The sequence below is a fragment of the Mesocricetus auratus genome, unplaced genomic scaffold, assembly GCF_017639785.1.
Source record: "Mesocricetus auratus isolate SY011 unplaced genomic scaffold, BCM_Maur_2.0 Super-Scaffold_4256, whole genome shotgun sequence".
In the NCBI taxonomy this organism is placed as follows: Eukaryota; Metazoa; Chordata; class Mammalia; order Rodentia; family Cricetidae; genus Mesocricetus; species Mesocricetus auratus.
In genome coordinates this window covers 78,192,176-78,478,057 of record NW_024429182.1, presented here as the reverse complement: position 1 = coordinate 78,478,057, position 285,882 = coordinate 78,192,176, and the positions used below count along the sequence as shown (strand labels likewise).

The window sequence follows — 285,882 nt, the reverse complement described above, 5'->3', positions numbered from 1 at the left end:
GAAGTCTTATACCAGCAATCAAATCCTTTCTCCTTAATCTGCATGGTGCACTAATATCGCTGCTCATTTCTGCAAGGATGCTGGGTTTGGTGGAATTTGAAACCTGCTGAGTTTTGTGGACATGCAGGCATTCCAAAAATAGGAACAGATGTCACTCTTCTAGGTCTTTCTAGAGATAGATTAGGTGGTACATAGGAGAAAAATCATCTCCATTTGTTCTTTGGGCTGCTGAGAAAGAGATGAATCTGAAGTCAGGGTTATTGAGCCATGGTGGAAACCTCCAGGGGATAGCAAAATCATAGACAAATCCTTTGTTATTGTAACAGTTTATATTATTGTTTCCTGTTTATGCACCCAATGTAAAGCTCTCTTCATACCTCACTCTGTAAATAGCATCACTAAACAACTGGGTGTCGAAAACTAACAAGCACTTCAGGTTCTTCGTCTCCTTCCGTTATCAGCAAGTCTTTCTCTCTGCAAAACACGCACATCTGCCGCTCATTTTTCTCTATCCTGACGACTCTACCTAAAAGCCACAATTTTGTTTTATAGACTACCTGGCCACTTCTGCTGTCCCTACATTCGCTGACCTTCCCCGACTATAAACTATTTACCCGATAGATCTTCACAAACCAAATAAGGTCACGTCACTCTCCTTGTCGAAAACCCTCCCATACTTTCCCGTTGCGTCTGGAACAAAATCAAATCCAAACACACACTTGGTTCGTTAGTGAATCTATAGACAGGATCTCACTGTTTAGCCCAGGTTGCCGTGCAACTGATGGCCCTCCAGTTTCCTCTTCCCCAGTGCTGGGATCCGCAGGCGCGTGCCCACCCGAATCCCCGCTCTGGCCTCTGCCGACCTTTTTCTCCTACCCCTCTTTAGTCACCCGGGCCATTTGGCAGGTCCCTGAGCATGACAACCTTTCCGCTTTCTCTCTCCCCAGTGGCTGTCTCCTGTCTCTGAAACAGTCTGCACCTGAACCTCACACGACAAATCTTTAAGATCCCAGTGGCCTCTGTCTCAAACCACCATGGAGCCCGCAGCAGCCCACAGCGCCGGGCTGAGCCGACGCCCCCTCAGGAAGACTCGGCAGAGCAGTCCTGGGAGCCGCCGGCCGGCGCGCGGTTTCGCTTCCGGGTGAGGGGCGGGCGGGCCAAGCAGTTCCGGGGCGGGCGGCGGCTGCGGGTCCCGGCGCGGAGGGCGCGAGCGCGCGGCGCGGGCCGAGGGCCGAGGGCGGCGGCGCGGGGACCCCGGGGCCCGGCGGCCCATGGGGCGCGAGGCGTGAAGCCGCGGCCTGCCCTGCGGTGGGGGGGTGGGGGGAGCGGGGCGGGGCGATGGATAAACTGACCATCATCTCAGGATGTCTCTTTCTGGCCGCCGATATCTTCGCCATCGCCAGCATCGCCAACCCGGACTGGATCAACACCGGGGAGTCGGCGGGTGAGTGGCTTGCGCGGGCCGGGAGGGCGGCCGTCCCCCGGGGGTCGGCGGTCCCGAGGGTTAAAGGTCGGCGCCGGGGTGGGGGCGGGTGGAGGCTGCTTAGCTGTGGCTCCCCCCTTTCAAGTGTATGTGGTTATAATCTTTGCTTTATTTTAGGCCCGGGAGCTATAATAATACTAATAATAAACTTCATTTTATGGAGCATCTTTCATTCCAGCGCATCTCGCGCACACGCGCGCGCACGCACAGACACACACAGACACACACAGACACACACGCACGCACACACACACGCTGGAGATACCTTAATAGTAGTTAGAAAATTAAATAACACGTTAGAGTCGCAGGCAGCCCCAGCGGCACTGCCTGCTGGAACCCTGGAGCAGGAGGCGGGTTTGTGTGTGGGGGTGCTCTCACGAAAGGGGCGGGCATCTTTCCGAAGGGTATCCCAGGTGAATGCCTTGGCAGGGTTCTCTACTCCAGCCCTCTTTCCTACTCCCTCTTGCTCTCTCTCTCACCCAGACCTGCGAGACCAACCAACCCTTTAGTTAATGTAACCGTTTGTCAGGAGAGCTGCTCAGAATTAAGGACCCGTCCTGTTTTTGAACCGCTTGTTCAGTACAGATGAAGGGATCAAGGAGTGGGAATGTCAGAGCTCCTTCAAACGATTTGTTATAAAATGTATGGCTGTACTGTCAAACTTCTTAAGTGTCACTTAGGGATCTCGGTTTATCCAGCAATATTTTTAGCTCCTAAAAAAAAGGGCTGTAGCTGGGACATTTGTTGCTTCCTCCTCCCTCTCCTCTCCTCTCTAGACCTAGTAGCGCAAGATCATGCTGTCGGATTCACTGGGTGTTAAAGTAACACTAAAGAATTATGCTTCTCTTGGCTGTAGAGTTTTAGCAGAGCTCTCCATTGTAACGGGTATAAAGGGTGTTTTGGAATCATGTGGAATTTGGAAATACCTGTGGGCTGTTTCTAAAAGTGTCGATGACTCCAGACAATTTATTCAGCTATGTGTGTGACATTCAGTCCATTACCACTGTTGTTTTTACTCTAATTGTATCTGGAATGACTCCTTTGTGAGACTTTCTTTGGGGCTTTACATATTTAGGAGCAAAGGGATCACACTGTTGAGTAGAGAGATCCTTGTTGAAAAAAGATTTGTAGGTGGAATCCCTGGTAGGCGGTGGGTGAAATGTCCAGGAGCAAGATAGACTGGGGAAGGGAACTATTACTGTACATTATATAAGAGAAGAGAGCAGCAGTGGTGCAGCATTCCTGAGGTGATGTTGCAGAGGCCACTCACATCCAAAAGAAAGCAAGAGTGGAACGAACACAGCACCTTCAGATCAGCTGGAGTTGGCAAAGACGTGGGAGGGACGGCAGTCCAAAGTTTGAAGAAAGTAAAACAATGCTTGAAAAAAGGAAATCGCTGCAGAGAGCATGCCAGATGGTCAGGCAGCAAAACCTTTGTGGATGTCAGTGGTTGTGAGTGTACATGCAGTATGACCGCCTTCCTGCCCCACTGACCTCAGGCCAGCTGCTTTGAGACCCATGTAACTGAGGTAGTGAATTTTCTAAATGCCCTTGGAAATAAGAAAGCATCAAAACTACTAATATGAATCCTAATAGAGGTCTTCATATACCTGGAAAAAAAGAAAGGAAAGAAAGAAGAAAGACAAAGCAGCTAAGGTGTGGAGGGTATTGGCCAAGTAGCTATGTAATGAAAACTCACGGTAAAGAGGAAAAACCTAATGGTTTGTGGACACAATGAAGTTGAAGGCCAGAGAGAAGGGGTGCTATAGCAGAGTGCAGTGGCAGGACGAGGTGGGCGTAAGACCCAGTGCTGAAATGAAGTGAGAGCGCTTTAGAGATGGGCTTGTCCACCTGGCAGTTTCCCTCTCTGCCTCAGGGTATCCTTCAGATAAATATCGTTTTCAGAATTCTCTTAGTTCTTACCCTAAGCGAGTCAAAGACATAGATCCCCTAAAAGTTAAAGTTAAAGGTGGGATTGCAGATTATTGTTAAGCGCCTGCCTTGTGTGGGTGAGACCCTGGGTTCAGTGGGCATCTGGGGAGGGTGAGAGGGAGAGGACTGAAGTCCTCCTCTGGTGAGTGCGTGCTCTCTGGCAAGGTACTCCTGAACTGAACATTCATCTGGATGCTTGGTGTGCAGTGTTACCTGGGCAAACAGATGTTGTCTTAGGTTTAAAAGCAAAACCAAAACATTAAATTAAAAAAATAAAAAAAACAATAGTTACATCTTTTCAAATCAAAACAGTTACAAGAAGTACAACTAGGATGTGGGGTGTCAGGACTGGCCTCACCCCAAGGTCTCCACAAGAGTGACTTCACTTGGTAGCAAAAATTAGCAATTTCCCTTCAATGTACTATATTCAGCCTGTATTGATTTTGATTGTGGTGTTTTGTTACAATATTTTTCAAAGTTTATTTTACTTTATGTCTATGGGTATTTTGCCTACATGTATGTGTGTATGCCTGGTATTGGATGAAGCCAGAAGAGGTGGTCAGATGCCCTGAGACCGAAGAGCTGTAGATGCTGGAAATCAGATCAGGGTCCTTTAGAAGAGCAGCCAGTGCTCTTAACCTCTGAGCCATCTCTCCAGCCATCTTACTGCAAATTTTTAAATGATTTTTTTAAAAATACATCTGCAGCAGACCTCTTAGAACTAAAATGATCTGCACAATGTAGTCTGAAGACCATGTAGTGAACTAAGGAAAGCTCAGGGTTCAGATCCAAGTACCACCGTTTGCTGGCATTGTGGCATTGGCTCCAGTCCTGTAGCCTCTCCATGTCTGTTTCCTCCCCTGTGAAACAAAGACAGTAGCTACCTCCTTGGCTTCTAGTGATGGTAAATGCATTAATTCACATGAAGGATTAAAAATGGTACGTGGACTGGTGATGGTGGTGCACTCTAATCCCAGCACTTAGGAGGCAAAGGCAGGCAGATCTCTGTGAGTTCAAGGCCAGCCTGATCTACACAGGGAGTTCTATGACAGTAAGGGCTACACAGAGAAACCCTGTCTTGAAAAATCAAAAACAAACAAATAAACAAAAATGATGCCCAACATTTGTGTTGCTGTTTTTCAGTAAGCCTTAAACTTTTGCTGTGGGAAATGACTTCACTAGATGTTATTGGAAATATGTAAACATCAAGGGTAACAGACCTGAGCTTAGAGTTAGGTGTCTCCCCTCTTGCTTTGTGCTTTCTCTGTCAGTCTGCATTGAGCCTCTCGCTCCATTTCCCATCCCCATACTCTAACCTTGGTGCCCTTAGTGTCTGTGTCACACACAAACCCCCCCGCTGAGAAGCTGGGTTACCAGATGATTGGGACCACACTTTGGAGTGGCAGAGTTTTAAGTTTGTTTTTGTTGTGCTGGTCCAATACAGAAAGGGTACATTCTGTGTATTTTTACTTAGCTGTGGGAACCTTTCCAGCATTTGTTCTGATAGCTACCGCTTCGGCAGATATAATGAAACAGTGTTTGCAAAGGAAAATGCCTGGGGAAAGCACTTCAAGAAGGACCCTTAGCAGTGTCCATTAATACAACCAGGAATGTTTAGTGCTGGGTAGATACAATGACACAGTTACATACTCTGTCTGTGGAGGGCAGATTCCCACTGGCTAGCGGACTCAGCAGTAACAACGATATTGCTTATGTAGTGTATGGTATCTGAAGTCTAGAGACTTCAACTATGTGCATTTGGCTGATTGTCATTTCCACATTTCCCGTTTTTCAGTGTTGTATGTGACATGTGAGTGTCTCCATGGCCAGGGTTATTTTTAAGAAAACTTTGCTGGGGTTGTGGTAGTGTAGTACACTTGTCTGGTATGCAGAAGGCCAAGTTTGAGTACTGGGAAGGAATCTGCTCCTTCAAATGTTACCTTCAGTTTTTATTTGTCTTAAATGAGGTTTAAATTAAATTCTTTGGGGATTCAAATTTTTGCCAGATTACAAGGGCAGATTTGAGTTTCAGTCTCCAAATGTTGGATTTGAGCTTCATAGACACTTCTTAACCTCACTGTCACTCTTTCCTTTTGTCCCTAAAGGAACAAACTTTGTTGTGGCAATAAAAAGAAAAGAAATGCTCTAAAATTGTACATGATCAGCAGTTAAGCTTTCTTAGGTCTCTAGATTCCTGTGTGGAGGTATCATCCCTCTACAGCAAGCGTTTCTGTGACCTCCCTAAACCCTGTGCTCTGTGAAGGCTGCTGGAGCTTCTTCCCTACATCCAACCAGAGTCTAGATTGGGCGTGTAAGGAAAGGCTACTGCATTTGCTCCTGAAGGCCTTTCCATTCTTCTTTCTGTTCAGATGGATGTTGGTGTTTGAATGCGCAGGTGAGAGGGGCGCCTCAGACATTGACAGCCTCATCCCTGCTACGCTTTCTGGTTTTAGAGACAGGATCCATTTCAGGCTGGCCCTGAGCTCATTGTATGAGTGAATGTTCTCTAAAAGGACAGAACCAAAACTCTGTGTGTGTGTGTGTGTGTGTGTGTGTGTGTGTGTGTGTGTGTGTGTGTGTTTTTAATATATATATGTATATATTATAAGAGAATGTCCTAGAGTGACTTCAGCAGACAGGACTGTGTGTTTATCAGTGGCCATTTACATGATGGAGAGGCTGAGAAGCTGCTCTGTCCAGGACTAGAAGCCTCAGCAGCCCAGACTGGCTCTAAAGATTTACAAGGCCCAAGGCTGGATTCCCATGGCAGCAGCAACAACAGGATAGACAGTGGCAAGAAGAGAGGCAGGCAAGCAACACTGTTTTCCTCTGACCTGTCTAGATGGAGACTGTCCTCTAGGTATTACCTTCTCTGAGGAGGGTCTATCCTTTCTGGAAATACCTTCACAGACCAGACCAAAGATGTGTCCCTTAGCTGTTTCTAGAGCTGGTCAAGTTGATAAGATTATCACATTCACAGTGTAGTTCAGTCAGATCAGCCTACTGTCCTGCCTCTGCATCTTGCCAATATGGCCACCAGCTTATCCCTTGTTCCTATTTAAATTCATTGAGGGAAAAGTAATTAGGAGCTAAAATGTGATGTTAGTACTTATAAAGAATTGAAGAGTGGCTTGTTTGGGACCAGAGCTTTCCTACTACTGGATCCCAAAATGTAGACTTAACTCTCCAGTCCTAAGCTGAAGTGGAAACCTGTGCCTACAGGACCTCCGGAGGGAAAGAACGGAGGTGTTTTCACAGGTTAAAGTCTGGGGCTACATATGCCTGGTTTGTCTCTTACACCAACAGATAAATCACTCAGTCCCTTCTCCCTGTCCTCCCTGCTGCTCCTGTCTTTCATGATAGAAACTCACAGATGTCCCAACATTTCATGAGGATGTTTCCTTTTTTCTTAAGTCTAGAGACTGGGAGATACTTGGGGAATGGAAAGACTTGGGAAAAGAGCCATCATTTCCCTTCTGGTTCCTACCATCTTCTCCAAAGGAAGCAGTTAAGTCTCACCTAGGCGACTGTGACATAGACAGTTCCCTGAGACTGGTGCAACATCCACGTGTAGGTCCTGGCCTATTCACTGGTTTAAAACATGAAAACACATCTACCTAAGCAGACTCACTTAGTAAGTACGGGGAAGTTATTCCTGAGTAATAACAGCAGAGCCTTTCCTCTGAGCTGCAGTAACTCCAGTGTTCACAGGCACGTGGCATGAAGCAGCCCCGTGACAGCGTAGCTGAAGCCAGCCTACTCAGAACTTGTCCTGTCAGTCCCATTGGGACTAGTCAAAAGAGACAAGGTCTGATCGCTAAAAGAGCAGAAGCCACAGATGTGTTCTCTACTTTGAAGAGTACCCATACTACTTCATAAGTCTTCAGTATAAACACATCTATTTTAGAGTGTTTTCATTATTCCAAAAAGCAAGCTCACCTCTCTAAGTCATCACCCTGAACCTAAGGAGCCACTAATCTTTCTGCCTAGAGAGTTGCAGGTTCTGTGTCTTTTAGATAAGTGGAATTTTGTGATTGGCATTTTCTTTTATATTTTCAAAGTTCATCCGTATTGGACTTCTTTTTTTTTTTTAAAGATTTATTTACACCAGATTGAATTGTAGATGGTTGTCAGCCACCATGTGGTTGCTGGGAATTGAACTCAATACCTCTGGAAGAGCAGTCAGTGCTCTTAACCTCTGAGCCATCTCTCCAACCCCCGTATTGGATTTTTAAAATACTTTTTGTTAGTGAGTAATATTCCATTATAGCAATAAACTACTTTTTATTTACCCATTCATCAGTTGATAGAAGAAAACTCTGTAATGATAAAGTAGGCCACCAGTGTTCTTTTTAAAAGTAAAATTATGGAGCTGGGAAGATGAATCCTTGCTGTTTTTGTGCAAGTCCCAAGTTCAGTTCCCAGCATCTATATCAGGGGACTCACAACTACTTGTGACTCTAACTTCAGGGCCCCACAGGCATCTGTACTTATGTGTACATACCCCCACACTGATATATGCATAAGTAAAACATAATCTTTTTTTAAGTTACTTATCAGAATTTACACATATTGAGTAATAATAACTCTGGATAAAATTCAAAGACAGGTCTTTTATAATATTCACAGGATATGCTCAATACTTAAAATCATTTGATACTGAAATTTCACAGTGTAAACAGCACTGATTTCCCTTTATGGTCTTCCAGAGTTCCTTTTTTATCAGTACCAGTAGAGCTGTAACTAGAGAGTCAGTGTAATAGGCCAAAAGTTTTGTAGCAAGAAATGGTACTAGAAGCCAGGCGTTGGTGGCACACGCCTTTAATCCCAGCACTCGGGGGCAGAAGCGGGTGGATTTCTGTGAGTTCAAGGCCAGCCTAGTCTACAGAGCAAGTTCCAAGACAGCCTCCAAAACAATACAGAGAAACCCTGTCTCGAAAATCCAAAAAAAGAAAAAAAAAAAAAAAGAAAAAAGAAAAAGAAATGGTACTAGAGTATGGACAGAAAGCAGAAACAACTAGAAATCATTAAAAGAAGATATTCAGGAAAGGAAATTACCAAGTGATAGCTGGCAGTGTTTTCATTAGGTTGATGGTGCCTGACATGGTCCCTCTTAATAGTCACAAACATCAGTCCTCCACTGTTTAGCATAGAGTGGCCAAACTGGTGTCATTGTTTGACTCATTGCCTGATAAATTAGGGTTTTAGAGCTACCATGTAGTGAGATGGCTCAGGAAGATTTGGAGACAGATTTAGGTTTTGATTCTTAGTGTCTCTTTATTAGTTCCATGATTTGAGGCATGCAATATTCCTCAGCTGTAAAGTAGAGGTGATATACTTAGGTCAAAAGATGATTTTTGTTTTGTTTTGTTTTGTTTTTCAAGACAGTTTCTCTATGTAACAGCCCTTGCTGCCCTGGAACTTGCTGTATAGACCAGGCTGGCTGCAAACTCAGAGATCCACTTGCTTCTGCCTCCTAAGTACTGGATTAAAAGCATGGGACACCACCTGACTCAAAAGATGACTATTAAGAAAAAAATGCAGCACATGGTCTGATACACAGCAAACACCTGGATAGTAGTCATAGTTAGTACTATAGAAACCAAAACACCTAGCTTTTTGAGGGGTTCTCTTTTGTATTATCTGTCTTATTTGTTTACTTATGCCCTGCCTCGTTCCAAAAAGAGATTTAAGACAGAGTGGTATGTCTATAGTTGAACATTCTTGAAACCCAGCCGGGTCCAACCTGGGTAGGACTGCAGTAAGTGTAGTGACAGTATAAATTTAATGGGACACATGTAAGTACTCAAACCAAGAGTGCTTTGGGTTTATGTGTATCTGGAACAGAGTAAAGAATTTTCTAAGTGAGAGGCAGCCCAGCGTCATAGGAAGGATGCACAGGTTTGGAACAAAGAAACATAGTCACTGTTAGCCATGTTACTGTTTTTAGACAGATTGCAGCATTTTTTGTTGTCTTCTTAAAGGGTCTTATGCATTCCAAGGTTAGGATGACCTCCCAGGTGCTGGGTTACAGTTTAGCCATCACTCTGACTGAGATAGTTCTTTTACAGTTTCTTTGATTGTCCACAGCTTTTGTTATACAAATGTGAATTTTGCTTTCCCCACACTTCACTGCACATACTAACCAGTGGACATCATATATAACATTATAGGGGACATTTGGGCACATAATGAAATGTTCTTGTTTGTGAAATAGTTATTGGATTAAGTAACCTACATGAGACATATATATAACATATATATTATATATGTATATATAATATATATATATAAACCTCCATATACCTTATGCCCTCCCCTCTGTTCCCCAGGACCTCAGGCAGCACAGTGGCAGCATGTAGGTGTCATTTCATACTCATAGCTTTACCTGCTCATGATACTTTGGTTATCAAAATGTTTTCTTTCAAACATGTGCTTACTGGTGTTTGTTTGTTTGTTTGTTTCTTAAGAACTCCCTAGGATTTCCTTGTCCTGCTCAGCAGCTAGCCCTGAAAAAGCTTAATAATTACAGAAACAACAAGTTGGGGTAATTTCATGTTTTGACCATAGTCTACTAAAAAAGTGCCTGGCTAGGAGTCACTTTTCAGTAATGTTCCTGTGTCCGTCTTGCTATGTGCTCTGTTAGTAACAGTAAGTTACACTGAGTACTTGCGAGCTTTTCATTGAACAAGTAGAATATGCTGTTCCTCTGAGCCTGGCTGCTTCAGAATTGACAGAAGAGTCTGTGTGTGTGTGTGTGTGTGTGTGTGTGTGTGTGTGTGTGTGTGTGTGTGTGTGTGTGTGCAACAACCAGCATGTGTGATTTGCTTCTGTAAAGTTTTAGTGTATGACTCCAGTTCAGTTTTGAGGTAGACATTTCTTTCAATTACTCTTTTAATTGATTTATTTTTAATTAGAAACGTGCTGCACTTTTTTTTATGTGACTCAGCTATAAATAAAATGTCACATTTGGCATTTTGACACTTGCTGCTGTATATACTGAGCAGGAAGGCAGCTGCTGACTTTTATTATAGATCTGTTCAAATGATGACCCTAGCCTGTAGTCAGAGATCGAACAGGAGTACAGAAAAGTGCAGTTGGATGACTCAAATAAGAAAATGGCAGAGCAATTTGTTACTAGCTCTTTGTTTGCAACATGCTGTTCACCCTGTAGCCTCATTGGGTCTGCTTCCACCTGTGATGATAAAAGTTCTCTTAAAAATAGACCGTGTTCAGATCACTACCTTAATCAGTTCACTAACTTGCAATGGCAAGTCTCAGACCCCTTTTAGATGATCCAAAATGTGACCATTTCCTTTATAAATTTCCATCATTTTGATAAAGCAAATCTGTATCTCACCTTGAATATTCCTTGCTGTTCCCATGGGTATTCCCTAAATCACTGGACTTATTTCCGTTCTCACAACAAAAGATATTGTTCTAAATAGGAACTTGTACTAAATAGAAGGATTTTTATATTTAAAAATATCTCAGTTATTCTATGTGTATGGGTATTTTGCCTGCTTGTATATTTGTGTATCTACTGTGTGTCTGTTGTTTATGGAGGCCCGAGCAGGGTGTTGGATCCCCCAGAGCTAGAGTTACATCTGGCTGCTAACTGCCATCTAGGGACCAAGAATCAAACGTAGGCCCTCTCAAAAAGCAACCATTGTTCTTAATCAGAGCCATCTCTCCAGCCCTGAAATTTTTTTTGATTTAATTATTTGATGCATATGAATGTTTTGCTTGCATCTTTTTATGCACACCACATGCATGGCTAGTGCCTGCCGAGGTCGGAAGAGGGTTCCAGATACACTGGAACTAGAGTTGGAATGTTGTGAGCCACCCTGTTGGTGCTGGGAACTGAACGAACAACAGGTTCCATCTCTCCAGCTCCTATTCAGAAGGATTATATTAAGCACATGAAAAAATATATTCATCCTTGAAGTACCTGTACCTTAAAGATAAAATAGACCAGATGGTCAAAAAGGAAGTTTGTTTTGATAAATGTGATACATTTAATAATGAGTATTTAAATAATCAGGAGATTTTCTGCACTGCTTGTCCTTGGAGGTGGAACTGAATGAGTAAAGGAGGTACAACAAAGAAATTTCCACTCCAGTCTATTTCTTTACAATGCTGCTAAATTTATCTTTTCAGGCTACACGTATAATCATAGTAAATACTTAGCATAGCATTTTGTGACAGATACAGTTCCAGGCTTTATCTGTGTTAACTAATTTAATCCTCACAGTATCCTTATGTAAGTATAGTTATTCACCCTGCAGAGATATGGAAGAGTTACACGACTTGCCCACAGAGCCGATCCTGGCCTTTAATTAATCCATGTATTCTTAGACAGAAATCATGAGTATGTCTGCATCCGTAAAACAAAAAGCACTTAGCAGTTATGAGTGTGGCTCTACTTTCCCTTCAATCCTAGGTCCCATTTTCTCCTTACAGAGCTCTGTATTATCGCCCCACTTAGTTACTGTGTCCTAAGTACAACTTTCTTCTTATCTCGGAGATTTTGCTTATGTTTCCCCAGGCTACAAAGTCCTTATGTTCATTCTGGCCCCTATTTTATCTGCATCCTGCCCATCTGGCAAGCATCTTCAACTGACATCTTTATAAAGCCGAAGTGATTTCACCTTACCAACTTGCATATTTCTCATGGTGCCATGTCTGTGTCGTGGTTATTTGTGTGTTTCTTCTTCTTTTTTTTTTTAAGTATAGATGTTTCTCGTTTCTTTTAAGACAAAGTCTTGCCCAATAGACCCGTAAGTTTTTATGTGCCCCAAACTGGACTTGAACTCAATATAATTCTCCTTCTTCAGTTTGCCTAGTGCTGGGATTTCAGATGTGAGCCACTACACCTAACCATTACAGTACAGATTTTTTTTAAAGATCCTTGAGAAAAGGATATGTGTCATTCTCTGTATATTAGGTAGTGTTCAGCCTGAGCTTGCTTGCAGGTAGTAGGAAAAAAGGAAATGTCATGATTAACACAAAGGTTTTGAACCCAAGTTGTCAAGTAGGATGTGCAGAGTGCTGTGACTGAGTGAGGAGTTTGTTTTAGATGTGTTCAGTACAAAGGAAGAGTAAGAATTCCCAAGGGGAAAGGGACTAGAATTCAGGAGAGAGAACTGTTTCATATATGTAATATATGCATATATATCAAGTTATTCAGTAGTTATATATCCATAGTGTTGTAATTTTAAAAACTCCACAAGGAGAAGTCATATCGTACAACAGGACTCACATAGGAGGTTTATTGGAAGAGGAGATAGAAGGGGCAGAAAAGGGGGCAGAGACCAGTCCCTGGGGGCAAGAGTGGTGGAAGACAAAGAGGGGGGTGGGCAGAGCCCTTTTAAAAGGGAGTCTAGTGAATGTGGTGCCCAGGTGGTGCTCTTAGTGGCTGCAGCTGAGGGTGTATCCGGTTAGACCTCCCAGGACAGGCCAGTACAGATGCCTGAATACTAATACATATACTCTCATACTTTTTTAGATACATCAGTTGGTCTTCATTTGAAAAATATAAGGTATAGCTACCCTGTATTGTTCCCAACTTTAAAACAATATAAGATGAAAGCTAATGTATAGGTTGATTGATTATCTTGGTCAATACTAGTTAGATTCCTAAACTAGCCCTTAAGATCATGCTGTAGCTCTTTATTTCTGTAAATAAGCACAGTACAATGTTTTAATCTCCCCTTTTCTTCTTGACAGGTAATGTGCCAGCATCCTAACCAGGTTTGTGAGAGTCACATGCCATGCAGTGACATGAGTATCCAGTGTTCACTCTTAAGAACCAAAAAGCAATCACTTCTGGCGTTTTAAAAAGAATAGGGGAGAGTGGCTTGTTTGCCTTCAGTTTATTCTTTAATCTACTGGTTTGATTTCAGAGCTTAAGACATTAGTTTCCTGTGGTAGGTATATTTCACTGAGGTTTAGGTTTGGTTTGGATCTGTTTGGTTTGGTTTTTGTTTTCCAGACAGGGTCTCACTATGTAGCTCTAGCTGTCCTGGAACTTACTACATATACCAGGCTATCCTTGAACTCACAGAGATATGCCTGCCTTTGTCTTCCAAGTGCTGGAATTAAAGGTGTGCACTACCATGCCTGGTTTGAGCTTTTTTTTATTATTTTAAGTTAAACTACCATTCCCTTACATTTTTTTGTTTGTGTGTTTGTAGAGACAGGATGTCATCATGTAGCCCAGCTTGGTCTTAGATTCACTATAGCCAAGGATAACTTTAAAATCTTTTTAGCAAATTCTTTTTTTAAGAACTTTTAAAAACTGTGTGTGTGTGTGTGTGTGTGTGTGTGTGTGCGTGCACATGAGTGCAAGTTCTTATGAAGACCAGAGGCACTGGATCCCCTTGGAAATGGAGTTAGTGATGGTTATAAACCACTCAACATGGGTGCTGGGTCTGAACTTGGGCCCTCTGCAAAAGCAGTGTGTTCTTATTCCTGTAATGACTCTTATGGACCAGTAGAGTGGGCTCTCTTTAGAATTCCACTCTAGAAAAGACTAATGGATGTTGGATCAGAAGACAAGCCCTCCTTGTGTGTCAGGTCACACTGGGAAGTTGAGAGGACTGTTTCTCATATCCACCTATAACCATTTACAATCACACTGGTGGTCAGTGTACAATGTCTGGTTTAAACGAACCAACTTACACTTAAGATTTAACTTTTTTTTTTTTCTGAGAAAGGGTTTCTCTGTATTGCTTTGGAGCCTGTCCTGGAACTCACTCTGTAGACCAGGCTGGCCTCGAACTCACAGAGATCCACCTGCCTCTGCCCCCGAGTGCTGGGATTAAAGGCGTGTACCACCAACGCCCTGCTCTTTTTTTTTTTTTTTTTTTTTTTTTTTTGCTTTAAGATCTTGATGTGAATACCTTCCCAGTTATCAGAGATAGTAGGTACATTGTAGTTTTCTCCCCAATGTGTTATTTCTTTTATTTACTTTTTGCCTCTGGAAGTGGTTAAGCGTACTTTTGTCCCTTTTTGTTGGGAGTTAACAAAATAGCCTGTTGCTTATCCTTCATCTCTCATTGTTTCTGACTTCCTTCTTAAGAGCCAGTTGCAGGAAGTTCCCAGCCTGACTCTTCAAGCAGTTCTACCTGGTTGAAAAGGGCCATTCTCAGTGCTCAGTTCCCACTGACTTGATGCACACCTGCTCCTGAACTCAGCTGCTGTTTTTCTGACCTGGTGGTTTTGCTGGGTGTTTTTGGAGAATCCATTCACTTCTGTAATAAAAATGACCAACTTTTGCCCATGTTGATACAGACTACAGGGACAGTAGCCCCCTTTCTGTTAGCCTGCTTCTCTTTTAGACATCCCGAAAACTTGTTAGCTGTATGTTTTTCTGATAAGTCCTTGTCTTTTTTCCCATGCTGCTATAGAATTCTAACTTGTCTGTTTGAACTTTCAGTCACTTCAATGAGACTTGAAGGAGGACTTTTTAATAAATGTTGATTGAATTTATTGGCTAATGCAGTTGATTTGAACTAATTCATACATGCATACACATACAAGAGATTTAGTACATATATGTCTAGTATCTTTGAAAATTTTATTAATCATGGGAAAGTGTGATATAGTGATTTTTCTAAGGATGCATATTTCTTAGTTATACCATAAAAGGTTTATGTTCTGTGACACCCATTTATACCAAGACCATGTCTGTGGTTAGCTAAGAATGCAAGGGAAAGGCACAGTAGAATATATTTGGGATCATAGGCAAGGAGGAGCAGTACAAGGTAGAGGTCACCCTGGTCTGCACAGTCCAGGCCAGCTAGGAATTCAAAGTAAGACCCTGTACTTGAGGGGAGGAGGTAGATTACTCATGTTTACACTCAAATGGCTACATCTAGAGGCAGGGCTCTTTAAACATTTTACACTCATAATCCTATTGTGCCAAGACCCCACATCTGTAGGTGTATTTGTGACTTTTCCACATTGCTTAACAAATAGACAAAAGCAGCTTAAGAAAGGAGAGGCTTGTTTTGACTTAGTTTGAGGGTTCAGTCCATCATGGCAGGGAAGGCATAGTATCATAAGCATGAAACATCTATTCACATCGCATCTGCAGGTGGGAAGCAGAGATGAACTGGTTCTTAGCCCCCCTTCTCTCTTCAGTCAGGGACCTTTGCCCCTGGAATGGTGTCACCCACACTTAGGATGTAATTCTGAGGTCAGTTAACCCAGTCTAAAACTCCTTATAGACGTGCCCAGAGGTTTGTGATTCTAGATCCTGACAAGAAGACAATAGGAAGCATCAGAGCAGGCATGGGGAAGAAGTATGCAAAGTAAACGTTCACTTATAGTCACACTGCTTCTAAGTTTATTTATTTGTTTATTTATGTGTATGTGTGTGTCTGTGTGTACATTGAGTCCAGTGCCCACAGAGGCCAGGAGAGGGTGTGGGATCCCCTGGAGCTGGAGTTACAGGAAGTTGTGAGCTGCCAGATAAGGGTGCTGCGAACTAAACTCAGGTTCTCCTACTGTTAGCCATTGAGCTATCTTCCCTAAGAAATTTATTTTTAAAATAACTCTTTAGTATACATAAAACAAAGACAAAAGCATATTTACACATTGATGAGAAGGATGTGCTTATTTTACATGAAGAATGCGGTCTTGGCTGAATATTTGCTACTGTAAGGCATCATCAACATTGTTCAGTTAATCAATATTTTGATTTGATGATTGTCAGTGCTAAGAATGCTATTTTACATAATACATAGCACAAAATAGCAATAGGGTTTAAGACCATTTCAGGAGTAGTTGGCAGTTCTGTCCAAATCTCAAGCCAAAATCCATTTAATGAATTTTCGTTAATGAAACTTAAGTCAACAACTCAAACAGTTTTTAAAATCAAGCATTTTGACACAGTGTAATCCAAAAAAACCTTAATTTGATAAATGTTGGAGAATGATAACAGGAAATCACTAAAAGTCTTTGTTTCCCATTATATTCAGAAATGTCTCTGTGGACAATAAAAGTACCACCGTTCACAGCATAGAGGAGTCTCAAACCTGAGCTGTCCTCAAGCAGTGTTCTTTGCTTTGCATGGAAAGATGTTATTCAGTGAAGAATGCATGTGGGTTTAGAAACAAGGGTGAGTGCACAGGTCAACATGGCTGGAAACACCTTGGCTTCATTGTCTTTGATTTTTGTTCGTTGGGTTTTCAGAAACCTTTTACTGTTACCAAAAAAATTTAAGGCCCCCATATTTGATATCTATATCGTAGGTGAAGCTTGAGCTCAGATTCTACTTGGGCCATTCCTTAACATATGATTGTGGGCAACATAACTCAGACGTCTGTTTGAGGATTAAAAATATGCACACAAGCCGCGTGTTGGTGGTGCACGCCTTTAATCCCAGCACTCGGGAGGCGGAGGCAGGTGGATCCCTGTGAGTTTGAGGCCAGCCTGGTCTACAGAGTTCCAGGACAGCCTCTAAAACAATACAGAGAAACCCTGTCTCAAAAAAGTTAAAAAGAAAGAAAGAAAAAATATGTACACATATAAAGCTCTAAAAGCATCTGTGTTCGCTAAAATTAATGGGACTAACTTTTTTTTTTTTTTTTTTTTTTTTGGTTTTTCAAGACAGGGTTTCTCTGTATTGTTTTGGAGGCTGTCCTGGAACTCCCTCTGTAGACCAGGCTGGCCTCGAACTCACAGAGATCCGCTTGCCTCTGCCTCCCGAGTGCTGGGAGGGGCTATCTCTTTTTTTACATAAATGTTTAGTTTATTTGTCCTCTCAGAAATCTGCACACCACAGCAAATCAAGTCACCGCAGATCTACTCCTTTGGCTTTTTGCCAGCACCAACGTTGGCCTTTGCAGTTCCCCTGACTTTCTTCATTCTGTTCTTGCATTCCTTTCGTTGTTTTCGGGACATCTTTTTCTTCTCATAAAGGCCATGTCTTACAAGTCTGTGTTTGGGCTCATTCTTCTTTGCATAATCTAGAGAATCATAGATCATGCCGAAGCCAGTCGTTTGGCCACCACCAAAGTGGGTTCTAAATCCGAACACAAAGATGACATCTGGCGTGGTTTTGTACATTTTGGCTAGCTTTTCCCGAATTTCTGTCTTTGGTACTGTTGCCTTCCCAGGGTGAAGGACATCAGTGACCATCTGTTTCCTCTGAAGCAGACGGTTTGTCATGAACTTCCTGGTCCGGATGGTTACTGTGTCATTCATGATGGGTACGGTGCCCGAGCTGCAAAAGAGAGGGCCTAACTCTTAAAGAACATTTTTTTTGGTTGGTTGGTTGGTTGGTTGGTTGGTTAGTTTGGCTTCGGTTTTTTTGAAAGAGGATTTCCCTGTGTAGCTCTGGCTGTCTTAGAACTCACTCTGTAGACCAGAGTGGCATTGAACTCACAGAGATCCACCTTCCTCAACCTCCCAAGTGCTGGGATTAAAGTCAAGTGCCACCACTTCCCAGTCCTTCTTAACTATAGTGTTTTCAGTAGCTGTAAGCAGCTGTCTTAGAATTGATTATAAGCACTGTACACTTTCATGTTGTAAGTGTAAATGTCACCATACTGGAATATGCATTCTAGCCAATGGAAAGCGTATATGAGAATACAGCCACTACTTTAGTGAATTAGGAGTACTTTTCATTTGAATTATGCATGTATTTCATATATTCAAAAACTTAAAAACTGATACAAAAAAGTAAGCTTTTAATTTGAGTACAAATTAAAACCAGGTAACAAAAGTATATACCAAATTAATAGTGTAACTATTAAGGAAAAAAAAAAGCTAACTTGTTTAACTTTAAAAAAAAAAACCAACTTTATTACAGGAGGCAGAGGCATGTGATTGAGTTCAAGGCCAGCCTGGTCTACATAGTGAGTTCCAGGACAGCCAGGACTACATAGAGAGATCCTGTCTCAAAACAACAACAAAAAATACTTAATTACAAGTATATATTTTATTTGTGTATGGGGATGGTGTGCACGTGGAGATCAGAGCACAGCTTGTGGGAGTCAGTTCTCTCCTTACACCCCCATTCCTGGAAATTGAACTAGGTTGTCTGGCTTGCCAGCAAGAGCCTTTACCTGCTGAGATGACCTGTCACTTTTGGGCATAGAACTTTGGTTATAGTCTCTTAATGGAGTGTCACCTGAGGACACAAAGAATTTCAAAGAAACATTGCCCGTAGGTAGCAGCCCTCCCAGCAGCTGTGCAGAGCAATGGAAGCTCATGTTCAGAGAATGGAGTCCACTGCACTGTTTCAGATGAGTCCTGCCCTAGCACCCTGGTCTCTTAGTGCCCCTTCCTTTATTGGGAAGCTTTGAAACCACAGTTTTGAACCCTCTCTAAAGGGTCTCCTTTCCTTTAAGAACTTTACCCCCCAAGCTGGGCATGGTGGCACTTGGGAGGCAGAGGCAGGCACGAATATCTGAGTTCAAAATCAGCCTGGTTTACAGAGTGAATTCCAGGATAGCCAATACTATACAGAGAAACCCTGCACCCCACCCTCCCCCCAAAAGAATTTCATTCCCTGCAATCATACCTACCTTTTAAAACCCTGCCCTCCCAAAGAACATTTGATAAACTCTAAGATGACCTGACAGTTTTGGTCTACATTCTCATCCCTTCTACTTTACCAACAACTAGTTTCCTGAGTTTTAGCTGGTGCCAAAATCACATATATATATATATATATATATATATATATATATATATATATCTGATACAATAGCTAAGTGAATTTTTATGTGATGCAGCTGCATTCTCATAGACACTAATTTATTGATAATTGAGGGTGTTTTTGTAATTGTGTGAGATAATGTAGAGACATAGAAAGAGAATGGTAAAGAATAGAGTTGGTAGATCCGTGTTTCCTATGTGAGATTGTGGGAATGTATAAACCAATTTTGAGATGGTTCACCCATTAAGGAAGGCAAACAAAAATGGTGATGAAATAAAGGTGAACTAAGCAGTTGTTAATGAACTCTGTGTCCTGTGAAAAGGGGATGATTAAGTTAAGTATAGATAACTTGGGTAGCCAGGCCACTTCTGGGGATTGTACTGTGTAAATTGATAGGAGGAACTAAACTGTTGAAAAATTTGTTTGGATGTTTCTTAGAGTATTTTATGTGACAAGTTTCCAAACATTTTTTTTTTCCAGACAGGGTTTCTCTGTAGCTTTGTAGACCAGGCTACCCTTGAACTCACAGAGATCCACCTGCCTCTGCCTCCCGAGTGCTGGGATTGCATGCGCCACAATGCTCAGCCTAGCTCTAAACAATTTTTAAAATTATGTTATTTTGAAAAATCTCTACTTTACTGAGCAAAATCAAATGGAATTCCATTTTTTAAGATGCCCCTGAGAAGTCACTGCAGTGTGTGGCTCTAAAAAGTAGTTTTATGTAATATATCAGAGAAATTGTCGGGAAGTTCTAGGCCCAAGATTTTTTTTTTTACAGTTTTAAAAGGAAGTAAGATTGGCAACCATAGTAATTTAAAAATGTGCTTTTTGTCAGAACTATAAAGTAATATTATATTTCTTTTACTAGGTTGAATTTTTGAGCACTAGATTACTTTAGAATTTTCTGTCCAAAATAGCTCTTTATGGAAACTGTCCCACTTTGTGGATGTCAATGTTGATGAAACATCTTTATTAAGGTTTCTAAGGTTTTGACATTGGATAAATATTCAAGAGAAATCGAATTGTTTTGCCCAGGTATTTCCAAATAATAAACTCTGTGCACAGCTGTGGAAGCAGGCCTGGTACATTCCTCACCAGTTCTTTCTAGTTCTAACACCTAAATATTTAACTTGTTATTAGATCCTTTGTCCAATTATTTTAAGAGTTAAATGAGCCTATATGAAACATGGAATACTGTGGTTCTAAGGAAGCCCTCAGTATACTGACAGCTATTATCCCTTTCCAAGTCTGTGAGTGATTTGTGAGTGGCTTTTGTTTTCTTTGTGTACATGTGGTATGTGTACATGTGTTCATGTGTGTGCAGGTGTGTTTGTGTACCTGTACATATGTGGAGACCTGAGGTTGAAGTTGGAAGTCTTCCTCAATCACTGTCCACCCTATTCATTGAGGCAGTTTCAGCTGAACCCAGAGTATACAACTAGTCTCTCTAGTCGTCTTGCTCCTGGGGTCCCCTCTCTCCACCTTCCAAATGCTGGAATTACAGGTTGGCCACTCTGGCTACTTGACATTTACATGGGTTCTTGGAATCTGAACTGTAGTCCTCATACTTGCACAGAAAGTGTTTTAACTGCTGAAGCATCTTCCCAGCCTGGGTGGCATTTTTTCAGTATTAGCATTTTAAAATAGAGTTGAGGACAGAACTAGTTTTTTTCTGAACTGAAACACTTGAGATCCCATTTGAGAAGTGAGAAAGAAAACTGCTAAACACCTACTCCATTGTGCAATCTCAGGAAGACTGACTCGCTAATTTGTTTCCTGCCTTACTCCTTGTCTTCAGCAACTTTGCCTCTGTATGAAAATGTCTCTGTTCCTTTGGAGATACTTGCTAGGCTAAGCGAACAGATCATCTCCAGAGTCTTTATTATGACTGGTTAACCATAACCCTTGAGTAGAACATCTGAATACTGTTTTCACTTTATACCTGCATATTTCTAGATTCACAGGGAGTTATTTTCCTAGGTCTTACATCCAATTCAAGAAATGTATGTTTCTCTTACACAGAAAACAAAAGAATATATAGGTGAAAATCCATAGAAGTTTTTACTTTCAATTAAACTATTCAGATTTTCTATTCTTGTTTTCAAGTTTCTAGAATAAAATCATTATGCTGAGCATTTATATGCATGTGGATATACATTCATTCTTCAGTGTCCTTGGATGGCTGCGTTTAGTAGCCATAGCCATGATGCACAAGCTCATTATGTAAAACTGCATACTAACTGCTTATAAACCAGACCATTCTTCTGTTTGCTTTTCATCTCAGTTACTTATAATGCTTAATTCAGTGGAAATGCTGTATAAATAGTTGTGCATTATATTGTTTTAGGGATCAATGACAAGGAAAAATATAAGCCTTTAGTATTTGAAGGCTTGAAAATAGGTGCAATTTTGTTCCCCTCCCCCAGATATTTTCAATATGGGGTTGGTTGCATCCATCTAAGGTTGTGGAACATGTGGATACTGTACACATTTGTATGCAAGTGCTTATGTGTTCATGTGTGTGCAGGTGTGTTTGTGTACCTGTACACATGTGGAGACCTGAGGTTGAAGTTGGAAGTCTTCCTCAATCACTGTCCACCCTATTCATTGAGGCAGTTTCAGCTGAGCCCAGAGAGCTCCTATACAACTAGTCTCTCTAGTCGTCTTGCCCCTGGAGTCCCCTTTCTCCACCTTCCAAATGCTGGAATTGCAGGTTGGCCACTCGGGCCACACGGCACTTACATGGGTTTATATAAATACTGTACGCATACAAATGCAATACATTTAAATGTGCCTTTGTTTTATTGTAATTAGTTGCATACAGTGGAAGTATGTTTAATGTATGTGTTGTAATCATTGCAGCCATGTCATTGATAAGCTGCAGAACTCTGAGATTGACAAAAGATTTTTTAACATAAGAACACAAATACTCTAAAAATCAAAGGCTGTTTTAAGCTTGTTTCTGAAACTGCTTCCTTCTTTAACTGGCCTCTTAGCATACTGAGTCTGCTTTTGGAATTGTTGTATGTAATTTGCTTAGTGGTATTTCTTTTAATTTTGCTGTTTCAAAAACTTTGCTTTTCAGAAGGCTGTAGATCACACAGCTCTTGGCTCTGGGTTCACCCTCTAGCTAGCTTGCCCCCCCTGCACACACACCCCCCATGAACTTGAGTGAGCACATGTCACAAGAGCATTTCTTCTCCTGCCCTTCTGTAGTGTTCATGCTTTAAAAAGTCACAAAGGCGGATTGTTTAGTGCACATTCTTGACATTTTAAATACCTCTGATTTTGAAAGCTTTCTTTCTCTGTGCTGTTAGATCAAAGTATGATTCATAAAATGAAAGAGGGCTCCTGTCGTTCTCTCAGTCAAGTTGCCTGCCATTTAGTCTTCTGGCCCTGTCATCTGTCTCATGGTGAGAGCTCAGCTCACCTTCATGTCATGTATATTACCGCTGGTCTGGAGCTTAAGGAAATCTGCTTTACCTGTGTTTAGAACACTTCTGTTTTAAACTTTTACTTTTCCATCAGTTTAGACTTCAGAATATGATTTAGCCATCAACTGACCTGGAACTCTACACACTGAAATCTGCCTGAAAGGAAAAATGTTATTGCATTTTCAGAGGCTTTAGGGAAGGTATTTGGACCTCTGGTAAGGAATTTATTAATTATCAAATTGCTAAACATCTTCGCAAAAACCAGTGATAGTGCAGAAAGACAATTTCCTCAGCTTCCTCCTGCCATAAACTCATATTCTGAAATTTTCCTGACAAAATGCTTTCCAAGGCCATTAAATATGAAGAAAATCTATACAAAGGCCATCACATGTTATTTCAGACTCTAGATGGAGTCTATACTAACTATCCTGATCCATCATTGATAAGAATGCCCCAAGCTAGTATTCTCTTGGGTTTAATTTTGCAGACCTTCCCGTAAGTAGGTATTTACAACCTGTCATGCATCACTGCATGAAAAGATTCAACTATGGAATATTTGGAAATCAAACCTGTATTTTCCTACAGTCTTTTGGGAATGACATAGCCCTTGCAGTCAGGAACTCACCACAGCTGTGGTTACCTGCACAAGATCAGTCCACATTCCAACAAGCAGTAGCAATTGGACTCATTGGATCACATAAAAACATGGGGAAGGAAGTTGGTGGGGATGGAGGGCACATTAGAAGTAGGAGGAGAGTGGGACTGGGGAGATAGAGGTGATCAAAATACACTGTGTGGTGGTTTGAATGAAAATGGCCCCCATAGGGTCATAGGGAGTGGCACTATTGGGAGGTGTGGCCTTGTTAGAGTAGGTGTGGCCTTGTTGGAGGAAGTTTGCCACTGGTGGTGGGCTTTGAGGTTTCGATGCTCAAGCCAGGCCAGTGTCTCTCTGTTTCTTCTGCCTGCCAATCCAGATATAGAACTCTGTGCTCTTTCCAGCACCATGTCTGCTTGTGCCATCATGCTCCCTGCCATGATGACAATGGGCTAAACCTCTGAACTGTCAACCAGTCCCAACTAAGTGTTTTCCTTTATGGGTTGCCTGCTTTCTGTAGGCGCAGACATAAGAAACTAGGCCCAGTCTAATGAGTGGTCCAGACAGTTAAGCAACTCATTGAAAGCCACTGAGAAAAACACTAAGACAATTCCAGGTGCTCATTGCAGTGGAAGCTCACTGGTTGCCTCTGAGGCATGGAAGGTTAGCAATGGTTACAAGACAAATGACAGTTTCCTCTCCTTTTAAAAATTAAGTACATATATTTATTTTTAAACTAAAGTAGTTACATCATTTATCCCTTCTCCCTGCCACCCCTTTCATATATCCTCCCAAATTCATGGCCTCTTTCGTTAGTTGTTATGTAAATGTTTTTAAGTTAGTTATTTTTTAAATGATTTATTTTATTTGGTTATACGTGCATTGGTATTTTACCTGTGTGAGGGTGTCAGACCCCTGTAACTGGAGATGAAGGCAGTTGTGAGCTGCCCCATGTAAATGGTTGTTTGTTTGGTTTGGGTTTTTGAGACAGGGTTTCTTTGTGTATCCCCGACTGGCCTTGAACTTTCCCTGTAGATCAGGCTGACCTTGAACTCAAGGGATCCACCTGTCTCTGCCTCCCAAGTACTGGGATTTAAGGGGTGTACTGCATATATATATGAGTGAATGCAATGTATATATATGATTAAGGCAGTATCTAAAAATCGTGTATTAATTGGTCAAAGAAAGAAGGGACATGAGTGTGTCTTGGGTAAAAGGAAACATGCATGCAAGGCCTTAGAGGCTTCTCCATCCCCTACTACATTTTCATGTAGAAAACTTAAAAGCTTGTTGGATGGAGAAACAGGGATTGGGCCATGAAGAGCATGATTTTATTGTAAGCAGATTTCCTGAGATACATTCATATGCCATTCAACCCACACCTTAGTACTGTTTGATGTTCTCTAGTTTGTATATTCACAGCTATACATCCATCATCCATCAATTTAGATTTAGCCAATTATAGAGCATTTTCATGATCTCAAAAAGAAACCCTTAATGCCCTTTAGTCATCACCCCCACCTATCCTAGTCCTAGGAAGCTATTTAATCTACTTTCTGTCTCTCTGTTTTCCTACCCTGTATAGTTCACATAAATGGAATCATAAGATATGGTCTCTTATCACTGGCATTTTTGCATAACATTTTTAGGTAGTATCCTTATCGTAACATACATCAAAATTTTATTTCCTTTTGTTGCTATTCATGGATACAGTCTACAGTTTAACAACAAGGCACCTTGTTAATGGATATTTGGGTTATTTCCACATTTTGTGACTGTTATAAACCTTCATATCCATACACGTTTTCCTGTGGACAGAGGTTTTTTTCTCATGATCATATACCTAGCATCGATACCCCTGAGTAGTGTGATGATTCTCTGGCTGTTCAAGGAGCAGCAGGCCTGTTCCAGTGTGGTTCTAGTCACTCTTTTTTTTTTTTTTTTTTTTTTTTTGGTTTTTACGGAGACAGGGTTTCTCTGTATTGTTTTGGAGGCTGTCGGTCCATCCCGGCCTCGAACTCACAGAGATCCGCCTGCCTCTGCCTCCGGAGTGCTGGGATTAAAGGCATGTGCCACCACCGCCTGGCCCTCCAGTCACTCTTATACTTGCTTATGTACTAGTAGTGTGCGAAGCTGCCAGTTTCCCTTTGACTTTCTGCAGTTTGAATGTGATTTGCTTGTATGTGTGTGTGTGTGTGTCCTTTATTTCTGTAGGTTTTAAGGGCTTTTTTTCACAAAGATTTGTTATGTTTTATTTTATTTTTGGCTTTTTAAAAATGTGTTTGTGTTTGTGCTCATATGCACGTGAGTGGCTAGAAGAAGATGGTAATATCTTGGAGCTGCAGTTAGCAGGCAGTTCTGAGCTGCCTGGTGTGGGTGCTGGAAACTAAACTCTGATCCCCTGCAATAGCAGCAAATCTTGTTAGTTGTTGTGCATTCCCTTTATCTTTATCTGCCAGCAGCTTCTGACGAAGGCCCGAGACCTACTCTTCTCTAAGTTGTATGTGTAGGAGCCCTGTGATGAGGCAGAAGAGTATAGAAGTGTCCTGTGGCCTTATAATCCTGTAATTAGGTCACGGTTTCTTAGAAATGTCTGTCTGAAAGTGGCCCTCACAAGTGCTTCCTGGTCCTCTCCCATTTGAGTTGGCTGTTCGGTAAAATACTTTCTTTTTTGAGATGGGTGGCTAGTTAGGTTCTGGTGGAAAGATTTCTTTTCAGTCAGTTTTTTTTTTTTTAAAGAACTGATATTCTGGTCTTATTTCAGTACAGCAACTTTTCCCTTTCACTGGTTGTGTGTATGAGGCAATCTCTTGTTGATCGTCACTGAGAACTCAAAAGAGCTCCTAGAGACAAACTCAAGAAAGCCTGTTCCTTCCACCCTAGGCTGGGTCCTCTTGGAATTTCCATCACTCAGACCTTGACCACATAGGTTTTAGGAGCCTCTCCGGTTACAGCTTGGGTTTTTCATGTCCATGGGCAGCTTCTCATCCGATTTTGTTTGTTCTGTGAAATGGACTCTTGTGTTGTAGTCTGGAACTGACTTGTGATTCACTTGCCTTGGCCTCCTTACTTGCAAGATCATAGATGTTTACCACCACTCAGAAATTTTGACATTTCTGCCTTTATAAACTATTGCATCTGTCTGTCCATTTTTATAGGTGATGGTTTGCCTTGTAACCTCAATTCTCTCTAATGAATCTAAGAACTGTTGGCGTTGAGTTTGTTCAGAACTTCTTGTTTTGTGAGTGAGAATGATACATCTTAGTCCCTTACATGCCTAATTGAAAATGAGAAGTTACTACTTACTTTGTTTAGTTTATACCTGTGTGGTTTTTCCTTGTGGTTTGGAAGAGTTACTGTTATAAAGGCATCAATTTCTTAAATATTGGCATATCAATTGCTCATATATAGGGATGCATTTTGTTTTGTATGTTGATCTTGCTTCCTGCAAGTTTATTACTTCTGATAGTATTTTAAAGGATTCACTTTCTTTTTTTTTAAAGATTTATTTCTTTATTATGTATACAGTGTTCTGTCTGCATGTATCCTACAGGCCAGAAGAAGGCACCAGATCTCATTACAGATGGTTTGAGCCATCATGTGGTTGCTAGGAATTGAACTCAGGACCTCTGGAATAGCAGCTGGTGCTCTTAACCTCTGAGCCATCTCTCCAGCCCTTAACTTTCTTTCTTGATTGCTCCAACTAGAACTTCTAATGCAAACATCTTTGTCTTACTCTTGGTCTTAGAGGGAGAATTTAATTTATTCTCTCTGCATTGAACATATTAGCTATGGTTTGGTTGGTTGGTTGGTTGGTTGGTTGGAGACAGAATCTTGCCGTGAAGCCTAGGTTGGTCTTAAGCTTCTGGTTATTCTCCTGTCTCAGTCTTTCAGGTCTCTTTTGGTTTGGTTTGCTGTTGGTGTTTGTATAATGCTTATTTGATTGAGCCAGACATAATGGTAACATTTTTATAGAAGTCTTTACTCTCAGGACCACTGTTGACAGTGAATTTTGTTTACTTTTTGAGATAGGGTATCTGGAACTCACTAAGTAGTGTAAGCTGGCACTCTTGGTAATCCTCCTGCCTCAGCTTCCAAGTGCTAGAATTACAGTCATGAGCTATCATGTCTCTCTGATAACAATGAATACTTCCCAACACTGAATATCCCATAGTCCATTCCAAGCTCCTCAATTGTATTTGTACTCATTTCTGTTTATTATAAAGTTGTACGTGGTTCCATCGCTATGTGTACAAGCATAGTAAGGATCAGACATAGTGTTATGTGTGTCTGTGGCTTATTCCTTTTAGTTCTGAACAGTTCTGTTATATAAATATACTATATATATATATATATTCTATATATAATATTCTGTTATATAAATATACCATTGCCCTATCATCTGTCTTCCTATTGGATCCAAGCACCCAGAACAGTGGGGCACATAGAAGGCCTCGTGTGTGTGTGTGTGTGTGTCTGTGTGTGTGTCTGTGTCTGTGTGTCTGTGTCTGTGTGTGTCTGTGTGTGTCATTCAGTGTACATATGTGTGTAAATATGGATAAAATATAAGGAAAGATACCATGTAAGAGATCATTTTAATAATTTCAGAATTAGAATGTAGTGACCTGGGCAGAAATGATAGCAGCAGGAATAGGAGGAAGAAATAAATAATGAAAATTATAAACAAAATGATTTTTAACAATTAGAGAGATGTAAGCAATAAAAGTGGTTCCAGGATTTCTGAACTGGGTGGTTAGGGCTGTAATAGTCCTGCTCTTGGTGCCTTTATCTCCGTTTATAGCTTTTATAGCAAAAACTTAGAAGATGGGCACTAAATATTTGAATGAGTGATGAATGAGTTAATAATAAATTAATAAATGAAAAAGAATAAAGGAAATCAGGAGGATATATCTTAGATGCTTCATGTGCTTAACGTCACAATGGGACACTAAACAAAGGCGGAATAGGGCTGAGATCCTGGAAGACAGGCCTTGGAGGAGCTAAAAGTGGTGGTCACAGAACAGCAGAAATGGCAGGGAAGCACAGCATTAATTTCAGAAAGTAAGCCATCGGTGTCAACACTGATGAAAGTGACCAGAGACCATTTAAAGGAATGACAGAAATTGGCAAGAATGAAACAGACCAACATAGTGAGGGTCACATTCCAGACTAAGAATGTGAACGGTGAGGATGAAAGAGAGACACTGGGGTAATCCGAGGTAGACACCTCAAGGGAAGTGCAGTTTGCCCTGCTTTTTCTTGTTGTTTTGTGCAATTCAGTTCATGTTTCAAAATCATCTAAGTATATTAGAGAGAAAGGTTTATTAGTCTATGACAGTTGTCAGATTGGTATATATACAAGAATAACATGGGCATTGCGTTTAAAATACAGGTAATTGACACTTAAAGAGAACCTCAGTAGATCTGGAGACCCAAAATTGACATTTCTCCAACAAATAATAACCAAGGAATTCTGGCACAGTTAAGCACTAAGACTGCCACTAACAGTGACCCAGGGGATAATGAGAGAGTGAGACAGAGAAGGGTGTGCAGGGCATTCATTTGAAAGGTTAAATGTTAAGGCCAGGCTTTAGAAAGGGAAGCCATTCTCCATGAAAACAGGCCGGGAGAGGAGGTGCCAGAAGTTTTGAGGTCAGTTACTAGGTAGAAAGAGCAGATGAAGTGGGGGCATCATTTGCATGACCTTGATTTTTTCTTTCTTTTTTTTTAATTTTTTTCTTCTGTTTTTAACTGAGAATGGGTTATCTTCTCTGGGCAGCACAGAGAATCTGAAGAGCAGGCAAGGTTTGGAGCAACTGCAGTAGATAACACAAGGGAGCCAATAAAAGGATCCTGAGCTTGTGCCAGCAATGCTGGGGTTCTGTGTATGAGCTTATGGGTGGACCCAGTCAGTAGTTACCTGACCTTGGTAATTCCTTGTGTCCATTCATCTGATGTTTCCATCACAGAAATGTATGATTATGTGTTGACCCAAGACTAAGCAGGGGCTCCCTTCCACCAAAAGGCAGCTGAGTGTTGTTTGTGTTAGGTTGTAGGTGCTGAGTGTGATACAAGTTGAGGGGGTTATGTGCAGTGATTCTTGAATTTATAATCAAAAGACATGTTAAAGCATATGATCAGTTTAGGCTGGAGACATTCTGAAATAGCAGTCATGTAAAAACTAAAATGGAAAACAGTTATGTAGAATGCAGCTCATTGAAGGATGAAGGATCTCATGGCTCCTGCCCCTCTAGATTAAGTACCAGAAATATTTGGTTTGTATTGTTGGTACAATTTATCAATATTAACAATAACTAGTTTTTAAACTTTATCTGTGTGCCTGCCATTGTTCTTGGCTTTTTTACAAAGTAAATTTATTGACAGTCCTCCAACACCCCACCAAGTGTTTGTTGCCATTTTACAGATGAAAAAAGTAAGGCAAAGTGGTTAAGTAGCTTGCTCAGAATTATAGAGTGGGTACTGACAGCGGGTCCCAAGCCTGCTTGCTATGCAGCATGCTGTGCTCTTAGCCACTGCTTTTGCTGCCTTTCACTGGCCCTTGTGTTAATAACTTTCAAACAGCTTGGCAAGCCGTTCCACATTATCTGACTAATTTGTGTATAACAGCAAACATGGAACGAGTCCATTCTGGTATGATTTGGTTAGTGTAGATCCTAACATTTGGGTATTGTAGAAAACATACTTTCAAATGCTGCTTCAAAAGAGTGGAGAAGGCATAAGAAAGGTAGCATTATAAGGTGCTGATGAGACCTGATCTTGAATCTCCAATACTCACATGAAAAGCTGGATACTGTGCTATATGTATTTAACCCTTGTGCTGGAGGCCATGAAGACAGGGAATGCCTGAAGCTCACTGATCAGCTGGCCTAGCCAATTCTATGAGCTGCAGGTCCAATGAGAGACCCTGTCTCAAAGAGTAAGGTGGAGAACAAAAGAAGGCACTCAATTTCCATCTCTGGCCTCCATGTGCGCACACCCATACAAACATGAATATACTTGTATTAGTCAGGATTCTCTAGAGTCACAGAACTCATAGAATGAATATATATAGTCATTCAACACATACATATATATGGGAATTTATTGGAATGACTTAAAGGCTGTAATCCAACAATGGCTAGCTGTGAGTGGAGAGTCCAAGAATCTAGTATCTGCTCATTCCCACAAGGCTGGGTGTCCCAGCTAGTCTTCTAAATATACTGGAATCTCAAAGAAGTAGGCCCCAGTGCCAATGAAGGAATGAACATGCTGACAAGGTGAGAGAGAGCATACATGAAAAGAACAAAGAATCTCCCTTATTCCATTGTCCTTATTTAGGTTTCCAGCAGAAGGTGTGGCCCAGATAAAGGGTGTGCCTTCCCACCTTAAAATCTGGATGGAAAGCATGTTGTGCCCTCCATTTCTGAATTATAGTTCATTCCAGACATAGTCAAGTTGACAACCAAGAATAGCCATCGAAATACTCCACCATGTATACACACATACAGCCATTAACTGCCAACAGTTCCTCAGCTAGGAGTAGAGCATCGTGTTAGATGTCTATGGTCCTTAAAAATAACTGGAGTTCTCTGGTGTTGGCTGTGAGCCTTTATGGATAGAAAAGCTATTTGCAGGGGGGGTGGAGGCTGGAGAGATGTCTCAGAGGTTAAGAGCACTGACTGCACTTCCAGAGGTCCTGAGTTCAATTCCCAGCAACCACATGGTGGCTCACAACTATCTGTAATGAGATCTGGTGCCCTCTTCTGGCCTGCAGACATACATGGAGGCAGGATGTTGTATTCACAATAAATAAATACATCTTAAAAAAGAAAAAGAAAAGCTATTTGGGGATAAAGATGATTAGGCTTAAATACTTAGATACTGAAAATACAAATAATATAGTCTGTGCCACAGGGTTTTAACACTGATATTAAAGGGATGTTACTGTGTCATCGTTACTTTTCTTGTCATTGCGGTAAGAGAGAAACAGTTTAAGGAAGGAAAGGCTTATTTTGGCCTATAGTTGGAGATTCCAGCTCATCGTGGTGGAAAACTCCTGATGGTAGGAGCATGAGGCAGCTCGTCACATGGTGTCTGTAGTTAGGAAGCAGAGAGAGATGAATGTCAGTGCTCAGCTCACTTACACAGTCCAGAATCCCAGCCCCATGAAATGGTGCCGACCACGTATCTCATCAGTCTCTCAGATCCTGCCAAGTTGACAATGAGTATTGACTATCACATACTGCTATTTTTATAATTTATTCCTCTTACTCCATAGCCACATTTGCCTACTGGATATTTTTTCAGTATAGGTCTGGCTCCAGAGGAATCATGTATTTCAGTGGTTCTCAATGTGTGAGTCAAGACCTCCTTGACAAACCTCTAGTTCCCGAAATATTTACATTAGAATTCATAACAGCAACAAAATTACAGTTAGGAAGTAGCAATGAAATAATTTTGTGGTTGAGGGTCACCACAACATGAGGAACTGTGTTCAAGGGTTGAGAATCATTGATGTACAGAATAAAAAGTTTTTTGGGGTAAACCATGGATCAGTAATAAGTCATTCTGATCACTTTGATTAGAGACTTTGGAAGACTTATTCAAGAACATTTTGATGATTACCATGAAAAGCAGGCAGCTGAGGAGTGTGTTGGTTAAACTCAAATGCCTATAAGGCACCTAAGTAGCAGGTTTAAGCAGTAGGGAGGAGAAATCTGGACCTTAAAACTGGATCTTAGCCAGAAATAAATTTGGCAGATATGTGATACTTACTAGTGAACCTAGAAAAAAATATGAAGTGAGTACTGTGAAGCCACTTAGGAACAAACTCCAAGAACTCAAGAAGCTCTCTGTAGGGTTTTTACCGTTGGCCAGGCAAAGTGGTGCTTTAATTTGAGCACTCAGGAGGCAGAGGTAGGCAGATCTCTGTGAATTCAGTGCCAGCCTGGGCTATATAGTGAAACCCTGTCTCAAAAAAAAAAAAAAAGAACACTTCAGTTTTATAAGAATTGTAGTTCATAATAACTGTGATTATTGTTTGGAAAATGTATTTCAAGTGTATGGGTTAGGAATAGGCATGAAGAAGTATTCTTACCATTACCATGTTTTTAAACCTATAAATGACTGAGATAATGGGATGTTTTTAGCTGTTTGTGTAGACACATAAGGAAGGTTGAATGCTCTGTGACAGTCTTGTTATTAGCCATTGAGGATCTCGTATAGATAACTTCTCTGGAATCAATGTTTATTATTCTGCTGTCCTGTCTGATGTCATCTCTGATTGCCCAAGTCTCAACCTACTTTTGCTACTAAGTAGCCACAGAGGGAATATAAGATGCTGGCAAATCAAGGCAGGAGATATAATTCATCAGTAGAGCACTTGCCTAGCCTGCTTAAGCCCTTACTTGGATTCAGTCCCCAGCACTAGAAAGAATAGGGGTCAAGAAAGGAGGGTGATGGAGAACTAACCACTTTAAAAACATTTAGCCTTCATAGACAGTGTTAAGAACATTTAAATTAAAATGTAAGCGATAGATATTTGTGAAACATAGGCTAGGCAATGAACATCTTACTCAAAGCATGTAAATAACACTTAGATTCAACAATATACTTTGATTTTCTTAAATAAAAGATTTGAGCAGATCAAAGATGGCAGATAAGAACATATTCTATGTCATTGGACATTAGGGGGACATAAAACTATAGGGAATTCTCTATGTCCTCACCTCCTCAGTTTTAGAATGGCTCAAAAGACTGGCAATACCAGGTGTTGGTGAGTTTAGGGACAGCTAGAATTCTCATTGCTGATGAGGCTGCAGAAGGTAACTTTAGAAACCACTGCTTTGTAGCTTTTCAAAGATTTATTTCATGTACATAAGTGTTTGCCTGCATGTGTATGTGTGTACCACATGTGTGCCTGGTACCTAGCAACAGAGGCTAGAAGGGATACATGCCCCTGGAACTGGAGTTAGATAGTAGTGAGACTGTGAGTGCTGGAAACTGAACCTGGTGCTGTACAAGAGCAGCCAGCGCTCTTAACTGCAGTCATTTCTGCAGCCTTTTTTCTTAAAAACTTAAATACATGTTTATGATCAAGCATTTCACCCCTATGTATTAACACAAGAAAGATTAAAACACGGAAGTACATAGTAAGCTATATACAAATGTTTATTCATAGTAGTAAACAGTACACAATTGCATTATGCAGAGCTGTAGAGGGAGAAAACGATGCTGATAGAAGGCAGATTTGGGTGTGAGGAACAGTGATGTAGAATGCATGCGTGCCCATGCCAAACTCACTGAATTGTACTGTGTTTTCATTGTTTAGGGAATACTCCAGTAAGTGTCTTTAACCAAATTCATGTAGGCTACTCTTGAAACTTTCCATTTTTTTCTTTTTTCTTTTTTCTTTTGAGACAGGGTCCTTGTACATAGTTTGGCTATCCTGGAACTCATTATGTAGACTAGTCTGTCTTCTTAACTCACAGAGATATACCTGTCTCCTCCCAAATTTCTGGGACTGAAGGCATGAGCACCCAGCCTGAAATTGTGCATTTTTTAATGAAGAATTTTATTAACTATAAATTATACTCCAGTAAAGCTTTAGGAAATACCTGGTTTGTGTAAATAGAACAATGGGCCTGAAGACATGAAGTTACTTTCTCAATTACATGGACAGTATATTTTGTGGTTGTAAGCTCCTGATACCCAGTCCCACTAATAACTAGGTGTCTTGACCCTGAAAGCTCCTGAAATAAAGAAATGAAGCCTGTGTTCCCGAGACTTCCCATGTTGTATTGCATAGAATGTGCTCAGTGAGTCTGCTGGATGAATGAAAGTGAGGTAGTACGCTGTGCCTAGTTGACTTGGGCAGAACAATCAGACATGGTTCATGGTTTGTTTTCAGATTTCTGAAATTCATCAAATCTTCCCTAACAAATGGTTTCCCTAGACCACTGACTTTTCTCAAGAGATCACATCTCCCACAAATGTAAGATAATTAATGAGGGATTGGTTTATTTCTGCAAAAGTTTAAGAAGTGTTTCTAGTGTTGAAAATTGAAGGTGTTATCATCATACATGTTTAATCTTTAAGTAGAACAGTTGTCAGAATTAGAACTCACAGCTTTCTCCAAAGCGCTCCACTCTAAATCCATCCTCTTCCATAACCGAGGAACCATATTAATGGCCCAGAATAAACACTCATCTTGGCATTAAATTTGCTTTCCTTGCATCTGCAAGGTTCCAAGTTTTCATGGTTATTTATTTTAAGATACTATTTAGCATTAATAGGTTAAGAATAAGACTCTGTGAAATATTTGAGTACATCATATGCATGTCTCTCTTAATCCACACAGTACTATAATATTGTTTTGTTTTCCTCATTTAGTCAAGGAAACTGAGGCCCACAGAGACCTTCCCCAGATTCTCATGTCTGGTAGAGGTAGACCTGGATTTTACTATTTATTTATTTGGTTGGTTGGTTGTTTTGAAACAGGGTTTCTCTGTAGCTTTGGAGCCTGTCTGGGGAATTCACTTTGTAGACCAGGTTGGCCTCGAACTCACAGAGATCTGCCTGTCTCTGCCTCCCAAGTGCTGGGATTAAAGGTGTCCGCCACCACTGCCCAACCCTGGATTTTACTCTCAATCCAGGGACCGAACTCTAACCACTCATATTCTGCTTCCCTGCTGATATGACAGATACATGACTGCATAGTTTAGAATTTGATTTGGTGTCAAAGAGTTACTGTACTTAAGGAAATTAAGCAAGTATAATGTATGAGAGAAGTGATTTAGAGTTGTTTAATACTGGAATATAAACCAGTTTAAAAATAAGACCCATCAGTGATTTTGATGGACCTGGACATTGTAACATGAACCTTTGCTAAACCCAGGAAAGTTGCTTATTTTGACTTTGCATTCTCTTGAAAAGTAAATGTTATGCTTTGATAATGCCATGTGTTTATAATGTATTTTGATCATATTTACCTCCCCTTCCCCTCTTTTATCCCACTCTCACTTCCTCTAGAATCCTTCCCAACACATTACCCTCCTATTTTCTTTTTTTAAATAATTCTTTTTCATTTCAACCACAGTTCTTCCTTCCACCCCCAATCCCACCCCCCTTCATCTGCCCCCCAGCCCACTCCCAGTCCACTCCTCCTCACAGGTAAGGGCTCCCATGAATAGTCAACAAAATCTGGAACAATAGGTTGAACAGGGCTAACTAAGCCCCTCCTCTCCCATGCATTAAGACTGAGCATGGCAACTCACCATCCCCTCCTATTTTCATGTCCACATATACATATATGGGCATAAAATACACACATAAGGACTTAATGGGAGTTTAATTAGGGTTGCTTGAATGTGCATTCATGGATTGATGTTATTTACTGGATCATGAACAACTTACCACCACCAGGGAAAATTTCTTCCCTTCCTTCAACAGCTATTAACTGCCAGTAGCTCTCAGCTATCCATGCTAGAATGTCGATGGGTTCCAACTTGGGCAGGTTTTATGCAGGTAACCACTGCTGCTGTAAGGTCCTAAGTGCAACAGCCATGCCATGTCTAGAAGCAATTCAAAGCATTCTCCACCATCCTCTGGCTCTGACATTCTTTCACCTCCACTTCCATGATATTCTCTGAGCCTCAGCAAGCCACGTGTGTGCGTGTGTCTGTCTGTCTGTCTGTCTATCTATGTGTGTCTGTGTCTGTCTTAGGGTTTTTATTGCTGTGATAAAACACCATGATTGAATGGAACGTGGGGAGGAGAAAGAGTTTATTTTATAATTCTCAGATCACATTCCATCACTGAGGGAAGTCAGGGCAAAAAGCTGGAGACAGGAAAAAAAGCAGAGGCCATGGAGGAATGCTGTTTACTAACTTGCTTCTCCTGGCTTGCTCAGTTTTCTTAAATACTCCAGTACATCCTGCCTAGGAGTAGCACAACCCACAATAGGCTGAGCTCTCTCACACCAATGTTTAATCAAGAAAATGTCCCACAGGATTACCTACAGCTGATTTTATAGAGGTATTTTTCTCAATTAAGATTCCCTTCTCTCAGATGACTCTGGGTTGTATCAAGTTGACCAAAAAAAAAAAAAAAAAAAATCCTAGCCAGTGTGGTGTATAATCTAGATGTCCCATTCAGGGCTAAGCACTCAATAGTCACTTATTCTCAGCACTTTGGCCAGTTATCATTCTTTGTGTTAATCACTGCCCACTCCTACAAGGTTTCTAACCTATGGTAACAATACATTCCAGTTTTGAGGAGAAGGTGTGCCACAGCTTCTGGACAATAGAAATTAAGGCAAATACCAATACTCATTTGGTGTTGAAGATAGGACAAGATCATAAAGTTGATCCAAGGCATCTTTGTTCTTGAGGCAATGACCTATGGTTGTTTCTTTAAGGAAGGGAAGCTAGGTATTTGGACTCCAAGAGGAAGAGTGGATGGAGTAGGAGGCCGTTTCAGAGAATAATGGAGCACAGAGAAATTACTCTTGTGAGAGAAACCCAAGCACAGCTTTCCTCTTAGTGTGCTGTTTTACACTTCCACTGTCAATGCACTTACAACATTGTAATTGAGGCTGCTTAGTAGAAATCTGAATGTTCCTGGCGGTATTTTTAGGGATCCTATTCATTTCGATGATTCGTGCACTTGGAAGTTAGTGTCATGTGGTAGGGATCATTTTGAAGTAGTTGATGGAAACCTGACTTTTGATGGGTGTTTGTGGCACATACTTCTAATCCCAGCACTCAGGAGACAGAGGCAGGCGAATCTCTGTGAGTTCGAAGCCAGCCTGATCTACAGAGCGAGTTCAAGGACATCCAGGGCTACAAAGAGGAACTCAGTCTCGAAAGAAGAAAGAAAGGAAGAAAGGGAAGGAAAACCTAACTTTTGAGGGTGTTGGGTGGGGACTAGAGAGATGGCTTAGCAGTTAAGAGTATATAGTATCTTACCAAAGACCTGAGTTAAGTTCCCAGCACCCTCATTGGGTAGCTTTGGTGCCCCTTTCTGGCCTCTACAAGCACCTGTATTCATATGCGCACATCCAGATACAAACACACATGTACACATAATTTTAAAATAATTGTAGCATGATAAATAAAAGACCCAGAGACAGATATTGGGGCTCAAGCTGAAGATCAGAGAAACAAAGCAGCCAAGCCAGTAGATCTTAACCTCTACCCTCCCCAAGAACCCTCAGAAGCAAAACCTTCTGAATTCCTGTCTCCTCCTCTTTTTATTCCTTTCTCTGCCCAGCCATATCCTCCTGTCTCCACCTCCTTAGGACGGGGATTAAAGGTATGTGATCCCAAGTGCTGAAATTGTCTATGTGTAAGCTGTTTCTCTTAGGACTGGATCAATTTCATGTAGTTAATGTAGCCTTAAACTAACAGAGATCCTTCTACCTCTTCATCCTGAGTCCTGGGATTAAAGATGTGTATCACCACTGCCAGATCTCTATAGCGTGAGGTTGGCTTTGCTTTCTGAATTCTCAGGCAAGCTTTAATAAATCATAAATAATATATCACCACAAGTAATAATTAAAAAAAAAAGAAAAGAAAACCTGTTATTTGGTCCCAGAACTGCTAGTTACTTTGGATCTCTTTGATCCTTTAGTCTCTGAACTCTAGTGTCCTTGGAGTCCTTCTAGGATACTAAGACATGGGTGGTCTGTGCCGATCTGCCTGCCTGTAAGTTCCCTAATATGACTCTGTTTGACTGGGAACTGCTTATGACTGAGCCTGCCCTTCCCTTCCTTCCTTCCTTTTTTGGACAGGAGAAGCAGGCAAAAGTTTCATATGCCCAGGCCCTGCAGCATACTTCTGATCTCCTTACTCAGAGCTCTTCTATAGAAGAGGAGACACGGAGACAGACTTAGGATTGCAGGTGTGCCACCATGCTGGCAACAAAGAGCTAAGCTAAACCCTTCTTGAGATTGGAGGCCGTTGGTCATTGGAGGCCTTTTTGTCAAAGTACTTTACAAATAATTCTGTAGCAGTTTTCTGACCACACAAACTATTTCTACCTATCAAATTTGTTGGACTTTTACTCTTTTTTGTCAGCATCACCCAGCTCATCACCATAACATCTTACATGGATGTTATTCATCTAGGTGAAACAAGTAGATTGCTTCTGCCAAATCCATCTAAAGTGAGTATACATGTGATCTTACAAATTCCTTCACAGAGCTGTCTCAAGATGTGGTATAAACACTGTAATTCAAAGCCTACCTCTCTGAGTAACTTCTTCAGCTTAGTCTTATTTCTGTGATGTGACCGTAATTTCCCTATTTTTTCAGTTTTTCCTTTTGTACTCATAATTTCTTCTAGATCCACAGTATCTGTTCAAATCCATGCATACTTAGAACATTTCATGTATGATATAGATACAATTTAGTACATTTTACTTCAGTTTGTAATACTCTATAAATGTTTTAGAAGTTAAAATATTAGACAGGTACTTTTTGTCTAAAGGTAGCATAAAAAGTATAATTTCTTTTTTGTTTTGTTTTGCTGTTGTTTTTTGAGACAGGGTTTCTCTGTGTAACAGCACTGTCTTGGAACTATCTCTTTACACCAGGCTAGGCTCTAATTCACAGAGATCCACCTGCTCCTTCCTCCCATGTGCTGGGGTTAGAGGCATGTGCCAGCACTGCATGGCTAAAAGTGTAATTTCTTAATTCATTGCCTGCATCACCTCTCAGCACTGTTCAACTATTATAAACCATCCTTAGGAAAATGACCAGCATCCTTGCATATACTGTACACACATTATATGAGCTCTTTAGTGAGGTCTTCATTTGTTACATACTAAGAGCTTCAAGGACTGGGACTCCTCAGTGAAGACTGGTTCTTATACTATGTTGTACTTACCAAGAATGTAGATTTTATTCATTCTTATTGAATGGTTCCAGTTATTTTTATGCCATTGCCATTTCTTGGACTTTAACCTCATTGATCACACAACTTAGGACTTTTTCCTTCCCTATGGTCACAGGACTTTCCCGATGAGAAAACCAAAACACTTTTTTTACATTTAAAAATTATATGAGAACTTCATATATGCATATATGTTTTGATCATATCAATCCCCCATCTCTTCCTCCAGTTCCTTCGCCACTCCCCCATACCATCTACAGTGTTCTGGCTCCCTGCCTTTGAAAGCTTTGCCTCTCCCCTTTGCTGTTTATTGGTTTCTTGACTTCTAGGCTAGCAGCATCCACATATGAGAGAAAACATTTCTGAGTCTAGGCTACCTCATTCAGAATTATTAAACTGCAGTTCCTTCCATTTATTTGCTAATTTCACTTTTCTAAACAGCTGAATAATACTCCATTGTATAAATGTACCATGTTTTCATATCCGTTCATCAGTTGATTAACATCTATTTGCATTTCCTGGCTATTGTGGATACAACAGCAATGAACATGGGTAAGCAGGCATCTCTGTAGTAGGATGTAGAGTCCTTTGGGTATATGCCCAAGAATGCTATAACTAGATCACATGATAGGCTTTCTATTTATATTGTTTGCTTGTTTTTTTACTTATTTATTAATTTATTCTTTACATTCCAATTCCAGCTCCTCCTCCCTCCTCTCCTCCCACTCCCCCGCACTCCCTACCATCACCTCCCATCTGCTCCTCAGAGAGGATAAGGCCTCCCATAGGAAGTCTACTAAGTCTGTCCCATCATCTTGTTGAGGCAGGATCAAGCCCCACCCCATGCCTAGGCTAAGCAAGGTATCTCTCCATATAGAATGGGATCCACAAAGACAGTTTGTGCATTAGAGTTAGATTTTGGACCCACTGCCAGTGGCCTCATATATTGCCCCAGACACACCATTATTACCTGTATTCAGGTAGTCTAGTTTGGTCTTATGCAGGTTCCCCAGTTGTCAGACAGGAGTCAGTGATCTCTCCTAGCTTGGGTCAGCTGATTCTGTGGGTTTCCCCATCCTGGTCTTGATTCCTTTGTTCATATTATCTCTCCTCCCTCATTTCTATTGTACTCCAGGAGGTTGGCCCAACGATTAGTTGTGGATTTCTGCATCAGATTCCATCTGTTTCTGGAAGAGGGTTCTAGCTTCTCTGTGGTTGTGGATTGTAGGCTGGATATCTTTTGCTTTATGTCTGGTATCCACTTATGAGTGAGTACATGTATTTGCCTTTCTGGGTCTCGGTTACCTCACTCAGGATGGCTTTTTCTAGTTCCATCTGTTTGCCTGCAAATTTCAAGATGTCATTGTTTCTTACCACTGAGTAGTACTCGATTGTGTAAATGTACCACATTTTCTTTATCTGTTCTTTGCTTGAGGGATATCTAGTTCTTTCCAAGTTCTGATTATTAGGAATAATGTTGCTATGAACATAGTTGAGTGAATGTTCTTGTGATATGAGTGTGCTTCCTTTGAGTATATGCCCAAAAGTGATATTGCAGGGCCCTAAGGTAGATCAATTCCTAATTTTCTGGGAAGTCACCATACTGATTTCCACAGTGGCTGTACACATTTGCACTCCCACCAGCAATGGAGGAGTGTTCGTTCCCCTTACTCCACATTCTCTCCAGCATATGCTGTCATCAGTGTTTTTGATCTTATCCATTCTGGTCTGTGTAAGATGGTATCTCAAAGTTGTTTTGATTTGCATTTCCCTGATGACTAAGGGTGTTGAGCATTTCCTTAAGTGTCTTTCCACCATTTGAGATTGTTATGTTAACAATTCTCTGTTTAGTTCTATACCCATTTCTGTCAGGGCCCAAATATGATATTTCTGTTATAGGCCTCAGCTCAATTCCAGGAGTTCGAATCTCCTATTGTCTTTTAAATGTCGGCTGGTTACCTCCGGATAGCCTGGCCACAGTGGAGAAAGGTTTCTAGATTTTGTAACAATAGACCAAGGCCACACACCCATCATAGGGGCTAGTGGGACGTGCCTGGGGACTGGTGAGGCGTGCCTTTATGGAATGTCTGAGAGTTGTGAACCTGCATTCTAGGACCATCTCTAGGGTTAAAGGAAGTGTTTCCTAGTCAGTCCTATATACATGATAATAGATGTCTTCTGCCAGTACCCCTGCTTTTAGAAAGCTATTTAAGAGGATGCTTGAATAAACTGTGGTCTCCAGTATGGACTGAAAGCCCTCCTGAAATAACAAGATGTTGGGTAGCTAGGACTTCCCTGATCCACACTCCCCCACTCAGGGTTGGACCCAGGGCTGATTCCAAACACAGCCCCAAAGTTCTGCTGGTTCCAAACACAGCCCCAAAGACATCAGTCCAGAATAGATGGCCTACACATTGTAAAACTGATACAGGCCAGACCCTGGCACGTTTTTTTAATTGGATTAATTGGATTATTGGTAGTTTGATGTCTAGTTTTGTGAGTTCTTTATGTATTTTGGAGATCAACCCTCTGTCAGATGTGGTGTTGATGAAGATCTTTTCCTATTCTGTAGGCAGCTGTTTTGTCTTGTTGACAGTGTCCTTTGCTTTACAGAAGCTTCTCAGTTTCAGGAGGTTCCATTTATTAATTGTTGCTCTCAGTGTCTGTGCTACTGGTATTTCCCACTTTCTCTTCTATGAGGTTCAGTGTGGATGGATTTATATTAAGGTCTTAGATGCATTTGGACTTGAGTTTTGTGCATGGCGATAGATATGGATCTAGTTGCATTCTTCTACATGGTGACAGCTAGTTATGCCAGCACTGTTTATTGAATATGCTTTCTTTTTTCCATTTTATGTTTTTTACTTCTTTGTTAAAAATTAGGTGTTCATAGGTGTGTGGGTTGATATCAGAGTCTTAAATTTGATGCTATTGGTCCACCTGTCCGTTTTTATGTTAATACCAAGTTGTTTTCATTGCTATAGCTCTATAATAGAGCTTCTGGAAGTCACTGCTGTAGTCTCTCCCCGCAGTCACTCCCTACTCATCAGGCTCAGGCCTCCCTTGTTTTGTTGCTGTTGTTTTCTTTTGTTTTTTTCTTTGCTTTGTTTTGTTTTTGAGACAGGGTTTCTCTGAGTAGCCCTGACTATCCTTATCCTGGAACTCACAGAGACCTACTTGCCTCTGTCTCGCAAGTGCTGGTATTTCTTTCTAGTTTTTTGGGGAACCTCTACATAGATTTCCATAGTGGCTGCTGTTAGCAACTAATCAGTATTCCACTTTCCCCACATGCACACAGCATTTGTTGTCATTTGGGTTTCTGATCTTAATCATTCTGACTAATGGAAGATGACGTAAAGTAGTTTTAATTTGCATTTCCCTGTGGTTAAGGATGTTGAATTTTTTTTTCATGTTCTCAGTCATGCCTATTCTTCTTTTGAGAACTTTGGTTAAGTCTGTGTCTTGGAAGTCTCTATATTTTGTCAGGTAAAGATTTTTTCCCTCTCTGTCAGCTGCCTCTTCACTCGGTGATGGTATCCTTTGCTGTATAAAAGGTTTTGTTGCTGTTGTTGTTTTATGAGGTCCCATTTATTAAATGTTAATCTTTTTTCTTTTGGTTTTTCGAGACAGGGTGTCTCTGTTAAACATTAATCTTAATCCCTGCACTACAGGGGTCCTGTTTATAAAGTCTTTTCCTGGGTCCATAAATTGAAGTGTATCCACTAACAGATCCAGTATAGCAGGTCTTATATTGAGGTCCTTGATCCATTTAGAATTCAGTTTCATTCTTCTTTGTGAAGATATTTAGTTCAACCAGAACCATTTGTTTAAGATGCTATGTTTTTTCCAGTGTATATATATTTTTATCTCTTGGTCAAAAACTAGGTTGCCATAGGACTGTGGGCCTATATCTGAGTTCTCAATTTTATTCTGTTGATCAGTGCATCTATCTTTATTATTAGCAGTATCTTGTTTTTATTCTTTTTACCATGCTGTAGTAGAACTTGAACCCAGGCATGGTGATACCCCAAACAGTATTTCACTGTTCAGGTTTTAGCTATCCTTGTGTTTCCATATGAAATTTAAGGTTTAAGATTATTGCTTCAATTTCTTTGAAGAATTGCTTGGGAATGTTGATGGGATTGTATTGAATCTATAGATTGCTTTTAGTAAAATGATCATTTTTGTAGTATTAATCCTACCAATCCATGAGTGTGAGAGGTCTTTCCATTTTCTGTTATCTTCTAATACTTTCTGTTTTCTTTCTTCATTGTACAATTCTTACACTCCAGGTTAATTTTATCAGTAGTTTTTTTTTTTGTTGTATGTTTTGTTTTGTTTTAAACTATTGTGAATGTATTGCCTCCTTGATTTCTTTCTTGGAATGTTTTATTGTCAGTTTATGGAAAGGCTACTGATTTTTGTATGTTAATTTTGTACAAAGTAATACTGCTGTAGCAGTTTTCTGATAGAATCTTTAGGGTCTTTTATGTATAGAATCATATCTGCAAATAAGGATAATTTGACTTCCATCTTTCCTACTTATATTCCCTTTTGTCACCTTTACTTTTTTTTATTGCTCTAGCTAAGATTTCAAGTACTATATTAAACAAGAGGAAAGAAAGTGGGTTTCTTTATCTTATTCTTGACTTTAGTGGAAGTGCTTTGAGTTTGTCTCAAAATGCATTTGAGCATGATGTTGGCTGTTGACTTGTGAGATGCTGGTGTTAAAATGCATTTCTTTGGGAAGACAAGCAGCATCTACCTATTCCTCCTATAGTCCCAATGACAAACCAAGGTGCAAATTCACCAGAGCTTACTCTGGGGAAATAATAAGTTTATTAGGCTCACCTACAAAGAGAGTCAGTGCACTGGTTAGGGTTTTGGAGTAGGAGCATGGGTGACTTTTCAGTGACCACATTGGAAGGTCTTCATGCACCATGGATGTTGACTCCCCCGTGGCTTTATAAATGGAGTCCCCTCCCCTAAACCTCTCCTGCACATATCATCTATCCCTTCCCAGAGACCCTGAGGCCATGTTCAGTTAAGGTCCCATGATTCTTTTTGGTCCCGTCATCATAGTCAGAAAGCCCAGCTGTGATGCTCTTTGGTGAGAAGGTGGGAGTTTAACTCTGAGATCAGTCTGTACAGGAGTTGCCTTTATTATGTTGAGATATGGTCCCTATATTACTAGATTCTCTAGGACTTTTATCATGAAGGATGTTAAATTTGTCAAAAGACTTTTCTGCATCTTGTTTTGAACCATCTCTGCACCTCTGGGATGAAACTGTCTTGATCTTTTTAATGTGTTCTTGAAGTTGTCTTAAAAGTATTTTATTGAGAATTTTTTGTATCAGAGAGATAGGCCTATAATTTTCCTTTTTTGCATGGTCTTTTTCTGGTTTTGCTGTCAGGGTAATGCTGGTTTTATAAAAGAACTTTCAAGTGTTCCTTTTCTGTTTTATGGAGTAATCTGAGGAGTGTTGGAGTTAGTTGTGGTAGAGTTCTGTACTGAAGCTATCTGGTCCTGGGCTTTTTTTAGTGGGGAGATTTTCTTATTACTTCTTCTATCTCATTGGTTATTAGAGGGTTTAAATTATTTACTTCATACTGATTTAGTTTTGACTGGTTATATACATCTAGAAATTAATCCATATCCTCCTAGATTTTTTTTTCAGTTAGTAGAATAGAAATTTGTTTCATTCTGTTTTGTTGAGACAAGGTTTCTCTTTGTATCCCTGGCTGGCCTGTAACTCACAGAGATCACCTCCTGCTTGCCTTCTGAATATTGAGGTTAAAGGTGTGAACCATCTTGCCTTGGGATAAACTTTGTTTTTTTACAAGTTTTTTTTTTCTAAATTTGTCTTCATGATTCTCTGAATTTCCCGTGTCTGTTGTGATGGCTTCCATTTCACCTTTAGTTTCATTAATTTGGGTCTTCCCTCTGTGTTGGTTAATTCAGCTAAAGGTTTATCAATCTTGTTACTGTTTTAAAAGAACCAATGCTTTGTTTCATTGATTTTTTTGTATTGTTTTTGTTTGTTGTTTCTATTTCACTAGCCCTAATTTTAATTATCTCTTTTTATCTTCTGTTAAGATTTATTTACTTTGTAAGTGCTTTGTCTGCGTGTATATATTGCATCACATGTATGGCTGCTGCCCTTGGCCGTCAGAAGAGGGTATTGGCTCTTTTGGAACTGGAGTTACAGACCGCAAGTCCTCTACAAGCACAGCCAGTGTTCTTAACTGCTGAACTGTCTCGCTAGCCCCTTGATTTTTTTATATAGATAATACTATAAATTTCCTCTTAGTATGCCTTCATTGTGTCCCATCAGTTTTCATATATTGTGTTTTCATTTCTAAAATTTCCTTCTTGCTTTCTTTCTTGATGCAATTATCTTTTTTTTTTTTTTTTTTTTTGGTTTTGTTTTTTGAGACAAGGTTTCTCTGTATTTTTTTGGAGGCTGTCCTGGAACTCTCTCTGTAGACCAGGCTGGCCTTGAACCCACAGAGATCTGCCTGCCTCTGCCTCCCAAGTGCTGGGATTAAAGACATGCACCACCAACGCCCAGCTGCAATTATCATTCTAATAATGTGTTGCTTAGGTATACATGGGCAGAGAAGAACATGTGTATTCTTTCTTCTTTGGGTGGAATGCTCTGTAGATGTCTGTTAGATCCATTTGGTTTGTGGTGTCATTTAACTATAATGTTTCTGTCTTTAGTTTTTGACTGGATAATCTATCTGTTGATGAAAGTAGGTATTGGATTCACCCACTGTCAGTTTGTTGAAGTTAATCTGTGGTTTTAAATCAAATTGTATTTATTTCATAGAATTGGGTACACCTATGCTTAATGCATATAAGTTTAAAATTGTCATATTTTCTTGGTGGTTTTTTTCTTTAATGAGTATGAAGCGACCCTTTCTGACTAGTTTTGGTTTGTAGTCTATTTTGTCAGATACTAGAATAGTTAATGCTGGTTTGTTTCTTAGCTCCATTTGATTGGAACACCTTTTCCATCCTTTTACCCCAAGATGTTTATCATTGATGGTGAGTTGTGTTTTTTGGAGGAAGAAAAAAGATGGACTCTGTCCTCCAGGCTGTCAGTCTGTATCTCTTTATTGGAGAATTGTGGATATTACTGTTCAGAGTTATTGTTGTACAGTGTGTATTAATTCCCATCATTTTTGTTGTTTTTGTATGTTTCCTTGGACCTCTTTTGATGAAGTGTTCTGGGTTATTCTTCTCTGTTGAATGTGCTTATCCTTCTCTTTAGGCCAAAGTTTTCCTTTTATTATCTAGAGCTGCCTTAGTGGTTGTAAATTTCTTTATTTTTATGATGTAAGTTTTTTTTTTCTCCGTGGATCATGATGGATAGCTTTTCTTGGTGTGGTAGCCTGGGCTGGCTGGCATCTGTGGTCTTTCAGAACTTGTAGAATATCATTCCAAGCCCATCTGGTTTTTAAAGTCTACATTGAAAAATGAAATATTATTCTGATGACCTTGTCTTTATATGTGGCTTGGTCTTTTTCTCTTGCAGCTTTCAAAATCCTTTGTTTTGTACATTTAGTGTTTTGCATGTTACATGATATGGACAGTTTCTTTTCTGACCTTGCTGTGTACTGTTGTGTACATCTTGAAACTTGATAGGCATCTGATTCCTAGATACTAAGACATTTTCTTCTATGATTTTCTTGAAAATATTTTATGTGGCTTTGGGTTTCTACTCCTTCTAGACTAATAATTCATGGGCTTGATCTTTTTTTTTGTTTGTTTGTTTTTCAAGACAGGGTTTCTCTGTATTGTTTTGGAGCCTGTCCTGGAACTTGAACTCACAGAAATCCACCTGTCTCTGCCTCCCGAGTGCTGGGATTAAAGGCGTGTGCCACCAACACCTGGCTGGGTTTGGTCTTTTTATGGTATCCCAGAGTTCTTGCACTTTCCATATAAAGTTGAGGATTGTCCTTTCGAGGTCTGTGAAAAATGTGCTGGTATTTTAATGGGGATTACATTGAATCTGTAGATTGCTTTCGGCAAGATTGCCATTTTTACTATGTTGATCCTACCTATCCAAGAGCATGGGAGATGTTTCCCTTTTCTGGTATCTTCTTTAATTTCTTTCTTTAGAAACTCAAAGTTCTTGATATACAGGTCTTTCACTTCTTTGGTTAGTGTTATCCCCAGATATTTAATGTTGTTTGGGGCTATTGTAAAGGGTGATGTTTCTCTGATTTCTTTTTCAGCCCATTTATCATTTGTATATAATAGGGCTACTGACTTTTTTGAGTTAACCTTGTATCCTGCCACTTTCCTGGAAGTATTTATCAGCTGTAGGAGTTCCCTTGTAGAGTTTTTCAAGTCACTTATATAAACTATCATATCATCTGCAAATAGTGAAAGTTTGACTTCTTCCTTTCCAGTTTGTATCCCCTTGATCTCCTGTTGTCTTACTGCTCTAGCTAGAACTTCAACTACAATACTGAAGAGATATGGAGAGAGTGGACAGCCTTGTCTTGTTCCTGATTTTAGAGGAATTACATTGAATTTCTCTTCGTTTAGTTTGACGATAGCTGTTGGTTTGCTGTAAATTGCTTTTATTATGTTCCGCTTTGTTCCTGTTGTCCCTGGTCTCTCTAGGACCTTTATCATGAAGGGGTGTTGGATTTTGTCAAAGCATCTAGTGAGATGATGATGTGTTTTTTTTCCTTTACAGTTTGTTTATATGGTGGATTACATTGATAGATTTTCGTATGTTGAACCATCCCTACATCCCTGGGATGAAGCCTACTTGATCATGGTAGATAATTTTTCTGATGTGTCCTTAGATTCGATTTGCTAGTATTTTATTGAGTAGTTTTGCATCAATGTTCATGAGGGAAATTGGTCTGTAGTTCTCTTTCCTAGTTGTGTCTTTGTGTGCCTTGGGTACCAAAGTAATTGTAGGCTTGTAAAAAGAGTTAGAGAGTAAACCTTCTGCTTCTATTGTGTGGAACACTTTGAGGAGTATTGGAATTAACTCTTCTTCGAATTTCTGGTAGAATTCTGCACTGAAGCCATCTGGGTCTGGGCTTTTTTTGGTTGGGAGACTTTTGATGACTGCTTCTATCTCATTAGGGGTTATAGGCCTGTTAAGATTGCATATCTGTTCTTGATTTAATTTTGGTAAGTGATATCTATCCAGAAAATTGTCCATTTCCTTTAAATTTTCGAATTTTGTGTAGTACAGGTTTTCAAAGTGTGCCCTAATGATTCTCTGGATTTCCTCAGTGTCCGTTGTTATGTTCCCTTTTTCATTTCTGATTTTGTTAATTAGCATGCTCTCTCTCTCCGCCTTTTGGTTAGTTTGGACAAAGTTTTGTCTATCTTGTTGATTTTCTCAAAGAACCAACTCTTTGTTTCATTGATTCTTTGCAATGTTTTCCTGGTTTCTACTTTATTGATTTCAGCCCTCAATTTGATTATTTCCTGGTGTCTACTCCTCATGGGTGAGTTTGCTTCTTTTTGTTCTAGAGCTTTCAGTTGTGCTATTAATTCTCTAGTGTGACTATTCTCCAGTTTCTTCATGTGGACACTTAGTGGTATGAACTTTCCTCTCAGCACTTTTCAAAGTGTCCTTTAAGTTTGGGTAAGTTGTGTCTTCATTCTCATTGGATTCCAGGAAGTCTTTAATTTCTTTTTTTTTTTTTTTTTATTTCTTCCTTGACCCAGGGATGGTGCAATTGTACATTGTTCAATTTCCATGAGTTTGTAGGGTTTCTACAATTTGTGATGTTGTTGAATTCTAATTTTAAAGCATGGTGGTTTTGTATCTGTGGAGGTTTGCTATATTTCTGATTATGTGGTCGATTTTAGAGAATGTTCCATGTGGCCCTGAGAAGAAGATATATTCTTTTGTGCTTGGATGGAATGTTCTATAGATGTCTGTTTAACCCAGTTGGGTCATAACTTCTATTAGTTCTTCTGTTTCTTTGTTAAGTTTCTGTCTGGAAGTCCTATCTAGTGGTGAGAGCGGAGTGTTGAAGTCTCCTACTACTAGTGTGTGAGGTTTTATGTACGATTTGAGCTTTAGTAATGTTTCTTAACAAATGTGGGTGCCTTTGTATTTGGGGCGTAGATGTCCAGAATTGAGACTTCATCTTGATGAACTTTTCCTGTGATGAATATGAAATGTCCTTCTTCATCTCTTTTGATTGATTTTAATGTAAAGTCTAATTTGTTAGGTACTAGGATTGCTACACCAGCTTGTTTATTGGGTTCGTTTGATTGGAAAATCTTTTCCCAACCCTTTACTCTGAGATAATGTCTGTCTTTGATGTTCAGATGTGTTTCTTATATGCAGCAGATGGATGGGTTCTGTCTTCGTATCCATTCTGTTCATCTGTGTCTTTTTATAGCAAGTTGAGACTGTTCATATTCAGAGATATTAATGACGATTGTTGATTCTTGTTTGTTTTGTATTTAGTGGTGATGGTGTTATAATCCCTCCTTTTTCTTTTGGTGTTTGGTAAAGTGGGATTATCTATTGCCTGTGTCTTTGTGAGTGTAGTTATCTTCGTTGGGTTGAAGTTTTCCTTCCAGTACTTTCTGTAGGGCTGGGTTTGCGGATATCTATTGTTAACATTTGGTTTTGTTGTGGAATATCTTATTTTCTCCACCTGTGGTAATTGTGAGCTTTGCTGAGTACAGTAGTCTGTGCTAGCATTCTTGTTCTGTTAGCGTTTGTAGGACATCTGACCAGAATCTTCTGGTTTTCATGGTTTCCATTGAGAAGTCGGGTGTAATTCAGATAGGTCTGCCTTTATATGTTACTTGGCCTTTTCTTTAGCTGCTCTTAATATTTTCTCTTTACTCTGTAGGTTTGATGTTTTGATTATTATGTGGTGAGGGGACTTCTTTTTCTGGTTCAGTCTATTTGGTGTTCTATAATCTTGTAATTTCATAGGCATATCCTTCTTTAGGTTAGGGAAGTTTTCTGTGATTTTGTCGAACATATTTTCTATACATTTGAGCTGTATTTCTTCACCTTCTTCTATATCTATTATTCTCAGATTTGGCCTGTTCACAGTATCCCATATTTCCTGGATATTTTGTGTTAGGGATTTGTTGGACTTGAGATTTTTCTTTGGTCGATGACTGTATATCCTCTAATGAGTCTTCAACACCTAAGACTCTCTCTTCCATCTCTTGTATTCTATTGGTTATACTTACATTTTTAGTTCTTGATTGTTTACCCAGCTTTTCTATTTCCAGCATTCCCTCATTCTGTTTTCTTTTTTTTTTTTTTTTTTTTTTTTTGGTTTTTCGAGACAGGGTTTCTCTGTATTGTTTTGGAGGCTCTCAGTCCAGCCTAGCCTCTAACTCACAGAGATCCGCCTGCCTCTGCCTCCCGAGTGCTGGGATTAAAGGCGTGCGCCACCACCGCCCGGCAATTGTTTTCTTTATTGTTTCTATTTCAGCTTTCAATCCTTGAACTGTTTGAGTTGTTTCCTTCACTTATTTGTTTTTTCTTGACTCTTTAGATTCTTTAAGAGATTTGTCTATTTCTTCAATTTTTTGGTTTGTTTTTTTCTTCTATTTAAAGGATTTCCTCGTTTCCTCTTTGAGGGTCTCTATCATCTTCATAAAATAAATTTTAAGTTCTGTCTCTTCTGCTTCATCTATGTTGTGCCTTTTAGGTCTTGCTGGTGTGGAGTCTCTAGATTCTGGTGGAGTCATATTGGTCTTTCTATTGCTGAGTGTTTCTTATACTCTCATCTTCCCATCCCTTCTTTGAATGGGTGCAGGTGGGGTCTCTCTGTCTCCACTGGTCTCACTGAAGCGGGGGACGCAGGTGTGGGGAGAGCCAGAGGTGGGGTCTGGAAGGACTCAAGTCTTTCTTGTGTGGGCAGGTCCTCTCCATGCCAGGAGCATCCCCCGGAAGATGGAGGGAGCTGGTAATGGGCAGGGAAAGGGTCCCCAGGAGGACCCTAGCTCACCTGAAGCTGGGTGTATAGGTGTGGGGAGAGCTGGTGGTTGGGTCTGGAAACCTGTTTTCTTATCTTGACTTGTTTTCTTTATTTCATTCAGCTGTGCATTTGTGTTCTTATCATCTTCATTCCAGTACATATTCATATATTCTTTGAGTTCTTTAAACATGATTAGAATTGCTATTTTGAAACAATTATGTGCAGCATCTTGGCTGTTTTTCCTCAGCTAGGGCTATGTAAAGCTTGTGAGTACAAGAACAAGAGCTAGAAGATTCTCAGTGCAAATCTTCAGGATTCTGGAAGGCTCACAGGGTTCTACAGATGATTGATCCGTAAGTGGCAGGGACCAGAACTGCAGCAGCAATAGATGCTTTGGGGTCCACGCTACTTGGGCTCAGGACTTGAGGTCCTCAAGGGGCAGGGTTTAGGGTTGCAGGGGGTTGGAGGTTCCTGTCTGTAGGTTGTACGTCCTAGGAATCCCACGAAGTATCACTAACATGACTGCCTAAACATAGCTAAACAAGGACAGCAATAGACAGGCCAAAGTGGAAGGGGTGGGAAGAGCCTAGGAGACTTCAACCACCCAGAGAACTATAAGCACCTAAGGAATGCAGAGTGTGTAAGAAATAGTCTTCCCCAGGGAAGAACACGCCAATTTGTTATTCAATACCAAATGAGGAGCCCTGAAAACACACATACAAGTAACATCATAGACTAAGCAGGTTGTACTTATGTATTTAGAAATATATGTGTATATACATAAATACACACATATATGTACACATATCTGTGTGTGTGTGTGTGTGTGTGTGTATGAAAAAAGAGGCCATGAATTTGAAAAGGCGCTTGGAGAGGTTTATGGGAGAGTTTGGAAGGAAAGGGAAGGGGGAAATAAATGATGTAATTATATTATAATCTCAAAAACACAAAAGAAATATATATTTTTTTAAATGGAAGCTAGCAAAATGGTTTAGAGGGCCAGAAGGCTACAAACATTATCAGGCTGTCCAGTTGCCCAGAAAGGTAGTGTAGAAGGCCCTTCACATTTTTCACCTCTAGCTGACCTTCCACTTCTGCTCAAACAGGAAGTGAAGGCTTAGACATAGTTGTAAATTACCTTTGCACACGGTCCTCAGCGCTGGCTGAGAAGTCTCTGCTGATAAGTTCAAGGGTTTAATGGATGAGAGACTTCAGAGGCCACATATGTAAAAAATACAGACTTGATGTAATAATCCCAGCAGGGTTGTGAGCCAAACAGTAACAAGAATACATGACAGGAAGGGAGGAGCTGATCCCCATGCTGGCATACCTGCTATACTGTGTGCTATGTAAAAGTCACCTTTCCTCTTGCTATATATAAACTGGGCTCTGCCTCTTAAGTACTGGGCTAAAGGTTTACACCAACACACCTGGATAAAACTTCCAATTTTTAACTTGAAACTATAAGACACTCAAGGAAATGGGTAATTATGGTTTGTAAAGAAAAAAATAAAAGCAGTCAATAGAAATTTTCTGAGGAATCTCAGACTCTCTAGATAACTTCCTAATGCTGAGACCCTTTAATACAGTTCCTCATGTTATAGTGACCCCAACCACAAAATTATTTCTTTGCTACTTCATAACTCCAATTTTGTTACTGTTATGAATTGTAATGTAAATTTTTGATATGCGGGATATCTGATATGCAACCCTTGTGGAGCTTGCAGCCCATAGGTTGAGAACCGCTGAGATAGAAATTAAATCAAATATTATATTAATACTAACATTATAAGTATATCCCAGAAGTAAACAGTGACCAGTAGAAAGTCTGGAGTTGAAAAGTTCAGTAGCCAAAATGAAAAATCAGCAGGAGAAAGTATCAGCAGTATATTGATTGTGATCTTCCACTTCAAGGGGCAGACATCAAGATAATGAAAGTGAACGGAGCTTAGAGACGTATTGGTATAGTACCACATATGCCATGCACATATAGTGGGCGTTCCAGTAAGAAGGAGAGAAGCTGCAAGGACACTAGGAAAATAATGGGGGGAAGATCCCCAACTGAGGAATTGGAATTGCCTTATCTACACATTAAAGAATATCCACAAGCCCAAAATTTGAAGATTATCCACACCTAAACACATTCTCAATAGTTGAAAGCCAAGAATCTTGGAAGTAGCAGGAAGACAATGATTTTCTTGTATGCAAGGGGTCTTCACTACTGTTAAGAACTGGCTTCTGGCCGGGCGGTGTTGGCGCACGCCTTTAATCCCAGCACTCGGGAAGCAGAGGCAGGTGGATCTCTGTGAGTTCCAGGCCCGGCTGGACCGACAGCCTCCAAAACAATACAGAGAAACCCTGTCTCGAAAAACCCCCAAAAAAAAAGAACTGGCTTCTCTCAAACAGGCCAGTCACAGCCAAGCATGAGAGGATGGCATGTGCATGAGAGTACAGGTACCTGGAGAGGCCAGAAGCATCGGGTCCTGTTGTGGTATTCTGTTTGTAATCTAACAAATAAAGGTTTCGTGAAGATCAGATTACAAAGCTAGCCTGTAGCACAAATTAATATAAACCCATAGATAAATATTGGGATTCAAGCTGAAGATCAGAGAAGCAAAGTGGCCAAGCCACCTGCTAGCTCTCTCCTCTACCAGTGCTCAGACTGAAGAGGTGATCCACCGAACCTCAGATTGTATCTCCAGACTATACCCCTCACCAAATCTCAGACTGCTGCTGCCTGAGCCTGCACTGAGCTCCTTATATTCACTCTAGTGCTGGGATTAAAGGTGTGAGCTCTTTTTTTCTTTTAGACTGATTCATTCTCATGTAGCCCTGGGTGGCCTTGAACTCTCAGAGATCCACCTACCTCTGTCTCCTGAGTCCTGGGATCAAAGGTGTATGCCACCACTGCCCAGCTTCTATGACTATGACTGGCTTTGCATTCTGATCTCCAGGCAATCTTTATTAGATCATTAAAAAATATATCACCACGCTAGCTAGCCATAGAGGCCAGGCAGTAGTGGTACACACCTTTAATCCCCAGCACTCAGGAGGCAGATGAAGTTCTGTGAGTTCAAAGCCACCCTGGGCTTCAAGAGATCGAATCAGTCTGAAAAAGAAACAGAGCTCACACCTTTACCTTTGATCCCAGCACTTGTGATGACACATCTTTAATCCCAACACTAGGGAGGTGGAGACAGGAGTGATATGGATGGCCCAAGAGAGGAATATAAGGTGAGGGGAGACAGGATGCAGCCTGGAGATGCAATCTGAAGACAGGATCACCCCTTCAGTCTGAGCATTGGTAGAGGTGAGAACTCTCTAGTGGCTGGCTGCTTTGCTTCTGGTTGTCAGGCAAGTTTTATTTGTTACAGCATAAATAAAATATCATCACAGGTTCCTCTGGAGTGCTGGTGCTCTGAAAAAGCCATCTCCCCAGTGCTAACTTTTCTCTTTTAAAAAAGACAACAAACAATGAAACTGTTGATGGCTTTACAATACATAAAGATGGGGTTTGTCTGATGGAGAAACTGTAGAAGAAATGTAATTACACAGGGTGGGAGGAAGTTTAAGCATACTATTGAATTTAGTAGAAATCTAAACTAGACTGAGAAGTATGGTAAAATCACCTTTTCAAAATGTATGGTTCAGGGCCTGGAGAAATGATGGCTCAGTGGTTAAGAGCACTGGCTACTCTTCCTGAGGACCTGAGTTCAATTCCCAGCACCATATGGTCGCTTACTACTACCTGTAACTCCAGTTCTACAAGATCCATGCCTTCTGACCTCCATTGTCACCAGACACATATGTAGTCTACAGAAATATATGCAGGCAGACATCATACACTAAAATTAAAAAAATTAATGCTAGAAAATAAGCTTTCTTCAGTACTCCTCCATTTCTGCTGGTGACCACAGATCTGCTTCCTGCCTCTTTGGAGTCACCTACTGTGGGAAGTTCATATAAGTACCATTCTATAAGTGGCCTTTGATGTTTCACTTCTTTCCCTTAGCATCATGCTTTTCAGGGTTCCTTCATGTTACAGCATGTATCAGTACTCCTTCATTAGTATGGTTTTGATGGAGAGAGTTTACTATGGTCCAGAGTTTGAGAGGTTTCATGCTTCCTCCTTTGCTCTGGGCTTCTGTGACACAGACATAGCAGCAACAGCATGTGGTGGAGTGAGGTTGCTCAGTCATGACTTAAGGCAGAGAAGAGAAGCAGGAAAGCTTGGACTCAGCTCTGCCCTTCCAAGGTATATCCAGGAACCCACTCCCTCCAACCACGTTCTGCACCTCCTGAGGATCTTCCACATTAAGCTATTGATGAGAGCCCTCATGATCTAATTGTCTCCATATCTCTCATCACAGATGGATCCCGAGTTGTACTTTACTAGTCTGCTGGGTATTTCTCAATTCGGTTCCAGGCAGTGATGGAGCATGCCTTTAATCCCAGCACTCATTAGGCACAGGCGGGCAGATCTCAGAGTTCATGGCCGTTGTAGGGGGGGGGGTATGATATACGGTGGCATAGAGTAAGCATTCCCTCCCATTACAAACAGGGCCACTGGAATGTGGAAAGGAAGAGAGAAAGACTGAGGCTCAGCATGACAAGTTTTAAACCATAGCGTTGGGCATGGTGGGTGCCAATGGACTTGGCAGCTTCACCCCTATGGGTAATTTGGTCACAGCCCACATGGCCTCTCTGCTGGGCTAGTTCTCCTTTCCTGTGGCTTTCTTTGGCAGATATTCTGTGTTCCCGTGTTCTCCAACTTCCTGTGGTTTCTGTATCATCTTCAGATTCACTGTCACTGTTTTAAGTGCCCTCCCACAAGTTTCCCACAAGGATCTGACCTTGCTACACATTGACTGTCCCCCTGGGCTTTCTTTTGAAACCTGAATGGAAGCATTAGTGATCCTGTAAATTGATGGAGTTTTACATTCCTGCAAAACCAGCATCCCATGGACAGCACAAAGCTAAGGAGTAGTTTGGGCACCTTGGTTTATAGCTGCAGTGGTTTCTGGATACTTGAGCAGCTGAACTTGAAGAAACATTTCCTTCAGTAGCCTTGTGTAAGCATTGCTCTCTTAAAGACTGCCCGCTGCTTATACTTTGATACCCTTGGCCCTGTGGTGGGTGTTCTTACTATTTCCTGGGATATCATCAAGATATTTCTTCCAAAAATCATGGCAAGTGGTCATTTTCATCTGCTACTTCTGTGTTTATGCTAGGACACAGAAGTTTATAAAACATGAACTGACCAAAAAGAAAACAGGCCAAAGAGACAATTGTAATGAACCACATATTAGGATATTTAAAACCCTGAGTAACAGTGCCCACTACAGTGTCAGTGACCAGGCTAAGCACTGTATCCACGTTGGTGTCAGATCCCTGAGTTTCCTGCCTGATATGGCGTTGGGAACTGAACCCTTGTTGACAAGGGTTAAAGCTTCTGTGCCTGTGCTGCACTCATTAACATATCAGCTGTTACCCAATAGGAACTAGTAAAGTGACATCTAGGAAGGAAATTTCGGGCACTGGAGACTAGAAGCATCAGTGACAGGAGAGCACAATGTGTGTGCCTCCCTAGCTGCCTTAGCCACTCCCCATCCCCCTCTGTCCAAACTTGCCCTGAGTTCTGTTAATTCCCTCACCCAAACTGTCTATAAAATGAGAATCTCCATCCTTTCAGTTAAAATTGGAGTGGTGTCAGTTGTTTAAACACCACTGCTGTTAGAAGAGCAGAAATTGAACCTTTATCAGTCATTAAGACATCTGTGGTGAAGCCTTTGTTTGGTGTGTGTAACCAATAAACAGCTTGCCAAGAATATGCTTTCTTATGGAAAGCAGGGATCAGGTCCAGGTTGGTGGGCACATCACATGACTTTGCCTGTGATAGGCTCTGGTGGGCGTGTGTGCTGCTCCTCTGCTCTGGGTTACAGATTTTCTGTGTCTGCCCTTAACGCAGTGATGACATACATACCTCCTCATCATCTTCACTGTGGCAGCAGGCGTGCTCAGCCCGGCTGTGCTAAGTCTTCTCAGAGTCTGGTCTAAAGGATGTGCTTCAGAAGCTGGTTTCAGTGAAGGCCCCACATTCAGCAGAGCAGGACTCCTGTGACTTTCCAGTGGATGGTACACAGGTGCAAGCCATCCTGTGAGCCTTGTGGAAGGCTGTAGCCTCTAGTTTGGTTTCCTTTTTTTCTATGGTGTATAAATCTTTTATTTGGATGGATTGGTTACCTAGGCAACAGCTACAGGGTACAGATAGATTGGCTGCTTGGGGAATGCAGTTACAGGCCCCTTCAAAAGGAAAAAACCTGTTGTGTAAAACAGAAATTAGAGAATGGTTGGGCTTTTGCTTAACCTGACATGCTGCAAGAAGCCACACCAAACAACAGTTTTTAAAGAGAACCTCTGGAATGCAGTGTGGCTCTAATTGTAGCTTCTTTTTAATTCATTAGATTCCTGCTGTGTATCCACTGCTACAAGCCATTTGATAGTTTCCCAATCAAGCACAAAGTATAGTTTTTTTTCTCTCTGAAAAGATGGCATTCTGGTTTTCTGTTAGTTAGTTAGTTTTGTTTTGTTTTATAGGTTTATGGTTTGTTTTGGTTGGGTTGGGTTTTTGGTTTTTGGTTTTTGTTTTTGTTTTGTTTTTTCAAGTCAGGGTTTCTCAGTGTAGCCCTGGCTATCCTGGAATTCACTTTGCAAGCTAGGCTGGCCTCAAATTCAGAGATCTGCCCTGCCTCTGCTTCCTGAAGGCTGGGATTAAAGGCATGCACCACCATGCCCAGCTGTGTTCTGTTACTTTTTAATCCCCACTGCTGAAGTTAGAGGATCCCTGGGTTCAGTAGCCATCACCACCACTATCCTCAGAGCTACTTTTACCAGCAGCTGTGTGACTGTGTGATGCAGACAGAATGTATTAGAGAATCTAGAGGCAGTGAAAGATGGGTCAGAGATATTCATTGAAATAAAGATGAAATTTAAAGGCCTGCTCAAAGTGTGGGCACTAACAAAATCTAAATCCCCAAGCAATTGACTGGACTGTGTAGACTCTCTCAGTTAACCTATAGACTATGTGCGACTATATCATAAATGCTATTGAATTACAGTCTTACTCCAGAGGGCATAGTATAACAACATTGGCTGACCACTGTTGACACTAACCCTTCTCTGTTTGAGGAAAATTTGTTTTCACTGGAAGCGGGAGAGTATTGTTTTGGGAATCTCACTTCTCTAACAGCCAGGCGTTTGGAAACTTTGCAGTAATTCTCTGCGGCTGTTAGAGATTGAACCTGGGGCCTCATGTATTTGAGCACACACCACTACCACAAATCCAGCACACAGAAAAATATAAGTATTAGTGTTCTTTTGTGTAACATACCCTCTAATTGCCAATTAAAATTAGCTGACCTTTCTTTCAGAGCAGTTACAGAGCAGCCACGGGGCAGTGAGCGACATTATTGTAAACGTTTGCTTGCCTTACCAGTCTGCCCCCTTCAGAGGTGCTAAGTATTCAGTCTTGCTGTGTTGTGATAAGGAGGGTTAGAGATACAGGAGCAGAACCTCTCTACAGATGAACATCCATCAGGATTTCTCCAATTTGCTTATAGCTGTCATTTTCATTTTCTTGCTCATTCTGTTCCTGTTTACTTGCTGTGGTTTACAAGACAGGAGAGATGACAAAAAACGAAGTCTTGCTCTGACAATCAGAAGGCACAATAGGCATCATCATCTTGTCCTTAACCAGGGTTAGAGGGGGAACACGAGGGTACTCAAAAATATTCTCAAGGAGAAAGCTTTCAATCTAATCATTGGACAGGATTTTAATATTTGGATGCACAAGATAACCCTCAGTGCTGATCTGGTCAGTAGGTGTGGAGAGTTGCCAGTCAGACTTCTTTGTGTGTTGGATTGTGAATCCACAGTGTTGCATTTTGTTGCAACACTTTCATCATTACAGTTCAGCTTTTGTAAATGGAACTACCACTACAAGAGGGTAGTTTGTTAGAAGTCTTTTTGCTGAATGATCGGGAGTGGCTTCCTGTTAGGAGTCGGTGGGTACAGCTGTGAATGCCTTCTTTATTTCCAGAATTACAGTATAATGCTTTATCAATGTGAGGCTTTGCCCCACCTCAACTCATCATTCAGGGTAAACTTGTACTGTTTATGAAGTCATGTAACCCCCGCTAGGTTCCCACTGGGCAGCGGGGGACCTGTGGATGGCAGTACTGTAAAGGTTTGCTCACTTTGCTCTCTGTGCTGCCTGTGATGGTCCCCATGTTGGACCTGTGTTGCTTGCACCTGTACAGGATTCATCAGATGGACCTAATTTATTTAAAAGAAAAAGTACAGCTGTTTATCTTCTCAGAGGCCTGGCCAGGTAGAATTAGCATTGGAGAAGAGGGGAGACCATAACTCTTTTTTAATATATTTAATATATTTATTGATTATATGAGTTCTCTATCTGCATGTATGCCTTTATGCGAGAAGAGGGCATCTGATCCCATTATAGATGATTATGAGTCACTGTTTGGTTGCTGGAACTTGAACTCAGGACCTCTGGAAGAGCAGCCAGTGCTCTAAACTGCTGAGCTCTCTCCAGGCTCCATAACTCACTTTTGAAAGAATTTTTTTCTAAATCTATTTTAGTGTTTATTTTGTTTTGTTTTAATCATGTGCATGGTGTAGGAAAGACGCGTGTGAGTTTGCAAGTGTTTTTTAAGACAGGACCTCTCTCTGGGCCATTCAGATTCAGCTAGACTGTGGCCAGCAAGACACCAGAGTCCTCAGCTCTCCACCTCCCCACACTAGGATTGCACGCTGCTGTTGTCCCTAGTAGAAGCCAGAGAACCAAACACAGCTCCCTTGGCCTGCTCAGCAATCACTTTAGCCGTTGAGTCCCCTCTCAAGACCCTCTCTCCAGCCCATGTTTCTCTTTCTTTTTAACACATGCTTTGTTTCTAGAACTGGATTGATGGAAAAATGCAAATTGTACAAAGCATTCCTTCCTAAGAAGCCCACCTACCCACCTACTCTGTACAGGCAGGCGTGTGCCCCCCATGCCCCCCATTTTTCGGGCCTGTCCTCAAGAAGACCCTATTCCTGGCAGGTGCTGTGATTCTGAGGAATTGCTATTGTGGACTGGGGGAGGGCACTACTCATACTGGAAACAAAAGGCCAGCCAAGAAAGACACCCCTCCCCAGAAGGCGGCGGGAATCTGCTCTTCCGTGGCTCGTCATGTTATGATTGTGTTGTGGTAGCTGCTCCCTATTTGCAATCACTCTTGCAGAGGGGACAGCTTTCATTTGGAAGTAAATTTTAATTCTTTGTGTGGAAAAAGAGAAAATAGTCTTTTACCTTCCTAACCTTGGTTTCTCTGAAATAATTCACACCAAATGGCACTTGGTGCTTCACAGAAGTCAATTCATTTATCTGAAAGGGAGGGAACTATAAGAGGGCTCATGGGAAAAGCTTCTGCCCACAAGCCTGACCTGGTGAGTGTGGTCCTCTAAACCCAGGTTACTAGAAAGGAGCACCAACTGCACAAAGCCATCCTCAGCCTCCCTGCACATGTGTGTGGGCGAGCGCACACACCACTTTCTCACACTGTCCTACAGATTAACAATAACAGAGTAATAACAGTAATAAAGTTTTTAATAATTAGTGGTGGGGGGTACTTTACAGCTTGCCGTTGTAACTTTTGTTTTCCTATTGACACACGACAGTAAAGGTGCAGCAGTGCCAACTCTTGTACAATAGGAAAAATAATGAGCCAGACCTTTTACTTTTTATAACATTCACCTTAGTGTTTAATGCATTGCTTAGTTTTAGATATTACCATCTGGTATATTTCAAGTTTGTATCTAGTTTTCTATACATACTTCCTCCTCAGTCAAATAAAGTACTATCCAGTGAGTCTGGAACACAGTGTGCAGCCCAAGAAGGGCAAGGTCTCAGCCAGCAACTTCGCTGGAGTTTCCCTGGAGCCCAGATTGGTGCCTGACACAAGTACTCTGAAGCAGCATTGACAAGGGAGATTCCTGATGGTGTCCAGTTACCTGGACTGTGGTCTAGCCTCTGTGGAAAAACTGTCATGACAGAAAAAATGCATTTGTTCAATAAATGACTGAATTAACTACCTTTAAGGTTCTCAGGACTTGTTCTTGTTGTTTATGTTCATTTCTACATTAATTCAAGTATTGCCACATTATAAACAGCATCAGACCGCCAAAGAGAACTCCCTAATTAAATGCGTGGATTGCCCACACAGATACCAACAAGATTTAAGTATGAATGTGAAAGACCTGAAGTTTTCAGGCTTCAGGCTGAATACCCCGGTGACGTCCCAAGCTCAATAACCAGACAGTTGGATGCAAACCGCAAGAGGTTTATTGTTTACACAGGCGTCTGTGGGCAATTCAGCAGCCTTAGCTAACTGAGCACGCTGGGCTTTAGGACAGTTTTCTTTTTATACACATACTTTTGGCAAGCAAAGTAATAGGGGTATTGTAAGAAGTGGAGCTACTGCAGGTGCAGATCTGGGCAAGCAATAGGGGTATTGTAAGAGGCGTGGGCATAACTCATCTTTCCTGGAGAAACCACAAGGTCAAGATTAAACTTATGTTAACAGCCTGCCGGTGTCCTGTATCAGCACTCTGGACCAGATGTTCTTTTTAATCAGACCTTGTTCCCTGTCTAGGGGACCTTGGGGAATTTTCCACTGAGGCAACCTTCTGAGTCTCAAAAGGGGGGGGTGTATTGAGGTTTTTTTCAAAAGAGGTTTTTGTGGGATATTCCTCAGGTGTGCCAGACTTACTAAAGTATTCCCACCTTTGCATCTTCCCAGGAGCACTCACTGTGGGCCTAGTACGACAGTGTCAAACAATCCATGGACGAGACCGGACCTGCATCCCTCCCCGGCTTCCCCCAGAATGGGTCACCACCCTGTTTTTTATCATCATGGGAATTATTTCCTTGACTGTCACATGTGGTTTGCTGGTGGCTTCCCACTGGCGAAGAGAAGCTACAAAATATGCTCGATGGATAGCATTCACTGGAAGTAAGTAGCACGTGCTTCCTAAGTTGGTCTAGAAGGCACGCGCAGTGGCATTTTTACGAAGATTATCAAGATCAGTCCTAAGAACTCAGTAAATCTTCCCGGAGCACCACTCACGTGGCCCTGAGGTAGATCTTCAGCGTTCTCACTGCAGGACCAGGACACCCACAGCTGTCACTGCTTTGTGTGAATGCTCTTATAATGAGGCTATTCTTACTCTCTGTAACATAAGGTTTTTAGGTTGTGATTCGGAGCCACTCTAGTCCAAATGGTTTCCACTTCATGAAGGTACTGGTATCCTCATCAAAATAAAGATAAATCTAGGAAAATATACAATTTAGATGAAGGCAATGATTTGCTTTTTAATATTGTTAAATTTTGTTTCTGCTGGGTTGAATGACGACTGAAAAATCAACATATTTAGTTTTTTAGTAATTGTCAAAGTTTCTTATTCTACTAAGCTATTCCCAGTGGTGTCATGAATTTATAAATTACATATAATATTCACTTTTAATTTGCAAAATTGGTTTAATTACTGAACACTTTAGAAACTTATCCCGTTTAAGGAAAACAACTATATACACGCAAACATTTCTGTAATTCTGTTTTCTTTGTCTCTAAATATTTTTTTTTACCACAGGCTATATTTGGCAATATTTGGAAACATATTTTATAATCACAACTAGGGAGGTGCTGCTGGTAGCTAGTGGGCAGATGCCAGGCATGCTGCTAAACATCCTCCACAGGGAGAACTGTGTGGTGCGCAGTAGCCGTGGGCAGTGGCCTGTAGTCATGGGATAAAGACGTGCACAACACTGAGGGTGCCATGCAGTGCTTTAGACTCATCTCAAGTTACCTACATTTCCAAAGACAGCTTTAACACAGCTCACTTCTGCTTAGTGTTTTTATTTGTAACTACTATAACCAGAGTAATGGATAACCTCAAGTATCTCTGTTAACATTAAAACTCAGTTTATCTCAGCTAGAAATGGAGCTGAGTTAGAGCACTGCGGGTGGTATGTGAAGGCCTTGAGTGCTGTCCCTATCACCAAAGGACAATCCAATTAAGACAAGTCAGTATGTCTTTAGAGACTGAGGGTAGCACTATTCCTCCAAGAGTCCCTGTCTCTTCAGCTTTCTGTGGAACTCTGTTTCTGACTTTGTTTATTCTTGCCTACACATCTCCCTGACTGTTACAATCTAGATTAAGTTGCCTTTGAGGTAAGCAACTACTCCTCGCCCTTAATAATCAAGAGAAACATGCTGTTTTTCTTGTCAGAGACCTGAGACAACTCTTTGCCAGTGAGGGCCAGAGGAGTTACAGAGGTGAGGCTGCTAACTGAAAGCATGTTGATGAGGAACTCAAATAAAGAGAATCTAATTTTGTGTCTTCTACTCACAGACACAGTCATTTATCCAGTTATGTTTCACTGGCTAATGAGTAATTAGTATCAAGGATCAAAAAACCTAAACTGCAATGTAAGAAACTTAGATTAGGCAAGGACAACAGTAAGACACTCACAGGGGCCAGAAAAGGAAAGGAACTAGGGTTTATCTTTGTGTTTCATTCCCCTTCAACAAAAAGTCTTTATGTACAGTTGACTCCCAAATGCAATTTATTTTCCTATTTTTGAGATTGTATGCACATATGATAGTGATTCAAGTCTAGGGATGGGTAACCAAGTGAAGTCTCATTCATTCCTGTCACCAGCCCTCAGAACCTCTTGCAGGAGGGAGGCCCTTGCAATGGTTGGGAGTTTCTAAAGAGTAATGTTATATACATAGAAACCCTTATCTACTCTAAAAATACACTTATATAAAAGTGTCTCTATTCTGTACCTCTATTCTTTCACTTAAAATGGTTTGAAGTAAATTTTTAAGTTGACATTTAGTCTGTGCTTGCTGACTAGGGAGCAGTTCAGGGAGAAACTGGGCTCCCCCTAGTGGGCCAGCCCTGAAGATGTATTTGAGCCATGCTGTATATAGAGTTTTGTTTATTTATTTATTGTATTTATTGAGACACGGTTTCTCTGTGTAGCCCTGGCTGTCCTAGAACTCATTTTGTAAGTCCACCTGCCTCTGCCTCCCAAGTCCTGGGCTTAAAGGCTTGTACCACCACTGCCCAGGCATATATAGTTCTTTCATTAGTTAGGTAGTAGTTTTTGTAATAATGTGAGAGTAACTTTTTAATGTCAGATCCTCTGTCAGGAGAGCCCCATAGGATGGGCTTTGCCGTGGGGACAAAGATGAGTCCTTTTAAGTCTGACCCTATTCTTTTATCACTCTGTGTGTGTGTGTGTTCATGTGTGTGTGAGTGTTTGTGTGTGCCCACAACTGCCTGTCAGTTTCCACCGTAATTTTTGAGACAAGGTCTTTCACTAAACTTGGCATTCACCATTTGGCTAGACTGGGCACCAGCAAGCCCTGGAAATCCTGTTGTCACTACCAAGAAGTCTGTTCCATGGTGGAGATGATGCTGTCTTTACAAGCTTACTTGGGAACAGAGCTTATCTTCACATGTGATAGCTGTTATAAACACTAATGATGATTTAAGATCTGACGTAGCTTCACAGTTCTCGATAGCTTAAAACAAAAACTCCATCCACATATATCTGGACCCTAGAAAGTATAGAGAACCAGAATTCTAGGCCTTAAAATCAAAACTGAATAGGAAGTAAGTGCTTTCTCATATTTTGTTGAGATTTTCCTAACCAGTTTGGAAAATACTGTTCATAATATTAACTATAACCGTAGCTGCTAAATGAGTAGTATTTGTTGTCATTATAAAGGACAGAATTTTTCAGTAGAGAAAATTTGCACATTAACATAAACAAATGTTTATACACTACTAAAGTGCTTCTGAATTATTTTACTGTTTCCTGTTACTCAATATCAGAGAAAAAAATGTTTTAGGAATAATCTTGCCCCCAATGGACTTACGTACGTACGTACGTACGTGTGTGTGTGTGTGTGTGTGTGTGTGTGTGTTTACACATATTGTGTTGACATAGGGCCTCATGTTTGTAGCTCAAGCTGGCCTACTGCTTGAGATCGTTTTGCCTGCATCCCCCAAGACCTGCAGTTGGTTCATACACACCTCACTCAACCCCAGTGGTCATATTAGATTGGTTTCATTCACTCGCCCACACTGAGAAGTAGATGTTTACAGCACATCTAAAATTGTTGATTGCTTACCAGTCAAAATGGCCAAAACCCTAATGAAATCTGATGCCTAAATTTTTCATTTGTAGGTGTTACAAAGAATTCAAATTTGCTTGTATGATATTGTTTTGTACAGTCATTTGTCTAAAATGAACTATATTTTTCTGTCTATATAGTATAGAATAATCTACCAGAATGATAGAACAAAAGAATACTGATATGTCTCTTAAGTGATATATGACTTAAGTAAATGTTACTATTTAATATATTGTTGGTAATCTGTCCAAGAAATGGTTGCATTTTAAGTTCTTCTGATTGATTGATTGATTGATTGATTGATTGATTGATTGATCCACCAGAAAATTTTAGAGCTGTTGGCAACTGATATTTGTCCAGGGTTGTCTGGATATTCTTGCGGATAGCTTTGTCTTGGAAAGGTTTCTCATTTTGTTAGCCACAGAAAGTTCCAGATCTTCATACCCAGCAGCTAGTTCATCTGTGTTCACAAAAAGCTTTCTGTCCCAAGAAATGCAAGGGACCATTAGCACCTGACCTTCAAGAAACAAAAATAATTTCTCAGGAAGGCTAGTCTTGCTGTGGGTAATTATGTTTGCTGGGAAAAGCATGTGTTTGGTATCACAGGGAATACACTGTTTGGTAAAAGACTAGGCAAGTATTATTTTCTGGTAATCTTTCTAGAAATATTTTAGTGAAAAATACATTCATTGTGTTTATATATAAAACCCAAAGGAGGTTTCTCGTCCTTCTTCACTTTGTTGTTTGTGAGTTCAGAACCTGATAGAAAAGTTACTGCTCTGGAACTTATCCATGAGAGATAACCACTCTGACAGTTTGCTAACCAAACCAAAGATCTGATGATCTTTCTCCAGCTGGTTGAAAATTAGAGTAAGAGAAGTAGTTCTTAGTTTATGTACCTTTTTCCTAGGTTCCCTCTACTACTGTGGAGGAGGGCTGGCAGTAAGAGCTGTGATGTAATAGTGACAGCGTCTACTTAACACTTCTGCCAGCCTGACGCTTTGCTAGAGACTTGACATGTTTCGTTTATAGGGTTTCTCCTATTTTTAGAAAGAAAACAGACTGGCTAATAAATATTAGGGCCTGAACATCACTCTGCCCTTAATTATAAATGTTAAGACAGACAGGGCCTGAACTTCACTCCTAACTCTGCCTTTAATGGCTAGATGGTACACACACACACACACGTTCATGATTTAAAATCATCTAAATAACTGTGTAAAGAACTGTAGCTCAGTTTCCAGTGTGTTTGGTTTGTTAGCTTGGGGAATTGTGTCTTGTGACAAGGGATCCATATTTTCACAGATTTGACCTTGTTATCCACAGACCCTCATATAAATTGCTTTGTACCAAATTTTCATTGTTGCTTTTGTTTTTGTTTTTTTCCATCACCAAAGCATGTTACTAATGTTGTGTTTTGGTTTGTTTTACAGTGATCCTTTTCTGTATGGCTGCCCTAATATTTCCAATAGGATTTTACATCAATGAAGTCGGAGGTCAACCTTATAAGTTACCCAACAACACAGTAGTTGGGTCATCATATGTACTTTTTGTCTTATCGATTTTCTTCACAATAGTAGGACTTCTCTTTGCTGGCAAAGTCTGTTTACCAGGCTGACGAATGTCTAAACGGCTTAACTCGCTTTTATTTTTTTATTTTTTTTTTATTTTTATTTTTTTTCTTTTTAGAGGTTGGGAGGACAGAGCAGTCATCTGGGCAGTCCTCTCATAGGAAGATGCTTAGATGAACGTGATGCTGAAAAGGAAAATGTTTTGATTTGTTCTCACTATGCACTTTGGATTTAAAAAAAAAAAAAGAATGAGAGCCTTTTCCATAACCAAATACAATATTGACTAATTCTCCTGAGCATATTCAGGCAGTCAGTCTGCACTGTGATAGCGACCTAGTGAAGGAGAGTGCTTTATACTGAAAGCATGCGGCCCCTTGTGACTCCGTTGATCTGTTTTTAATGTCTCATGATTCATTTGGGAGGAGGGAGTCTAGTATTTATGAATCGTCATGGACCAGAGGGGTGCAGGAGGTTTGTGTGGGGCTGGCCTCACCTCCTAAGACATTAGTGTTCTCAACTTCTTTGTCATGTTATGAGCCTTTGGCACCACAATGGATTGCCATTGCATTACTGCACCGAGAAGCCAATAGATCAAAACTTGTTTGCTAAAATGTATGTAAAAATTCTAAAACTCCCTAATCTCCATGTACAAAAGAAAAAAGAAAACACTAAGAAACAAGTTTGGGGCGGGTGGGGGAAATCTTCCTTATATTTATATAAATATATATATAATATATATATTTTGCTGATGCAGTATACAGTGTGTATATGTGTGTGTGTGTATGTGTGTGTACATTTATATATGCACACATGCAAACAGTTCCTGGAAGAGAACTCTGAATGCTTGCTAGCAAAACACTGTGGTGTGCAACCTAGAACTCAATAGAAAAAAGCCATTTATCTGAAGGCTGCATAGTGGAGAGAGTCTTCAGTTTACCTCATTCTTTGTAGTAGCCCTTGATTTTGACAGGTTTCTGTAATAGGTACAAATAACTCCATACCTTTCTAGGTGCAATTTTCAGTTAAGCTAAAGGTTCTTTCTAGGTTTAATTTATTTGTATATGATAGTGAAGAAGGTCATGTCAAACCTTGTAGGTTGGAACCTGACACTGTTAAAATGATTGGTGACTGTCATCCATTGTATTATAGAGGTTTGTTTTTTCCACTGGCTCAGTCTTCTGCATTAATAATGCATTGTATATGTTCAAGCACATAACTTCACATAAACACTTAAGTTCACTAGCAGATATCTGGCCATTTGGACTATTTACAACACTAATTCTATTCTACCATAAAAATTGCATTTTATCTGAAAGAATTAATACGTCTTTACCAAACACTTGAGCAATATATTTCCTTTTTATGCTTTACACCTTTGTTTGCTTGAAAAGCTAAATCTTTGCCTTTGTTTTGAAGGCTGCATTAAACCCACGGCCTTAAGGGTTTTTCTAGAAGCAGCAGTGCAGCTGACCCTGAACTCACAAGTACTTTAAAACACAGTCCCTTCTCCACATTTCCATGCCTGTGGAAAAATCCACCTAGATTTTTCCTGGTGAACAATATATAATCCTATGTTTGAAGTTCGTCACAAAGGTGTTTCATGGCAGTGGAGCTGAGTTTGTCCTCTCTAGATGTCCCTGTTGGTGAGCAAAAGAGAGTCCCACGCAGCCTGGGTTTATACAAGCATGAATGATTTCTAAGGAACTTGATGGACTATTCCTCACAGAATGGTTTCTCGGAGGTGGAGTTGCCTCCTCAGAGACACTCTAGAACAGAGGGTTCCGTTTACTTCCCACCACCTGTTATTCACCGGTTTCAGTATTCAATTGTGGATGGAAATCCAGTGTTTAGGCTCACACAGGAACCCTGGAGGAGACCCTTCTGTGTGAGAACCCTGTAGTAAATCAGAGGAAGGACATTTTCTACCAAGTGTTGCTCCAGTCAGTTCTAAGGCCACCACTAGACATGTCCTGTGGACATTGGGGACTGGACTCTGATTGGTCCTCAGTCAAATGGGTCACTCTGAAGGAAAGCTTTGGTAGTTGGCTTTATACCACTGATATGAAGGGTTAGCAAAGTGTAGTTCAAACTAACTGACATGACCAAGAGCTTTTCTCTTTCAAAAGATGGATTTTACTGTAAATAGTTTCTCAAGATATTTTTAACTGGATCATGAGCATGGGGAGAGAAAGTTTCTCAGCTGCTATGAATTTCCCCGCTGTTTACTTCTCTCACAGTGGTATTGCATATAAGATTACAAAATTTTAGGATTTATTTGTATCTATTACCCAAACCATTAAATTGTCTTTAATTTCATCATTGTCTTGGAGGACCAGTGCATGAAGAGCTAGTCCCTCTAGCCACTCAGCGCTCTCACCCAGGACTAAGACCATCCTATCAAGTAGTGTGTGAAGTCCCGTCTTTGTAAACTCTCCCAGACCAAATGTTGTTGAAGTGGACTCATCTGTATAATCTGTCCTGGAAGTGGAAGGACACCCAGCTGCCAGCAGCTGCTGTTAAAAGGTCACTATGAGTACTACATAGCACAGTATTAATTTATAGCAGGATCATATCTTGTAAAATGTATATAAAACACTTTTATGGTGCAATCATTTGTCAAATTTTTGTCTGTTACATTGTTCTTAGAGTGTATGTTCTTCTCATGCCTAAGAATATCACTGTAAAATCTGCTGAAAACTATTTTTTAGGTTTTATTTGCACAAGGCTGAATTTGTTTGAGTTTTTGGGAAGCTCCTATTGAACAAGCCTAAACATCTGTAAAGATAAAAATCTTCAATTCATTAAAAGCCAACATTTCAGTACAATTCTTTCCAAAGGTAATCCATGTTCTGTGTTGTTAGTGTGTGGGTGTGATAGTTCTGACTCTTCATCTCTCCCAGACCTATTTTCTGTTCCATCTGTTTTGTTTTTGAAAGATGCCTTTTTTTCCTTTGTAATGTTCTAGATGACCAAAACACATTGGTTTTTACCTTTTTGCCTACAGCTTTGATTTCTCTGTGTGGTGTTCTGTGAGGTCACTGTTTAATCTCTTCAGTGAAATAGCAAATAGCCCTGGTGACAGGCAATCTATTGATTTAGAGGAAAGGTCCTGAAAAAAGTGTTGAAAACTAACTTTGGATCTATTCTTAGCTATGATTTTGCATCATGGGCTTCATTAGAAGAACATGTTGCATTTATTTTGTCTTTATTAAAAGACTACTAGTCACCAGTTACTCTGGTTACAGTAACTGTTTTATCAGCCCACTTTGATTTTCTTTTAAAAATTAAATTTTCACTCACAAGTCAAAACAGTAAGCTGTCTTTCAGAAAATTTTTGAAGGATAAAAATATATGAAGGAAAAAGGTGGTCTGTGTAGAATTACCTACACAGTTGTATTGCCTTGAGAGGTTTTAGTTTGTGGGTCAAGATCTGTATATTATCCCAACTTTATTAAGAATTGTTTTCTAATTGGTTATAACATTTTTCAATTAATAGTTTCAAAACAAATTGTTAATACAACTGTATAAAGTGAACATAATTTTCTTCACTTGTATTTTTGTTATTGAGCAAGTTTATCAAAATAAATTGTCTACTAAAGAAACTAAAAAGGCTTCTATTACTTTTAATAAGCTTTGATTTGTAATGTTTATTTCTAAGGATGTAGCTCTCCCAGGCTGTGTGTTCAATCCTAGCATTGAATAAACCAGGTATAGTGGTACTTGCCTGTAATTCTAGCACTCAGGAGAATCAGAAGTTCAAGGTAATCCTCAACTATATGGGAAGTTTGAGGCCAGCCTGTCTCAAAACAAACAAAACAGTCTTGTAGCACGTTCACACATTCACAGAGACCTTGCCTCTTGGCTGATTTTGTCATTGGCATTGTGTATGAGGGCGTCCCTCTCTTGCACTAGTGGAAGCTCACCTGTAATCAACAACAGTTGTGATTTGAATGAGAATGTCTCCCATAGTCTTTGAATACTTGGTCCCCAGTTGGTGGCTGTTTGGGCAAGGTTAAGAGGTGTGGCCTCCATAGAGGAAGTATGTCACTGGGGGTGACTTCAGAGTTCAAAGCCACCACCATTCTCAATTCTTGCAGTCTCCAGCTGCCATGCCTGCTGCTTACTGCCATGCCTTAACATCATAACTGACTCACCCCTCTGAACCATAAGCCAAACAAACTCTTCCTCCTCTAAGTTATTATGTTTTACCACAGCAACAGAAAAAGAATAGAACAGTTATCAATAATATTCTAAGACATGGATTAGGCCAGTTTTCTAGTAAAATAATGTGCTACTTCCTCTGACAGTTTTTTCATACTGCCTGAATATTTAGTATTAGTTGTATATGATAGATTTATTTGCTATTAAAGCAGCTTCTCTCTTACATTGCCTTGTTTTTTTTAATTTGTTTGATTTTGTTTTGTTTTTTGTTCAAATGCAGTTAAAAAACCAAAGATCTTTTGGGTCATCCATAGTTGTCTTTGGGTAAAAGTTGTTCTGCACATCTAAAAATTTGACCAGCTCACCTTCTATATACTTGACTTAGTAATGTGGTTAGTGACTAGCAAGATGAACTTACTAGTTGGAATGTCACCTTAGGCTAATCATTCTAATACCATTGCTTGGGCCATCAGCAGTTTTCACAAGTCTAAGCTGAGATAATGACTCTGTGTGTGTGTGTGTGTGTGTGTGTGTGTGTGTGTGTGTGTGTGTGTGTGTGTGTGTGTAACAAAAATAGCCCAAGGGGCTGGAGAGATGGCTCAGCAGTTAAGAGCACCGATTGCTTTTGCAGGAGACCTTTTGGTCCACAGCACCTACATCAGGCAACTTACAACCACCTGTAACTTCAGCTCCAGGAGATCTGGCCTTCTGTACACACGTGCATACTGACAGTCATACATATTTGCATAAATAAAAATACTTTTTTTAAAAGCCCAGGAGTATTGAACATGATAAGAGCTCACTCATAACCCTAAGGACCACTGTTAATAGCTTATTGGGTATTTTTTTTCCATTTAAAAAAAGTTTACTTTTAAGTAGTTATTCTTAGATTCTTATATATATACAATATTATATACCCACTCCTAATTCCTCCCATTCTCCCAAACCCCTCCCATATGCCCCCTCCCACCTTCATCTTTGTAAATTTTTCTCGTAGTTCATCTCAAATCCAGTCGCTACTGCCTGTATCACAAGGGCAACCTACAGCAATCACACCCCTGATAAAAACCGCTATCTATCCCCTACAGCAATCAATTGCTAGTAAATCCTCAGCTAAGATAAAGGGACTTTATTTTTACAGATAAATTCACTGTTGTCAAAGTAGGGCCTCGTAATTTATTGGGTATTCAGCAGGCATGTTACAGCTATCCAGTTTACTAATGTTTGTTTTTGTTTGGGGGTTTGGTTTTTGGTTTTTTTTTTTTCTTTTTGGTTTTGGTTTGTTTGGGTGATTGGTTTGGGTTGGGGGCATTGGTTATTGGTTTTTTTGTTTTGTTTTGTTTTGTTGTTAAGACGGTTCTCTGTAGCTCTGGCTGTCCTGGAATGTCAGGGACCTCCAGCCATCAGTCAGCTAGGCTGTATCACGTACTCATAGAGAAGACGTGACACTAAGACCACCCTGCCACCCCTTCTGACATAAAGCAAATTCCAAGTAACAAGCCTGGGGTTTACCAGTCAGTTAAAGATTAGCTTAATTGGAAAAACTACAAGGTCCTCAGAAGATAGGCCTTAGCAGTAGTAAATTGTAATAGATAGGATCGGATCCTGCTGTCAGGTTAGCAAGCAACATAGGAATTCTTACCCCTGACCTCTTGCCCTGTAGATTAGGTAGCCAGGCAACGCAGCAGACCACCTCTCCCACTGACCTCTTGCCCCTGCAGCTGCAAGCACATCTTCCCCCTTTCCCTCCTCAGTTCTCCTATATAAATCCCTTTGTGATGAAATAAAGCTGTCGCCTTGATCAGAATCCTGTCTTGGCGTCCATTCCTGTATCCCCTGTCCTCCATCTTTCTCCTAGGTATCCACCAGACCCACGTTGAATGTCCTGCGGGTCGGGACACTGGAACTCTGTAGACCAGGCTGGCTTCCAACTGAGAGATCAACCTGCCTCTGCCTTCAAATATTGGAATTAAAGGGTGTGCATCACTACTCCCAGATAAGAAGTAATATTTTACACAAACACACATGCACACTCATATGCCAAGACTTTTCTAGGTGGCATTCCATCTTATAATACCTGTGTATGCACATCATTTCCCTGGGTAGGTTATTTCTCCATTGAGGAATTTGGTGAGGTTTTCTTGTTTTTGAGGCTTATTGTTTAATTTTTTGCTCCTTAAAGAAATGCTGTTGTATATTTTAATTACAAAACAATTTACCAAATACCAAAATCACTTGACAGTCTACCAGTCTATTGAGGAAGTTCATGTTTTTGCAGAGTGCTGTGGCGGAATAATGGCATTCCATATGTTTAGAGAAAGAAAGTAACATTAAATCATGCAGTCTGTGCTTTTCCATGTCATCTTCACCTTCTTCCTGTGCAGTCAGAGGAGGGGCTCTATAGGCTGAGAACTGGGGGTCCGAACAATGAAAGTTGTCCAAGCTCTATAAGTAGTAATTGGTATAAATATGGGTTTCAAATCCAGGTTTCCTGACTTCAGATTTAGGACTCCTGCTGTCTCACATTGCCAGTTTGGCTAGTGCAAAGGAAATAAAAATAGCTGTCCCAGTTGCATGATTCCTTGGCTCTAGCATTAGAAGCTAAATCTATGGTTTGTTTCTAGATGTGGAATGCAGAGAACCACAAAAGCTGGCCCCTGGTTAAAAGCTGCTTCCAACTAAGAGCACCTGGTGACTATTGTCTATTTTGTTCAAAGAAAAAATGGAATAATCTGCTCAAATTGTCTTTAGTGTCATCATTTCTTTCTTGTCAAGGCTTCTCTTTGCAGTCATTCCTCGGTGGTATTATACAGTGTTGACATCCTTAACTGGTGAAACTAAATAAGACCACCCATTGGGCTGGGCGTTGGTGGCGCATGCCTTTAATCCCAGCACTCGGGAGGCAGAGGCAGGCGGATCTCTGTGAGTTCGAGACCAGCCTGTTCTATAAGAGCTAGTTCCAGGACAGCCTCCAAAGCCACAGAGAAACCCTGTCTCGAAAAACCAAAAAAAAAAAAAAAGACCACCCATTGGTTTCTAGGGCTTTCTCAGGATTTGAACCCCTAGGAAAATATCTCCAAGGAGGTTGCTTCCCATTCTCTTCCAAGGACACTTAAAAATTAGCCATACTCTTCTCCTCTAGAGGTGGGAGATTACTGGGGTATACAAATCATGGAGACATCCATGGACCTCTAAACTGTCAGCTATCACTGATGAGACTTCAGTTGTCCCATGCCAGGTGGTACAGTGGCTTTCTTCTGCCCATCTCACACATACGGTGTGAAAGACTCTGGATTGTCCCTGGTACACCAAGGACTCATCTTCTCCTAGGTCTTACCATCTCACCAGGGTGTTGCTACAAAGCATGGAGCAGGCCTCTACCCCTCCTAGTTTTCTTATTCTGGTTTCTTGGTGTCTGGCTTCTAGCTTCTTGGCTTCCCTTAGAGACATTTGAATCTCCCACTCATAGTCAAAAAGCAAAAAACAAAGAGGGAAAAGTTGGCTCTAGTTAAGAGCACTTGCAGTGTAACTATGAGGACCTGAGCTCAGTTCTCAGTACCCAGGAAATAATCCAAGTGTGCTATCCTTCCTGCCTGTAAACCCTAGCGCTGTAGGGGATGTGTGTGCATGCACCAGCCACACTCACACAGGCATGTGTGCATGCATCAGCCACACAGACATGTGTGCATGCATCAGCCACACTCACACAGGCATGTGTGCATGCATCAGCCACACTCACACAGGCATGTGTGCATGCACCAGCCACACTCACACAGGCATGTGTGCATGCATCAGCCACACTCACACAGGCATGTGTGCATGCATCAGCCACACTCACACAGGCATGTGTGCATGCATCAGCCACACTCACACAGGCATGTGTGCATGCACCAGCCACACTCACACAGGCATGTGTGCATGCATCAGCCACACTCACACAGGCATGTGTGCATGCACCAGCCACACTCACACAGGCATGTGTGCATGCATCAGCCACACTCACACAGGCATGTGTGCATGCATCAGCCACACAGGCATGTGTGCATGCATCAGTCACACTCACACAGACATGTGTGCATGCACCAGCCACACTCACACAGGCATGTGTGCATGCATCAGCCACACTCACACAGGCATGTGTGCATGCATCAGCCACACTCACAGGCATGTGTGCATGCATCAGTCACACTCACACAGGCATGTGTGCATGCATCAGTCACACTCACACAGGCATGTGTGCATGCATCAGTCACACTCACACAGGCATGTGTGCATGCATCAGTCACACACAGGCATGTGTGCATGCATCAGCCACACTCACACAGACATGTGTGCATGCACCAGCCACACTCACACAGGCATGTGTGCATGCATCAGTCACACACAGGCATGTGTGCATGCATCAGCCACACACAGGCATGTGTGCATGCATCAGCCACACTCACACAGGCATGTGTGCATGCATCAGCCACACTCACAGGCATGCGTGCATGCATCAGCCACACTCACACAGGCATGTGTGCATGCATCAACCACACTCACACAGGCATGTGTGCATGCACCAGCCACACTCACACAGGCATGTGTGCATGCATCAGCCACACTCACACAGGCATGTGTGCATGCACCAGCCACACTCACACAGGCATGTGTGCATGCATCAGCCACACTCACACAGGCATGTGTGCATGCATCAGCCACACAGGCATGTGTGCATGCATCAGCCACACTCACACAGGCATGTGTGCATGCATCAGCCACACTCACAGGCATGTGTGCATGCATCAGTCACACTCACACAGGCATGTGTGCATGCATCAGTCACACTCACACAGGCATGTGTGCATGCATCAGTCACACTCACACAGGCATGTGTGCATGCATCAGTCACACACAGGCATGTGTGCATGCATCAGCCACACTCACACAGACATGTGTGCATGCACCAGCCACACTCACACAGGCATGTGTGCATGCATCAGTCACACACAGGCATGTGTGCATGCATCAGCCACACACAGGCATGTGTGCATGCATCAGCCACACTCACACAGGCATGTGTGCATGCATCAGCCACACTCACAGGCATGCGTGCATGCATCAGCCACACTCACACAGGCATGTGTGCATGCATCAACCACACTCACACAGGCATGTGTGCATGCATCAACCACACTCACACAGGCATGTGTGCATGCATCAACCACACTCACACAGGCATGTGTGCATGCATCAACCACACTCACACAGGCATGTGTGCATGCATCAGCCACACACAGGCATGTGTGCATGCATCAGCCACACTCACACAGGCATGTGTGCATGCATCAGCCACACTCACACAGGCATGTATGCATGCATCAACCACACTCACACAGGCATGTGTGCATGCATCAGCCACACTCACACAGGCATGTGTGCATGCATCAGTCACACTCACACAGGCATGTGTGCATGCATCAGTCACACTCACACAGGCATGTGTACATGCATCAGTCACACTCACACAGGCATGTATGCATGCATCAACCACACACAGGCATGTGTGCATGCATCAGCCACACTCACACAGGCATGTATGCATGCATCAGCCACGCTCACACAGGCATGTGTGCATGCATCAGCCATGCTCACACAGGCATGTGTGCATGCATCAGCCACACTCACACAGGCATGTGTGCATGCATCAGCCACACTCACAAAGGCATGTGTGCATGCATCAGCCACACTCACAGGCATGTGTGCATGCATCAACCACACACAGGCATGTGTGCATGCATCAGCCACACTCACACAGACATGTGTGCATGCATCAGTCACACTCACACAGACATGTGTGCATGCATCAGCCACACTCACACAGGCATGTGTGCATGCATCAGCCACACTCACACAGGCATGTGTGCATGCATCAGCCACACTCACACAGGCATGTGTGCATGTACCAGCCACGCTCACACAGGCATGTGTGCATGCATCAGTCACACACAGACATGTGTGCATGCATCAGTCACACTCACACAGGCATGTGTGCATGCATCAGTCACACACAGACATGTGTGCATGCATCAGCCACACTCACAAAGGCATGTGTGCATGCACCAGCCACACTCACACAGACATGTGTGCATGCATCAGCCACACTCACACAGGCATGTGTGCACGCATCAGCCACACTGGCACAAAGACAAAAAGCAAAACTTTTGGAAAACTCTCTTTTTTCAGATCATGTGACTTCCTGGCTAATCCCACCTGACTGAAGAACTGGACCACAGCTCCTCTGACAGTACAGTCTGTCATAGAATTGGTTCAGGAAGTATGATGTCATGTGACCAAGGAGCCAAGCTTAGGATTTTGCTGGAGCTCCTGGGAGGAAAGCTCTTTCATAGTTGCTAAGTTACTGGGGGAGAAATAAGTGTCACTGTGTCCAGATTTTCCAGCCACACCTGAGGAGCCATCACAGAAGAAAGGAGGCTGAGCCATGAAGACAGTTTTGTAGCCAAAGCCAGCTGCTGTCTGCACTTCTGTATTACACAAATAAGTCACACACAAGCAAACCCCACTTAGCCAATTTGTGTTAGTTTCTGTCTCCTAATTAAAGGAGCTTGATGTGTTCCCATCTGCCTCTTGACACTAAAAACTCCTTTACCTCTGCTCCTTTGGCATCTCACTCATAGTCAGTTCTGCCTTGTAAAACAATTGATGGCTGGAGAGATGGCTCAGAGGTTAAGAGCACTGACTGCTCTTCCAGAGGTCCTGAGTTCAATGCCAATCAACTACTTGGTGGCTCACAGTCATCTATAGTGGAATATGACGCCCTCTTCTGGTATGTAGGTGTCCCTGCAAACAGAACACTCACATTAAAAAATACACAAAATTTTAAAAAGCAACTGACTTCATGCTGCTGCTTAACTCCACAAGTATCTGATCTTTAATTTGAAGTAAAGGAAAATACAAGTTAATCTCTCATAGCCATAGCCCGGGGACGTTACCTTAAAAAAAAAATAGATGAATGGACCCTGACCAACTCTCAAGAACTAATGGTAAGAAAACAGACACACCTACTCAGGCGGTGGTACCTGGTTTTAATCCCAGCACTTGGGAGACAGAGATGGATGGATTTCTGAATTCAAGGCCAACCAGCCTGGTCTACAGATTGAGTTCCAGGACAACCAGGGCTGTTGCACAGAGAAAAACACTGTCTCAAGGTGGGGGGGGGCTATATGCCCCTGTTGCGCTTTGATACCTTACAAGAGCCACATTCTAAAGAACTGTGCTGCTGGATGTACCTACAGTCCCAAGAGTTGGGAGGCCAAGGCAGGAATGACATATGGTAGTGACTGCTTCAAGAGCCTGTCTTATAATAATAATAATAAGGCTCACTCACAGCTTCCGAGGGCCTCTCTGTTGGCCTCTGTAAACCTTTCTCATCTTTCTTTGTAGCACAGACATATCCAGTATGTGCTCGGGTAAAAGAAAGCAACAGGAGTTCTCAGTATTGGGTTTTCCTTGAAATGAAAAAAAAAATGTGAATCTCAGAAACAAGGGGTATGAAGAAAGTAGATTACCTGTCTGGGACCCTTCTGGTTCAAAAAACGATGCTGTGAAATTAGCCAGCTTCCACCCAGGATTTTTCTTTTTCCCCTCCCCCTCTTCCCTGACCCCCACCCCCAGTATTTTGAGACAGGGTCTTACTGTATACAGCTGGCCTTGAATTTGAAATTCTGTAGCCTTGGCCTCCCACCTAGGACTCCTCAAGGTGGGCACATGGGCCCTCTCATCTCTGTTCACAGCCCCCTGGGTGCTCATGGCCCTGTGAGTCCCTCTCTTTGTGCCCTGCCCTTTACCTGCCTTGTTGACGTCCGCAGAGTGCTACTACATGTCCTGGATTTACACAGGGCGTTTGCAACCCAGAGAACCTGACAATCAGTCAACAGTTTTCTGTTTGGGAAGTTTGGTTGTTGCTGACCTGGCCTGGAGTGAACACCTGAAAGACAAAGTCCCCAAGTAGCAGGAGTCCTGGCTTCAAAGCGAAAGGTTCTGAAAATGAAGACCACTAAGAATGACTGGGATCAAAAGAGCTGAGCCACTTAAACTGCCTGGGGACATTGAGTGGATCCCCTCTGTCAGCCTCTGTAGAAGAGTCAGAGGAATCTGAACCCCGCATGCCAAGAGCTGGTTACATCACAATCACTTGAGGCCATTGTTACCACACTGTAGCACAGTTCTGGGCCACTCTACTAAATGAGGTGGGACAACCCAGGTGATTCCTCTGGGTCCCTGAGTTTAGGAACAGCTGGAGTGAATGACCTCAATAGCACCTTGCACAGGAGTCACTGGCTGTGGGTGGTGCTGGGCCTGGTGAGCAGAGGCTGCCAAATCTCTCTCCCGGGGCTTGTTCCCAGTTCTCTGGGGAACTGAAGAGGAAAACTCTGGGGCATCCCTTGTGTCTTTCCTCCCTCTATTCCTGCCACAAGAAGGCAGCAAGGCTGTGCTAGCCTAAACCATAGACTGGGCTGACCTAGAGGTCCCAAAGGTAGAAAAGCAGATCATGTCCTGCCTTTATAGGGGGAAGAGATGAGGGTTAACCTGGCAGAGGGGCGCACAACAGCATGGGAGCCCTTTCTTCCCTGGGGTGAGCAAGCTCTTTGCCTTTCCTGGCCCCAAGCTGCCATGGTGCAGCCTGTTACCTTGGAGACAGCTAACACTTGTCTCACAGGCAAGTGACACTGTAGAGTTGTTTGGAGAAGCTTGGAGCAACGAGAAGTGGGAGCCAGAGACGTCCTGCTGTGCCTTCACCCAAAGATAAAGACATAAATGAAGAAATGCAGTTGGAGGTGAGTGTCATGGGCTGGCAGGTGGGGAGAGTGAGTGCTTACACATTGACCAGAGGGGAAGATTTGCGGGCCAGGTGCTGGGTCTCTGGCAGATAGCAAGGCAACTCGATAAGGGCAGTGCAGGGAAAGCAGGACTTCAGAGTTTCCACTGTGGGGCTAGGGGTGACAAACAGGATTCTGAGGTTTCTTGGCAGACAGAGGGAGTGAAATGTGCAAGCAGGAGCTGCTGGGGAGCAGAGAAGCAGGAGTGGGGAGGTGAAGAAACAAGGAGTGGATTCTGAAGAACTGCAAGCCTTGCGTTTCAGCACCGAGAAACCTGGCAGGGTTTGGGGCAGGAGCAGTGGGGAATGTGCATATGGCTTGCTCTGGTAACATGGATTGCACAGCAACGCTAGAAACTGCTTTTAAAAAAGAAGCCCGGGGCGCTAGAGAGAGGGCTCAGCAGGTAAGAGCACTAGCTGCTCTTCCAGAGGACCTAGGTTCAGTTCCCAGTACCCACATGGCAGCTCACAACTCTGTAACTCCAGTTCCAGGGGATCTATTACCCTCTTCTGACTTCCTTCAGGACCAGGCATACATATACATGGCAGACAAAATGCTCAAACCAATAAAATCTTTTTAAAAATTAGATCATACGAGCCAGGTGGTGGTGCCATTCACCTGTAATCCCAGCAGTCAGGAGGCAAAAGGCAGGAAGATCTCTGAGTTCGAGGCCAGCCTGATCTACAAAATGAGTTCCAAGACAGCCAGAGCTGTTACACAGAGGAACCCTGTCTTGAAGATAAAACAAACAAACAAACAAACAAACTTAAATCATACACATAAAATATTTAAATCTACAACGGCAGCAAAACAAGCTCTGGACCAATAGCAGCCTAACTTTGATTCCTGGGACCCTTATGGTAGAAGAAAGAACTCAAAGTTGTCCTTTGACTACAGGTATACTGTGGCATGTACATGCAGGTACGCACACAGATACACACACACACATACCTGTACACATACATATACACTAAACAAATACATAGATAAGTGTAAAAATATAAGTCCTGCAGATGACCTTTCATGAATAAATATCCGGGAGCATCCTAGATTCAGCTGTTAACCAACTGGAAAGCTAGCTGAAGCTGAAGGCTTTCTTATATACAGTAACAGCATGCTTTGACCAAAATGCTAATCTTATATACAGTAACAGCATGCTTTGACCAAAATGCTAATCTTATATACAGTAACAGCATGCTTTGACCAAAATGCTAATCTTATATACAGTAACAGCATGCTTTGACCAAAATGCTAATCTTATATACAGTAACAGCATGCTTTGACCAAAATACTAATCTTATATACAGTAACAGCATGCTTTGACCAAAATGCTAATCTTATATACAGTAACAGCGTGCTTTGACCAAAATGCTAATCTTATATACAGTAACAGCATGCTTTGACCAAAATGCTAATCTGCCCAAGGAATCAGTTCAAATGTCCTCTGGGCCCAGCAGTCACCCAGAGCAGTGCATCCCCAAGGCACTCCTGCTGAACTGCATACCTGCATTGATGGGGGATGGTCACAGTGACTGGAAAACAGATGCTGAGACTCATTGATTGGAACCCTCAGACAGCAGCCTGCACAGGAAGGGGTAAGGGCAGACACCAACTGGGGGACCCAGGACACCCACAGAGAGAACAGGGATTTCATCAGGCTGTCAAGAGCAGTCCTAGGTCCTCAATGAGTTATGAGGATAACTTTTTTATCTTATTTTTATTTTTCCCAAGACAGGATCTTACTATGTAGCTCTGGCTGTCTTAGAACTCAGTATATAAACCTCAAACTCACAGACACCTGCCTGCCTCTGCTCCCTCCCTGCCAACTGCCAGGATTAAAGGCATGTGCCCCTACAACCCAACGAGGACAGCACTTTTTAAAAGTTTTCCCCCCATGGTTTAAAGATATTTTCTCATAAAAAGTATATTTCAGTGGCCAGTTTGTCCTTGGGGACACCCTGTCATTCTGCATCTGGTGGGCTTTCTCCCTGGATAAGATTTAGAAACAATTCCATTACATGCATTGACAGCAAGGGATCCAGGAGCCGAGAGGGCAGCAGGCTCAATGAATTAAGGGTAAGAACCCGTGGCCTCACCACCACACTCCCCAACTCCCTATTGCTGTTACCCTTCTTTAACTCGGTGAGTCTTGCTGAGCACCTGCGGCACTATGGACCTTGCTTTATGCACAACGGTCTAGTGGCGAACATTTTAAAGTTCCTGCCCTCAAGTGTCTTCAGTAGGAAAAAAGGAGGGAACGGTAGACACGGAGAAGGTGAGATGGTGCAGCGTGCGGGGGTTAGGAGCTCGCAGACAAGCTTGCCTTTGTACCCAGGCCTGAAAAGAAGGAAGGCAGCGCCTTGTTCATCCCTGTCTCTCCCAGGATCTCTCTGGCCCCCAAGAGGCACTCTACAGAAGTACCAGGGATAGATGACTGTTTCCAGTCCCATACTGACGTGCTCCTAGGGGCAGCTCATACTTTAGCAGCTGTGCTGGCTGGCTTTTATCGACCTGTTACAAACTCCTCCAGTTACTAGAAAGAGGAGATCCTCAGTTGAGAAAATGCCTCAATCAGGTTGGCCTGTGGGACACTTTCTTTGTCATTGACTGATGTGGGAGGGCCCAGCCCACTGTGGGCGGCGCCACCTCTGGGCAGGCGGTCCTGGATTGGGTAAGGAAGCAGGCTGAGCAAGAAGCCTTGGGGAGCAAGCTAACAAGGAGTACTTACTCCTTCACGGCCCCTGCTCCAGTTCCTGCCTAGGGGTTCCCTGGGTGGGCGGAACCTGTAAACAAACAAAGCTAAAACAAATCCTTTCCTTCCCCAGCTTGGTTTTGGTCCGTATTTGTTAATTTGTATGAAGCAAATTCACTTTTATTAAACATAGATTCTTTTCTCATACAGTACAATCTGAATACAGTTTCCCTCCCTCTACTCCTCCCAGTGCCTCCATGGTCCGTGTTTTTTCACAACAAAGGGGCAAACTAGGACAGTAGTATTATACATTTCTGTCATCCTGGCATTTGGCAGCGCGTTTTCACAATGTGTCCTCTGTCTCTGTCTCTGTCTCTGTCTCTGTCTCTGTCTCTGTCTCTCTCTCTCTCTCTCTCTCTCTCTCTCTCTCTCTCTGTCTCTCCCTCTCTCTCTTTCCCTCCCTCCCTCCCTCTCTCCCTCTCCCTCCCTCCCTCTCTCACTCACTCTCTCTCTCTCCTCTCCCTCCCTCTCCCTCCCTCCCTCTCTCTCTTTCCCTCCTTCTCTCTCTTTCTCTCCCTCCCTCCCTCCCTCTCTCTCTTTCCCTCCCTCCCTCCCTCTCTTTCTCTCCCTCCCTCCCTCCCTCCCTCTCTCTTTCCCTCCCTCCTCCCATCCCTCCCTCTCCCTTCCTCCCTCTCTTTCCCTCCCTCCCTCTCTCTCCCTCCCTCCCTCCCTCTCTTTCTCTCCCTCCCTCCCTCCCTCTCTCTTTCCCTCCCTCCCTCCCTCCTCCCATCCCTCCCTCTCCCTTCCTCCCTCTCTTTCCCTCCCTCTCTCTCTTTCCCTCCCTCCCTCCCTCCCTCTCTCCCTTTCCCTCCCTCCCTCCTCCCTCCCTCCCTTCCTCCCTCCCTCTCCCTCCCTCTCTCTCTTTCCCTCTCTCTCTCTCTCTCTCTCTCTCTCTCTCTCTCTCTCTCTCTCTCTCGCTTTTGACAGTGGAGTTAGAGGGCAGGGTGGTGAGTACAATTCCCATCCTGTTCTAAACTGAAAAACCAGAAGGGCCCTTTCTAACACATTGCGTTTGCCCATACAAGTCACCCAGAATCCAGTGGTTTAAGCCTGTTAATTCACTGAAAACTGTTAATCACTCCATAAGGAAAAGGGACCAAGATAGTGGAGGTTGCAGGTGCCGGGTTCCAGGTTCCAGGATTCTGGGAGGTTTTCAAAGTCCAAGCCATAGGAAATCTCGTCAAGGAGAATCTGCTTTGTCCTGGTGCATCTCAGAAAACAAGCAACCTCTAAGTAAAAGTTAAGGTCCCAAAAGGAACTAACAAGGTGCTAACTGGCATAAGCTAAGGACTGCACTGCTCAGCCTCTCACAGCTTGTGTCTGAGTTTGGTAAGGAGGACAAATGACAGCAATGTTAATGATCCAGCTTGCTTACTGGGGAGGGCCGGGAATTTAAATGAGTAGTGTATCTCACAGAGCCTAAAGGTAGAAAATGAGTGAGTTCTACAAGTGCCTCGGCTGGATAGAAATCCAAGCAGGAAGACCCCCATCCCTTCTGTCCTGTGTTATCCCTGGAGACGGTGCCACACACCTGTAACCCCAGCATGCAGAAGGCCAAGGCAGGAAAAATGGCACTTTCAGGCCAGCCTGGGCTATCCTCATGATTCTATCTCCAAAACAGCAAAACACAATCCTTGTCTCTCAACTTTCACTCTAGTGCAGCTCGCAGTGTAAAGACAAGGGTGCCAGATTGTTGGTTTGGTTTGGTTTGGTTGGTTGGTTTTTTGTTTTTCAAGACAGGGTTTCTCTGTGTAGCCCTGGCTGTCTTAGAACTCAATCTGTAGACCAGGCTGGCCTTGAACTCACAGAGATCTGCCTGCCTCTGCCTCTGCCTCTGCCTCTGCCTCTGCCTCTGCCTCTGCCTCTGCCTCTGCCTCTGCCTCTGCCTCCCAAAGTGCCAGGATTAAAGAGGTGCGCCACCAACTCCCAGTTTTTAAATGTCATACTAGTGACTATGGCTCCAAGCTAAAGTGAATGTCCACAAAGGCAGGGACCTTGGTATATGAAAATCCACATGGAAGGAGGAGTCTGGTCTAGAAAGGAATACTGGAGAGTTTCTTAGAGGCCATGGTGACTTAACTGAACCATCAAAGATAAGTCATGTGTGGGATAGGGGAAGAATGTTCTAGAGTGCAGACAATAATAGGTGAAAAGGTCCCATAGTTAAAGGAACTGTACATCATTAGCATTCTAGAACCTCCCATGGCCATGGCAGGAGAACAGTGGTGGGTTGGGGGCTATGGAGCGGTCAGTGGCCAGCAGCCCACCCATGTGGGGTCTGGAAAGCCACCTTAAGGATTAAACTCCATCCTAGATAGGTGCTAACAGTGAATTCATACTCTTTAGAGATCCTCTACCAGCTGGGTTGTGGTGGAATATGCCTTTAATCTCAGCACTCAGGAGGCAGAGCCAGGCAGATCTCTGTGAGTTTGAGTCCAGCCTGGACTACAGAACCAGTTCCAGGACAGCCAGGGCTACACAGAGAAACCCTGTTTCAAAGAACCTTCTACCTAAGAAAATAGGTAGGCAAACGAGGGGATATAGCTAGGCCAGCCACGGTATCCTGCAGCTATCTGTGACCCAGACGTCAGAGGACCTCCACTACTCAAAGAACACCACAGACGAGGAGGCGAAGAGAATGTAAGAGGCAGAAGAAGTGGGAAGGGCCATGGAAGGTTTTCTCTCAAGTATGATATGGTTATTGCAATTTTTGAACTCCGCAAGCTTGGGACCCTCAACATTGTCTCAAAGGAAGGAAGCTGCAAGCCCAATTAGTGGTCACTGGGAGAAAGGAGAAATGTGTTCCAGTGGTGTAGCCACCGTAAGAGGCCCCTGTTTCTGTGAGCAGTTCTGACTGAACACACCGGGTCATCAGAGCTATAAAAAAGATGAACGAAATGTAAAGACAAAGCCAGGTGTGGTGGTGCACATCTTTAAATTGCACTTGGGAGGCAGAGGCAGGTGGGTCTCTGAGAGTTCAAGGCCAACCTGGTCTACAAAGTGAATTCTAGGAGAGCCAGAGCTACAAAGAGAAATCCCCCCCCCAAAAAAATAAAGACAAGACAATGGGACAATGGAAAGAAGGGGATTGGTGGGGGGTGGGGAAACTCTGCTTTGCAGTTTCAAGCAGAAGGGGGAAGATAAATGCCAAAAGACATTATATAACTGGGTGTGGTGGCTCACATCTTCAATACCAGTGCTCAGGTGGATCTTTGTGAGTTCAAAGCTAGTTTAGTCTATATAATGAGTTCCAAGACAGCCAAGACTGCACAGTGAGACCCTGTCTCAAAAAAAAAACCAAAACAAATTATATACATGTGTGAAAATGTCAAAATGAAACCCATTATTATATGTGATTACTATATGCTATTGAAAACCTGTGAAAATAGTGGGGAGAGGCAGAAAATGCCTAAGGAGAACAGGGTAAATGGAGACGCTTGTGAGAGGTAAGATTGATGAGATTAGAGAATGGATTACATATTGGGAATGAACATCAAGAACAGATTGAAGCCAGGCTGTGGTGGCGCACGCCTTTAATGCCAGCACTCAGGAGGCAGAGACAGGTGGATCTCTGTAAGTTCAAGGCCAACCCAGTCTACTGAGCGAGTTCCAGGACAGGCTCCAAAGCTATAGAGAAACCCTGTCATGAGAAATAAAGAATAGATTGAAGGTTTGACTCAGAGAAGGTGGGTTCTCTAAGCCAGAGGACAGGTCTACATGAAATATCACAGCTTCCATCTTGGATGAGGCAAATTTGAATTCTCCAACAAAAAAAGTTAAGTGCCAGTAAACACTGGATGCAAGATACAGCTCTCAACTGAAAGGGAATGAGAGATGGTTTATTCTGAGTGACCATGAGCCACCATGGCCTAGCAACAAGGATCAGACAGTGTAAGTGGTTGTTTGAACTTTCATAACCAAAGAATTAGAGTCTTGAGCTAAGGCATTTCCCAATGATATTGGTCCATCGGGTAGGTAGCTTACAACTAAACGAGGAAAACCTATAAATTTTATCAAATAACTTTCTTAGCTTTTAGGTTTGAAAGTAAAGATCATTACCTGAATAGGCCAAATTTATAGCAAGCTTTATTGTATGTGCACAATATAGCTGGTCCAGTGACCATCTCTCCATAAATGTGGGATTTGAGAGGTCAGGAGAAGTGGGGTTTTATAGCCTGAAGCTGCAAAACTGGGGGTTCCCAAGGCTTGGGAGATTTTCAGACGACTTTGGTTACATAGGAGCTTGGCAGAGCATCTTAAAATTATTTGGCAGAACATTTTGTCAGGGTGGAGTTCAGGGATTGAGTCAAATTCCAAGAAATTTGGAATGACTTATTTTTACCTCGTAACAGGATGGCTTAGAATGGAGTTAGGCTGGTCCATCAGCTAGGTGTCTATTAATAACAGCATTGTAAAGGGTTTGCCTGGTAGTTCAGAGAACGTTAGGTCAGACACAGGAATGGAGAATTAAGTGAACTAAAGACTGCCCAAAATAATCTGATTTTAAATCTCAGCCATTCTAACTCTCCACAGCCACAAGTTTCTGATCACTCCAGTCAGCCTTGGAAAGCCTCTAACAAGGGTGTGGCTTGGAGATGAGGGAGGGGAGTAGGGAATGGGGCTGGGGGGGAGGGCTCTTCAGTTCAGAATATTCCAGGGCGACATAGAGCTTGTCTCTGAATAAATGAAGCACAAAGGGAACACTTGTTGTCTTGTTGACTGTGGTGCCCTCAGCATGCACAGAGCCTTGCAGCCAGCAGGTGTTCCAGGAGTTTCCAGTGCACTCAAGAGCTGAGCTGAACAAATCCAGAGAACATTGTCTAAAGGTTGCTTTTCATTCTCACATCAGTCAGGAGAGGAATTTAGATGGTCTCAGGATGATAACTCAAAGTAGTCATGTCTTCTACAGTCGGGTAATACATTTCTGGAAAATTCCTGATAAATTTGATTCTCTGTTTTTCCAAATGAAAATAGCTGCAAGAGTTTGCTCATGAGAGTTGAGGGGGAATGAACCTTGAAGAGAGACCAGATAAATGGTCATTGCAACATCTTACATAGACTGGGGCTTTTGAGTTGGATCTAAAGTATAAAAAAAATCTTACAAGCCATATTTTTTAATTAAAAACTGTAGGAATCTGTTTAGTTTCCACACAGAACTAAAGAATGTTTCTGAATCTTTTTAGGAGCCAAGGTTCTGGGAGGGGTGGGGGGGAGGTGGGCACGTTCATGATGGAGAGGTGGCATGGTGCTGAGCACTGACCAAATCTCTTTGTTTTGTAGCACGACAGAGATCCACAGAAGCAACGGAACCAGAAGGCCATGAGTGCACTTGCCCGAAATCCACACGATGGGTTGCTCGTTACACACATTAACCAGACCCAGGACCTACTGGTAACAACCACAGAGCTTCCGTTCACCAGTGATGCTTTCAAATCATAGCCAGGGGATATGGAATGTACTGTACTCTTTCTTCAGTAGGACCCAATACTGTAAATGTGATTAAGCACTCCTCTCTAGGCCCTAGGTCTATAAATGAATGGGAGTCTCAGTATTAGTCATCGAGCTCTCCAGTCTCCAGGAGTATCATTAGATATTTAGCAGCATGTGAGGGTCCTGGTTTCATTGTCAAAGCCTGAACTTGAAAGCATCTGATTCAAAAGCCCCCCTTGCTGAGATTTTCTTGTAGGAGTCCCTAAGACCTAGGTCCTGAAGTCCACTTCAGGAGATGCTGTGGGGGACAGGGGAGTCAGGGCAGAAGGCTTAAAGAAAGAAGCAGCTTCACATTGGTTTCTGGCTCACTCTGTGTAGAAGTGAACCATCTTCCTACAATCACGCATGACTCAGAATCCTCTCCACCATGGAAGCAACTGTCCTTACAAATTATGAGTGCAAGGCAGCCAGCAGCCATCTGCTGGTAAATCCACACTAGACTATAAATACAATACCAATCAAAGGACGTCCAGCCTTACAGTTACAATACCAACAATTAACCAGAAAAATAGTCAACTTCTACTTTTCTCAAGTTTGGGCATTTATGAGACAACAAATTTAATTAAACAGAACAAGGAAGCCAAGAATGGTGGCACAGACCTATAATCCCAGCACTCTAGCAGTAGAGGCAGGAGGATCAAAAGTTCAAAGCCAGCCTCAGCTCTCTACCGCATAGTGAGTTAGAGGCCAGCCTGGGATGGCCTTTCGAAAAAGGAAAAGGGGCAGGGTAATAAGGAACCATGGGGAGTTGTAAGAAGAAATCATTGTGACATCAGTTGCCAATGACGTGGGTCTTAGTTTCGTCTGACTTTCCAGGCGTGGGGTGCACCTGACCTACCTTTATCAGTTACAGATGGGTCTCTTGTTTCTCCTCTCAGAGCAGTGAGAGTTCTGATTGCCCAACACTGAACTTATGTGTCCTCCATGTAAAGTGTCCACTTTACAGACACAAGGCCCCATCTCAACCAAGAAGCTGTTTGCAAGTGGTACCCACAGACAGAGGGGAAAACAGCTTCTCCAAGGAGTGTCACTGGAGTTTCAACCACATTCCAGGGCAGGCCCCAACCTAGGTGTAGTTGGCCAACACAAAAGGAACTTAATTTTTTGTAGAATTTTTTGTTTTGTTTGGGCATTTTTTTTTGTCTTAATGACTTCTTGCTTGCTTGTTTTGATTTTCATTTTTGAGGGGGGATTTTCTGAGAGAGAGGAGAGAGAGCAAGAGATAAACATAAATTTGGGGAGAAGATCTGGAAGGAGTTTGGGCATGGGAAAAATATGATCAAAATATATTGCATGAGCTGGGCATGATAGCACACACCCTTAATCCTAACACTCAGGAGGCAGAGTCAGGTTAGTTCAAGGCCCAGCCTGGTGTACATAGTGAGTTCCAGGACAGCCAGGGCTACACAGAGAAACCCTGTCTAGAACAATTATATAGATTTATAAGATAAATATAGTATGGAAATTTTTATATATGTAATATATATATATTTATACATGTATATATGTGTGTGTGTATATACACGTATATATACATAATTTTAAAATGAAAAGTGCCCACCTTAACAGAAGAGCAGCAGGACCTTAAGTCATAAGCAGTGTATGTAGGAATTGACTTTCAGATATCTGCAGGGCAAAAGCCACAGCCTAAAGCATGCATGACACACCATTTCAAGTGCAAGATGGAAAAAGGGTGCATGAGTGTCACCCACATGGTGTCCTGGAAGAGAATAGTGCCACCTAGTGGACACATGATACAGAGCCTGATTTCCTGAAGCCTATGGGTAGGACTATGATATCTGGAGCTGAGCCTCTCAAAGGTAGGAAGGTTATTCTATTCTTAGGGCTGAGTCACACAATGAGGAAGTCTCTCATGCAGACAACTGAAGTTTATACTCAGAGAAGCCATGAAGTGTTTTGGTTACAAGCTTGACTTGGTATAGCTTTCCAATGAATTTCAGATCCACCACCATCATTAGCTGTATGACCTTGGACAAATAACTCTGTGACCTTGGGCAAAAGTTCTCTGTGCCTCAGGTTCCTTGTCAGAAAAGTGATGGTCTCCTGGCATTACATAATTTTGCTACACAGAAAGTGTTCCACATATCCTAGGCTCTATGTTACTGCTTACAGTCATTAGGAGTGTGTTTTCACACATCCTGAGCACCTGCTAATTTCCTTTTGAAACTAGACAGAACCAGACTTAGGAAAGAATGCAAGGTGAGCAACACTATGGAGCTGGACTATATTAGCAGTCTTTTGTCTTTGCCATCTTTGTTTTATGCCAACCTTCTGCTTACAACTAAAAGTGCAAAGAAGAATCATTTGAGAACTGTAGGGAGCTCAAGGTCATGTTCTGTGCCCTGGCCTCACACCACCCCTCGCACAGCTAAGGAGACAGGGGGGGGGCACTGCCCTGCAAGAAAGCTGGGACACAGAGATGCCCGTGCAGTGTGCCCCTCCAGCCGCTTCCTCCTGTGTCCTCTGTCCTCTGCAGAGTGGCTCAGCCCACTGCAGTGGGCAGCTTTCAGCCTCTGAGCAGCACCTTGCCCACTCCAGTGAGAGCCTCAAAAATGCAAGTCCAAAGACAGACCGCCAAAGGTGTCAAGTATGTACCCAGAAGGGAGCTTCCAGCTGAACTCAGCCATTTCCTCAGTCACCAGATGCTCTGCGTGAGTGTGTGTGTGTGTGTGTGTGTGTGTGTGTGTGTGTGAGAGAGAGAGAGAGAGAGAGAGAGAGAGAGAGAGAGAGAGAGAGAGAGAGAGAGGAGAGTAATGAGTCTTTCTCTGTACCACCAGCTCTCAATGACATGGAGTCTTCTTATTATTTATGAAAGTTTGGCCTTGGCTTAGGCTTGTCCCATTAGCTCTCATAACTTACATTAACCACTTCTTGGGGATGTTGATGTCATATCCTCTAGACCGCTTCTTGTTGTCTGGGATAACACCATCTCTAGAGGACCCTGATAAAATTGAGATAACGGTCAAGTCCTGGGAGAGCCAGCTGTGTCATTTGTTGTCCAGTCTCTGTGTGACGAGAAAGTGCAGGGCTTATCTGAAACCTTATCTGGACAGTCTGTGAGGCTGGACCATCTCAGCTAGCGCCTTTGAAGTTGTTCTGGGTGCAGAATCTTGAGGAAACAGCAACAAAGGCATTCTGAGAGGCTGGATCACATGGGCTGCTTGTCTTCATTGGTGTCTGGTCCTTTTTTTCTGAAAACGCACAAACTTTTAAAAGTAACATGCTTATCTGTATTAACACAAGTATGGGATGTGCAGTGTGCACAAGTTGAAGATGATTTTCTGTTTTATGAGCAGGTAAAAGGCATCTGTCAACTTTATAAGTCCATTTGGACTTTATAAGCAAACTGTAATATAAATCTCTATCATGCCATATGAAAGGATGACATGTAATAATAAGTCATGAGGACTTTGTAGCCAACAAGATTTATCATGTCTCTTCCAGTCTCAGAGTTTCTCCTCTGTCGAGGGATCATCAGCTCATATACCACCTGTCCCGTAGTCCCTCCTGGTTTCCTCTCGCATGTCTATAGCCAAGATCTTCAGGTCTCCCCTGATCAAATCTAATCTTTATTAATTTTGAAGAGATCCATAGCTTTTTGTTTCCTGTGGAAACAAAGGCATATCCTCTCTCCCAAAGTAACACATATCCTGGCTTCCATTTTAAAGTTAAGACATCCCTAAATTATATAAAGTGCTTTAATTTGATGGCTTCTCCTACAACCCATTATCTCTCAGCAGGTGTCATTCACTCAGCAGCATTCAAAAAATTCAAAGTCAACAAAGCACCATACAGGATCAGAAGCCCTGTGTATTTCCCATCCTTATGTGGCTTCTTCTTTTTATATTACCTTACTCTTTCTTTAAAGATTTTATTTTTAAATTATTTTATGACTGTCTATACCCAGTTTTTACTGTATGTGTTTAAAGGGTTTTTCAGTCTGGACCACTTTACTGTGCCTTCTCAGAGCACTGAGCCAAGTTTTAAACCCACCTTGTGATTCTGCATAATGCATGATGGCGGGCTCTGCCCCCTGCTCAGTCTGTGAGAGCCAGCCTTAATCCCACAGTCTGATTGTGGATTGTGTTTAACGGGGAGCTGCATTTAACCACACTGGCTCTGGGAAGTTGGTGGGCTGTGTTAGTTGGGTGTTTTGACTTAGCACAGTTTCTACTTAGCATGCCAGCTACTCAGGTGCTCGATATACAGCAGATCCCCACATCTGTACACTATGAGCACCAGGTTGCTAAGAAACCATGTCTGTCTGTCTGTTTGTTTCAGCTTTCTCAGAACCAATGTGGAAATATGTGCCCAGACATTGGGCACCATATGTAACATATAACTGCCCTCTCCATACTACCCATGCTGCTTCTTCCATATTTGGCTGACAATTCCACCTTCTTCCCAGAGTTCTCTCTGTCTCGGAAGTCCCACCTGTGCCTCCTGCCTGGCTATTGACCATTCAACTTTTTATCACACCAATCACAGCCATACATTTTTACATAGTGTACAAATATTCCACAATATGTATGTGTCTGTATGAATCTGTGTCTGTGTATATGGTGTGTGTGTATGTGTGTATCTCTCTGTGGTGTGTGCGTGTATGTATATGTATCTGTGTCTCTGTGGTGTGTGTGTGTGTATGTATGTGTGTGTTTGTATACATGTATGTATGTATCTGTATCTGTGTTGCTGTGGTATGTGTGTGTGTGTGTATGTATGTATGTATATGTACCTGTGTCACTGTGTCTCACATTGGGACTGAGCTGGATTCCAGACCCTTAGTGAACAATAGCTTCTCAACCTTTTGCCTGAGATGAGGTGAAGTGGATTATGTCCGACTCCATAGATTTTTGAGGCCCTTCTGCAGCACATAGACAAGAGCTGTTACATGGGAGGCTCTTGCTGACCCTGTACCGGCACAGTCTGTGCCTTTATCACGTCACTTCTGATTTGCCAGTCTGAGCTGCTTTTCTAGTGCTGTGATAAAGTACGGCGACAAGGGTGACTTGTAAAATAAAGCATTTAATTGTGACCCTCTTGGTAGGTAGCATGACAGCAGACAGGCAGTCATGCTGCAACAGTGACTAAGAGCTTATGTCAGAGACAAACTACCATCCATGAGGCAGAGAGAGAGAGAGAGGGAGAGAGAGAGAGAGGAGAGAGGGAGAGAGAGAGAGAGAGGAGAGGAGAGAGGAGAGGAGAGAGGAGAGAGGAGAGAGAGAGAGGAGAGGAGAGAGAGAGGGAGAGAGGAGAGAGAGGAGAGGAGAGAGGAGAGAGAGAGAGGAGAGGAGAGAGGAGAGAGGAGAGAGGAGAGAGAGAGGGAGAGAGAGAGAGAGGAGAGAGGGAGAGAGAGAGAGAGAGGAGAGGAGAGAGGAGAGAGGAGAGAGGAGAGAGGAGAGAGGAAAGAGGAGAGGAGAGAGGAGAGAGAGAATGTGTAAACTAGTATAGCTTGTGACACACCTCCTCCAACAAGGCCACACTTGTCATTCCTTTCTGAACAGTCCACCAATTAGGGACTAAGCATTCAAGCATATGAGTCTAAGGCAGCCATAACAACTCAAGCCACAGCTACACACTGACACTTGGCTGCCCCTCTAATCTTCACATACCCCAGTCCCTCCATACCCCCATGGCTCCACTTGGAATGTGCCTCCCTTGCTGTATTCAGAGCCGGCTCCTTCTCAGCCTTCAGGGCCTGGCTCAGATGCCTGATCCTCAGTCAGGCAGCCCCCCAAGCCACCCTAGTCATTTTCTAGCCACTTCCCCCACTGACTCCTTATTAGAAATGTTCCTTCCAGACACTCTGGCATACTGATTTTATTTCTTGTTCATTGTCCATCTGTCCACACTAGACTACAAGCTGTGAGATGACAAGAATATCCTTACTTGCACCGTAGCCTGAACACCAAAGATGGGGCTGTTCAAGACAGTGACTCAGAGATACCCCAGAAGAGATAAATGAGGGAAGGCAGACTCAGTCTTAAGTCAAGGCTGTCTATATGCTAGCTCTGGAAAGCATCATCAGTGCCAAGGCCTTGTCATGGGGCTCCAACTCCACTACCAGGACCATACACACACATACATCCTGAGCTTAGTGATGAATGACACAGATGTCACTAGGCACAAGATATCACCATGCGTTTGATGGCTGAATCCTGTGATGAATAGAAATTTGTTCTTTGAAAACACCCACCCACTCACTGCTCTGGTCCCTGGGGCAGAGCTAGAACGCTCCAGTCTCTGCTTGATGGATTAGTGTTTGTTGAGGGTCTCTTAGAATGCTAGGGGACAGAACTCATTTGAAAAGACCTAGAGTGCACAATACTGGAAACAAGCAATATCATTCCACTGAGAACAAACCAGAAATTTATCTAGACCTCTCTCACTACAAGGGAGGCAGACCCTGGTGACTTGTGTTTGCCCTCAACTCAACAACAGGATGGGAAATAGAAAACTTCAGATGGAAGAAAGGGCTCCTCCCTCCAGAGCCTCCGTTTATAATCTCTCAGCATGGGGGAGCTGGAGGAAGACTCCACAGAAGGTATCTTACACGGTTACTTCAGGAAGCATACTTTGCTTTCTCCAGATGGTCCTGGGTTGGAAGTAGGGGCATAAAAAACATGGGAAGCTAACAGTCATAAACCAAACCCCAGCCATTCTGGGCCAGTGTTTGCAGAAGTTGTGATTCTGCTATCATATTGTCTGGTCGTTGTGTTTGTCTATACGCTCCTATCATGGGCCACATTTGGAGCCTGGTGTAAGGGTGGCATTTCCAGGGTAACCAGCCCCATGTTCACACATTCTCTCTGCAAAGATGTTACCTATATTGTTGTGGTGTTGGTCTTGGAGTTGGTGTTTTGAGACATGATCTTGCTCTGTAGCCCAAGCTAGCTTTGAACTTCAGATCAGCACCCCACCCCCTACCAAGTTCTGTGGTTACTAGTATGTACCACCGTTCCCAGTTAGCAGGGAGAATTTTTAGAACATCTTGAAATAGGGTCTCTGTAGGGAAAAGGGGCCAGCCAAAGAAACACACCCTGAGCAGAGCCAAAGAAACACACTTTGGTCCTGCAACCAGAAACCAGTGCCAAAGAAACACACTTTGTCCCTAGAATCAGAGCCAGTGGAAGAAATACACCCTGACCCTAAAACTAGAATCAAAAAGCTAAAAAGGACCAGAGAAAGAAACACACTTTGGCCCTGAAACCAGAGCCAAATCTGACTCTAACCCTGTGCAGAAAAGGAACCAATCCCTGAGCAGGAGATCTAGCCATCCTAAGCTCTCGGACTGAAATCTGACCAATCCCCACCCTAGAAAAAACCCACCCCCTAAGAAGTCCTATATAAACCCTGTGTCTGTTCAGTTTGTGCCTGTTCATGGCACTCTGGCAGAGGGCAGCCACTCTCCTGGATTCTTCCCTCCCAATAAATCTCTTGAATGAGGTTTGAGTGAGACCTTCTTTCACCAGAGCAGAGCAGAGCAGAGCAGAGCAGAGCAGGACTGAAACACTTTTCACTGGGGTAAACCTGCCCCTGGCGAACTGAAGTTGTTACACTCTCCAGGGGAATGGAGATGAAGTGTTAACAACTTCGACAGGAAGCCCTCTCCTGCAGGAGCAGAGCTGATACACTAGGAAGCCTTTCCCTGAAGCAGGACTGTAAGCTGCTATGCTTACTGTGACCTGCGGTATTTCTTGGCTCCTGAATGCCAGAATATCTTTCCATCTGAGCTGTAATACTCAGTATTCTTTGGCTCCCAGTGTCATTATCCATCCCTGTCCATCCCATCTGATCCGTCGAAATGCTTATACTCTGAGTTCAAAGCCCTTGGGTACCTGTCGGAAGGGAACCAAGAGCACCCTTGTCCATGTCTCCACTTCCTGCTATTTCCTGTCTGACTCTGGCTTCTGCCTTGTAGAGGCTGCAGGGAAGTGAGACGCAGGCCTCAGCCCCAGAAGACTCTGAAGACTGGCTTTCAACTCACAGTTTGAAGTTTGAGAAACTCACCTTGGCTGACTTGATAGGCCAGGGCACAGTTGAGCTGTAAGTCTGAAATCCTTCCATCCTTCTTCCCAAGCTCCCCATGCTACAGTGGCACACCTAGTCCTGAGCCTGAAAAACCCCAAATAAAGCATTTCCCTTTCAGAGAGGAGCGTGGCAATGCTGTGCCCAAAGTGCATTTCTCCACCCAGACCATCCACCGCTTTGAATCCAGACTTTCGGAGTAAGTTTCCCAGTGTCCTCTAGCACCCCTGACCCCGACCGAGGCTGCTGAGACCTTGTAGCCCGCACATGACTGGGACCAATCATCAATTTCAGTGCATTGGACTGAATGGCACCTCCCTGGTGCCCTCAAATGAATGCCTCAGATGTACCAGCTTCATCGGCTGGTTAGCAGTCAAGAACTCTGCCAGATGTGTGTTAAACAGGCATGTGTCCAACTCCCAAGCAAATTATTTTTATTTTATGTATGTGGGTATCTTATCTACATGTATGTTATTATACGAATATGTACCTGGTATCGACTAAGTCCAGAAGAGGGTGTTGAATCATCTGTAACTGGAGCTACAGATGATGTGAACTGCCATGTGGGTGCTGGGAATTGAACCTGGATCCTATACAAAATCACCACGTGCTTGTAACTGATGAACCATTTCCCCAGCCCCACCAAAATCAATCTTGATAGCACAAGTAGCATGCACTCACATACATACACACACACAGAGATACACATACCCCTACCTTCCTATCCATCCCACACTGGGTGGTAGTGGCACATGTCTATAACTCCAGCACTCAGGAGACAGAGGCAGGCAGATCTCTGAGGTCGAGGCCAGCCTGGTCTCCAGAGTGAGTTCCAGGATGGCCAGGGCTGTTATACAAAGAAACCCTGTCTCAAAAAAGAAAGAAAGAAGACAGAAAGGAAAAGAAAAAAAATTCCATTCCAGCTGTAGCCATCTGTGGTCTATAATTACTGCTTCCTAAGGTTTCCCAAAAGGTTATGATGATAATTAAAAGCTAACAGTGTTAATGTGCCAGAAACTTTGCTAAGGGCTGTCTACAAGATCTTATTTCATCTTTATAACTGCCCCAAAAATTGTATTATCCTCAAACTAATTACCAAAAGCCAAGCCAGTTAACCAAAAGTCAGTTGCTCAACGATCATTCATACAGCAACTGAGTAGTGGGGTTTATCAAAATGCTTTAACTACAGATTTTACCGAAAGTCTTTGCGGTTGGAATGCTTTAAAGGTTTTAAATAACCACATGGTGTTCAGTTCATTCATTCATTCATTCATTCACAGTCTATGTAGCTCAGACTGACCTTCAACTTGAGATCCTCCTGCCTCAGCCTCCCAAGTTACTGGATTACAGAATGTGTTCCTGCACACGTGAAGATTTCTATAATATTTGGCTCTGTTGTTTTGAATTATAAATCCAACATTTCATTTTTATTTGTTCTTTGGTAGGGTAATACATGTATGCAATTAAATATGATCATGTCTACCCTTCATTTCCTCCCAGATCCTTCCCCAAACACCCCCTCCCAACTTAGTGTCATCAGCTCCTCCTCCTCTTCCTTTTGATATGTCACTAGGTCCAGTTAGTTCTGCCTTTATGTGCATGAGTATGGGGCCCCCCACTGGAGCATGGGTAATGTACCAGTTATCATTCTGACAGAGGAAGGTCCGTACCAGCACCCTTAAGGATTAGTCAAATCTGCTTAACTGATCAAGCATTTGGCTCACTGGCTTGGACACAGTCTGTAGTTATCTGTACATAGAAGATGATGAACCACTGGGGCTCAGCAAAGATACTACACCTCCCAAAGGTCACACTGTCCGTAAATGACAAAGCAAGTTCTCTAACACAAGCATGTCTCGGTGTGAGGCTGTGTCTTCATCATACATTCACACTGGTGTCTTCATCATGACTCCACCTGCTCCCTAGCCTCATGAACTTACGTCTACCAGCCTTCAGCCCTCCCATGTTCTTCTCTCCCAGTGAGGCACCTCAGTAAGATTCAAGTGACTAAGGCCTTCCCATGAGCACCTGTCACCTGCTAGTGGCCACCCCATCAAGGGAGTGTTTGCTTTGCTATAGGCACAATGGTCAGTACATGCTCTTGGCAACTTTTTAGAAACTGATATTTTTATTAATCAACCCAAGAAATGGCTGCTACCCTGCCAGTGGTACAGCTTTGTGTTCAGTCCCCAGAAGACTTGGGACGGTTTCTTCTGTAAAGACTCATATCTGAGAGGTCAGAGAGAGGGCTCAGTGGCTAAGAGCACTTGTTGCCCTTGCGGAGGACCTGAGTTTGATTCCCAGCAATCTCATGAATGCTCACAGCCACACATAACCGCAGTTCCAGGAGATCTGATACCATCTTCCACTTCTGTCTTCCATGGGCACCAGACGTACCCATGGCGTGGATACATCCAGGGAAAACACCCAAAAATACAAAATAAATAACTTTTCAAAAGACTCAGATCTCCGTAAGAGCAGGCTTGTCCCCCACCTTCCTCATGAGAACACTGCCCCATGCTCTGGCCCCGGAAGCTCACCCAGAGTCATCAGCCCCTTGTTCCATAGGAGGGATGTAGCCAAGCCCTGACCCCCCACAGCCTCCACCCCTGGCCCCCAGCCTGGTGTCCTTTTGCTCTCTCTCTCTCTGCTACGTTTGCCTTACATTCTCCACAAGGCCTTAAAAATTCAGCCAACCAGGTAGCTCACGCCTCTAATTCCAGAGTGGGGAGGCTGAAGCGAAAAGACAGTCTGAGGCTGGGCCTGTGAGATGACTCCTCGAGGAAAGGCCGCTGCTCCGGCCTGGGGAGCCGAGCTGACTCTCGCGACTCTAGAAGGCGGTGGGAGCTGCTGACTCTTACTAACTTGCACCAGAACACACACACTTTCTCCCACCCTCCCTCCCTCCTCCTCTCCCCTCCTCCAACATGCATACACACAAGCACACACCAAGTAAGTAAGTAATTTTTAAAATTAAAAAAAAAAAACAGTAAAAGAGAGAGTCTGAGATCAAGCTGGGCTGTGGAGTGAGATTCTCCCTCAGAAATGTAGAAAAGGCTGGGCATGGTGGCACACACCTTTAATCCAGCAATAGGAAGGTAGAGGCAGACGGAACTCTGTGAGTTTGAGGCCATCCCGATCTACATAGCAAGGGCTAGGCCAGCCAGGGCTACACAATGAAATTGAAACACTGTCTCAAAAATAAAATAAAAGAGAAAGTTTTTAATTAAAAATTTAAATAACCAAAACTTGTAAAGTCCTAGCCACCTTCCCCTGTGTGTAAGTATAAGTGGCAACGCTTGGTGATAAACCTTCCCCTGTAAGTAAGAATGCTTGGTAATGAACCTTCCTCTGTGTGTAAGTGACAATGCTTGGTGATGAACCTTCCTCTGTGTGTAAGTGACAATGCTTGGTGATGAACCTTCCTCTGTGTGTAAGTGACAATGCTTGGTGATGAACCTTCCTCTGTGTGTAAGTGACAATGCTTGGTGATGAACCTTGGCCTGTGTGTAAGTGACAATGCTTGGTGATGAACCTTCCTCTGTGTAAGTGACAATGCTTGGTAATGAACCTTGGCCTGTGTGTAAGTGACGGCGCTTGGTGATGAGTCTCTCTGGTGTCTCCACAGCACTATCGAACTCTATCAGCAGAGGATGCAGTGGCTCACTGAGAACAGCAAGAAGGTAATGTCATATGTGTGGCTCTTCATGCCATCCTCAACCCAGCTGCTTGTTTAGAGTCCTTTCCCTTGCAGATGATGGCTTTCTAGTGACAGTTGCTTCCACTAAAACACAGACCTCCTAACCCACACACCTGAAAGCTGCAGACACACTGTGTTCTTATTGCTGAGCTCTTACAGTCTCCAAGACCCTAAAATTAAAAAACCCATGTAGGCATGGTGGTACACACCCGTAGTCAGGGGCCAGAAGAGGGCATCAGGTCTCCTGGAACTGGAGCTATTGACCATTGCTAGTCACCATGTGGGTGCTGGAAATGACACCCAGGTCCACTGAAAGAGTTGCCAATGTTCTTAAAGGCTGAGCCATCTCTCCACCCCCCAACCCCCACCTTACATTTCAAAAGGAAGAGCTTGAGCTCAAAGTTTTAACTTCTGGTTCCAGGAGGGCTGGCAATGCCCTGGGGGAGACTCAGCCTTCATTTGAGTCATAGATATCATGAATATTTATGGATCAATATCAGGTGAATTATGAGTACAATGAATATTTATGTGAGATAAATATCAGGTACCATTCTAGAATGAAGGGTATAAACAGGCTATACTCGAGGCCAGTTAGCAACAGTTCTGTACAAAGAAATGAGGCAAGTGGGAAGCCATGAATATGTTGGAAAGAGGGTTCTTTGCATAACACAGTCAGGGAAACTACCCCGAGGAAGGGACACGGGAACAGACAAGTGACCGGAAAGAAGAGAATGTCCCAGGTAGAAAACTCAGCAAGCACAAAGGGCCCAAACCTGTGGCATGTTCCAGAAGCAACGAGCAGGGCAGTGTGTCAGAGTACAAGAAGCCATGTGGAAACCAGACACGAGGCTGGTCAGGAAGACACGTTTCAAAGGGCCAGCCTGGCTCCTGTCTGGATGCACAGTCAAGTACACAGAAAGAAACACAGGACAGGCACGGTGAGAACCACGGTGACTTAGAGTCAGGTGCTGCTGTAGACTGGAGGAAATAGTGGAGCAGCAGGATTTGTGGGTGCCGAGGCCAATGCTGAAAGCCATTTACTGAACTGTGAAGGGCGAAGGGAGGGACAAGTTTGGGGGAAACCAGGAGGCCTTGTCTGGGACCTAAGAAGTAAGAGACTTTCACCAAACTCCAGATGGAGTGGAAGAGCAGTGGTCAATGCAGGGGCACATGGTGAAGGGCCAAGAGAGATCTTGGTATAGCCCTGGGCACCCACAGGCGTTCAAATGAGAAACAGAGACGCATGAGTTCAGGGGTTGGGGATTTAGCTCGGGTAGAATGCTTGCCTACAAGCACAAGGCAGTGTCAGCGCTATTTAAAAACGGAAGGGGTGTGCAACAGTGGTTTCCAACTGGTGTATGCTTAATGGTGACTTTGCTGTCACAGGCTGTTTGGCTAGTGATATGGAGGTGTTCCTGGCATTTGTTTAGAAACATCCAGGATACTATTAAACACTCTGTTCAGGTCAGCTTCCCATAACAGAGAACATCTCCAGCCTCAAACATCCACCATGCCAAAAGCCCTGATATAGATCAAGTTGAGAGTGGATGGTGCATTGCTGTGACCTTTCACCTCACAGTCCGTCATGAAAGGAAGTCAGGGTGGGAATCTGGAGGCAGGAGCTGATACAGAGACCATGGAGGATGCTGCTCACTGACTTGCTCCTCGTGGTTTGCCCTGCCCGCTTTCTTATAGCATCAGGACTAGCAGCTCAGGAGTGACACCGCCCACAGAGAGCTGAGTTCTTCCCCGTCAATCACTTATTTTAAAAACTGCTCTTCAGGCCTTCCTATAGCCAGATCTTATGGGGGCATTTTCTCAGCTGAAGTTCACCTCATCTTGGAAGACTCTAGCTGTGTCAAGTTGACATTAAAAACAGCCAGCACACCAAATTAAAAATCAGTGTTTTGGAATGGAGAGATGGCTCAGTGGTTAAGAGCACTGGTTACTCTTTCAGAGGTCCTGAGTTCAATTCCCAGCAAACACTTGGTGGCTCACAACCATCTACAATGGGATCTAATGCCTTCTTCTGGCATGCAGGTGTTACATGCAGATAGAGTGCTCATATATATAAAATAAATGTGAATAATTTTTTTAAAAAATCAATGTTAGTTTTTAGCACTGTAGCAAAAATACTTGGGGAAAAATAAAGGAGGCATGATTGTCTTTGGTTTATGGGTTCAGAGGTCTCGGTCCATTGTTGACTTAAATCCGTTGCTTTTAAGCTGTGATGAGGCAGAACACCGTGGTGGGGGACATGTGACAGATCACAGATCACCTCATGACAGCTGAGGGGAGAGAGCAAAGGAGGAGGAAGAGGAAAACAAGAGAAAGGAGAGAGGAAGGGACATAGGACAAAATATAAACCCCAAGGACATGCCCTGGTGACCATGTTCCTTTAAGTAGGCCTCTACCTTCAAAACTTTCCACCAATAATAACCATACTATTAACCCCATAATAACCCCAAGTTATGGCTCTGTCCTAGATTAGGGCAGAGAGCTCATGGTCATTGGATCTATCACCTGGGAACCAAGCCTAAACACATGAGCCTTTGGGGAAACACTTTGTAGGCAGCCTCCAGGGCAGGACACAGTGTCTGCCTTTTGAGGAAGGGTAAATAAAGATAGAGTCTCACTCTGTAGCCCAGGCTAGTCTTGAGCTCACAACAACTTTCCTGCCTCAGCCTTTCAAATAGTGAAACTATGACAGGTGAGATTCTGCATCTCTACTGAGCAGGATGGTGATGATGCTTAGGTGACGCTCATGCAGCAGGTTCCCAGAACACCACAGAGAGGAGGGTCTCTCTAACAAGGGACTAAATGCCATATGCTGACAGATTGTGTCATTGCCAGACTGTGCCACTGGCTACTCAGACAGAGTGCAAGGAAGTTGTGAGTGTAGATGTGACCTTGAGTTTGGTAAGGTCACTAATCTCCTTCACAAGTGTGGTGGCTTCATAAGGAGGTGAGAACTGAACTTGAATCACAGAGACACGGAAGATAAGGCTGTACAGCTCTAATTGGAAGCAGAGTCTAGCCTGCTCATATGGTGATGGAGATTATATAGACATCCACAGGAGTGTTGAACTAGGAGAAGGGCCAGTGGCAGGACCAAAGTCCCTCTTTAACCAGAGAAAATCCAATAACTGAGTCACAGGGTTGGCTTAAAGCATGAGGCAGTAGTGCTAGGTGCGCTGTTACAGAAACATGTAGCATGTTGGTAGATTCTTCAGGGGAAGATTTTGTTTTTATTATATAGCCATTGTACAAAATGATGGGTTTCACTACGACACTTTTCTTCATATGTCTACCGTTCAGCTTTGCTGACACTCATACCCAGGGCCCTCACCTTTCTGTTCCTTCCACTGGCTCCCTTCTTCAGGAGCGTGTGCATGGTATGTATGCATGTGCTTGTGTGTGTTGTGTATGGATGCACACACCCAAGCAAACATGCAAGGAGGCCAGTGGTTCATGTCAGGAATCTGACTACCTTTGTTTTTGAGACTTCATTAAACCTGCAGCTCACCATGTAGGACACACTGACTATCCAGTGAGTCCCTGGGATCCTCCTGTCTCTGACCTCCCAGCCTCTGGGGTTACAAGACTTGTGCCTTCTTGCTTAGCTTTTATGTGGGTGCTGGGGTTACAGAACCAGGTAGGTCCTCATGCCTGTACAGTAAGCACCCCAAACCCAGGAAGGTTTTTTCCCCAGTTTTTTGTTTGTTTGTTTTTTGTTTTAATGTGCATTTGTGTTTTGCCATGGGTTTCAGGTTCCCTGGAATTAGAGTTACAGATAGTTGTGAGCTGCCCTGTGAGTTCTGGGAGAGCAGTCAGTACTCTTAACTGCTGAACCATATTTCCAGTCCCCGGTTTTCATTTTTGTTTTGTTTTGTTTTTGTTTGTTTGTTTGCTTGTTTGTTTCCGAGACAGGGTTTCTCTGTATTTTTTTAAGTTCTCTACAATTGGTTTCCATATTATGAATAGAAATGGAGGAAAAATCACTTGCTGAGGAAGTTCAGGAAAGGGATGTTGGAGGACAACAGAAAATGTCGTACTTTCATCCTTGACAGAAGAGTGAACTAATGGGGAATTAGACCTCTACTAAGTTCTTCTGCCCTGTAGGATTATGAGTTCGTATGAGTAAGAGCTCTAGTTCCCACCAATGCTCTCACTGTGGGGTAAACGCACATGTGGAATCTAACAGCATTGACATGGGGAGAGTAGCCACTGTTAGAAGCATAACTAGAAACTCAAAGAAGTACTATGGCTGCTGTTGGGCTTCACAAAAATGTCCTTCACTGAGAAGACAAAGCGTAAATAGAACAGAAAGGATCTAGGTAAAATAGCCTGATAGCATAGACATCTGACATCACATTCACCAAAGTATGCTTTCCTGCAAGTTTTCTGTAACAATGTGTGTTATTGTATGAAGCTGTTGTAACTGTGTGTTATTGTATGAGGCTGATATAACAATCTGTGTTATTAGGATGATGTAACAATGTATTATTATATGAGGCTATTGTAACAATGTGTGTTGTTGTATGAGGCTGGTGTAACAAAGCTTGTTATTGTATGAGGCTGGTCAGTAGCTTCAGGAGGAGGCTCTTAGAAAGAGTAAGCTGCCACCACCCAAGAGCAGACAGCACCCGGAACCCAAGAGCAGACAGCACCCGGAACCCAAGTTCAGAAGGACCTCAGGTCTTGCTTTGCCTTCTTTCTCTTGCAGTGAGGGGTGTTCACACCTCTGCCCCAGAAGTGCAGGACTGGGCTGTTAACACACTTCCTTTTTGATTTTAGGCATTTGGTCTCATCAAGGGAACAAGAGTGGGACTCCTCATCGATATGTCCCAGGCCAGCAGTGGCCCTCAGAAAGAAGAATTCCAAAATGACCTCACAGTAAGTCTCCTGCGTGAGGTATACCTCCCAGCCTTCACTTCTCCACCCTCTCCTGCCTGCTGTACAAACTCACTTTGTTTATAGCAAATGCAAAACAGGGCCATTCACAAAGAACAGTTCTCACTCAATTAGCACCTCCAGGGGAAGATGTGTGGAGTTCGGTAAAAACATCACCACAGACTCATTTTCACTTACAGTGTGAACTTCTAGTATTCTCCTCACCGCAGAACCTCCCAGCTAGACACCCCACCCCTGCAAAAGTCCAGGTTCCCTCAAGACAAGATGTGGACTGGACCAGTCTTTTCCTTCCCTGGTCATTTATTTGGGGATGATTGCAACATAGCACAGCACAGTGCTGGGCTCCTGGCCTTTTCCAGATGGTAAAGCTCCTCTGGTTTCCTTGGGCTTTCCAAACAAGAAAGGTGGAGTCAAATCCCAGCTACCCCTGCCAGGCTATGGGAGCCTGATATGTCCTTTGGAAAGCAAGTGGGGAGGACAATCTGGCCGCCTCACACAGCTGCCGTATGAACCTCAGATAGCAATGTGGAAGAGAGCACGTCTCCATGGAAATGTTTATAGTTTGGGATAGGCACCAACCACGTTAGCAACAGCTTATGTTGTATGAAGTTTGAGCAGAGCTTTGAGAGGCTCCATGTGGGACAGCCATCCTCATTCAGCACTGTTGAGTACAGGGCAACTCCCCACCCATGAGGGCAGCCTGTACTAGAGGGTGTAGCCAGGTTCCGCAGAACCCTGGCTGGGTGAGTCACTCATGTCCCTCTTTTCCACAGAGTCTCATTGATGAGCAGCTGAGCCTCAAGGAAAAGCTATATGTCCTGTCCTTCAGTGTCACTGCCAAACCCCTCTGGCCAGACCCTGTAGAAGTCAATACCTCCACGTGAGTGGCTGCCAGGTCGTCTCCTCCAGATGTTCACTTGCTCTGGTTCAATGGAATGTTTACATTTGTGTTTGTTTGTTTGAATTAGGGTATAGTATGGCCCAGGCTAGCCTCAGGCTTGCAATCAGCTAAGGATAGCCTTGAACTTCTGATTTTCCTGCTTCCACCTCCTGAGCACTGGGGTCATAAGTGTGCACCTAGTTTATGAGATGCTGGGGATGGAAACCTTGGCTTCATACATGCTGGGCAAACACTACCCATTGAGCTCTGTCCCTAACACTTCGCTGAATGATTAAGATGCAAACTCCAAAAGCACAATAGGTAGGGAAGCTCACAGCAATGAATACAACAGCAGAAATATAGGCAACAATTGGAAAGATGGTTACCTCCACAAGCTTTTACAAAAAAGGATAAGACCACCGCAAGACAGCTTGCTGGATTTTTAAACAATTTATTTATTACTTTCATTTTTGATTATCTGGAGATGGATCCAGGACATCGAGCATGCTGGCCAAGTGCTTTACCACTGAGCTATATCCCCAGCCCCAAACACCACTTTTATGCAGCAAACTTTATTATTATGCAAATAATAGGCACATGTTTTAAAAAGCCCAAACCATCTGAATGGATAAATAACAGTGAATGAATCTCTTTTATACTGCCATCTCTACTCTTACCACCCAATCCTTTTATATCTGTCTCCACAGACGGGCCACACACTCACATATCCGTATTCTATCTGGTTTAGGCATAAACAAGACAGCTGGGCCTGGTGGTGTATACCTGTGTGCCCAGCTAATCAAGATGCTAAGGCAGAAGGATCACAAATTTAAAGTCAGCCTGAGCTAGAGTTGCCAGCCTGGGCAACTTAGTTATACCCCTGCCTCAAAATAAAAATTGAGAGTAAAAGGAGGTCAAAGGACAAATGGCTTTGTGTTAAAGCATTGGCATAGGCTCTATCCCTAATACCACAACAAGCAAACAGCATACACAGGAGCTCATAACCCTGGTCTGTGCTGTGGCTTTTCACCCAGTTTTACTCTTATTTCCTATCACTGCTTACAGACACACCTCACTGGTAGTTGCTACATACTATTCCATTGCATAGATGCCCTCTAGTTGCACAGGCTAGTGTGGGATTTGGGAAGTAGATTCGTAAGAATGTCTGTATGTTCCAGGAAGTAGAAATTTGTTGTCCATGTTGACAACGTCTTTGATTGATCCTATGATGTTAAGTATACCATACAAGGCACTTTAAAAGAATGAACATTAAAAATCTACAGCTATTGTAATAGAATTATAATATCCATTTTGTAAATGAGGAAATGTGGGCACAGGGAACATGCGTGGCTGGGACTGCAAAGCTCAATGCAGGAAAAAAAAAAAAGCTAAGCTTAGCATAGAGGCATCTGCCACCAAGCTTGGCAACTTGAGTTCAATACCCCAGAGCCGGCATGATTGGAAGGAAAGAACTGACTCCTGACCTCCATTTGCACAGCATGGCGTGTTCAGTCTACCTCCTGTCAAATAAGTAAATGCACTAACAGCCTAAGCTTTGATCCCTTTTTGTCCAGCACCACCATAGAAGAGGGCAGTCCAGAGCTGGCCTCAACCACAGCTCTCTCTCTCTCTCTCTCTCTCTCTCTCTCTCTCTCTCTCTCTCTCTCTCTCTCTCTCTCTCTCTCTCTCTCTCTTCCTCTCTCTCCCTCTCTCAGAATAAAGTGATAAAGTGAGTGATGCCTACTATTCACAGAGTTGATGTCAGGTGAAATGAGGAGCAGGATCCTGGCATGTGACAGCTACTCTGTGAAGGAGATCATTTTCACTGTTTTCTGCTCCAGCTAGAGCCAGACGTCACTCTAAGATTGCATAGTCTTGAGAGCTCGTCAGCTGCAGTCACGCCTGGGTGTCCTTTCATCCCTGTCATTTCTCTGCCTAGAACTAGTATTTATTCCATGCCACTTGCTCCACTGTTGAGTTTTCATCACATAAACTCTTTATTTTTGAAAGGAAGTATTTATAAATACCACAACTGAGAAGTCCAGATCACTTGCCGCCATTAAGAAGTAAAAGTAAGCACAACAAAAATAGTATATTCCACCTTGAAAACAGTATTTTCTGCAGAAAGTGCTTAGATCTGATGCTTAGACCTGAGACTCCCGCTCAGTGGTGAATTATTTACAGGGCATATACAAGGCTCTGGGTTCCACCCCAGTGTTGTAGGGGCAAAAGGGAACATGACAACAAGTATTAAAACACCAAACTAGGATTTCATTTCGGTGCTGGGGTTGAACCTAGAGCTTCACAGATAAGAGTCAAGCCCTTCTGTCAGGCTGGAAGAGAGACGGAAGGAGCAGAAGTGTTGCATCTGAGTTTAGCCATGACTGCTCTAACTGCACAGAACACAGCTACACAGACATGTACCTTCCTGCACTTAGAGCCTATATAGAGTTCAGAGATCAACTCCATGCCTCATGCCAACATCTGTCTCCCCAGAAGAGCTATGTAGGGTGTGACAAGACTCAGTTCCAGGTGCTCAAGTGGCAGAGCTGCCAAGAACTGGGGTTCTAGAGTCAGGGTTTCTTGGAGATCCAGGTCTGACCAATGTTCGTTGTACCACACCAGGCATGTTCTAACTCCAAGCCTGAGTTTCCTCATCTGTAAAATGTAAATAAAGGTGTCTACCTCAAGAATTATGGTTAGATTTAAATGAGCCAAGATTTGTCTGGGCCTGGCACTTGGTAAGAGTCCCAAAGAGTCACCTGCCAAAAGGACATTTTGGTCAGCAACAGATCCAATGTGGCCCTCTAAAATTACAATGGAGCTGGATGTGGTGGTGCTTTTAATCCCAGCCCTTGGGAGGCAGAGGCAGGCAGATTTCTGTGAGTTTGAGGTCAGCTCGTCTATTAAAAAGTTCTAGGCCAACCAAGGATGGATAGATGAATGATAGATAGATGATAGATAGACAGACATCTAAAATAAAATAAAAACCAAAGACAACAGAGCTGAGCATGTCCATCTTGTCAAAGCTGCTCTGCTTTCTGTCAGCCATATAGACGACAAACAATACAACCCTGGAACAGCGTGGAATGAGTGCCGGGGTCTCGTGTATGCCAGGCAAAGCCTCTCCTAACAGCGACATCCCCAGCCCCTAGGCCCTGCTTTTGGGTAATGTTTCAGAGAACACCCATTCTTTCTATTTATAACAAAGGTTTGCTGTAAACAGTATGTAGCGGACTTTCTCATACCGCCAGCCCCAAATCATGACAGAAACTTACTAATTATGAATGTGTGGCCTCAGCCTAGACATGTTTCTAGTTAGCTTTTTAAACTTAAATTAACCCATTTCGATTCATCTATGTGCTGCCCTGAGACTCGTTTACCTCATCTATGTTCCATCCATCCTGATTGCCTGCTTCCTCCCTGTCTGTCTAGCTGGCCCCCTTTTCTCTCTGCCCACCAGCCCCGCCTAGCCCTCCTCTCCTAGCTATTGGATGTTCAGCTTTTTATTAGGCCAATCAGGTGCTTAGGGAGGCAAGGTGAAAAGCAGCACATCTTTACATAATTAAATGCAGCATAAACAAAAGCAACCTTTGCATAATTATACAAATGCAACACATCCTTACAGTGTTAAAGATTCTAGTCCATAACAATAGGACCCATTGGCAACCTCACCTCATCTCCTTGATTGTCTTATTTTCCCTCATGCTTCCTTCAATCTCCTGCCATTCAGTGAGTCACAACACTAGAAGTATGTATCATATACATACTCCACATAGCTCAGGTATATGGTAGGTTATGCCGTCTAGTTTGTATAAATAAGTACATTTAGTGATGTCACACAATGGCAAAATCACCCAGAGACATTTCTAGAATATGTCCTGGTCTATTATACAAGCATGGAGCCTCAAAGACTATTGCCAAAACCAAGGGACCGTTGGTGAAAGGGAAAGTATTGACTTAGGATTCCCAAGACCAAGTTCTCAACACAAAGGAGATTTATTTGCCACAGAAGGACAAAGGGCATGAATAAAGGACAAAGACAGGAGATAGAGGAAAGGGGAGAAGGGAAAGGGAACAACAGAGAGGAGAGAAAAGGGGCCAGGGAGGGACAAAGGGACATTTGCCCTAGATGGACCAATGACTCCTTTTGAATAGAGAGGAGACTGATGTGCCCTTAAGAAAATGGAGGGTTGTAAAGGTAAAATGGGAAAACCCCTGTTACATTGAGATGTTTAATTTTAATTGGGCATGTTAATTGGACAAGCCAAAGGTGGCTTTTGATTACTGGACTTTGGTACTTTGATAGCTGGACCTTGGTAGTTAGTCTTATATAGGAAGTGGACAAATACAAGAATGGGCCTTGGAGGCAGCTTCAGGGCGGCTAACATTTTTTCTCCTGGCAGAGGGAATTGGGGAGAAGGGCAAGGCCTGCCAGAGCCATGTGCTTGAGTGGGATGGTGTCCCTTCACTTGGAGAACCAGGTCATTAAGCTGCGCATGACTATAGTTAGGTTGCTGTGTCTGCTTCCAGCCTCCAGGAACTCAAGCTCTGGGTAAAGAAACTGCAGCCGGAGGGAAGCAGCAATCTGCTACAAGCCTTGAAGAAAGCCCTGGCTCAGAAAGAGCTGAATTCTCTGGTGACCATACTGAGAAGCTGGTGGGCCTCCTTTATTTTAAGCAGATAATAGACTACATGAAGGAAGTTGGTGACCCAAGCAGTGTCTGAGAAAAAGCATCACCAAGCATGATGCTTCACACACACTTGAGAGAATAATTCTGTATACTTGGGGCCAGACAGCCAGGGCTGCTGTTCACCCTGCATCTTACCCAGGTGAACTAGGACACAGGTGATCAGTTAAGAACGAGTAGAGGGGTGGGAAGATGGCTCAGCAAAGTGCTCTCAAACATGAGGACCTAAGTTCAGATCCTCAGCACCCATGTTAAGAAGCACTGTAAGCCTGTAATGTTAGCACTGGGAAGGTAGCCAATCGGTGAGTTCCAGGTTCAGCGAGAGACCCTAGCTCAAAAATAATAGTGATGCAGAGAGTAATGATAGAAGACACATATGGACTTCTGGCCTCCACGTGCACACATACATGCATGTAAAATCACATACAGGAACACATGCGCATATAAATAAACACACAATGAGATGTTTCCTGGGAATTACCATTTTGACTTGGGATGGTCACAGCATAGTTTCAGTAGGAGTACCCATGCCTCCTCTTCCATCTGCTCCCCAGTCCAGATCAGCCTTGTGAATTCCTGTCTGACTACATCCAGCAATCCACCATAGGACGGGACCTCTTCATACATGTCACCACCTACAAATGTGATGATCATGTGCCTTCTGTGAGTATCTGAACTTTTCCAAAGCTTCCCTTGCACAGCTGGCAATAGGGAACTGGTCTGGCCTTGGAGCCAGTGCCTGAGCAGGGCCCCCAAGCACACACCTGTCTTGTACCTACTTCTCCCGTTGGCAAACAGGAAGTGTTGGAGGGTCTGAAAGCTCAAACAAGGAAGGGTCTGTTAGAATATCGGTGTGGCTTTGCCAGGGCTGACTCTGTCACCATCCCCCAGGCTGTTCTGAAGAACCTCACAGATGCGCTTGGGGGTTACTACCACTGCTACAGTCCAGAATCAGAGGTAAGCCTTCTGAAAACAGCTGTACCTACCACCTGCCGCGGGGCTGTGGCTGGGGAATCTGGCCAGGACAGGCTATGCCATGTGCTTGCTTTTCCCATTTCATTATGTTTGCTCCCCATGCTCAGTGACTTCGAACAGGTAAGGTCACATGACAGTGAAAATGTGGGAAGCAGCAGGGACAAGCTAAAGTCAAAAGATATTGGTAGCTTGTCTGATGAGCTGGTCACATGCTTGTGAATCTAGAGATATTTCCAAGTCTGTTCAGCAGAATCCATCACTTTCTACAAATACAAGCACAGCCGTAGCTTGTTTCAACTCCCACCAGAGCCTCCAGGCTGAAACAGTGGCTCCAAGTTTCCATCCTAAATAAGGCCCCACTATGGGGAGAGACTCACAGAAGGGCAGAAGGGGTGCTCCACCCCTTAGCATCCACCCACTGGATGTCCTTGTCCCAGCTAACAGCTAAGCACCGTCAGAGGAGACAACAGTTAACACACTGTTCCATCTGGCAGCTGCATCTGGCTGATGGAAGATTCAGTCTGGGATGGGGGGGGAGCGGGGCCTTCATACTGGCTATACTGTTGTAGTTGAAGGGGATCAGGAAGATCTCAAGTTCCAGTGAGACCCTGTCTCAAAACAAAACAAAAGGAATGTAACCATCAGTCAACGTCACCAGGGCACCGAGTGAAGGAGTGTTTGCCCCTCCCAATTTGTCTCCCAGATCTCCCAGCCTCATTCAGGTGTCACAAAGTCTAGCTTCTCATGTTGAGTAATCAAGGTCAGGCAACAGCCCAGTTTGCTAGTTCACTGTCCCAACTCTGATTATAGATGCCACAGACTATAGGGACTAGATAAAGGAAATGAATGAAAACAGTAGATTGAAGAAAAAGCTGTGGACATGTCAGAGGCAGGAGTATCTCTGTGAGTTCGAGGCCAGCCTGCTCTAGGACAGGCAGGGATGTATAGAGACCTGAGAGGTGTGGGCAAGGACTGTGGGGGGCATCTTAAAATCTGGCTCCTGCCGGGTGGTGGTGGCGCACGCCTTTAATCCCAGCACTCGGGAGGCAGAGGCAGGCAGATCTCTGTGAGTTCAAGGCTGGGCTGGACCGACAGCCTCCAAAACAATACAGAGAAACCCTGTCTCGTAAAACCAAAAAAAAAAAAAAAAAAAAATCTGGCTCCTACAATCCCAGCACTCGGGGTGAAGGCAAGAAGATCAGGAATTCCTTGGCTGTATTGACAGCTTCAGGCCAGCCTGGGCTATGTGAGACCTGGATTCAAAGGAACATAAAGAAAGAAAAAGGCCAGTGAGATGACTCATTACTGCTTTTATAAGGTACTTGCCACCAAGCCCGATGACCTGAATTTTATCTCCCAGGACCTACATAGTAGAAGTAGAGAACTAACTCCCACAAGTTGTCCTCTGGCCTCCACACATTAGCTATGGTACTCTTGTGTGTTCATGCACATTCACAGATAGATAGATACATAGATACATAAATACATAGATAGATGATAGAAAGGTAAAGAGATAATAGATGTAATTAAAACAAAAACAGGAAGCCAGCATCCATGAGCATCCCCTAGTCACTTTATCCTACCCCACTCTCTGGCAGTCCTCAACTGCTTCCCATCTTTGTGGACTTACCAGTTGAGAGCATTTCACTTAAATGGAAGTATATACCTTTTGTATCCAGCTTCCCTCACTTAGCATGGCATGTTGTAGCCACTGTAATACTTCACTTTTCTGGATAGGTGGCATTCCGTTGTCTAGATGGAGTAACATTTCATTTATCCCTCCATCTGTTGATAGATGTTGGATTTTCCACTTTTTGGCTACTGTGAATGTTGCTGCTGTGAAACAGTACAGGACACTGCTGGCTCCCATGATAATTCCAGGGTTGATTTTTGTTGTTGATGATGTGCTTTCTGTTTTTGCTCATTTGTTTTTGTTGTGGTGGTTTTGTTTTGCTCTTTGGTTGGTTGTTTTTTGTTATGTTTGTTTTTTTTTTCAGACAAGATCTGAAACTAAAGACATGGTTCAGTGGTTAAGAGCATTGTCTGCATTTGCAGAGGACCTGGGTACAATTCCCAGCACCCAAGGTTCATCACTGCCAGTATCTTCAGCTCCAGAGGACTGATGCCCTATTCTGGCTGGCCAACAGCACCAGGCTCACATGTGGTACATAGACATACATGCAGACAAAACACCTATACACATAAAATAAAACAAAATTTTGAAAGACACTCTTACACTGTAGGTCAAGCTAACCTCAAACTCATAGCCATCCTCCTGTTTCTGCCTCCTGACTGCTGTGATTGCAGGCATATACAAAAGACCCAGCTCCTTGTAGTTTTTTGAAGGACAGTCTTGCTATGTAGCTCAGGCAGGTCTTGAGCTTAGCAGTCTCTTTGCCTCTGCCTGCCAATTGCTGAAGTCACAGGTGTTCTCTAACACACTTGGAGTCTTTAATTTTTTTTTGAGAAACCACAGGAGCTGTACCATCCCACATTCTACACAAGCGTTCTAGTTCTCTACATTCCCACCAGTATTTGTCATCTTAAGATTAGCATTAGTGTGTGTATGTGCACACACATGTTGGGGGGCTCATATGCCAAGGCATGTATGTGAAGATCAGAAGACAACACTGTAGAGTCCTTTCCTTTCGCCTTTAAATGAGTTCCAGGGATCGAACTCAGGCTGACACAGCAAGCACCTTTCCCCACTGAACCATCTTGCTAGAGCAAATTTAAAAATTGCTATTAATATCATCATTGCCATCCCAGAGGATGTAAAAATGTTCCTTTTTTGAGACAGAATCTTTCTGTGTAGTCCTGGCTGTCCTGGAAGTTGCTATGTGGACCAGGTTAGCCTCAAATTCACAAAGGTACTCACTCCTACTGCTGCCTTCCAAGTGCTGGGATTAAAAGTGTGCCCCAAACCTGCCTCAAAATGTTCCTTTGTAAAGTTAGAAAACCTTCCAGCTGTTCAGAATTCTGAAAGTTAGTACCGTACATATGGGACAAAATATACTGGTGGGCCCTGTCGAGTATACGGACCTCAGTTTATTACCACAGTTTCAAATAGACAGCTACACAGCCTTGGGGATTGACTTGCATGCTTGCCTTTTCTTACACTGGCAACTACTGTCATCCAGGGACTTCTAAGATAGCTCTTTGCTTCCATCACTCCCAGATCTACACCAATAGAGATGTGGATGAGCTCCTAGCAGAAACCCAGAAGGCTCAAGACCTCCTCAGCCAGGTGCGAGCCCTGTGCCACAGCAGCCCGTGTGAGGAGCTGGCCTGCATGATCAAGGAAGTAGGTGGCACTCGATTGTTGATGCCTGGGATTACCTTTTCCACCGTTGATGTCTGGGATTGCCTTTCTGTTGCTGATACATTAGCTATATGAATTAACCTCTCAGGGCCTCAGTTTTGGTTTTTGTTTTGTTTTGTTTTCACTTTAAAACTGTGCATAACAGGAGGTGGGGCCAGGTCAAGGCTTCCTCAGTGGCTTGGTGCACTGGTCACTTGAGTTTCCAGGAAGCTTGTTATCTCAGCCCATGGACAGATGACTTGTCATCTTGGATCTTGGGAGAGGGGGAGATGTGGACAATGGAAGAGAAACAGGTTGCCTGAGACCTTTCCCTGTCCCCTGAAAATTTAGAAAATACTTAAGAGAGTTGCCTTCAACCCACCTGCCAATGTTTTTAAAAGCTCCACATGGGGGAGGGGGAGGAGGGAAGAACTTCCCGGCTCTGAAATGTGATTGTGTAACAGAGATTTTAAATTCCACGTAGATCTCTACAGAGATTGTCAAAGGGCCATTCACAAGTCTCTTGCCTAAACCCCCGAAGCATGAAGCTCCCCTCACAATCAAGTTCCCAGACTTGGACAAGACTTCTGCAGAATGGCTGAAGATCAATGGTCTAAAAGGTATTAAGCCCCCAGAGAGGGCAGGACCCAGGTAGCTGACTAGGCTTGGAAACGTTGAGGCCTCCCAGGCAATCCTCAAAGCTAATGTGTTTTTCAGCCAAGAAGTTAAGCCTTTATCAGGTTCTGGCACCAAACGCCTTCAATCCTGTGGAAGAATTCGTGCCTGTTCTTCAGAAAACAGTGTCAGCTACTATCCATGAGGTAATTCCAGGTCAAGCTTCTCTCCAGACCTCTACAAGGTGCTCCCTTACCCTACTTGCCATCTTATGTTAACATTCGGATTCTCTCCAGTCCTCTTCAGGGGTGCTCCCTTATACTACTCCCATCTTATGTTGCATTCGGATTCTCTCCAGCCCTCTTCAGGAGTGCTCCCTTACCCTACTTGCCATCTTACATTACATTCAGACAGTGGAAGCTTAGGGCATAGCCAGACCAGCATGGGAGTGAGGGCCTGGATGGTATTCAGGTTTTTCATCCATGACTCCAGGATGCTTATAAAATCTAGAGTAATGATGCTGGAGATGCAGCTTATGGATGGAGTATATTCAGCATGCATGGGACCCTGGGTTCAGTACTCAGCACCAAAGTATAAACAAGCAAACAAAAAAATCTACTATAGCTACTGGTTTTCAATGATCTGAAAATGGGGGCTAGAATGATAGTCCAGTCTATAGAATGTTTGCCTTGCAAGCATGGAAGACCTGAGTTTGATCTTCAGCCCCATGTAAAAATGCTGGACAAAGTAGTGCACATACATGTATTACTATGTGGTACAGGAGAGGTGGAGATAGGAGGTTCCCTGGGGCTCACTGGCAAACCAATCTGTCCTAATTGGTGAGCTCCAGGTTCAGTGAGAGACTCTGTCTCAAAGGAGGTGAGTGGGGTTCTTGCAGAAGGTACCAGAAATTCTTTGATACCATGATCATCTCCTCCATGAATGTTGTCCTCCACCCCACTCAAATAGGACAGACTTGATTTCTTGTTGCCCTCACTGCCTTGTATACGTTTGTACGATGTCTGCTATAACATATTCCCACATGTAGTCAGCGTTGGTAGCGCACACCTTTAATCCCAGCACTCATGAGGCAAAGGCAGGTGGATCTCTGTGAGTTCAAGGCCAGCCTGGTTTACAGAGTGAGTTTCAGGACAGGCTCCAAAACAATACAGAGAAACCCTGTGTCAAAAGACAAAACAAAACAAAAATCCTGCCTGTAAAACACTACATAGCATGAACCATTTAAAAGACTCTCTCCTCTGACTCTGTCTCCCAGGCCTAGTACAAGTAAACAGTCAATGAATGTTCCCTGGGTTGCTGAGTAGTAGGCAAATGGAAGGAAAGTGGGAAAGAAAGAAGAAAATGATATGTATTTGGATGAATGGAAATGTTGAATATTCATAGAAAAGTGGATGGGTAGATGGATGAATATATAAAAGACTGAATGGATAAATAGACAAATGGATAGGCGAATTGGCAAATGGAAATATTGATGAATAAATGGAAATGTAGATGGGTGGATAGGTGAATGGATAGCAGGATGAACAGATAAATGGGTAGATGGTGAGTAGATGGGTGGGTGGGTGGATAGATGGATGGACAGATGGATGGAAATGCTGATGAGTGAGTAGGAATGTAAATAGGTGGATGGGTAGAAATTGGAACAGATGGAATGATAGAAGGCAAAAATAGAAAGATGGATTAGCAGGAATAAAGGAAATACAAACGAATGAAAGAAAAATTCAGGAAAGGATGGAAAGATGGCCAAGTAGAAGAATGAGACAAGAGATAACTAGAAAGCTGGATGGAAAGGTGGAAGACTGAAAGGAAGAAGGGAGATGTGGGAGGTGGACAGTACTAGCAGTGCAAAAATGACTAACCTAAGTGAGTGAAGCCACAGATACAAGCCACTTGACCAAACAGGATAACAAACAGGTGTTGAGTATCTCTAGGCCTGTCTGGATTCCCAGACACAAGAAACCATACCTGGTATGGGGTTTTGTTTGTTTGTTTGTTTTGTTTTCTGAGACAGGGTCTTACTGTGTAGCCTGGCTAGCCTGAAACTTGCTTTGTCTGCTTGCCTCTGCCTCCTGAGTGCTGGTATTAAAGGCCTGTGTCAGCACACCTAGCCACCTGTAGGGTTTTTTTTTTTTTTTTGGTTTTTATGAGACAGAGTTTCTCTGTATTGTTTTGGAGGCTATCGGTCCAGCCTGGCCTCGAACTCACAGAGATCCACCTGCCTCTGCCTCCCAAGTGCTGGGATTAAAGGCGTGCACCACCACTGCCCGGCCCACCTGTAGGTTTTAATATCCCTGGTTCTTCCCTGTATTATTACCACAACACTCTAATCATGCCTTAATGACTTTAATGTTCAGGGGATCCCCCCAAGAAGGCAGATGACTTGCTTTCAGGCATGGCTCCTGAAGACTTCAGACAAGGCCAAGTGGTGGTATGTGTGTGGGTAGGTAGGGAAATCTGCTCCAGATGTGCTCAGAACCTGTTTCTCTCATGCATATGAGCTGGAGAGCCCAGTGCCCAGTTTAAAATATTCCCCATTCATGCCTCTGCTTACCTGTTCTCCATTCTACCCATTTCTGAGTGCAGAAATCAATGGTACAATTCGAATGGCATGATGGGACAGTAAAGAATATCCATGTGGACCCACCTTTCCTCTATGAGTACCAGGTCAGTAATGGGTCTGATGCATCAGAATATGGATTGCAGGAAGGTGCTATGGGCTTTATATATAAAGAGCCATTGACCAAATTTCCTGTGTGTTTCTCTGGGCACCTCCCTATACAGGCACATAGATGCCACACACAAGAGTCTCTGGTCCTTTGGGGTGATATCTATTTGTCCCACATTTGAAGGAAATACTTAAGCTCTCCCTTTCATAGTTTTGTGATGGACTAGCATGATGGACTTGTATCTGGCCTAGCAAAATGTTTATACTGCCTGTATGTACCACTTCCAGAAGCCATCTGGAGTGCCTCCCCTCCTCACAGATCCAGGCTTTAATTGCCACCCTTGGCACATTCACTCATGGTAGCCCATGTTTTTACAGAAGCAGCTTGGGAAAGCTGTGCAGATATACAAGAGTCGGCTCCAGTGGCTCTCCCTGGCCAGCAGAAGAATCTGGGGCGCTGTCTGTGAAAGGAGGTACTGATCCCGCAAAGTGCACTCTTGTTCCTTGTGGGGTCGGGTATGTGACCTGGTGTTTATCCATCTCATCTCTCCCCACGGGCAGCCTCAGAGGTGTCATCACCCATATCAACCATCATATCTCAAGATCCTTTCGATGAGAAGCAATGGAGAGATGGGTATGGTGGTACAGCTATTCCAGCTCCTGGAAGGTTGAGAAGAGGGGATTACAGATTTGAGGCTAGCCTGGATTACATGGTTAACACACACACACAGAGAGAGAGAGAGAGAGAGAGAGAGAGAGAGAGAGAGAGAGAGAGAGAGAGAGAGAGAGAGAGAGAGAGAGAACTGAAGTGAGCGTGAAACAGAGCAGTCTGATGAAGGTAACTGAGAATTCTAGCCCAGGCTTGTCAGCAGTGTAGCTGCATGCAGAGGGTTCATCTTGTCAAGAATCCTCCAGCTCTGTTTTCCTTTCTGAGAGTTTTGTTTTCAGATAGGGTTTTCCTTGCAGGTGATAATACAGCCATGGAACTACTTACTACCAGCTTTGCATTTCCAGAGCTTGAGCATTCACGGGCCATCAGACTGGCCAGGGAGATATGATATTCTGAATCCTAGGGTCAAATGCCTACTCCTGAAGCATGGTGTGTGCCATCTCCATCCAACTCACATGAACTGATAGAGATAGTGCTGTTCCCACAGAGAAATGAGGACGCCAATTGTGCAGTGTGTTTTTTGGGGGGGGTTATCCCAATGTACCTCATTTGATGCATTATAATTGACTCTGAGGAATCTTTTTGTAAACACACCGCAGGAAAGAGAGGTCCTCTGACTTGAAATCACCACATACAGTCCTCAGTGCTTAAACCACCTTCACTGCATTCCACTACAGAAGAAAGACACAAGGTCCCACAATACCCCGAATTACTATTATAAGCCTACTTCTGTTGGTCTCAAACCACAGAGATTCTTGGCCACCTATAATTTTGGCATGCAAAATCCCTCCTGGAAAAACCTTTAAATAGTAAAATGGAATGGAGCAAACATTATCTGAGAGATTCAGGTTGCCTCTTGAAGCTTGTGTTTCTCTTTAGGGTTGTTATACTGCTGGATGTCTCGGTGACCAATTCCATGTACATTATTCATATCCAGCACTCCCTGCGGCTGCTGCTAGAGGAGCAGATGTCCAATAAAGACCACTTCAATATCATCGCGTAAGTTCCCGGAACCCCCATGGGGGCCAAGGGGAGAGGCTGTGTGTGGATGCCACCACCGGACTGCGGCTTCAGGCAAACAGCGGGGCCATAGCCAGTGATGTTATAAGGGACCAGTATCCTATGATGCCCATCAGTTTATCTGATTTGGGTGATCTTGTTTGAGGTCTTAAATAATTGAACAGCTATAGGACTATCCCACTGGGGCAAAGGTGGTAAGTGGCCCCAAAACACATGACTTGATCGTCCAGGATGATGTAAATCACCCCATTGCCCCATTTGGCTTTCAAGCTAGTAAACACAGCAGAAAAAAGAGGAGGACCCAGCCATGCCCTGATCTTAATCTTAGCCTGGTTTTAGCAAGTATTGCAAATACTTGGTACTTGAATTTTAAATTAAATTTTAATCTATAAATAAATAGTATACAAAATTTGAAGCATATATATATATATATATATCTTAAGCTATAGTTATAAAACAATTTTGAGGTCAGCCTGAGCTGCATAGTGAATACCAGGCCAGCCATGAATGCATAGCAAGACCCTGTTTCAAAAACAGAAAACATACATTTTTTAATTGCATACAATTTTAATTAGAGAAGGCCTAAAAGCCCACAGGGTATGTTCTCAGTCTATTAAGTCAGCAGATAGTACTAAACAACAGGCCAGGGCCTAATCTTTCCTTAATAAATTCAAATGAAAATGTTTAGGGCAACATTTTCCTCTTTTTTTGTTTTGTTTTGTTTTTCGAGACAGGGTTTCTCTGTGGCTTTGGAGGCTGTCCTGGAACTTGCTCTTGTAGACCAGGCTAGTCTCGAACTCACAGAGATCTGCCTGCCTCTGCCTCCCTAGTGCTGGGATTAAAGGCATGCGCCACCAACGCCCAGCTAACATTTTCCTTTTTATTAGTACATAACAATTAGTCAAAAATAATGGGCTGTATTATGACATTGTCATGTGTGCATATAATATACTTTTACATTCTCAGCCCTATTGTCCTCTCTTATCCCTCCTTCACCCTGTCTCTTGCTCCCTTCCTTGGAGAGACATTTTATACAGTGTTTTTTAATCTGTTTACCTACCTATCAAGGTTATTTCATACAGTGTTTTTATCTGTTTATCTACCTATCAAGGTTTCATTGAGAACTTGCTATGTGCAAGGCAGTATACGGGCACTGGGATCCAGAAATGAATGTACACAATGTGCACAGTGCCTGTCCTCAAGGAATTTATGGCCTAGTAGGGAAGACCCATTAAGAAATAAGTGCTGTTGAGTGTTTCCTGATGAATAGGCAGAAGGTTCCATGGACCATGAAGGATGGAAGGCCGGCTCAGCCCATTCTAGCTGGGCCGGGGGAAGGTTAAGAAGCCTTCGTGGAGGAAGTACCTCTCTAGCTGGGTCTTGATGGGTGGATAAGGTTTGCCCTGCTCATAGGGATGGTGTACACTAAGGAAGGGGCACCCCAGGTAGAGGGAGCAGCATGAGCTGAGGTGCAGAAATGGTGAGGCACGATGGAATTGTAGGGACTGTGGAGCAGTTCCATGAGGATATCCAGACAAGATGCTTTGCGGATGATGGAGAATTTATACAGGTCCATGCTGGGGGGGGGGGGGGGGGAGCTGGGGTTTGAGTGACGTGATATAACGCGATCAGGTTTTCATCCTCCGTTGTTGACGCAGCAATGTGAAGGGTGAACTGAGAAGGCTTAACACCAGACGGAAGGAGACCAGTGTGCTTCTGCTCTAGTCCTCATGCCACACGCAAATAACGGAGTGCGAATGGAGGGAGGGGCAAGAAAGAGAGCACTGGAGAGTTGCAAACTGCAGAGGGAGGAGTGGTTTGGCTGTGGGGAATCTAGGAAGGACGGAGAGATGATGATAGCCCAGGTGCAGCAGAGGTGGTTTTAGCCGGGCATAGTGACACACCAACAATCCCAGCACTCAGGAGACAAAGGCAGAAGAGTCAGTTGGGACATGGGGATAGTTTTCAACACTGTGAGTTTAAGTGTCCTAAGAGTTTGGAGATGTCTAAAAGTATCCTGGCAGGCCTTCCAGGAAGGAGTCCTAGCAGAGAAGCATGGGCTTGGGAGCCACTGTTGCCTAGTTATATGATTGGAGCAGTGTTTACCCCTGTAGGGAGGAGGAGAGACAGAGAGCACTGAGCAAGCACTAGGAGTTACCAATGAAGACAGGAAGGGAAGCCAGAACATAGGAAGAAAACAACAGAGAGCGGTGTTGGGAAGGCAAAGGAAAGATGTGGCAGAGCACTTACCTGCACTGCAGGGGAAAAAAATGTCCTCAGCAGCCAAAGCAGCAGAAGCAAGCAGGTGATAAATCATACATGTTGAATAGCTCCATCTCTGTAAATATATTTACCTATGCATTTTAATGAAAAAATAGAACAAAGAGTTACAATTTTAGGAGAGGGGATAAAATGAAAGTGTTTTGCCTCTTTGGTATATTTTGGATTTGTAACCCAAGTGCCATAGATTTGTGGACTGACTGCTAGGGACAGCCTGCTGCAGGGGGCAGGAAGAAGGCAGGAGCATCCCCCAAGGCAGAAGTGTGACAGTGATGGATTCAAGTGGGAGCAATGGTGGAGCAGCTTTTCCAGGGAGCTGTCCATCATGTCAAAGGGAAGAGAGAAGATACCGGGAGACAGTAGCTTCCCAAGGCTGCAGAGGGGAGGGCTCACAGCTGTCTGGGGTGATGGGAAAGGGGCATGGAGTGGAGGGCTCACAGCTGTCGGGGGTGATGGGAAAGGGGCATGGAGTGGAGGGCTCACAGCTGTCTGGGGTGATGGGAAAGGGGCATGGAGTGTGTCTACTAAGGAGGAGTTATATGGGATTCTCCCCAGAGACTGGCACAGAGGAGGCCTAGGTTCAGCAAGAGAGATTCATCTTGACACAGAGAAAGGTACATTGTCATCCATAAAGGGATAAATTCTCCTCTTGGGAATCTTAAACTTTGTCTTAGAAAGAAAATAAGACCATGCATATTTATAGAAAAAGACCACGGCTCAGCCTGAGAGAGGAAGTGTGCTATGAGGGGAGCCTGGGCTCCCTGTGGGGACAAAGAAGTTCTGCAGAGAAGGGAGACTTCAGAGTATCAGAGGGCAGCAGCCAGAGCTGGCCCTGCACTCTGTCCCTACTTGAGAATCTTGGCCTGATCCACAGGGAGTTTGCTTCAATGTGTTATGATGAAAAAGAAAATTTTGTGACTACCCCAGGCCAGCAACAGTTCAACATTTTGGGGGTTATTGTCAGAGTTTCGTCTCCCTAAAGGCATGTAGAACCCAAAGAACAGGGACACAGAATGGACATATGGCCTAAAAAACAAGCCCCTTTTGCTTCCTCAAAGGTTTGGAAGCACGGTTGAGAGCTGGAGGCCTGAGATGGTTCCCATGAGCCACGACAACTTACAAAGTGCCTGGCGGTAGGTGGTCCAGCATTTCTGTTGCTGTGTCTATAGCATTGTCTTCCCTGTCCCCCTCTCTACCTGGATGGAGCTCTCTGCAGCCCTGCCCTCCCACAGCCCAGGGCAGACATTAGAAAACTCTTCTCACTGTCCTTGGGACCTCAAAGCCTTATGTCCCTGCCTCCCCAGGTGGGCCCTGGGCCTACAGTGTCAAGGAAGCAGAAATGTCCTCGGTGCCCTGCGGAAGGCCATAGAAGTGGACTTCAAGGACAAAGAAAAACATGAGTCTCAGGGCATCTACCTCTTCACAGGGGGTGTTCCTGACCAAGATGTGGTGAGTAGTTTCCATCCTAGACATCTATTGTCTTTTTTGTTGTTGAGATAAGGTCTGGCCTGGAACTTGCTTATGCTGACCAGGCTGACTTCAGACTTACAGAAATCCACCTGCCTCTGCCTCCCAAGTGCTAGGATTAAAGGCCTGCACCACCATGTTCATTTTTCTATTGTCTTTTTTTTCTTTCTTTCTTTCTTTTTTTTTTTTTTAGCTTTCTTCAGTTTTGAGTATAGACTCCAGGCCCTTGCTTTTGCTAGGCAAGCATTCTGCCACTGAACCACACCCCTCAGCCCAGCACAAGTATCTAAACTACCTCTTCTCATACTTTACCACAGACAAGAACCTAGGGATACAGTCACAACACAGCTCCTAGCTCAGCAGGTCTCAGTTGGGGAGTGAGAGTCTTCATAACTGACAAGTTCCCAGCTTGTCCATGCTGCTGTGTGGTCCATTACAGACCACAATTGGCATAATCAGACTCTCAGGTCACAATCCCTGCCATACCCTGTTAAAACATGAGAAGAAATGGTGCCTCAGGCTCAGGTCTTTACACACAGCTGGACCATCAGGAAAGGTGACCAGGGACTAGAAAGATGGCTCAGGAGTTAAGAGCATCTACTACTTTTGTCGAAGACCCAAATTCAATTCCCAGCACCCATGTCAGGTGGCTCACAATTGTCTGCAACTCCAGAGGATTTAATACCCTCTTCTGGCCTCTGTGGGAACCTGTGCTCACATGCATATACCCTACCCACACCCCAACACACACAATCAGAAATGTTCTTTTAGAGGAAGATGGCCAGCTGACCTCTTGCGAGAGCAGCAGCTCCCAGGCCCTCAGGTGTGGACTTCCGGTCTCTCTTCCCCTCAGTCCATGCTCAGTGCCTATGTGGCAGAGGCCTGTGGAGGTTGCGACCTCCAGCTGAATGTCTGTCTCTTCTATGTGGGCGAACCACAACTGAGTACTGCCTGCTATGCCAGCCGTACTGACACAGCTACTGCCTACAAGGAGCTCACCCGGGCTGCCCGAGGTCGCCTCCACTGGTTTGGGGAAACAGGTATGTGGGTGTTTCCTCTTCCTTTGCCTCTTTCTTTCCCGACAGTGTCTTAACACTGGTTCCCTTTGGTATTGAAATAGTCCCAAGAAACAACATATGAAAATCATTTTTATTAAATTAGGAGGGCTGGAGGATGGGTTCAGCTGTTAAAAAGCACTAACTGCTCTTCCATAGGACCCAGGTTTGAGTCCCAGCACCCACATGGCAATTCACAACCCTCTGTAACTCCAGTTCCAGGGGATCTAATACCTTCTCCTGGCCTTCCAGGGCATCTGTCACTAATATGTGCACAGACACCTGCAAGCAAACTTCCACACACATAAAATAATAGAACAATTCTAAAAAATAAAATTAGGAGGCCAGAAACATGGTTCAATGGGTAAGGGGGCTTGCCATCAAGCCTGAATTCAATCCCTGGATCACACATGGTGGAAGAAGAGACTCAAATCCCACAAGTAGTTCTCTGACCTTAACACACATGTTACAGCATGCATAAGTATATGTATGTGTTCATGCATAAATAAATTAAAATTAGAGACTAGGGATATAGCTCAGTGGTCAAGGGCACATGTAGCATTCATAGGCCCTGGGTTCTGTTCCCTGTTCTCAAAGGCAAAAAATAAAAATGTTAAACTAATGTTCTGGAAATGGCTAATGATGGTGGGTGTACAATAGCATGAATGTACTTAGTGCCACTGAACGATTAGTTAAAGTTACTGTGAGAAGATGGTGCAGCTCAGTGGTGAGGTTAGCCCTTTGTATACCCAGGTTCAATACCCAGTCCCTCCAAACGTAAACTGGTAGTTTATGTTGGGTAAATTTTAACTGTAATTTTTTTGGGGGGGGGGTTTCGAGACAGGGTTTCTCTGTATTGTTTTGGAGGCTATCGGTCCAGCCCAGCCTCGAACTCACAGAGATCCGCCTGCCTCTGCCTCCCGAGTGCTGGGATTAAAGGCATGCGCTACCACCGCCCAGCTTAACTGTAATTTTTTTAAAAGGTGAAGCCTTAATGTACTGTAGAAATCAGCACTGAAGGTGACCTCAGTGGTAGAGTGTTTGCCTAGCATGCATAAAGCCCTGTGATGAATGCCCCACATTGATATTTGTGTATTTTGTGTGTGTGAGAGATAACTATTATCACAACTATTACACACACACATCAGATATAGAACACATTGTAAAGATCCTTTAGATGTATAGGTCCCAAAGTGTGGTATATCCACAAGTGACCCATAAAATATCTGTAGATGGTACATGGAGCAAGGCTGTGCCCACTCTCAGCCTCTGTGTGTGTGTGTGTGTGTAATAGTTATGATAACTGCGTGCTTATTTTAACATTTTAGAAAAATGCTGACTTCACTTTGTTGGCTATAACAAATTTTCATTTTTTAAAATATTCATTTACAAGAAGTAAATGAAATTAAAATATATGAATTAAATGATGGCTTAGATGGTGTGCATGTGCAATGATCTTTACAATAATATGGGAGGGATTGAAGCTAGGACACACTAATTCCTTCCAAGCTCTATGACTCAACAGATGAAGTCACTTCCAGGCAGGACATGCCTGGGGGTGGAGCTGTGGAGCAGTTTTCAGATCTTTCTTGCTGTGAACTTGCTGGATGTGTTCATTGACATTCCCAGGATGATCACTGATAATAGCAAACACAGAACAGCTATGAGATGCCAGACACAGCTTAAGCACCTTACACACACTCTATAACTTGATCTTCACTATAACACCATGAAGTAGATGGCTATCTGCCCTGTTCAGCAGATGAGTAGAGGCACAGCCTCAAGCAGGTCAGCCAGCGTTAATGTCCAGTGTACTTGCCAAACATTCGAGTCCCACTCAAAAGTGACATTGATATGTTTACTGCAGATATTAGTCATTGCAAATAATTACCATACAGGTAGTTTCCATTCCACAGAGTAGCAAAAGCCTTGCACCTAATTTGCACTTCCTGTGAGTGCCAGTTCAGTGAGTCCCATGGCCAGTTACGCACTTGATGACAATATACTACTGGATGATACAGGGTTGGGCTGGTCAGGTCAGTCCACTGCGGTCCCATCTTGCCCCTTGGGCTTGTCTCTTCCACCTGGCCTTCATGCATGCAGACGTTGACCTTTGCCCAGATCCGTACCCTCCCCTAATGCTTTGTTAATGTGTTTTGTTTCCAGGTGTTTATGAGAGTGATGACATCAATGCCATCATATATGAGATAGAAAAAGCTCTCAACTACTCCCAAAAGGTATGCCTTGGGCTTGGGTTTAATACATGTACTGTCCCTGTGTTTCACTGCCATGGCTGCCACAACAAAATGCTACAAGCAGGGTAGCTTGGATTAAAAAGACATTTATGCTTCTGTGCTTCCAAGGACTAGAAGTCTGAAATCAAGGTAGCAGCAGGGCCATGTTTTCTGTAGGCTATGGGTAGAACCCTTCATTATTGCATCCCTTTAGTTTTGATGAAAAACAAGTGTGTTGGATGCTTATTATAAATGGCATGGAAGGTTTCTAAGACTATTGCAATAGAGGAGGCAGTTCAAATGCAAAACCCCAAACACAGCAGAAATAGCTGGGGATTTGTAGCCAGTGAGCACCCAATGGATGGAAAACCACTAAGAGGGAATTGATTAGGCTTCAAGGGTACGAAGGTTCTTTTTAAAACCAGCCCAAGGATTTTGAACTCAAGCGGGGGCGATATGAAAATCAAGGGTAGAGTGGTCTTGCTGAACTCACTGAGTGAATTCTTTGCTAAAACTGGGCTGAGATGGCCAAAGCGTAGGCCTAGTCAAGAAGGTGTCTCTAACGTTTGGTCCCTGACTACGCTGGGCACTCCTCAGCTGTATGAGCATAACTCCGACCTATGCTTCCATATGTACATAGCTGTCTGCCCTGCGTGTCGGTCTTTTCTCTCACAAGAACACTAGTCATACTAAATTAAAAGGCCTGTCCTACTCCGATATGACATCATCCTGACTTACATTTTAAAATCAGCTGCAAGAGATATTATTTTTAAGGTCACATTTGCAGCTACCAGTTGCAACGTATCTTAGGAGACACAAATCAGCTCACACCAGCTTCCCTCTCCATGTCTAGATCCACTGACAGCCAAGGCTTCAGATGGAACATGGGGTTTCCTATCTATCACTGGAGTTTGATCTACATGCTGAAGATTCTGGCCTCCTTTGTGTTCCCTCAGTCTTTGTGTGTGTGTGTGTGTGTGTGTGTGTGTGTGTGTGTGTGTGTGTGTGTGTGTGTGTGTGGTTTTTCAAGACAAGGTTTCTCTATATAGCGGTCTTTGCTGAAACTTGTTTTCTAGACCAGAGATCCTCCTGCCTCTAGCCCCCAAGTGCTGGAATTAAAAGTGTTCACCACTACATCCAGGCTCTAACCTCAGACTTTGCACCTGTTGTATTCTCTGCCTGCTTTTTTTTTTTCTAGATCGTTCATACCCTGCACTTTGTTATTCAAAATTCATTTTAAAAACTACTTCCCCAAAGGAGATTTGAATAGTACAGGTGAAATGAGAAAGATGAGAAGGTACCAGATCATGCTGGGAGTAATGAGAATGGGAATAAGGAAACAGACAGGAGAGTATTTAAAGATGGGTTAACCAAATTTATAGCTGATGGAATACACAGGGTGAGAGAGAAGAAGAAAACTAAAGTACTTACCAAGGTCGTCTTTGGGGCAACTAGCAGACAGTAGTGTCATTGGCCAACTGAAAGAGAACATAGGGACTGTCTATGGTGTGTGTGTGTGTGTGTGTGTGTGTGTGTGTGTGTGTGTGTGTGTGTGTGTGTGTGATCCACAGTCCCACAGTGGCCAGTGTGCTGCTAACCATCCAACTCCTATTGCAGTGTGCCTTCCTCGTGGCTTCCCTGAAGAACCATTCGGGGAAAGACCAGAAAAGTGCAGCGCTCCAGAAAAACAAGACAAAGATGCTGAAGCAAAGTTCGCCCAAGAATCTCTGTCCTCCCAAGCCCACAGCCCCCTCAGTGGCCAGAATGGTTTGACTCCCCTCCCTAATAACACACAGAGGATTTGTTTCCAGTTTGTCTCCTTGTCTTTCCTAGATCTTAAAAGGACTGGGCCAGGTCTCAGGGCTAGCACTGGTGGGGGCAGAGACTTGAGGAGGGATGTCCCCTGGGGGCCACTGGGAAAAGGGCCAGCCTCTCAGCTTAGAGGGGACATCTATGGCTTCCCTACTCCCCTGTACTTCTACTCAGCTTCATTCCAGAGCCTAGTTCTAGGATTCATGGAACTACACCCTCTTCCTCCTCATGTGATAGCTAGACATGGAGGGTTTGTGGGGGAAAGAATAAGGTCACTAGTAGGATTTTGTTGCCACAAACCAAGCCTAAGCTTGGATATGACTGACTCTCAGACTTAACCTAAGCCTACCTGGGATTGTCTTCATTCATGGCCATCAAACGTGTCCTGCATAAAATACTCACTGCTCACCTAAGTGGTCAGAGGGCCTTCTAGAGGGGAGACCCTTCACAGCACAGTGTTGTGAGGGCTGTTCAGCAGGTCACTGACTAGTGAACACACACATTTCAGAATGGGAAGTCTATCCCAGGGATGTATAGCTTGTCCACGGGGCTGCATTTCCAAGGCCTTCCAGGGTTTCACTCATAGAAACCCAATATCCCAGACTCATTTCTACCTCCTCTTAATGTCTCCCAACTCCAAGAGAACCCCAGAATCTCAGGGCCGTCTTTTGGGACCGTTAGTGGTTCATGAACTGGCTTGGTATGAGGACAGCCAGGCTGCACCATGACTAATATTAGGCCCTCCTGACAGGCTGGGCACTCCCTGGAGTGATCTGGACACTCCTTGGAGTGATGGCATCTAGGCCCTTTTTATCACAGTTCACAAAAGGGTCCCTTTGCTGGCCTGGTACCTCAGCTGACATTATTAAATCACTTCTACATTCTATTTATGCCCAGTAAGGAACGAATTCCTCTAAAACTGAGGGGCCCAAGAGGACACAGAAATGTCAGGCATACTAGCACACGCCTTTAATCCCAACACTTGGGAGGTTGAGGCAGACAGATCTCTATGAGTTCAAGGCCAGACTGGTCAACAGAGCAAGCTCCATGGCAGCAAAAGCTACACAGTGAGACCCTGTCCCAAAACAACAAAATTAGAGTATAGAAGTTACCTAAATGGTTGTTTTGCCATGCTGGAGACCCAGAAAACCTAGTCTTGTAAGAAGAGAATCTGAAAACTAGTAAAGAACATTCTGGCAAACACCCACTGCTCCTCTAGTGCTCTTTCACACTACAAGCATGAATGTACACATTCATACACCTTTTCACTCCCAAACCCAGACCTCCCCCCATGAAATATGCTGCAGAACATAGGTGCCTGAGGTGCTAACTCCCTTAGTTCCCTTCCTGGAAATGTTCTTGATTGGCAGGTTGAGGTCAGGGTGACTGGGGAACTGCCTACCACGGGTAGCAGGTCTCTGATGGGAAAGACGGCCTGTTTTCTAGAACATTCAAGATGACCTGGATGGAGAAAAGAGCTCCCAACTGAAAGCTCTGAAGTGTCATCCCCTCAATGGCGAAGCAAGTATCTCTCCAGGTAAGGCATGGCGGTGGAGAGGCAGGGGTGAAGGGTCAGCTCAGGCGCCACTGAGGCATGAGTTAATCATGAAAGTGACTAAATGATGGTTACGCTTGATGGGCTGCCAGCCCATCAGCCAAGATGCTTCTCATAAGGCCTCAGCAATCAGCTCCCTAGTTGCTGATTTTACTAACAGGGTTCAGACCAAAAGGGATTCATCAAGAGAAGCCCTAGCTATTTTTACGAAAGTACTCACTTCGTAAACCTGAGACTATGTGTCTTCATTTTGAAGAAAAAAATTTATAGCAATGTGGTTCAGGGCAGCAAGCCCAGGATCCTCCATGCTGTCTTCTTATTAGCCCATCTGTAACCTGGGGGACCACGAGGAAATGGCACAGGCACACTAAGCACTTAACACTGTGTCCAGAAACATCGAGAACTGGTAATGCTACATAGCTATTACTTAATGGTACAGACAAGGGCAGGGAACCTGAGATGGGAGTGAGGAGCCTGAGCGTCCCGTGTCCAGGGTAGATCTTAGCTGAAATTGAGATAGCCAAGCAGCGTGGTATTAGTGGGACCTACAGAACAGCCCAACCAGCTAATCAAATGTCTTCTAGCTTCAGTCCATCCTGGGAAAGAAGGGATGGTGGAACAGAGGAGGAAGGCCAAGCCCAGGGCAGAAGATACATCGTTCTCTCTGTTCTACACAGACTCAGGGAATAGTGTGGGTAAGCTAAAGACAATATATGCATCTGAATGGCTCCTGGCCATGGGCAACATGGTGAGGATAGCAGCCCCATCCAGCTCCCTCAGGACTCAGCCTCTAGGACAGGCCTGTCCTTAAACAACTCAGTTGTCCCAGCCAAAGAAATGAGCATGTGCGGGTGTGCTCTCTCACTGTCTTTGGGTGCACTAGTGCCTTCTGAGTGAGGCCTTTCCCTGAGTCCTGAGGACAGTTAGGAGAAGAATAAAGATTTCCCTAGGCCTGCCATGGGGTTACTAGAAAATGGTACCTATATTAGTTACCTTTCTTTTTCACATAACAAAATACAAACAAAAACAACTAAAGGAAGATTGTATTTGCTCGGGATTTGATGAGCTATAGCCCATCCTGGTGTGAAAGTTGTCCCAGCTGTGGCAGCAGGGACACAGGGTCATACTTGTCCATGGTCAGGGAGCAGGGAAAGCTGAATGCTGATATTTCCCCCTTTTTTTCCATTTATTCTGTCCAGAACCCCAGCTCTTGCAATGACACCACCCACAATCAGTACAGGTCTGTCCTCCTCAGTAAATTATCTCTGGAAGTTCCCTCAAAGATACATGCAGAGACATGCCTTCTAGGCGGCTCTAAATCCAGTCAATTTGACAACAAAGATTAACCATCACAGTACCCATCCTAGCTGTATTCTTGCTGAATGGAGAAGGGGAGCCCTGAGCAGCCCACCCCTATCATCAGAATTTACTTTCTACATCTTCAGCAAATTATACCTAAATTTGCAATGAATTTGAATTGCAGGGCAATTGACATGAGAAAGAGAGGAGGAATAAATATATCCGTGGTAATACTGCTGTGTTTCTCCTAGGTTCTGTGTACAAGAGGTACCCTCAAGGGAAGCTTTCTAGAAGGACTAACTCTTCTATTGAGCTGCCCAGGAAGGACACCGTTTGCTCAAGTCGAGAGGTACTAAGTTGTGCATATCAGCACACGCCCCTTAGTATTCCTTCTACCAACTATGGCTTCTAAGAGGGTGGACATACATGGAAGGGGGTGAACCTGTTAAGCATGGCTGCTTACCGTGACACGTGCAGTAATGGCAATAAGCTCATAGAGTCTGCTACTTCCTATCTGGGTAGTCTTGGGAAGTCACATAACTATATTCAGTCTCACTGTGTAAAATGAAAACCAGCTGGGCCTAGTGGTGTACACCTTTAATCCCAACACTTAAGAGGAAAAGGCAAGTGGATCTCTATGAGTTCAAGGCCAACCTGGTCTTCCTAGCAAGTTCCATGACAACCAGGACTAATAAAGAGACCCGTCTCAAAAAAAAAAAAGAAAGAAAGAGGAAAAAAGAAAGAAAAGAAAAAGAAAAACCCAAAATAAATAAATAAAATGAAGACAGTGCCTATTTCTTACGGTTGATATGAGGCATGACCAAGTGTATTTTGTCATAGTCTTTATTGATATTGGATACTTTGGGGTGTAATCAACAGAAATCCCCCTACTGGTTCATATCATCTTTCTCCACACAACCATTCAATGACAGTCTGACCCTGATTCTGGTTGGGTTAACCCTGGATGTCATGATCAGATGGATTGGAGCCTACATCCTGACTTCTTTTTATTGGATGAAGAGACAGGTTGTCCTGGTTGGTTTTAGAGTCTGAACTTTAGGCCATTTAAATCTGACCTTTATCGTAAAAGGTTATGCTGGGTGTTAAAGAATCAACAGCATCTACCAGCCAAGGCCGAGTATATGCTCAATACTTTTGGTTCCCTGTTGGCCATTCTTGTGCATCTTTCCCAGAGCTGGGGAGAGAATCAGCATATAGTAAATGCGCAGAGAAAGCCCGAGCATATTTCAAACAAAAGCCTTTGACCTGTGCGTGAGTCAACTTCTCATGTAGGCCTGACTTACCTGGTTACCTTTTTGTTCTGAAGTGGATAGCCACCTGCGGGCTGAAGAAACTGAAGCTGGAGCTCTCCAAATGCCTTGGTCCCAACTGTAGACGCCAAAAGTCAGCACGAGGGGCAGCATCGGCCAAGGCCAAAGACTGCACTCTCTTCCCCAGTGTAGAGATCAACGTAAGTCACAATGTGGTGTTCCTCATCTCCCAGGCCCTTGCCTTTTTTTCTTGTAAAAAGGATGCTTGAATTTAACGAAAGAGAGAGCCAGTTCCTTACCTTTTTTTAGCTGCTAGTAGCAGTGAGAAGGTGGGGGACACTGACATTTATTCAGAGGGTTAGAGTCTGTGACCATTGCGGTGGGTAGCATGGCAGCATACAGGCAGGTGTGGCAGTAGCGGAGAGCTTACATCTTGATCCACAAGCTGAGGCAGAGAGAGCTAACTGGGAATGGCATAGGCTTTTGAAACCTCAAAGCCCACCCCAAGGATATAACCTCTCTAACAAGGCCACAACTCCTAATCCTTCCCAAACAGTTCCCCCAACTGGGGGCCCTGTATTCAAACATACAACCCTCTGGGGCCATTCTCCCTCAAACCATCACAATGTCCTAACACTGGCCGTAGCTCTGGTGGGATGACAGGAGAGAGCAGATTCCTTCTCTGCTTTCTATTTGAGAGGTGTTTTTCTTGTTATTCTGAGGTTGCAATAAGTATGTTCAGTACAAAATAAAAATTGGTTTCTTTCCCTCTTTGCCCTTTGACACCATGTTATCAACATCAGAGGAAACTAAAAATAGCCTAAAAATGTCCACTTAGAGAATGTGGGGTCATTTTCACATGTTGACCCCTCTCTGTCTGTGGTTATTTTTCCATTTGAAATTATGAACCGTCTAGCCCTTGATTAAGGATTTTTCTATTTTAAAACTCAGAGATGATGTGGTTTTTAATATTCTGGTGATTCTGCTTGTCATGGCATCCTTATCCTATTTCCCACTTCTTCACAGAATCAGGGAATCTAATAGTAAACTAAAAGAAAAATAACTTGTCAATAAATAAAACATGATGCTCTATGTCTGCAATGCCAGGACTCAGGAGGCAGAAGAAGAAAGGTCAAGGCCAGGCAGGCCACAAAGTGAGACCCTGCTTCAAAATGAAGCATACAAACAAAAAATATGTTTAAAAACATGGAGAGCGTTTGTTACAATTGTTATAAACTAGTTTAGGGGTGCTGAGACTATGAACCAGCACTGATGGGGTGTATTAGCCTCGGCTTGCCTTCCCCAGGGAGTGGTGAGACATATCAGGTGGACACTGTGGGAAATGGAGACGTACATCGCATGCATGGAGAAGGTGATGAGGTGCTATGTGCAGAGGCTGCAATGGCTGCTGTCTGGTAAGTCTTGACTACAGCCAGAGAGGTGGAAAGACACTGAGGGGAAGTGGTAAGGCTAATCCCGGAAATTCAGGGTCAGTCCTTCCAGGCCAACTCCTCAAGAACTGTCAGACCAGTGTGTTTAGCCAAGCCAATTTTCCTTTTCTGAATAAGCAAACTCTGGGTCCAGAGGTCAGGCAAGGTACTAGGTGACAGAAGTGTGGCACAGGAACCAGAGGGAGCTTCTGGCTGTCCAGGCTACCTAGAAAGCTGACTACTTCCTTTGCTTCCCTGTACATGACTGAGGACATCCCAGTCATGGCCATGGCTGTTGGGTGGTAGGAAATGGGCATTATGAGAGAAGAAAGGCCTGTGTATTAAAGGGACCTACTTGAATGCATTTGTAAAAATAGAAATGGAAGGGGTTCTGACCCAGAGGATATCTTCTGTACTTTTTCCCTGGGGTACCAAGGTGCCTCCAAGAAAGACGCATGAATGGGATAGGATGAGGAGGACCAGGCTCATATTCCAGAGAATGGATGACTATAATTACAAGTGTGGTGGTCCTTACCTGTAGCCTCAGCACTTGTGAGGTATAGGCCAGAAGACCTATAGTTCCCCTGGCTGCTCCGTGAATGATAAACTCTGGGCAGATAAAGTAGAAAAAAGGTCACCTGGTCCTATTCTTCTGGGAGATGAAGAGAGCTGACCTAGTAGAAGAGTGTGTAGAAGGATGAAGTGGGCAGATCATGAGAGATTTGGGAGGTGAAAAGGCAGGGCAGGGTGGCTCAATCTGTGTTCCTGCTGTCGGGTTCTAAACAGGATGTTCGTAGGTCCTTGGAGGGCTGACCAGCTTGGCTAGCTTGTCTCATAGAACACCCTGACAGAGTCAGGCTGGCTTTCCTCTTATTCTCCCTATGACAGTATTGCTTTAGGACACCCAGATGAATCCTGGGAGACCCTGGGCAACAAGGTCCAACAAACTTGGTCCACTCATCATGGAGAGTGGCTAGTTGATAGCCCAGCCTTTTGTCAGTTTTCTTCGGCTGTCCCATTGAGCACCGGTGTTCGTGGCACTGGTCACATCAAATATTTGCTGAGCTTCCCCACTGTCATATCTGTTTAGCCTTGTACAATCAAAAGGCCAAAGTTAGAGGATGCCTGACTGAAGTGTGGATTAGGGGACCAAGACAGAACCTAGGCTCTAAGCTGTGGATCCTGAACAAGCTGTTAGCCCTCTGGAAGGCCCCTTGAGTTCCCCAGGCCTTGAACAACTTTTTCTTTATGTCTCACCCGTCCCCCATGGGTATCTCCATCCAGTCCCTCACCCTGGCTTTCTCTCCAGCGCCCAAAGCTGAAATCTTGATCTCCCAAACCTCATACAGCTAGCTCTACCCTTGGACAGCTGACTCCCCCAACACTGCCACAGGGCCATCTCCCAGGGGAAAACTGTGACCAAAACTTTGTACTTTGTAGATAACCATGAGGAAAACTAATGTCTCACCCTTTCCTGCCTCTGTTGTCCATCTTGGAACAGGGAGCCGCAGACTGTTTGGCACCATCTTGGAAAGCAATGTGTGCATCATACTGGACACATCAGGATCCATGGGCCCCCACTTGCAGTGGATGAAGACAGAGCTGGTTCTGCTGATTTGGGAGCAGCTGAGGAAGCACTGTGTCAGGTAGATGCAGGGCTGGAGCAGGTAAGGTCAGGAAGATCAAAGGGCAGGTGCCTGATTTCCCAGGCTGAGCATGCTTGCTCCTCACAGTTCCCAGGAGTAGAGGTTTTAGAAACAGGAAATGCTCTTCTGAATCTACTTACATTTGTATCTAGCGTTTTCAGGGGTTCCCTCTCCCTTCTCAGTGTCTGGACTCACTGTAGAGACCTCAAGTGAACAATCCTCACAGAGGTAACTTCCACATCAGCACAAACCGGCCTTTTTGTTGTTGTTGTTTTTCTTTTTTTGAGAGAGACAGGGTTTCTGTGTATTGTTTTGGAGGCTGTCCTGGAACTCACTCTATAGACCAGGCTAGCCTGGAACTCACAGAGATCCGCCTGCCTCTGCCTCCCGAGTGCTGGGATTAAAGGCGTGCACCACCAATGCCTGGCTAAACCGGCCTGTTCTAACAGTCATTTTTATTTTTATTTTTTTTGTTTTTTCGAGACAGGGTTTCTCTGTATTGTTTTGGAGGCTGGCCTGGAACTCGCTCTGTAGACCAGGCTGGCCTCAAACTCACAGAGATGTGCCTGCCTCTAACAATCATTTTCCCTCTCCCTGTTCCCTTCTCTTTCTTCTTCCCCAGTTTTAACCTGCTCAGCTTTGCAAAGGACCCGAAGCCATGGCAGAACACTCTGGTGGAGACCACAGATGCAGTGTGTCGCGAGGCTATGCAATGGGTGGCCCACTTGCAAGCCCAGGGGAACACTTCATTCTTATCAGCTTTACTGGCAAGTGCTGCCACTGAACCCCACCCTGTAGCACAACAGAAATAGTGCCACCCCATCCCAGTAGCCCCTGATGCTTTGGGACTTGCAGCATGTCACTTCATTTTATCTTCCTAATAGCCGGGTGATACAGGCTTCTCTCTTTCAGGGGAAGACAGAGGCTTAGTGAGGTTGGGTGACTTGTCTGGGACTAACAAGATAGGAAGTGGCCCATGCTCCCCCTCCTGACCCTCAGCAGCTCCCTTGCTCTATCTTAGGCTGGAAGTGGAATTTCAGTCTTTTTTTTTTCAAGACAGGGTTTCTCTGTGAAACAATCCTGGCTATCCTGGAACTCACTCTGTAGATCAGACTAACCTCAAACTCACAGAGATCCACTTGCCTCTGCCTCCCGAGTGCTAGGATTAAAGGGGCATGTGCCACCACTGCCCAGTCTCAACCTTTTTTAAAATTTATTTTCTGTGTGTGTGTGTGAGAGAGAGAGAGAGAGAGAGAGAGAGAGAGAGAGAGAGAGATGATTTGGCATGGCTTATGTGTAGAAGATGACTTCATGGAGTTAGTTCTCTCCTTCCCACTTTACATGGGTTCCAGGAATCAAGTTCAGATTGCCAGACGTGCACAGAAAGCAATTTACACGTTGAGCTGTCTTGGTGGCCCAGAATCTCAATCTTAAAGCGCAGTTTTAGAATCCTATCAGACAACCTTTTCCTTGGGGAAGTCTCCTCCCTTCCCAAGTCTGACCACCCTCATATGGTCTCTTAGAAAGCCTTCAGCTTTCAGGATATGCAAGGACTGTATCTCCTGACCGATGGGAAGCCAGACACAAGCTGCAACCTCATTCTCAACACTGTCCAAAGGCTCCAAAAGGAGAGAGATGTGAAGGTGCACACCATCTCCCTGACCAACACAGACAGGTGAGCAACACGGCAGCAAGCTGAACTTGCTTCTCCCAAGCTACAGGTCTGGAGGCCTGAGAGCCTCCACTAACCCAGGGCCTCCCTAGACACAGCAGTTAGGAAATGCGCTGCTTTAATCAGTGGCCTGGACACCACAAAGCAGAAGCCCTCTCCCCATCCCAGACAGACCAAGCAACAAGCCACTCTCGTGTTACTCTGCACCCTTGAACTCATGCACCCCAGCTCATGAATCTGTCACCTTCTCCCTACTGACCTTCTTTTCTTGGGAAAACATTTGTGAATATTTGGGGAAACTGGAAAAGAAAACATCATCAAGGCACTATTTTTAGTATTTTTATTTATTCTTTGAAAATTTCATCCATGTATATGTGAATGATTACACCTGCTTCCAACTTCAACCACCAACTTCCCTTAGAAACCCCCACAAAAGCTCCCTCTCAAATTAATGACTTTTCTTCCTTTTTAAAAATTACCCCCTGAATCTGGGTATCAGTGAGGAGGCCTAGGTAATCTATTGAGCCTTGGGCAGCAGATTAGTACCCATCCCAAGTATACACACGGACTTTGGACTCCCATAGAACAATGTGAGGTGCACTCTCACCCTGAACTCTTGGGGAAGGGTCTAGGCCCTGCCCTATATGAAATGACAGACTATGGACACCCCCATGGAGGGCCTCACCCTCCCTGGGGGAATGAGGGGGATAAGTGGGGGTTGGGGGGGAGGGCACGGGAGGAGGGGAGGGAAAGGGAGAGGGACCTGGAACTGACTTGTGAAGCAACCTTGTTTCTTATCTAAATTTAAACTGGAAAATAAAATTTAAAAAAATTATTGTTTATTTTATATGTTTGAATATTCTGTCTACATGTAGATATGTATGCCCCATGAGTGCCTGGTACCTTCAGAAGTCAGAAGAAGGGTTCATGCCCCCTGGAACTGGAGTTATAGATGGCTGTGAGCTACCATGTAGTTCTTAGGACTCAAACCCAGGTCCTCTGCAAAGACAACAAGAGTTATTAACCACTGAGCCATCTCTCTAGCCCCCTCTTTCTTTTTCACTAATATAACACACTGAGTCCAGTTTTGCTGCCTGTATGGACATGGATGCCGGGCCATCTGCTTGGACCTGGGCAACCTACCAATGTCCACACACCCAAAGAAAAGCAACTGTCCCTCCTGACTAGCCACCAACTCTCACTAGTGCCTCAGTCAGGAGTAGGCCTTCTGGAACCCCTCCCGCTCCAGGTTGGCATTTTAACTGGCTTGATCTTGATAGAACAATTATTATTACAGATGGTCATTTAGAAGAATGTATTATACAAGATGCAGCTCCTTCAAAGAGCCCTTTATCATGGGGACTAAAGGCATGTCGCAGTGGCAGAGTACATACTTAGATGCATGAGGCCCTGAGATCAATCCCCAATAAAAAATATTATTATTAATAAAATTGATTACTTGGGGACATGTTTTCTTGCTCTGACTGAACTGTGAACTCTATAAAGGCCATATGTGTGTCCCTGTAGGCCTATCACAGTAGATGTGTGTTCCGTAGGTCTAGCACACAGTAATATGTGTCTCTGTAGGCCTATCACACAGTAGATACTAGTGGTAGATGTGCATACCCCAAATGAGAATGTCCTTGATGTTGCTAATGCTGATCTTGATAGTATAAGCTGAGGCCCATTTGCCAGGCTGCTTTCCCTTAACCCCCACAAGTTCCCCTGTGGGCCTGGGGCTCTGCGGGCCTCTCCTAGCCTTTGTGAGTCCCTGAGCCTCTGTTCCTCCTCCAGAGCAGCAGTTGAGTTCCTGAGGAATCTGGCTTCCCTCAGCGGGGGACGTTACCACTGTCCTGTTAATGATGACACCCTCAGTGGGATTCATGGCTTGCTCACCAGAGGCTTCGTGGAGGAAAGGGTGAGTCACCAGTCACAAATGTGAGTCTCCTGAAGAGGTTCAAGAAGCCTTCACAAGTACTAGCTTCCTGCTACCTGAGGTCTCTGCTTCTCTGGTAACACAAGCTGCTGATCAGGAAATGCGAGTCTCCCATGACTGTCTCCCTCAGTCAGCTCCCCTTGAAGGATTGGGAATGCTATTCTTGGGTTGGACTGGCCTCCACCTGTTGAGCATGTGCAATGTGCGAAGAAATCACTTTGCTTGGATGGCCACTTTGGATCCGCACTGTCACATCCTCACCCCCATGTAGACAAACAGCTCAAGAAGCTGAAGTGTGTGCCCCCAGGTCAGACGAAGGGTGAAGCTGCGCCCTGAGACAAGGTTCGGAACCTCTGTGCCTTCCCTCCTGTAGGCTCCTGTGTCGGTCCTCTGAAACACAGATGTTCATTTCATCTAAGTAACATGTAATGACATCATCGTCAGCTACTACACAACAAACACTGAGGAGCCAAACGTTCCGAGGAGCCCCTTCCCATTTAGCAGAGCTAAATAAGTTTTCTGAGACCGTGTTTCGCTATGTAGCCACCGTTGTTAAAATGTTTAGGTTTATCCAGTAAGGAGACTGAACCTTTCAGCCCGGGCCAGCCTCGAACTCTCAAGTCTCCTGCCTCTGCTTCCCCAGTATGTACAGAGATTACAGGTGTGTGCCACCAGGCCTGGCTTTAACTTTTGTCTGTGTTGTTCAGGAGTGCTGGAAGTTGAGCCCAACGCCTAAGCAAGCATTCCTCCATGATCCCCAGGCCTTGGTTGCTTGAAAATGACCTCACATAGCCTAGACTGGCTTCAGATTCACTATGTAATTGAGATGGGCCTTGAACCCTTGATCCTCCTGCTTCCCTTTCTCTAGTGCTGGAGTTATACATGTGCAACCACCACACAGATCCCAGTGGGAACAGCTGTCCACACACTGTTGCCCTGCTGGTGGCAGCTTCCTCTCTGTCTCAGGACCCTGGCTTACTGGGTGGCTATGTTTAGAGCCAGGCTCTGGCATTTCAGTAGTTAATGTCTTGGGAAACATTCCTGTGAAACTCTATTTTAGTAGAAGTGGAGGAAGGGCTGAAGATATTTTACTGACCAGCAATTAGATAGGGCACATACCACTTTCGCCTCATGGACCCAGGGGAGAAGTCAAATTCACTGAAATTTGGACTCTACCTTGGTCTCTTCCCTCCTCATCCCAACCCCACACACTGACTCTCAAGCATCTAATTTCAAACTATCCCATGTATAGAGCTGTGGTCACAAGGATTTCCTGCCTCTGATGAGATGCTACATCTAATGTGCTCTAACCATCTTCTGGAATTTTAGATTTTCAGGTCTCATCTAGTCAATTTAGTGTATTGAATGTTACATTCATTTCCCCTTCCCCAGGATCCCAAGTTGCCACCGTTTGAGGGAGATGACTTAAAGATACTGGCCCAGGAGCTCACCAAGGCTAGAAGCCTCCTCAAGCAGGCCCAGATCTTCAGGTTTGCCTATCTAGCTGCCCCTTCCACCTGTTCAACCACCCAGAGGCACACACCTTTCATCCCAGCACTGGGGAGACAAGGGCAGCTGACTTCAAGGCCAACCTGACCTGCATAGCTCCTGGGTAACATAGTGAGACCTTGTCTCAAAGAAAAATCCACATATGGGGTGGGGTGGACGTATAGTATCTGCCTTTCCCCACCCCTCCATCTCATTACCCATTCCCAGGGAACCATTTTTCTTTGCCTTCTGGCTTCTAGATCCCAGCTCATGAAGAAAAATAACATGGAACCAAAGGTCACTGTTTGCTAGAGACGTGTTCTCAGGTAAGAAGAAGAGTGGATGTGATACCTGCTGAGTGCCCACCAGGGGCCAGGCACTTGCAGCTCTACACACAAGCATAACTGTGAGGAAGGATCAGGGACTGTGATTCCTCTAACTTGAAAAGCCATTCCACAGAGAGCCCCCACCCCCACACTGAGCACCCTGACCTAAAGAGCAAACTGACAGAGGAAGCTGTGGCCCCCAGATTACCTGCAGGAAATAAAATGTTTAGCACTAGGACACTCAGAAGGCTGAAAGCAGGGAGGCTCTTTTACTTGTGTATGGGACCTCCCTGACCTCCCTCACTCCCCTAGTGTCCATCAACACACCGTACACTCTAGATGGAGCTCACTAGCAAGTTTCTCTTGCCACCCTCTGCCTACTGACTCCTGCTTATCTGTCAAGGCACAGCTCAGATGGCATTGGCTCCACTCTGAAGATGTCCCTGGTACCCATCCAGAGCTAAGGACCTCCAGGCACATCTGGATGCTTCTGGCCTTCCTCTTCTGGCTTTCCTGATGGACTGTACCTCTTGCAGCATTCAGCACTGCAGGCTGCGATGCCCTTGCTCAATGTCCTAACACTTCTTGACCACGGTTCTCCCCTGCCAAGAAACTACTGTCTTAACTACCCATGGATCCCCAGATCCTGCCATATGGCAGTTGCATGGTAAGAAGTGAACACCCCAGCTCTGGATAGCAGCCTGATGAGGCTGCTTCCCCTGGTTCCTCCCTATACTTCTTACCATCGGGATCCACAGGCCAAGGCAGACAGACACTAGCAGCCTAGCTTGGAGGAAGACACAGCCAAGAGCCAGCCCCCATCACCAACACCATCACCTGCTAACTAGAGGCTACTATGGATCCAGTCCAGAGTAAATGCTGTGCTCTGGCCTCTGAAGGGCAGATACACCCTTTGAACCCAGCTATACTATGTATACCTGTTAGATGATCTGGGATCATTTCCTAAAATGAGAAAATTGCTTTACTAATAGAGTCAAAATGACTTCAAATGCTTGAGTACTGGTAATGAGGTGTGCCTCTGTGTGTGTGTGTGTGTGTGTGTGTGTGTGTGTGTGTGTGTGTGTGTGTGTGTAAATTTTGAGTGAGATAAAACTTTGTTGGGCAGTGGTGGCACATGCCTTTAATCCCAGCACTCAGGAGGCAGAGATAGGTGAATCTCTGAGCCTGGTCTGTACAGAGTGAGTTCCTGGAGGGCTAGAGCTGCATAGAGAAACCCTGTCTGGAAAAACAAAAAGCAAGACATCATTCAGGTTATATAGAGGATTTAAGCTCAAAACGAAAAAGATAAACATTTATTTTTTAAAATGAACAGCAACTCAGACAAACACGAATGGGAAATGCATATGCAAAAGTGCTTAACCTCTAGAGGTGTAATTCACTTGCCCAGCATACCCTAAGTTCTGGGTTCAATCCTCAGTAACACAAAATACACACACACACATACAAACACACACGCACACACATACACACACAAACACACATAACAAATGCACACACACACACACACACACACACACACACACACGAGTTAAACCAGGTATTGTAACACACACAGGTTATTTCAGCACTGAAAATTGGAGGTAGGAGAATCAGGAGTTCCAGGCCAGGCTGAACCAGAAACTTTATCTCAAAAAACAACCCCCTGTCATTCCTCCTAAAAGAACAATGGAAAAGAGCTCAACAGCCTCCCCTTTCTAGGAAATACAAATTGAAGTCACAGTGAAATGCAGCGGCATGCTCAGTGGAATGGCTTAACTCAAGATGACTGTCAAGATTCTAGAGTGACTAGAATGCTCATGTTGCTGGGATAGGGCTCAGAGACAGAAAATGTAAATTTTCACCACTTTGGAAATTTGGTGATTTCTATTAAAGCAAAACACATCTGTTGTGTGTGTGACCCAATAACCCCTCTCTAGTGGAAATGAGTGTGTGGATGCCAGGATGTGTACAATAGCTTTACTTGTAAAAGCCCAACATTGGAAACCACCCAGTGTCCAACCATGGTACAATGTACAAACACATTAACATATTTGTATATTGCCAAACTATGAATCAATGGAAATGGCATAAAATAGTTACTACATTCAATAAGACGTATCAAACTCATAAGCAGTAAGTAGGCAAAACACCTAACATAATCTGGAGATGTGGCTCAGTAGGTAGAAAGCTTGCCTGGTATGCACAGTCTTGGGTTCTTGATAGCCTGACCTGCATAAAAAGGAGATATGATCAGGTATTCCAGGTCATCCTTGGCTACAGCAAGTTCAACAGTAAGTTCAAGGCCAGTCTGAGCTACATAAGAATCTGCCTCAAAAAAAAAAAAAAGGAATCAGCCCTAAAAGTATGTGCTCCTAACTCTACATAAGATTCAAGAACAGGTAATATTTTTTCACTGAGACAGAAATCACAATAAAATAGCTGCCATGGGGAGTCCAGAGTGAACATCGAGGTGCTGGGAGCTGGAAAAGCTCTGTGGTATTTCAAATAAGATGCTGCTGTGGTTCAGATAGAATTTGAAGGTGCCCTTCAAGTATTTGCACATTTAAATATGCTATGGTGTTCAGAGACAGGGCTTTGGGGAGGTGACTACAGTTAGACAAGGTGCTGAGGCTGTGTTCTCCAAGACGGAATCCTGGTGGCTTTGTAGGAAAAGAGAGGCCTAAAGAGACACACATGCACGTGCCCTGTCTTCCACACGATGCCCTGTGCCCCTCAGAACTCTGCTAGTGAGAAAGCCATTAGCAGATGCAGCATTTTAACTAACTTGGAGCTGGGGCCTGAGATACAGCTGTGGTTAGGAGCACATTTGCTGCTCTTCCAGAGAACCTGAGTTCAGTTCCCAGCAGCCACATGGCAGCTCACAACCATGCTTAACCCCAGTTCCAGGGGACCTGGTGCCCCGATTTGGCCTCTGGGGCACCAAGCACCCACTACATGTGTGCATACATAAAGCATAACACACACACGACATTAAAATAAATAAAATTTCAAAACTTTAAGCCAAAACAAATGTCTTTATAAAGTTACCCAGTTTCAGGAGGCAGGAGAATTGCTATCAACTAAAGCCAACCTGGCCTATGTAAGGAGTTCAAGACCAGCCCAAAATCCAAACATTGCAAAGCTTCTATCTTGGAAAAAAAATAATCATTAAGTTATTTAATTTTTTTAAGATTTGCATTTTACTGTTTCCACCACGTGTAAGTTTATTATCACAGTTTTGGAGCCTAGTGATCCAGAATCCAGGTCTTAGCAGAGCCAGCTCTGTGGAGGTACTGGGAAGGATCTGGTCCAGGCTCCTGGTTTCCCGTACCTCCTGTGCCTTGGCAATATAACTCCATTCTCCACTTGACTATCTCCCGGTGGGCATGTCTGTGCCCAGATTACCTCCTCATTATTTGACATTGGTTGTACTGGAATGAGAGTCTTCTCCATTCTACTGAGACCCATCTGAACTAATCCCACATTCAATGACTCACATTCTGAAGCATTAAGAGTTTCGACTTCCACATACTGTGTGGGACACGATCTGATCCATGGCAGGTGAGTGATGATACTCTTCTTGGAGAGTTAGCCAACACTGGCAACTGCTGGGGAATGTAAGTGCTGTGGTCCAGCTGGTCTCGTGAATGGAGAGTTAGGGAAGACATCAGGCTTGTAAGTGGTGATGGAGGGCAAATGAGTTTGGATCCCATCTTCTCAAATAACAGCTACTGTGAGTTGAGCATCAGCTGAACAGCTCTAGGATTTGCATACACTCTATCACATCAACCGCAAGCTCACAATGTCCTGAGAGTAAATTCCATGCCATTTCCAGGCTGTGGATGTAGAAACCTTGGAGCTGCCCAAAAACATACAGCAAGAAAGTAGCAAAGGGCCAGTAAAGTGCCTGCCACCAAGGCTGGTGACCTAAATTCCATCCCAGGAACCCACATGATGGAATGAGAGAGCCACCTCGTGCAAGTTGTCTTCTGACCTCCACATGTGCACTATGACACTTTCGTGGACTCACATACACATAAATGTAACAAAAAAGAAAAGAGGCTGGCAGGCAGTGGTGGTGCAAGCCTTTAATCCCAGCACTCAGGAGGCAGAGGCAGGAGGATCTCTGTGAGTTCCAGGCCAGCCTGGTCTACAAAGAGAAACCCTGTCTCAAATGAAGAGCCAAAGCCAAGATCTAAGGCCCCCAAGGTCTCCTTCCTGACCCTGTTTCTCCACCTCTAAAATGAGGCTGAAACAGAATCATGGAGATTGAATGGGACAGTCTTCCAACTGGCACCTGGCAGGAGAAGGCTAAAGTCTGGGGTTTGCCTCCTTCGGTCCCAGAACTTGTGCAGACAGGTTTTTTGTGACCCTTCTCAGAACAAAGTGAGCAACATGCTCTCTCCTCTAAGCCAGTTTGCTTCGTTGTGGCAGATGTGTAGAAGGCTGGACACATGCCAGCCCTTCTGCTACTGTCCCTGGCTTTTCCAGGGATGGGAAAGCCATTCTGGTCCCCAGAACAGAGGAAAGCATCCATGAAAATGGAATGGTGGAACCTAGCCTGGAGGCGCAGGCTTAATTCCTGCTCTCTGGGAGACTGAGACAGGAGGATCACAAGTGCAATGCCTGCTTGGGCTACAGAGGAAGTAAGTGTAAAAAAGGGGGAGCGGGATCAAGCATGTGTGTGGCTCTATGGTAGAGCCCTTGTCTAGCATGTGTGAGGCCCTAGATGATGGATGGACACAATGGCTGATGAGCTGGAAGGGGGAATGATGAAGAGGAGAAAGTGGAATAAAGAATAGTGTGAGTAGAACAGACGGGACAGGGCAGGCTCGCGGCTCCTTTGCCTCTCTACCAGAAACGCAGGCTTCACCAGGCTTCACGGCTTGCTCACCCTCAGGTTGCTGAGCTCTAAGGCTGGAGAGCGGAGAGCGACAGGGCGGGGCAGCTGGGGCGGAGGCACCCAGCGGGGCGGTCCCCCAGTCAGCTCAACTCCAGCTGCAGTCACTCGGTCACTCGGGTGGTGCTGGCTTTGGCGCCACAGCCGAGACCCAAGACGTACAAGAAGCCCGCGGCGCTGCGGGAGCCTGAGCCAGGTGAGTGCAGAGTGGAGCGTGGTGGCAGGGGAAGGAGAGCCAAGAGGACCTGGGATGGGGATCCGCCCCCATCCATCTGCTGTGTGGGATGTGCTCAGACGGCCACCAGGAGGCCTGGGTCCCTGCCACTCCCGAACCCTTTCATCAAACCCAGCCTCGCTGGTGTCTCCATGGACCTAGATTAAGGACCATATCCCTTAACTATTTTCATTTTTTGTTAACTTTTAATACTGCTACTACTACTCTGACGACTACTATGTGATTACTGTGTGTGTGTGTGAGAGAGAGAGAGAGAGAGAGAGAGAGAGAGAGAGAGAGAGAGAGAGAGAGAGAGAGAGAGGGAGGGAGGGAGGGAGGGAGGGAGGGAAGGGGAGAGAGAGACAGAGACAGAGACAGAGACAGAGACAGAGACAGAGATGGGGAGCACTTGCCACTGGGCATGTGTGGAGGACAACTTTGTGAAGTCGATCCTTTCTACTCTCCTCATGGATCCAATTCACATAGCCAAGCTGGCAGAGATGACCCATCTGGTTGGCCGTGTTACTTGTTTTTTTAAGACTGTAGTCCAGGCTGGCCTGAAACTTACTTTGTAACGCAAACTGGCCTCAAACTCACGGCAATTCTGCTGCGTAGGTCTTTGAAGCCCTGATATTACATGTGTGCATCATCACCACAGCCAACTTTTTGTTGTAACGCTTTCACAATCCTCTGATGTTTTCTGGGCCTCAGTTTCCATTTCTGAGTAATAGGAACAGTAGTTTATACTTCCTGAGATTGCCAGGAGAATTTAGCCCTGCCATAACCAGGTTCACTCCCAGCTTAGCTATAATGCTCCCCTGAGGAACAAGCCCCTGTTTATTCTTCTAACAGTTAGTCAGGCACTGTTCCAGGCACGGGAGATGCCAGTCAGCAAACCCTTCACGCAGCCTGTATTGATTTGCAATGACTTTGGTATCTGCTCTCTTGGAACCACTGTAAGGAATTTGGAGCAGTCAGTAATTTGGGCCCATTTCATAGCTGTGCATACTGAGGCACAGTGAAGTTCTAAGCATTTTGCCCAAGCGCACACTCAGCCTTTGCCACCATAACCCATATACCCTTCCCGAGAAGAGTCATTTGGGCCTTGGCGAGGTGTCTTCCCTCTGAAGCTATATCCTGTCTCCTGGTTGAAGGGCAGTGTGGGAGATTAGAGATCGTCTGTAACAACTCTAGCTTGGGATGCCCCTCCCCAACACTTATGTGGGACATGGCTGCATTCCTGTCCCAAGACAAACAGGATAATGATGGAGGAGACACAGGCATAGTTCTTATAACCATCAGGGTCCCTGTCCTGTGACCACCACAAGCCGCAGCTCATTGAACAGTCAGTCAACAAACATCTGCTCTTTTGTGAAGCCATTATGCGCCACGCAGGCCGTAGCCTGGTTCACAGAAGGCCTGCAGTGCAGTGGCTGCTTCTGTAGTGTTAATGACCCGGCCCGTGGTCTAGCCTGAGGCTCAGGTAGATCAGAGTAGGAAAGACCATGGCAGTTGACTGAGCCCGGGTTAGCCACAGGTCTAGAATAAGGAGGACAGGATTCTCAGTGCTGGTCCCTGGGGCCCACCCACCTGACCTGGAAGGCTGCAGGGGCTTGGACAGACAGTGTGGTGTCCGCCAGTGGCTCCTGGGGCAATTGTATCAGGAGTAGCTGCAGACTTGGGGATCACAGACAAGTTTCCAGGTACGGAAGCCCCTTAAGTCCCACGTGGTTCCTCCTCTCTCCTCTTCCTCTTCACCCTTTTGTCCTCTCCTTCCTCATCCTCCTGCTCCTCCTCTTCTCCCTTCTCCTCATCCTCTTCCTCTCCTTCCTCTCCCTCTCCTCCTCTCCCTTCTCTCGCTGTCCCTCCTTTCCTTCATTTTCCTCCTCCTCTCCCTCCTCCCTCTCATCCTCTTCTTCCTCTTTCTCTTCTCTCCTTCTGTTCCTTTCCCCTCCTCTGCCTCCCTCTCCTCTTCTTGCCCCCGATTCCTAGTCAGATAACACCACACCCAGAATGTGAGGCCCCCTAGGCATGACTGATGCTGCCTTCCTCTGGTGCTACACGGGGCCTGTGGGGAAATCAGGGGTGCTTAGTGTATACAACATGATTCTGAGCCTCAGTCTCCCCAGCTGTGAAGTCAAAGACAGGCTGCCTTCTCTGACTCCCTAAGGAGCGAGTAGCCACATGAAGATTCTTAGAGCTCAGGAAGTCTGGAGCCCTGAAAGATCTATGAGGCTCAAGCTTTCCTAAAGTTCCCCCTTAGTCCTAAGGACCTGCTAAGGTGTGCCTTGGGGTGGCCCTAGAATATTCCTGTTTTCCTCCACAGGTGACAGCCTCTAGGCTGCATGGCTGCATAGAGGATGAAGACCAACCCTGCGGGCTCCTCACTAGAAACCTGTCAAGCTGCAAGCCAGGTGGAGAAGGGCTGCACTGTCTGCCAGGCCTGTGGAGGGATCGCAGGCCTGGGGTCTGCTTCAGGGTTGGGATCAGGTCTTGGGCCAGGGCCTGGGACTGTCCCAGGGTCTGTGCCAGGACCTAGCACTACCTCTGTGACTAGCCTAGTACCTGGTGCTACTTCAGGGCCTGCTGCTGCTCTGGGGCCTGCTTTAGGAGCGGGACCTTTACCTGGACCAGGAGCTAGGTCTGGACCCGGGCCCGGAGCTGAGTCAGTACCTGGGCCAGCACCTCAGCCAGGAGCTGGGACAGGAGCTAGGCCAGTACCTCAGCTAGTAAATGAGTCAGTACCTAGGCCAGGACCTACACCATTACCTGGGCTGGGGCTAGGGTCTGGGACCAGACGAGGCTCTGGGACTGGTTCTAACCCCAGTGAATCAGTGACAACCCCAGAACCAGCACAACAGCAGAAGACTCAGGCCAAACCCACACAGGCCCCCAGACAGAAGGTTCTGGTGACTGGAGGAGGAGGCTACCTAGGCTTCAGCCTGGGCTCCAGCCTGGCCAAGAGAGGCACTTCTGTCATCTTGCTTGACCTCCGCAGACCCCAGTGGCCGCTACCCACAGGAACCGAGTTTATCCAGGTACAGAGATGGGGACCGTGGAGGGGGCTGCTGCTGGAAGTGCCAGTGCCAGTGGTGGCAGAGCTCAGGTGGACAAATTCGGTGTGAACCAGCAGTGGAGTTTGAGATCTCAGGCTGTGAAGACAGATTTAGCTCCAATTCTTTATCGTTTTTTAGAAAAAAAAATTGGCTTTGTTTTTGTTTTTAGTTTTAATTTTGTTGTGACAGGGTTTCTCTGTATAGTCCTGGCTGTCCTGGAACTTACTCAAGGTTGGCCTTGAACTCAGAGATCCACCTGCCTCTGCCTCCTGAGTGCTGGGATTAGAGGCATTCACCACTCCCACATGGCTTTATTTTTAGATTTTTGTTATCACTGTGCATGAGTGTGTGTGCGCATGTGATGTGAGTGTGTGGGGATGTGTGTGATGTGTGCATATATGATTACTCGTGTGTGTGATGTATGTGTGCACATGTGATGTGAGTGTGTGGGGATGTGTGTGATGTGTGCATATATGATTACTCGTGTGTGTGATGTATGTGTGCACATGTGATGTGAGTGTGTGGGGATGTGTGTGATGTGTGCATATATGATTACTCGTGTGTGTGATGTATGTGTGTGCATGTGATGTGAGTGTGTGGGGATGTGTGTGATGTGTGCATATGTGATTACTCGTGTGTGTGTGTGTGTGTGTGTGTGTGTGTGTGTGTGTGTATGATGTATGTGTGCGCATGTGATGTGTGAGAGAGTGCAGTCGTACCTTTGCCAGAGGAACGCTTTCCAGGGTTGGTTCTCTCCCTCTCCCGTGATGAGGCTGGCCTCTTGTTTCTGCTTCTGTTCTGCGCACTCCCATCTGGCTAGCCTAAGAGCTTCCAGGCCCTTTTCTTGTCTCCACCTCCCTTCTCACCACAGGAGTGCTGGGACTGCAGATGCAAGTCACCTCGCCAGCTTCCTGTGGATTTCCAGGAGTCAAACTCTGGTCCTGCAGCCTGCGAGCAAAGTACGGTCTTAGCCGTCCGGCCACCCTCGGCTCTCTTAGCCGTCCGGCCACCCTCGGCTCTCTTAGCCGTCCGGCCACCCTCGGCTCTCTTAGCCGTCCGGCCACCCTCGGCTCTCTTAGCCGTCCGGCCACCCTCGGCTCTCTTAGCCGTCCGTCCGGCCACCCTCGGCTCTCTTAGCCGTCCGGCCACCCTCGGCTCTCTTAGCCGTCCGTCCGGCCACCCTCGGCTCTCTTAGCCGTCCGGCCACCCTCGGCTCTCTTAGCCGTCTGGCCACCCTCGGCTCCAACTCTTGCCCTTCCCAGCTTAGTCACACCTCCGTGAGCCCAAGTCTTTATCCGCAAAGAGAAACAGCAATCACATGTGTTTTACTCAAAGGGAGTCAGTAAGATTGTGCCTATGAAACGCCCTGGACCCAAGAGCAGAACGAGAAGGGGCAGCAGCTGAGATGCTCTGTGGAGTTGGTAAATCCTGGCCCGGATGCTTAGCCTGGGCTGAGTCACTGCCTTGGACGTGAACCTCTCACTCCTGTTTCAGGCTGATGTCCGAGATGAGGAAGCCCTGTACCAAGCCTTCCAGGGGGTGGACTGTGTCTTTCATGTGGCCTCCTATGGCATGTCTGGGACTGAGAAGGTGAGACTCCCACACACAGAAGGATGTCACTACTATTTATGTCACAAGCTCTTTAGGGAACACTGTAGCAGTGTCTACCAAAACATATTCCATTTGACTCAAATACTTATTTACATATTCATAGCACTGTTTTTAATAATGAAACACCAGAAATAATGCAGTGGTCCATTAGTTATCGAAGTAAGTTAGAGCAGGTGTAGCATGAAATTCTATGCAGTCATTCAAAAGAATGAGAAGACTCAAAAGTGTTGATAACCTGGCAATCTCAGAAGTTCAAAATAGTGTTTGGTATCCCCTATTTACCTTAAAGAAAAGCTAAGAGCCAGCAAGAAAAACCAACCACCTTTAATCCCAGCACTCAGGAGGCAGAGGCAAGAATGTCTCTGTGAGTTTGAGATCAGCCTGGTCTACATAGCAAGTTCTAGGACTGCCAGGGCTACATAGAGAGGCCTCCTCCCCCTCCCCGTCTCCAAAAAAAGTGCCTGCTGCCAAGCTTGATGACCTCAGTTTGATCCCTAGGCCCACGCTATGGAAGAACTGACTCCTACAAGCTATCCTCTGGCCTTCACCTGTGTTCCATGGTCCCCACACACGCATGGGCACAGGCATGCACATGCAAAACATAATAAAAATGTAAGAAATATTAGCTGGGCATTGGTGGCGCACGCCTTTAATCCCAGTACTTGGAGGCAGAGGCAGGCGGATCTCTGTGAGTTTGAGGCCAGCCTGGTCTACAGAGTGAGTTCCAGGACAGCCTCCAAAACAATACAGAGAAACCCTGTCTCGAAAAAAAAATGTAAGAAATATTTTAAAGCTAGGACAAATGTTTATATAAATGCACGTGGATACATGATGATGTTAAATATAGGTTTCCCATACAAATGTACAAAACCATTAACAGCAGTTCCCTCTGGAGAGGGCAGAGGAAGACTTGGCATCTATTGATTAGATAGCTTTTTTAAGTTTTATGTGTGTGGGTGTTTTGCCTACATGTATGTCTGCACATCACATGTGTGCCTGGTGCCTGAGGAAGTCAGCAGAGGACATCAGATCTCCTGGAACTAGATTTACAGACGGTTGTGAGCTGTCATGTGGGTGCTTGGAACAGAACCCAGGACCTGGGAGAGCAGCTAGTACTCTTGACCACTGTTTGAATTATTTTTAACCTTGTAGTTGTTTTCTCCATTAAACAAAAAGCACCACGATAAGAATATAGTTTTGGCTGGGGACGTGGCTCAGTGGGTAAAATGCTTGCTCAGCATGTACCCTGGGTTGGATCTCCAGCAACACCAATAAACCAGATACGGTGGCACATACCTGTAATCCCAGCACTTGGGAGGTGGAGGGAGGAGGATCAGAAAATTCAAGGTTATCCTTGCCTGTTAGCTTGTTTGAGGCCAGCCTAGGTGATATGAGATACACTGTCTCAAAGAAAAATAAATATAGTTTGAAAATATAGAACATCACATTTCCCAGTGGGGTCAAATGAGGTCTGGACTGGACTGTTTGCTGGGTGCCTGGCACGTCAGAACCTATCATTGCAAACCCATTCTTTGTTTACACTCCAGTGCCCTCTCTGGGGCATGGTCACATCACTACATTTGTCTCAGATAAGGGGAGACTTGGGGAGGCAGAAAACAATCCAACCTATTAGCAGTCACTTATCCAGGCAAAACTTTATGTCAGCTCCTGCTCCCTGCTCCAAGTATCCTTCAGTGAGAATCTGCTGACCCTGAACCCAGCCCACACCTCAACCACAATACTGAAGGCAGCATGTGACTTCCTGTTTCCCTCTTGCCTTTTAGCTACAGAAACAGCAGATTGAGTCTATAAATGTCGGAGGCACCAAGCTAGTGATTAATGGTAGGCCCTCAGAGTGGAGTGTGGCCTGCAGTGTGATCCCTCCTCTTCTTTCTCCTGCCACTGGCCTGGCTCCAGGGTGGGGGCTGGGAGTGAGGGCAACAGAGGCAGGACCCCCCCCTGCCCTACCTACACTGTACCAACTGAGGCCAGTGGGAGGTAGACTATCTTCCCTGTTTAGACCTGCTCAGGGCCCTGTAGGGGCATCAGCAGCCTTAGTGTGTCTAGGAGTTGAGGAGGGCACTGAGGAAGGTCACGGAAACGTCAGACGGAAGATTCCTGTTGGACCCTCTGGATGGATGTGTCCAACCTTGACCTGTGCTCTCTCCGGGTCTAGAGCATCTTTTCTATCTGTCCCACCAAGTGAGCCTTTTCTTCTGACCTGCCCAGGGGGCCAAAGGCACATCAGGAGGAGTAAGAGGCCCTGGCCTCACATCCCAAGTTGAGGTTGGAGACTTTTCCTTCCCTGGCAGGACGTTAAGGCTGAGTAGAAATGTGTGGATTTGCCCACAGAGGTATTTTCTGAGTTCCTCCTTAGCTAGCTCCTTGCTCACAATCTGGCTATGGCCCATATGTGTCTCCTGCAGTCTGTGTTCGTCGGCGTGTCCCAAGGCTTGTGTACACCAGCACAGTCAACGTGACATTCGGTGGGAAGCCCATAGAGCAGGGCGATGAGGACTCTGTCCCATACTTCCCCCTGGACAAGGTACCAACTTCTGGGAGATGGGGCAGGGTGGTAGGCTTGGAAATGACTGCCCAAGCACAGGTATGGATGGAGCCAGGTCCGTCTCACAACTCAGGGTGCATCCCAGCAGAATGGACTCCCAAGCTGAGTGGTACAAACTGCCTCCTATTCAGTCTGTCTTGCCTGGGGAGGCTTCAAAATCAAATAGACCTGGCATTGGGCCCACCCAGCCTGGCACCTTTCACTTCTGGGACAGTTCAAGTTATCATGCACTCTGTTTCTTCACCTAAGCCTGATAACACCATGGAGGGGATTTGTAGAGAGCAGGAAATGAGATTATGTGTGAAGATATCACAAGAGTACTAAAGGATGATATATCACCAGATCATCCAACCTGTATCTGACATCAGTGTCACAGGGCAGATGTTGCAGACTGGCAGGCGCTTCCCTGAGTCAAGACTATGCAGCCATAGGGTAGACCAAGCCTAGATGGGCCAGCATTGCCATCAACATAATTGAGCTCGTCTAGTGACTGTGTTCTTCTTGTCCCCTGGCAGCACATGGACCACTACTCTAGAACCAAAGCCATCGCTGACCAGTTGACTCTCATGGCCAATGGGACACCCCTCCTAGGTGAGTACCATGAGGCCTGCTTGTAACAAGCATGCCTGCCTACCGCTGCCTCTCTGAATTGTGTGTCTGAGACACTATATCCTTCCAAGTGACATCTCCACATGGTGTGGGCCTTTGTCCTTCAGTGTGTTCTGAGCACCTGCATGTTCCTCCCCAATCAGGACACAGCCCAGACAGTCAGAGCCTCTGCTTGCAGCCTGGTGAGGATAAGACTTGGATAGCCTAACACTTGCTCTCCTTGCTGTCTTATGGGCATGGATTTAGTTTTGACAGCTTCCTTAGCATTATGAATGTGCGAAGGAGCTATATAGCTCTTTGGAAGGGAAGTGAGAGGATTCTGCACTTAATCTTCAGTAACTTCTCAGAAAAACCTACCTCAGCTGTCTCCCCGCATCCTCTCCTCTGGCTTACAGAGCAGCGACAATAAAATAGGAACTGTCCACACTTATGTGCATTCTTCATGTCAGGCCCTAGTTTTGCATGCTAATTTCATATGCGAAGGTTCATTCACTTTGTATTATTCCTAAGTGGGGGATGGCATTTAGACATCCCTGTCTTCCACACAGGAGCTAAACCCATTCAGACAGTTTGCTCGCCAGAAATCATTGTTACTGTTTTTCTAAAAATTAGAAGCTAAAAGAAAACAGCCAACAGAGTTTCTCTTTATTGTCGAAAGTATCTGTCCAGGTCAGGTGTGGTGGCATATGCCTTTAGTTCTAGCAATGGGGAGGCAGAGGCATTCAGATCTTGAGTACAAGGCCAGCTTGGTCTACATAGTAAGTTCCAGGCCAGCCAGAACTACGTAGATAGACCCTGTCTCACAAAAGAAAGAAAGGGGGAGAGAGAGAGAGAGAGAGAGAGAGAGAGAGAGAGAGAGAGAGAGAGAGAGAGAGAGAGAGAGAGAGAGACCTGTCTCAAAGAAAGAAAGGAAAGAAGGAAGGAAGAAAAAAAGAAAGAGAGAGAGAGAGAAAGGGAGAGAGGGAGAAGTTTATCTGTTGCCTGGTCTGGTAGCAAAGTCCTTACATACTAACTACTCAGGAGATTGAGGCAAGAAAATCACAAGTTCAAGGCTTGCCTGGGCTACAGAGTGAGTTCAAGGCCAGCCTAGGCTATGTAACAAGATCCTACCTCAAGAAAACAAAAAGTTAAAAAAAAAAAAAGGCCAGGATATAGCTCAGAGGTAGAGAGCTTGCTTAGCATGAAGCCTGTGTCCCACCTCTCTAGTAGCATTGAAAAAGACAAACAAACGTGAGAACCAATCAGATTTGGAAAACAAGAGAGGCTTGAAAGTATAGCCTCCAGCTTACAAGTAAGGAAACAGAGGCCAGTTAGCTGGCTTTGCTCAAAGTCACACAGCATTGAGCAGCAGAGTCATACTTTGAAGCCCAGGGGAGTCTTAGGGCCGGAATCCAGGTCCTACCCACTGTGCTACTTTAGAGGCAGAGAACAAGGTCCCTGCCTGCGTGTGGGCTCTTTTCCCTCCAATATTCCTGCTTTCCTTACTTAGTCTGTGAGTCCTTGACCCCTGATCCTAGTGTGTACATCCTCCGTGTTCCCCAGGATTTGATCTGGTGCAGGTGAATTCCCTTCTCTGCCAGGGCACAGCCTCCTTCACCTACTGCCAGGCCAGGCACCTAATCCCGTGGTTGGGAATTATTTATATGCACATCCCCAGCTTTCAACGCTCCAAAGAGTCATGGATACCCTAGGCCTGCCCCTCTCTGACGTGGCTACCCAATGTCCCACTGGCCACCATTGACTATAACCTGTCCTCCCTCCACCATGCCCCCAGGGACCCAGAGTTTAAACTTAGCAGTAGGTCACAGAAAAGCTCAGCTGACACCTGCCTTCCAGGAGGCTGTCCACGGTCACCAGGGGTGATTACAGCGACCTGAGATCCAGGCTAGTCCTGAGATGGCCCTCACTTGAGCTGGGTGCCAGAGTCCTAATAAGTAGGTCACAATGCCTTGTCAGGTGCCGTATCCTCTTGCGCCTGCTTGTGTGAGTGTCCTGTGACTCCCATAGTGGCTTAGAGCATCTTGCCGTCTAAAAGCTAGAGCCTGGAATCCTGGCGTTATCTGGTGTCAGCAGGTAGAACTATGTCTGAAGGTTCTGGAGAAGGGGCCCTCTGTCTCCTCCAGCTTCAGGTGGTCCCGGGTGACCCTTGGCCTATGACTACAAAACTCCAGTCCTTGCTTTACCTTCATGTGGCCTCTTTATCCTCTGTTGGTCTCTCTACGACACTTGTAATTGGATTAGACCCAGCTAAAAATCTATGATGATCTCAACTCACCTATATCCTTAATTACAAGCTTGAAGCCCTTTTCCAAAGTCACATTGGCAGGTTCTAGCATGTAGGCATATCTTTCAGGGACTACTCTATCATCCATGATGCTGGGCTTCATTGTAAAGGGAGGGGTGTTTGGTGAAGATGGAAGCCACTGGCCCTGGCTTGTTCATGGGGAAAGGAAACACACGATGGAAGTGCCTGGAAACAAGATGTGAAGAAAAAAACAGCCACCTGGTTGAGAAAGCACAGGTCATGGATAGATAGCTCAAGGGCCCTGGCTAGCAGAGTTTACAGCCAGTGACCTCAGGGTTTGTGGTCCTAATTCTGATGATGCTGAGAGTCACTTCCAGGTGAGAACATCTAAGAACACCACCTTTAAGGACCTCTGTAGGGGGCGGGGTCCCCAAAGAAATTGGGCTGCTGGAGACACTATCTACACTGGGCCTTCCGTGCTGAATAAGGAGCAGGAGGTATAGACGGCTTTGGGCTCCCCATCCTCATGTGCTGTGGGCTCCTCAGCTCCATGTGCCACTCTTTCTTGTGTCCTAGGAGGAGGCACCCTCCGCACCTGTGTGCTCCGCCCCCCCAGGGATCTATGGCCCTGAAGAACAAAGACACCTGCCCCGGGTGGCGGTATGTCTTCCCGGCTTTCCTAGCTCCAGAGGCAGAAGGAGTCAGGTTGATGTGGTGTGCGTGTTGGTTGGACCTTCTCAGCTTTACATCATTGCATCTGTCTAGGGCAATGTCCCCACCAGAGACGCCCTGTGCTGGGAGCTTATGCCTGCCAGCTCACAGTCCCTCAGACTTAGCAAGGTCAAAGCTCTCAGTGTGCCAGCCAGGCCTCTGTTCAGAGACTTTCATGTGGCTGCCCCAAGGGCTGAACAGTTTATCTCAGGCTGCCAGTGTTCTTCGTGCCAGAAAACTAAAAAAAATCCAGGCACTGAGACTACAGCCACAGGGGGCTCTAGGCCCCAATCTCCTCACAGCCTGGACAGGAAGACAGATCACACAGCTGTAACTTCAGCATAGTGAAGGCTGGGTAGAGAGATGCAAGAGAAAATGGGCCTGGCAGGGGAGACCCAGGAGGACTTCCTGGAAGAAGGGATGCCTGTGGTGTTTGGAAGGAAGAAAGAGGATTTTCTGATGAGCTGTGGTGATTAGACAAATGAGTAAGGAGCTTGGAGGAAGGACATGGTGAATGTAGTGTCAGTGAGAGGTCCCCACGGCTGGAGCTAATGGAGAACACAAGGCCGGCCATGGGGAGTCACTGAAGGTCATCTGGGGAGTGCGGTCTGGCCTACTGCTTCCAGTATTCCTTCGTTGAGTCCTTAAATGATGCCCTGTCACCTACAGTGACCTTTCCCCATTTAAATACTTAATCGAACCACTACTGTGTGCTCAGTACTGTTCAGACCAGCAAACAAAGCAGACAGTCCCTGCCCTTGTATGGCCTCTGTTCTCTCACCAGGAAATAGATTAAAATAGATCCACATGTTGAATTATAAAGAGTGATGGAAGGTGCCAGGCACAAAGGGAAAAAAGGAAAGATGGGTGGGTGGGGTGAGGGAATTGGGCTCCTGGGGAAGCTGGGAAAGTGCCTTGGAGAAAGCCGGGGTTTAGCCTCCAAGGGAGGAAGAAGCCAAGTGTGTCAAGCAGGCTTTTGCGGAAGAGCCTCCAGACAGGGGGCAGCTCTCCTAAGATTGTCCAGGGATACGCAGACAGCCTGGGGTCACAGCCACACAAGCGGGGGGAGGGGGTGCATGTCAGTAGCACGGGAAGCTGGAGAGTAGCTGGGATGGGTCTAGAAGGGACATTGTCAGCATTTCTGTGTTCATCATCACAGCCCATGTGCCTCTATAGTCTCCAGAATAGGGCCAGATACAGCTGTGCAGGGTAGATGGACGGTCAAGAAGCCGTTGTGGTTCCCAAGGCAAGCGAGGGGGGTGGCGGTAGGGGAGAATAGTGGTTGAATTCTGAACAGATGTAAGAGTTGGGGCAGCTGAGTTTACAAGTGTTTTGAGTGTGAGGCATGAGAGAAGTTAGGACTTCTGTGAGACAAGCAAGCAGAGATGTCCAGAGGACCTGGGGCATGGGAGTTGGAGTCTAGCCTGTTGCTGGCCCCTCGGAAGCCGTGAGCATGTAGATAGAGGGTAAACCACCCAGCTGAGACTGTGTTGCCCTCTCTCACACCAGAGCCACATCAAGAAGAGACTGTTCATGTTCCGGTTTGGGGATCGCAGGACGCGCATGAACTGGGTCCATGTGCAGAATCTGGTGCAGGCGCACATGCTGGCTGCTGAGGCCCTCACCATGGCTAAGGGCTATGTGGCTGTAAGTGTCCTGAGACGTCCCTGCCCCACCCATGCAGTCATGCCTCAGGAGTCCCAGGGACACTGGGTTGTGTAGAAGCTTCAGAGAGCAGAATTAGCTCTTCTCAGTGACCCTGTGACACCACAGCTTCAGACTGAAGTGTGTCACAGTTAGTTTCCACATCTTGCTGAAGAAAACCGAAGTACAATGAGGTTGAGTGAGTCCATCAGAGTCACACAGCTAGTCAGTGTGGTTTCCCTGTTATCAAACTTGGGGACATAATCTGAAGAAGCCAAGTTCAATCACTCCTTTAGAAGCCAATTAAAGGAGTCAAATTAGGTCAAGAGCTGGTGGCACATGCCTTTAACCCCAGAGGCAGGTGGATCTCTGTGAGTTTGAAGCTAGAGTGGACTACAGAGTGAGTTCCAGGAGCAGACCACGTAGAGAAACCCTGTCTCAAAAAACAAAAACAAAAAAACCCCCAAAAGTCAAATTAGTCAAATTATTAATAAAAAGTAAAAGAGGGACAAAAGGACCCAGTCTGCTTTGGAATCCTAAAGTGATGTTAAAGTTTAACAGAGTCCCAGAAATATGCACTTCTTGGCAGTCCTGGACAAGATATAGGCTGTCCACCATTGATTCACCACTAAGTGGACTTGGCTCTCATCTGGTAAGCTGTTGCAATGGAATGAAAGGGATATAAGCTCCCCTCTGGCTGTTTTTCCAGCATGAAATTCCTGAAGAAATCCCCATTTCTTTGGGGACCCATTGTTTCAATAATCAGATGGTCAGGGTCGGGCGGTGGTGGCTCACGCCTTTAATCCCAGCACTTGGGAGGCAGAGGCAGGCGGATCTCTGTGAGTTCGAGGCCAGGCTGGACCGACAGCCTCCAAAACAATACAGAGAAACCCTGTCTCGTAAAAACCAAAAAAAAAAAAAAAAAAAAAAGTCAGATGGTCAGATTGGCAAACACCTGGCCCACGGTGTCAGCATCTCTCTAGAATATCATCATTTCCACCAAGCCAGTTACATCCCCTACTAAGGTGTTGCCCAGGTCTGTCCCCAGAACTGCTCACGAGGACAACTGGGCCACAGCAGCAGCTGGGAGCCGTGAGAAAGTGTAGAATCAGGCTGTGGGCAGACATCTGACTGCGTCCGGTCTCTCCTGTCACCCTCAGAGTGGGCAGGCGTACTACATCAACGATGGGGAGAGCGTCAACCTCTTTGAGTGGATGGCCCCACTGGTAGGTATTCTGGTCCCCTAACCCAGAGGGAGACTGTAAAATCCCATCCTCCGCCCTTACATCCTTTCCTACCACCAAACCCCAAGAATTTACATTAGGAAGCCCTGGCAGTGGCATGCCTGAGCGGCACTGGGTATAGCTGGAACTGGACCGTGGCTGCCCCTTTAGGATACCATGTGCTCCCTGATTTTGTCACAGACCTCTTCCAATTTGCTTCCTGATTTACATTGATTCTGGCCATGTGGGTCTTCTGTTGTTTCTGGTTTTGATGAATCCCAGGGCCCATGCTAAAGCAAGTGGCCTTCCATTGAAAGGCCGGGTTTGGTTGCAAGCCCTAGGCTGGTATGTAGAAGGTCACTAGAGCCCAGAGGGAAGAGCTCGGTCTCTGAGAACCCAGTCCTCTCTCAGCAGCCCATAGTCTCCTTAGGACCAGGCCTGTGTGGAAAGTGAACACAGAACCTGGGCTAAAGTGCCAATGTTCCATTTGAAGAGCAGGGGCTATGAACACTGGCTGCTCTTCCAGAAGACCTGGGTTTAAGTCCTAGCACCCACATGGCAGTTCACAACTCTCTGTAACACCACTTCCAGAGGACCTGATGCGTTCTTCTGGTCTCCACGAGTAATAGTCATACATACCAACAAAACACCCATGCATGTGAAGGGTTTTTTTGTTTTGTTTTAATTAAAGAACATCTTTTTGGGCTGGAGAGATGGCTCAGAGGTTAAGAGCACTGCCTACTCTTCCAGAGGTCCTGAGTTCAATGTCCAGCAACCACATGGTGACTCACAAACATCTGTAATGAGATCTGGTGCCCTTTTCTGACCTGCAGGCATAAGTGCAGGCAGAACACTGCAAATAAATAAATCTTCTTTTGGGAGAGGGGTTTCGAGACTGGGTTTCTCTGTGGCTTTGGAGGCTGTCCTAGAACTAGTTCTTGTAGACCAGGCTGGTCTCTAACTCACAGAGATCTGCCTGCCTCTGCCTCCTGAGTGCTGGGATTAAAGGTGTGTGCCACCAACACCCGGCTAAATGAATCTTTAAAAAAGAAAGAACTTTTATTGAGATGTAGCTTATAAGCTATGCAGTTCACCTAAGGAAAGGATACTATTCAATATGGTTTTCCTTTTTAAATTATATTCAGAGTTATACAATCATCATCACAATTAACTTTAAAGCGGGTCTTCATCTTCAGATAAGCAAAACAAGCCTGTACCTGTTAGCAACACTGCCCCCTGTGTATCCCTACCCCACCTCTACCCTCAGCCCACCCCACCCCAGGCAACTATGGGTCTGCTTCTCTTGCCTCTCTTGACTTTTTTACATGGATGGACTCATTGGTTAAGTGACCTTCTGTATCTGCCTTCCTCTCCTTAAGTTTTCAAGTTTGATCTGTGTTGTGACATAGATTGAAACTTCATGCCTTTTTTTTTTCTTTAATGTATTGATGGAGATGTCCTTCTGTATATATGTTTCTCTTATTGGTTGATGAATAAAACACTGTTTGGTCAATAGAGGCAGGAAGATAGGCGGGAGATGAAGAGAATTCTGGGAAAGGTAGACAGATAGAGACATCGTGTAGCAGACTAGGAATTACAGGTCCGGACCCTTCTCCAGTAAGATAAGACTATGTAGAAATACTTAGATTAATAGAAATGGGTTAGTAATTAAGACAGAGCTAGCCAATAAGAAGCCCTAGATATCGACCAACAGTTTTATAATTCATATAGCGTCTGCGTGCTAATTTGAGGCTGAGAAGGGTGTTGGGACCTGGCTGGAAAGAGAAACTCCAGCAACAAAGTATGTGTGTATGAGCACAGCTGTATATACAAGCGCACATGTATGTGAATACACCTTTGTCGAGGTCAGAGGACAACTGTGGGTGCTGTTCCTCAGGCACTATTGTCTCTCACTAGCTAGGCTGGCCAGTGACCCTGCACTGGCCCTCCCAACCCCGGCCTGAGATTATGTTACTGTGTGTTTGCTTGGAGTTTCTGGGCTAAGCGGTTACTCCAGCTTTAACTTTTCATTGACGAACTGCCAGACTGCTTCCCAGAGACTGCAGGATTCCTGTTTCCCCAGCAGGAGGGGGCGGGGGCATGTCCCATTCTCTCCAGCCTGCCAGCCTTTGTTGGTTTGGCTTTGACCAGAAGAGGTTTCCTGCAGGTGGACAGCTCCATTCATCCCCGGCCAGCCTGTTACTTGTGAATCTCCCTCGGCCTTCCACCCACTTGCTGGGTCTATTCTATTTCAATTCTGGAAGGAGGAAAAAAATAAACGGATTCTACTTAAGGGCCTGGGAAAATGTTCAGGTGTGGGTGGATATAGTAAATGATGTGAAAGATTCTAAGTTTAAAAAAACCTGCCCTAGAGGCTGGCAAGAGATGGCTTAGCAGGTAGAGTCCCATTGCGAAGCCTGACAACCTGAGTTCAATCCCCAGGACCCACATAATGGAAGAAGAGAACTGATTGAAGCAAGTTGTCCTCTGACCTCCATATGGCATCAATGCATGTGCATCCTGAACACACACACACACACACACACACACACACACACACACACACACACACATTATCCTATGTTTTCAACTACTTGAGTTATCCCAGTAAAGGAGTGGATCTCATTTCAAGACTGGTGCACAAAATCATCATCATGCCGGGCAGAGTGTGAACACCTTTAATCCCAACACCCAGGAGGTAGAGGCAGGCAACTCTCTGTGATTTGAGGCCATCCTGGTCTATAGAGAGAGACCCTGTCTCAAAAAAAAAATTAGCGCGGGCTTGGAGGGCTCTCTGGGCTGGTGGGGTCCTCTGCCAGCCAGGATATGGGAATTAGGTGATTTTCCTCATCAACCAGTCCCTAAACAACCTGTTCTCATGTCAGACCATGTTCCCTTGCAGTTTGAGAAGCTGGGGTACAGTCAGCCCTGGATCTGGATACCAACTTCCTGTGTTTATCTGTCAGGTAAGGAACAACATGGGTACTAAAGCCCCTGTATTCCAGGTACACACACAACATTCGTGCTTTACATTATTGGAAACCCGGGGCCTGGATTATGGTGAGGCCAAGGAGGCACACAGGGGATGAGGGTAACGGAATTAAATAGGTTGTCCAGGTACATGCAGCCTGACCCTGCACTCAGAAGAGCAAGTCTCTATATTGCCACAGCTGCCCCCATCGACTCATCACAGCCCAGCCCTACTTAAACTTAGCCTCTTGCAAGGCTGGGATGACTGTAATAGAAGAGGCTGGAGCTCTGAAATCTGCCTGAAGTGGTGGTGGGGATTCAGCTTTGACACCTAGACCTATGCTAGAAGGCATGGTGCCTGGTGGGACAGAGGGTGCCCTGAGGCTCCCCCTCTTCCAAGTTCACCCTGATGCCAGGGCTTCTTTGGGATGTGTAGAGATTTGGACCTTGGATTCTCCCCCTGTCCCTGCTCCCACTCCCAGGTCCTACCAGCAGACAATGTGTCCTACTGCTGCCCTCTGCTGGCTTCCTTCCAGTCAGAATACAAGTAGGCATCAGGCTTGGGGTGAGGTGTCCAAGGGAACAAGTGACCCTCAAGTCACAAAGGGCTGTGTTCCTGCCATATCAGAGGCTGGGCCTGCTGTTTTAAATGCACTGGGGATGTTTGTTACTGAAATCATAGACTTGCAAACTCATTACCCTGGTGAGTAACGTCTGCACAACACTATCATGATTACATGCCTCATCTGTAGCCCAGGTGATGGCAATTTGGGAGGATTGTATACACATATGCAGCTCTCTGTAGACTGGCTGCAGCCTGGGGCATCTTCACAATGGCTGTAGGTTAGAAACCCATGGACATTTGAAACAAGCCAAGTCTCAGCCACACCTCAAAGAAATGATGTCAGGATAGGAGTGGCAGGGAAGTAGCAGTGTTTCTTAGGATGAGAAGCAATTCCAACTCCTCCCTCTCCTACCCAAGTCAGTATATCAAAATAGGAGAGAGATGCCAGGTTGCAGAACATCGAGACTACAAAGAAGAAACCCTGAAAAACAACAGGAGAGAGAGCCAGGTGTGGTGGCACATCTGTGACTCCAGCACTTGGCAGGCTGAGACAGAAGGATCATGAGTTCAAGGTCAGCTTGGTTACAAAGAGAGTTCTAAGCTAATCTGGTCTACATAGTAAGATCCTACCTCAAAAGTGGAAGCTTGAGGGGGCTGGAGAGATGGCTCAGAGGTTAAGAGCACTGACTGCTCTTCCAGAGGTCCTGAGTTCAATTCCCAGCAACCACATGGTGGCTCACAACCATCTACAATTCAATCTGGTATATATGTAATAAAAGTGGAAGCTTGAAGACCAGCAAGATGGTTCAGTGGGTAAAGGTGCTCCCCCCCAACCCCAGGTTAATCCTTGAGCCCCACATGGTAGAAGGGAAGAATAAACTCCCCCAAGTTGTCCTGCAACTTCCACACATGCACCATGGCATACGTGCACATACACACATCAACACATACACAAGTTGCCGGGCAGGCATTGGTGGCCCACACTTTTAATCCCAGCACTCGGGAGGCAGAGGCAGGAGGGATCTCTGTGAGTTCAAGACCAGCCTGGTCTGCAAGAGCTAGTTCCAGGACAGCCTCCAAAGCTACAGAGAAACCCTGTCTCAAAAAACAAAACAAAACAAAAAACACATACACAAAATAAGTAAATGAAACATAATTTGAGAGTAGTTGAGAATAGAAACACCAAGTCTTCTCAGATTCATTTTCACTCTTCAATCCTTCAATATCACTCAGTGCTAACTTATTCTGACCTAAAGAAATCCAGTGACTTTTTTTTAAAAATAATTTATTTATTGTGTATACAGTATTTTGTTTGCATGTATGCCTGCAGGCCAGCAGAGGGCACCAGGTCTCATTACAGATGGTTGAGAGCCACCATGTGATTACTGGGAATTGAACTCAAGATCTCTGGAAGAGCAGCCAGTGCTCTTAACCTCTGAACCATCTCTCCAGCCCTTCAGTGACCTTTGCAAAGGGACCCTGTAGCTGACCTTTGTAAAGGGACTCCCTAGCCAAGCAAACACACACCCCCAATGGATTTGTCCTGAGGGTCCCTCTCACCCGCCCTCTCCCACAGCTGCTGTGATGGAGTACCTGCACCTGGCATTGAGGCCCATCTGCACCATCCCCCCACTACTCACCCGCAGTGAGGTAAGTGTGCTGTATGGGGTCAGAGAGCCCCCGCCCTGAGCCTTCCCCTCCCTTCCACATCTCCACTGCTGCTGGACACCTCTGGCACAAATACCTCTCTCAGGTCTCAGAATCTTCCATGTAGGCCCAAAGCTACAGTCTGTCCCTTTACAATGCTCCCTAATGACTAAGGTTTTGCTCAGACTGTTGTAGACTGAAAATTGAATCACTCCAAGCAAACTCCATAGCTGTTTGTCTAGCCATGAGTGGCTTATTTTCTAGCCAGATCTGGGGCTCCCAAAGGCAGGCTCCATAGCAAGCACTATGAACCCCAACTCTGAATATACACATGTGCACACTCACACAAATATACACGTGTGCACACTCACACAAATCCCCAGTGGCTCTAGGCTCATCATTCATACTTAACACTAAGTGTATATTAACCGTCTTCTATGCACAGAGCATCAACACCATTCTCAAAGTTATGATGCACAACTGATTGGGGGGTTGTTTCTTTGAAACAGGGTCTCACTATGTAGCTCTGGATATCCTGGAACTCACTGTGTAGAGCAGGCTGGCCTCAAACTTGCAGAGACCACCTGCCTCTGCCTCCTGAGTGCTGGGATGAAATACACACACCATCAGACCCAGCTGATGTGTAGTTTTATATTTGCTTAGCATGTACTGTTCAAAAAGAGGACATCTTGGGCCTGTAGAGACGGCTCATCAGTTTAGAGCACTTACTGCTCTTCAGAGGTCCCAAGTTTGATTCCCAGCACCCACATGCTGGCTCACAGGCACCCATAGCTCCAACCCAAGGAATCTGACACCCTCTTCTGGCATGTGCGTGGTGCATGTACATGCATGTAAGCAAGGTATCAGCACATATAAAATATAAAAGCTTTTTCAAAAAGGCTGTCTTAGGTAGACTGTAAACAGTTAGGCAACAGGTGGTATTTAGGGTCTCTCTCATTTGATTCCTTCCTCCTAGTGCTAAATTAGGAAGGGCAAAAAGATGATGTTCTCTACTGTATGATAAAGAACTGGGCACTAGAGAAATCAGTGGCTTATCCAAGATCACACCACATTGGAATTGGCTTCAGGATGCCAAGTTCAGCACTCCTTAAGCTAGAAGGAAACGGGAGGGTGGAGAATGTTTCAAAGAAGCCACTGCCTATCATTGTTCCTTTGAGCATCCAGACTGATGGAGGGTAATGACAGTCCTTTAGTTTCATTTGATATTTCCTGCTGAAACTATTTCCCTGCCTGAAAACAGAGGAGGAAGTTAGTCAAGGTACTGATGGAGTTTGAACTCAGACCTAAAGCTCCATCACCAACTTGGAAAACACATTGGGAACAGGGATGCTGCAGAGCTGTCTGTGGCCAGGCTGGAACTTGGCCATCCTTCCTTTTGTCTAAAGTGTGGGTTAACTGGCAGGCTCCAAGGCATAGGCTCTGAGGTAGCTTGGGGCTATGGGTCAGTCGCCCTCTGCTGGTCAGTCTGTGAGACAGCAATTAGCTCTATTGCTTTGAAGACCTTTCTCTCCTTGAGCACCTGCTATGTGCCAGGCCCTGTACTGAGCACTGGAGGTAAGAAGACTTGGTCCTTACCCCAGGAAGCTCACAGTCTAAAGAGGAAGATGTTCCAGAAACCAGACAATTTCAGCTACCCTGAGATGAGGAATTTCCCAGCATGCAAGAGGCACCTTTCCCCTGAGGTCACTGGTAAGCCTGACCTCTAAGAACAGTGCCAGGACCTGCTTGTGTAGTTCACAGCTTCATCTCCACACAAGCGGTGCTTGTTTGGTTTTAGGACATTTGTTAACCTGCATTCCCCCAAGCCCTGTATGTTCTATCTGGGGCAAGAAGGACAAGAACTGGTCTCTCTGCTTCCCTCATTGGGGTCCCTGGATCAGTGATTGACCCCATGGGCTTGTCTGTGCCATGGGAGAAGCACGTGGCCAGTGTCCAGCTAGAGAAGAATAAAAGGCCAGGTGGGAGGGCATCTCCAGGCCCCAGAATGAGAAAGAAGACGGTCTGGGAAGTGGCTCTTCTGTGTGACCCAGGCAAGTCACTTAACCTCAGGTCTGCAGTTTCCAAGCATGCAAAGAGGAAACAGTGTCATCTCAGAGGATGAGTGTATATAAAGGCCACACCAAGCACAGTGGGAATTCTACAATCGATAGCGTCATTTATTACCCTGGAAGCAGGTGGCCCCAGGCCAACTGGAAGCAGGGCAAATGCTGCTCCGACTTAGACAGGAATCACTGTGCGTAACTGAATTCCTCTCTTGGGGACACTTAGTTAAGCAGCTGGGAGGGCTGGAAGGCTGCTCTGGAGGCCCTGCCGGCTGCAGTTGGTACTGGGCTGGCAACAGGAAGTCAACATCCTTCCTTGGAGATGTTTTTCTGGAGAGCTGCTCCCCACTACAGGCAGGAGGCCTTCGGCCTCTCTTGGTGTTCAAGAATGCATCTAGCCGGGTGGTGGCGCTCGCCTATAATCCCGGCACTCAGGAGGCAGAGGCAAGCGGCTCTCTGTGAGTTCAAGGCCAGCCTGGTCTACAGAACGAGTTCCAGGACAACCTCCAAAGCAATACAGAGAAACCCTGTCTCGTAAAACCAAAAAAAAAAAAAAAAAAAAAAAAAAAGAGTATGCGTTTAAGGCCTCCAGAGGTCCAGAACGGCGCTAGGCTGGGAAGAGAAGCAGAGACAAGTATTAAACAAGATGAGAATTTAGCCGGGCTGGAGGATGAGATGCAGAAAGGGCATCCAGGAGGCGGCGCCCTTCTGGAAAAAGATCTTAGAAAGGACGGTCCTCCCCACCCCCACCCCACCCTGCCTCAGAAAGGTATGGCAGGATGCAGCGGCCAGTCTTTGTTTGTTTGTTTTGTTTTTTCGAGACAGGGTTTCTCTGTATTGTTTTGGAGCCTGTCCTGGAAACGGCCAGTCTTTTTAAATGCCAGTGTGACGGAGAAACAGGCTGCTCTCCCCTTATCCTCTTGGTCGACCAGATAGAGCATGCTCAGCCCTCCCACTAGCCCTGCCCTCCGCGGCTCTGCCTCTCCCACAGGTGCTCAGCGTGGCTGTGACCCACACCTTCCAGATTGCCAAGGCCCGCGCTCAGCTTGGCTACACGCCGGACAAGTTCAGCTTCGCCGATGCAGTGGAGCGTTATGTGCAAGCCACGACCCCGCAGCCCCGCGTCTTCACCACGCTGACGCTCCCGCGGCTGCTGCTCCTGCTGCTGCTCCTGCTCGGCCTGCTGGGCCTGACCCTGCACTTCCTAGGGCTGCAGTCTTTGCAGGCGGCAGTGCAACGCCTCTGATCCCGCCCCCGATCACCAGTCACCTAGGGCTCTCAGAGCTTGTACCTGATTTAGGCACACCCCTGGATCATGACCCCGCCCCGATTCCTGGCCACGCCCCTGCTTCACCCTCTAGGCTTGTGGTATTCGTCCTCGTGTTTGGGCTCAGTTTCTCTGCTTTGGTCCATGAGTCTCAACCGCATTTCCCCCGCCCTCGGCTTCCTGATCCAGCGTCACACTTTTTTCCCAGGCTGGGCGAGGCGGTTGATGAGGTCGGAGCCGCCCAGCCTGCTGCTGCTGCTTCCCAGCCATTTCCAGGTTCCTACCCAGTCCAGCCCTCTCCTCCCTATTCCTCCCGATTCTTCCTGCTCTGGTTTTGCCCTTTCGGCCGCCACCCTTATGCTGAAGCCCCAACAATGTGGTTGCTTCTTTAGGGACAGGCCTAACTCATCTCTCTTGCTCGGTCCCCTTCCAGCCCTGCCTTTGGGGGTTTGTCTAAGTGTGTGAGTTCTGGTTGATGGAGTCTGTGGAATCGGACCTGTCTTCTGCTGCTTCTGGGGACAGTGGGGCCTCCTCCCTGCCATGGCTTTCCTTTGAGTTTATCCTGATCTTGACACAGATCTGTGTGTTGATTAGCTGGGGAGGGATGCCCAGCCCAGCTTGATATCTTTGTATCCTCAGTTAATGAGTGAAGATGACCCGACCCAGTACAGTAAAAGGTTTCAGTATCAGCAAAGGCAAGAAAGAAAAGAAAAGAAAGAAAAAAAAAACCTTAACAAAAGGAAATTGAATGTCTCATAAAAAAGTACCAGTATAATAGACAAAATAAGAGTCTGATCATATTTTATGGTTTAATTTGTGTGTACTTATGTGTGGAATCAGTTTGTGGTTTTTGCAGACAGCATCTCTCTCACTGGTTTGGAGTGTGGAGTGGTGATGCTGGCCAGGAAAGCCTAAGGATCCTCCCTGTCTCTTGCTTCCCAGCCCTGGGTTTGCAGGCCTATGCCACCACACACAGCATTTTGTTGAGTTCAGGTTCCCATCCTTGTGTGGCAAGCACTTTACCGACTGAGCCATCTCCCCAGCCTCCATATTTTATGATTTAGTATCATTTGTAGTTTTTCTTTTTTTAATTAATTAATTAATTTTTTTTTCGGTTTTTCGAGGCAGGGTTTCTCTGTATTGTTTTGGAGGCTTTCCTGGAACTCGCTTTGTAGACCAGGATGGCCTCGAACTCACAGAGATCAGCCTGCCTCTGCCTCCCGAGTGCTGGGATTAAAGGTGTGCACCACCAACGCCCGGCAATTTATTAATTAAAATTTTCATTTATTTCATATCCCAACCCAAGTTTTCCCTCCCTCCTCTCTTCCTGTTCCCTCCCCCTGGCCTCTCCTCTGCCCCTTCCCCCACCCTCTCTTCCTCTGTCTCTATTCAGAAAGGGGCAGGCCTCCCAAGGCACCAACAAAGCTTGGCACATCAAGTTGAGACAGGACCAAGCTCCTCCCCCTGCATCAAGGCTGGGCCAGGCAACCCAGCATGGCGATTAGGTTCCCAATCATTTGTATTTCTTGATGGGTAGTGGTGCTCACTATCACCTTTAAGAGTTTAAAGAGTTTAAGGCCCTAGCAGACAGCAAAGTAACTGCTGGCCTGTAGTGGATGGAAGAGAAGGTACTAGTCAACCTTCATAGGTTGTGCCTTTCACAGCATGTCCCTGTCTGGTAAATACAGAAGACTGTATAAGAGTTTTAAAATACACTAGGCAGGATTTTATGTGTGTATATACATTTTTTAATAAAGCCAATAGTGGGGCTGGAGACATGGCTCAGTAGTTAAGAGAACTGACTGTTCTTCCACAGGACCCAGGACAGGGGTTCAATTCCCAGCACCCACATGGCAGCTCACAACTGTCTGTAACTCCAAGATCTGACACCCTCACACAAGCATACATGCAGGCAAAATACCAATGCACATAAAATAAAAATAAATTGTAAAAAAGTATTAAAACTAAAAAAATCAATAGTAATCATTTCTGTTTAGTGACCATGCAGGAACCTGCATTTGTATGGCCTTGTTTCAGATTTGGGTTGAACTCTGGGGTCTACCTTCCTACAAATGGGTGACCTTCATACTTGCTCTTCCTGTTGCTATGGTGCAACACAACAACTTAAGGAAGGATTTATTTGACTCACAGTTGGAGGGTTGGGAAACTCAGTGTCAGGAACTTGAAGCAGCTGGCCATACTGTGTCTGCAGCGAGGAACAAGAGAGATGATGATTGTGCCTCCCCAAGCCCAGGGGTGGTGTTGCGCACTGTTGGAGTGGGTCTTTCCACCTCAACCCAATTGAGAGACTCTATCACATAATCCATCTTGGCATGCCTAGAGGCTAACCTAACCTAATCTAATCCCGACAGCTGTGGGGTTGGTCTCCTAAGTGGTTCCAGGTCCCCTCACATTGACAGTCCACACTAATCATCTCAAGTGGCAACTGGACTTCCTTCCTTCTCAGTATTTATTTGTATCGTAAATGCACATCCATTTCTCCAAACCCCCTCTTTCTACCTTCCCTTCCTGAGAATATGTTCTTAGGGCAGGAGAAGCATTATTGTCAAGCCAAGAGTCACTTTACTTGTTTTCTGGGTTTCTCCATATCCTCCCCATCCAAGACTCTGAAAGCAACAAGACAAAGGCCTGACTGAGCATGGGGCAACATGGATCTCTATCCCAAGAATCCTTCCTTCCTCTCTTTGCCTGGTGGAAAGGGATATGCCACCCACCCAACACACAAATTCAACCCTCGAAGGGTTTAGATGCTGCCCCCATTGACCAGCCCCTGTGAGACTCTCACAGGAAAGGCTGGCTTATTGAAAGGCACTAGAGGAGTCATATGCCCAATGGATGTCTTATTTATTCTGTGTGTGTATATGCGCATAAATCCAGGTCAGAAGGGAACTCAGAACTTCCCACCTGCTGCTTTGTGGGATCCTAAACTCAAACTCAGATTATCAGGCCCAGACACAAGGGTCTCTACCAGCTAAGCTGTCGGTTGGGCATATGATCTTGCCAATCCTCTCTTAGCAGGATTCATGGCTCCCTGCCTTCCTTTTCAAATCCCCTTTGACCTCAGTGATACCCACACTGTGTTCTTGTCTGGTTCCCTCACAGGTGTTTCTCTCTGCTCCCACCCCACCCCCATCTTAAGGTTATGTCCCACAGGACACTGTCCTAAGCTCTCTTCTCCTCTGTGCTCTCCCATCACCTCAGTCCCCAGGGCCTCCATACCTGACATCTGCTCTGAGTCTTGACCTGCAGACTTCTGTTTCTGCCCATCTGACCTCTTGCTCAGCAGCATGTTAGCCTCAGAATGAACTGTACTGACCTTGCCATCTTCCCCCGACACCTACCTGCTGTTTGTCCACCCTGCCAGAGGACAGGCACTGCCAGCTCATTCTTCTATTCTTCCTCTTCTTGGCCCAAACCCAAGCCTGGTCATCACTTCTGACCTGTTTCTCTTCTCCTTCAAAGCATTTTCGTCAGTGAGTGTTGCGATAGCTACTTCCAAAATGTCTCTTTCCCACCCCTTTGATTCTGCCTCTCCGTGCTACGAACCACTGTCCTTTCTCTGACAGGACCGAACGCCCCTGCTGGATTTTATGAATCCCAAACTAGAATGGACCACTCACCAGTCTGAAAACTGTTCACGGTTTCCCATTGCCCTCTGAGTTCAAAGCCTGAACGTAGCGTTCTTGGCCCGGTGTGCCGCCCACCTCTTCAGCCTGGTCTCCTGCGCTCGGACCACCCTTCCACACAGCGACCCCTGACGGCCTCCACAGCACCCGCAGCTCTCCGGGCTCTCACTGGCTGGCCTCTGGGGTTTCCCTTTTTATGGAAATCTTTCTTCCATCTTCCTTGTCCAATTTCAGGTCCAGCTAAATGTCCCCTCTTTGTCCCCAGAGTCAGGTAAGGAGATATCGTGTGTAACTAAACGATAATGTCTCTGAATCAAACGAGTTCCTCATATCTGCCTTGTTTACCCTGAAACTTCACCGTGAGCTGGGTTTCTGGCCCAGAGTAGGACTTGCATAAATAGTTGTTGGACAAATAAAGCACTGGGGGGCCACTAAGTCGCGCCTACAGACCACATAGGGGAATGAATGAAGCTGAGAACTCAAGATTGGCATTCCTACGAGGGACTCCACCCTACCCAGGAACCCAGCCCTCCGTAGTGGGCTGACACCCACCAATAGAGGTCAGCCAGCCCCGGGAAGGGACCCTCTCTAACTCAGGTTATGCTCGCAGTCACCCACAACCATTTTTGCTCTTAACAGAGACCGTCGAAGTGTGCACTAAGACCCAGATCCCTTGCTGGGGATTTGCAAGGTGTTCTTGACTCACTGCCCTGAAAGGGGGAAGGGATTTTGTTTTGTGTTTTGGTTTTTAGGGAAGAAAATTGGTCAAGAAAGACGTTTGTGTACAAGGCTAGAGAGACCTCTTTCCTCGTACTGTTCATATTTTCCTTCTTCATCTTATGCTTTTAAAAAAAGAACTTCAGAGGGAAAGAGGCAGAACCAAGTACAAAAAACAGATGTGGCAGCGGTGGGATTCGAACCCACGCCATCGAAATGACTGGAGCCTAAATCCAGCGCCTTAGACCACTCGGCCACGCTACCTCCTGCTTTCTGTCCTGGCCATTCAGAGTATATCAGTAAGATGACGCTTTGTAAGCCCCGCCCCTGGGTGTTTCTGAGCCTAATGTGAGTTCAACCTTTCTGCACATAGTGACATCCACTATTGGTTTCCCTATGCTTTGGTTTCTGGCACCAGAAGCAAGCAGGAACGTACCACTAAAAAGGAAAGGACAGCCCCTGCGTGTCAACCATGAGCACTTGATCGTAGCGTGGGATAAGTTGAGTTTTGCATTTTTCACTGGACGTGATGCTTCCTGAGGCCACCTGGGGGCAGTGCTGCGCTGCTGCTTCCCTCGCTCGACTGGGTGGGGCGGTCGCCGGGGAACCCGGTTTGCACCTAGCTCATCCTGAGGCCTTTGGCACTCCTACTTCAATCTGTAATCTCGGTACCCGTGGCCGCGCGGTATACATCACCAGCGTTGTCACGGATCTTTTGTTGATGTGGACTCCATCGTTCTTATCATCACATTTTACGAAGTGGGCAAAAGACTTGATCATCTGAGCAAGGCTAGCTTTCTCCGTCTCTCAAGACCCACGTGGATGAGGACTATTTCAGATGTTTTTAGGAAAACGAATTAACTAGAGAGGATCTAGCAAACTTTCTTTTACTACTATTTCGAATTTTGAAGATCTGCTTGAAATCTTTAAAACAAAATGTAGTTTAAATTTTTCCTCTCTTCTGATATCTTAAGTTTGCTATTTCTTTTTCTGCAGCTTTAAATCCTCCACGTTTACTTTTTGCAAATTTTATACTTAAATAGGGTCATCCTTGCAATGATTAGGGATTAGGGAAGATAGAAAACATAAAGGAAGGTGAATGGATATGCTAACACCTCTACACTACACACTACGCAACACCAACTGGAGAGGGCTGTTCACACCCAAATCCCCAGCTTTGTATGTTACCATATGGGACAAAGGGATTTTTTTTATTATTAACCCACTTCTTTTTTTTAAATTTATTCATTATCTGTACAGTGTTCTGCCTGCATATATCCCTGCACACCAAAAGAGGGCACCAGATCTCATTACAGATGGTTGTGAGCCACCATGTGGTTGCTGGGAATTGAACTCAGAATCTCTGGAAGGGCAGTCAATGCTCTTAACCTCTGAGCCATCTCGCAAGCCCCTGGGTTTGTTTTTGTTTTTGTTGTTTGTTTGGTTTGTTTTTCAGCTATGATTGAATTACAGAACTCATGAACAGGAAAGTAGATTCAGGTGTGTAGATTCACAGACCTGTAACCCCCCACGTGGGGGAGGCAGTAGGATCCGGTGCTCAAGATCATCCTTGACTGCATCCCTAATTAGAGGCTACATGACCTGTTAGAGACCCTGTCTCAAAAATATAAGGATAGGGAGATTAGCCTAGATTATCCAAGTGGCCCTGAAAAGAGAGGTAAGGAACCACAGGAGATGAGAGAATGGAGATATGAGGGGGCAGAGAGCCAAAGACACATCAAAGAATACAGGTATCCTTTTCTAAGCGCTGTATATTTATCTACTGGGGGACAGTGCACACCAGTGCTCTTGCAGAGAGCAGAGGATAGCTCAGAGGACTTGCTGTTTCCTTCTACCACGTGGGTTCCAGGGACTGGACTGACCTTAGGTTGCCAGACTTAGAGCAGCAAGCACCTCTGTCTACTGAGCCATATACCCAGTCCCTGAGAACCTGGAACCTCCAAAGAGGAATAGGAGGTGTGTGAATCCTTGATTTTAAAAATTCTAACAGGCGCCTCCTTAGCGCAGTAGGCAGCGCGTCAGTCTCATAATCTGAAGGTCCTGAGTTCGAACCTCAGAGGGGGCAGCCTGAGTTTATTTTGCCGGGCGGTGGTGGCGCACGCCTTTAATCCCAGCACTTGGGAGGCAGAGGCAGGCGGATCTCTGTGAGTTCGAGGCCAGCCTGGTCTACAAAGCGAGTTCCAGGACAGCCTCCAAAGCTACAGAGAAACCCTGTCTCAAAAAACCAAAAAAAAAAAAAAAAAAATCTGTCCTCCAGAATGATTTGAGCTGCTCAGTTTGAAGTGATTTGTTAAACTAACACAGTGTAGTAACCCCATGGTTTGGAAACACAGGCTAACTGGCTTTGTGATCTTGGAGAACTCGCTGTAAGGGAGTAGCACCAAAAGCAGTCACCTGATAGCACTTGTGAGAATTTGCCTTTTTTCATCCCGCCCATATTTCATTGACCCACAGTGTGTCCGACTTCTGGTCCTCTCAGAGAATGAAGTCATGCTCCCGAGCACATGTGTACATGTGTGTCCGTCCTTATTAGGTGTTGCCCACTATCATTCTCCTGCCGACCAGGACAAGGCAGTGAGCTCCAGGATTCCTCCACTCCTCCCTGTCCCGTCGTCACAGGATTGCACTCATCTGCCAAGTGTCTGACTTCTACAAGAGTGCAGGGATCAGAACTCTGGGCCCTCAACCTTGTAAAACAAGTACTTTGCTGACTAAGTCATCTCCTCAGACCCTGAAGAAGATTTTGGTTTGTTTGTTTGTTTTTCATTGTTTTTGTTTGGTTGTTTGCTCTTTTGTTTGTTTAAGACAAGGGTTTTTGGGACCTATGGTAGTGGATCAATATTTATCCCTAGTACCTGGATGGACTTTGGGAGCCCACTCCACATAGAGGGAAACTCTCTTAGCTTAGACACATGGGGGAGGGCCTAGGCCTTGCTCCAAATGATGATAGACTTTGAAGATCCCCCCACAAAGGCCTCACTCTCCCTGGGGAGCAGAAAGGGAATGGGATAGGAAGGCAGTAGGGGAGGAGGGGAGGGAGAGGAAACTGGAATTGATATGTAAAACAAGCTTATTTCTAATTTAAATTTTAAAAATCAGAACAACAACAACAAAAAAGGTTTTTCTATAAGGCCCTAGCTTTTCTGGAACTTGTTTTGTAGAGCAAGCTGGCCTCAGACTCAGAGATGTGCCTCCTAAGGGCTGGGATTAAAGGTGTACCATCACTACCAGCTTAGCTGTTCTTAATTATGTGTGCTTGTGTGTCTGTGTGGATTTATGTGTGGAAATGAAGGTGTCTGCGAGTCAGAAGTAGGCATTGAATTCCCCTGGAGTTGGAGTCATAGGCAGTCGTGAGCTGCCTGATGTGGGTCCTGGGAACCAACTCCTTGTGTAAGGATGCAGGCATTATGCTGGCCTGCCGTGCCACCTGGCAGAATGCACTCAGGCAGTACCCTGGGCAGCCCATGGTTGCATAACTACTAGTCTGCACACAGGTGCAAAGGATCCCTTTAAAAGACAGACCCCCAACCCTGTCTGGTAAAACAAAAACAAACAAACAAACAAAAAAGACAGGCCCCACCCACTTACGCTCTTTCTAGCTCTTTTCCCTTTTTCCCTCTTTTCCTTTCTTCTCTTTCCCGCTGTTCCCCAGGGGCAGACAGGGCTTTTCCTGTCTCCCTCTTCCCTTCTGTCTTCTCTGTCTCTTTACCTCTTTTCTCTTTCCTTCCCCCTCCCTCCCCTTTTAGGCTCTGCTTGCCCATGGAATCCACCAAGGTCCCCCTCGTGCTTTATTCATAACACCTGGTTCTCTGCAAGAACAGTATGTGGGTTTTTTGGGTTTTTTTTTTTTTTTTACAGCTTGTAGAAACTTTATTTTCCTTCTACCTTTTTTCCCTTTGCTCGGGTGTCTGCAGAGCAGCTCAGGACCACTCAGTGGTGGCTCCAACCCACTCAGTGGCCTACGCTGTGGGAGCTGCTGACCAGTCCTCAGTGGCTGGCTGGGCACTCCAGTCTTCAGTAGGAAACTGCTGGATGGGTACAGAGGGCACCTGCACACCCTCAGATCAGTCGGCCACCTCTGGCTGAGCGGCAGTGAACTCAGGCGCTGTTGCCGTCCATTCGCCCTGAAATTCCTCCTTGGTCACAGCCTTCCAGGCTCCTCCTTCTCAATCTCCTCTGGGTCTCTGTAGAAGTAAAGGTCAGGCATGACCTCCCATGGGTGATCTTGGGAGATAGTGCCACGCATGCGGAGTACTTCCCGGGCCAGCATCCACCACATCAGACCCACTGAGTGAGCTCCCTTGTTGTTGCACGGGATGGCAATGTCCACGTAGCGCAGAGGAGAGTCTGTGTTACACAGAGCAATGGTGGGCAGGTTGACGCAAGACGCCTCTGAGCCCTGGGGTCAGTGACCACCAGAAGCCGAGGCTCCCGGAAGGCTGCTTGGATCTGGTTGGTGAAGGTGCCAGGAGTGAAACGGCCAGCAATTGGAGCGGCTCCTGTGGCAGTGGCAAACTTCAGCACAGCTCGCTGCCCAGTGTTCCTGGAGGAGATAACGCTGACATCAGCGGGGTTCTCAATGGCAACGATGACCCGGGCTGCCAGCAACAGCTTCTCCCATGTCCTCTTCAGATTTATGATGTAGATACCATCACTTTTCCTTTTGAAGATGTACTGCTCCATCTGAAAGTCAAGGTTGGTACCACCTGCAGCAAGGAACTTGAGAACATCTTCCTCCTTCATCTGCAGGACATCAAGGGCTCCTGACATTGTATAAGTTTCCCTTTTAAGTTACGACGGGAATCAAGAACAACGGCATATGGACCCGTCCCAGGGCAGCTTGGAAAGCCAGTATGTGTTCTTAACTACTGAGTCATCTCTTCAGCCTCCCTGAAGACGTTTTTAAAGATCAACTATGGCAACACATGCCAGACACTGAAAGGAATCTCCATCCCAGGGATCTGAGCCATCCTTTGCCAACTGTACCTCAAGATCCCCCCCCCCCCCCACGGTTTTATGGGATTCTATGAATATCTTCTCTACTCGCTGCTCAGGAAGGTACTTACAGGCCTCTCCTCCCAGGAGGAAATTGGACACTGGTAAGATGTCAACACCAGGAAAACAAACAACAGTTTTTAGTTGCCCAATGCCATATCTTCAGGACTGAGGACAGTGTTGACCAAAAGAATATTGCTTGAGAAATAAAAAAAAAAAGGTTTTGCTTTGTGTTTTGTTTTATGTTTTTTTTTTGAGACAGGGTTTCTCTGTGTAGCCCTAGTTGTCCTGGAACTCACTTTGTAGATTGGACTGGCCTGGAACTCACAGAGATCCACCTGCCTTTGTCTCCCAAGTGCTGGGTTTAAAGGCATGCATCACCATGCCCAATGTTTTTTGTTTGCTTTGCTCATTTGTTTTGGAGATTTGGGGTAGGGGTTGCTTTTTTGTTTTTGTTTTTGTTTTTTGTTTTGTTTTTTTTTTTTGGTTTTTTGAGACGGGGTTTCTCTATATTGTTTTGGAGGCTGGCCTGGAACTTGCTCTGTAGACCTGGCTGGCCTGGAACTCACAGAGATGCGCCTACCTCTGCCTCCCAAGTGCTGGGATTAAAGGCATGTGCCACCAACGCCCAGCAGGGGTTGCTTTTTTTTTTTTTTTTTTTTTTGGTTTTTCGAGACAGGGTTTCTCTGTGGCTTTGGAGGCTGTCCTGGAACTCACTTGGTAGTCCAGGCTGGTCTCGAACTCACAGAGATCCGCCTGCCTCTGCAGGGGTTGCTTTTTTAAGAGAGAGAGTGTATGTGTGTGTGTATTCTGGGGATCAAATCCAGGGTCTCCTACAAGTTAAATGCACAATTCACCACTAAACTACATCCCTGCCCTGGATTTTTATTCTTGTTGAAGGCCAATTCATCTGACCCCATTGCCATTTGAGTTCAAAGACAGAGGCAAACATTTCTGCCCAGAGCTGCCCATCCTAAGAGCTAGCAGAATTAAATTACTGTCTGGACATAGCCAGGCCCTACCCTGCCCGTTCTGGAAGATCACACTCTTATGTAGTCACAGGAAGGCACCAGGTACCAAGTTCTCTTTATGTAGGCTATCTCCCCAAAATAACTCAGAGCATATTTACACACACACACACACACACACACACACACACACACTGCCATAATTTAGCTCAAGTCAGAGTTTATTCTACACCTATTGGGTCTGATCATAGAAAAGGGAGGGGGAGGGGCACAGCTGCTTCTTAAGGCGTTCAGGACCTGCTTGCCTCCAGCTCCAACCCCAGCGAGGTGCAGACTTCTAATTGCTCCTATCCAGCCTCTCTCCAGCATCCTCGTCTTTCAGCTGTCCTCCCCCATGCCTGCTGACCACGCTTCTCTGATAATTTATGCCTTGGGTGACACAATAAGGGCAGATCAAATGCAAAGCCAGTCATAGCCAAGGAAGGGTGGGGAGGCCACAGAAGCCAGAGCAACCAGGCTCTGTTTAGTTTTGTGGGAGTTTCTGTTTCTAAGTGACATTTAAAAATAACTGTTGTAAAAGTAATTAGTGTTCCTTAGTGAAACTGGAGCAAAGAAAGAAAAACACAAATAAAGTCACTGCTCATTTCTCCACCCCGTCCTCTGCCTCCTCTTCCACAGAAAGGAAGCTGGTTTCTAAGTTTGAATTGTACTGGAAGCACGTGCCTAAGTTTTTAAAATGCCCAATCCTATGCGTAAAGTTAGAAGGGAAAGCCTTCCTTTACCAGTGAGGCCCACCAAAACAAACAATAACAGCAAAAAAAACTGACCTGGATTCTTCCAGATCTTTTCCTATTCAAATATTTGGCATATAGAACTAGGAGCCCCATCCCAAGAACACCCAAGACAGAAGAGGAGTCATGTCATGGACTCTGCAAGCCCTTTTACAAAAATTGTCTAGGCGGTGGTGGTACACATCTGTAATCCCAGCACTTGGGAGGCAGAGGCAGGTGGATCTCTGAGTTCGAGGCCAGCCTGGTCTACAAAGTGAGTTCCAAGACAGTCAAGGCTTCACAAAGAAATTCTGTCTCAAAAAGCAAAAACAAAACCAAAAAACTGTCTCAGGGTTGGAGTTGGCTTGCCTGTTAAGAACACTTGTAGTGTCGAGCATTGGTGGTGTACGCCTTTAATTCAGCACTCGGGAAGCCGATGCAGGTGGATTTCTGTGAGTTTGAGACCATCCTGGTCTACAAGAGTGAGTTCCAGGACAGCCTCCAAAGCCACAGAGAAACCCTGTATCGAAAAAAAACAAAAAACCAAAACAAACAAACAAACAAAAAAAACCCTCCAGGTCCAGGAGATCCAACACAATCCCCGATCTCCACAGGCAACAGGCATGGATGTGGTATATATAGGCAAAATGCTCATAAAGTGATTATCTTTTTAAAAAAAGTTTAAAAACTGTTTTTTGGGGGGGGGCTGGAGAAATGGCTCAGAGGTTAAGAGCACTGGCTGCTCTTCCAGAGGTCCTGAGTTCAATTCCCAGTAACCACATGGTGGCTCACAACCATCTGTAATGAGATCTGGTGCCTTCTTCTGGCATGCAGGCATACATGGAAGCAGAGTGTTGTATACATAATAAATAAAAATAAAATCTTAAAAAAAACTGTTTTTATGTGCCATGCAGCCCAGGCTGGTGTTGAACTAGCAATCCTCCTGTTTCAACCTTTTTTTTTTCTATTTATTTAATTTATGTGTTTGGGTATTTTCTACACAGTGAGACACCATTTTTAAACCTTTGTTTTTAAAATTATATATACATATACATATACATACATACATACATATATATCTTGTCTGCATGTTATGCCTGCACCACTGTGCATGCCTGGTGCCAGCAGAGGGTCCTCTGGAGGCACAGTTGTCAGCCACCATGTGCTGGGAAACTGAACCTGGATCCGTGGAGGAGCAGCCAGTGTTCTTAATGGCTGAGCCATCTCCAACCCCCTGCCTCAGCTTCTTAAATTCTGGAATTACAGGCATGTGCAGTGACACGCAGCTCCATACATTGTTTTTGTTTTGTTTTGTTTTAAATGTGGACATCTATTCTAATTTTTTAAAATTACAGTTATTCATTTTACGTGTGCATGTATGTGTAGGTGTATACAGTATATATGTTGAGGCCAGAGGATATCCTGCATGTATTAGTAATTTCCCGTCATGTTAACCCCAAGGATTGACTCAGGCTTATTTGTCAGGCTTGGCAAATGCCTCTACCTCCTGAGCCTCTGTTCACTCCCCAGTTCCTTTTTGTGATACATATTCCCTTGGCCCTTAGGCATATAACAGAGAGGGGCTGCTAGGCTCTATAGTAACTTATAAATATCTAAGGGGTACCTGAAAATATGCTCTATTTCCAAAGTGGGGATCAAAAATGAAGACCCAGCTGGGAGTAGCAGTACAGCTCCCTATGGCTGCAGGGGCTGATCATTCCCATGGGCAGGCCAGACTGAGAGTTGTCATGTTGGGAAGCTCCAGGCAGCATTCACCTCTCTGAGTTCATGCAGTAACATGGGGTCTTAATCAAGAAAGTCAAACTTGGGCTGGAGAGATGGCTCCGTGGTTAAGAAGACTAGTTGGTCTTCCAGAGGTCGGTCCTGAGTTCAATTCCCAGCTACCACATGATGGCTCACAGCCATCTGTATTGAGATCTGGTGCCGTCTTCTGACCTGCAGGCATACATACAGACAGAACACTTACATAATAAATAAATAAATAAGAAATTAAATAAATGAATAGTTAAAATGCATAGTCATACATAAAAAAAAAAAAGAAAGTCAAACTTGCTGTGGAGCATGCCTTTTAGTCCCAGCACTCGGGAGACAGAGGCCGATCTGATCCACACTGAGTTTCCAGGAGAGTCAGAGCTACGTAGTGAGACCCCATCTCAAAAGAAGGAAGGAAGGAAGGAAGGAAGGAAGGAAGGAAGGAAGGAAGGAAGGAAGGAAGGAAACCAATTTTTTGCAGGGACTATTCATGATGGTAGTGTTCAGGTCTGATGGGCTTACTTCCCCTGGGGGAACAGGGTTTACTGCTCTCAAACACAGAAGAGTCCAGGCTCACAGGGCAGAAGGGTCTGAATACACCCAGATCTGGGCCAGATCTTGCTTATTAACTGTGTAAGCCTGGAAAAGTCACATTTGCAGTCTCAGTGTGCTATGTACAAAGTAGAGTACAATAAAGAGGTTATTATGAGAATTATACGGAGTATTAGTGCCCGTGTGTTAGGTCCCTGTCTGTTACCAATGAGGCTTTTGTGGCTATGATAAAACACTATGACCAAAAGCAACCTGGGGAGGAAAGGGTTTATTTCATCTTACAGCATAGCGTCCATCATGAAGGGAAGTCAGGGCAAGAACCTATAGGCAGGAACGGAAGCAGAAGCCACAGAGGAACACTGCTTACTGGCTTGCTCGGCCTGGCTTGCTCAGCCTGCTTTCTTGTAGGGTAGTTGGAGGGACAAACAGCTCAAAAAGTGCAACTGTTTAGATTTTTATTTCTAAAGAACGCAGAAGGAACAGAAGAAAGGTAGCGCTGCTTTTTAGTCTTCACGTCTTTCTCCCATTCATCACTCTGGTTGGTTTTTTAAAACAGGCTTTGTAGGCCAGGTTGGCCTTGTATTTGTCATCCTTCGGGGCTTCAGGGGTCTACCACCACCATGCCCAAGTTCCCACAGATTAAACACCTACTATGCACCATATCCTAGGCTCAGAGTTAGGAATACTTTAACTTGTTTTTTTCTCCAGAGAGTCCAGGAAAGCCTGATGAAGATAAAAATTACACAAATACTTGCAATTGCCAGGAGTGTCTAAACTAAAAAAAAAAAAAAATTAGCTCACCACAACTTGGATTCATCATGGCATTTTTCAACATCATTTTTGTTTCTCTCCTTCATCCCGCCCCGCCTTTGTAAAGTGTCAAGTTTCTTCAAAAGTCAGAAAACTCAAAGATTTTCTGATAAAAATAGTTTAGGTTATGCTCTGCACACAATGCCACCGTGCCTGTCCTGGGTCTGAAAGACAAGCGACGAACATAAGCGGAGTAACCGGCTTTAGACCCAGACTCTGGGGAAGTGTTCAACAGGCGGGGGGAGCCCGGAGACCGGCAGCAGCTGCAGGGAGGTGATGGCCACCCGGAGGCGGTCACGTGAGCCCAGGCGTGCGTCCCGTGCGTCAGTCCCGCCCCAGCTCGGGTCTTAGCTCAGGTTCCAACCCCACTTGGAGCTGCAGCCCCATCTCTAGCTCCAGCTGGTTCTCCGCTGCTGAGCTCGGACGTTTCCACGCGTCCCACTGCGGCTTCCGGAGCCTAGCTCTCTGTTGCTTGGCTCGTGCCCGGGGACCTTCCATTGCCCTCTGCACCCTGGGGCGCCTGGCCACGAACATCTGCAAACTACTCGGGATCCTTGCGACCGTGGGCAGCGGCTGCCGCGCCTGTCTCCCTGCGGAAGGTAGGTGACTCTGCTGTGCGGGGGTGGGTGGGGGGGCCGGGCCTGCGCGCCCCGTTGCAGCGGCGCCCCGAAAGGTGATTGGGCGGTTTCTCGGGTTGCCAAGGTCCCCCGGGGCGCAGTGTTTGCGCCTGTAAAGTTAGGGATGGCAAGCGATGGGTGCTGTTCTGGCTGCAATAGGCAGCGCTTGCAGGGCCTCCGCCTGGGTCCCGACTCTTTGTCCGGGCGAGTCTCCTGTCTCCTTGCAGCACCCAAGCCGCATTCCCCTCACCCGGTTCCCTACACCGGAGGTCTGTGCAGCCCTCAATTCCCGGAACCTCAAGGTCTGTGCAGTGTACGCCCTTGCTGATTGAGGGAGTTGGGGTGTTGGCAGGCTTTGGAGACATGTGCGCCAAAGGGCTGAGCATTACTATGCTTTTGGTGGTGCGGGGGCGGGGATCTCCCGGGTAAGTCCCGGCCAAGATAAACTAGTGTTAGCCGCGGAGGTTGCAGGAAACCTGCCCACCTGCACCCTGAGTGTGACGGATCGCGTATGTGGTGAAGGAGTGAGATCTAACTTGGGGATGCCGTTCCTTGGGGGCATGTTTCTGGCTCCTCCCTAATGGGGCGCTCCCTGTCTTGGGGCCACAAAACTAAGAAAGTTGAGTTTACGGAGGAGAAAACCGAAGTTCAGAGGGGTCTCTTGACCCCAGAGGCTAGGTAGGGAATGTGGAGTAGGTAGACAGGGATGTGTGTATAGGGGATTAAGAGTGAAGTTTTGGGAAGACTTCCCAGAGGAGGTGGTGTGTTTGAGCTGTGTGGAGAAAGGAGAGGGCCCAGGCCGTGTTCAAACCTTAGGCACTTCCCTTCTCCTTTCTTTGCAGGGGCAAGTGTTCCTGAGAGAGGAAGGCAGGCAGGAGCGGGGCGGGATGCGGGGGATAGCTTCCACTTCGCCTGGGGGGTCTCTGTCTTTCCAAAGAATGGGCTCCCACTCAGTGTTTTGGAGGGTCTGAGCACTTAGCCGTGCGTGCCGTCTTTCTCGAATGGCTCTGCCACGCTCTTCCACACACAGGATATTTCCAAACCTTTCATCCTACCCTGGTCAGACTTGAACCAAACGGTTATCCACCGGCCTGTTAATTCCCACCTGGGAACTGCATGGAGGAACCTGGAGGTACACAGCAGGATTTATTTAGACTCGGGCTTCTTCTCTGCCGATTTTTATTGTGTAGACGAAAAACTTCAGGGTGGGGCAGAGAAACCCAAGTAGTAACAGCAGGGCAGACTGATGAAAAAAAGCGAGGTTTCAGGTGAGGGGGAGACGGTGGCCTGTTGGGGCAGCTGCAGGAGTCAGTTGAACCCAGGATGATCCCAGGTATTCACAGGGTCTGCACCTGGGATGACTGTGGGTTTGAGTCTTAAAGCTTGTTGGATGAGGGCCTGTGTGGAGCAGGGAAGGGGAGCATGGACGCCGCTTGTTGAGAGCACTGGCCCTTGAAGTGAAGGGGGAGGAGCTGCTAGATCATGAGGACTAGCTTCCCCTCTCTACATATCTGGTGTTTCACCCATGCCTGTGGGACCATCTTCAGGGGATCCAGTGTTCTCTTCTGGCTCTGGCTTCCACAGTCACTTTCAGGGACACACACACACACACACACACACACACACACACACACACACACACACACACACACACACACACGAATGAGAGTATTTGGCTAACCTCTTGCATCCAGGGCCTATGGGTAAGGACTGCAAGGCTTCTGGGGAAGGGAATGGTGAGACGCTAGCACAGTATGGCAGTAAAGCTCGGAGAAGCATTTCACAAGCTGAAGAGTCAGGAGTGTGAAGAGTCAGAGGAGTGTGGGCCTGTGGTTCTACCTTCAGGGCACATCATCTGCCAACTGCAGGGCTTGCTTGCCTCCGATTGCTGGACCACAGTGGAGTTTCATTTAGTAGGTCTGGAGTGAGGTTCCCAGTTTGCATTTCTAAGAAGTTCCCAGGGGTGGCTGCTAGCTGCTGCTGGGTTTTCTGGTTGAGGAAATGAAGACTACATTAAAAGTCACTGAATTTGGCCAGCATCAGTTTCAAATCCAACTTCCCAGCTTCCTGGCTGTATGATTATAGGGAAGTCACTATGCCTCTGCCCCTCACCCTTCTCACCTGTAGAATGAAGCAAATAGTCCCTACCACCTGGGAGTTGGAGGTAGTGCTGAAGGAGGGCTGTATCCACAGATCTGATAGAGGAGTATATCACTTGGTCAGGAGACAAGTTGGTGACAGATTGCATAAGGAGACTTCAGCTTGGGGCAGGTGCTTGATAGAATCAAGTGTGCTGTGCAATTGTTGTGCAATTCCACTGTGCTAGAACTCCGTGTCGGAGGAGGGAGCCTGTATCCTCCATGAGGCTCAGAGGAGGTACACAGCAGGTGCTCTATAATGACTTGGAAGTGACATCAGCCTCCTCTTCCAGGGGTGGAAAATGAGCAGCTGAGTGGGCCTGGAATCCATGCAAAGTTATTCAGGCTATATTTCATTGACCTAAATGCAGTCACATGGTCTCAGCAGGGTGCAGGAGATACCAGGAGCTATGGTCACAGGCTGAGCCACTTCAGGCTGCTCTAGGTAGCACCCAGCTTGTCCATGATGTCTTTTTGTTTGTTTGTTTTTTCCAGACAGGGTTTCTCTGTGTAGTTTTGGAGCCTATCCCAGCACTCCCTCTGTAGACCAGGCTGGCCTCGAACTCACAGAGATCGGCCTGTAGTGCTGGGATTAAAAGACTGTGCACCAATGCTCAGCATGTCCATGATGTTTTGAGCACTGGAGTCACTTTTTAGTTTCTTTGGAACAAAAAAAAAAAGAAAAAAAAAGAAAAAAAAAAAAAACAGGCCTGGGGATGTAGCCCAGTTAGTAGAATTCTTGCCAAACAGGTACAAAGCCCTGGGTTCCACGTTCTACCCTTAGCCCTAGTAAAACCAAGTATGGTGGTACATGCCCATAATTCCAGAACTCAGGAGATAGTTCAAAGTCTTTCTCCTTTATAGGGAACTGGAGACCAGCCTAGATACGAAAGACCCTGTCCCAAAAGAAAAACAACCCACAGACAAACCCATAATTGCAAGCTCAAGATAGGCTGCACTGTGTATGCCCTGGCCAGGGCTTTGAAGCAGGGTTCTGCTGTAGGAGTGGATCCTGTCCTAAACAAAAGACTTTTTTCTTTTTGTTTTGTTTTGTTTTTCGAGACAGGGTTTCTCTGTGGCTTTGGAGGCTGTCCTGGAACTAGCTCTTGTAGACCAACCAGGCTGGTCTCGAACTCACAAAGATCCGCCTGTCTCTGCCTCCCAAGTGCTGGGATTAAAGGCGTGCGCCACCAACGCCCGGCTAAACAAAAGACTTAATGGAGCAGGCTGTGATGGCCTGTGCCTGGACCCCCTACCCCTATGGCACCTTCACTGTGTAGTCCTGGTTGGTGTGACTCAGTTTTCTGCTTTGTTCTCTGTATTTCTGAGGGGACGTGGGCATGGGGGGTATCAAGTGAGGGAGCCTCAGCATGCACTGAGGAGTCATGAAAGAACCGTGAACTATTAAAAGCAACACTAGTTTACGTTAGAGTAAGAGGACCAAGGCGTCCACACTGGCTTCCTCCATCAGATTGCATGTCTCCTACTTTCCAGGTCCAGATCAGTCACCTTTCTCATGAGTTTTCCTTCTCCCTGCCCTCACACCCACAGGTTCTGCTGCTTTGGAGTGCCTTACCCACAGGGGTCAAACCTGTCTGTCCCCTTCAGGAACACACCGGACTCTTACCTCCCCAAGAGGGCCTTCCCTGGGGTCATTTTCTTTTGTGCAAATCAGCAGGCAGCAGAAGAGTAGCTACCCCAGGGAGACCAACCCCCTCTCCCACCAAGCCTAGCATAGGATTAGTGCTGGAAAATACCAGCTGCTCTTCCATCCTGATCACCCCCACTCTCCCCGACACCTCCGCCCTCCCCCCATACTTCTTCCCAGGTCCTGCATAGCAAGTCCCATTACACCCTGAGGCCCAACAATAGCAACCCCTCTAAAGATGTTCATATCGCTACCCTGGGAATCTGTGTGTGTGGGGGGGGGCAAAAGGAACTTCTTAGAGGTGAGTCATGGGTCCTGAATCATCTTACTATACCACAGGGTTACACACACCTTTAGTCTTAGCACTCTGGAGGCAGAGGTAGGTGGATCCCAGAGTTTGAGGCCAGTCTGGTCTACAGAGTGAGTTTCAGGAAAGCCAGGACTGCACAGAGAAACCCTGTCTCAAAACAAAGACAAAAATAGACAGACAGACAGACAGACAGACAGACAGACAGATAGATAGATAGATAGATAGGTAGATAGATAGATAAAGAGGTAGAAGGGTAGAAAAGAGACATGACCAAGGAAGCATGAACTCTGGATAGACATATTTAGGGTTAGGTGTTAACTCAGGGACTCCATCCTCAACACTGGGAAGGAAGGAGAGGGGAAGAAGGATGAAGAGAGGAAGAAGGATGAGAAGACAAGGAAGGGAGGAAGCAGGCACAGATCCATGAAGACTCCAGGCTACTGGCTCAGGAGCCAGTAGAACTCCTGCCCCCTAGTTGTGAGACCCGAGCTTGGGTCATTTGCATCAGCAGCTGCCAGATGCTCATGTGACTGAAACAGGCTCCGGCCCAAGGCTGTTCCATTCAGTCCTGGCTCATGGCAATATCTGGAGTCAGTTTTAGTTGTTCTGATTCAAATGTAGCTGACAACTAGTAGATAGAGACCACGGATGCTGCTAAATGTTTGATGTCCCACAGGACATGCTGTCCCTGTAAATAAGAACTGTACTAGCTCATTGTCAGTAGCACAGAGGCAGAGAAACTGTGCTAGGTGGGGAAGAGTTTGCTGCATAAGCATGAGAACAGAGTTCAGATACCAGCCTGGGATGTAGCCAGGCATGACAGGAGGATTCCTGAGACTTGCTGGCTGCCAGACCCTCCAGCCTCATTGAGAGACCCACCACAAAGGAATAAGGTGAGACACTCAGTGACCTCTGCCCTCCACGTATAAACACACACACCACACCCTCCTCTCTCTCCCTATCCTCCCTTCCTCTCCCCCTCTCTCTTCCTCCATTTATATGTTACACAGGGACAGAGACATCAGCTTCCTGGCTAACAGGAACAGTAACTTGCTTGGAAGGCCAAGGGCTAAGTCAACGTTTATTCTGCTGAAATGCAAGTGCTGCACCCTGGACCCTGCTCACACAAACCTGCCATTGTGCAAGAGTTCTTTGTTTTAAAATCAGTAAATGACATTTTAGAGCACAAAGCAGAAAAGATTGTTATTAAGGCTTCAATGAGCAACATGCACAAGGGGCCTTTGGATTTTAATGTTTAATTATTTTCTAGGCACTGGCTTTTGTGTCCCCAGGACATGGTGTACTCCTGGCTGGTCACACCAGGGATACAGCTGCAGCCCAGAGTGCCAAGTCTGGCACAAACCATTAGTGCAGGTCGCAGGCATGAACTACAGAGAAGCTGGCCATCCCCATCTGGCATATGGGACACTGAGGTGTTACCTCCTGGGGAGTCAGTGGTCCACTGGCATGGTTGAGGCCCCAAGAGGGAAAACCAAATCATGAAAAAAAACGAATGACTATAATCTGGCCCAACAAGACCTTTGAGACAAACAGATCTGAGTTCAAGTTCTGATTTTGCCATGGCTAGCTGAGCAACATTGGGCTAGTTACTTAATTCTTCTGATTCTCGGTTTATCTGTGAAATTTACTCATCTCTTAGAGGGAAGCAGAGCAGGCTGGGGAAGGGGTGACAGTGGCTCCTGTCACACACTTGCCAACACGCCTAGTGCAGCATCTGGCATGCAGCCAACCCTTTGAACGTATGATTTGTCTTGTTTCTGTGAAAATACAGTCAGGTGGAGGGCCATTGGAGCCCAGGTCTTTGCTTCCTTCTCATCCACCTGCAACAGCAAAGTCCCATTATCCCCCAGTCTCTTGTCAGCAGGAACTCATGCTAGACTTAAGGAAGGTACTGCCAATTCTGCGGGGCAGAAAGTTCCTCCCTGGCACCTAAAGGATCAGGCACAGCCACAAGTGGGGGTGGAGGAAGCAGAGAGAAGTGAGGTTGGGGTGGGACTGAGCCTTGTTTATCATATCAGGAAACCCATACGGAAAGATCTTAGGACATGGAAGTTGGGTGTGATGGCGCAGCCCTCAGCCCAGCACTGGAAGATCTTAGGACATGGAAGTTGGGTGTGATGGCGCAGCCCTCAGCCCAGCACTGGGGACCCAGTGAGACAGGGCGATCCAGAGTTTGAGAAATAGATATAATAGGAAACAACAGGGATGGGAAAGCACACCATTTTGACTTATGACGATACCCACACCAAGGGTACCCCTGGGAATAGTTAACATTACAGTTGCGTCTAAGTGTGGGAAGCTTTGCTGCCTGTGCACAGTAGCACAGGTTGTTCACAAGAGTTGAGAAATATGTGATCTGTGTGGCATTACAAGTGGCCCTGATAGGAAAGGGGCATTATTTCCAACTATGTGCTTTAGGAAAAGTCTTTTCTTTTTTTCTAGCACTGGGGATGGAGCTCAAACCTTAGATGTACTAGTCGGTGACTCTGTCACTGAGATACAACCCCAGCACTCATTATTTTTTTCTACGGATAGTGGTGGCGCTCACCTTTAATCCCAGCACTCGGGAGGCAGAGGCAGGCAGATCTCTGTGAGTTCCAAGCAGGGCCAGCCTGGTCTACAGAGCGAGTTCTAGCCAGGGCTGTTATAGAGAAATCCTGTCTGGAAAAACGATTTTTTTTCTTTCCCCTTTCCCCTTCTCTGCTGGTTTCAAGTCCACACTTACACAGTAGGTGAACACTATATCCCCAACTCTGCCCTGCATGTTTAGGGATTTGTTGTGTTTTTTAATACTTTATGTATATGAGTGCTGCCTTCATGTGTATCTGTGTGGCACATGAGTACCTGGTGCCCTTGGAGGTCAGAAGAGGGTGTCAGATCCCCTGGACCTGGAGTTATGGATGGTTAATGAGCCATATGACCTCTAAACCAAACTTCTCAAGGTTCTGTTCACCACAGGAGACCCATCCACTGACCCAGTGGCCATTAATGCCAACTTCCCATCAATCCATCCAAATTGGGATTCTAACACCACCCAAGGTAAGGTTTGAAGAGGCCTTCCACAGGTACACCCCTTGTGATCCTGAGGCAGGAGAATCTGAGATAGCTATGAAGTTTGCTTTCATTAACCAGGCAGCACCAGATAAGGAGAAAAACACCTCAGGGATTTAGTGGCAGTGGCAGGAAAAGGCTTGTGACAAAAGTGAAAGTACAGAGGATAAGGAACTTTAAAAGGAAAAGAGACAAGAAAAAAGTCTAGAGTCCTAGAACAGCAACAGGCAACGCCATTGGGCAGAATAAAAGGAAATTCTCCTGGCTCCTGGTGTGGGAAAATCGCCTGGGGATGACACCTTCCAGTCTGGATCCAGACAGTGACTGGGACCATGGGTAAGAGTCAATGCACTTATTGTAAGGAGGAAGGGCATTGGGTCAAGGATTGTCCCCAAAATCAATGTGCCTATTGTAAAGATGAAGGACATTGGGTCAAAGACTGCCCCAAGAAAAAACAGAGCACAGGCTGTTGAAGTCCACCCAGCTCTCCAGAGGGATGACAGCAATTGGAGGGGACAGAATTCAGTCCCCCTCCCTGAGTCCAGGGTAACCCTTGAAGTAGAGGGGGGAACGATTGACTTCATGGTAGACACAGGAGCAGAAAACTAGGTCCTCTTAAAAGTTGAGGGCCCCATGACCACCAAGACCACCTGGGTGCAAGGGGCTGCAGGCACTAAGCCTTACCAATGGACTACCCAAAGATCGGTAAGTCCACTCCTTTCTAGTCATACCAGAGTGCCCGTACCCACTTCTGGGACAAGACTGCTTTTTCAAAATGAAGGCTCAGATCACTTTTTTGGGCCAAGGGGCTGAGCTCAGGCATGCAGACGGTACCCCAGTGGTACTATACTCTTCTGATCGCTAGCCTCTCAGAAGAGTATAGACTATCAAAAAGAACAGATAGCACCAGAACATACACTCTCCCACAGGCATGGGCAGAGACGGGGGTGGGAGGGCCGGTTTGGGGAAACTGGCCTCCAATTTTGGTGGAACTGAAACCAGGAGCGAAGCCTGCCAATGTCCATCAGTACTCCAATGCCCCTAGAGGCTAAATGAGGAAATACTCCCTACATTGGACACCTCCTCAACCACCGGGTCCTGAGACCTGACCAATCTGTCTGGAATAGACCCCTCCTGCCAGTCAAAAAGCCCCACACCAATGACTATTGGCCAGTCCAAGACCTGCTGGAGGTCAACAAGTGACGGCACCAAATCCATACACTTTGCTCAACTCCTTAATGCCTAACCAGAAATAGTATCCTGTTTTAGATTTAAAAGATGCCTTTTTCAAGCCTTCCTCTGGCTCCCCAAAGCCAATTGTACTTGACCTTTGAATGGCATGATCCTGACATTGGGATCAGTGGACAACTCACATAGCCCAGATTGCCCCAGGGATTCAAGAACTCTCCAACCATCTTTGACGAGGCCCTACATGAAGATCTCTCTGACTTCCGGGTATGTAACCCCAAACTCACCTTGCTACAATATGTTGATAGGGGCTGCTGATCAGGAAGCCTGCCTTGCCAGAACTGAGGACCTCCTGTGGATACTGGGTGATCTGGGGTACTGTGCCTCGAGCAAAAAGGCCCAAATCGGCCAACAACAGATAAATTACTTGGGCTGTATTTTAAAGGATGGTCAGCACTGGCTTTTGGATGCCCACAAGGCAATGTGTTAAAAATTCCAACACCTACTTACCCTAGACAAGGAAGAGAATTTCTGGGAATGATTGGCTTCTGCCTCCTATGGATCCCAGGGTTTGCTGAATTGGCAAAGCAATTATATGAGGCCACTAAAGAGACTAAAGACTTTCAAACCTGAAATGACGCCTGCTGGAGGCTCCTGCCCTAGGGTTGCCAGATGTCGCTGAAGCCTTTCATTCTATTTCTAGATGAGCATAAAGGGATAGCTAAAGGAGTCCTTACTTAAAACCTGGGCCCCTGGAAGCAACCAGTGGCCTACCTGTCAAATCGGATCCTGTGGCTGCCAGAGGGCCAACTTTCCTGCGGATGATTGCAGCTACCACCCTCTTGGTAAAAGACACCATAAGCTAACCTTGGGACAGAATCTGACAATAGCGCGCCACATGCCTTAGAGGGATGCTTAAACAGCCCCCAGACCACTGGCTGAGCAATGCCTGCATGGTATACTACCAGACATTGCTCTTAAATCCTGCAAGAATCACCTTCCAGGTATCCACTGCCCTGAACCCAGCTACCCTACTGCCAGACCACGACCTAGGAGCTCCCATTCACAACTGTGCAGAGATTCTAGCTCAAATGCATAACATCCGACTGGACATATGTAGGACTTGCTGTGAAAATCCAAAGGCAAGATTCAGAATGAAAACCAGGCCATTGAGGAAATAGTGGCCAGCTATCATACAGGCCACCTGACATATGCCACCCCTCACCCTCAAACCCAGGCTCCTGCTTAAGAGGAACAAACCCAGGGACATATTGGAAAGTAGATTTCAGTGAAATCAAACCTGGTAAGCTTGGCTACAAGTGTCTTCTAGTATTTATAGACACTTTTCCTGGATGGACTGAAGCCTTTCCAGTGAAGCATGAGACTGTCCAGGTGGTCCCAAAGAAACTTCTCCAAGATATCCTGCCCAGGAATGGTTTTCCTGCACTCCTAGGGTCAGATAATGGACAGGCCTTCATTTCTCAGGTAAGTCAGGGAATAGCCACTGCACTGGGGGCCTATTGGAAATTTCATTGTGCATGTAGACCCCAGAGCTCAGGACAGGTAGAATGAATGAATAGAACCCTAAAAGAAACCCTAACTAAAGCCTTAGAAACTGGCTCAGACTGGGTGCCTCTCCTCTCCTTTGCCCTCATGTATCGAATTCCCCCTATCAGATGGGCCTTACTCCCTTTGAGATCATGTTCAGGGTGCCTCCTCCCATAATTCCCAGCCTGCAGGCTGATCTTCTGGCCATCCTAGATGATCAGGACCTTGCCAATTCTGTTCACCGACTACAGCCGACCCACGAATGGGTATGGCCACAACTTGGGACCATCTATGAAGCTGCTGCTCCCCCTGAGTCCCACAGGTTACACCCAGGGGACTGGGTCCTCATATGCGGACACCAACACCAAATCCTGGAGCTGAGATGGAAGGGGGCCTTACGTAGTCCTGATAACACCAACTGCCTTAAAGGTGCATGGCATCACTACCTGGGTGCACTATTCCCATGCCAGACTACCTGACCCGTTTGCCAACCCCGAGGACTGCAAGGAGACACCTGGGAGTCGTCGCAACATCCCACCAACCCCCTCAAACTCCAACTCCACAAGAAGCCCTCATCGCCCTCATAGTCCTACGGTGTCTGGTGCTGCTGATCCAAGCTACATCCCCTACGTCCCCCCCTCAAACTTGACTGGACAATAAGCACTCCTGAGGGTTGCCTGGTAAACCGTACCCTCACCATCTCCCCCAGTCTCCCCTTTCCGGCCTTATAAATGGACCTGTGGGACTTGGTTCAGGATGGATGGCAAAAGTGGTGTGGGTCTGCAGAGGGCCACATTTCAATTCGATCACACCAGTTCTACGTCTGCCCTGGCCAAAGGAAAGGGTGTGGCTGGGCGTTGGGGGCGCACGCCTTTAATCCCAGCACTCGGGAGGCAGAGGCAGGCGGATCTCTGTGAGTTTGAGACCAGCTTGGTCTACAAGAGCTAGTTCCATGACAGCCTCCAAAGCCACAGAGAAACCCTGTCTCAAAAAACCAAAAAAAAAAAAAAAAAAAAAAAGGTGTGGCAGTGTGGGATATTGTGCTTATTGGAGATGTGTGTCTACAGGGTGGGTCTCCTGGAGGACCCCGGTCAAGAATGATTGCATAACTGTAGAGAGACAGGCAAGTACAGTATGATGGACTAACATTACAACAAGCCAGTATTGGAACCTGTATCCCACTGGGACAGGACTCCAAATTAGATGGAGAAAGAAAGGATTGGGAGCTGTGTGAGCCCTGCTATGATAGCATAACCTCACTTACTGTAGCCCTGCCGTTGCAACTAGTTAGTCATCAGATTTATGAAAAAAGGAAAACTAGTTCCCCTAGATGATTGGAAAGAAGGTCAGACTTGGGGTCTTAGAATGTATCAAAAAGGATATGACTCTGTACTCTGGTTCAACATTGCAATCCAGCAATTCTCTCTCCAAACCAAAGTCGGCCCAAACAAGGCTATTAAACCCCGGTGGAGGTAGTCCTACAGAATCGGAGGGGGATAGATCTTTTATTCTTGCAACAGGGAGGCCTTTGTGCAGCCCTAAAGGAGGAATGCTGTTTTATCGAGATCACTCAGAATAAAAGACAACATGGCCAAGATCAGAGAGGGGCTAGGAAAGTGCAGACAGGAAAGAGAAGCTACCCAAGGGTGGTTTGAGCCTGGTTCAACAGTTCCCCCCAGATGGCCACCCCGATAACTGTCCTTACAGGCCTCCTCGTAATACTCCTCTTGCTCCTAACATTTGGCCCTTCTGCTATTAACAGACTGGTCTAGTTTGTAAGAGACCACCTGGGCATAATCCAACTAATGGTTCAAAGATCGCAAACCTACTGACCCCTATACCAAACTTCTCCAGAATTTTTTGAATTGTCCACTAGAGACCCAGAATTGGGTCACCTATGGTGCACAGAGAAAGGGGAGAATGAGAGGCCAAGACTGTTGCCTCCTTAGTACCAAGAATGGTTAGAAGAACCTGACGCCCTTGACCTGTATAAATGGCCTGTGTCAAAAGCCCCAGTTTTCAGGAAAAGGAGTCCACCCCAAACTGTGTCAACATCTCCTGCAATTGAGGCTTGGGGCCTTCTGCAGCTGTTGCGCCAGCTTGCTGGACAAAGTCCCTGCTGAGGCTTGTATTCAGTAAAAACAAAAACAAAAAACAAAAAACCTTGTGCTTTTGCATTCCATGAGTCAGCTCCTTGGTGGTCTTTTTGGGGGTCTCTCGGACTAGGCATAACAAGCAACAAACCGACCCTTCCCTAAAGTTGTACACAGCTTTTCTGCTTCTGTTTCAGTAAGCTCAACTTAGGTGTAGGGTGGTGGTAAAATATTTCCACAGGACTGAAACTTCCCCTCTGGAGGGAGAAGCTCAGAAAGCAACAAGACTGATCAGGTTGTTCCTGAGGTGGTTATATAGACAGTGAGCAGTTGCTGGGAAACAGACACTCTGCAGCCAGCAGACAGGCATGGACCAGGTTGCAGCTCTCGTGAGTCCTCACCGTGCTGGGGCGGGCTTTAGATGATGCAGTTGCCTCCGGGTCACCCCTGCTCCTGTAAGTAGCCCCTGTTGGTTTACCAAGCTGGATTTGGGAGGATCATTTCTTTTGTCTATCATCACCTCCCTATTAGGAGTGAATAGACAGTTAGTTGTTCACATCTCCCCAGGAAAAGTCTCACAATTCATGCTCTTGCCTGTCTGTAGCCTGGAAAACGCAGCAGCCCTTATCTGAGAGACTATGTGCTTAGCTCTGTAGGAGCAAACAGCTTTGAGAGGTGACAGGTGGTGCTTTCGCTTCCTTAAGAGCAGATTCATCGCCCATTGAAACCCACAAAACCAGGTTCACTTGGTTCTGGATGTGTACCAAGTGCCTGCTGCGTACAAGGCGTAGTGACAGGCCGTCACAGCAGCTGCCAGCAGCAGCCCCTGGTCCCCAGGGTCAGGAGGGTGTTTATCTGTGCTTCTTTCTCAAGGCTTCTGTGAGCTGGCTGTGGAAACACAAAAAGGCCACTCCCTCACTCAGCTGCTGCCACGGGTGAGCAGTGCGGGCGAGATGCCACACTTCCTGGTGCCACTGCTGAAGCTGCGGGCACGGCACCATCCTGGCTCCTGCAGCTGTTGACCTGGTGGAGTCTGCTGGTACCACACTGTCCTGGTCTCTAAGGTTGACTGGGACAGGGCAGGCTCTGGGCTAGGAGCTGCAAGCTCCAAAGAGGATCAGGTGGCTTTGGCATCTGTCCCAGGCTAGTGAGGGCAGAAAACAAACTTGGCAGCTGACATGAAGTTTCAAACCGGGAGTAGAGAAATCAATGTGTGGCCAGCACACTAAGGAAAAGGATAAAAAGAAACAAAAACAGGCTCAAGTTGAATAGATTGCAAGAGTGCATTTTATCAAGGAAGGCCATGTACTGGGTTTTGAGATTTTAATTTCCATTTTAGGAGTATGTACCGAGTTAGAATGTAAACGTTCCCTCTTCATAACTGTCAAGAAAGTGCCAAAGCTTCGGAAGACATGGCTGAGACAAAAACTAAACACTAGGCCAAACACAGTTACACTATGAATGCTTGTGTAAAAGCTATAAAAATTATTTTTAATTGTGTGTGTACATGCCATAGTGTGCTTATGGAGGTCAGAGGACAATTGGAGGGATCTGTTCTCTTTCCACCATGTGATGTGCATTCTCATAATTGAATTCTCATTGCCAGGCTTGTGGAACAAACACCTTTACCCACTAAGCCATCTTGACAACACCCCCCCTCCCCGTGTGTGTGTGTGTGTGTGTGTGTGTGTGTGTGTGTGTGTGTGTGTGTGTGTGTGTGAGTGAGAGAGAGAGAGAGAGAGAGAGAGAGAGAGAGAGAGAGAGAGAGAGAGAGAGAATCTTACTGTGTAGTCAAGGTGGGCCTGTCTGGACTCAGCCTGCAGTCTTCAGAGTGCTGGGATTATAGGCATGAGCCACCACACCCAGCTTGTTTACAAGTGATTGTGAGGACATGTTTTCATTTCTTTTGAGTGCATCATCCTGGGAGCAGAATTGCTAGCCCATAAGGAATTGTCAGACTGTTTTCTATAGCAAGTATACCATTTTACAGTTCCACTAACAGCTGTGGGTTCCAATTCCTGGATATCCTTGCTGATTTTTATTATTGCCCAGTTTTTAAATTATATCCATCCCAGTAGGGTATGACTTTCAATGTATTTCCCTAATGATATCTTTTCATGTATATGCCAGCTATTTGTGGGTTTAAAATTCTTTTTAACCCCCTCTCTCTCTGCACACACGTGTATACATATGCCTGTGGGAGCCAGATGAGGGTGTCAGATCACTGAAGCTGGAGTTATAGACAGTTGTGAACCACCTGCAATGGGTACTGGCTGGGAACTGAACCTTAGTTCTCCAAGAGAGGTCATTGTTTTTCTTCCTCCCTTCTTTCCTTCCTTCCTTCCTTCCTTCCTTCCTTCCTTCCTTCCTTCCTTCCTTCCTTCCTTCCTTCCTTCCTTCCCTTCCCTTCCCTTCCTTTCCCTTCCCTTCCCTTCTCTTCCTTCCTTTCTTTTCTTTGAGACAGTGCCTCATTCTCTAGCCCAGCTTAGTCTTAAGCCTGTGATCTCATTGCCTCAGTTTCTAGAGTATGTGAATTTCTAGAGGCATGCACTATCTCACCCAGCTCCAGAGAGATGACTGTCCAAATCCTTTGGCTATTTTTGTTTATTATTGATTGATTTTTTGTTTGTTTGTTTGTTTTTCAAGACAGTTTCTCTGTATTGTTTTGGAGACTGTCCTGGAACTCGCTTTGTATACCAGGCTGGCCTCGAACTCACAGAGATCCGCCTGCCTCTGCTTCCCAAGTGCTGGGATTAAAGGCGTTTGCCACCAGTGCTCAGTTGTTTATTACTGATTGTACAAGTTCTTTGTTGAGTCATTTATCGAGTTATGATTTGAAAACCCTTTTTCTCATTTTGTAGGATGTGTCTCCACTTTTGTTGTTTATTTGTGTGTATCCCCCATAAATAGCCAACAGAGGCTGGAGGAGGAGAACATCAGTTATCCTGTGTATGCATTTGTTTCTCTCTTAGATTTATTTACTTTTTTATTTTATGTGTATGGGTATTTTGCCTACCTGTGTGTATGTGCACCCCATGTGTATCTGGTCAGAAGACAGTGTTGGAACCAGGAATTGGTGGTGCATACCTTTAATCCCAGCACTTGGGAGGCAGAGGCAGAGGCAGGCGGATCTCTGTGAGTTCGAGGCCAGTTTGGTCTACAAAGTGAGTTCCAGGACAGCCTCCAAAGCCACAGAGAAGAAAAAAAAAATAAGACAGTGCCGGGTCTGGAATTATGAATGGTTGTAAGCTTTTGCCATGTAGGTGTTGAGAGCTGAACCCCAGTGCTCCGCAGAAGCAAGACATTCTCTTGACCACTACTGGCAAATTGCCTGTAGTCTAGGCACCTGGGAGGTGGTGGCAGCAAGGATATTGTGAGCTCAAGGCCAGCTCAGTTACACAGAAAGTTAGAGGACAGCCTGCACTATATATAATAAAGCTTATGTCAAAGAAAACCAAATACCCAAGTGCTAGGCTGCCCTGGGCTCCAGCCCCAGTACCACGCCCACTGCCGTAGCCAAGTCTTTGCTTAATCCAAAACTATGAAGATGTCCTGTATTTCCTAAGTTTAGCCCTTAATGCTTTACTCCTTTTCTTTTTTTTTTTTTTGGTTTTTCGAGATAGGGTTTCTCTGTGTGTCTCTGTCTGTCCTAGAAATTGCCTTGTAGACCAGGTTGGCCTCGAACTCACAGAGATCCTGCTACCTCTGACTACTGAGAGCTGGGATAAAAGGCGTGTGCAACCACCACCAGGGTGCATTAGTCCATTTCCATGTAACATTTGCATGCCGTGTAAGGAAGGGGTTCAGGGTCTCTCAGCCCCATTTGTTAAAGATTTTTCTTGCCCAATTCAGTCATTTTAGCATCCGGCTGAAAGTTGGTTGACCCTGAGTGTTAGACTTCCTTCTTACAGTCTTGCTGTACTGTCTCCTGACCATGTTGGTGTGTCCCTGGGTTCTAGACCTCCCCGCTTCTAACCATCACACAGTACCTCATTGTGTAGAAAGAAACACTGTAATTTATGTATCAGGCCTTCACTGATGGACATTTGGGGGCACTAGCAATTTCTTGCCGTCACTGATCATATTGGAGCTTTGGAGGACAATTGTTCGTTTACTGATGGGAAGCACATTGCTGTGTCTGTGCGAGGCACTTTCTGAGACAATCAGTGGGCATGTGGATAATAGAAGGGGGAAAAAGTCTACAAAATGGCTCAGCAGGTAAAGTCACCTGCTGCTAAGCCTGATGACTTGTTCCATCCTGGGGGCCACATGGTAGGAAAGGAGTCGGTCAACTTCTACAAGTTGTTCTCAGACCTCTATACATGCTCTGTGACCAGCACATACCTGTACATGTACCTGTACACACATAAAATAAATAAAAGGCTCATTCCATGAGGTGGAATCCATACCCAACACTACTTGATTGACCAAAAACCTGAGACTAGATAGCCCAGGGACCTATGGTAAAGCCAAATACTACTATTGTTAAAAAAAAAAAGACTCCTAATGACATTCTACTATACTATACTACTATGCTCATAGATCAGTGCTCAGCCATCATCAGAGAAGCTTCCTCCTGCAGCAGATGGGAACAAACACAGAGACCCACAGACAGACATTAGGCAGGGAGTGAGAGACCTGGGGACACTCAGCCCTAAATGGGATGTTTCCATTGTATCTCTCCCCTCAGGGCTCATGGAACTCCACCAGAAGCTGTGAAAGATCAGAAGGGATGAAGGACACCAAGAAAACAAGGCCCTCTAAATCATCATGAGCAAGGCTCACATGAACTCAGACTGAGGCAGCATGCACAGGGCCTACAGAGGTCTGCCACAGGTCCTCTGTGTGTATATTATGGCTCCCAGATTAGTGTTTTTATGAGATTGCCGGGTGCATGAATGACTGGGTCTCTGATTCTTGTGCCTTGTCTTGGGCTCTTTTCTTTCTGTTTGTTGGTCTTGTCCAACTTTGATATGATAGTTTTATCATTATTATATTTTATTATTATCCCTTGGAAGCCTTTCCCCCATCCCCTAATGAGACAGAAAGGAAGTGAATGCAGGTAGGAGGGAAAGTGGGGAGGAACTTGGGAGGAGTTGATGGAGGGGAATCCTGTAGTCAGGATATGTAGAGAGAAGTCTTCCCCGCCATCCGCCTGAGCTCTTCCACAGTTGCAGTTGCAGTCCCCAAATAAACCCACAGGAGGCTATATTAATTATGAAGCTGTTGGCAGTTTGCTTGGTTTCTTACAGGCTATCTCTGACTTAAGTATTTACCTCATAATTGTTAATCTAAGTATTTCTCTTACCGGAAAAAGGGTCTGGACTTCTTACCCCTATGGCAGCTACACAATGACTCCCTGTGTTTCTCCCTCCCAGAATCCTGCTCGACTCCTAGTCCCACCTATCTTATTTCCCTATTGGCCAACAGTGCTTTATTCAACAACCAATAAAAGACAGATTTACAGAATGGCATCTCCCATCAAGGATATATTATGTAAAAAAGAATCTATTTTCCAGAAGAGGGGAAAAATAAGTGTAAGAAAAGAAAGTACACAGGACAGAACTACTGAGAAGAAAATAAAACAGGGTCTTTGACTTGGAAATTTGGAGCTTTCTCTAAAGTGGCATCCTTTGGGTTACAACCCAATAATGAGAAATAACACAGTTAGAAAGCTGTTCCAGGCACCTGGAACAAATATGAAAGCCTTGGGGTGGGCATGTGTCCCCGGAAGAGCATTTAAGGCCTGAGGATGATGGGCAGGGCAGCTGGTGCAGTCTTAGGGCAGTTACTGGAGGGTGGTAAGCAGAGGTGTGATTTGATATAGTTTATGTCTTTAAGAGATAGGGTAACTATGGTTGTTTGTGAGGCACTTCTGGGTTCCAAGCACTCAGAGTTCTCCGAAGTGAAGTGACTAGGCCAATAGACTTGGACATTTGAAATGTTCTTCCTACCTTATTGCCGGCTTGTTGCTAAAAGCCTCCCCAAATGATTGTTCTGGGTTTTAACTCAGACAGTGTGGCCATCGCCAGCGTCATGCAGGTATCCTGACAACCCTCACGCCTGAGCGCTGGCATCCATCCTCCACTCTGCTTCCCTTGCAGGACCGTCCTTGCTGCACCTGCGCAGTAACTCTGGCTGCACAGCGGACCCCTCGCGTAACACGGGCGCCCCTGAAACATGGCAGACGAAGACCTCATCTTCCGCCTGGAAGGTGTTGACGATGGCGGGTCCTCCCAAGCTGGCCACGATGGGGATTCTGACACAGACACCGACGAGGATGAAGACTACTTCATTTGCCCCATCACTGATGACCGGATGTCCAACCATAATGTCAGCTCCAAGGTCCAGAAGTATCACAGCCACCTAACAAAAACGGAGTGCGGCTCCACGGGGTCACCAGCCAGCTCCTTCCACTTCAAGGTGAGTGGCCACCTGTTCTGCGCTTGTGTCCAACTCACCTATTATGAGGGATGGGGAGCTGGGGTCTCTAATTGATGTCATAATTGTCTTCAAACCCTGGCAGTACATTCTGGATGGGAGGGTGTTCCTGTTAATCTGGGAGGTGGCTGTTGCTTTCAGATGCGTTTTCACAAAGCAATGTTTTTCAAATAGGTCGAAAACCATTTGGGGCTGGTGAGGTGACTGCAGGTAAAGGCACTTATTGGTAAGCCTGATGATTGGAGTTGGTATTTCCCAGAACCCACATAGGCTCCTGTAGGTGGTTTTCTGGCCTCTACAGTTATGTCGTAGCACCTACATTCCCCCACATGGATGTGTACACATGATAAACTGTGAATAAACAAATGTAATGTAATGTATGTTAAAAACCTTGCCCTGGGAGTCTTACTTTTTTTTCCTGAGAAATGGAACAAGATGGAATTTAATGGAAAAATTTTCAGAGCACTGTAGACTGTAAGCATTTCATTCCTTGGATATTGTATATGCCTACCTGTGTGCATAAATTTGGTGAGCTTATTAATTGCTTATGGATAGCATCACAACATTCAAGAAAGAATGGAACAGAACACAGTAGGAAATATTAAAGAACCTTTAAAAGCATAAGGATCTTATTTCCCGTGGTTTGTTGTTGTTGAGACGGGATCTCACGAAGTAGCCAAGCTGATAATGGACTCATGATCCTCCTGCCTCAGCCTTAGGAGTGATGGGGTTACAGGTCTGCGCCTGGCTCAAGATAATTTTTTTTTTGAGACAGAGTCTTGTGAAATCTCAGCCTCACTGTGTTGCCAAGGATGACTCTGAACTCTTAGTCCTCCAGGTTCCATTTCCCAAGTGATGGGATTATAGAGCCCCCAGACTTGGCTAAGGCCTTTCTTCTTGGAGCATATGTACAGGAACCCCTCCTGTAGGGCATGCATGAGACATTCTAGTGCCTAACCCTCTGTATGCTACTCCCCCCATACACACATACCTGTGATAAAGGTTTAACTTATATATAGATACATTAAGAGATTAATGATAAATTAGGACAATTATAGAAATATAGTATAATAAAAGCTATGTGCTGGGGGTGGGGTGGCTCAGTGGTAAGCACTTCATTGCCCACACCCAAGGCCCTGGTCACATCTCTAGCACTGCAAAGAACAAAGCTGGAATGAACAAACTATCAAGTTGTGGATGTGGGTCGCTCTCATTTTCTTAAGGTTATCATACTGTGCTGTGTGCATGTAGATACTTTTGTGCTATCTCTCATTGACCACAAGTAACTGGGAAGCCACAGATAAAGGGGACCACTGTCACACCCTTCACAAATACAATATAGTGACTTGCTTTTGGTGATGGCCTTCCAGTAATGACTCATGTTTTTTCAAAAAGTGTGTATTTAGGTCTGGAGATACAGCTCAGTTGATAGAGTGCTTGCCTGGCACACTTGAAGCCCTGGGGCTATCCTTAGCATCACATAAACATCCCAGCACATGAGAGGCGGTCGCGGCAGGATGGTCAGAAGTGTAAAGTCATCATCAGCTCTATCTCAGGTTTGAGACCAGCCTGGGATATGAGACCCTGTCTTTAAAAAATAAAATAGGCTGTAAAGTGGCTCGTCTGTTGAGAATGAATGCAGCTCTTGCAAACAACCCGTTTGAATTCCAGCACCCTCTTCAGCGGGCTCATTACTGTCTGTAACTCCAACTCTCAGGGGTCTGATGCTTTCTTCTGACCTGCCTGGGCACCCTGGTACACACGTGGCATACACACCCACATACATACAGTTATGTATACATGAAATTTTTAAAAATAAATTTTAAAGGATTTCATTTTTTTTAAATGAAAACACAAAAATATGTATTGAGCCTCATGCTTTTATTGAAGCCCATTTAACAGGTATGAGCTGAGGTATTGAATTACATGGTTTAATTCAGTTGCACTTATTGATGGCCTACTAACGTTTCTGATATTAGCTAAACACAGTGAGGCAAACAGTTGTGTGCCATTCTCCTTATGATTTCACCTGTGAGGGGTAGGCTGGATTCTTGTTAACCATTATTTTTGAAACAGTACCTTAGATTTTGTGCATACTGTAGGTGTTTAATACATACCACTTCCTTTTCTGATTCTACATCCCAGCATATGACCCTATTTATTACTGACTGCAAAGTAAAGGCTTTTAAAAGGACCTTTAGATGCTAGAGGTACATGCATGCTTGGCATGTCCGGGATCCTGGTTTCCGTTCCCAGCACCACCGCCCATACACAAAAATGTCCTTTGAGCCAGGTGTTGGTGGCGTACGCTTTTAATCCCAGTACTCAGGAGGCAGAGGCAGGTGGATCTCTGAGTTTGAGGGCAGCCTGGTCTACAGATCGAGTTCCAGTACAGCCTCCAAAACAATACAGAGAAACCCTGTCTCAAAAAACCAAAAAAAAAAAAAAAAATGTCCTTTGCCATATTTAACTACCCTCCCCTACATTTGTTTACTGATACAAACTCGCTTATAGACCAGTCTGGTCTACAAGAGCTAGTTCCAGGACAGCCTCCAAAGTAACAGTGAAACCCTGCCTCGACCCCCCCCCCAAAGACCCCAAACTTTGGCAGTTCTCTGCCTTGGATATTGTCTGTGTTTGAGGGTACAGGCACAGGAAGCAACTCTCCACTATCATTCTCAGCCTGAGGGATCCCCTAGCCCTTTAAGGACCTTATCTCATGAGTCATGGTTTCAACACAGGGAGGAATTTCAGGACTAGCCAGTTTCTGAAGCAGGGTTGGCTTGGTTTTGTTTTGCAGCATTTAGAGAGGGTCTCACCATGTAGTGCTGGCTGATCTGGAATTTACTGTGTAGACCAGGCTGGCCTTGAACTCACAAATCTGTCTCACTCTGCATCCCGAGTGCAGGGTCTCTTTATGAAGTCTATTGATTCTGCCTAGCCAAGTTATCCTGAGGATCCCAGGTTCTGGGATTACAGGCAGTTGCGGTGCCTGCATGGCTTTTGACACGGTTGCTGGGAATCCAACTCTTACCCTAATGCACTAGATCACTGAGCCATATCCCCAGCTCTAGTAAAGATAATTCAGTATAGACTTAAGCACAGGGATTGCGAGAAAGAGAGGTGCTCAGAAGGGAAGACACCACTGAGAGCAGTGTGGGTGCGCTTCTTGGAAGAGTGCAGACGGACAGATGGAGGTGCATACTCTGCTGTAGGTACCAGCTGCTCAGCTCTGGCTTTTTGTTTTGTTATGCTATGGGTTTTGCTTTGTTTTGTTTTTTACAACTGTCATATATTGGATTTTGGTGAGGTTTGAAGGGTTGCTTAGAAATGTGAGGTCACTGGGTGTTTCCTGAGGGGTACCTGTAGGATTACAGCTGATAATGTAAATGTCTAGCTCACAGGAGTACAGAAGGCGGGACATCATTGTAAACGGTTTTATTGGGAACCTTCCCGAAATGGCTGGGGAAGGAATGCAGGCACTAGGCAAGATTCTATGCATACAGGCCTAACCCTGGGATATTGTCATTTGCTATAAAATCTCTCTCTATGAAAGGAATATTAACTCTGTGAGCAACTTGTACAGGAAATGTTTATTAGGGGTGGAGGTTCATGCCTCTCAGTTGATGTGTGGCTTTATTTTAACCTCACTCCTGGGCGAGGACTCGTTTCCCTTCCCATGTCCCATAGTTTCCCTCTCTTTCTATCCTGCCTCAAAATCTGTATTTGTCTGTTTTTTTAAAATGCTTTAATAAGCCGGGCGTTGGTGGCACACGTCTTTAATCCCAGCACTCGGGAGGCAGAGGCAGGCAGATCTCTGTGAGTTCGAGGCCAGCCTGGTCTACAGAGCTAGTTCCAGGACAGCCTCCAAAACAATACAGAGAAACCCTGTCTCGAAAAAACCAAAAAAAAAAAAAAAAGTGCTTTAATAACATGTTACCTGTGTGTATTTAGGTGAGGGGATTCGGTTTTTTTATTGTTATTTTATTTCAGTTTTTCAAAACCTGTTTTTTTTTTTTTTTCTGTAGCCCTTGCTGCCCTGGAATTTAATTCTATAGACCAGGATGGCTTTGAACTCAGAGAACTGCCTGCCTCTGCCTCCTGAGTACTGGTATTAAAAGCATGTGCTACTGCACCCAGCTAGGTGAGGAGATTTATGCTGTCAAATGTAGTTCTTCATTTTGGTTTGGTGTTTGTCTTCCTAGGGGTTCTGCTCATACCCTGGCAATACAGTTGTAAAGGAGAGAGAGGAAAGCGAGCATTACTGGGCTTTGTATACTAACATGAAGGGGAAGTTAAAACACAGTGCTGTTACCCTTGTTTCATTTGGTCTTTATAGACCTCTTACTATATTGAGATTTAATATTAAAACCATCTTACCTCACGGAAAGCAGGCTCTGCTAGACTGTTGCCACGGGAGAGGGTCCAGGGAAAAGACTATAGGTTAGTTTCCAACCTCATTTCCTTTGGCATTTAATATATTGTTATTTTTAATTTACTGTTGACATGGTAACCTGGGTTGTTGAACCAAAGTGACCATCTGGTCTTCCTCCAAAAAACAGGCCCCAGCAGGTACTGGGTATGTATTGTGAAATATTGGGGTCCTCCAGCATCCGTGTTCCCAAGGGATTGGGCAGAATCACTCAGAAGGCCTCTCAGTAGAAACCAGCCTTCCCCTCAGAGGAAGTTTGCCCTGTGTGAGAAGGGGCCTCAGTCCCAGAGCTCTACACGAGAGAGAGAGACAGGCAGACAGAAAGACAGACAGAGAGAGACAGACAGGCAGACAGAGTCAGAGAGACAGACAGAGTCAGAGAGACAGACAGAGACAGAGAGACAGACAGAGACAGACAGACAGAGACAGACAGACAGAGAGACAGAGACAGATACAGAGAGAGATTGGTTGATTTTGAGTTCGATTAAGGAAGAACCTCACCATCAGGGATTGCTTTTAAGACAGGATCAGATTGGGTGCCTATTCTTTCCTTACACCTTGGGCAGTTCTACATTTTCTGGTTTGATTGGTTGATTTGGGTTTGAAATTTTTATTCTTTGAGAATCTCATGCATATCAAGAATTTTGATCATATTTATACCCATCCCCCACCCCCGCTCTCTCCTTCCACACTGGGCCCTTCCACATTTTCCCTTCCCTTCCCCCATTACAGATTTTATTTATTCTTAGTTTTACATTTATTTATTCATTTATTGTATGTGTATGAACATGTGTGAGCCTTGGTGCTTGATGGAGATCAGAGAACAACTTTCTGTAGCTAGTTCTCTCCTTCTGCCTTCAAGATCCAGGAATTATCATGCTTGCATGAGAAGTACAGCCATACCCACTTAGCCATCTTGACAGCACTATTCAGTCCCTTTGAAAGGTCTTTTTTTCCCCTTGTAGCATTAGGGATTGGAACCCAGAGACTTACACATTCCAGGCCAGCCCTTTGAGAAAATGTCGATGAATTTGTTCCCCCTTTCTACAGATAGCATAATAATAAATAAATATACAGTCTTTATATATGCAAATATATTCATAAACTGTATATATGTAAATTATGCAAATGTATTTTATACTTGGCAAATTCACACGTGTAGAGTTTATTTTTTTCATGTGTGTGGGTGTTTTACCTGCATGTATGTATGTCTGTATATCACTTCCATGCCCACTACACTTGGAAGATAGAAGAGGGTGTCGGGTCCCCTAGAGTTAGTTGTGAGCTGCCATGAGCATGCTGGGAATCAAACATGGGTCCATTGCAAGTGCAGCCAGTGCTCTTAACCACCAAGCTGTCTCTGCAGCTCCTATATATGTAAACTTGAAAAATACATTTTATAATATATATAATCTACACTTTCAGTATGTACAAGGTAAAACAAATCTAAACTTTTAAACAAATGAGAATGTGTCCCCATCTCCGCCCAGAGTGTGCCCTTCCAGAAAGGCCTGTTGCTTAGGTCAGGGTGTGTTCACTCTTGCCCTGACTTTTTTTTTTTCCGCGGAGATGCCTCACACTGGTTTCCACCCTGGTGGCCATTCCTCCCCTATCCCCTTGGGAGCTGACATGAACTCTAACTTCCGTAGCTTAGCTGTGGTCTGGGCAGCCTCTGCAGTACGTGTCTTACCCAGTACATTGTACACAACGATCCACAGAACCCCAGACAGTTGGCAGTGTGCCAGATGGTAAATCGAACTGAAGTCATGTGCCTGGGAAGTGACAGGACTGTGTTCCGTTCCTGGGGATCCTGTCTCAGAGTGATACTGTTAATAGCTGCAATTCGCATCTCACTATATTTCATGATTTGTGGGGTTTTTTTTTTTTCATTGTTTATGACCAAGCCCAGGGCCTCATGCATACAATCCTTCATTTATTTGTTTGTTGTCTTTAATGGCTGAGTTTCATTTCGCTGGAGGACTGTATTTCCTTGTACATATGGCTTTGCCTATGCAGGGATACACTTGCCAGAGAATGGAGTAACAATGGAGTAGCTTGGGCAAGAACCTTGAATTTAAAATTTTGTATGAATGGCAGATTGCACCAGTGAACTGCCCTGCTGTATCTGGTACCTGCTTCCCACATCCCATCTTCAGTTGCATAAGTGCTGTTAAAGCACAGAGAGGGCCTCTAACAGCTTGGTTTAAAAAAAAAAAAAGCTAGTCACTCCGGAATGAGACTGGCCAGCCAGGGTATGATGACTCACTGGGCAGAGCAGTGTCCCTGCCTACTGAGCCTAAGAGGCTCCACCCTGGCAGCCTCAGGCCTCAGACCATGACCATAGGCAGTAAGCCAAAGGTAGATAACTGTTTTCGTGCTTTGGGAATGCAGTCAGAAAAACAAAATTTACAGGCTTGGTCCGGCTTGGTTGGCGGCTGAGTGGCTATCGTGCTTTCCTAGCAAGCCCGAGGACCTGGGTTCAGTCTCTAGCATCTTAAACCGATAAAAAGAAAGATACATAAATAGCTTTGATCTCACCCGGGCGTTGGTGGCGCATGCCTTTAATCCCAGCACTCGGGAGGCAGAGGCAGTCGGATCTCTGTTAGTTGGAGACCAGCCTGGTCTATAGAGATAGTTCCAGGACAGCCTCCAAAACAATACAGAGAAACCCTGTCTCGAAAAACAAAACAAAGCAAAACAAAAAAAGCTTTGATCTTTTGCAAGATGAAAGCCTGCTGACCAGTTGAAAAAGAGTCCTGCTGGCCTAGGAAGGGAAGTGGCCTGGGTGGGGTTTGGCACAAGGGAGGAGTTTAAAGCGGTTTGGAACCCTGCTGTAGGGGCTCACATTTATCAAGGAATGCGTTGGAATGCTTTGGTGAAGTGTGCAAGACAGTTTATTGACAAGTCGTGTCCCCCCCCACACTTTCTTTTGTTTTCACTTTTTTCCTAGCAGTTTTATGAAAATATAACCCATATGTCAAACAACTTACCCATTTAAATGTACAAACCAGTGGCTTTCAGTATATTCATATAGTTATGTACCATCTCTATAACTAACTTTGTCAAAAGCTGCACCTTTCAGGCTTCGTTTCCATCCGTGGTCTACCCAGCCCTCGAGACCGCTAACCTGCCTTCTGTCTCCATGAGTTTGCCTCTCTAGACTTAGAAAGTATTACATTTATTTATTTGTGTGCCATACTATGCATATAGAAGTCAGAGGACAGCTTGCCGGAGTTGGTAGGAGAGATCTTAAGATCAAACTTAAACAAGGTTGATGGCAGATGGCTTTTACCCATCAAGCCATCTTGTTGTCCACAGACACTTTGTATACATAGATCCATTCTGAGGAGTGGCATAGTAACTGTGTTAGCTTCCTTTGTCAGCCAGGGCAAAGCATCCTTCTGCCTGTCTCACATTCCAAACTTTTCTATGTCCTCTGAGCCTGGAATTCTCCCACTTATCTCTCTGTCCTCACGGATTGTGGTGAGATGCTGTAGAAGGCTGTCTGGGTGCTCCAAGAGGCCATGGCATTATGTCACCCCAGTGAATGCTACTGCTTGATTTTTATTATTTCCATCTTTGCCTTTCTTCCTAACAAGGACTCCGAACCCCAGAAGTTACAGTTGTAGCCACTCTTTGCAAACAGGATTTCCAGTTTGATTGATTGATCTCGAGACAGGACCTCACTATACAGCATTGACTGGCCATGAGCATGTTATGTAGACCAAGCTAGCCTTGAACTCCCAACTTTCTGAGTGCTGGGCTTAAAGGCGTCATCAGCATGTCTGATTATTTTGCTTTTTAAACATTGTTTCATTTATATGTTGTGTGGGGGGAGGGCACACACATTCTGTGGCACATGTATGAGGTCAGAGAATAACTTGGCTCAGTTCTTTCCTTCTATCTTTTTTTTTTTGGTTTTTTTTTTTTTTTTTTTTTTTGAGACAGGGTTTCTCTGTGTAGTTTTGGAGGCTGTCCTGGCACTCGCTCTGTAGACCAGGCTGGCCTCGAACTCACAGAGATCCGCCTGCCTCTGCCTCCCGAGTGCTGGGATTAAAGGCGTGCGCCACCAATGCCCGGCTTCTTTCCTTCTATCTTATGGGTCCCAGGAATCACACTCCTGTTGGCAGGCTTGGGCCAAGCACATGCACAAACACAAAGAAGGCTGGGACTGTCTAATAGTTCAGTGTCAGAGTGCTTCCCTAGCATACGGGAGGCCCCAGGTTCAATCCCCAGTAGTAGAAGAAGAAAAAAAGTCGTCTTTCTGCTCTACGGTGGACTATTGCATGGATGTACTTTAATACTGTGGTTTCTTCAGTTCCCTGGGGTTTGTGGGCTATGTTGACGGTCTCTGGTATTTCACTGCTATGTGGAGTGCTGGGTTCCACGGATGAATATAAAAGCTGCAAAGCGCAAGTGGCATGGGGCGAGACAGCCGCACGGCGCTGTTGGCCTCTCTCACCCTAGCTCGGCTGTGATCTTCACTTCTTCCTGGTTTTCGTATTTTCCCGTTTCCTCCAGGAAGGAGAGCCTGGGCTGACTTGAGAGTTGTATTTCTTGGAATCTCCAGAACAACAGGGGGAAAGAACATTTATAATGGAACAGTTGATCATTGAAGGAGGGCTTGGTTAGTCCCTGAATGCTTCATAAAAGCCTACAGTTTTTGTGGTCATGGAAATAATAATAATGATGATGATGATGTTAAAACAAGGGTTGTAGCTATAGCTCAGAAGGCAGAGTACTTGCCTAGCACACATGAAGTCCTGGCTTCAAGTCCTGCATAGACCCAGTGTGGTGCTGTATACCTGTAATCCCAGCACTTGGAGAGGTAGAGATGGGATGGTCAGAAGTTTAAGGTCACCTTGGATTATATCAACTTTGAGACTAGCCTGGATTCCATGAGAGCCTGTTTCAAAGACCAAAACAAGGACAAAAAGCCCAACACCATTGCCACTTGTGTCAAGGGCCTCAATGACACTTTCCATGTTCTTCTAGTGTCACCCCCTACATCTCCTAGGAGTTCTTACTTTTTTTTTTCTTGACGAGACAGGGTTTTTCTGTATTGTTTTGGAGGCTGTCGGTCCAGCCCAGCCTTGAACTCACAGAGATCCGCCTGCTTCTGCCTCCCGAGTGCTGGAATTAAAGGTGTGCGCCACCAACGCCCGGCGTACATCTCCTAGGAGTTCTTAGACTTAGAAGAACCAAGCCTTTCTATTCCCTTTTTAGCTTACTTGTGTGTGTGTGTTTACAGGCTTGGGTGTGCTCTGTGTGTGTATATGTGTGGGCTGAGGTGTTCTGTCATCACACACATTTGGAGGCCAGAGGATAACTTGTGGAGATCTGTTTTCCCCTTCTACTGTGTGGGTCGCAGAGATTGAGCCTACATTGTCAGGCTTGGTGTCAAGTACCTTCATTCACCCACTGAGTCATCTCACCTCGGCCCTCTATTCCCCCCCCCTTTAAAAATTATGTTTATGTGTATGGGTGTTTTCTCTGTTGTACATCACGCGCATGCTATGCCTACAGAGGTCAAAAAAGAACATTGGATCCCTTGGAACTGGAGTCATAGATGACTGTGAGCTACCATGTGGGTGCTGAGAATTGAACCCAAGACCTCTGGAAGAGCAGTCAGTGCTCTTAACCACTGAGCCTCTCTGTTCCTTTTTTTGTGTGTGTGTGACAAAGTCATGCCATGTTGCTAGTTGCATTTGAATTCAGGAGCACTGCTGAGGGGCTAGAGCTACATTTGACTGCTATTGTTCCCAGCTCCTTCCTCATTTATGACAAACCTTCAGCGCCTGCAAAATTAACTCGCTTTCTCAGCAGTTGAGATTTGAAATCATTTGAACTAGAGACTATTAGAGCTGGTAGAGGCTTAAGAATCATCTGACTCCTGGGAGTGTCACTCAGTGGTAGAGCATGTGCCAGCATGAGGAGGCCCTGGGTTCATCTCCAACAGTATCAACAAAGACTCATTTAAAATTAGTGATTTTTGTTTGCTGACTTTGGTTTACACTTTCAGGTCTGAGAATATAGTTCAGTGGTAGAACACTTGCCTAGTATGCATGAGACCCTAGCTTCAATCTCCAGTACTGAGCTCTCGCTCTCTCTCTCTCTCTCTGTCCGTCCGTCCATCCGTCTGTCCGTCCGTCCCCCCCCCTCCCGCTACACATGCAATCCTGGAGTATGTTCTCATTGTAAAACATATGCGGATAGTTTTCCTGGCCGGATGGTAAAAGCATCACAGCAGTGCCAGTGAGCTCAGACAGAGTCACCACTGATAATGCATTGCCATCTCAAAGAACTACTTTCTGGTGGCAGCGTCTATCCTGGGGTGCAAGAACCATGAAAAACATTGAGCACCAGTCCCTAAAATCTTTATCCTTATTTGTCAACAAAAGCATGAATTTCCAGAGACCAGGTTCAAGGGGCCCAGATGTTAGGGCTAGATTTTGATTTATTTATTTTGGCTTTTCAAGACAGGGTTTCTTTTTTGTTTTTCAAAACAGGGTTTCTCTGTGTATCCCTGGCCATCCTGGAAATCACTGTAGACCAGCTTGGCCTCCCTCAGACTCACAGAGATTCAGCTGCGTCTGCCTCCCAAGTGCTGGGATTAAAGGCATGTGCCATCACTACCCAGCAGACTTTTTTTAAAAATTTAATTTATTTATTTTGTATGTACCAAGCATATATGTGGAGGTAAGGTAGTTTGTCAACTTGAGGGAGCTATTTCTCTCATTCTACCCTGTGGGTCCCAGGGATTGAAATTCGGTTGTCAGAACTAGCAGCAGGTAGAATAGGCAGTAACAACTCCTGCCAAGCTATCACCCCAGATGGCACTAAACTTTTTTTGTTGTTGTTGTTTTTCGAGACAGGGTTTCTCTGTATTGTTTTGGAGGCTGTCCTGGAACTCGCTCGGTAGACCAGGCTTGGTCTCGAACTCACAGAGATCCCCCTGCCTCTGCCTCCCGAGTGCTGGGATTAAAGGTGTGTGCCACCACTGCCCGGTGGTACTAAACTTTTTATATTGTGCTTTAAAAATGAAAAGTCAGTTGCAGCTATGTATGGTGGTGAACATCTGTAATCCCAGCACTTGAGAGGCTGAGGCTGGAGGATAGAGAGCTTGGAACCAGCCTTATGTAGTAGAAACAAGTCACTTGCATTAAAGTCGTCTGTGGCTGGTGAGGTGTAGAATGATTCCTGAGTTTGGAAACTGTGATTTTTGTTGTCCTCCACCCCCACCCCCAAATGCCACACCCTCACCTGTAAAGTACTGTCCTCATTTGTTGTTTTTGTTGTTAGTGGTATTGGGTATGGAACTTGGGACTTCATGTGTACCCATTAGCCGCAGCCCCAACCCTTTAACTATGGTTTTGGGTGAAGCTCCTGAGTCTGGCCAGATGACTTCTGTTGTTAATTCAGTCACTCCCCACCCCACACCCCACACCCCCACCCGTGGGACAGCCCTTGTTTCTGATGGTGTAGGCACTGGTGGAGCCAACATTCAAGAAAGACACAACGAGAGAATCATGTCTCCACAGGTATAGACATGCCCAGAAAGACACACAGCCTCCATCTCCCCAGACAGACAGATGAGCCATTCCAAGCTGGAATATGAGAGGGCAGTGATGTGCCTTTTAAAGTCCAGGGGTTGAAATTCAGAAACTGTTTTGGATGTCAGCTTATCTGTAGGGGAGTCATTCATAAGAGGGGAAAATGAGTGCAAGCCAATTCTGTAGTAATAAATTCAAATAGTGCATTACTCTGTACTGTTGCAAATGTGTAAATTTTATACTTCCTTGACAGAATCTCTCATTAGAACTTGAGGGATATATTTACTGCTGCTTGGAGTTTAACTTACAAGAACATTTTGGGGCGATTGTTAGACTGTTGAGGATTGAACCCTGGGCAGTGCACTATGCCACACTGACCTGTTTCCCAGGCCCCCAGACTTTAAATCTGGTCCAGAAATTACATCGAAAACAAAGAAACAAAAGTCTTCCCTACTGAGATCTTGCGCAAGTATGCAGAGTTGTAGAGACAGAAATGTTAGAGTCAGCACTGTTTGTACTACTGGAAGGCATCCAAGTAAGATCTCCTAGAGGCAAATGCGTAGGGTACACCTACACAGTTCTGTGTTCCATGGCCCTGGGAAGGATGCAGTCTGCACACAGAGCCAGGAGTGCTAAGACTGAATGTGAATTGCAGAGAGTAGGATTCAGAACAGAAGTGAGGCATGGCACTCTTTTTTTTTTTTTTTTTTTTTTTTTTGGTTTTTCGAGACAAGGTTTCTCTGTGGCTTTGGAGGCTGTCCTGGAACTCACTTTGGAGTCCAGGCTGGTCCCGAACTCACAGAGATCCGGAGGCATGGCACTCTTGATGCACACCTTCTAACAAAGGCAGAGAGAGCGCCTGCAGAATGTCTACAGCAAGTGGCGGCCCAGGAAGGGCTATTGGGAGGACTCCACTTCCTCATTCAGAATTCTGTAGCACTCATGGTTTTCATGAGAAGCAGATGATGCTTTTGGAGTGGGGGGGGTGGTTAGGACCACTTAATAAAGCATGAAGTCCCAGGGATCTGCTCCCCCAAAAGGATATAGTGTGTATTTGCTGTGTGATTCCAGCCATAGTTTTTTTTAAATGCATGGGATAGAACTCACTGAAGGCATGCATGGACAGTGGTTACTGGGGTCTTTTCTGTATTTGCCAAGTGGCTTCATTAATCCTAAATTAGCTTCCAGACTGGAAGGGGAAAAAATGGGCTTTGCAGAGATTGGAAAGCCTCTTGGAAGGGAGCTCTGGCTGTGTGTGTGTGTGTGTAGTCTCAACTTTTCCCCGATGACTTCTATTTTTAACAGGGTCCCAGTGAGGGGGGTCCATGCTAGGAGGTAGTCTATGTGCAGCTCTGCTGAGGCCTGGGAAGCTGGACTTCTTCCAGGGATGGCCAGGGCACAGAGGGACACTGATAGTGACAAAGGCCATCAGAAATTGCTGTCCCTTGACTGCTCCTTCCTATCTCAGAACTCCTTCTGGCCTGTCTCACCCAGATTATATCCAGTCCTCTACCTATGGGAAGATCCACAGGCCTGGAAGGGAGTCTGGGCCTTGATGATTCTGGAACTAAGATTTAAGTTCCTCTGGGGCAAAGATTTGAGTTTCTTAGGACGAGAGCAAAAGGGTGGTGAAGATTGACAGCACCATGGACTTAAGGATGTTGGTTCAGAAAGGGCAGGGAGGATTCTGCTTTGGTAACATAGGAAGCTGCTAAGACAGTCTGTTTTCTGTAGCTGTAACAAAACAACTGGGACGGGATGGTTTATAAAGACCAGCTGCTAGGTGGGTGTTTTGGCACACACCTCTAATCCTAGCATTTGAGAGGCAGGAGGATCTTCATGAGTTTGAGGTCAGCTTGTTCGACAACATTGTGAATTTTAGAACAAGGACTATACTATGAAACTGTTGTGTGCTGGTTTTGCTCTTTTGACTTTTTGGCTGTTTGAGGAGCCCACTAACCAGCTCCCTAATAAACCCCACATGGAGGCTTATTCTTAGTTATAAGAGCCCAGCCTTAGCTGGGCTTGTTTCTAGCTCTTCTACCATTTCCCTCTGGGCTTTTATCTTTCTTCTGTATATTTTACTTTTTCTTACTGGCTGGCTGGGCTGGCCCCTGATGTCCTCCTCTCTCATTCTCTTGCTCCTCCCTGTGTTTTCATTTCTCCTTCTATTTATACTCTGTGCCTACCAGCCCCACCTATTCTTACTCCTACCTTGCTATTGACCATTTAGCGCTTTATTAGACTATCAGGTGTTTTAGACAGGCAAAGAATCACAGCTTCACAGAGTTAAACAAATGCAGCATAAACAAAAGTAACACACCTTAAAATAGTATTCTACAAAATGAAACCCTGACTCAAAAAAGAAAAAGGGGGGGCACAATAAATTAATTAAAAATTTCTTTTAAAATAGAAACTTATTTAGTTTATAAGATTGGATCCTGGGCCGGGCGTTGGTGGCGCACGCCTTTAATCCCAGCACTCGGGAGGCAGAGGCAGGCGGATCTCTGTGAGTTCGAGGCCAGCCTGGTCTACAGAGTGAGTTCCAGGACAGCCTCCAAAGCCACAGAGAAACCTTGTTTCGAAAAACCAAAAAAAAAAAAAAAAAAAAAAAAGATTGGATCCTGGAAAGTCCAAGGGCACTATCTGGCATCTTCCTGGGATCTGGTGAGAGCCTTATCCTGCTGAGTCATCACATGACCTCCTCCACTCCTAGTCAGCTCTCAAGGATCCTGTCTCTAAATACCATCCACATGGGAGTTCAGGGATTGAGTTTCCAACACATAAGGCTTGGGACACACTCAGACCATAGCACATACCACAAAGCCGTGTAACAGCCTTTCTTCCTCCTCCTTCCCCTCCTCTTCCTCTCCTCTTCACCCCCCCTCCTCATTCTTCTTCCTCGTTTTGAACCAGATCTATGTAGCCCTGTCTGCCCTGGCACTTTCTATGTAACCCAGGCCAGGCCCACCTCAAACTCAGGCAATCCACCTGCCTCAGCTTCCAAGGCTGGGACTTCAGATGTGCACCACTATGCCTAGCTTCTTAGCCTTCTACGTGATGACGAGAGCCTGTTTAAGCGGGTCTTGCCATAGTGCTTAGGCTGGCACAGGATATGTCTAGTATCAGTGTGAGAGCGAGCTTAGTTCTCCTCCTGTGGGATCGATTCCTGGATGCAGGAGCTGCTGAGTGAAGTTAGAAATGAGATTTTGTTGTTGGTTCCCCCGCCCCCCATTATAGCAGGGTGCCTTTTACACACAGGATTTACAGTGGTGCTACAGCAGGAAAATAGTGTCTTGTCAGGCACTCAATAGAAATGCTTAAACTTGCCAGGTATTAGTCCCAGTACTTGGGAGGCAGAGGCAGGTGGAGCTCTGTGAGTTCAAGGCCAGCCTGGTCTACAAAGCAAATTTCAGCACAGCCAGTACTGTTAACAGAGAAACTCTGTCTCAAAAAACCAAAAAAAAATTTTTTTAATGCTTAAACTTGTTTAAATGGGAGAAAGGAACATTTTTCTGGAGGCCAAACTTAGGGCCTTTGTGTACCAGGCAAGCACAATTTTCTTTGAGATGGGGCCTCGCTGTGTAGCTCTGGCTCTCCTGGAACTATGTTGACCAGGCTGGCCCCAAACTCACAGAAGTCTGCCTGCCCAGTACTCATTTTATTTAAAAAAACAAAGGAAAAAAACCTCTGTGTGTGGGTGTGTGTCTGTGTGTGTGTGTGAACATGTACATGCACATAGGCTTCGCCATCATAAGAAGCTAGAAGAGGACAACAGATCTCTTGGAGCTGGAGTTATGGGCATCTGTGATCTGTGCAATGTGGCCACTGCTCATCAAATCAAACTCAGGTCCTCTGCAAGAACAGTGCATGCTCTTAAACACCAAACCATCTCTCCCACAAGTGAAGAATTGTGTAATTAACATGTCAGCGACTTCTGTCCATGGGCCGAGCCCCTGAGAACACGCTGGGTCCCTTCGGGACTGTTCTTGGGAGGACAGCGGATGGGAATCCTTTCTTTTAGATGCTGTGGTCCTTCCCAGGGGACATAACTAGGGAAGAGGCGGCTGGCTGCCCCGGCCCAGGCCTCATGCTCCCTTTGCCTTTCTGCAGGAAGCCTGGAAGCACGCGATTGAGAAGGCCAAGCATATGCCTGACCCCTGGGCCGAGTTCCACCTCGAGGACATCACCACAGAACATGCTACTCGGCACAGGTCAGCAGTTTGTCCCAGGGGCTTTTTTTGTTGTTGTCTTTTTGTTTGTTTGTTTGTTTCTTGACAGGGTTTCTCTGTATTGCTTTGGAGCCTTTCCTGGAACTCATTCTGTAGACCAGGCTGGTCTCAAATTCACAGAGATCCATCCGACTGCCTCTGCCTCTCAAATGCTGGGATTAAAGCAGTCCTTGTGGGTTGGAGGTGGGGCATCGTGGTTCCTGCTTCTGGTTAAAGAACTAATACAATACCCCAACTTCAGATTCTATAGCAGGTGGGATTGTCAGAGAGGCCCAGTCAGCTAAGTCTGTACTAACATTCAAAATTGAGAACAATCTGACATGTGGAGACATTTTGGTCCCAGATGTTTTGGTTAAGGAAGGGGGAGCGGTTCATACGGCAAAGATGCATTTATCCTCCATTTGAAGTTGGCTGAGAGTTGAGCAGCTTCCCGGGGCAGCTCAGGGATCCAGGCTCCTTCTGACTTGTGACACCATAATCCCAACACTTGGCCTTGCAAACACCAGTAGAGCAGACAGTATCAAGGCAGCGCAGCAGGTTTTGATGCATGGTCACTGGCAGGGGCATTATTTTTCCTTGGCTAGCACACTCTGTCCTCTCCATCATTTCTGCTCCTTCAAGGAGGTGGCTGCAGAGCCCCTCTGTGCCTCCTCTCCTCAGCTGCAGGCCTGCCTCCCAGGGTGGGGGCAGGGTGGGCCAGCATGGTTTGGACCCAAGCATGTGAGGTGTGTTTGTCCTCCCTCTTTCTACCTGTGAGAGTACTAGGGTGACACAGTGTCCTGGCCCCAAGGATCACCAGGGAGACAGGGGCTCTATGCTGAGCAGGCTCTGTGTTTTGAAGCCCAGCTGGGATCTTAGACCAGGCTGAACTATTTATTTCCTAAATGGCTGGGTTTATGCTACCCAGGCTGCCAGTGAGAGGATGCCAAGCATAGCTGTCTAGAACATTCTGATTACTGGAGGCCAAACATGGATGCCTGAAACATTCTGAAATGTCTAAACCTGACACTTCTTTCTCTGTCCATAGCCTTTTAAGATGAAAAGCCTTGGTACAAGCTGGCCCTCTGTTTAGGATAGGTTTCCTGTCCCCCTGAACTCTTTGGCTGGTTGAGAGCTAGATTCTGCTTTAAACATGCTTGAATATGAATCTGACACTCAGTCAGGAGACCTCACCTCTGTAAAACAGGTACAATGATTGTCGCCACCTCAGGGTCTCTGCAAAGAGTAAATGAGAAGGTCTCTTTAAGAACCCGGCATATAGTGAACTCCACGAACTTCAGACACACTGGGCATTTAGTCATTCCTTTATTTACTTACTGTGTTACTGGGGATTGAGCCCAGGGCTTCCTAGATGTCTGATAGACAAATGTTCTGCCTGTGAGCTATGTTCCCAACCTTCATTTCATTTTTATTTTGAGATAGGGTCCCCCCAGGTTGGCCAAGACTGACTTTGAACTTACTGTATAGCCCAGACAGACTTCTAACTTGGCTATTGAAAGTAGCTGGGGTTACAGGTCTTTGTCACCAGTCCTGGCTAACTCTTGCCTTTATGGTGTTAGTGGTTGTGAGCAGCAAGCACAACCCTTTCAAGGTTGCACACTGACCCCCGCCCCCAGCCTCTGGGCGCCTCTCAAGTGGAGGCGAGGGAGTGGCACATCTGTGGCCTCCATCTCCACATAGATGCCATGTAGAACACAGTGCTTGCCTCCCACTGGCTGCAGGTAAATTGACAGCCTGGCAGAGCCCTCCTCCTCTGAGCCTGCAGAGGTAACCTGCCAGGCTTCTGTCAGTTCCACCCCCTGATAAACCTGTTTTCCCAGGTCTGGGTGTTCTGAACCTGGAGGCCACTGGCCAGAGAGAGATAAGGGTTGGTTCCTGCTGTAGTGACTCACTGAGGCTGGGAACTCCCCCAGGCCTGGGGCTGCCAGAATTGCACTGGGAAGAGAATTCCTGGGAGAGCAAAGATGGGGATATTCTGGAACTACCCCTCCCCCTGCCACCTCTTCTTTCTCCATTGTCCTGTCACTACTTTTCATCTTTCCTTCCATTCCTCTCTCATCTCCCCCTCTCATGATGTCTCCCCCTTCCTCTCCACCTCTCCACACCTCTGTCCACCTGTCTCTTACACTCTCAACCTCTTAACCAGCCCCCCCCATCTCTTTCTTACCTACACTCCTATAACTTCCTCCCTACTCTTTCTTATCTCTCCTCAGAGGCAGCTCCTCCCTGCCCCCTACATGCACTGTGACAGTCCTTACCTCTGGGAGATGCTATCTACCTGTGTGGGCGGTGCCTGGCCCACATGTGCTTGGCAAAGTTAATAGATTGCTGCCTCCCTTCCTCTCTGGGACTTTCTGTTTCTTACTGTTAGGTCTCAGGCAGTCCATATATCCAGAGGTCCTGCTGTAGTCCAGCTTGAACTCATTTCTGGATATACAGACTGCTATTGGACTGCCTGAGACCTGGCAGTTATATAGACCAGTTATAAGGATATTTATATCTCCAGTCATCTGTCCAGTATGTGTGTGTTAAGCATTTCCACACACTAGGCCCTGTGGTGAGCAAGACAGACATGGGCCTGTTTTGTGGAGTTGTGGCCTCATGAAAGAGCAGAGCAAGCCAGACAAGAGCCCAGCAGAGAGTGCTGGTCTTGACAATACCACATAGAGAAAAAGCAAGTCCCCTTAAGGTCATGGGTAGAGTCTGGGAGGGAGGGAAGGTGTCCACAGCCCACCCCAAGACTCAGCAAGCCTGCTGGCCCAGGTGCAGAGTGGGCTGGGTCCTGAGGCCCATAGAGAGCCCAGGAGAGTTTGTGCTAGTGAGGCGCAGGACCAGGATGCTCTAGGTGGGCTCTGATCTCTGTAGGTACAACGCTGTCACCGGGGAATGGCTGAAAGACGAGGTTCTGATCAAGATGGCATCTCAGGTAAGCAGAAGCCTGAACTGTGAGGGGACAGGACCCAGTAGGGACTTTCCCAAGCCATTTTTAGTGCCTTCCTTCCATTCCCACTTTATTTAACTTTGTTTTTTATTTTCATTTATTTGTGTTGTGTGTGTGAGACAGACACAGAGAGAGACAGACAGAAACAGACAGAACCTTCCTTTGCTGGCCAGGCTAGCCACCATTACACTCAACTGGGGCTGGCCTCAGCTCACAGCTTCCTGCCTCAGCTTCCTCTGTGCACGCTGTGAACCCACTTTTATTTTTATCTTTGGGGTTTTTCTGTGTTACCATTTACACATAGTGTGTGTGTGTGTGTGTGTGTGTGTGTGTGTGTGTGTGTGTGTGTGTACAGCTTGATTTTTTTTCTCCATATGGATCCCAGGGGTCAAATTCATGTTGGCAGGCTAGGTGGCAAGCTTGCTGAGCCACTCGCTGGTCCTGAATTATGTTTTCAAATCATTATTACTACGTTTAGTTAGCTGTTTGTGTGTGAGGGCATGGGTGCTGCTGTGCACAGGAGGTCAGAGGACAACTTGTGACAATTTATTCTCTCTTCACCATGTGGGTACTGACTGGGGGCTCATTCTGTCAGGCTCGGCTGCAAGCAGTTTTACTCACTGAGCGGTTTCACCAGCCAACATTTTGTGTCTTTACAAACTTGTTCACTAACATGTATCTCACATGTCATACACATTGCCTACTTCATTTATACAGTTCAAGTTTGGGGTGCTTGCCTGGCATGCACAAGACCTTAGTATCTACCCCCAAAACATACACACAGCACTGCAAAAGGAAAGAAAAACTTACACAATTCAATGGCTTTTAGCTGTTTAACAGTCACCATTCAATTCCAGAACCTGATCCACATTTTCAAAATTTATTGTTTAGAGTTTCATACATGCACATATGTGTTCTGATCATCTCCCCGTACTCTTCCCCATGCCATCACCCCCCCCCAAGCATATACACTCACACAACTTTGTATAGCCATAGAGTCCACTAGTATGTTCACGGAGGCACACACTGGATCATGGACTGCCTACCAGGGGTTGAATCCCCGAGGCATACTCACATCCTATGTCCTGCTCGAGAGATCAAGCCAGCCCAAATCCCACCATGGACTGGGCATGGCCCAGGAAGACCCACCCTCAGCTGAGGAGCTGTTGTCAGAATATTTTTACCCTTCCTGTCCACCCCGAACTCCTGGAAACCCCAGGCCCAATTTCAGTATTGTAGATAGCTTGGTTCTAAGCACCTCATACACAAAGATGTCATGAAGACCTCTCAGTAGGTCACTGCCAGTGGCCTGATTTTCGTGGCACTACCCTATATTATTATTCTCATCATCATTATCATTATTATTGCTACTAAACACATTCAGCAGCTGCAACAAGCCTCCTGCAAAGAAAAAAAGAGAGCAGGATTGGAAGAAGGGGCTCTTCCTGCAGAGTGAGGGGACCTCTTTTTTTTTTAAAGATTTTGTTTATTATTATGTATACAGTATTCTGTCTGCATGCCAGTCAGAGGAGGGCACCAGATTTCATTATAGATGGTTGTGAGCCACCATGTGGTTGCTGGGAATTGAACTCAGGAGCTCTGGAAGAGCAGTCAGTACTCTTAACCTCTGAGCCATCTCTCCAGTCCTGAGGGGACCTTTTTTTTTTTTTTTTTTTTTTTTTTGGTTTTTCGAGACAGGGTTTCTCTGTATTGTTTTGGAGGCTGTCGGTCCAGCCTGGCCTCGAATTCACAGAGATCCGCCTGCCTCTGCCTCCCGAGTGCTGGATGTAACACACTCGCAGAAAAAAAAAACAAGAGAGGAGCTGTTCTTCATTGGTGTGTAAGTCCTTGGCATGTGGGAGGCAGTGGGTTCCATCCCCACTCCAAGAAGCAAGCAAAACATTCGTCTTGATGTGTGTCCCCAAGGTGGGCATGCTGACACAGCTCCCAGAGAAGCAGAACATAGCCTGTGTTCCCAAGACTCCTCTCAGTCACTGCTCACCCAGTAAGGCTCATCACTGTCCCAGACCCTGTCCTAAGACTTCCGTTCATCTGTTATTGTATCTTTTGAGTGTGGCTTCTTTTACTTGTTATTTTCCTAAATGATTAAAACAAATTATTTTATGTGCATTAGTGTTTTGCCAAGGGTTTTGAGTCCCCTGGAACTGGAATTACAGACAGTTGTGAGCAGCCATGTGGGTGCTGGGAATTGAACCCAGGTCATCTGGAAAAATAGCCAGTGCTCTGCTTCCCAGCGGCTCTATCTTTCCAGATCCAACATTTCCCTTTTTCTTCTGTGCTGCATAAATGCTTCATTGAATGACTAGACCTAGTGCTTTGTGTGGCAGATTACTGATGGACGTTTAGACGGCTTGCCTCTCTTTCTGTTTTTACTGTCTTCCTCCTTTATCTCTCTCTCTCTCTCTCTCTCTCTCTCTCTCTCTCTCTCTTTTTTTTTTTTTTGGTTTTTCGAGGCAGGGTTTCTCTGTATTGTTTTGGAGGCTTCCCTGGAACTTGCTTCATAGACCAGGATGGCCTCGAACTCACAGAGATCCACCTGCCTCTGCCTCCCAAGTACTGGAATTAAAGGCGTGAGCCATCTCTGCCTGGTTTGTCTTCTTATTTTTAAGTGGTGTGTGTGTGTGTGTTTGTATGTTTGTATGTATGTGTTCCTGCATGTGCAAATGAGTACAGTGTCCCCAAAGGCCTGGAGCTGGAGTTACAGGTGGTTGTGAGCTGCCTGATGTGGATTCTCGGTGCTGAACTCGGGTCCTCCGCAAGGCAAAAAGTGTTCTCAACTGCTGAGCCATTTTTCCTTCCTTCTGTTTTGAGATAACATCATTTAGCTTTTTATACCTGTTCACAATTTCCTACACAAACTTTTTTTTTTTTTTTTTTTTTTTTTTTGAGACAGGGTTTCTCTATCTAGCCTTCACTGGCCTGGAATTCAATATATAGACAAGGCTGGCCTTGAACTCAGAAGTTGTCCTGCCTCTGCCTCTTTAGTGCTGGGATCAAAGGCATGAGTCACCGTTCCTGAGTTATATGATCATCTTAAAAAGGAAAGAGGTTCACTTTGGCTCATGGTTTCAGAACTTTTTCAGTGTGTGTTCTGTTGGCCCTGTTGCTTTGGGCCTATGTGGGCTCAGTGTATCCCAGCAGGAGCACGTGGCAGACGAGGCCTGTTCACCCGATGGTGGCCAGGGGGCAAAGCGAGGAAAAGCAAAGACTGAAAAATACCTTTGTCTTGCACTGCCCCTCCCCAGCATCTTGGCCCCCCTGTAGGTTCTTCCATTGGGCTGAAATGATGTATCTCAGCATCCTCCTCATCCCAGCAGTCTCCAAGCTGAAAGGCTTTGGCACTGAGGCCCAGGAGGGATAGTCTAGGGTTATTAGGATTGAGGTAATGTAAAGGACCCCTTGCTGAGTAGGCAGTGACAGGGGGGATCATGGGATGTAGGCACTGATGACTCTGTCCTATCTTTCAGCCCTTCGGCCGTGGAGCAATGAGGGAGTGCTTCAGGACGTAAGTGACTTGGCCTGGGCCTTCTGCCTAGACTCCTAAAAGCTAGGACTAGCGAGGTATTTCCAACCAAAGGCTGAAACAAGTGGTGGGTGCCTCTGTTTAGCCCACGTTCTTCTCTATCTGGTGTCTCTTGGGCCCCACCTGGCCCAGTTGTAGGACTCTGGAAGGAAAGGGAATGGCCACTCACCTGCTTGGGTATTTGGAGGCACAGAGGGTGGAATGGGAGGCCACAGACACTGGTCCTTAGCCTTTCTAGAGGAGTGGGATGCTGCTTTTCCTCTGGCTCCTGTACTCTGTTCCATCCTCCACCTAGTCATGTCAGACAGGGCTTAGTTCTTCTGAGACCTCAAGGATGTGCTGCAGTGAACCCCTGAGGTCCAGACAGTCTTCCCCCTTGTCTTTCTCCCCAGGAAGAAGCTCTCCAACTTTTTGCACGCCCAGCAATGGAAGGGAGCCTCCAACTACGTGGCAAAACGCTATATTGAGCCAGTGGACAGGAGCGTGTACTTTGAGGATGTCCAGCTCCAGATGGAGGCTAAGCTCTGGGGGGAGGAGTACAATCGGCACAAGCCTCCCAAGCAGGTGTGTGAGCCCCGTCTGCCTCCCTCCTGCACTGACTGGCCACGAGGGTGATGGTGAAACACAGGGTCCTAGCTTCACCTTTTCTGGGGCGCTGGGGATTGAATGAGACCTCTGCATATGCCAGGCAAGTGCTGGACCATGTCGCCACATCTCAAGCCCCTGGCGTTTTGAGACAGGGTCTTGTTCTGGAATTTTGGGATTAAAGGCAAGTACCACCATGACTAGCCCCTCGCCTTCTTACCAGTTGCCAAGTAACTATCACCTTTTTTTGTTTTTTGACATTGTAAGTCATGTACTTCATATATAGTGAATCATTTATTCCTAAAAACCAGGAGCTCTGTGATTAGAGTGTTTTTAATCTCTGTTGATAAATGGGATTTGTTTGTTATGATCTCTATAAAATAATTTTTAATAATTTATGTCTATTTTGTGGTGTGACCGGTGCATACATGCCACATCACATGTATGGAGGTCAGGGGACCACCTTTGAAAGTTGGTGCTCTCCTTTTGCCATTTGGGGCCCAGGGATTGAACTCAAGTCATCAGGCTTGTTGGCAGGCTCCTTTACCTGCTGAGCCATTTCGTTGTTCTTTCATGAGTTTTGTTTGCAGATGGTAGAAACCCATCTAGACTGAGAAACAAGAGAAGTCCTTGTTTCATGCACTTGAAAACTAGATCCAGCTTTAGGCACAGCTGGTACGGCCATGCTGAGGTTATTAGGAACCATCTATATGGCCTGGGTATCTGGGTTGGCACCACCTCCGTGTGTCCTGAGTAGCTACAGGCTCATTTCTCACCAATCTTACTGGGATGACAATGCCTTTTTAAATTTTTTTTTAACTTTTAAAATTTATTTGTTTGTTTGAGAAAGGATTTCTCCATGTAATAGCCCTGGAACTGTCTGCTCTTCCCCCCAGGTTGGTTCTCAGAACTGCAGCTGTCTTTGCTAAAGGTCTCAGCTGTCACCTCTTGGCTCAGGTTGCTTCTGTAGCTGTTGCCTGCCTGTCTGGTGACCCTCTTCGCTAGAGGGTCATTGCTTTTGAAGCCCAAACCTGGTTCTTTCCATGTATGGGTGATATTGAGAGGGACAGGTGCCATGCAGTGTCCTCAGGAATCAGAAGCCACAGGTCTCTTTTACTCCAGTTTAGAAACCATGCATAGTGTCTATATTAGTTAACAATATTAATTAGTGTATGTGTATAACATTCCACACATACCGTATAAATTTCTAGCCAGGTTTTGTGGTGCATGCTTTAATCCCAGTACTCAGGAGGCAGAGGCAGGCAAATCTCTATGAGTTTGAGGCCAGCCTGGTCTACAAAGTGAGTTCCAGGACAACCAGAGCTACATAGTAACACCCTATCTTAAAAGCCCCCAACCAAAATAAATAAATTTTTTAAAAATTCAAAAAAATGTTGACATTCCTTGTAATTCCCCACTTCTGAGAAACTACTTTTCTTGTTGGAATCAAACTTAAGGAAAGGGGTCAGGGTTAATTTTTGTTCAGAGTTGGTAGGAAAGGCCTGTCAGCAGGAACATGAGGCAGATGGTCAAGCAAACAGGATGTGGGCTGAACGATAAACCCCCAAACTTCCTCTGGTAGAACTTCACTTCCTAAAGGTTCTGTGGCACCATCAGTTTAGGACACCATGTCTGACCACAACTTAGCAGCAATAATAGCATGAACAATGACCTCTTTGTGCATCAATAAATTTAATCTTTGTGCCAAGTCCGACAACCCCCTATCTGCACAAAAGAAAACTAAAACACAGTGACAAGAAATAACTTGCCCAAACTTACAATATTAGTGTCAGTCCCAGTCTGAGTTGCTAGCAAAGAGTTCCATTAAGTTTGCACAGACATAAAATGGTTCCTTTCTACTTTCTATAAAAGCAGCTCTGAGCAGGCTGTGTCTTTGAAGTCATCCAGGGACCTGGTTCTTTCTGTCCTGTCACTCTCATCTCCTAGGACTGCATTGACCATGGTTCCAGTTATGGCTCCCAAGCAGTCCACCTTACAGGGCAGGCTGCAGTTATGGCATTGCTGGGACTCATTTCCCATTGGCTAAGTGTGGTCACATGGTCATACCTACCGGCAAGAGAGGCTAATCAGTGTGATTCCCTTTGTGATCCTTGCCATGCATCCTGCTAAAATCCAGAGATGAAGGTCTTCATACTTAAAAGGAGGGGAGTGAATTCCTGGTACAGGTAGCAGTTCTTGCAAGAGAGCTGCTGAGTGGTGAGACCCGATCTGTGCCCGCAAGAGCAATGTGCGCCTAGCCCGGCCCCTTCCACTTGACCCTGCTCCCTGTTCTTTCTCCAGGTGGATATCATGCAGATGTGCATCATTGAGCTAAAGAACAGACAAGGCCAACCCCTCTTTCACCTGGAGCACTATATTGAGGGCAAGTACATCAAGTATAATTCCAACTCAGGCTTTGTCCGTGATGACGACATCCGACTAACACCACAGGTGAGACCCTGGGCTTGCTCTGCTCACACTTTTCATCTTCCATCCCCTTGGGGGAAGGCTCAACCCTAGACAAGGAGATTCCTATGGGTGGAGTTTTACATCCTCAGAGGCTCCTCCCATCCATTAGAACATGCTTGATGAACCTAGGACTCCAACATGAGAGGCACCTGCCCTACCACGAAACAGTATCCCCAGCCCCTAAAGAAGATCCCCCAACCCTTTCCATGTGTTTGTCTGCAGTGTACATATCATGTGTGTGCACATGTCATGCGTATCTGCATGCGAGTATATACCTACCTGGGTGTGTGTGCACCGGTATGAGTGCCTATGTGGTGTTGGAGATCATCTTTGATCACTCTTCCTCCTTATTCTTTGAGTCAGGGTCTCCTATTCAAACCCAGAGCTCGCTGATATGGCTAGTCTTTCTAGCCAGCTTGCTCCGGGCATCCCATCTCCACCTTCTAAAGTTGGACTTTAGAAGTGGACCTAAATCTGCAGCCTGACATTTACATGAATTCCTGGGCTCCAAGTCCTGGTCCTCATGATTGTGTTTAACCACCAAGTCATCTCCCAAGATTCTTTTTCAGGCAATACACCTGCTACCCTGTGCTGGTTTCTTTCAGCAGTCCTCAGATGGCAATAAACCTATAACCCTGAGGTCTTTGCGGAGTCGAGCAGATCCTTCTTCTGTCTTTTACTCTATAAAGCTCTTCTCGCAGAGAATGCCCTCACCAGGGCGGACCTGAGTATCCCAACCTCTGGCCCAGCATCTGCCTCGTTCACAAATCTGGTCTGCTGCAGCTACCTTCTCTTCCTGCCCTGACACAGGCCTTCAGCCACTTCACATTTGAGCATTCTGGTCATCAGCTGATCGTGGTAGACATCCAGGGTGTGGGTGACCTTTATACTGACCCACAGATCCACACTGAGACAGGCACTGACTTTGGAGATGGCAACCTCGGTAAGTGGGGAGAGCTGGGCCATGTCCACAGAGACCATGCTCCCTTAAAATCTGTTAGTTCTTTCTCCACCCAGGGGAACACACTGACACACACTGTTGGGTCTTCCCTGAGATTATGGGGGTGGGAACTTGGTTCGCTTGATCCACCACCCCTTTAGGTCAGCATTTTTTTTCCTGCTTGTCCCAGCCACATTTCCATGTCCCCACTGTCCTTTGTCACTGGGCAGAAGTAAGATACCAGGCACCCCTGTTCTGCCTACAGGTGTTCGGGGAATGGCTCTCTTCTTCTCTTCTCATGCCTGTAACCGGATTTGCGAGAGCATGGGCCTTGTGCCCTTTGACCTTTCACCGAGGGAGCAGGCTGTGGTGAATCAGAACACCAAGCTGCTGGTGAGTACTCAGTGGCAATTCACTCCAACGGGGCCAGCTTCTGTCTCCAAGAGGGCAGGGTCTGCTTCCTGTGGGATGGCATTTGCTTAGCTTTGACCTGTTTGTGACCAGAGTGAGGAAAAGATGCAGAGCAGAAGTGACAGGAAATGTCCATGCCCACTTGCACTAACAAATGACTAGATCTGGTTCTCTGGGCCCACTGAATGTGTACAGTGGGACCAGCTAGCTTACTCTTTCGACAAGAACCAATTCAGGAGACTACTGGCAAAAACAAATTTTGGCCTCTGGGTTGTACCTTGGGGTACTTGCAGCTCAAGCCTATGGACCATGGACAGTGCTTTAGGAAGTGCAGACTAGTAGCCCCTTTGAGTTCCATCTATATACCCCTTCTTGGACACCATAGGGTTAATCCTGAACTAATTTTTCAGTAAGAGTCTCTCTTACACATGTAGAAAAGCCATTGATGAAAAGGTTTCAGGATTCAGAGGAACTTCCATTCCCTATAGAAGACTTGCATGACATGAATATCCCCATTATGTCCCCAGCAATCGGCCAAGACCATCTTGAGGGGGACAGAGGAGAAGTGTGGGAGTCCCTGCATAAGGACTCTCTCTGGCAGCCGCCCCCCCTTGCTGTTCCGCCTTTCAGAGAACTCCGGGGATGAGAACATGAGCGATGTGACCTTTGACTCTCTGCCTTCCTCCCCGTCTTCGGCCACACCACATAGCCAGAAATTGGACCAGCTCCGTAAGTCCTAGATACAGAGATCACAGGAGCAGCCACCAGGCAGAGCAGAGCTAAACCAGTTTCATTCATGGTAGAAAATGAGACAGTTTGGCCCAGATGGCACTACTGGTGAGTTCACTGGACAAACTTTCAAGATGCAGCCATCTAGTATAGGAAAATACACAATCCACCTCCATGTGGTTTATGAGGCTAGCAAAGCTGGCATCTGACAGAACGCAGAAGAGAACATTTCATTTCAACACCATTACAAACACAGTATACAAACTATGAATAAGCCAGTTATGGTGGTCCATGACTGAGGCAGAGGGCAGGGAAATCTTGAGTTTGAGGCCAGCCTGATTTACATAGCAATTCCAGACCAGCCAGGGCTATCTAGCTAGTCTCTCTCTCAAAAATTAAAACAAACCAACCACACCTCCCATAAGACAATCTTTTTTTTTTTTTTTTTTTGGATTTTTGAGAGGGTTTCTTTGTGGCTTTGGAGGCTGTCCTGGAACTCGCTTGGTAGTCCAGGCTGGTCTCGAACTCACAGAGATCCGCCTGCCTCTGCCTCCCGAGTGCTGGGATTAAAGGCGTGCGCAAGACAGTCTTTTTTAAAAATATAAAGTACTGTGCTGGAGAGATGGCTCAGTGGTTAGGAGCACTGCCTGCTTTTCCAGAGGTACTGAGTTCAATTCCCAGCCACCAACCACATGGTGGCTCAAAGCCATCTATAATGAGATCTGTACCCTCTTCTGGTCTACAGGCATACATGCAGGCAGAACACTGTATACATAATAAATTTGAAAAAAGGAACTATCCATATATGTACATACTAACAAAAACTGTTGGCCCATTATAGTTGAATCTGAGAGTTATTCAGCATTAGGAAACTTGTTAATATCATATTAATAAGTCAAAAGAGCAAAACTGAGGTTAGCAAGATGGCTTGCTGGATAGAGGCGCTTGCCATAAAATACTTTAAAAGTATTAAAAGCTATTTTAAAACGTAAAAGCTGTTTTTATGAACTGTGTGCACATGGGTGTATGCTGGGGTTGAACACAAGCCTCCTTCTTGGCTTATTCTCTCTCTACTACTAAGATCTCCCCAGCCTGCATTGTTTCAGACTTAATAAAAATGGTCAACCTACTAAGTGTGGAGGTCACATGTTTGTTCCAGCACTTGGGAGACTAACGCAGGAGGATCTCTGTGAGTTCAAGACCAGGTCTACAGAGTGAGTTCCACAACAGCCAGAGCCTGTCTGAATGACACCAAAAAAAAAAAAAAAGCCAGGTGTTGGTGGCGCATGCCTTTAATTAATCCCAGCACTGGGGAGGCAGAGGCAGGCGGATCTCTGTGAGTTCAAGGCCAGCCTGGTCTACAGAGTGAGTTGCAGGACAGACTCCAAAACAATATAGAGAAACCCTGTCTCGAAAAACCAAACAAACAAAAAAATGTCAGCCGGATCCGGATGGGTCAGGCTACAGCTTGCTTAGGATAGAAGAAAGATGACTGCCCCGAGACAGTTGGCTTGAAAGCCATGTTGTGACCCTCACTTTGAGCCCCACATGGACAGATGGCTTCCCTTCTACCATATCTGTTCTTTCTTCAGAGTTGATCGTGCTACTCAGTACACTATATGTATAGCTATGCACATGACAAAGACATGCATCCCCCATGGCTATCAAGTGGTAGACTTGGAAGGAATTGTCACCTTCATGGGTGACAGTATGTTTTCCCCATGTGGTGCTTCTCTTTAAAAATTAAAAGTAGTGGAGAGGTCAGGCCGCACACCTTTAATCCTAGCACTGGGGAGGTAGAGGCAGGTGAATTTCTGAGTTCGAGGCCAGCCTGATCTACAGAGCTAGGTCCAGGACAGCCAAGGCTACATAGAGAAACCCAGTCTCAAAACAACCAAAAATAAATTGTGTGTGTGTGTGTGTGTGTACACGTGTACACAATATTAAAGGTAAAATGTTGGGCATGGTGGTGCACACCTGTAACCCCAGCACTTGGGAGGCTGAGACAGGAGGATTGCCAGGAATTGGGCTACACAGTGAAGTTTGGTACAGGTACCATGTGCTGTAGGCAGGCTGTGTGTGACTTTTGGGCACGTCCTATATCACCTTTGCTTGTCCCCGCTCAGATTGGCCAGTGTTTGGTGACTTCGATAACATGAGCCATAGAGACCACGACCACATGGACAATCACCGGGTGAGTGGAGAGAAGGGAGGCTGCCGACTGCCATCCCCAGGGTGGTGTGGAAGAGGGCTTTAGATTGAGGGAGGCAGCCCAGATCAGGCCTGCTTCGAGCATCTCTCAGATTGCCCCACAGGTCCAAGTTCACTTTTGACTGCTGTTTTATCATCTTGACCAGATGGTATTTTAAAGAGTTTTGATTTCTCACTTCATTCTCAAGATTCCCTTTCCAACAGATTATATTCTAGAACTAGATGGGGGCTGGGGATGTACTCAGTTGGTAGAGAGAGTACTTGCCTAGCATGTGTGAAGCTCTCTGAGTTCAATCCCCAGAACCACGGAAACTGAGAATAGTAGTGTACACCTGTAATCCCAGCACTTGTAGAGGCAAGAAGAACACACGTTCAAGATCATCCTTGGTGACATAGTGAGTTTGAGGCCAGCCTGGGCTACATGAGCCCCTGTCTCAAAACAAAAAGACTATAAACAAATGAGGAAAGACTTACTTCACTCACTGTTTCCTGGCTTTCAGCCCTATGTTACTTGGCTTCTTTAGTACTGTGTGATGAGACAGAACTCAATGGCAGAAGGGTGTGGCAGAGTTGCTCACCTCATGGTGGCCAGCAAACAGAGAGGGGCAGCAAAGAGATCAGAAGGGTCTGGAGATAAAAGGCATTCAGAGGTGTGCGCCAATAACCTGCTTCCTCCAACCAGGCCCCATGTCCTGATAACCCATTCAGCTATGAACTCATCACTGGGTTACCCCATGGATGAGGTTAGCATTCTTGTGATACATTCTCCTTTCAATAGCACAACCAGCTGGGAACCTGTGGGGGATGCATCTTTTACCAAACTATACTAGTCCTTCAATGCAGGTACTAGAATGAATCTCATAGTTAAGGGAACTGAAGCTCAGATAAGTTGAGCAATTGCCCAGGTCTTGGTCTGCGAGTATCAAAGTCAGGGGTTGTTTCCAGGCTCCAGGGCCTAAATTCTTGGCCACTACTTTTTACTGCTTTCCGGTCTCTCCACCAGCAGGAGGTAGGAAGAAGACTGTTGAAAGAGGTGATGAAACAAGGAGAGAGCAGATGACTAGGATGTCCAGATGTCATCGCCACCAGGTGCTGGGCGCGCCACCAGAACCCTAAGCTTGTCCTCTCTCTGCAGGACTATGAGAACAGTGGGGACAGTGGATACCCAAGCGAGAAGCGAAGTGACCTGGATGATCCTGAGCCCCGAGAACACGTAAGCACCCCCAGACCTTAAGACTGGAGATCTTGGTTGCCTCAGCTGTTATCCATTGCCTCAGCTAACAGGCAAGTAAGAGTTGGTTCTGAGAACAAGTAGCAAACTAGACTTCAGGCAGCAGCAAACACAGGGAGGATGGTGAAATGAATGGGGACGAGGAAGGGAAGAGAGCGCTTGGATATAAGGTTGAAAGTTAAAAGCATTTGGACGCATGACACACTTGAGAGGATTATGTTCAGGACTAGCCTGGGCTTAGGATACCCTGTCTCTAAAAGAACAACCACCATAAAACAAACAAACAAACAAACAAAAACATAGGCAAAATGGCAGAAGAATCTCTGAAGCTGGAACCTTTGGTTGCTGAGCAGAGAGGATGCTGGGTAATAGACTTCACTGGTGCTGTTGTAGCTGGGAGGGTCCCAGGTACAACCCTGGCAGTCCTGGAGAGGGTCTCAGGCCTTCCTCAGTCTTCCTCCCAGCAGTCTCTGGGTAGAGGTGGCTCCCATACTCTCGGCCCTTCAGAGATGTCACCATGCACTAAAACGGAACCTGTGCAATAAGACCTACCACATGGAAGGCCCTGGTCTCAGCTATATAATTATGAACATGAAGCATGCAGGAGGAAGCTAGGCCAGAGGAAGAGCCAACCACCCTTTCTCCAGTGGCTTCATGCCAACTCTGGTACCCTGGGGCCAATTCAGTCTGTTCACACAGACAGGACGTCTATGAGCTCATTAGCTCTAAAGACAATGGTCCCAGCTTCACCTGGGAGTGGTAGACCAGTATCCCTAGAGAAGGGACCCTGGAAGGGCTGGTCCTGCTCCCCAGGAATTAGGCTCTGGGAGGAAAATCTCCCTCATACAATCACTCATTTTCTGTTCCCTTGCAGGGCCACTCCAACAGCAACCGAAAGCCTGAATCTGATGAGGACAGCCTGGGCAGCTGGGGACGGGTATGTGCCCACAGGGACAGTTGGGCAGCTGTGGATGGGTATGCGCCCACGGGGACAGGCTTTGTCTCTTCCGGCTCTTGTGTTCTGCCCTCCTCCTGACACACTGCCTGCCCCTGCATCTTGTGCATGTCCATTTTGCAAAAGTCAGGTTGAAGGTCATGTCTTGGGCAAGGTGCCAAGAGATTCCAGGGGAGGGGGAAAGAGGTGGTTCTGGAAGGAGATAACAAGGACAACTCATGTGATAGAGAGCCTGACAAGAAGATCACTTTTTCCCCACCACCTAGTGAGACATTTGCTAGGTTGCTCATCACCTCTTGTATGTTCGAGAAAACCAGAGTCCTGGGCAACTTCTCCCAGTTTCCTGGATACCCCAGGATGTGTTCCTTATTTGAAACACTTGGGCTCAAAAATGCTTTGGGTTTCAGATTTCTCTGTTTCCAGTTTTTCATGTGTGTACATGCATGCGTGTGTTATGCTAGCTTTCACATGTATGTGGTTACACAGGCATGGTCATGCATGTGGAACCCAAGGTTGATATTGGGAATCATCCTTTATTGTTCTTACACCTTATTCTTCGAGGTCTCTCAATCAAACCCAGAGCTCACTGATCTGGCTAGTTCTGGGGATCATGTCTCTGCCTTCTAGGGATGTAATTACCGGCAGGCTGCCACTCCTACCCTGCTTCTGGGGGGTAGGAACTTCACTCCTCGTGCTTGTACAGCAAATGTTCTAATCACTGAGCCACCATCCCAATCTCACATTTTAGATTTTTTTTTAATTGAACACAGCATATACACAATTAGACAACTTGAGAGGGACCCAAAGTCTACCCATGAGATTCATCACGTGTGTTTCATATATACTTAAAACATGAGCTGGGGGTAATTTTAAACATGATTTTAGTGTACTTATCTTTTGGCCACTGTGTGTATGACTGGTGCCTTGGTGGAGGTGGCTGCCAGGCATGTTTAGGAAAGGCCAGCCCTACTGCTCTTGTTAGCCTCTGATTCTCCAACACATTTTGCATCACATCTCTCACTGTTTGCTAAGTTGAGATCCTCCTGCCCACAGAGTCCTTCCTCCCCCTGAAGCCTGGTCCCCATATCTGGAGCCCAGGGGCACCTTCTAACCCTGGCCACCCCTGCTGGCTGGACTCTTTTTTTTCCTCTGCTGATGGTCAGCCTGGAGCAGGAAAGAGGTGCTCAGCTGAGTCACTGTTGGGCTGGGTCCTTGATGCTTCAGGGCTGCAGGGCACTTAGCTGCCTGTGTTCCATGAAGCACCTCATGGATGTTGCTCCCTTCATCTTGGTTGACTCAGAGAAAGCAAGTGTGTTTGCGGGAGTCAGTCTTTGCTGGGGCCTGGTAGGAGGAAGACCCTGGGAAGAAGGCTTAGTGTTGAACCTCAGCTGCAGCTCCAGGCTGATAAATGGGGGGAAGTGTTTCACAGGGCCACTGAGTTATGTTCTGCTGGTCATTGTGTCCTGTTGCTGCCCTCTATCAGTACCCGTGAGCTGGTGGCTATTGAATGTGAGTTTGAGGCCAGCCTGGTGTATAGAATGAGTTCCAGGTGAGAGTCTGAGGAAGATCATGAATGTAAAGCAGCCTAACCTACATAGTGAGTTCAGGTCCATCTGGACCACATAACAAGGCTCTTGTTCAAATTGTCAGAAACAAGCCCAGTGGTGGTGGTGTACGCCTTAAATCTCAGCACTCAGGAAGCAGAGGCACAGCCAGGGAGATCTCTGTGAGTTCAAGGCCATCCTTGTCTACTACATAGCTAGTTCTAGGACAGCTAGGGCTGTTTAACAGAGAAACCCTGTCGCTTGTCAGGGGGAGGGGGGTGGGAGATAAAAGTACTATCAAATTGTCAGAAACAAGCCAAAAGAATGAGGGACCACTCTTGTCCAGTAAAATTTGATGCCATTAGGGGTTCCCTCCCCTCGCCTGCCAGCCAGCCTCCTGTTTTTATGGTGGCTTACATCTGTGGCAGCACATCCAATCCCAGCCCCTCTTTTCTCTGACCTTTAAACTCCATCCTCCTGGTCTCTCCCATCAGGTCTGTATGGAGAAGTGGAACCTGCACAATCCCTCCCGCCTGTACCTGCAGAGATCCTCGGCTGCGGCCGGCGAAGTGCAGAGGCTAAATGCTCTGGACCTTGAAAGGAAAATCGGGAAGTCTGTTTTGGGAAAGGTATGGGTGATGCCCGTTCCAGAGCCCAGGGCGCTCCTGCACTAATTGCTTCTTCTTGCAGGCTGGCTGGACTGCCCTTGGGCAAGGCTTTGACCTCCCAGGCATCCAGACCAATGCTGCAGTCTGTGTGGCAGGTCCATCTGGCCATGGTACGGTACCACGAGGGCGGGCGCTTCTGCAAGAAGGATGAGGAATGGGACCGAGAGTCAGCCATCTTCCATCTGGAGCATGCAGCCTACCTGGGAGAACTGGAGGCCATCGTGGGCCTGGGACTTATGTACTCTCAGCTGCCCCACCACATCCTGGCTGATGTCTCTCTGAAGGTGAGGGGATGTGTAAACCCAACCTAAAGTGGAGGGCTCAGCCAGTCCATCATTTACTGCCCCCATCCCGGTGCTCACCTGCTGGAGGATCTATTGGTTTGTTTGTTTTTTGAGACACGGCCTGACTATGTAGCTCTGGCTGTCCTGGAACTCACTATGTAGACCAGGCTGGCCTTGAACTCACAGAGAGCTACCTGTCTGCTTTCTGAGTGCCCAGCTGTCATTCTATTCCATATACGTGACACTTCCAGAGTTCACAGAGACAGAAAGTGAATGGGTATGGTGGAGAGATAAAGGTATAGGGAAAATTTGTGATTTGTGGGTTATGGTTTCTTTTTGGATTAGTTAAGATATTTTGAAATTGGGCCAGCAACATGGATCAGTTGGTAAAGGCACCTTGCCACAAAGCCTGACAACTTGAGTATAATCCCCAAGTCCCACATGGTAGAAAGAAAGAACCAACTCCCACAAGTTGTCTTCTGACCTAACACACACACACTAAATAAATAAATAAGTAAATAAGTGAACATAATTACAAATTTAGGGGGTTTTTTGTTTGTTTGTTTTTTTTTGAGACTGGGTTTCTCTGTGTAATCCTAGGTGTACTGGAATTCACTCTGTACACCAAACTGGCCTCAAACTCAAAGATCTCCTACATCTGCCTCTTGAGTGCTAGAATCAAAAAAGGTGTGTGCCACAATGCCTGTCAAAAATTTAGTTTCTTAAATCCATGGTGGGAATCGCTGAACAAGTCCATTGATACATGAAAAGCCATGGGCTTAAACTTCCAGCCCAGAGCTCTCACAACTTAAACTGGAGGTTGATGAGGGAACCCTTGCACTCTCCCTCAGACACTCATTTGCTGTCTGTGCCCTTTCTCTTTGACAGGAGACAAACGAGAACAAGACAAAGGGCTTTGATTACTTACTGAAGGCGGCGGAAGCTGGTGACAGGCAGTCCATGATCCTAGTGGCCCGAGCTTTTGACTCCGGCCTGAACCTCAGCCCAGACAGGTACTATGGCTGTCACCTGGTTGATGTTGGGGTAGCCTGGGCCATGCAGGTTGCTTTTTCTTTGGTTCAGGATAGATGTGGGCTCTAGCCTTGGCTCTGCTTGTTACCAGTTCAGTGACTTTCAGCAAGGTCCTTTGCTTCCCTGGTCTCAGTTTCTTCATTTGGTCAAGCAGGAATGATGATAGTATCTGTCTCTAATGCTGTGCCCAAGAAGATAGACAGGAGAGTGCCAGTCTGCACTTCCACTGACAGAGAGTCTGGGAAACAGGAAAGAATCTAAGAGATATGCTTGGTACCCCAGAGAAGAGGAATGAGGCAAGATCTTCTGAACAGATGGGGAACACAGTGAGGGGTGGGGGGAGTGGGACCTGGGAAGAAGAGAGGGGGAGAAGAGGAAGAGAGAGTAGGTCATGGGGGAACAGAAAGGTTGAGTGGGGAATAGAATAGGGGGACGAGGGAATCATAGGTTAGAAGACAGATCAGGTACCAGTGTGACCTCTAGTGATCTAAAGGGATGACACCAACTGGCAAGCTAAGCAATAGTGGAGACACCACCTCGAATGCTCATTCCTGATAATGAACTTGATGTCTATAACCATCCTGGAGCCTTCATCCAGTGACTGATGGAAGCAGAGGCAAACACCCACAGTTAAACACTGAACTAAACCCAAGGAACCCAGCAACAGAGAGAGAGGAGTGATGAGCAAATTGGCAAAGAATGGTCTGGCAAAACCAGCAGAGACAGCTGATCCAAACAGGGGAGAGCTCTTGGACCCCAGACCGACAGCTGTGAGGCCAGCATGGGACCGATCCAGACCCCCTGAATGTGAGAGTCAGTGAGGAGGCCTGGGCATACAAACAGACATCGTGTGTCCATGACACAAAGAGGGATGCTCTCTCAGCCTGGACTCTTAGGGGAGTGCCTGGACCCTGCCCTGAGTGAAATGACAGACTCTAGATATCCCCTATGTGGAAGGAAATGGCAATAGGGTGGGAGGCTAGGGGGGGAGATGGTGGGGGGAGGGTGCAGGAGGAGGGGAGGGAGAAGGTACTGGGATTAAATAGCAAAACAAGCTATTTACAATTAAAATAATAAAAAAAAGAAAAATACCTTTCCCACAACGCCTCACACATAAGCACGAAATGATGGCAGCCATTTTGCCAGCATATGTGGGGGGGATAACCAGAAAGGTCTGCAGTTCAGTATGATTATCCATAAAAAATAGAATTTTGGTGATTTTGACTGCCTTTTCCTACTCTTTGTTTTGTTATTCTTATGATGTAGTTTTGAAGATTTAACCTAGGACCTCAGCCTAGTCTACAGAGCTAGTTCCAGGGCAGCCAGGACTACACAGAGAAACTCTGACTCAAAAAACAAAAAACAAACAAACAAACAAAAAAACAAGAAAAAAATATGTTCTTGAATTCCTGAGCAGGCACCTTCTCTTTAGTGGTAAGAATTCATCTGCTATGATTGGGAGCTCAGTCAGTAAATCATTTGCCTGACACATGAAGACTTGAATTTGGTTCCCAGAACTCATTTAGAAAAAGCTGAAATTGGTGGACCCCTGAGGTTGTTGGCAAGTTTCAGGTCAGTGAGAGACCCTGTCTCAAGAAGAAGAAAACACAAACCAAGGTGGATGGCACCCAAGAAGTGACATTCATTTGTCATCTGGCTTTCTTCACCCCCATGCACAGGTCCATGAACATATGAGCACATGCATGCATGAGAGCCCACAAATGCACGCACACACACAGACACAGACTTCTCCTTCACTGGGTTCCAAAAAAAAAAAAACCAAGGTCTGTGACTTTTTCTCATCAAGCTCTGTCCTAGTTTTGAAACTTAATATTTATCTTTAATTCCCCCTGCCCCCAGACATTTCTCTGTGTAACAGCTCTGACTGTCCTGGAACTGGCTCTGTAGACCAGGCTAGCCTGGAACCCACAGAGCTCCACCTGCCTCTGCCTCCCAAGTGCTGGGATTAAAGGAATGAGCCACCACTGTCCAACATTTATTTTTACTTTTAACTTCACTTGAAGTCATGTTGATTTGTTAGAACTCTTTATATATTAAGCCAACTAACCCTTTGACATATTTTTCACTAAAAGAGAAATGGCATGTACAACAATATCATCCTAAATGTGCTTGCAGGTTCAGGCCTGATTGGATGGAGGACCATCTGAGAATACCAGGTGGAAAGAGACAGCAAGAGGGAGGGAAAGAAGGAGGGAGGGGGAGAGGAAGGGGGAGAGGGAGAAATGGCTTCTATAGATTGGAGAGAGGCCACACATGCTACTCAACCACCCTTGTTTACTGGGTTTGGGGACACTGTGGGTTTTAATATTATGTGGTTAAATTTACCAGAATCTTCTTTTCTTGCTTCTGCTGTAATCATTTTTACTTCTCTTCCTCATTCCAAGCAGCTCCAGCCTCTTCCATTCAGGGCCCCCATAGTTCCTAAGTTTGTATTGAAGGGGTTTTGGCCCTTTCAGAAATTACATCCAAGAAGGGAATAAAAGTCATGGAAGATTCCAGAGCAGGATGGGTACTCTTGTCTCTTATGTGAATATGGATCTGGGGTGAAGGAAGTCGGGAGGAGTTTAAGGCCCTTTTGAAATTCATATTTCCAGGACAAATCTACTTTGTTCTCTAGAACCCGGGAAGATCAGAGCTGAACGGAGTGAAGTCATCTTGGTTAGTGGTTATATTGTAGAAATCTGTTTTGGGACATACTTACCTTAACTTTCAAGTGATTTCAGTGTTTTGCTTTGTTTTGAGTCAGGGTCTTGTGTAGCTCAGGCTGGCCTCATAGTGACCAAGGATGAGCTTCTGTTTATCCTGTCCCCATGTTCTGATTGCTAGGATTATAAGTATGCACTGCTATACACAGTTCATGTGGTTGTTTGGAGTCAAACCCAGGGCTGTGTGTGTTAGGAGAGCATCCTATCAAGTGAGCCCTCAGGCTTTTTGGTTTTGGTTTTGCTTTTGTGAGATGCGGTCTCACTACTACATAGCTCTGACTGGAACTCTATGTAGACTAGACTGGACTTGAATTGAATTTACGGGAATCTGCCTGCCTCTGCCTCCCAAGTGCTGAAAGTAGAGGTATGTGCCACCAAACCCAGCCCCCTTGAACTTTATGTGTAAGATTAACTAGAGTCACGGCTAGCTCCTGGACATCATATTTGCCAGCTGAATTGCTTACACTTATTTATCGCACATTTGTTGAGTCTTTGTTCCTGGCTAGGCCCTGGGAACACGGCAGTAAACAGCACAGGCTCTTTACTTCCTAAGACTTACCTTCTGGTGAAATAAGGCTACAAAACCCAGAAAGACAAGGAACTGATAATGACTAGTCTTTGTTATAGGAAACAGTGTTTGCAGACTACATCTTAGGAGCCGTAACTTAGCTGAGACTGGGATGCAGAGTCAGGTTTGGACACAGCTAGGGGAAAGATGTCCTAGCACTGACTGGGACAGCAATGGTCCACGGGCAGGCAGGTGCTGGCTTGGGGAGTTTACAGATCTGACATGGAAAGAGTTAAACTGGCATGGAGTGGAGGGTGACTGACCAGGTAGTCAGGACTGAAGTCACCAAGAGCTGCTGTTCTAGCTCTTTTGTCGGACTTCCTCTCTGCTCTTTAGCAGTATACTGTAAATAATTCCTCAGATGGGTGACACCGGAGAGAAGCCACCAGCTGCCGTGTTAGCTCTGTGGTTTGTGTTGTGAAGCTTTGGCTGGGACCTAAATACGCCTTAGCGATTTGGCTTATGTGTCTTACTGTAGGTGAAGGAGCTGGAGGTCCAGTGACTGGGCTGTGAGACAGTCTCCATGTGCACTGGAGAACAGGGCTGTCCAGCATAGGCAGAGCCTTAGACGGGTGATAGTGGTGGTAGATGCCTATAGTCCTAGACCTTGGGAGGCTGAGGAAGAAGCATGAGTTTGAGTCAGCCTATGTAGACCTTGTTACCAAATAAAGAAATAGGGGGTCTGGTTTATTGCTGTTAGTTCTGATGGTTCTAGAGCAGTTATTCTCAGCTCATGGGTCACGACCCCTCTGTGGTTGAATGACCCTTTCACAGGGGTCACATGTCAGATATCCTGCATATCAGATATTTATATTATGATTCCCAACAGTGACAAAATTACAGTTATAAAGTAGCGACAAAAGTAATTTTATGGCTAAGGGTCACGGCAGCATGAGGAATTGTATTAAAGAGTCTGTCTCAGCATTGGGAAGGATGAGAACCCCAGCTCTAGAGGCTCTGCAGACTCCCTCACCTACCACTCTTTCTGCAACTCAGGTAAAGGGCAGCATAGCAAGGACACAGGTCCTGCAATGTCTAGCTAGCCAACAGGATGCTTAGGCACAGTCCTAGATAAATGTCACCCTTCGCCAAGGCAGTCTGCCATTGGTGAAATAGTTGTCATACTATACCAACTTTGTTAAGGAAAGATCCCTTATAGAAACTGAGCCTGGGTGGTGGTGGTGCATGCCTTTAATCCCAGCATTCAGGAGACAGAGGCAGGTGGTGAGGCCAGCCTGGTCCACAGAGCAAGTTCCAGCACAGCCAGGGCTACCCAGAGAAACCCTGTCTTGGGGGTGGGTAGAAAAGAATATATATATATATTTAACCTCACTCAGAAGTTAAGAGCACTTGTTTGGTTCCCAACACCCACAACAGGAAGTTCATAATCACTTGTAACCCCAGATCCATAGGATCCCCTTACTCCTTTTGGCCTCCATGTACATATGTACACGTGTAACATACACACTCAGGGACACATAAATTCAAAAATAAAACACAAACATAGAAAGTCTACAATATGGCCGGGCAGTGGTAGGTAGCACAAGCCTTTAATCCCAGCACTCTGGAGGCAGAGGCAGGTGGATCTCTGAGTTCGAGACCAACTTGGTCTACAGAGTGAGTTCCAGGACAGCCTCCAAAGCCACAAAGAAACCCTGTCTTGAAAAACCAAAAAAAAAAGAAAGAAAGAAAAAAGCAAGTCTACAATATGAAGGTATCTCTTAGATGTGGTGGCCCTTGGTACTATAGTTTGTGGACCAGAGGTGGCAGTCCCACCGGGGTCCCGGCTTGTCCCTCCAGATCAGCGATCCTCTGTCTTCCCACCCTGTTGCCACAGTAACATCCTCTCACCTCCATGTCTCCTGGCAAGGTGCCAAGACTGGCCAGAGGCCTTACACTGGTACGACACAGCCCTGAAGACAACCGATTGTGACGAAGGTGGAGAGTACGATGGAGTACAGGACGAGCCCCAGTATGCACTGCTGGCCAGGCAGGCTGAGATGCTGTCCACTGGAGGATTTGGGCTGGACAAGGACCCCCAAAGATCAGGTGAGGCCCACAGATCTTCCCTGGAGTAGGACAGGGCTGGTGAAGATCTATAGTTCTCATCTCCATGGGATTAGGATGGGTTCCCAGATGAGTCCTTTCCCATAGTAGGGGTCTTTATGGAGCTGGTATGGAGATGAACATTTTATCAGAGGTTCTGAGTTCAATTCCCAGTAACTACTTGATGCCTCACAACCACCTGTAATGAGATCTGGTGCCCTCTTCTGGCTTGTAGAGATGCAGGCAGAAGTGCTGGGAACTGGACTCTGGTCCTCTACTGTTAACCCCTGAACTATTTTCCAGTCCCACACATTTTTATTTTTATTTTATATTATTTTTTTTTCCTTTTTAATTACTTATGTATTTACTTTTAAAAGCAGGATATGATATTCATATTCAACCTTGTGATGACAAAGACTAGTGGAGCCTATGAGAGCTCACAGGTCAGCCAATCCAGCTGAAATAGCAAGATCTAGGTTCAATGGAAGAGATCCTGCCTCAAAAAATAAGGGTATAACAAAAAAAAAGGGTATAACAAAGAAAGGGATTCTGAGGTCACCCTGATAACCTAAGTATGATCAACAGAACCCATGCAGAAAGAGAGAACTGACTCCACAGAGTTGCCCTCTGACCTCCACAGCTACGCCATGGCACATGCACCTCCCTGATACTTTAAAAAAAAATAAGGGCGTGGAGAGACAGAAGAAAGCATCAAAACATATGTATATAAATTAAATAAGAATATAGCCAGTCGCCGGGCGTTGGTGGCGCATGCCTTTAATCCCAGCACTCGGGAGGCAGAGGCAGGCGGATCTCTGTGAGTTCGAGACCAGCCTGGACTACCAAGGGAGTTCCAGGACAGCCTCCAAAGCCACAGAGAAACCCTGTCTCGAAAAAAACAAAAAAAAAACAAACAAAAAAAAAAAAAAAAAAAGAATATAGCCAGTCTTCCCAGTTCACAAGTTTTGCATCCATAGACAAAGAGATTTGCTATCTTTTCATATTTCGTGTGTTTGGGAATGCATGTACACAGCATAGCACGTGTGTGAAAACCAGAGGACCAACCTGTGGGAGTCAGTTCTTTCTTCTACCGTGTGGGACGCAGTCATGAGGCTTGGCAGCAAGTGCTGTTCCCTGCTGAGCTGTCTCATCAGCCCCCCCCCCCCCATGTACCTGTGATGGCGCACACCTGTAACCCCAGCACTGAGCAGGCTGATGAGGGAAGATTCCAAGTTTCAGGCCAGTCTGGGCTACATAGATCCTGTCTCAAAAAAGGAAAAATATTTGCATCTGTAACTGAGTATACATAGATTTTGCTTGCTAGGTTTCTCCATGTTTCTTACTTTTCTGTTGCTGTGATAAGAGTACCCCAACAAAAAACAACTTAAAGAAGAATTTATTTTGGGTACACATCCAGCAGAGATTTTGGCTTGGAGGTCTCCCAGCAGTCAGGAAGCAAGACGACCAGACTTCACCACACACACAGTGTCTTAGTGTTTCTATTGCTGTGAAGACACCATAACCGAGGCAACTCTTATAAAGAAAAACATGTAATTGGGGCTGACTTACAGTTTGGAGGTTTAGTCCATTATCATCATGGCAGGATAACGGCAGCACACAGGCAGATGTGGTGTTGGAGAGGTAGCTGAGTTCTGGATCTGGATCTGAAGGCAGCAGGAAGAGAATGCCTGGTCAGAGCATTTGAGACCTCACAGTCCACTCTCAGTGACACACTTCCTCCAGCAAGGCCACAGGTACTCCAAGAAGACCACACCTGATAGTGCCACTCTCTATGGGCCTTTGGGGACCATTTTTATTCAAACTACCACACACAGGAACCAATAAAACCTCAAAACTGACTTACTTCCTCTTGTAAGTCTCTACCTCCTAAAGATTCTTTACCCTTCCCAAACAGCATCACCAGCAGATGACCACATGCTCAAACACATGAGCTTATGGGGACACTTCACATCCAGACCACAACATTCCCTGAACAACACAGCACATCACCATACATGGCACCTGCACTGAGTTTGTTTGTCATTCCAAGTAGTCTAGAGATGATTGCAGTAAATGGGAGAAAATGCATAGGCCATATATAAATATGACACTCTCTCACCCAGGGGACTTGAGCAGATTTTGCTATTGTTGGTGGATCCTGGAACCAACTCCCCACAAGGGACCTATTAGCATTTATGGGCAGGTTTTGCGATTTGAAAAATGAAGCTGAGAATTTCATAACATTTTATCTTCCTTCACTATTATTTCACTTTAAACATTTGCCCACCCTAAAAGAAACCCTGTGCTACTTAACAGTTGCTTCCAGCATCCTGCCCCTTCCCAATAACCATGAATCTACCCTGTCTTTAAGGATTAGCCTGGGGGCTGGAGAGATGGCTCAGAGGTTAAGAGCACTCTCTGCTCTTCCAGAGGTCCTGATTCCCAGCAACTACATGGTAGCTCACAACCATCTGTAATGAGATCTGGTGCCCTCTTCTGGCCTGCAGGCCTCCAGGCCTCCATGAAAGTATAACACTATTATATACATCTCTTCAAGAGTACCTTAGCTCAGTTCCCAGTATCTACATTGGACAGCCTGTAACTCCAGTTCTAAGATCCAACACCCTCTTCTGGCCTCCACAGCTATGTACACACACATAAAAATAGCAAAATTTTAAAAGTTTTAAGAACTCCAACACATCCATCAGATTACAATAGATAAATATATTAACCGAGTGGCATATTATTTAGTACTAAAAGCAATGAAGAGGCTCAGTGTGTAAAGATACTTGCTGTCACAGCCTGATGACATGAATTCAATCCCTAGGATTGACATCATGGAACAAGAGAACCAATCCCCAAAGGTTGTCCTCTGACTTCCACATGCACACATGCATAGATGATAAAAGTATTTTCTCTTCACTGGGCACAGTGGTGCACACCTTAATCCCAGCACTCAGGAGGCAAAGACAGGTGAATCTCTGTGAATTCGAGGCCAGCCTGGCTACAGAGTGATATGTCTTGAAAAAACAAAACAAAAATTTTTAATTTCTTTTATAAAACGAATGGGTCAGGTAAGGCAGTGCATGCCTTCCTTCAATCACAGTACAAGCTGAGATATATTCTACTCTAAATAAAGGAAACCAGACAGGAAAATCCATATAATGTGTGGTTCTACTTGTAAACTGAGTCCTGAACAGGCCAATCTTTTTTTTTTTTTGCATTTTTGTTTTTACTTTTTAAAAAAGATTTATTTATTATGTATACAGCATTTGCCTGCATGTATTCCTGCAGGTCAGAAGAGGGCACAGATCTCATTACAGATGGTTGTGAGCCACCATATGGTTGCTGGGAATTGAACTCAGGATCTATGGAAGAACAGCCAGTGCTCTTAACCTCTGAGCTATCCAGCCCAAAAAGCAAGCACGCTTTGAGCCATCTCTCTAGCCCCCAACATGAGATCCTTCTTTTCAGTTTTGAGCTGTCATATAGACTGGTTGCCTTGGATTTCAGGTTGGGGGTGTGGCTCAGTGGTAGAAGTCTTGCCTGGTATACAAGCTCTTGAGTTCCACAGCTGTTGGGGGAAGTCCTGTGCATTTGTCAATAAAGTACTGTTGAGCCAATAGAAAACCTAGAGTTGCATCTTTACACAGCAATACCAGAGATTAGAAGAGTGCTCTGATGAGCCGGGCGTTGGTGGCACACGCCTTTAATCCCAGCACTCGGGAGGCAGAGGCAGGCGGATCTCTGTGAGTTCGAGGCCAGCCTGGTCTACAGAGCAAGTTCCAGGACAGCCTCCAAAACAATACAGAGAAACCCTGTCTCGAAAAAAAAAAAAAACCAAAAAAAAAAAAAAAAAAAAAAAAAAAGGGGGCTGGAGAGATGGCTCAAAGGTTAAGAGCACTGGCTGCTCTTCCAGAGGTCCTGAGTTCAATTCCCAGCAACCACATGGTGGCTCACAACCATCTGTAATGAGATCTAGTGCCCTCTTCTGGCCTGCAGACATACATGCAGACAGAAAACTGTGTACATAATAAATAAATAAATAAATCTTAAAAAAAAAAAAAAAAAAAAAAAAAAAAAGAAGAGTGCTCTGATGGCCAGGTTTGAACATATGTATCCCCAAAGACTTGGATCATACCATACAGGTTGGGTTGCTATAGAAACCTCAGATGCTCTTTTGGGTGAGATGAAACTTGCTAGCTTGACAAGTGGCTCACTTCTTTGTATCCCACTTGGCTCTCTTTCAGGAGACTTGTACACCCAGGCAGCCGAAGCAGCGATGGAAGCCATGAAGGGCCGGCTAGCCAACCAGTACTATGAAAAGGCAGAAGAAGCCTGGGCCCAGATGGAGGAATAACTCCCCCAGCTGGTCCCAAGCAAAAGGGCTGGGGAGGACAGGACTGATTTCTTTCAGAAGTTTTGCTATGCTATAAATTCACTTTTGTATTACATTATTTTTGACTCTTGAAAAAAATCTTTGCAACAGGCAGAGACACTGTAACTGCCCTTTAGGGTGGTATTTTGGGGATGGAGTGGGGTGGATAGGAGTTGAATATGCAGCCTAATGAATCACCACTTTTTCTTTTGAAGTTCCACTTTTCTTTTTCTTTCTTTTATTATTGTTTTTTGTCATGAGATGTAAGAAAGCGTCTTTCTGTCTGAATGAATAGACAGTATCAGGGCTGAGCGCATTAGCCTTTGCAGTCTGGATTCATCTCGGGGTCTCTAGGCCCTGAGTTAGGAGTCCCAATGGAATGAAGAATGGAGAGCTTCCTATTAACTTTCCATGGGTCTTTCTTTAAGTGTGTGTGACATTTTTCCCCCAGCAGATGTGAGCTCATTCAATATCAGCTTCCTTCATACCACAAGGAGATTATTGTATAAGTTTTTTCATTTAATGTCCTTCCACTGCGCACCTGATTTCTTGCCATCCAGCCAAATTCCATTTTGAAAGCATGCTTCCTACTGTAGACTTTACAAGACAGGTTTGGTTTTTGTCCACACACATTCGCTACCTCTGAGTCCTGCATCGGTGGATGTGGAAGCAGATGGATCTCAAAGCTTTCACAGGAAGGGTCATGATTCAGGAGCTGGGCAACTTTCCTCCGAGCAGAAGTGCCTCTGCGCCTCCATGACCACATCCACAACGGGGCTGAAGCATCCCTGTGCAGAATTCCACTGTCATTCCTTGATGTGGTAACGTTTTATAAACTCTGCCCTCAGCCTGCTATCCATGGTGATTTCTGCTGGAATCTGGATTTTTCTGGTCATCTGAAGCAAGTGGTTTTCAGCTGCAGCCCCTTGGGATTTGTCTACGATGTGTGTGAATAGGACAAGGGTGTAAACACTGGTTGGTTCTGGGCATTTCCCCAGGGCCAAGCTGGAACTTAATGAGATTTTTCTTTAAAAAGGAGTTAAGATTTAATGTGAGTGTGATTTCAGTTGCAGTCCCAAATAGCCAAGGAAAGGGCCTTCTTTGATCTACCACAGATGTTAGAGCAGCCTCTATCTTTGTTTAAAAAAACAAAAACAAAAACAAAACAGAGAAAAGCAGAGTACAACATACAGGCTATTCTTACCTGTTTGTTAAAACAGGCCTTTTTAGCCTAATTGGTAGAGGCGAATGCCTTTGATTCCAGCATTTGGGAGTAGTCAGAGGCAGGTGGATCTCTTGAGTTCGAGCCCAGCCTGATCTACAAAATGAGTTCTGGGATAGCCAGGGCTACACAGAGAAACTCTGTCTCAAAAACGACAACAACAACAAAACCCCCCACATACACACACACAAAAAGCCAAAACAAAACAAAACAACAATAACAAAACAGCCCAGGCCTTTTTAGGATTTCCCTGTTGATTCCCTGTTGAGTCTGCCCAGTCAGGAACTTGTTTGAAGCACTAGATCCTGGAGAGTTGGGAGCAATGGTGCACATCTGTAATCCCAGCATACAAGTGGTAGAGGCAGAGGGAATCCAAGTTTGAGATCAGCCTGAACTATATAGTGAGACCTTGACTGGAAAAACTAAACAAACCAGAACACAAAAGAGCTGGTTAGATGCTAAGATAGCTCCATGGGTATAGGTTCCTGCCTAGCCTAACAACCCAAGGCCAGGTCTGGCACCCAGATGTGGAGGGAGGGAACCAACATCTGCAAGTTGTCCTCTGCTCTTCACCTGTGTGGTGTGGTACAGGTGAGCCCACAAACAGGTGCGTGTACATACACACAAGTGTAAAAGAAGCAAAAATTATCCTCAACGACTGCTTTCCTCCACTACAAGTTGCAAAGCCCTGGGGTTTGTGTTTGATGCCATCACAACTGGTTTTCTTTGAGAGGTTGGTACTTGTCAGGTTCTTGTGAATACCAGACAGTAGTTGACTGGCACTGTCCTGTGGGTGTCTTCAACTAGTGTTCATGTTAGGTGTAAGAAGCAGCACTGTCGCCGGGCGGTGGTGGCGCACGCCTTTAATCCCAGCACTCAGGAGGCAGAGGCAGGCGGATCTCTGTGAGTTCGAGGCCAGGCTGGACCGACGGCCTCCAAAACAATACAGAGAAACCCTGTCTCGTAAAACCAAAAAAATAAAAATAAAAAATAAAGCAACTTGAGCGATACTGAGGCTTCCCTGCAGAAATGGTTATTTCTTCCAACCCCAGTATTGCCTTCAAAAGCTGGTCAGGGCATCTTTCTCTCAGTGTGCTGGACCCAGCTTGTGTGGGGGGTGAGGGGGTGAGCACCACCAATGCCTGGCACTTATAATCAATTCTGTCTTCCAGTGCAAAGCAGGTAAAAGCCTAGATTAGCAGAGCTGATCATGATGTACCTTCAACTCAAAGGCAGAAACAAAGACTTCAGGAAGAGCTGATCATGATGTACCTTCAACTCAAAGGCAGAAACAAAGACTTCAGGAAGAGTTGGTTCCAGTGGGGCTGCTAGCTAGAGTCTGAGCTGGAGCTGGGGGCCGGAGAGCTGCTGTTTTCCAAGCGATCCTGGGAATAAAAGCATTTAACTGTAATGTGATGGTCTGTTCTGTTTGCTACGGGTGACAGAGACTTTAAAATAGGGTTAGGGATGAGTATGTGTGGAGCATGGAGTCAAGGTCCCGGGTTTGGGCCCCCACACTGTAGATCATATGTAATATGGGCTTGATGGATGTAAGAACATTCTCATCCTTCTGCACTTTCTGAGCTATTTTCCCTTCCATCCTTGCTGTCTCTCATCCCAGCACCTTCGTCGGAGTCACTAAGTGTGGTTTGCAGTTTCACAAATGTTTACACGGGTGTGTGCAGCGTGAGGTAGATGTGAAGCAGGGAAGGGATAGATTCACCATTCTCTGCTTGGATTTGCAGCGCCTCCTTACATTTCATCTCTGACCTCCTGAAGGCCACTGGCTGGAGTTACAGATGCAGTTTTGTGTATATTTCAGGTGCCAGCTCACCTTTACCAATATTTGTTTTTCCTCTACTGTCTCAAACTCACACTCCCTCTCAAATCCTCCCTCCCTGTGAAAACTTGAAGCGTCTCGGGGTTACTGATAGAAGGGCAGCAGTAAGTACTCCACCCTCGACATGAGTTGCATCACCTGGAGTGTGGGGCCAACGTAGCTCCATGCGACTTTTCATACACAGTGGGAAAACTTCTTAATGTGACATCTCCTGATTTTTAAGATTTTGTAATTAATAAAGCAAGCCTCCTGGACTTGACACTCATGCTGTTAGTTTTCTTTAGATAAAATACGTGAATGCTTTTGATTTGCTTATCTATAAAACACCACTCATGGCCCCTCAGAGTTGTCCTCAGCTTCTGAGAAGATTGCATGGATTTGGTGTTCTTATGTAGGGCTTTACAGGTGTCTGGTGTGATCATTTGGATCATGGATTTTTGGTTTTTAAAAACTTGAACTTTGCTGGGCGTTGGTGGCGCACGCCTTTAATCCCAGCACTCGGGAGGCAGAGGCAGGCGGATCTCTGTGAGTTTGAGGCCAGCCTGGTCTACAGAGTGAGTTCCAGGACAGACTCCAAAGCAATACAGAGAAACCCTGTCTCCAAAAAACAGGGTTTCTTATTGGAGGAAGTGTGGTCTTAATGGAGGAGGCTGGATGACACATGGCTTTAATCCAGACCTTGAGGCCGAAGAGCACACCTTTTGTGTGTGTGGGTATGGGGGGATAGTAGGGTTCGAGACAGGCCTGGACACATATTGACACAGGCATCTTATACTAGGGACACATTTCCATTCTGAAAGTCAGGTATACAGTTCACAAATAGTCCTTCCTGTCAATGAAATAAATACCCTGAGCAGTTGGAGGAATCTGTTGATCTCAGGACTAGTCTCCACTCAGCCCTGGACTCCTGCCACGCCAGACCCATTTCCTCAATAGATGGTTGCTTTATTTTTAAAAGCAACAAACTCTCCCAGAACCATGAAATCTTTGTACAGCTGTTAAAGGTGGAAAGAAAAACAAAATAAAACAAAACCCCCAGCAGGCTAAAGAGGATTTGGGGAAAGAAAACTATGACATGCCCACATGTTAGGATTGTGCCAACCCCAAATGCGGTCTGTGTGGCTTTCTGGGGGCATGTCTAGAATGTGGAGTGGAGTTACTGTAGGATTACCTCCGCGAATAGGGCTAAGCACGACGGTCTGGAGTCATTGCATCGAGCTAAGTTACTACTGAACGAAGGGAGAGGTAAACAAAAGAGGGAAAGACGCATGCTAGAGAGAATAACGAAAGGAAGAGCGAATGTGAGGGAGATTCCAGATTTTCCCCTAACAATTGTGAAAAGCCAAGCGAAAGGCTTTGTTTTTTTCCCAAACGCCAACATACCCAAATTGACTCAGTAAGAATTAATAACCTGCCAGCTGTGATGGCACACGCTTGTGATCCCAGCACTTGAGAGACAGAGGCAGGCGGAACTCTGTGAGTTTGAGGACAACCTGGTCTACAGAGAGTTCCAGTTCGGCCAGAGTTACTTAGAGAGACCCTATTTCAACTCCTTCACCCTCCTCCAACCAAGAAAAGAAAATGTCCATAAGAGTAGTAATTTCAAGCCGGGCGTTGGTGGCGCACGCCTTTAATCCCAGCACTCGGGAGGCAGAGGCAGGCGGATCACTGTGAGTTCGAGACCAGCCTGGTCTACCGAGCGAGTTCCAGGACAGCCTCCAAAGCCACAGGGAAACCCTGTCTTGAAAAACCAAAAAAAAAAAAAAAAAAAAAAAAAAAGTAATTTCAATTCTGGAAGAAAACATGAAGGAATGTCCATGTATAGACTAGAAGCCTGGGACAGGAATACTTCCCACAATTCTGCCCAGAAAATTTAGAAACAAATATTGTTTGTTTAAAGTATGGAGTGAGCATAATGATCTCAAAAACATAATAATGAGTGAAAAAGGCATGGCTGGCGTTGGTACCCTGTGATAACACAGAAAATCTGTATATTGCTCACAGATTTACATATGTAAACGTTTGAGAAGTTATTGGAAGCACACGTATCGAATTCATATTAGTTATAAACTGGGAGGATGTTTGTGAGAGGACACCCGGTGTAACAGCTCTGGCTGTCCTGGAATTTGATCTGTAGACCACGCTGGCCTCAAACTCACAGAGACCTGCCTGCCTCTGCCTCCCAATTGCTGGGATTAAAGGCATGATCTGCCACCACTTGGCTAAGGGGACTTTTGAAATGTAGTCTTTTTAACTTGTCATAGTCCAGTATATTTTTTAATATTTTGTTCTTTTTTTTTTTTTTTTTTTTTGAGACAGAGTATCCCTATGTAGTCCAGGCTGTCCTGAAACACACTCTGTCATCATGTAGACCAGGCTGGCCTCAAAGCTGTTGAATACTCCTGCATTTGCCTCCTGAGTGCAGGTACCATTATGCCCAGTCCATATTTTAGGATAGCTCTACTCGGGAGGTGGGGGGGGGGCAGGTGGACCTTTGATCTGAGTTTGAGGCTAACCTGGTCTACAGAGTGAGTTCCAGGACAGCCAGGACTGTTTGTTACACAGAGAAACCCTGTCTCGAAAAACCAAAAAAAAAAAAAAAAAAAGGTATTACATTAAATTTATTTATTTGTAGTGTGGATGAGTATGTGTGTCAGAGAACAACTTGTGTGACTGATTCTCTTCTGCTACCTTGTGAGTCCCAGGGACTGGACTCAGGTTCTCAGACTTATCGGCAAGCACCCCTACCCGCTGAGCCATCTAGCAGACCTTTTAAATTAACTTTTAATAAAAGTTATATACACAAGAAAACAATTGGAAGCCGGGCGTTGGTGACGCACGCCTTTAATCCCAGCACTCGGGAGGCAGGGGCAGGCGGATCTCTGTGAGTTCCAGGCCAGCCTGGTCTACCGAGCGAGTTCCAGGACAGCCTCCAAAACAATACAGAAAAACCCTGTCTCAAAACAAAACAAAACAAAACAAACAAACAACAACAACAACAACAAAAAAACAAAAAGAAAGAAAAAAAGAAAGAAAGAAAACAATTGGAAACAAAATGCCATAATGCCATATCACCAGTAATTAGCCAGATGTAGGCCTGTAATCCCAGAATTTGGGAGTTGGGACCAGGAGACTCAGGAGTTCAAATGCATCTTTAGCTAGATATCAAGTTCAAAGCCAGCCTGGACCCAATGAGCCTTAACTCAAAACTACAATGTGTGTACAAATGTATATGCAGAAATGAGTTTAATTCTAGGTGGTGGGAATATGGGTGACTTTTTTCACAGTGCCTTTTTCAGTCTTTTAAGGTATCTGGGGGCTGGTGAAATGTTTCAGCGGGTAGACACTTGCCTGCAAGGCTGACAATCTAAGCTGCCCCCACATGGTGGAAAGAGAGAATATACTCCAGTAAGTAGTCCTCTGACCACAACATTCTGCTCCCCATAAACAAATAAATAAAATAAACGTAAAAGCCTGTATGTGTATATCAACATACATAGATACTTAATTATGGTAGGAACAAAAGAAAAATAAAAAGCCCGGTGAAAAAATTAGCCAGCTGCATTAGTATGTTAATAAACATTTATATACCAACCCATACACAATATGAACAAAACTATTTTTCCATGGAGATACACATCCATAGAAACTGCAGCAGAAGATCTGAAAGGATGTATAGTCAGCCGATAATGGTGGTTACAAGGAAACTAAAACGAATCAAAGGTTAAAGAATTATTATGTTGAATATTACAAAGATTATATTTTATCTGCAACGTTTTAATATTGTTTGTGTATTAAAATTTTAAACATGTGACTTTTCAGATAGAACTGTACAGATGTGGGGTCACGGTTGGCCTCTCAGAGCTGGGGTGACAGTTACTGCCAGGACACCTAATTCGGGCTATGTAGGTGACGGAGTAGCTTAACTGGACGCGTTAACCATGTGATTCAGAACGCAAATTAAACTGCTTTTTGCTTTAAAGCTTATTTGGAACAAGCTTGGAAATAAATAACTTTATTTTAATAGTTGGCGTTTTAATAATATTGTTTACGACGATTTCTATCAGGAATAGATAAAACACAAATACAATCCTCAAAAAATTATAAGGAAAATGTATGCATGTGTAAGAACACTAAGTAGCTTCCTAGACGGCCAGTTGAGCAACTGGGTAGCGTGGCCGAGCGGTCTAAGGCGCTGGATTAAGGCTCCAGTCTCTTCGGGGGCGTGGGTTCGAATCCCACCGCTGCCAAAACATTTTTTTCTTTCTTTACCTTGACTCTGAGCTACATTTTGCGGCCCCATCGGCGACCCCTGCAGTTGGTTCGTGTTCTCTGCACCAGGAGTAGCTCGCTGAAGGGGCGGGCCCGCGCGCGCCGGGGCGGGGCATTGTGGGTAAGAGGAAGCGCGAGGGCCGGCCCCGCTCCCCCCACGTGTCCGCCGGAGTTTCTCCAGCAGCAACATGGCCGCTGCCTAATAGAAGACCCGGCCGCCACCGTCTCAACCCGCTGGTCCCTGGGCCGTTGCCGCCGCTCGCGCGCGGCCCTGGCGGAAAGGTGAGTGCCGACTCGGCAGTCCCGGGGATCCGGCCGCCGCGGTCGCACTCGCGCGGAGGGCTGGGCCGCTCTGCCGAGTAGGCCGGAGAGGCCCGCGCCGCTGCGTGCCTGGGGGCCGCGGCCTCCCGGAACCCGGGCGGGCGCACGGACAGCCGCCCCGCTTTCCCGGCTCTCCCGGGTCCGGGTCGCTCCGCATGGCTGGACGTCGGGGAGGCGACGGCCGTGGGGCCCTCGCTGACTCAGGCCTCGGCCGCGCTGCCCCGCCCGGGCCTGGCTCCGGAGCCGCACCTGCGAGGGCACTGGTGCCCGGTGGCGTGGCGGCTCTCGGAGGTGTGGGAAAGGGCGCCTGAGCGCCTGCGACATGGAGGAAGCTGTTGGACGTCAGGGCCGCCTGCATGGGCGGGGGTCAGCGTCTTAGCTGAACCGGGTCAACTCTTCCTGGGCCTGCCGGGTCCGGGGCGCCTCATTCATTGGTCTGTGCTTCAGCAGAGTCGGCGACTGCTACTCAGACCCTGGGGCCCTTCAGTGCCGGGGGGTGGCGGTGCTTGTACCAGGTCGTCCGGGAGTTGTTGGTTTTCGGAGCGAAAAGATAAGATCTTACCCTTTTCTGTGAAATGGGGATACTGGTTCCCTATGACAAGGTTTAAAGAGGGTAAGATGGGTGACACACTCCTGCTTTTCATTTGTGGCTGTCTTCGTTTCATCTTATATTTGAAGAAAACATGTTGCCACGTAGCAACAGTCATTCATTCATGTATGTTCCACTTTTCCCTTTGAAGCCGGTGCTTTTTTTTTTTTTTTATTGCCGGTTTAGGGATGAAAATAGGAAAGGTTATGCAATTCATGTTTTTAATCAGCTGGTACATTGCGCAGAGGTGGGACTTGAACCTGTAAGGTTTCGGACGGGAGTCCAACCTCTTACCCACTATACCATACTGCCTTTTATCAAAGATGTGTGCAGCATAGTGGTTAAGAATAAACTCAAGGCTCATTGACATCTAGAAGAATTTCTTGATTATACTGTTCCCTGGGGCTGTGCCCTTGGGCAGATCATTTATAAGTTGGGTACTATAAATCTTGATTTTCACAGCTAACGAGAAGATTGAATATTTTTTGTACTATATTGGTGCCAGGCAGCATTAGGGTTTAGGAGAAGGACTGTGATTTTTTTTTTTAATTTTAAAAGTAATGACCCCATAACAACGATGAAGTATAATTATTATGTCCACTTTATGGTTGAGGAATCTGAAGCATAGAGAAGCCTTCGTGGAGTTTAAAGTCTGCTAGTACAGAGGACAACCAACACCTGAGCAGCAGATAGAGAAGTTCCAGGTTAGGACCACTGAGGAAATAAGGAATTGGGTTAATGGTGGAAAGGGTTGGAAGCAGCTATTCAAGTGTGGGTTTCAGGAAACCTGTCTAGTTCTGGAGGGAGTGGCAGAGCTTACATTTAAGAAAAATGAGCATACTGAACATGACATGGGATTCTTGTGCAAAGGTCCTCAGGGTGCTAGGGGCTTGGCCTGTTGTGGGCTCAGCGATAGATTACTAGGACCTGAGGAGACGGTTATGTGGAACCAGGCAAGATCATATAAGGGCTTAGAGACCCAAGGAAGGGAGTTTGGGTTTACGGAGAAGACAGCAATGTGAGTAGTTATCACAAAGACTAGCAGTCTCTGGAGAATTGGAGACAGGAAAGAATGGCTCTAAGGAAGCTTTTTTTTGGTATCTTTTTTCATTTGTTTTGTGTCTATTATTATTTTTTTTATTTTGTTTTTTCTTTTTTAGGTGAGGCCTTACTATATAATAGCCTAGAGTGGCCTTAAATTTATCTTCCCCCCTCAGCTTCCTGTGTGCTGGTATCACGGGCCTGGGCCACCACAGCTGACTCAGGAGGCTTGTTGTATTGTTGACTTTGAAGATTGCAAATTAAGACTTATTAGGAAGCTGGGCATTGGTGGCACATGTCTTTAATCCCAGCACTCAGGAGGCTGAGGCGGGAGTTTGAGGCCAGTCTAGTCTTCAGGACTAGTTCCAGGACAGCCAGGGCTGTTACACAGAAACTCTTGTCTCGAAAAACAAAAAACACCACCACCAAAAAATTTATTGGTGAACAATGTAAACTTGGCTTGGGGGTCTTGCTACCAGCATTTTTATTTTGCATAGGCAAAGATGGAAAACATCACTGTATGGCATGTAACAATCATATTACATGAAATACTGTTTCAGCTCTGGCATTCCATGTGTCTTCTGCATCATTGATGGGAAAAGATTATTGTCAGTCATAGGCTGAACCTTTGAAAAACCACTGAATTGGCTCCTGTTGGCTGGGAGGCTAACAGGAGGTGATGGCCTTTGCAGGTAACCCAGTCAGGTGTGGTACCCAGAGGGAGGAGCCTCTGTCATCCCGCAGAGAGGGCACCTGATCCTGCCTGATTCCCAAGGCTGGCAGAATCTCAGCCATGAAATAAGTAGAACTGGGTACTCTCTTAGGCCACAGCCTGTTTTTGCATGTGCTGTGTTTCCTTGATTCCCCCTGAAGTCCTGTCTCAGTTGGCCACCAAGAACAGCTGCCTAAAGGGCAGGTACTTGTTGGACACATCTGTGACACTGCAGATGCACAGTGGCAGCGACTTAGAACTGTGCTTAGATGGTTCAGATGTGTGTGGTGGCCCATTTCCTACCAGCCCCTTTCTTTCCCCCATCCCAGCTCTTCCTTTGCCAGGAATCCTGGAGCTCCCAGAATCCTTGCAGTCCATATTTTCAGGTGCCCAGTTCTAGGGAGTAGAAGTACAGCAAGACATAAAGTAGACTGTGTAGCTTACAGTTTAATGGTAGGAAGGACAGGTACAGCTGGCTGTCCCATGGTGATAATGTGCTCTGGAGGCCAGAGAAAGGAAAGGAGTTTGGGGAGCATGTTTTCTTCCAGCTTTGAAGAGTAGGGACAGAGTCCACTTTAGAAGTAGGTAACCTTTGAACAAAACCCTGAAAAGAGCACAAGAAGGAACCTGATTAGGTAGAACAGTTAGCTTGGCTCCCAGATGCACTGGGAAGAGAAAGGAAGGGTCAGACAGAGTGGTGAGAATGGGGCGTAAGGAAAAGTGGGGTCTGTTGAGGTTCATTGGAGGGGTGAAGACTGAAAAAGATGGGGTACACTGGAGATGTTTCTCAGAGTGGTACCACATGAGGGTTGATTGTGAGGTAGGAAGGATCCAGGAAACCAGCCAGGATGCTGAGCTGGCTAGATTGAGGTGTGGCCCAGAAAGTCAGTTTTTGGCCTCTTTTGAAGGCAGACCTAACAGGATTAGCTGGTGAGAAGAGAGATGCCAAGGATGGGGCAGGTGTTCAAGTGTGAACTGTGTCTGCAACAAGTGAGTTGCATGGGGCCTTAGCTGGCACTGAACCCTGGACTGAAGGCACCTTTAAATCTTTGGGTTTTGGCTGGGCGGTGGTGGCACACGCCTTTAATCCCAGCACTCAGGAGGCAGAGGCAGGCGGATCTCTGTGAGTTCGAGGCCAGCCCGCTCTACAGAGTGAGTTCCAGGACAACCTCCAAAACAATACAGAGAAACCTTGTCTTGAAAAACCAAAAAAAAAAAATCTTTTGGTTTTGTTATTGTTGTTTGTTTAAACTTTTTTTTGGGGAACAGAGTCAGAGTCTCACTGTATGGCCCTAGGTTTATAGATCAGGCTGGCCTTGAACTCACAGAAGTCCTCCTGCCATGCCCAGCTACATCTTTGTTCTTTTGAGACTGGGTATCCAGACTTGCCACCAACTCCCTATATAGCTGAGGTTGACCTTGAAGTAAGGGTCCTCCTTTCTCTACCTCCCAAGTGCTGGGATCACAGTCATTCACTGGCACACTTAGTATTTGTTTACATCTTAAATCATTCATATGTGAGATGGATAAAGTTGGAATGCTTTTACCCAGGAGCAGAGGGGGAACAGCTGGAGTCTGTGGATGCTCAGCTCTCTTCTTAGCCAGGAGCTCCTCTACCCTTGGGTACAGAAGAGCTGGAAGCCTGCAGGCATCCTTCTCCCTCTCCTTGCCCAAACTCTCCCTTCTCTGTGTTGTCAGGGTTCTGTTCTTCCATCCTATAAGCTCACCAACATGCCCCTCAGCTGGAGAGCCTACCCTCCACTGAACCTCCCCGTTCACAACTGTCACCCAAATCTCAAGGCCTAGATTTGTCAAGTCCAGTCATACAGGAGGTAACTGCTGTTGTGTTGATGCGGTGCGACTTTGGGTAAGCTCCTGTAACCTGTCTCTGAATTCATTCTCTTTTTGGTAAGATGGGGACAGTCACGCCACTTAGAGCCTTATTGCTACATAAACTCCAGAGAAAAATATTTAAAGAGGATCATCTTGACACCAAAGCACAGAAAATCAGTTCACTGGAGTCAGCTGTCTGAGAGAGCCCTGGAAAGTCTGTGGGTCATGTGACATCTGGCTTTCATAGTACCACAGGACCCTCAGGATTCCAGTTTTCAACTCTGGCTGTAGACTGCCAGCTTCCTCAGGCCTGGCTGGGAGTTCTTTTTGAGTGGGCAAGAAGCCTGTAAAACTGCTTGTTAAGTCTTCTCCAGAGGTACAGTTGACATGTATTGGCTTGGGTCTACCTGTTTGTGCCCTTTGCTGGTCTTTGAACCCATCTCATGGCTGCCTCCACCACAGACACAGAAAGGAGGTTATGTCGTGGGCTCCCCTTCCCTGCACCTGTGGAGGGTTAGGTACATCAGAAAGGTTGATTGAATGGCTTGCTGATTGCCCAGGTCTCTTGCTGTCTTTGCAGATCGAGTTGAGGACTGTGTGGCAGGCTGTCCCTAGTATGGCCAATGAAGAAGATGACCCAGTCATACAGGAGGTAACTGCTGTTGTCAACACTCTATTGGACCACAGACCATGGGTCTTTCTACAAGACCAAGACTTCTACATGTTCATGGCCAGTCTAGCGCCTGTTGATGACCTAGGGACCCCAGACCAAGACTTCTACATGTCCATAGGCCAGTCTAGTGCCTGTTGATGATCTAGGGACCCCAGACCAAGACTTCTACATGTCTATAGGCCAGTCTAGTGCCTGTTGATGATCTAGAGACCCCAGACCAAGACTTCTACATGTCCATGGCCAGTCTAGTGCCTGTTGATGATCTAGGGACCCCAGACCAAGACTTCTACATGTCTATAGGCCAGTCTAGTGCCTGTTGATGATCTAGGGACCCCAGACCAAGACTTCTACATGTCCATGGCCAGTCTAGTGCCTGTTGATGATCTAGGGACCCCAGACCTTGCTCTTGCCTCTGTTGTACCCCACTTGAGTGGCTGACTTTCTTCTTCAGGACAGTGACCCAGCAGCCCCTGATTTTGAGACCTCATCCAACATGCTCTCTGTCTGTCCCACTCTCTGCAAAGCCAGCTGCAGGGCTTGACATTGAACAGATGCAAGTGACTGAAAAGAGATTGGCTCCCACGTGTGGGCTTACCAGATTGTGTCATTCAGCAGTTCTTCATTCTGTTCACTGTGTACCAGGGCAATGACATTATAGCAACCAAGCTTGTGTCCTTGCCTCCAGGCAGCCTCTGGCCTATGGGGGAGACAGGCAAGGACCCTCAAAATATTGTGGGCAGTCACAGAAAGACAAAGTTGTTTGTTATTATACTCACTCTCAGAATCCTTCCAGCCCAGGTCCTAGATTTTTGGAAAGCAAATGGCAAAACATGACTGCTTTTGCCCCTGGCCTCCTTGGGTGTAGCTGGAACCCACCCTGAGTCTGAGGGGCATGGGCCAGGAGGCTACAGGCAGAGTGGTTCCTCCTTTGTGGGGTACTAAGTTTTTAGATTTGAGTCACTTAAATGCACTTAAGCTATAGCTATGGTCTACCACAGAGGCGAGTGGAGACAGCACAGAGGGAGCCCCCTCTGCAGCCAGGCAGCCCTGGCCAGCTTCTGCTCAAGTGGTAACTCCACTGAGTTTCTAGGGATAAATATGTTGTCAGAGGCCTATGTGAAGGACATTCCAGGGAGAGGAAAGCATGTGTGCAAAGGCCCATGGGCAGGAGCGAACATAGTTTGTGTACAGAGCCTGGGAGTCAGGAATGTTGGTCGTCAGCATCAGGAAGGAAAAGGAGACAGGTAGGTCACACAGGGCCTTGCAGACCTTCTTAAAATAGGGTGACACGCAGATGCCGGAGTGGTAAGTTGGGAGAAAGCAGAGAGAACAAACACAGTAGGTAGAGGGGGACCCCCAATCTCCCAGAAAGTGCTTTTTTTGGGAGGCATCCCAATCTCAGTACCCAGACATGTGTGTTCTTCCAGGTTAGAGTGACATGGGTAGGGGCCAAGCAGGCTCTTGACTTGGTTCCCTGGTAGCTGTTGAAAGGGCGTTCTAGATGGACTTGACTTGGAGGCCTGGCCTGCTTACCTCTGTTAGTATGATATGAACTTTTTTCCCCTTCCCTAAGCTGCCTCTGTGAGCCCCTGATCCTGTCTGAGTGCTGGGGCCTGGTTTAAGTGTCTTGTCCTGGCTAAGTCTTCTCCCCTTGTTCCCAGATCGACGTATACTTGGCCAAAAGTCTGGCAGAGAAGCTGTATCTGTTTCAGGTAATGATGGGACTTGCAGGTAAAGGGGAAAGTCGATGTTGAGGGAGTGGTGGAGCTGGGCAGGAGGCAAGGCAGAGCTTACCTAGTAAGATGGGGAAGCAGGACCACATGGGATGCAGAGTGAGCAGCTCGGGTGCTGGGCCAGACCAGCCACTTCCAACTCCATCAGGGCTCAGCTTCCAGCCCCTGAGGAAGTATTTCATCTCTGTGCCTTAGTGTTCTGATAGCTACACTACCTGCCTCATAGAGATTCTGTAAGGTTGAATGGTCTACATTGAAATGCTTAGGCCACTGCCTAGGGAAGAGGTTAATGCTACAGGGGCGTTCCAGAGCATCCTTGTGACCATGTGCAAACCTTTGGCCTGTCTTCCTGTGTGCCCCAAGTTGTTAGACTTTCACTGCCCTTCCCTGCTGTGGCTAGCATGAATTGAATACCTACTGTGATCCAGCACTGCTTACCTAAGCTAACGCAATCCCATAATAGTGCTGTGATGGTTCATGCACCATACTTTCTACATATAAGTGAACCATGTTTAAGACTTTAGCATATTTGGGGCCTGTGCGGGCTGTGCAGTCAGCACCACAATCTATTTTTAGTACATTTTGTCCCTTTGAGAGAAAACTCACGTTTAGTCAGCACTGACTCCATTCTCATTTTTAGCCCTAGGCAACCATTACCTTTGTTTCTATGGATTTGCCTGTTTGGAATCTCTCATGTAGATGAAATAGCACGTGTGGGCTTTAGTAGAGCCATCCATGTTTTAGCCTGGATCATTGTTTCATTTTTATGTTAGAAGAAGATCTCTGTGAGGTGGTAAGTGGTTGCTGTGCAAGTATGAAGACCTAAGTTTGGTCCCTAGAACCCACCTCAAAAGTTGGGTGTGATGGTATGTGCTTGTGTGTGGACATTGTAATCCTAGTACTGGGGAGTAGAGACAGGTCAATAACCTGGCCAGCCAGCCTGCCTACTTAGTGAGTTTCTTAGTTTGAGTTTTTTGTTTTCTGTTTTTTTTTTTTTTTGGTTTTTCGAGACAAGGTTTCTCTGTAGCTTTTGGAGGCTGTCCTGGAACTCACTTTGTAAACCAGGCTGGCCTCGAACTCACAGAGATCCGCCTGCCTCTTCCTCCCTAGTGCTGGGATTAAAGGCGTGCGCCACCAACGCCCGGCTAGTTTGAGTTTTTATTGCTGTGAAGAGACCACGACCACAGCAACTCTTCTTCTTTTTCTTCTTGATTTTTTGAGACAGGGTTTCTCTTTGTAACAGCTTTGGCTGGAACTCGCTCTGTAGACCAGGCTGGCCTCAAACTCACAGAGATCCGCCTGCCTCTGCCTCCCGAGTGCTGGGATTAAAGGCGTGCACTACCACTGCTGCCAGTGACCACAGCAACTTTTTTTTGCCGGTGGTGGGGTTGGGGGACGACACATAGTGGTGTGCAGGCAGACCGAGTGCTACATCTTGTAGGCAACACAAAGTCAACTGAAAGTCACACTAAGGGAAGCTTGAGCAAAAGAGAACTCAAAATCCAAACCCCCACAGTGACACACTTCCTCCAAGAATACCACACCTCTAATAGTGCCACTCCCTTTGGGAGCTATTTTCTTTCAAATCACCATGGTGAGCTCCAGGCCAATGAGAGACCCTGTTTCAAAAAACAAAGTGGATGGCTCCTGAGGAATGATGCCTGAGGTTGCCCTGACCTCCACGTACACAAAAAACCAAACACACAAAAGTATCCATTGTGGCTGCAGTATATTTTGTTCATCCACTCATCAATTGATGGGCATTTGGGTTGTGTACATTTTGGCTACTGTATTGAATAATGCTCTTTAGACATCTGTGTTTGTGTTTTTGTATGAACCTGTGTTTCACCTCTTGGGTGTATATATAGGAATAGATTGGCTGGATCATACTGCATTCAACTTTTTGAGGACTTGGCGGACTGTTTTGTACCATTTTACATTCCCAATAGAAGGTGGTTACTAGAAGCACTTTGATTCTGTGTTGCACATAAGAGAATGAGTTGGAGGCTTCTGAGCTCTCCAGTGCCTGGGGCAGGTGGCAGGGGCAGCAGCAGTGCTCCATGCCTGTGCAGAGAAGAGGCTTCCATTCCCCAAGGGTTACCTGCATCCTTGACTGACTGCAGAGTCTCTATGACAGTCATGTGTGTCCACTGTGTGCTGGGCTCTGCTGGTGCCTGCTCTGTCTGCTTTGTTCACATTCTTGGCAGCTTTGGGAGGGAGAACACCGGAGTAAGTACTATAGCCCAGGCCTGTGGCTTATTACCAGCCCTCAAACTGGAGTAGGGCAAGTTTAGAGCTCTGGATCTCAGTACAGGCACCTCAGTGTCTTTGTGAGCTCTCGAAGGAGGGCAGATCTCACCCAGTGCTGGTTCTTCTTAGGGCCCTACCTAGAGCACGTGTGCTCCAGGCTGTTCCTCTCACCAAAGTTTATCCAGCTTCAGCTGGAAGCCGGAATAGCACTGGTGTTACTACTGAGTAGTTTTTAGGAAGTGACCACTTATCCCCTCCTAGGCTAAATGTAGCTGACCTGAAGTGGTCCCAAAAGTTGAGCTTCTGCCCAAGCTCTGTACCTCCTTAAGTGCACTGCAGAGGCTGTTGGGTACTAGGCATTGATGGCTTGAGCTGAGGATTTGGGGGACTGATTTGGAGTTCATTCATCAGCAGCTTTCATGGGAGAGAAGAGAAAGCCAGTATTTCTGTGGGGACTCCTGTGGAAGGGCGCTGTGTGTGTGACATACACAGGAGCAACCCAGTTCCCTGACCCCTCTGCAGAGGCTGTGTGTGGAAAGCACAGACTCTAAGGAGAGAGAAGGGAGTCACAGATTTCCGTATCTGTTGTCCAGTTCAGCACTAGCATTCGTAGGCCAGCCCTGTTTTCCCTCTTGGCCTCCTCTTGTCTCCTTTCTCACCCCAGTGGCCTTCAAAGTGTCATTGTGTCCTTGGGCTCCCACTACTTTAAATTCCCATAGCCTTGCTCTAGATTTTCAGGGTGCTAAGGGACTCAGCCATGTCACTTGGTCCAGCAGCAGGAGGCTCAAGAGGCCCCAGAGTGAGTCAGACTGTGGGTGAAAGTTTCAGATTGGGGCCTGGGTACCCTGGTCTCTGGTGGGGTGGGCGTATCATGAATGGGAATGGCTACTCATCAGTCTTTCACTGGAACCCTTGATGCCTGCTCTAGTTTGAGCAGGGTGGACTGATGGATGCCTTTCTGTCTCTAGTACCCTGTGCGTCCAGCTTCGATGACCTATGATGACATCCCACATCTCTCAGCCAAGATCAAGCCCAAGCAGCAGAAGGTGGGGCTATCCTCCAAGATGGAAGTGGGGTGCAGAGGATAAATGGGGGTTGAGGGAAGCAAGAAGACAGACACTTGGGGTTCTGGAAGAGAAGGAACAGTGGAAGGATTAGGATAACAGCAGTGTGCGGGTCTTGAAAGCCAAGGAAGGAAAGCATTTCCAGAAAGGAGAGGCAGCCCTGGCAGAATCAGGCTCACGGTTGATTGAAAGGTGGAGTAGGGGAAGCCTGGGTGCTGAGGTGTGGGTAGGGGTGAGCCTAAAGCAAGTGGGATAGAAGAAGGTCCTGTACCCATATAGGGTGGAATGAGGGGACAAGGAGGAGCCCAAACAAATTCCCCATCTGTTTCAGGCTCTGTAGTCACGGGAAGATGCTGTTCCAGGATGCTAAAATTGGAGATGACATCTTAATTTTAAAATTTCTCATTCTGATTTTGGGGTGTGGAAGAGTAGGGCACAAACATGACTATACCTGTTTTCCATGATAATTCTGTTTGAAATTTCACTGGTGACCTCCGTGTGGAACAAAACCCAGGGGCCCAGTGGGAGGGGCACTGGTCAGTCTTGCTTCTGGGTAGGGACCTGGCTGGGAGTGTTCCTTGGGAGCTGTGCCATGGCACCTTCCAAGTTGGGTGGTACTTTGTAACTCCAGGTAGAGCTTGAGATGGCCATTGACACCCTGAATCCCAACTACTGCCGCAGCAAAGGGGAACAGATTGCATTGAACGTGGATGGTGCCTGTGCTGATGAGACTAGCACATATTCCTCGTGAGTCCCTGCCCCTAGGGTTCTATTGCAGGTAAAGGTTAAAGAGGAGTCTGCAGAGGCCTCAGAAGCATGGGGCCCTTTATGCTCTTTTTCTGGGATCCGCATCATGTCAGGTCTCTACCTTTAACCATAGAGTGTTGTAGACCTTCCCTCCCAAGTTGGGAAACTGGCCTCTGGAGCCACATCCATCATTCATCTGCTGGTGTACAGACAAAACTATGAGTTTTCTCATCCCTTAGCTCTAGCTAGTGTACCTTGGGGGATGTTGGGATGGAATGGGGTTGACTAGCTTCTCTGGAGCGTCCTAGCCTTCATACTAGTTCTCCTTGTGCTCCCAGGAAACTGATGGACAAGCAGACCTTCTGCTCCTCCCAGACCACCAGCAACACGGCCCGTTATGCAGCTGCACTCTACAGGCAAGGTACCTGGGTCTGGCTATACCCTGGGGAGATCACAAGGTGGGCTGGGCCTAGGGGACCTCACCCAGCCTAGGTCTCCCCAGCCTAATGCATGTTCTTAACTCCTACTGAACACTAAACCAGGCAGGATCAAGGCAGCGTGGAAATGACAAACTATGGAGTAAAAGCACTACAACGGGAATTTTGCTGGGCACTCCCAGCTTGATAGAGCTTGACCTTCAAGTCAGTTTGCTCCTGGGAACGCATATACAACATAGCATAGTATTGGGGACAGGTAGCAGAATTTTGTCCTTTTTAATTTCAGGGTACTTAAAACCCAGGAATCCTATTCATAGGCAGCATCTACTGAGGACAAATGAGAGTATGTCCACTTAAAACCATGGGCAGAGATGTCCATAGGGCCATTATTCATGAGAGCTAAAGAATGAAAAGAACCCAAAGCCCATTAAGTGATGCTTGCATAAACCAACGTGGCATATCCATGAACAGCCTTATCTGGTTGTATGAAGGAGTGATTCCTGATGTATGTGTGCTTCTGCAAGGGTGAACCTTAAAATCATGGAAGAAACCAGGCTCAAAAGACTACAAATGGCCAGGCATGGTTCATACTTAATCTCGGCACACCTTTAATCCCAGCATTTGGGAGACAATAGTAAGTTCCAGGACAATCAGGGCTATGTAGATAGACCTTGCCTCAAAATAAATAAATAAAGACTGCATGCTTACATGTTTTAGTTTTCTTTCCTGTTGCTGTGATGAAACACCCTGACAAAAGCAGCTTGGACGCTGGGCAGTGGTGGCGCACGCCTTTAATCCCAGCACTCGGGAGGCAGAGGCAGGAGGATCTCTGTGAGTTCGAGGCCAGGCTGGACCGACAGCCTCCAAAACAATATGGAGAAACCCTGTCTCGTAAAACCAAAAAAAAAAAAAAAAAAAAAAAAGCAGCTTGGGAGAAAGGTTTAATTTTAATTGGCTCATAGTCCCAAGTTACAGGCCATCATTGTTGGCAGGTCGCAGCAGCAGGAAGTGACCACTTTACATCCACAGTCAAGATGAGAACAGTGAGTGAATACACACATGCTAGTGCTCAGCTTCCTTTCTCCACTCCAGTCCAAGACCCCCAGCCCATTGGAGTGGTCCCACCCACAATGGGTGGGTCTTCCTCATAGTCAAGACAAAGCCCCACAGATGTGCCCATTGACTCCCTCACTGAGATACTTTTTCTAGGTGTTTCTAGACTGTATGTTAGGTTGACAGAACTAAAAATCATATCACATGATTCTAATTTATGAACTGCAGAATAAACATATCTGTAGAGGCATAGAGCTGACTGGTTGTCCCCAGGACCAGAGAAAGGATGATGTGGCAAGTGACAGGTTTGTTTTGGGGTGATGAAAATGTGCTAAAGTTGAGAACGGCATAGTTGTTACAGTTCTGAGACTATATTAACCTATATCAAGGTGTGTGCTTCAAATGGGTGAATGTCTAGGGTGTGTCAGAGCCCATCAGCACATGTGTCAGATGCTCACTTTATACAGCATTTGGAGTTTGCAGAGCAGCGAGTGACGTGGATCTGAGTACAGAGGAAATAGATTCAAAAGTCACGTCCCAAGTGGCATGCACCTTTAATCCTAGCAGCACTCAGGAGGCAGAGGCAGTCAGATCTCTGTGTGTTTGAAGCCAATCTGGTCTACAGAATGAGTTCAGGACTGCTAGGGCTGTTACACAGAGAAACACTGTCTGGAAAAACCAAAAAAAAAGTCTTAGCTGGGTGGTGGTGGCGGCGGCACACATTTTCAGGGAGGCAGGGGCAGGTAGATCTCTTGAGTTTGAGGCCAACCTAGTCTACAGAGCAAGTTCCATGAGAGCAAGGGCTACACAGAAACCCTGTTTTGAAGAACTAAAAACAAACAAAAGACAAATAATGGCCCATAGCTCCTATGGTCTGTTCTCAAGGCTGTATCTCTTTGAAGCTACATTTCTTTAAATTTTTTTAATATTTGCATGTGTGAATGTTTTGTCTGCATGTGTGTATGTGCATTGTGTGCATGCCTGGTGCCCGAGGAGGTCAGAAGATGCACTCCAGTAGGGCTTCCGGCAGCAGCAGTGTGCCAAAGAGGGAAGAGGGGTGGCTAGAGGGAGCAGTAGGGTGGGGAAAGGAGACTGACGTGGGTGGGGAGGCGCATGGTGTTGGGGAGTATCAGGAGGTAAGTCTCAAGGAAATGGCATAGCAAAGTTAGGCTCGTGCTCCAGGGCGTGCTTGCTGTACCTGGCAGGATCAGATAAGAGTTGGAAATACCTCCTGGCCTGGTGTTGCTAAAGAGGCTAGATTAGGACTGGAGTAGGATCGGTGGTTTGGCTAAGGGGGACTTGGTGACTCCTTTGAGTAAGCTGGGTATGTCGGCTGTGGCTCACAGGGGCAGGTTCAAGCCCTTCTTCCTTTGCCAGGTGAACTCCACCTGACACCTTTACATGGCATCCTACAGCTTCGGCCCAGCTTCTCCTACCTGGATAAGGCAGATGCCAAGCACCGCGAGAGGGAGGCAGCCAATGAGGGTGAGCCTAAGAAATTGGTCAGATTGTGGGATGATTACTGGCGCCCCAGACTCCTACCTACTAAATGCCCCTAACTCCCCATTTAGGACAACCAAAAAAAATGTCCCCACAGATTGCCAAACATTGCCTCAGAGTTAATTAAACTGCCCCAATTAAGACCACAGGTCCCCCCGTCCCCCCGTCCCCCCCCCGCCTTCCTGGGGGAGGGTGGTGTTGGGGTGGAATGAGCAATCCCAGCAGAGGCTGTATTGACAGCTTGTTTTGCAGCAGGGGATTCTTCTCAGGACGAGGCAGAAGAGGACGTTAAGCAGATCACGGTGAGCTCTGGCCCTGGAAGGAGGGAGCAGCATAGATGGCAAAAGATAGCAAGAGCTGCAGGGTGAGCAGAACGGACTTCCCCATCCTTGAGAATAACAGGCACAGAGTATTGTTGAGCCCATCATCTGCTACCTGGAGATGCCTGCTATCTGCCCAGCCTGACTCCTGTGTAAATGGCATAGCCTTGTTCTGTGTAATAGCTGGGATCCTGGGTGTGGCAGGTGTTACTGGGACCAGGGAGGTAGTACGCCCAGGAGCCCCATGAAGCCCTCATAGGCTTACAAAGTTCCATGTTAATCACCTTTATGATTCTGCTATTTTGATGGGTACAGAAGAGTGGCTAGCCTGGCTAATCTTGATTTTGAAAGATTTAGAAAAATATTAGCTTTCCACACATGATTATGAGGTTCCTCCTTTATATGCATTATTTATGTATATGTAGCTTACAATGAGCATTGAAAGAAAAATGTTGCTCAATAAAGTTGTAGCTGGCATGGAAATGGCTATAGAGTTTGCACATCTTGGTGGGCTGTCCTCTCCTGAAGTGATGTGGCAGAGAACTTAAGCCTTGTCCTGTTCTCAGCAGCTTGTTGGGTAGCCTTTAAAACCTCCTGGGTAAGCACCCTCATCTGAAAAGGTATGCTTATTACCCCTATGGCCCAGCTGGAAAACCTTGGCCAGGGTCAGCAGAAGCAAGAAAACACCGCTCACCCTGCATTGGCAGCTCACAGATTGAATTTCAAAAGCGAAGAGGGAGGTGGAATGCAAGTGCTATGAAGTGTGTGTGTGTGTGTGTCTGTCTGTGTCTGTCTGTCTGCCTGTCTCTCTATAGTCTGGCAAGAGCTGTGGGGGTCATAGACCAAGGGTGTGACCTTTCCCCTCTCCACAGGTGCGGTTCTCACGACCAGAGTCAGAGCAGGCCCGCCAGCGCCGTGTGCAGTCCTATGAGTTCCTTCAGAAGAAGCATGCGGAGGAGCCTTGGGTCCACCTGCACTACTCTGGTGTAAAGGTGAGCCAGGGCAGGTCCTGGGGAAGAGCCTGATGCACGGCCGCGCTTACCTTTAGCTTCAGTGTGTGTGGGCTCCTTGGTCGTACCATAGAGTGTGAAAGTCCTGTGAGCAGCTGGCAACTTGTCCACATCCCACTTAGCCGGTGTCAGAGTGGGAACAGAGATCCACTGTCAACACTTTAGGGCTTCTAGCCCCCTAGCTGTTCATGCAGTTGGACTGGTGTTTGGTTAGTTTTGTACACACCATGAATGCTGATTGCAGACTAGACACTTCATCTGGGCTCACACCGAAGAATCTGCTATCTGTCACATAGTCTCAGGTTATTGCCTGCCTATTCAGGACAAGTTTTTTTGGTTTTTACGAGACAGGGTTTCTCTGTATTGTTTTGGAGGTTGTGGACCAGCCCGGCCTTGAACTCACAGAGACCCGCCTGCCTCTGCCTCCCGAGTGCTGGGATTAAAGGCGTGCGCCACCACCACCTGGCAGGACAAGTTTTAATATATTTGGTTTTCAGAGTTTTGCAACCTAGTACCTGATGCTATACTGAGTAAAGGAAGCAATTAGGCATTGGCTCCTAGGTGCCTGGCCTAGAGCTGCCTGATCTTTGCGGGAAGGACCAATGGAAACCTTCAGGAAGAGCTTAGTATGGGAAGAGCCTTAGATTCAGGGTCAGACTTAGATACACTACAGCTTCTTTTTGTGTGGCCCTGGGAAAATTGCCTTCTCTTCCTGAGTCTCAGTTTTCTTGTCTGAAACAAGAATAGTAAGAGCCCTGTAGAGTTAGTTACTGTGTGAGTGAGCATTGGTACTGAACCTGGCACATGGCAGCTGCTTGGTGAATGCTAGCTCACTTCTAGTCCTTGCTGGTGTTTCTGCACTATAGAGCACTAGGGCTGGGGTCCTAAAGCCAGGGAGTAGGTGGTTTGAGACCACATTGCAGAGGCTTTGGGTATGCTGTGCTTAAGACACTGCATATGGCCTGTGGCTGGCCTTAGAGCAGGCAGTGAGTGGCTGGAGTGGGGTCATGATCTGTTCTGCCTTTTCCCCATAGGATAGCCGCTCGGAGCATGAGCGCCAGTACCTGCTGTGCCAGGGATCCAGTGGGGTGGAGAACACAGAGCTTGTCAAATCTCCCAGGTGGGACTGGCTGGTGCTCGCTAGAGTCTCTGGGAAAGTTCCTGTTGGGACTATGGCCCATTATCTGTGTGGGCAGGGTGAAGGAGGGACACTGCCCCTGGAGACGTCCTAGGAGGGTGGCCTGGGATAGGTGACCCTCATGTTCTATAGGACTGTTGTCTAGGAGCTGGGGACTGTTGGGGATGGGGAGGATGGGCCTATACTTAAACCTCCCCAAGTTTCAATCTGGTTGTGGTCTGTGCTCACATGCAGGGGTGAGGCAGAGTCCACAGAGCCTCTGACACCCCTCCACCCCCATCCCTTACAGTGAATACCTCATGATGCTCATGCCACCCAGCCTGGAGGAAGAGAAGTGAGTAAGGGCTGTCCCCCCAGTATCTCCCACTACCTCCTACTGGCCTCCTCTAACTACTCATCCCTTCTTCTAACAGAGACAAGCCAGTGGCTCCCAGCAATGTCCTATCCATGGCCCAGCTGCGCACATTGCCCCTGGCTGATCAGATTAAGGTCCTGATGAAGAATGGTGAGTGCTGCTCTCTGCCCCAGGGCCAAAGCCAGCAGCCCCTGCTTCCTAGAGTCTGCCCAGATCCCATAATGCACCGCTGTGTCAGGGTCCATCAGGTGGGCTTTTGAAATCTTGCCAGCTGCCTGCTGCAGAATCCTGAGCAGGATGGCCTGAGCTTTGGTCAGGCCACCTAGTAGGGGTTCCTGGACACTGATGGGTCTGAACACACAGTCTCACACAGGATGTGAAGTAGGACTGTCTCGCTCTTGGTGCCTTACTGGGCTTTACACAATAAGGACTGGCTCCTTTTTCTCTTAGACAGAGGCACAGAACCTTTGGGGGCTGAGTCCCAGGCTCTGGGCTTCTGAGAAACCAGTATAAATAAAGCCTTAGGCCTAGACGGGGGTGGGGCTCTCTGCTGCTCTGTACCATTCCTGGGCTTCTGTAGAGGATTCTGGACCTTCCCTGGGCTTTGCCCTGGATTCCCTGAGGCTTCACAGGTGGTTCAGGTTCAAATCCTGGCTCTACCTTTTCCAACTGCTGAAGGAAGGGGTGGTTTCAACTCTTTTTGGGCCTAGTAATGACAGACTCTTCTCCATACTCCTTGGTTTTTGATGTGGATCCTCACATTTGTTCTGTGAGAGACACAAACCTGGCATACAGCCCACCATCAGCCGTGATTACTGCTGGCACTGTTGGCCCTGCTCACACTTCTAGGAGTTATGGGAGCTGGGAGCTTGATGCTCTGCAAGCACTGGTGGGGAGGATAGAAGGGCTAGGCCTCTGTTCACTTGACCAGTGAGTCGTGTCCTTTGTCTGTCCACCTCAGTGAAAGTCATGCCTTTTGCCAATCTTATGAGCCTCCTTGGCCCCTCCGTGGACTCTGTGGCTGTTCTTCGTGGAATCCAGAAGGTGGCGATGTTGGTTCAAGGGAACTGGGTGGTGAAAAGGTAAGCTGCTTGGAGTCTGTAATTTAATTACGTTATTGATGCTGCTCTGCCCAGTTGCATTTTATGTTTTACAGGACTCTGTTTCTATTTTTTTATACTATTTTTTCATCCTAATTTAGTCTCTTGACTCTTATTGGTTCCCTACAGTTTGGGCATGCATCTAACCGCACAGCTACACATTGTCTTTTACTCTCTTCCGAGACAGTTAAAAAACCTTAGAATATTTTAGTTATTTACCTCCCATGTGTATATTTTGATTCTGTCTATATTTTCAGGCCCACTAGACTTTATTCAGTGTTCTTAGGTTTACTCACACGTCTGCCTTTTGTATCGTATTTTCACTCTGTGTGCATCTGAGTTCCCATCTGGGATAACTTCGGTCCACCTAAAGAATGCTCTAGTGTTTAATGCAGATCGGCAAGTAATAGCTTTCCTCTGTTTTTAAGTTGGTGATTATTCTCCCCTCATGCATTGATTGGTATGATTCTCTGTGTATGTGGTATACATACATGTATGTGTTCATATGTGGGTATAGGCCCAATGTTAATGTCAAGTGTCTTTCTCGATTGCTTTCCACTCTCTTTATTGAGGCAGGACCTCTTGCTTAACCTGGACTTTCCCCATCCTTGTTAGGTTAGCTAGCCAGCTTGCCATGGGGATCGCTTTCTCTCTCCCAAGTGCTGGAATTATTGGTGGCTGCCCTTAATTATATGTATGCTTGTGGGTAGTTGTAGGTAAGCTCAGGGGCCTTTGGAGGCCAGAGGAGTCAGATCCCTCTGGAGTTGGGAGTTATAGTGGCTGTACAGCAGCCACTGGATGTGGATGCTGGGAAACAAACTCAGGTCCTCTGTTGGAACAGCACACTCTTAACTGCTGAGCCGTCTTTCTGACTCCCGGCCTAGCTTTTCATGTGTGATCTAAGGGTTTGCAGCGAGTGCTTTATCCTGTGAGCTGCCTTCCCAGCCCGACTTCACTGTGTTCTGATGGTAGTTGTTTCTGAAGAGTCTCCTGTCAGCCTAATTCGTGTTCTTCGATGGTAATCTTGGTTTTCCTCTGGTTGCTTTGAAGCATTTCTCTTTGTTTGGACTTTCCACTGTTGCATTAGGAAGTGTCTAAGTGTGGTTTTCTTTGTACATTGCCTGTTGGGGTCCACACACAGGTCATGACTTTGGCGCAGTGTTTTCAGTAGCTTCTTTTCTCCTCTGATTCTTCCATCAGATGGTCAGTTCTGAGGGAGTAGAGATAGTCATGTCCTTTTATCCCTTGAGCCTAGCTCTCAGTGCCATGTCTAGAACATGTCAAGCCAATCCTGGTAATGCCTACTTTTAATTAGAATGAAATGCTATTACAGTAAATACATTAACAGAGGCTCACCCTTTGAACAGTATAGTGGGAAGTGAATAATGTAAAATGTGAATAGCTCTAAAATTCAAAACATTTTCTTTGCATTAACCTCATTATCACTTGATTGCCAACCTTATGGTAAAGTGTATTCCTCTTACTGCCACATGGTGGCACCCTTCGCTGGTAAATAGACCTTGCTGTTGGATTACCCAATTTTCTTTATGGAAGAATTTTATCGGTGACACATTGCTTGTTAAATGTGAGGGTGAGTACTATTTGTATTTAGACTGTGAACAAGTAGAAGTCAGGATGGGCTGTCAAATCACATACACATCTGAAGACACTGATCGAGAGGCCGAGAGGTGAATGTAAGCTCTGAATCAGCCAGGCTTCTGCCTGCCCTTGGAAGTACTAGTATGGCCTGTCTCCTTAGCTTGGGCTTCTGTGAAGCCTTCTCTCGTCTGTTGAGTCTACTGTGTGGGGGCTGCGATCCTTCCAGCCAGGTCTATCTTTGTATCTGAGAGTTCTAAGAACTCATTTTGACTCAAACGTGGCTTATTTGTGTGTTATGTGCTGTGCACCACACCATCCAGTCCGTCTCTAGCCCCAGAGCAGGGTCCTCTACATGTGCCTGCCTAGGTTCAGTGTACAGTGGGTTCTACCTCTGTGTGGCAGCCAGGTCTGTGCCCACGGAGCTGAGCCTTGGAGCATGAGTTGCTCAGGACTCAGGCATGAGGGGAGGGCCTCCAGCAGGAGAGCCTTAAAAGCTGGCCTGAGACTGTGGCTGGAGGTAGGGTGGGAGTTATGTTGTGTGCCTCGGGCCCTGGGTGCAGTCTGTTTTCTCATGATCCAGGGCAGGCAGGTATCTTTGAACAGCTAATGCATATCTCTCTAGGCAGGCAGGGGCGGCCTTGCAGCTTGCTTCAGCACTAGTTTCTCTTAAAGCCACAAACATTTAAGCAGTGGGTTCTGGGCCTTCTCTAGAGTCCTGGGCTCTGTGAGGTTCCTAGCTTATGTGTCTGAGAGCCCCTAACTCCTCCCTGGAGTTGGGTCAGTATGTGGTGTGGTGAGTTGGAAAGGGTTGCTTTTTCCCACGTCTTCCTGGGCCTGGGAAGAGGGCTGCAGACTCAAGCCTGTTGCCTGCCTGCAAAAGCATGTGACCTGACCTGGCTTGGACTGTGAGCACTGGGCTTCCAAAGTTGGATGTGATGGTGATAGGACTATAGACAGGGACTGACCAGCTATCTCTGCTTGATTTGTTAGTGACATCCTGTATCCCAAGGATTCTTCCAGCCCTCACAGTGGTATGCCAGCTGAGGTGCTCTGCAGGGGCCGAGACTTTGTTGTAAGTATCTAGACTCTGGCCACAGAGCTGGGAGTGGAGGGATGAAATCCAGAGCAGGTGGTGAGCTCTGGCATGCAAGGTCAATGAGCAGGCCACCGTGTGGGGCTCCACTGGTAATCCATTGCCTGGGCATTCTGGGCTGATAACACCCTGTTGCCATTCCAGAGGGTTCTGCTTATCCTGTGGGTGGTACAAAGACTTAAATCTGGATTTTGCAATAAATTAGGTTTTCAGTTCCCACGAGAGATTGACAGTCTGGTGGCATTGGATCCATAGCCCTGCCCAGCACCTACTTTGGATGGATCCAGTAGTTCCTTTTACCATAGACGGGCACTTCTTCCTTCCTACATGTCTGAGCTACCTCATTCCTCCTTCCTCTCTGCCCTGTTTATATCCAGAGCTTAAGTCCCTCCCAAGGTTTCAAACTCATGTCTCTGGAATCTGCACTGCTCCCTGAACCTTGGCATTTACACTGCGAATTGCTGAATGTGACTGCTTAGGTTTATCCACAATGAACCGTGTGATCATGCACAGGCTTGTCATGGAAGGAAGCAGCCCTTAGAGTGTTTGAAGACAGCTGTGTTGGCTTTTCTGATTAGATAGTCTTGACTTTTTGGGCAAGTTGGAGTTGAGGGGCCTCGGCAGTGTGTTTGACCTGGGGCATGGAATGCTGCTCCCACCTGGCATCATTCATGCACAGATGCCCTTTGCTTTTGTTGGGCACATACATTGTGTGGGAGCCTGCTAGATCTGTGTGAAATGTGTCCTCTTGCCTCTCCTGAGACTCCTGGAAGTAGATCAGGGACAGGACAGCTGATGAGGCAGAGTCGGAGGGAGCCTGAGCTTCTGGGAAGCCATGCCAGCTGTCAGCAGCTGCCACAGTGGAGTGTTGCCACGCACGGGGCAGTACCTTGTTGAGTCCTCATGACACTCTTAGGGGGCCCTAGGGATGCAATAGTGAACCAGGTGAGCAAGGCTGTGTCCGTTGAGCACTTTGTTTTGAATGGAATGGGTGACCTAGCCATCCTGAAGGACAGAATGTCTGTAAAGAACGTGGCTGTGGTAAAGAGGATCCCCAAGGCACATACTAAGAAGAGCTGGGCAAGGAACCCCATTTGGCCTTCCGCCCAAGTTCTGGGCCTCCTCTGCACCCTTGCCCAGACCTCTTTCAAGCCTCTTGCTGCCTCCTAGAACATGATGCTTTTCTTCCTCAGATGTGGAAGTTCACACAGAGCCGGTGGGTGGTGAGGAAGGAGGTGGCAGCAGTGACCAAAGTAAGTGGTGTTCTTCATGGCCCGGGGCTTGCTACGGGGGAAGCTTGGGGCTGGTGCTGCCTTACACTCCTCCTCCCCCCTTCAGCTCTGCGCTGAGGATGTGAAGGATTTTCTGGAGCACATGGCTGTAGTGAGGATCAACAAAGGCTGGGAGTTCTTACTGCCTTACGACCTGGAGTTTATCAAGAAGCATCCAGATGTGGTCCAGCGGCAGCACATGCTGTGGTCGGGCATCCAGGCCAAGTAAGGGCTTGTGGGGTAGCATGAAAGGTGTAGTAGGCAGCCCTGGACCTGCCTCCTGGGGACAGCACAGTTGGCCTGGATCTGGGCAGTGAGAGACACTTGGGGCAGGGCTGTGCGCACTTCTGCTGCTGCTTTCCACAAAGATGGATTTCATAAATGACCACAAGTACTCCCAGTACAAGGCTGATGGCACCCACACCCCTTGCTTGTCAGAGCTGCTGTGCTGAGGGGCTAGAGAGGAGAAAGGCACATAACCTAGCAAGAAAGACAGGATGGTTGCTCTCCTCGCTCTGCCTAGGGGCATGTGTGCAACTGGAGGGCTTGGAGAGGAGGCCTGGCTAAACTCTGTGCATGGTGACCCAGTGTCCTGGGCTTGGGGCTCCGTTGCTATGGTGAGGCAGGCAGTACAATATATAGGTTAGAGTTTAAAGGGTTTGTTCTTTTTTTCAGATTAGAAAAAGTCTATAATCTCGTAAAAGAAACCATGCCAAAGAAGCCGGATGGACAATCAGGTGTGTGGCTTCAGGCTGGGTAGGCTCCCAACTTGGTCCCTGACCCAAAGGGGGTCCTTTTCAGGGATCAGGCCCAAAGAAGGGCTGTGCTGTCCTCCCTTCTACTCCCCCCCTCCCCCACTGTTAGCCTAATGCTTGTCTAGCAGGACAGCCTCAGCAGCCCCCTAAACTAAGAGAGGCTATGTCCTTCAGGGCAGGGTGGATTCTGAGACCTGTTGGCTCAGCAGGTGGTGTGACAGGAGCTGCTAGCAGGTACTCAGCAGGGCTCTAATTCTGGTGTGCCTAGTTTGATGCCTTCCCTAAGTATTAGGTAGCCAAGTTCCACCTCAGCAAGGAAGGTGGAAGACAGCACTTGATTCCTTGCTTCAGGAGCTGTCTTTGTGTTCCCTGCTTGGCCTCTGTTCCCATGCGTTTATTTCCCTGGGACCAGTGCCCTTCTGAACCATACTGCCTCTCCACACAGGGCCTGCTGGGCTGGTCTCTGGAGAACAGCGAGTCCAAACAGCCAAAACCAAGGCCCAGCAGAACCATGCCTTCCTGGAGCGGGAGCTGCAGCGACGGAAGGAACAGATGCGGGCAGCTACAGTCCTGCCCAGTGTGCAGATCAAGGAAGAACCTCTGAGCGAGGATGAAGCAGATGGGGAAGAGCTGGAGGCTGAGGAGGAGGAGCCCATGGACACTACACCCAGTAGCTGCCTCAGCACCAAGTTGGCCAACGGGCTGCCTGCTGGGCGGGCAGTGGGTGGGGACAGCCTAAATGGGCACCCAATACCTGGCTGTGCTAGCAACCCAGTGACCCAGGAACTGAAGGCTTTCGTGGAAGCCACCTTTCAGAGACAGTTTGTGCTCACCCTGAGCGAACTCAAGCGCCTCTTTAACCTGCACCTGGCAGGCCTGCCCCCGGGCCACACACTCTTCAGTGGCATCTCTGACCGCATGCTACAGGATACGGTGCTGGCCGCTGGCTGCAAGCAGATACTGGTGCCTGTAAGTAAAGCCTATGCCTGCCAGGAAAGGCAGATAAAGTCACTCAGAGCCCTTCAGGAGGGCAGCTGGGCTGGCTGCATGTGGATGACTATGTGAGCCCTTGGGGCTCCCTGTCCGCATCTAAAGTGGGTGTGTTGGTCTTTTTACCATAGGAAAGAAAGATAGGTAATATACCGAGGCCTCAGTAAATATAGGTACTCTACCTGGTTGATATTTAGTCCCTAGGACATGAGTGGTACAGGTAGAATCTGAACCTTAGTATGGAGGCTCTATCTGTTCTGCTTTCACGGAGATCAGCTGAGCACATCCCCACAGCTTGGGGCTTGGTGACTCCCCTGGCTTGCAGGCCAGTGGACTGAATACACTCTGGCCTCTTCACATTTCTGGCACTAAGCATGCTGATGGTGGAGCGAGCTGCTTCTACTGCAGATCTTTCCTGCCCATTGAGCAGATCTTTCCTGCCCATGGAGTAGGCTCCCCACAGCAAGAGACTGCTGCCTGTCTTCGGAAGGGAGTACCTGGCTGTGGCCTGAGAGAAGCTGTTATGGCTCTTTCCTAGGCTCTGTTCAGCCTGGGAAGCAAATGAGGGAAATTGGGGGGGGGGGCAGCTGTACTGACTCTTAAGTAGGGAGTATACCATGTGCAACACCAAGCTCATAAGTACCTGTGGCCTAGGATGCTGCTCAGCCAAGGCCTTACCTCTGTGCCAGCGGAGCCTCCTTTCTGCGGTCTGCAGGCCTACTTTTCTGTGTACGGGAGGCATCTGAGTCCTCTCACCAGCACCACTGAGGGGAAGAACTAGGTTTGGACCACACTTTCTTAGGACTGGGCTGCAGGTCAGATGGGGTAAAGTGGGCAGGGCAGTGGATTTATGAGACAGAAAAATGACCAACTCATGCTTGGGCCAGTTTCCCCCACAGACCGCTGCTTCTCCGGACGAGCAGAAAGTATTTGCTCTCTGGGAGTCTGGAGACATGAGTGACCAGGTGAGGTGCCTTTTTTGTTGGTCTTTGTCATCTTTCTTTCTCAAGAGTGGGAGGCCTAGAAGGTTAAGGCCTTCTATGAACTGGGAGGTGGAGCATCGTGGACACAACAAGTTCTCCAGTCACGCCACACCTGCCAAGACAGGCAGGTGTACCAGTGTTTAAGCCTGAACTTGGGGGTCTGCTGTGTCAAGACAGAATCACCTTTGGTTTCTGGAGTATAGTGGCCTCGCTATATGCAGTTTCTGTAGAGCTTCCATGGGAATAGACATGTCCGGCAGGCCCGCAGACCAGATATGGAGTCAGTTCTCAGTGGCCTCTGACAGACAGCAGGAATCCAAAGGCTTTCTTGTTAGCTGTCTCAGCCCTGAACTTCAGGTTGTTTTGTCCAGCCACGAGAGGGTACCAGGTCTCTTGTGTTTGTGTCATGCAGTTCTGGGATGCTTTTAAATTATGAACTTGCCTGGACTCCAAGGTTGTTTTTTGTTGTTTTTAAAAATAATTTGTTTAACTGTGTATGCATTGGTGTGAAGTATCAGATCCCCTGGAACTGGAGTTATAGACAGTTATGAACTGCCATGTGGATGCTGGGAATTGAACCCAGGTCCTCTGGAAGAACAGCCAGTGCTTTTTATCCACTGAGCCATCTCTCCAGCCTGTTTGTTTTTTTTAAGCAGTACTGTCAGTTAGGCTGAGACAAGAAGTCTCCCTCCCTTTCCCTGCAGAGGGGACAGGAAGGCTGAGCAAGAGTGGGCGTGGGGCCTAGCTTCCAGGACTCCTGAAGTGACCCTGTGCTCTTGCCCAGGAAAGGTCACTTCAGGCTTCCCTGCTTAGCTTCTTTGATAGCTAAGGAGAAAAAAGTAGTAAGTTCAATTTAAAATCAAAATAAAATTCAAGACCAAAAATCTTTGTGGGGAAGCTGACTCCACTTCTGATGGACCCCGTTGTCCTCCTCAGAGGCAATGGCTACAGCTGTGGTTGCTTTAGTCCCCATCATCCTAAGGCACACAACCCAGTGTGCTCATGCTGGAGTGCATTCCTTCATTCTTCTTGTGAGGTCTGTAAGCCATGTTCTTCCCTTCACTGCAAACTGGAAAGTTTTCTATTATTCTGGGTATTAGTAGAACATCTGAATTTTTTTATGTAAGACAGTTGGGCTCTTAGAGAATTCTATAGACTGATAAATTTCTTACCTTTTCCTTATAGGAATTTGAGATATTAAATATACTGGATGCTGTCTTTTCTCATTTTTTGAGATGAGTTTTTCACTCTAGCCCAAGCTGGCCTTGTACTCATGTTGATCCACCTTCCTCAGCAGGGATTATAGGTGTGAGTCAACACACTTGGCAGTAGTTTTTCATTTAAAACTTTATACTTTGGGGAGGGTCTCATTTATCCTCTGTGCTATTTAATTTCTCTTTAGGGATATAATGCATTTTTCTAGTTTCCTGGATTCAGTGTCAGTCAAGATTCTGAACCAATTAGGACACCTTCCCCACCCAGTTTAAACTTTTTTTTTCTGCTTGCTTAATTTTTGTAAGTCCAGACTGCAGTCTGGAGCAGTGACAAGTGTGCAGACTTGCCAGACACTGCAAGGTGGGGTTAGGCCTATCATTTTGGATAGTTCACATCTGGATACTATTTCTCATACTAACACATTTTTTTTTCTATGAAAGCATCGACAGGTTTTGCTTGAAATATTTTCCAAAAATTACCGAGTCCGCCGGAACATGATACAGTCTCGGCTGACTCAGGAATGTGGAGAAGAGCTGAGCAAACAGGAGGTGGATAAAGTGCTAAAGGTGTGTCCATTGTGCACGTGACCCCACCCAGAGCATCTGGGTTACCTCTGACCTGTCTTTTCAAGGATGCCATGTGTGTGGAGAGAACTGGTATCTTTATTCCCTCTCCATTCATAGTAAGTCAGGGCAGCTCTTTCCCCAGCTCTCACCAGTCTGGTAATGACTAGCGTTTGGTATATTGACAAGTGAGTGAACCTTTTCACATAGTAGAGTTTGGGTAGGTGTGGTTGTGGGGAGCTGTGTATCATCTTCATCCAGTAAAAGACAGGCTTAAACTAGAATCCTGCCTCTGAATCTTTGTACCACTTGTACAACTTTCAGTACAATCCATTTTTGTTTTTTAATTTAAAAAGTAATACTGTTTGTTTAATGTGAAAATACTTTGAATGCAGCTGTGGTACATTTGTAGAACTGAGTACAGAAAGCCACTGACATGTACCCTATTATCTTAGTCATGTAGGTGATATTCCTTAGTAAGTCCCTTTTATTTGGTCAACTTTAAAAGTGTTTATGTTGTCTGTTTATACAGCAAATCTATTTTATAATACCCCTTAAAATATCCCTGAGGAATGGTGGCTCAAAACCCTTAAGGGACCAAGCAGCTACCCTAGCAACATACTTAGGCAGCTTTTGGTGTACTATTTGTATTTTATGTATTTTATCCATTCATTGTAAACCACATTGTGACAGTAATAGCTATTATTCCTGCTAAAATCTTCCCTTACCTTGTTTTCTTAATTTCTAGGACTGTTGTGTAAGCTATGGTGGCATGTGGTACCTTAAAGGAACAGTACAATCTTGACAATAGTAGCAAACCACTAACTCAACGAATCCAAGCCCAGGGAAGGATGGCAGAGCCAGAAGTAGTCTCAGCTTGCCTCAAGACAGAGCAAGAGGATCTGCCCACCTCGTGGCCTGTGGTACTGCCTGGCCCAGAGGACAGAGGGGTTCATACTCGGCCAGTGGCAGGGTCAGCGTAAGTGAGATCGCTCCCAGCAGAGACCAACCGGGCCTTCTTTGCAGTACAATTTGAAATCCCTGATGTATTTTGCTTATTTGGTTTCATTCTCATAATAAAGAGAGTGTACACTGACATGGGCAGGGTTATGAAAATCATGGTTTAATATTTTCCTTTTTTAAATGAATGCCAACAAAGTTAAAATTATGTTTACATGATGAAGAGAACCTTAAGGTTTTTAATATTTAGAATGCCTAGAAGCCAATAATTAATTAGTCTTGGAGTATCTCTGCTAAGACTTCTGCCAATTTTACTAAAACAAATTGAATTTTACTGTTGGGTTTCTGAGGCTACTTTACCTTTTACAACAGCCTACTTTCTATAGTGGTCTCAACTGTTTACACAACCATAGCAAAACATTAGATCAAACTCCTCCATCTTCTCCTAATGTTCGCATAAAGGTGCAAACTGAAACCAGGTAAGTGTGGAGCAGTGTGTAAGCGAGGTTATCACTCTTTGATGATTCGATGTAAAAAAAATATATATATTTTGTGTATTTTTAAAATAAATGCTAACACTAAACTGGCATCATGGTGCTACTGTCCTCAAATAGTTGCAGGAAGAAAATGTCATCTGTGCTCTCAAAGCATTAAGTATTAAAGAGAGAGGGGAGTCCATGACACCATCACACTAGCTCATGAATCCACTTGTTGCTCACCTTGACATTGTGAGACTGGACTGATAGAGAGCCTGTAGGTCCCCGAAGACTGGTCTTCTGCTCGTATTGCTCAGGCCACCAAACCGATAGGTACAAGCCGAGAGGTCTTAGCTGCAGACACAGAAGCAAAAGGAAAGAAGGATGGAAAGTGAACACAAGCTTTTTAAGGAGGGAAGCGAGCCAGTGGGGCAGACTCCTTCCGTGGGATGTGAGCGTTACTTAAATTTTAAGGTATTAGTGGTTACATTAAAATAGTTGTAAAAACATTAATGTACTTCAGACCCAAATATTTAAAATCAAAATGTAATAAGTTTTTTTTTTTGTACTAAGTCTTCAGGATGTGGTATTTTATTCTTCTAAACTCCCTGAAGCTATGATTTACATGCTGAGTTGCCACATGTAGCTTGTGGTGAATATGGGGAAAAGGTGAACTATGCTGGGTGAGTTGTGACTTTTGCCATCTAGTTAAGATTTCTTGTTGTAGTCCATCTTCTGCAGCATAGTCACTAGCGGCTGGAGGTTGAAATGATGCTCTGTGCTGTTCTCTCTTCAAGAAATGAAGTATTAGATACTTTAGTATATTCAGTAAGTCATCAATCAGGGATATATACTCTGTCAAATATTTGTTCATAATATTGTTTAACAGGGTGGCTCACACTGTTGGTAATTATTAACACATATGAACGGTTAACAAGTCAGTTAAATTACTGGAGGCAGAGACTGGTGGATCTCTGTAGTTCGAGGCCATCCAGTTCTACAGAGCTAGTTCTAGGACAGCCAGCGCTACACAGAGAAACTCTCTGTCAAAACAACAACAATCAAACCAGATGGGGAATATGTCCTTACCATTGTATAACAGGATCTTTTTGCCTTATGAAAGGGGAAACCTTCATTTGGGCTGGCACAGAAGTGTGACAGAGCTCCATGTAGAAAGAACTTACTCAAGGCCATGCCTTAGATTTAAAAAACAAAAACAATGTCGTCGTGGGCCCCCCCCCCCGCCAAAAAAAAAAAAAAAACCCCGACCAAATTAAAAAAGCTAAGTGAACTTAGGAAGAATGGGACACAAGCTAAGGACAATATGGCATTTTCCAGCTCTCTCATCTTTTTCCTTCCACAGAAACACCAATTTGATTAACTGTCCACATGCAATAATGTTTCATGAGAACTAAGGAAGCCATAGGAGATCTTAGTATCCACATGTAGCCAACACAAGACAATAAAGGAAAACAACTTTATAACACTGTTCCCTCAACCCCAGTCTTGTGTTCAGACGAACTCACAGGAAGAACTGGGAAATGAGGCCTCTGCTTTGGCCCCCATTCCCTACACTATAGGGACCCTGGCCTACTCATTTTGTGGCTTAATCCCAGAACCAGGCTGATTCTTACACACTTAGGGTTTAAGCCTATCTCAAGGTCATAGTGGGCCAGGGTTTTAGACCACCTTCAGCATCTCTTGACTCCACATTGCCTGAGGCTTCAAACACAAGACTAGCCATGGGTACCAAGAAACATGCTCCAATTGTGTGTATCCAGTGCCATGCATGCCCCTATTGCCTTACCTTTCATTCCTCTGCAGCTTCAGGCCTAAGTAGATCCAAGGTATAGTTATGTCCTAGTAAATCCTAGCACTGGATTTACCTCAGTTAATCCAGGCCAACCATATGAGCCTAGTATCTAGACTGTCCCATGTAGCTCTGTGGTCTATGCCTACTCCAGGATATCTAGCCAGCTGTAGGTCCACTCATAGGGGCACAGGCATCAGCCCCATCTTACATATGTAGTCAGCTGGTATACTTCAGCAGATCGTCAGGTTCCAAAGATATCCTCTTAGTCCTACATGTGAGTCATGTACTTGCTGACTTGGTACAAAATCATTCTGCTGATTGATTTTGTACCAAGCTCCAGAAACAAGCTTGCTAAACAGATGGCCTTATTAGAACTTCTGGATAGGCTGACAAGTGAAGTACTTTGCCAGATATTCAATCTGAAAAAAAACAAAACAAAAAAAAACTCTAACAAGTTTCTACTTCAAACAACACACACGGCCACAAGGGTCAAGTACAGTTAGGGGAACACAACAAGACTAAGTATCAGAAACAGACCATAAAAAGATGTCAATTAAAACTCAGCAAGACACTGAGCATTGGTGGCACACGCCTTTAATCTCAGCACTTGGGAGGCAGAGGCAGGCGGATCTCTGTGAGTTCAAAGCCAGCCTGGTCTACAGAGTGAGCTTCGGGACAGGGTCCAAAGCAATACAGAGAAACCCTGTCTAAGAAAACGGGGGGGGAGACCTCAGCAAGACAATAAAATACCAAGTTAAGCTAAGTCAGGGAAACTAAATAGCCAAAGTGAAAAAGTAAAAGAAATCAACCTCCTCCCTTAAAAAAAATTGAGTCAGGTGTGCATCACATAGCCTTTAATTCCAGCACTCATGAGGCAGGGAGGCCAATTTGGTCTACAAATGAGTTCTAGGAAAGCCAGGGTTACATAGAAAAACCCTGTCTTGAAAAACCAGAAAAAAAATCAATTCTGAAGGTGAACAGCCCAGGAGATAAAGGATGTAGCAGTATCAACTGCAGAACTGACCAAACTGAAGGGAAGTTATGAAAACATGCAGAGGAAAAAGAATGAAGAAAGTTTACAAGGGTTACAGAACAAACACTTGGATGCAAAATTCTCAATCCAAACAAGATTGTATCAGGGTCTGTCAGCAACTGTCAAAATGCAGGGGCCATGGAGCCTGGAAAGATGGCTCAGCAGTTAAGAGCACATGCAGCTCCTGCCAAAGACCTGAGTTCAGTTTCCAGTGCTCACTCTGGGTGCTTCACTTTGGATCCAGGGGGATCTGATGCCTCGCATCCTCAGACACTTCACTTATGTGTGCATGCACACAGAGCTCAACAGGTAAAAGTACCTGTTGTCACCCTTGAAGACCTGACACCATGGAGAGGTGTCACATGATCAGAGAGAACCAACTCCTGCCAAGTTGTCCTCAGACTTCCACTTTAGCTGCTAGCACCTTGTTTTCCTACCCCCAAATAAATGTATTAAAAAATTTTTTTTAAAGCTGGCTACAAAGGAAATTGTAACAGATCAATTAATTAATAAAAAACATAGATATTGTGGTTGAATTATATCCCATCTTAAAAAAGAAACCAAACAAAAACCCTCTAGAGTTAAATGTCAGCATCCCAATTCTTTTTTTTTCTTTTCTTTTTTTTGTGGGGGGGTTTTCGAGACAGGGTTTCTCTGTGGCTTTGGAGGCTGTCCTGGAACTAGCTCTGTAGACCAGGCTGGCCTCGAACTCACAGAGATCCGCCTGCCTCTGCCTCCCGAGTGCTGGGATTAAAGGCATGCGCCACCAACGCCCGGCAACATCCCAATTCTTATCCA

The 285,882-nt window shown here is 45.6% G+C and overlaps 6 protein-coding genes, 4 non-coding genes and 1 pseudogene across 19 annotated transcripts; 7 read left to right on the top strand and 4 right to left on the bottom strand.

Annotated features, from left to right (window-relative positions):
* The first annotated feature begins 1,309 nt into the window (after positions 1 to 1,309).
* On the top strand, positions 1,310 to 69,616 carry Mosmo (modulator of smoothened). Its single transcript, XM_005064476.4, has 3 exons — positions 1,310 to 1,444; positions 61,813 to 62,025; positions 66,654 to 69,616. The coding sequence occupies exons 1-3, from the start codon at positions 1,339 to 1,341 to the stop codon at positions 66,836 to 66,838; spliced, it is 504 nt and encodes a 167-aa protein (XP_005064533.1). The 5' UTR covers positions 1,310 to 1,338; the 3' UTR covers positions 66,839 to 69,616.
* On the bottom strand, positions 13,134 to 13,238 carry LOC121135663. Its single transcript, XR_005872766.1, has one exon. It is a non-coding gene; the product is annotated as a small nucleolar RNA U13 (small nucleolar RNA).
* Positions 17,153 to 17,654, bottom strand: LOC101833634 (40S ribosomal protein S24-like). Its single transcript, XM_040755341.1, has one exon. The coding sequence runs from the start codon at positions 17,627 to 17,629 to the stop codon at positions 17,228 to 17,230; it is 402 nt and encodes a 133-aa protein (XP_040611275.1). The 5' UTR covers positions 17,630 to 17,654; the 3' UTR covers positions 17,153 to 17,227.
* Positions 69,617 to 79,196: 9,580 nt separating the features above from the next.
* On the top strand, positions 79,197 to 142,055 carry Vwa3a (von Willebrand factor A domain containing 3A). Of its 4 annotated transcripts, none has more exons than XM_040755335.1 (34): positions 79,197 to 79,215; positions 79,672 to 79,789; positions 87,864 to 87,974; positions 96,016 to 96,140; positions 96,244 to 96,321; positions 99,751 to 99,805; positions 104,620 to 104,718; positions 105,510 to 105,616; positions 110,150 to 110,275; positions 110,862 to 110,970; positions 111,199 to 111,264; positions 114,461 to 114,586; positions 115,068 to 115,203; positions 115,301 to 115,404; positions 117,803 to 117,883; positions 118,263 to 118,357; positions 119,434 to 119,553; positions 122,913 to 122,987; positions 123,159 to 123,303; positions 124,175 to 124,361; positions 126,543 to 126,613; positions 128,228 to 128,377; positions 129,869 to 129,959; positions 130,562 to 130,672; positions 131,528 to 131,625; positions 132,604 to 132,747; positions 133,854 to 133,962; positions 135,479 to 135,623; positions 136,246 to 136,390; positions 137,147 to 137,298; positions 139,090 to 139,213; positions 140,624 to 140,721; positions 140,980 to 141,045; positions 141,449 to 142,055. In XM_040755335.1, exons 2-33 carry the CDS (start codon positions 79,778 to 79,780, stop codon positions 141,029 to 141,031), a joined length of 3,447 nt encoding a protein of 1,148 aa, XP_040611269.1. In that variant the 5' UTR covers positions 79,197 to 79,215; positions 79,672 to 79,777; the 3' UTR covers positions 141,032 to 141,045; positions 141,449 to 142,055. The 4 variants fall into 4 exon arrangements, with proteins under 4 accessions (XP_040611269.1, XP_040611258.1, XP_040611263.1 ...); XM_040755324.1 differs by lacking the exon at positions 79,197 to 79,215 and adding an exon at positions 79,225 to 79,313; XM_040755329.1 differs by lacking the exon at positions 79,197 to 79,215 and adding an exon at positions 79,392 to 79,587.
* A 6,029-nt stretch (positions 142,056 to 148,084) lies between these two features.
* Positions 148,085 to 169,378, top strand: Sdr42e2 (short chain dehydrogenase/reductase family 42E, member 2). Its single transcript, XM_040755320.1, is given in 12 exon segments — positions 148,085 to 149,197; positions 150,710 to 150,805; positions 152,611 to 152,668; positions 153,253 to 153,371; positions 153,908 to 153,983; positions 156,823 to 156,854; positions 156,856 to 156,906; positions 158,467 to 158,604; positions 159,762 to 159,827; positions 162,727 to 162,790; positions 164,936 to 165,009; positions 168,061 to 169,378. Coding segments are annotated over 12 exon segments (1,707 nt in total). The 5' UTR covers positions 148,085 to 148,519; the 3' UTR covers positions 168,316 to 169,378.
* A 3,504-nt stretch (positions 169,379 to 172,882) lies between these two features.
* On the bottom strand, positions 172,883 to 172,964 carry Trnal-uag. The gene has a single exon. It is a non-coding gene; the product is annotated as a tRNA-Leu (tRNA).
* A 1,749-nt stretch (positions 172,965 to 174,713) lies between these two features.
* Trnam-cau lies at positions 174,714 to 174,786 on the top strand. The gene has a single exon. It is a non-coding gene; the product is annotated as a tRNA-Met (tRNA).
* Positions 174,787 to 176,626: 1,840 nt separating this feature from the next.
* LOC110340678 lies at positions 176,627 to 177,506 on the bottom strand (annotated as a pseudogene).
* Positions 177,507 to 182,930: 5,424 nt separating this feature from the next.
* Eef2k (eukaryotic elongation factor 2 kinase) lies at positions 182,931 to 249,756 on the top strand. Of its 3 annotated transcripts, XM_040755308.1 has the most exons (19): positions 182,931 to 183,188; positions 199,894 to 200,028; positions 201,308 to 201,626; positions 217,743 to 217,843; positions 220,727 to 220,787; positions 224,291 to 224,328; positions 224,739 to 224,910; positions 227,233 to 227,382; positions 228,211 to 228,343; positions 228,606 to 228,733; positions 229,279 to 229,480; positions 231,607 to 231,674; positions 232,827 to 232,904; positions 233,797 to 233,859; positions 235,916 to 236,050; positions 236,185 to 236,373; positions 237,262 to 237,386; positions 242,570 to 242,748; positions 246,996 to 249,756. In XM_040755308.1, exons 3-19 carry the CDS (start codon positions 201,384 to 201,386, stop codon positions 247,103 to 247,105), a joined length of 2,175 nt encoding a protein of 724 aa, XP_040611242.1. In that variant the 5' UTR covers positions 182,931 to 183,188; positions 199,894 to 200,028; positions 201,308 to 201,383; the 3' UTR covers positions 247,106 to 249,756. The 3 variants fall into 3 exon arrangements, with proteins under 3 accessions (XP_040611242.1, XP_040611240.1, XP_040611246.1); XM_040755306.1 differs by lacking the exon at positions 199,894 to 200,028; XM_040755312.1 differs by lacking the exons at positions 182,931 to 183,188; positions 199,894 to 200,028; positions 201,308 to 201,626; positions 220,727 to 220,787.
* A 4,597-nt stretch (positions 249,757 to 254,353) lies between these two features.
* Positions 254,354 to 254,435, top strand: Trnal-aag. The gene has a single exon. It is a non-coding gene; the product is annotated as a tRNA-Leu (tRNA).
* A 167-nt stretch (positions 254,436 to 254,602) lies between these two features.
* Positions 254,603 to 282,351, top strand: Polr3e (RNA polymerase III subunit E). 5 transcript variants are annotated; one of them, XM_013117117.3, is made up of 21 exons: positions 254,603 to 254,739; positions 259,534 to 259,605; positions 261,288 to 261,338; positions 264,578 to 264,655; positions 265,305 to 265,420; positions 265,759 to 265,841; positions 268,288 to 268,395; positions 268,666 to 268,712; positions 269,603 to 269,722; positions 270,775 to 270,860; positions 271,168 to 271,212; positions 271,292 to 271,383; positions 272,195 to 272,315; positions 274,923 to 275,004; positions 276,219 to 276,278; positions 276,364 to 276,521; positions 276,972 to 277,033; positions 277,497 to 278,020; positions 278,929 to 279,006; positions 280,680 to 280,805; positions 281,551 to 282,351. In XM_013117117.3, the coding sequence occupies exons 2-21, from the start codon at positions 259,570 to 259,572 to the stop codon at positions 281,605 to 281,607; spliced, it is 2,130 nt and encodes a 709-aa protein (XP_012972571.1). In that variant the 5' UTR covers positions 254,603 to 254,739; positions 259,534 to 259,569; the 3' UTR covers positions 281,608 to 282,351. The 5 variants fall into 5 exon arrangements, with proteins under 5 accessions (XP_012972571.1, XP_005064523.1, XP_040611220.1 ...); XM_005064466.4 differs by having other exon boundaries at positions 268,663 to 268,712; XM_040755286.1 differs by having other exon boundaries at positions 268,651 to 268,712.
* Positions 282,352 to 285,882: the final 3,531 nt, after the last annotated feature.

What these genes read in the sequence shown, in the direction of transcription:
- LOC101833634 (XM_040755341.1), bottom strand. Translation starts at nt 17,629, where the DNA reads ATGAATGACACAGTAACCATCCGGACCAGGAAGTTCATGACAAACCGT.
- Eef2k (XM_040755306.1), top strand. Translation starts at nt 201,384, where the DNA reads ATGGCAGACGAAGACCTCATCTTCCGCCTGGAAGGTGTTGACGATGGC. An exon ending in GAACATGCTACTCGGCACAG is followed by an intron (nt 217,844 to 220,726) that starts GTCAGCAGTTTG and finishes TGATCTCTGTAG; the next exon opens with GTACAACGCTGTCACCGGGG. An exon ending in ATGAGGGAGTGCTTCAGGAC is followed by an intron (nt 224,329 to 224,738) that starts GTAAGTGACTTG and finishes CTTTCTCCCCAG; the next exon opens with GAAGAAGCTCTCCAACTTTT.
- Polr3e (XM_040755286.1), top strand. Translation starts at nt 259,570, where the DNA reads ATGGCCAATGAAGAAGATGACCCAGTCATACAGGAG. An exon ending in GAGACTAGCACATATTCCTC is followed by an intron (nt 265,421 to 265,758) that starts GTGAGTCCCTGC and finishes TTGTGCTCCCAG; the next exon opens with GAAACTGATGGACAAGCAGA. An exon ending in CTGGAGACATGAGTGACCAG is followed by an intron (nt 279,007 to 280,679) that starts GTGAGGTGCCTT and finishes TTTCTATGAAAG; the next exon opens with CATCGACAGGTTTTGCTTGA.
- Vwa3a (XM_040755335.1), top strand. An exon ending in CCACTGGTTTGGGGAAACAG is followed by an intron (nt 124,362 to 126,542) that starts GTATGTGGGTGT and finishes TTTTGTTTCCAG; the next exon opens with GTGTTTATGAGAGTGATGAC. An exon ending in CTCTCAACTACTCCCAAAAG is followed by an intron (nt 126,614 to 128,227) that starts GTATGCCTTGGG and finishes CTCCTATTGCAG; the next exon opens with TGTGCCTTCCTCGTGGCTTC.
- Mosmo (XM_005064476.4), top strand. Translation starts at nt 1,339, where the DNA reads ATGGATAAACTGACCATCATCTCAGGATGTCTCTTTCTGGCCGCCGAT. An exon ending in CAACACCGGGGAGTCGGCGG is followed by an intron (nt 1,445 to 61,812) that starts GTGAGTGGCTTG and finishes GCATCTTCCCAG; the next exon opens with GAGCACTCACTGTGGGCCTA. An exon ending in ATGGATAGCATTCACTGGAA is followed by an intron (nt 62,026 to 66,653) that starts GTAAGTAGCACG and finishes TTTGTTTTACAG; the next exon opens with TGATCCTTTTCTGTATGGCT.